Source organism: Hippoglossus hippoglossus, chromosome 23, assembly GCF_009819705.1.
Source record: "Hippoglossus hippoglossus isolate fHipHip1 chromosome 23, fHipHip1.pri, whole genome shotgun sequence".
Classification (NCBI taxonomy): Eukaryota; Metazoa; Chordata; class Actinopteri; order Pleuronectiformes; family Pleuronectidae; genus Hippoglossus; species Hippoglossus hippoglossus.
The window spans coordinates 1,178,840-1,467,197 of NC_047173.1; the positions used below are offsets into that span (position 1 = coordinate 1,178,840).

General features: G+C 41.8%; 2 protein-coding genes, 1 long non-coding RNA gene and 4 other non-coding genes across 17 annotated transcripts; 4 read left to right on the plus strand and 3 right to left on the minus strand.

The window, feature by feature from the left end:
• Window positions 1-1,429: 1,429 nt before the first annotated feature.
• On the minus strand, window positions 1,430-12,612 carry aebp2 (AE binding protein 2). 2 transcript variants are annotated; one of them, XM_034578560.1, is made up of 8 exons: window positions 11,880-12,612; window positions 5,564-5,795; window positions 4,669-4,776; window positions 4,303-4,510; window positions 4,099-4,223; window positions 3,853-3,920; window positions 2,023-2,136; window positions 1,430-1,918 (listed from the first exon to the last, which is right to left on the minus strand). In XM_034578560.1, the coding sequence occupies exons 1-8, from the start codon at window positions 12,401-12,403 to the stop codon at window positions 1,906-1,908; spliced, it is 1,392 nt and encodes a 463-aa protein (XP_034434451.1). In that variant the 5' UTR covers window positions 12,404-12,612; the 3' UTR covers window positions 1,430-1,905. The 2 variants fall into 2 exon arrangements, with proteins under 2 accessions (XP_034434451.1, XP_034434452.1); XM_034578561.1 differs by having other exon boundaries at window positions 1,431-1,918; window positions 4,324-4,510; window positions 11,880-12,494.
• Window positions 12,613-13,886: 1,274 nt separating this feature from the next.
• LOC117757407 (pleckstrin homology domain-containing family A member 5-like) lies at window positions 13,887-212,731 on the minus strand. 10 transcript variants are annotated; one of them, XM_034578545.1, is made up of 32 exons: window positions 212,556-212,723; window positions 212,347-212,423; window positions 211,388-211,445; window positions 80,343-80,426; window positions 72,290-72,343; window positions 62,569-62,740; window positions 59,838-59,942; window positions 56,458-56,530; window positions 53,597-53,697; window positions 51,941-52,056; window positions 49,974-51,095; window positions 43,781-44,067; window positions 42,824-43,062; window positions 37,766-37,849; window positions 36,719-36,838; window positions 33,723-33,776; window positions 31,650-31,730; window positions 28,424-28,486; window positions 28,251-28,331; window positions 27,899-28,051; window positions 26,480-26,581; window positions 26,284-26,392; window positions 25,632-25,678; window positions 24,035-24,232; window positions 22,920-23,055; window positions 22,585-22,706; window positions 21,795-21,986; window positions 21,125-21,256; window positions 20,784-20,903; window positions 18,798-18,943; window positions 18,289-18,452; window positions 13,887-16,148 (listed from the first exon to the last, which is right to left on the minus strand). In XM_034578545.1, the coding sequence occupies exons 1-32, from the start codon at window positions 212,645-212,647 to the stop codon at window positions 16,114-16,116; spliced, it is 4,719 nt and encodes a 1,572-aa protein (XP_034434436.1). In that variant the 5' UTR covers window positions 212,648-212,723; the 3' UTR covers window positions 13,887-16,113. The 10 variants fall into 10 exon arrangements, 9 of the variants coding, with proteins under 9 accessions (XP_034434436.1, XP_034434437.1, XP_034434438.1 ...); XM_034578546.1 differs by having other exon boundaries at window positions 25,632-25,675; window positions 212,556-212,647; XM_034578547.1 differs by lacking the exon at window positions 31,650-31,730.
• trnap-cgg lies at window positions 40,387-40,458 on the plus strand. The gene has a single exon. It is a non-coding gene; the product is annotated as a tRNA-Pro (tRNA).
• Window positions 41,007-41,078, plus strand: trnap-agg. The gene has a single exon. It is a non-coding gene; the product is annotated as a tRNA-Pro (tRNA).
• trnap-agg lies at window positions 41,611-41,682 on the plus strand. The gene has a single exon. It is a non-coding gene; the product is annotated as a tRNA-Pro (tRNA).
• On the plus strand, window positions 42,206-42,277 carry trnap-agg. Its single transcript has one exon. It is a non-coding gene; the product is annotated as a tRNA-Pro (tRNA).
• On the minus strand, window positions 93,169-113,443 carry LOC117757419. Its single transcript, XR_004613110.1, has 3 exons — window positions 112,802-113,443; window positions 106,532-106,536; window positions 93,169-93,179 (listed from the first exon to the last, which is right to left on the minus strand). It is a non-coding gene; the product is annotated as an uncharacterized LOC117757419 (long non-coding RNA).
• Window positions 212,732-288,358: the final 75,627 nt, after the last annotated feature.

Genomic DNA, 288,358 nt, shown 5'->3' on the forward strand with positions numbered 1-288,358 from the left:
CAGAAGGGACAGAGGTCATGTTACCAAATGCCTCATAGTCTTTAACCATGATCAGCTAATTATAACTTTTAATGGGCTTTCTCTGCCACAGCCGTATTGATCGTCCTATTTGCAATGGGCTTTTTAAGCTGTAACAATAATATAAAACACAAAAGGGACAGGAATGAATACTTAATAGATACATCGGTTAAATTCCTTAAGTTTTATAAGTCTGGAATGCCTGCTTGGAATTTCCACTACTTTCCAGATTTTTATTGACTTGTATTAAGCTAAAACAAATATCAATTTATTCTTAACCTTATCAGTCTTGAGGAGGAGCGGTAATGACATTGTTCCCAGTGTTATGGACAGGCTTGGGTTGACCACAACATAAAGGGACTAGATACAATTACTCTGGTTTTAATTTTAAGTTACTTCTTTCAATTACTTTCTTTCTGTCACATTAAATATGTCCTTCTCCCTCAAATATATAAAGTGTCCTTGGGTCCCTTGAAAGGTACTATAAATATGTAAGTTATTATTATTATTATATCAATAATCGGTGATACAGTGGCCCCCTCTGTTAAGGCAGGCCCATCAGTTTGATTAGACCTGGGTGTCTTTCCTCCTGACCCACTGGCTGCAGCGTTCTGAGGTCTGTGATGTTTCTTTTCTGGCACAGGGCTTGTCTGTGGTTTCCTAGCTCTTTGATCAACCTGATGGTGAATGTTGCAATAAAACACCTGCAGCCAACCTCCACTGGGCGGACTATTGCTTTCCAGCCACGTTATTCTGCCTCGGATGCCATGTTCACATACCGAAGCCCGATCCGCTCACTTGCTTCAACAGAATCCTCCCAGGATACTGTCATTTCTACAAAGTAGGCAGCACGCAGGGTGTTGGACCAGAGCACACTGAAATTCAACATTTGGAAGCAGTCCTTTAATCTGCTTGATTTGTCCCCAAATAAAGAGGGAACAGGCCACAACTGACCATGAAAACGTCAGATATTTATCATTTACTTTTGGGCCACTGAAAAGGGAGGAACCATGTATAAAATGAATGCAAGTCTTTGACAGTGTATAGGATTTTCTTTTTAGTTAGTCATTGAACCCCTTGAATTAAATCTGTACATTTACGCTTCAAACTGTGGGGGTCAAATTACAGACATTGTACCAATATCCAAAGGTTATGGACCTGACTATTCTGTAACTCTTAAGTGTATTTCTATTTAGGCATTTTAGCCTCATCTTGAAAGTCACAGTGAATAAGACCAGGAGTGGTGTGAGAGAGTTGAGGAGAAAGGGAGAAACATACAATAAATAGTCTGGCCAGTCAGAAGCAGAACTGGGGACCTGTTGCTCACGTTGCATATGTTCAAACCATTCTGCCATTGAGTCACAGTGTGTATTTTATTTTATGTGGAACACAAAAAAGACTTTAGAGCAGATGGAGGTTGGAAAAGTTTAATGGCATCAAACCAGAGCAATACTATATGCACATGATCAATATTATCAGTTTTAAAAACATCTATTTAAACATGTTTGGTGGAAAAAAGACATCTATCTACAGTGGAGTAAAAAATTCAAAGTATAAAAATATATTACAAATCTCAAGTATTTACAAAGACAGCTTCTTTCTACACAGGTCTACAGTTACAGCACTGTCAGTTAGTTTTCACTCTAGTTGTGTTACCTAAAACAAGCAACATCTTGCCCTACGGGTCCTCAGTAAACTCAGCACCTATTAAAAGAAAACACTGTGGGCCTCAGACAGCCAGGACAAACAATAACTACACTCCCAGCATCCTCTGGGGGAGGGGGGAGGGGGGAGAGGGTCTTGGAGATGGAGAGGAAGGGATGAGCACATGGCCTCCTTCTTAAGGTCTGATTAGCAGGATGTGACATTAGAGCTTCTCTGGAACTGTTAGAAGAACATCCTGTGGGAGGAAACACGTCAGATTATTTATCAATATCCGAACTCATAATTGAATGTTTGCCTCACAGGATCTTTACGCACACACACACACACACACACACACACCTGTAAATGTTGGGGTCGAGCAGGACAGTCGTGTCTGTGGGCAGCTTTGACAGATGAACCACCTTGGTCTTCTGCTGCAGTCTGTCGCTCTCATTCACCCACACATCTGGCAGTCTGCAGAGGTTTCGAGAACACATTTACAATTACTGTAAAACAAAGGTCGTTATTCTTTTATCTTTCCTCGTGTGTGACAGTGAGACTTCCTTTGCAGTGTGAACAGAGGAAAGCTGTAGTGTCGGTGGAGATCTGGAGAAGGAGTGCGAAGAGCTGATCTGGATTTGGGGGTGAGCTCTGATAAAACCAACCACCATCAGCACGTCTTTATCTTCAAACCTTTAACAGAAGCACTTCGAGTCCAGAGGAAACTCGAGTTCACTTTCTGAGGGGATCAGGGGCAGAACCCCCAAATCCCAAATCCATTTTGTTGTATCATAAATATGCTCTCAGGGAATGATGATGTTGACGTTACATTTCAAGGAGGGAATGAAACAGACAGAATCTGGTATGTAGTTTATGTTAATACCAGCTCATTCCCTCATATGAATGTGTTCGTCACAGTCTAACACTTAACAATTGTGAATGTTATGCCACCTGTGGACATTCCTGTTAATCTGGGAGATTACTAAATGTTACAAGTAGAATTATTTGTGGCGGCCAGCCATAATATTACATATTACAATATTACAGTTGATTTTGTAATATTTACCTATTTAAAGTTGGTAAAGTCTACTGTATTCATGCAGAGCTGCACACAACACATTACTCTCGCTCTCTCCCAAACACGGGAAGGGTGAGAAAAAACATCTCCCATGATTATTCAACATGTTGACTTTTTGGCAATAGTCATAAACGCCATGGTATCCACTAATGTTTCAGTTTTTAAGTGCATCACTATTGCCATTGTTACTCCTGTCGTCCACACTGGAATTGTCAAGCCTGTGACACGGTCTTCTGGAAACACTGCTGGGTTGAGTGTTTGTCTGAACAAACAGAAACTGTGTTTTTTGGAAACTATTGTGCAGACGCCCACATTCTTATCAGTCACAACTCGACTACGAGCAGTGAGGGCAACAGTTACCTTCAGTAACATCAGTCCAATAAAACAAATCCCTGCTGTACTTCTACTTTAAAAAATTGCTGTTCCTCATTCATTGTATTTTCTGATACTACTCTTTACTACTACTACTGTTTCTGATACTGGCACTTACATGACCAGTGTACATGAATGGTCATGTGATTTGTATTTTAGTTTGGATAGAGATAATTTCTGATATGGAGCTAAAAGACAAGACAGAGATTCTTTTCATTTTAAAACGAAGCCATGTGCCTTAAACTATCCAGACTAAATGGGGTGTAATTGTTTAGAAAAACAAACTCTACACTGTACAAACTGTCAGAATAGTTCATGAGTGTGTACAAAAATAAACACAGGACCAATGTCGGCTTCTTCTGGTGCATCAGAAGATTTGAATTCGTAGTGCAGTCTCTATACTATGGCAGACAGTCATACTTTAATCACACACATCTGCAGACATATGTAGTGTTGTTGTTTTACGATGGCTACAGGTGAACACAACTTCACACATTCTGAAGAATCAGCCACATAACCGGCAAAGAAAAGAACGTAAAAGGGATAGTTGACCGAAAAATTGTATTTTGGTGTGAACGTGCCTCTGAGGAGGATATCAGATGACATTTGGGCTTAAAACAGGGTGTAAATTACGCTGTTTAGAGTCGAATGTGAATGTCGAGGCTGAGGAAACCAGAGAAGGAGGTGAAGGCAGGGAGAGAAGGATGTGAGGAGGAGGAGAAGAGAAAGCCATGTCTTACATGTCTTCTGGTGTCCAGTGCAACAAGAGCTTTACTTTCCCAGAGTCTTCTTTCCTTCTGGCTATTACCTGAATACAAACACAAAAACACACTAGTAATTTTATTACGAGGACTGAATGTGATTTTCTTTCACAAAACTAACATCCATTTAAAAATACGCACAAAGTCTTGCTTGCTGGATAACATGTTAATGGCCTGGGTAGTTTGTGTGTGTGTGTGTGTTGTGTGATGTGTGTGTGTGCCCACCGTGCTGTGGAAAACCACACTGTGTCCATTGCCCAGGCTCTCGATGTGTGTTGCCAGGTTGAGGCAGATGGCTCGATGACGGATGGCGTCCATGGTCTGAGCATCAAAGAAGTCATGAGGTCGGGCTGGAGGAAAGAAATATTGATATGATGAAGAAGTAGTTTGAGTGTGTGAACCAGCGTGACAATATGGCCATATATATGCCTGTTTGTGCATTGTCCATACGGAGTGAGCGTCTTTGTTTGTTCTTGAGTTTCCTCCTCTTGTTTAGGCCGGCCTTGGACGGAGACTCCTCCTTCACTTTTCCCTGATTGGACAGTTTGGATGAACCCTGTGAGCTGAAGTGAGTGGGGACATGACGTGCCAGCCCCCCCTGCGAGGCAAACGTGGCGTAGCAGCCCCCCACCACACACTGCAGGAACACAGATGATTTATAGTTAATATTAAGTTAATATGATTAATCATTTAACAAAGGTGAAGTACACAGTTAAGTCAGGTGGACAATATTCAAAGTGTGCAATCATTTGACCAGAACATTATTGGTGGGGTAGATGAAGTGTGTGTTGTCACCTTGAATGGTTTGTCCCCGCTGTGGGTCAGCATGTGTCTCTGCAACCAGCTCTGACTGGTTGATGGCGTGTTGTACACTTTACAGCCTTTCCACAGACACACAAACACCTGTGTGGCAGACACACAAATAGTCAACACACAGAGTAAGTTCTGTAGTGATCAGACAACATATCTTAAAGAAACATCAATGTTTATTGGTTTTGGTCCACAGATCACTAGTACCAGGTACATTTGGTGGAAACACAGTGTGTACATAACCCTTGTTTTAAATCATCCTGCTGACATATGAACAATCACCGGCTATAAAAAGCTTTTCTACTCCAGTCCACCAGGTGGTGTTGATGCACAGGACTCTACAACATTTATGATGCTCTATAAATCTAGCAAACTGCAACTGTAAACATGGAATAGATTCAAATCCTGCTACTATTGATCGGAAAAGAGAATATTCAGATATAATATATATGTTTTTATATTTATTTGTTTATATACACTTATATTTTCTTCTGGATCTCTTGTTTGATATAGCAGTGGTTGTACTGCACCTATTAGCCACACCATGCAAATCACTGACCGGTGAAGTGAATAACAGTGGCACCTGCCAAGGGATGGGATATATTAGGCAGCAAGAGACCACACAGTTCTTGAAGTTGATATGCTGGATGGTCAGATGTTCACTGTGGATCTGTCCATGTTTTCCTATTTAACTCAGCAATTTGTGGTTGGATATATTCTCCTTCTAACTGCTGGAGGAATGAAACCTACATTTCAATGGATTCTGTTATTTGAAACCACTGGAGCTAACAACATAGCATCTTTATCCTTCTAAATAAAACACACAGTTACACCTTGGGAGCAGCGCACTCATACAGTAACCTGACAGCAGGACACTCACCCCTCCTCTCTGTCCGTCCACATGTGTGGCTCTGATATGCTCAGCCAGGTCAGGACTGCTGGTAAATATCATCTGACAGTGATCCCAGCAGCACGTGTAGTTCAGAGACTTGCCCCCCGCGGGCACCGAACCGCTCCCAGACACCGCACCCCCGCTGTGACCATTGAGCATGGCTGGAGTGGAGCGACCGCTGGATGCCGTGCTCTCCATGTCCATCAGGGTGCTGCCGATACTGGAGCAGGCACACATGACAGAAGATATTAGAAACAGATCACAAAGTAAAATCAAAAATTCACAGGGAGAATCTAGAAAAAGAAAAAAAGGCTGTCCTAGCTGAAAAACAAGTAACAGTTGATACAAGATCTCATCTCGATTGGCTGTGACTCAGGGGATAAAGCGGCTTGTCCTCTAACCAGTTGGCGGTTCAATCCCAGTCTTTGCCATTCCGCATACCAAAGTGTCCTTTGGTACTGACGGCTCATAGAAATAGTGCTGCCCATAGATGCACTGTATGAATGTTTGTATGAATGTTTGTATGAATGGAAAAGACTGTACTGTAACCAAGACTAGAAAAGTGCTATATAAATACAGAGCATTCATCGGACTGACCGAAACTGCAGACTACAAGACTTCCCAGAACACAACACCAGACATTTTCGACTGAGGGTCATGTTTACATGAGGGTGCACCATCTTTACTGTCGGTCAGATTGTGGGCGCTAGTGTGATCTTGCTGTAATACACCATGTGTGTAAATGAAGAGGGTGAATTAACCAGGAACATAAATAACATCAGAAATAGAGTAAGCACTGCCCAATTATCTTTTACTAGAGAGCTACATATTCAACTTAAATAACCTTATAAAGTAAAAAATGACTAGAAAGAATAAGAGAAAAGAATCATAACAGCAACTGACCTATAGTTATCAAGGCATTTCCCTCAGTACTATAATAAGGCATCATATAAATTGTTCCTGCCTTTCATTGGATACTGCTTGTTGACAACATGTCTGAGCTGTGAAAAAATTGTGTCTGAAAACTGTACAGTTGAAGTGTACTGTTGGGGGGTGGCTGTGGCTCAGGGGGAAAGAGCGGGTCGGTCTAGAACAAGAGGGTTGGTGGTTTGATCCCAGTCTTCCCCTTTATACATGACGAAGTGTCCTTGGGCAAGATACTGAACCCCAAATTGCCAGTAGGCTGTGCCGTTCTCATAGAGGAAGTGCTGCTGATAGATGCACTGTATGAATGACATGGTGAGTGACCGTTAAGACTAGTAGACAAGTGCTATATAAATACAGACCGTTTACCATTTAAAAAAGGTGCTTTGCCAAGTTTGAGACAATAAACACGTGTCATGTACTAGCACTTACGACTAATCTGGAAACTGGCAGCAATAATGTAAAAAACACATGCAGATCCAACAACAGATTTCACAGCTCCCACAGAAGTGCAACAGGTGCGTGTGTGCTGAAGCCAAATCACTATGCGCACTGGTCACTGTCCATAGTGGTTCTCTGTGGGAGCCGAGTTTACACATCCTACGAGAGGATTAACACCCCTGACGCACACACGTCTGCTGTACATCACTCACACTCCAGCTCTGTGTCCAGCTGCCGCTCGGCTCTGCATGGGAACTAAAAATTACAGTGTGGTCGTACAACTGCCACAACAGCAGGATTACCCAAAGTCGAGAGGCAGCCAGGCACGTCTCAAAGCTGGCAGCAGATTGTCTTACCTATTTTTACAGAGTTTGAATTCATCTCTTCTATAAGCCGTACACATTCAATTCAATTATTGCCACAGCTGCAATGTGTGAAGTCACAATTACAGGACTCTACAGAGGGCTTTTGATTTGAAATGACTGATAAAGGAAGTGGACATGTGGTAACATTCGTGGGGAACGAATTTAAAGTGGACTACATTTTGGGAATCCACCAGCCCTAATGGATGGTAAAAATCTGAACATATATACAGCGCTTCTATATGCTGCACTTTTTTCTGTCACACACACACCATACACTGCTGGCACAGCACGCGGACTGCAGGAGCCAACCCTCTGGTCAGTGGACGATCCTCTCTACCTCCTGAGCCACAGCCGCCCCATTTGGACATTGAATAAAAACTTTCTGAGGTGGGTCCAACTAAAAATAGTTTCTCAGAGTAGTAGCCGACCTTCTGTTGGTTCATATTTGCGATTTAAAACCAACAAACAGCAGGGGAAAGTATATCATCCAGAATAACTCTCAACAAGCTTACCCATGTAACTAGGCACTGAAATTGTTTTACAGTTACTAATAAAAAACGTTTTATCAAAAACATAAGTGTAACCATTTGCAACTGTCAGAGGAAGAAATATGAGCACTGTTCATGTGCTAGCATTTTTGGGGGCGGTCGGTGTCATTGCTGTTTGACTGCAAAAACTGCTCAGCCAGTTTTACTGAATGTTGGAAGGATGGGGTGTGGGCGTACAAAGAACTAAAGTTAAGGCGTGGATTCAGATCCGGGAAATCTTTTTCAATCACTTCCTTGATAACATTGTCAGTTAGGTTGGATTCTTTTTTACAGATCAATAATTTATGAATCTTAATGGGGAAAAAAAATCTGGCATATTTAGGGAACTGCTATTTATGTGTTAGTGCAATTTGCTGCAGATCCACATCAAAAATATGGATCTGGTGGATGTTAACGTGGTTTTATGGAGGAGACTGTTCAGCCTTGATGGAGCTATGCGCCCGACAGAGTACCGTTCTAATTTTAACTGAAATTAATCACTGTTTTTGAATGCACTTCTGGTGAGTGCAGTGAGCAAAACAGAACAAGTGGCCCGAAGCCCTCCTCCTCTGTGGATAGACTGTCATATTGTGGGTTAATAGCGTGCCTAATGTGAATTGAATGAAGACTTTATATTTAGTACGATTATTCAGGTTTGTAGGCCTTCACATGATTAACTGAGGAGTATGACGCGTATTCCTCCTTGGCTGGATGATTATGAAAGAGTTGTGATACGCTTCACTGGATATATAGCAAGAGGATTCAGAAACTTTCACTTCCTGTTCACTGTTGTGTTGTAGCTTTGCTGATCAATATAGAACTCAGCGACCCATCAAGACAAAGTTTAAAGTTAATTAGAAATCAGAAACTGAAAACTCTCACAGAGAAAAGTATTCAGGTCCTATAATCAGACCTTTGTTAGTCTTCTTGGGTAAAGTCTGCGTACACCTGTATCTGGGCAGTTTATCGCATTCTTCCTTGCAGATCCTCTCACACTCCATTAGTCTCAGCAGCATCTGCAAACTGACATCCTCAGGTTTCCCCCACAGATGTTCTACAGGCTTCAGCACAGTCAGACACTTCTCCTGAAGACAGTCGACGTTCTTCCTCGAAATCATTCTGCGCCTCTAAAACTTTATCCTTAGTTCCAAGAAAATGTGCCGCTCTTTTCAGGAACAATGAACCCGAACAGCTGATACCAAAACTGTCTGATTCAAGTTTCACATACCATGTTTGTGTTCAACTGGGGGGTTTTCAACAGCTAGACACACAAACCTCATTGGAAAATCCCCCGTGAAACTTTCAGTTGGTTAATGTTTCCTCTATATTCACAGAAATTGTACAACTGCTGCCAATACTTTAAATAAGATGAGAGATTTGTGGTTTTTAATGTTTCCCGGTGGTCAAATGAAGGAACTTCATTAACTGATTAAGTTAATCAATAGGGAAATGGAAAGCGTCATGAGACAATTGTCAGTCAAATTTCCTGTAACCAAAGTGGAAATGGGTCTATAAGTAGTGGAGCATCCAGTGATCCACTGTAGCTGTAGAACACTGTACTGTTACTCATAGTGAGCTCAATGAGCTGCTGTGTAGGTGCATTTCCCACCTCATCGTGTATCACAACTACGCTGATTGACTCACACTGTTTGAATCTGTCACAGAAGCCTTGAAGGGGAGTTCGCGTTCTAATGCTGACACAAATTCAGAAAGAGGGGAAGAAAGAAAGGGAGTGGGGGAAATAACCACGACCTTACTTACTTAATTTAACTTCAGTGTTTATCTCTATAACCCGGGGGGGGGTCCATAGCAGTGATGCTGCTGAAATCAAACTCAGAACTGACTGACATGCGGTGGATCGTGGTGGTGGATCATGATCGTGGTGGCAGATCACGATCGTGGTGGCAGCTGTTCATGGACTATGACTCAAACAAGACTGCTTGATATAAAATACACCTACTCACATGTTCTACCATTCATGCAAATAACTCGTCAATTTCATTCGTCACTGCTTCTCCCTTCATCTCTACCAGACAATTTCTTATGTATAAATACTGGAAACATTGACACACTTTCCATTAGGCTACAAACTGTTTCTTCTAAATACTGTTATGTGTTCAGCTACACACGGCATCTATTGCACTCCTGTCTGTCCTGGGAGAGGGATCCCTCACTTGTGGCTCTCTGAGGTTTCTACATTTCCCCCCGTTGATAGGTTTTTTTTGGTCGTTTTTCCTTACTCTTGTTGAGGGTTAAGGACGGAGGACGCACCTTGTAAAGCCCTATGAGACAAACTATGATTTGTGAATATGGGCTATACAATTAAAATAAGATTGACAAGTGATGTGCATCATTTTTTAGAATATCACTCAAATGTTATTTGTATAGCCCATATTCTACTGTACATAGGTTCACGCGGTACATATTCTGTTTACAATTGTTTATATTAGTTTCTATTCCTTTCGGTTTCTTCGATTTTTTTTTATATCTCCCACATTTATAAGTATTGTTACTTTACCGTACTTCCCCACTGTGGGGCGAATAAAGGATTATCTTATCTACTTCACAAATCACATTTGACTCATAGGGCATAACAGTGTGCGACATCCTCTGCCCTTAACCCTCAGCAACCTGTGATATACTGAACACTATCTCTAGATGTGTATGATTCAACTTTTTCAAGACGAGACTTGTCCAATGATGCGGTGGGGGGGTGCTGATCAACCCCCACCAGCAGGGCGGTGAGGAGATTTTATCCTAGTGCCCACAGCCTGTATTGCAACATGATGTGACGCACACAGGCCCAATACACAATCACAAGGAGGTTAGGGGTTTTAAAAGCAGTGCATACATTTTCCTGGGCATCACCAAAATCCCTGGCATGACTTTTTATATAAAATATATAAAACAAGTTGATTTGGATGACTGCTTCAGTAAATAGTCTCTATCTCTCTCTCTATACAGTATCTCTCTCGCTCTCATTCTGCAGGACTCCAGAGCTGCAGGGTCCAGATCTGATACTACTCAACGACAACTATCATTAACTGGCTATCATTAAGAACATCCTTATTGTTTTCATTATAAAAAACTGTCTGACAGAGCTTAAATACGATGGTTACACCATTGTTCCGGATCACTCTCTCTTGTCTCCCCTCTTTTCTATTCACCTCTCCTTTCTTCCCCATTTTCCTCCACTCACCCCAACCGGTCGAGGCAGATGGCCGCCCCCCCCACATTGAGCCTGGTTCTGCTAAAAGTTTCCTCCAGTTTGCTCGTTGTGGGAACTGTTGGGTTTAAGGCCTCAATCTCACTATGTAAAGTGCCGTGAGATGATCCAAGTTGTGATTTGAGTATATTCTAAAGTTTACAACATGGTAATGCCTGTCTAAGTGCAGCCATGTGCACGGACCCTCACTTGTGTCCTGCAGCTGGGGTCCACACATGGCTGCAGTGACCACAGGGGGGGGGGGGGGGGGCTGCATGATAAACATGAGGGCTGGAGAGATGGTTGAGGCCAGGAACGTTGAACCAATGTGCTCCACTAGCTTATAATCGCTTTAAAAATGGTGTCTAATATTTTAAAGTTATGACACTGGTTTAATGGCTTCCAGTCACCAAGGCTGGGAACCAGTGTCCTGCTGCATGGGGAAAAGTCCCCATCTTGAAAGTCGATGCATCCTCTAGATTAGTGATAAATGTAGGAGATGTGATTTAACCATAGACTGTATTTAAAGGGTATTTAACACATCAACCCCCCCACTATCATGGAGCCAGGCTGATGTGGGATCAGTGTTATCTTGGTGAAGTGGTGCAGCTGGAGATGTGATCTGCACACATGTGGCCTACAACTAACTTCACCATATTTAAAGCACGTTGTACAAACGTGCCGAGGAACTATTCTACCGGGCGGAGGAGACGCGACGGGAGGCTGTGAACGCGGAGTCCCGAGCCAACATTAAACCAGTGAACTTGGCACCATGCTGTGACCTAACACCGCCTCTTGGCTGCTGGGGGAATCAGTGTAGGCCTCTCGCTGCTTCTACAGACCTGTCCTCCGAATCCATCCGGCTGAGCGGCTCTCCATCCGACGAGGTCAGCTCCACGCTGGCCCGTCTCTTGGCGCCGTGTCCGGCTCGCTCCGCGGTCTTTGTGCGCTCTGCGGGCGGCGAGCAGGACACGTTCTCCCCCTCTCTTTGTTCTTCTTTCAGCACCCGGGAGCCCTCCTGTGCGGAATCGACACTACTCGCCAAACTCCCCTGAACGGGACTTTTCCCCGGTTCGGCGAGTTCGCCGCCGGGCTCCCCTTCCTCGCCCTGGGGCTTTTCGGTGGGGGACGCCGCTTCTTTGTCGGTGTCGGGGACACGGGACGGGATGTCCCCGGGCTGCTCCGGCTCACCACGACCACCGCTCACGTCCATTCCTCCTCTGCTCTCGTTGTTGTCGCCCGGTTCCTGTTTGGGGTCCGGCACGGCCTGCTCCTCTCTGCCGGTTTCTGCTGTTTCGCCGGGGCCGTTTTGATCCGGCTTGGGCTGAGACTCTTGCTCGGCTCCGTCGGTCGTGATTGGAGCCATTTTGGAAGAACACGGGGAGATGTATCGGTGATGTTCCAGTGGAAAAGTTGCCCTGACGCTGCCCCTCTCCTCCACTCACTCTCTGAGCATACAACACAGCGGCGGCTCTGCGTGACGTCACGGCCCCGCATGGTCCAAGCTGCTCTCTGCGGACAGATGCCTCACTCGGTACGGGGAGCGGAGCGCCTACACCATTACTCACCCCACGTAGTTTACACCGCATATTCTGACTTTTGACAAACACCACGAACCCCAACTATGTCCAACTCTTACTAATATATACGTCTTTATTTCTGCTACAATTTTAAGCTATAGCTATAACGTCCTTTCAGACTAAATGACACGTTTTGTTAGTTTCCCGGTCACATCCAGTATTATTGGCTACGATGGAATACCTGGTGTAATAAGATGTAAGGGACACGACCACAACAAGCTCAGTGTAGGGTCTAATATAGCACTGCCCGGAAGGAGCAGACCGAACTTGTTTTTCACAGCGCGTCATCTTCGTAGGCCTAGACGATCTTTGGCATTGTGGCCTCTCAGCTCCACGTGTTCCGACAAACAGAAAAATGATCCCAGTGAAAAAGTGCTGAAAAGGCACGTTGTTATCTCAGCAAGGTGCACCCCGCGACTTTTTGATTTACTGCCCCTTTTCACCCTCCATCACTTCCCCCGCGGCGTTGAACCACCACCCTCTTTCTCCGGGTGGACACTGAGCCACGCTGACCTCAGTGGCCAACTTGTTGCATTGAAACGAAGGCCTGCTCATCCACTGCCTGAGCTAATATGGAGAAAAGATGCTCCGTCTAGTTAAAGCATTTCAGGTATATTGGGCACCGACTTCATAGATCATTAATTGATAGATAATAGTGAGTGGAATAATCAGTAAAACCTTTTGCATGCACATATACCACCTCAGCATCATTAACATTTTTGCAGAATGCAAAGAACAATTCACTTTTCCAGAGCTTTCAACCCTCTCACGTGGTCACGTTTGCTTGGAGTTTTTTTCCACCCCCATGTTTTAGCCTAAAAATTTAACATGAAAAATCCAACTCAAGGTCCAGGTGTGAGCATTTTCCAGAGCTTTAAACAATGGCTGAAGGGATCATTTTAATTGATGAAGCACTTCCAACGAATGCACACATTTTTCCAATCAGATCAGTGGATGGTGCAATGGCTGTTACTCCAATGTTTTAAATTTAATCTTCTCTTATTTATGCCCAACATGGCCCTGTGGCTAAAAGCCCACATTTCAAATAGAAGCCACCCTGAACAGTACATCCTGTATTCAGATTTAACCCTCAGGTTGTGCAGGTTCTTACGCCCGTAGGTTCCCAACCTGGAAAGTACACTCTGATTCATTGTAAGTTGCTACCAGTCAAAGGCTGAGAACCACAGATCCAGTTTAAGTCACAGAAAACTCAGAAGACTTGAAAAGCAGAAGTCAAGCTGACATGGTTGAAATGAGAACAGTTACAAGAACGTTTTAAGAACATCAACATTTATTTCACATGATATAAAACAGATGGGTATGAACTTTTTGCATATTGACCCTAATAATATTAATAATAACCTCTTATAGTTATAATATTTGCTCTTCTTCTTTTCAGTGTGTACATAAATTATTCTATCTTGCTTTATTTATTTTGTTTTTACAGTTTATACATCTCTTTTTAAATTTCTTTTTATGTCCTGGAGCTCCAAAGTCCTACTTATTGCTTCGTACATGTGCTATTCTGCGATTCTTCACCACCACAGAGATTCAAACCCCAAATGTCTGATCCGCCTCATGTCCCTCAGCCTCTTCACTGTAGATCCCCTAAGTAATGAAAACCAAACAGAGGAAAACAAAGAGAGACAGACTTCTGCAAGATACGTAGCGGTGTCCAAAAAGAAGAGAAAAGCAGCAGCACAAAGTGGCACCTTGTTGAAGTAAAAACCTGCTTTAAGTTTCTTTATATACTTTTTTATATATTTATATATGTATACTCAATAAAGGACAATCTGTTACTATGCAGGTGCAACGGGTGTGAAAATAGAGCGATTAAGGGAGCCTCTGGTCTCAAAGCAACACAAAGGGTTGAAATCAGAGAGGGTTAAAATCAAAGACCATCAGCGATCACTTTGGGGTTAAAGTAAAGCACTGCATGTGTGTCGGGTTTTGGTGCTTAGCCCATCTGCGGTGAGATGACTCAGGTGCTCCTATATACAGCTGTACACTCGCCTCCAGCCACTCGGTAACAGCTAGCTTCCTCTCCTCCACATCACTAAAATATTCTCATTTTAAATACTCATGTTAAAATGACATAATACTTTGCAAGGTATCAAAAGTTATGTATATTGACACGTGTGTATGTATTTGGCAACATGGTTCTATGGAGCTATATTACCCCCCCGAAAACAAATCGTACATACAGTCAAGATTGTGAAATAGTTTAGCTCTTTATGTTTATAGTTCTAAAGCAGAATTAAAGATAAAGACAGAAACAAATTAAATAAGCGTCTGTGACCACAGAAGGCAGAAGGACCAGCTGACCCAGGGATGGGAAAGACTGACAACCACACAACTGAATGGCCTGGTCACCATTTTCTTTACACTGTTAAACAATTTAAAACCATGTTAATCTGACTCCATATAGCACTCTGCACTGCTGGACACTTTACAGGTAAAAATTAATTCCCTAATAGGTTGCAGCGATAACTGCATCCATCAGTAAAACAGAAGGTAATAAATAATGCACTCTATCTACATGTGCCAATGGTTTGTATCGGGCTGTAGCTCGCAGAAATAGAAAATAACAGTGTTCCTGTTTCAGTGTTGCAGTGATTAACCGTTCCCCTGTGTGTACTGCAGCCTCATGACGTAATGAGTTGGGACATGCCTGGAGAGCTGTTGAAGCCTGGTGACCATGGTGTGCCCTTGCCACATGCCCCAACCACCTCAACAGGTTCCTTTTAGTAGGAACCAGTTGTACACAGTACACAGTACACACACACACACCCTCATTACTACTGCCGAGGGCCCATTGAGCCAACAAGGACTGGTGATCAGTAAGCCCCACCCAGTGCTGCATTATCTCTGTACAATAAACACAACTTGTTCAACTATTACCAGTGTTCATAACTGTAGGTATGACCATTGTGTTGGTCAAGTAGTTAAATGAATCAGTTGATAGTCAGGTTAATCCCCCAAACCTTCTTGTTTCAGTAATGGACGTCATAGCTGGTGATTCATTTGGAGCAAAAACCCTATTTTTTGTTACTTGTAATTTCACCACCAATTGCATCATCTTTTATACAGGCATAAAGAAGATCTCTGGTGTGTTTCAGCTGAAACGGACACAAGTTGTAACCTTAAACCTTTAAAATAACAAAACCATTTCACAATCTTACATCTATGCATAAATGTTTTGGGACAACATGGAATGAATGCTCGGCTTCAGGACACGTCAGTATGGAACAGATCTAATAGGTGCTTAAGATGCAGTACATCTGCCTCTCTCTCTGTCTGGATGTGAGGGTGGTCCATCGGTGTGTGGTCCGGTCTGTTAGCAGGGCTGCCGTCCTCTCAGTCTCAGTCTCCTTGTGGGCATGTAACAGTAGTAACAAAGTAGTTCTGTTGTCAGAAGCCGTGGAGCATGCTCTGTGCAGGCTGGCTACATTTGGGCTCTACGGGATGCCAGTGTGGAGATCGAGGCCGGTAGGGCTCACGTGTCGCTGCTCACCAAGGTGAATGTCTGCGCTGTGGAGGGGAGAAAGGGTGGAAATGAGTGTGTGTCATAAGGATTCAGCTGTAATCTAGAAATCAAGCTACCAGAGTGAGAGAAAATACGCCATTTACAATGAATGAGGACAATGATGGACTTCCAGACAGTTTTGAAGGTATGGACACAATCTTTTAACGGTCACAGTTGCGTACACTGCTGTGCATTGATTCATTTTCATTTTCATTTGTTGAAACCGACCTCGATTACTGAAAAGATGAGAGTCTTACCTGTTGATACATATATTACATGTTCGCAATTGTGAAACATTGACAACAGCATGAGTGTGACAAGTCTATATAGTGAGTAGATAAAAAGAAAAAAGTCTGCCTATCAAGTAGCACATTTGTAAATAAGACATAGATATAAAGATAATCAGCTAATTGAAGAGGTGATGTTAGATGGATATTGTTTGGATGCAGTTGTACGGTCGGTTTTTCCCTGCTTCCAGTCTTTGCTATGGCTTTTAGTCTGCTGGCTGTTACTGTGTATTTAATGGACAGAATTCCCAGTGGTATAAATAATCCCTGCGAGTTCTGGAAAAGAAAGAAAATATTGTTTTCCAAAAGGTTGAAACATTCAACGTTTGCTCCCTGTTTCCATTTCAAAACCTTGCAGTTTGTTATTAGTCCACTAGAGTGTGCTGTCTGCTTGGCTTGCAGGTCATGGGTTCCATTCATTTAATTCAGGCTCCTCATTCCACAGTGATGTGTGTGAGTAAATGCAGTGGGAATTTTAGACTGTGAATAAAAATACCTAAGTATGACACATTACGGGCAAAAACATAGTTTTTTTCACACACTGGCCTGTTTTCAGATCTTCGGCTATTTTGCAACATGTTTTCTTTCAACATGGTTTCTTAATTTATCTTTAATGGCTGTTGACAGCATAAAAGTAAAAGACAGATCCAGCTTCTGTAATACGTCAATCCAATGAAACCACAGTTTTGAACCTGGCTTTATTCAATCTCCAGCTTTCAGTTCTGGAAATGTATGTGAATTAGCACATTTCTAATAGGATAATCCATTATTTGCACATTTTAACATAAAATTCCATTCACACAGCCAAGACAAACATAAAGAGTGTTTAAGTAAAAACTACGTGTTCTATTCACAGTCTTATTTGTCTTAACTAAACTTCACACACATGTGATGTGATATGTTAAACTAAAACTGTTTTTCTAGTTTTACCCTTCTGACACCATTGTCAATACTAGCTAACACACACACACACACACACACACACACACACACACACACACACACACACACACACACACACACACACACACACACACACACACACACACACACACACACACACACGTACCTGCTGAAATAGATTTGTCCAACTTAAAATACTACATTTCAATTTAATCACTTTTTGGAAATGCTGCTGGCCTCGTTCTAGTTGAAAAACTTTGGGTTTTCAGACACAGACGCCCTCTTCCTGATTGGTTCTTATCAGTCAGTCATCAGCCGTGGTGGATGCACAGCATTGGTAACACTTAACACCACTGTCAGTAACGGTTCCATCTTTTCATTGGTCCAACGACCCTTTAAGGATGAGTGGAAAAGATAAAGCATGGATGGATTGTGTGGATGTTGCCTGAGGGTGTAGTGAGTCACATTGCTTTACCACATGTAGAGTAACCCTGAACTTTTCTAGATCTAACCCGGAGGAGCCGTATGTGTGAAGAAAAACAAACCAGACAATTAACAGACTTTACCCTGCCAGTGGCCTCAGTGGTTGTGTTCATGATGTCTCTATCCTGCCCCGTGCACCATCTACCCAGGAGCCACTTTTGGTCTTAATATACCAGAATATTGTCAGAAGGAAGGTTCTTTGTGCGATTCCTGATTTAGCTGGTTATGGAGTCTGGTTTCCTCCTTCTGAACAGATTGACCGACAACATGGATCTACCTGCAAAGCTTTTTATCAGATAAATATAAATCCTCAAATATCCAAAGATTTTTGAGTGCACATACGAGATTTTAGTGTGGAAAAGGGATTTGAATCATGAAATCTGTGGGTGTATTTGAAATGTGGTCAGAATGAGCAGATGCTTTTACTGTGAAGGTCACATTGGGAGCAGTGATTGAGGGAGAGTTCACTTACAGGCCAGCATGTTGTTGTTGTTGTGTTTCTTGTTGTCGGCTGTGAGCTGGTTGTACGAGTCCAGGCTCCGGTCCAGCTTCTGCTCTCTGGTGGTTTGTGGCGTCAGGTTCCCCTCCTCGTCTTTGGGCTCTGGACTGGCCATTTCAGGCTCAGGGGTGTGGAGGCTGCAGAAGCAGATTATTATATGAAGAAATACTACATCAGAATCTTATCGGTTATAAGTAGGCTATATCAACTGGAGAGTGTTTCCTCAGTGAAAGATGGGAAAACGACAGCACTGAAGGCTTTTCTTTGGTGGAAAAGATACCTTCAATCTCCGACTGACAGAGGGTTTGTGCAATCACCAGAAAGGGTCTGCCCTTTGAATGGGAATTTTCCTCTGTCCTAAAATGTCTGGGGAAAAAATCACTCAAGCTGATTTCAGACATGCCCTGATCTCCACATAATATCCTGACATTCTCCGGGGGGGAGGGGTCAATACTAGCTCATACACACACACACACACACACCTGTTTTCCGTGGTGGTGTTTGTAGGTGAGCTCGTCAGATCTTGCTTCTTGCTTTCATCATCCTCAAAAGGCTCGAGGTTTACTATCTCCACATGCTGAGGTTCTGTGCCCAGGTCCAGAATCACCACCCTCTGACTTTCACACAGCTGAAACACACACACACACACACCCTGTTTTAGGACATAGCATTGAATTCCATTGATGATGGACAGCCTAGCCTTAAAGCAAAACCCCATATACACCACCATGTTTCCACAGTAGCCCAGAACAAACAAAACATTGGCTCTCGAGAGGACCTTTCACATTTTCATCACCTGAAGGCCACCATAGGTAATACACCCTTGGAAATGGAGGTTGGGTGAAGGAGTAGTCAGGATGTTGCAATCTGAAATTTTATCACTAGAGGTCACTAAATCCTTCACATTGAACCTCAACCCAAGATCAGTTCACACCTTACCCCTAACATCAAGCGCACACGCAGGCAAGTATGCACATTGGAATTTGAAAATGGAGGATTTAGCAGTTTTGCACCAGTGTATAGTTGCATTATTGGTAAAAAGGAGCTAATTTCAGTTCTTAAAGGTTAGTTAATTTATAGAAAGCAACATAAGGCAATGTTTTCAAACAGTAAAGTGAGTTGTGCTTGCAGATGTGCTCTCAGTTTTGTTACATGCAGTGATTTGTATCTTTGTGTCAGCAAGTCTTTCATTTTGTGCTGTTATGATATGAAATAAATAAAGAAATAAGGATCACTCCAGAGAAATAGATATGGATATTGGAAAAAGGTCAAATACAGTATGCAAACATATTTATTTGTGGCTGTGGCTCAGGGGTGACAGCGGGTCGCCCTCTGACCAGGGGATACTACGCATGCCGAGATACTGAACTCCAAAATGCCTCTAACAGAAAAAATGCTGCTCATAGTTGTACTGTATGACAATGTGTGAATAGGTGGATCGCAAAACTGTACTGTAAAGTGCTTTGAGCTATATACATACAGACCATTAGCATTTATGTGATATGTGATAACTAGGGGACAAACTAGTAGATAATTGAACCATTAAAGAAAGAAGAAAATAAACCCATTTAAGAAATAAATGAGCAGACAGATGACAAAACAGAAGAAAATTAAGAAAGCACTAAATGATTGAATGAACAAATGGAGCTCCAGGGTAGCTTCACACAGGAGAGCAGTCCAGTCCCAGCTACCAATCCGGGCTAAATCCGGGAGATAAACCCCTTAAAGCCAACCTGTCTTCCTCTGGTTTCCTACAAATCCCCTGTTCTTGCCCCACATTACACTCAGAGATGCTACAGCCACTGTGGCTGATTAGCTGTGGTACGACACACAGATCTGGGATTACAGACGGTGAGTTTAACAGGGAAAGCTGTGAACGGTTAATTGGATTCTCCTCCGTCTGCAGCCTCCGGGTGACGGCGGGAACTTTACCACTTCACTAATTGCTACTGTTGCGGACTTCCACACTGATAGTTACCATGTATTTTATTTCAAATGACTGTTCATTAGCTTGTTCATACTTTAATTATGGACCGTGGGACATTGTAGTTTGTTTTCAGTCCGTCCTGCACACACTGTCCTGCTGGCCCAAATACTCCCCACCATCCAAATGGGGATTAATCCGTAGATGAAATAGTTCCAAACAAATGCAGTGTTTCTTCATCTGTAAGTGATGTTTGTGACCAGCTCAACTACTGGGCCATTTCAAAAAGTGAACTATGTATGAGGGAAAGATGTATGTCCTCTGCAGGGGACAGTAGGTGCGGAGCTGAGAGCCATAGACAGGGTATTGGGTCTTATCATGGGATCGCTGGTAACAAACTTATCCTGTATAATATTTTCATGGCATGTTGATTCATTTTTATTTTGTATTATGAGGGAAAGCTACATTTTTAAGTCAAATGATTGAATTACAAGAAAGCCACACTGCATGTCCACAGTGGCTGTGCAGTCCATCTCCACAGTACCTCATTGTCCATGCTGTTGGTCTCAGCCTGCTGCTCCTTCCCACTGTGCAGGGTCACAGTCCTGCTCTGCTGTAGCTCCTCACATTTGTCATTTTTCACCTCCTCTGCTTGCTGCACCTCCTGCATATGGAAACAGAATCCTGTCACGAACTGGTCCACTGATCGCACAACAATCAAAACATGTTAATTTGCACTTTCTTTTGTCGAGGTTTTAGACTTTTTGAAATTTGACATTGATTTTGAAATTGTAATGTGATGCTGCCCGCAGTTGGTTGCCAGTAGATGTTGAAGATAACAGCTTACTGGATGTGGCTGTGATATAAAAAAACGTGACAACAAACCCTGTGAAGCTGTGGTGCCGTCGGAGCGCTGTCTGTGTGAGTCCCAGCAGCCTCAGCGGCCACCTTCAGCTGCTGCAGGGCTGCCTCCAGCTCCACAGGGTCTGCACAGGCTCCCTCTGCCTGGGCACGGCTCTGCGAACACACACACACACACACATATACACACTTGAATTAAATGAATTAATTAACCTTCTAACCAGTGTCGCTCGCACAAGCAGGATATTGTTTTGACACCATCTGTGTGTGTGTGTGTGTGTGACAGTATCTAAACATAATTAACCTTTGGAGCTGATTGGTTTAAGGTCGACGTCAAGGTCAACGGAAACGATTATCTGAAAAATGTTTTCCAAAATATCTCCTGTCTCTATAAATAATAGAGAGACATTCTAAAGCTTGTATTGATCTGAAAACTATTCCCCATCCTTTGATTTCATACGATATGTGACGTCATGAAAAAGTCACGATGAGGTCAGATAACAAAGCCCTGTCAATAGTTCAAAAATGCATTTTCCCAGTTATCTCTGAATCCAATAGGTCTATTGACTTGACCTGAAGCTAATACAGATACAAAAATAATTGATAATCATATGATAGCAAAGTAATGCATTCACTTTTGTAGCCAATAAGATTAGAGACACATGCTACAGTTTATGTGTGTGTGTGCATGTACCTGCTGGGTAGCAAAAGGGTTGTCTTTGCTGAAGGAGGGTGAGCGGGATGGGGTTTCCCTCTTCTTCTCTCGGAGCGTCGAGGCCTCCTGGTTTCTCCTCATCCTCTCCAGCTGCTCCTCCACACTCATCCTCGCTCTGCCCACCTCTCGATCCCCATAACCCGGCTGATCCGCTGCACTCCTGGGACGGTCCTGCACGGGAGCACACCCACACGCTTACATTCCGCTGGTTCGTTGTCAGAAGTGCATGGTTTTACTATAATTGTGTAAGGTCTCAACCTCACTATGTGAAGTGCCTTGAGATAATTTACGTTATGATTTAAGGCTGTACAAATAAAATAAAATAAAATTGAATTATTTTGCTCCTTGCATTAAACTGTAGGTTTATGTTTTTTGATTTTCCAGCATTAGTGACAGCAACTGTATCTCAATAAATAGTTATTGGATATTGAAATGCACGCTATCCAAGAGGAGGATTTTTGTAGCTGCCTGAACTTCACTTGGCAAAAATGTGAGTATTTAACATTTTGGGTGAAAGTTTACATTCAGCATGTGTGTCTCATGTGTGAAGTTTGGTGGTGCAGGGCAGGTGCAGGTGCAGTGTGGGTGAGCCACAGTCACATCAGATCCTGTGACACGGGGAAAAAAAGGCTGAAGGGAACAGGGAAACTAAAGAGCTCTGACTCAAAGGAAAGTTCACCTTCACAGAGTCAACAAAACCATCCTCTGGTCTGTTTCATCACATCTGCAAATCAAAACTGAGTAATTTCATGGCTTTTGCATCTCTTACTGATCTGGCCTCGGGCTTCTTGGTCTTCCTCAAGGTGACGTAGGAGGCGATGGTGGACGACTCAGGAGGGTTCATGGGAGATTTGGTCCTGGGAGGGACAATGCCCACCGGGTAGGGGGGCACTGTTGGAGAGACGAGATTATGGAATGCTGTCACTTACACATTAGCAAACAAACACTGCAGTCAGGCTAATTGCTCATGCTGTGGCAGAACATTTAACCGTGCTCCATTTCACAAGAGATGCACCACATGTCAGTTGTCAGACAGTTACGGACATTAAACCGTTTTAAACAAGTTGTAGTTTTCCAAAAAACAGGAGGGGGGGGGGGGGGCACCTTTTGAGGCTCCAGAGTCTTTACTCTCTGCAGAGGTGTCCGTCTTGTCCTTGTCCTCACCGTTGGCCTCGTCCACTTCCTCTTTGACTGTTGTCAGCTCAGGTTCACTCTTATACAGACGATAGTCTGGCGCTTGCTGTGGCGGGGGGGGGAGAGATTGATGCATGTTTTTTTAGTTGTTCTTCGCTAAACTAAAAAACATTCTGAAACAAACTAAAGAGTGACACTCAGCTTTGTTGACTTAACACATTTCTTATTGCAGTTGATGGGTTCAATTCTTATATCTCCCAAATGTCAGCTGAGAAAGTGCTTAAGAGGTTGGAAGTTTCTTATTCAACACATTTAAACTCCAGATCCTCACAAGAAACTTGTTTGGCAATTTGGAACACAGATCACTGTGAGGGCAAACAGTTCGATTTTTCATATTTAGATAAACTTAGAATGTTCAAGAAAATGTTTTTGATACTTCTAAAACTATGTTCAGATATTCTGAGAAAAAGTCCCTGATTTTGTACTTATAATATTATGAGAATAAACCTTTTTCAAGGAGAAGTTGTATTGTTTGAAGTAAAAAGTCCTATTTTCATGATCAAGAATGAAGCAAACATTTTCACAGTAAAAGTTCATGGAAAAAATAATAAATATAATAAATAATATATAAATTTCTAAATCTCTATTTTCAGCCCGTAGTTGAAACACTCAAAGCAAAAAACCCACTCAATAAAACATCCCCTTCACAAAGGTGAAATTCAATTAATAAATCCATGGAGTAGAGCAGGGCTGAATGGGACTGTGTGGGTGAGTGGAGACAGTGGAGGCTGGATGGAGCATGGATCCAAGGGGGGAAAAAGGAGGGGAATTAGTTACATTTACTCAAAATGGCACTTGGTGAGGAGTGAGTCCCTGTAAGTTAATTCAGTCTTTAGGATGGAGCTCAGGTATGAGAATGATGACAATTCATATAAAAATGGTTGTAAAGCACAGAGGACCTTCTGAAACAGAGAGTCCAGAGGCAGAGGGCTGGATGGCGGTGACAGCGAACCACAGATGTGACGGAGGGGAGCACACATGGGAGGGCATGGGGGGGGGGGGGGGGGGGCATGAACGGTCCTTACGCTGTGCGCTCCGTTCCTAGAGCCGGCCTTGCGGTCCTCGGGCCGGGCTGTGTGGCTGGGCAGGCGCCCGCTGGTGTGGGCGTGGTGGGGGGGCACGTTAGGGGGGCGCTCTGACGAGTCGTAGTACTGGGGAAGGGGCGGGCGGGGGGGCACACTGTTGCCCTCCTTGGGAGGACTGAGTGGCAGCAGCATCACTGTCTGTTGACAGTCAACATAACAGGTCTCATTCCAAGGAAATAATATGGTATTAGTGGATTTTACTTGCAAGCAGGATCTACTTGAACAGTCTTAAAGCTCATCCAAGTGAATTCAAGTACACTCTGACGGTGTGATGAAAACGTTGGCCGCTAGGGGGCAGTGCAGCTGAAAACTCAGAAGTTACATATTCCTTGTAATTTGGTGAACATGCTAATTAACAGTTTACAATCCACATCCATCAGACATGAAGGAATGTTCACTTTCATTCGGAGTAGTTTCTGGTCACCTCATGAATGTAACCCTGAAATCTGCTCTCCTTTTAGCTCCGTTTGGTCTGCACCAACTCCTGAGATATACAGTATCCCTGTCTGTTAAAAGTGCTGAGCACGTTTGGTTCTCTGGGTATATCAGAGCTTTTTTTTTACTGACAACAACATCTCACTCCTACTGGAGACATTTTTTTTTCAAATTGGTGTGAGCCATAAAACCAAAACAACGAGCTGAGGGATGCTAAAGTGCCCTGTAGAGTTGAGGGGAACTCATTTATTATTCTTGTGTGTGGATGGCTGTAACGTATCATTTCAAATCAGACTGACATATCCAAATTCCCTTGAAAACTTTGTGTCAGCATTATCTGTAAATGATGTATGAATTGGATGAAGGTCACTTTTGCTCACCCTTTAAATTTTTATATTTTTAAGCCACTGGAGCAGAGATACAGAGAGAGATTGAAAGAATAAAACATGAAAGAATTTTGACTCTGGGCCAAGTTGTTTTCAAGACAATTGTGAAAATGTAAAACTGCTTGTTTCAACACCGGTAGTAGTAGTTACGAGCAGTCGAGAAGCCAGAATAACAAGAACAAAAAAAATGGGGCCCCAGCAGCTCCATGGACCCCTGAAAACAGATCAGCCGGAATAAAGGCAAATCAACTTGAACAGACCCTGAGTGTCTAACCCAAGACAAAAGTTATACGTTCGTTTTTTTCTTCAAAAACAATTCACTCTAGAGATTGAATGTTGGAGAAATCATGAACGCACCCACAAGGGTTATTCTAATCATTGCTGGCTCACAACTACATGACTGAAAAAGGTCATTGTGATGAATTAGCTACCTCAAGCAAGGTTCAAGAGTCAGCAAGTGGATTATTATAGTACACTGAATTAAAATGAAACCAGTATGAAGGAAATCATTTGAAACACTTCAATCCTGTGGCCAGGTACTTTCATCCCTTTTGATATTACGGTAAAATCAAAAGCACAAAATCACTCTTCCTTCTCAAATTTTAAAGATGCATATTTTTAGAGCCAGAGGCTAAACCGAATGTGAATCAGCTGAAAGCGAGTGTGGCGTAATGTGGACAGTAGAATGGGCTGTGTGTGCTGGGACGGTGCCTTACTTCATTCTTCTGGAGACTGGACAGAGGTTTGGAGCCAGGGAAATCTGTTGAACACACGGCAAATGGAGGAAAGAGGAAAAGGAACGTGAGCATTGTGGGAAACAGCATTTGTAGTCATGTTTTTCCTTTTACATCTTAAAGACATTTTTAAATCCAAATTAAAGTAACACAAAGGTGAATCAGAAATGTACTTCAGAGAGGCAATTTCATTTCATTAGCACGATGGAAATATTTCTTTCTCTTGCCACAGTTACAGACTGGATACCTCATCATTTGGGGTAGAGAGCCGTAGTGTTAAAGATCTATTGTGTAAGATTAAGTTGAAAGGGATCATTTGGCAGAAATTGAATATAAAATAATCCCATTGATGTTTTCACTGGTGTGTAATTGTTTTGATTGTACAAATTGTTCTTTTGTTACCCTAGAATGGGCCTTTATATCTAAATACTTTATATTTATATCAGGAGTGGGTCCTCTCTAGGGAGGCTGCCATGTTTTTTACAGTAGCCCAAACTGGACAAACTACCTCCTTGGGTTTTATGTCAACTGAAGGCTACCACAGGTTCACCTTCATGTTTGGAAGGGAAGGGTGACCCAGCCATCAGAAATGAATCTGAGAATGTGACTTATTTACGTGTGATTCCAGACTCACTGTTGTCTGTGCACCGCTGTGGTTTGTTTTTGGCCAGAGCCTCCATCACGTCCTGGATCCTCCACAGCTCCTTCTGGATCTGGATGTGCCGCTGGCTTGGAGGCTCTGTCTGAGGACACACCCACACACACACACACTGTTAAAACCTTCTTCACTCTACAAAGTGTGTGACTGCGTGTGTGTGTGTGTATATTACCTGTGGGCTGCCTAGGGCCTCCAGCTGCTCTAGCAGGTTGGACTTAGCCTGAGTGACATCTGTCTCCAGCCTGTCATAATCCCTCCAGGAGCGTTCCAACTCCTGAAACCAGGGCACCAGCCAACAACAGGGTCACAAGAGTGTGAATGTGTGTAGATGCCTAAATTTCCACTTCTCAAAGAACAGTATTACACTATTTCAAATCATTTGGATGTGTTGTGTGTATATCTACAGGTTTTCAACACACTGTTCCAGAGATAAAAGAAATGTGTTAATGGGAGACTCTGCAATATTTCTGTCACAAGTCTTCCCTGTAAAATTGTTGCTGCTGTCATTAATAACATCTTTACACTCGTATTGTTTTCATTATAATTAGTCAAAGCTGAAACCTGATGGTGCACAAGTGTTCCTGGTCTCTCTCTCCTCTCTCTCCCCACTATCTCCTCTCTCTCCCCCTCTCCTCCCTCTCACTACTGTCTCTCTCTCTTATCTTTTGGCAGTCAGTCACAGGGGTTGGACTGAGGGGGATTCCTTGAGCAATGAGGCTGGGGGATTGGGAAGGAGTAGTGTCCTTTTCACAGACCACACTGTCCACGGTTGTCAAAGGGGGGTTCCTCAAGTAAATCTACACAGTGTGTTCTATGAAGGTGGACTGATGCATTTTCTCAATGTCATTTTTAAATCTTGTGCCCACAAACCTAATTACATTCCCCTGCATTGAATTGGTGAAGAGGCTGGTGTCTCAAATTGAATCAAACGTCCTACATTATCAGATACAACTAGATTTAATTTCGATGTTATTCACTTTATTTTAATACTTTGGGTGAAGTGGCCTTTTAAAAGACCTTGCGGAGAAAAAATAGTTTGCCACTGTGAAGCTCTATGAAAACCAAAAGACGACTAGAGTGTCACTCAGCAGAGTGTGTAACTCTGCCAAGACCCAACAGTCCCCTTATGAAACCACATTTAAATTCCCTGGATCCAGATTTTTATTTGGATCCACAACAAAATACACACAGCGACAAACACCAGTCCCCTAAACATGTCACATTTTTTAATCAAGATCCATTCTCAGAATTATTCTCTGAGAAATCAATGAAAATATAAAAAAACATGCTGCATCCTTCCACCAGGTTTCATGGTAATCCATCCTCTAGTTTTTGTGCATAATCGTGCTTACGAAAATACAACCAACCAACCAACCAACAAACAGACAAAACTGAAAACATAACCTCTGTGGCGGAGGTAACAATAGATCCCAAATATATCTTGTAACACTTCCAGTAGCAGTGGTCTCTACAAGCATTGCACCCCTCTGAGAAGCACTGTTTGTTAGTTCAACCTGATTACCGGACCTATTCAACTTGTCCTGCAATGGTGCGTGCATGTGTGAGAGAGAGTGTATTGAGTTGTACTTACAGAGCTGACTCTGGACAGCTCTCTGCAGGTGCTCAGGAGGCCGTTCTGCAGCACGTCCCTCTGCTGGACCAGGCTCTGTGTGGCTGCAGCACTGGAGCCGCTCTGTTCACTCAGCTCCTGACTGGCTGACAGCAGGGCCGTCTCCAGAGTGTGCTGTCACACAAACACATGCATCCGCACGCACACGCACACAGACACACACACACACACAAACACACAATATCCATGACTTCAGAGGACATTTACTTCTTTTGCTGGAGACTCACCATAACCTGACACATTTTCACTTTAAAATGTAATGATTTCTTTTATGGATACTTAAAAGCATTGATACACACGCAGACCGCTGTACCTTCTCTCTGTGCAACTGCTGCACTTTCTCCTCCTGCATCCTCAACGCCTTGTCCTGCTCACACAGCCTGCTCAGCTTGGTCTAACACGCACACACAAACACACACACACACAGATGAACTAAAGTGTATGTGAAGTTTAAATGTTTCTGACTGAAGGCTGTGCTTGGCTTACGTCTATGTCGGCCTCCTCTGGGCGCTGGCTGAAGGAGCTGTCCTTATAGTCATCTGGGGTGACCTGAAACGAGGCGGCAGGGTCAGAGACAGGCAGCAGGGGGCGACAACAACACATCAGTTAGGATGGAGAGCAGCGAGCCCCAGCAATGAAGAGTTCTCTACTCAGAATGCTGTTTCATGCAATTTGGGGGAGAAGAATGACCTGACATCTTCGTTACGAAACTTAATGTTGTCTCTAGTCTGTGTTAACCAAAGGGATGACTAATGTGCTGTCTTTCTGGAAGTGCAAGAATTCAATTAAAGGTGTGATATAAATAGAGCTCTGTTGGATTACAAGTCATTTTTTTCCACAAATGCCGCAGAGTGAGTAAAGAAATCTTCATAATTTGCCTCCTGCTGCTCATTCCAGAGGCGGTGAGCGAGGGGATGAAGGGATGAGCGCTCGGTGCATATTCACTAATCCTGTTTAATTTCCCTTGAAGCTGTTTACCCAGGTGTTACCAGGGACGCAGTTGCTGAATATTATAATGAAGATAAAGTCAGAGAGAGGTGTAGCCAGAGAGCACAGATGCACACTAATACAAGTAAAACTAAGCCCCACACAACCATACTCTGTATATGAATCAAATCTCGACATGGGATACGTTCATCAGCATTATCTTCAGAGTTTGACATCAACAGCTATTGGAGGGGGAGTCATTTTCAGTGCTTGCTGAAAGTCTGAGTTCAGACAGTTACTTGCAAGCTGGATTTGTGACATCACAACCAAACCTGGTCCATCTTAAGGGTCGCACACACATTTGATGTGGAAAGAATTATCTTTCAGCGATGTAGGATCTTCTATCCAGTACTCAAAATTAAACTTAAAACTTAAGTTGTGTATTCCGGATTTGTTTAAAGAAGGAGGTAGTGCTGATGTCAATCATCAATTGCAAACCAGGTAATTGGACTTTCTTTAATGGAAAACAACATATCCGACAAATTGTATTATTCAAGTATTTTATATATCTTCAAATATTCCCGGAAGGGGTCTTTCTGCTTTTTTAGCAGTGGTGAGACCCAACTCAGAGAACCAAATCCTGGAACATGCAGACAGCCGTCTTTGGTGCTAACTGGTGCTTATTTCAGTTCAGCCTGTGAAATCAGTGCTGTATGAATAGAATATAATTTCTACATTGTGTTTTTACAGTTGGACCATTTACGAGAGAATAACAACCTTTGGTTTTCAAACCAAGAGATAAATCCAACCAAAGTCCTCCATGATTTTCTTAGAATAGATCCCTGGAGACCAAGAAGGAATTTACTGTCACCTTTATGGAACTCTTTGGACTGATTTATTAAAAATAATTTCCTGTTTTATTTTGATATATCAGACCTTGTGTGTCTGTTGGATGTTCTACTTCCTGCCCCACCCTCATTTCTTTCACCTGTGTCCAACTATCCTCTCTTGTGTATTTAGACTCTGTGCTCCCAATCCCAGTTTGTCAGCTCTGTTTGTCTCCCAGGTTTGTCTCCTACACACTGGACCTTTAACATGTTGTATCGTTTGTTTAATCTGTTCACTGAGTATGAAGAGGCCTAGATGAGATGGTTCTCTGCTGGAAAATGGTATATATCTCCTTCTGGACTAGCAATGATGTGCTGCACCAAGCGCAGGAGTTTAAGTTTCTTTGGGCCTTGACTGGAAAGTTGAGTAGGAAAAGGACAGATGAAGTTGTGCGGCGTCAGCAGTATCACAGAAATCGTACCGGATCCTTGAAGTAACGACGGAGTTTAGCCAGAAGGCAAAGCATTTGATTTACCATCATCTATGGTCATCAACTTTAGGTTGTGAGAGAAAGAATGACATGACGGATATAAGTAGCCAAAATTAACTTGGAAAAAAGCTGCTGCTCCTTTGCGTCAAAGGACTTGAGGTGGTTTGGGCATCTGATTAGGATCCTCTTGTGTGCCTTCCTTTGGAGGTTTCTCTGGGCACATCCATCTGGTAGAAAACCTCAAGGTAGACGCAGGCCTCACTGGTGGGATTAGATATCCCATCTGGCCTGCGAATGCCTTGGTGTCCCACAGGAGGAGTTGGAAAACATTGCTGGGGAGAGGGACGTCTGGAGCACCCTGCTGTCAACTCCGGATGAGTGTAGGAAAATTCATTTTGTGGATGAATAGTTCCAAAGTGTAACTCACTCTAAACACACAAACAATTGTTTCTACCTTTCTGTTTATGTACAAATTAAACAAATGCGATACAACATGTCAGTTAGTGAGCCTCAGATATGTTGGCAGGAATCATTTCAAACTTTGGATAGCCGTTTCCCCCTGCTTCCAATCTTTTCCACGCTTCTAGTTTAACCACATCCTGATTCATAATCTGCCTTCTAGATATCAATCTGCTCGTCTCGCTCTCAAAAGGAAAGTGAAACCTAGAACTATCCCTTTAATAATACCTTATGTACTACAAAAATGGAGCACTATTTTATGCAGAGCCACATAAAACACAAATATGTGGAAAAATGAACTTGAAGACAAGCAGTGTAAGCATTTCCAAAGTGTAACCCAACAATGAAGACAGATGGAGAGAGGAGAATTCCATAACTATGTAGAATTACACCGTAAGCCATGCTCGTTTCAGGTCTGTTCTAACAGCATCAAACAGAAAATAATGAAATGAGATGTGCTGGAACCAAAAACAACTTTATATACACTTTATATAATGCTGTAATGACATCTGGGAAGGATCACTGAGTAACAGCTGGCTGATGGAGGGACTGACTGCATCCAAAGTGGTAAAACAAGAGGTTGATGGTGAAGGGGGGGGACGTGGATACACAACCACTGGACTACCAGGGCAAAGGTCTGCTTTGAGTCGGTTTCAGTTCAGTCAACTTAAAATTAAAGAGTTTGTTTAGTATAAACAGAGATTTCCATCTTGGGAAATCAAATCCCAAGCTACGTGGAGTTAACGATAGCTGTATGTTTACATTATGCACATTAGTTGTTTTTATTTAAGATTGAACTCTCCAATCAAAGTCCACTGAAATGTTTTTGTTGTTGAGCCAAATTTCTTTTGTTTTGTTTTGATGAATACAACTTAAAAAATTCTTAAACAAAAAATTGCATGATTGCCGTGAGCTTTTGACCCAACAACAGTATATATATATACGATTCGTCCAAACCCAAGTGGACTGCTGAAACTGTTCCAAGCCAGAGCCTGCCGAACACCTTACTTGCTGGTAGAGTTGTGGCCTCGGTGCCGAGTTCTCGATCATAGTATGAATCATGAAGATTAGGGGCTCATTCTCCTTCGTCTATTGGAGCACCATGGAGAAACAGGAGATACAGTGGTGTAATAACACGTCTGTGTTCTGCTGTCGCGAATACGATCAACTTCTCACAAATACCTAATAAGGGTTGAACATTTCAGAGATTTGACATTGGTTTAAATGAATCAAGTACATTAAGCACTAGAGATGTCCATTGATCCTAATGCTTTTGTGTGAGCAAAACACAATTATCTTTGGTCTGAATGTGTCCAGAACTGTCCTCAGCTCCCTCAGGTCCCTACATTTAAATAAATATATGTTGGTTTTCGGGTAAGTTTTCCGCATGTCCATTGGATTGAATAAGTCAAAAGAGTTTGAACATCTGAGACTTGTTATTAGCTAAGTCTAACTTTCTTATTTAAAGTAACTTTTTATTGGTATAGGTGTGCATTTTAGACATTCCCCAAAACAACAACATCACCTTTAACTGCATTACTAGGCAATGTCAAATATCAATCCAGTCTAGGAGAAACTAAGTTTATTATTGTAACTCGAGTTATATTTTGTGGCGTCTGGCCATCCGCACCATCTGTCCCGACACAATTATTATTCACTGACAAGTAATTCAGTAAAGTATCAATAAAAATAGGTCCAATGGGGCAGGACACTCAGACACTCTTACATACACATTGTAAACAGATTAGTTAGTCAGTGAAGGTGAACTGTAAAATCCTATCCAAACTGTTTAGAGTGTACAGATCGGATTCTGGTTCAACCTTGACCTACTGTACCTTCTTTATTTGTACGAGGGCCTAAAACCAACATATGAAGTGCTTGGTGTGCGTGTTTACCCCCATACAAGGAGATAATTAATCTGTTTGTGACAATACTGTTATTATAACAGAGTGAAGCGATGTCCAGAGCTACAAAAATAAGACCAATAATAACTAAATCCCTGCAAGGTGAGTGATTAAGCATACAGACATGATTTTAAATGAAAGACCTACTGACCAATGTCTACTGAGGGAGAAACTACCCCTATCACAAAAAGGTTTAACATATGTAGTATATGTGTTTTAAAGTAAATAGGCTAAAATTACGAATATATTGCTCTGTTATGTTAAATGAACATGAAACAAGATAAATGACAGAGGATAGAAATTTGTCATTCGAAGACGAATAATAATAACTGAATAACTCCAGCAGACCCATCTAAAAACAATGTTTCCAGTTAGCTTGCAAACTCCTAGTTTCTCACTCCTACATATCCTGTCCAAGGCGGTTCTCTCCCCAAAGCACATGACCTTTTCAGAGCCAAGCAGTCATATTCAATAATGCAAGAACTGTGGGAAGGCGAGCTGCAACCTACAGGCCAGAAATAAACAGCCCATTTAAATGCCTGCCATGATCGGGCAATGCCTCTGTGAACTGTCAACTGCTCATGTTTTTCTTCCAATTAGCCTGGCATGCGGAGCATTCTGCAACACAGTCTTAATGAGATTGCAGTGGGAAAATCCATATTATTTCTTACATTAATGACAGAAGCAGGTGGAGCAAATACACCACAGACATATTAAATCATATTGGAAATTAAATTCCTGCTGTTATTTTCTCTTATCTTTGCTCCCTATAACGACTCCATTGAAACTAAAATGTCACATTTACCTCCCTGCACTTCGCTAAGTTTGTTGTTGGAGCTGTTCTGATCTAGAGTGTCCAAGGTTAAGTGCTGTTGCTCTTGGGCACATACAATTAAAGTGTCAAGCAGTGTGTATTTATAAAGGCTGTGATGGGTATTCCATCTAGACAGCACTTGCTTTCATTGGTTAGTACGTAGGTGCTCCTTAACTGGGAATTACCTACTGCATGCTCTAACAGGCTAATTGCAATCTGCATGTTTCACTTGTGGTAGCCTAAAGATTAGTAAGTATTTTGTTAAAGTGGTGAAAGGGCAAAGATAAGTCAAATGAAATCAAGACAGGAAGAGAAGTAGCCAGAGACAGACATGAATCCATGTGTTGGCTGAGAGGTTCTCACCTGGCTGTCCAGGTAAATAAGGTTCCTCTGGAGGTGATGAGAAAGAACGTCAGTCTGCAGTAGCAGCCCAACAAGGAGGAGAGGAGGCAGGAAAAGTGAGGCCATGGACAGAAGCAGCCGAGAGAAGGAGGGAGATGACAGAGAAGGGGAAGTCAAAGGCACATTTCAAAAGAAAAAGGGGGAGATCATGAAAAGAGGAAGAGGAGGATGTGATAGAAGATTAATTGAGATGCAGAGCTGCATATTTAATATTGAAACATTCTTTTTTTATGATGACAACTTGAGTGTCAACTAACCCTTACCCAAAGTGTTTGAGTTTCCTAACTTATATCAATCATAGTTTATTTGTCATAACAACAGCCTTTCCCTAACCATAACCATACCATAGCTGCCATGATGATATTGTAGACAGTCTATAAAGACGAATACTAGCTGGCACTGAATGGTTAAAAAAAGACCTGGAGCATAAAATGGGTTTTTGCACAATCGTCCAACATCAGCCTGTGTAGTTATAGGGTTGAACTGAGTTGTCTCATTAACCTTAACTGACATATATAAAGATAACAGCCGAGTAAGAAGGGTCATGACCTTATCTACAGTCATGCAGCAAAGTTAAAAAGATGTCGATTCTGTAGGTAGGTTTCCTTCCACCTGTCTTCATGCGCTTGAGTGGAAATTTTACTAAAAATATTGAAATATTCCACAAAGGTTGTTACACAGGGCTGAGGTGGAAAAGTTGTGGAATCGAGAAAAGCAAGATGCAAAATGGACACGAACCCAGTTCGAAGCATGTGACCCAAACAAGTTTCAGTGGACAAAAACATCGGATCTGTGTGGAACGTTAATGAGAGACTGTAAAGTTCCTCAAACAATCACGTGAAACAAACAGAAATCCATCCTGCTTTTTACATTGTGTTTCATCATTTGAGGATCGATTGCTCTTTTGAATGCTTGCTCGATTTAAAGGCACCTGGATTCCCACCCGCTGTTCATCGTGACAAACCATCCCCAATATTTGCAATAATGGTAACATGCATTAATTTACAATTTATGGTTTTGCAGAATTTCTCAAATTTTGGATTGGATAAAAACCCACCTTGTGCTCCTATTGTTGTGTTGTGTTTGTAATATGTGCGGTACATCTAGGTTTGGGTGATACATTCATATATTTACAGTCAGGAAACACCCAGTAGTTATGCTGCTATGGTGTAAAAGTTGAAACATTGATCATTTGCCCTAGCTAAAACAGTAAAAGAAGTTAGGGAACACAAAATAAATTAAATAAGGAACTGATGAAACCTTACTGACCAGGAAAAACACAATATTTGAGCTCAGTTACAACATTATCATATCCAAAATCTAAACCAATACTGTATCTGCCCAGCTCTTAAGACATGCATACTGGAAAGCTGCTGCCAGTTAGCATAGCTTTTCTGCAATTTGAATTATGACATTTACAAAACTTCGAGCATGCTTACTGTACATGCATAATGAAACAACCCAGAGTCTTCCAAATAAACTCCACTGATTAAGTTAACATATAAACAAACAGACAGCACACTGGGTTCAATGGGTTCAAACAAGAACTTATGTGGCACATCAAGCTAAGAAAGGAGGGCACCAAATGTTTAATGCATCAGCTCTGATGCATCCATAAAGTCCCGGCTAACAACTGCACAGAAACCTCAAGCCGACATGCAAAGGGACAAACGGAAGAACAAAAGAAGGCACCAATCCCCAGCATGAAACCGACACACCCACCAGTCTGCACACACACTAGTCCCACACCGATACTGCAAAATTGAATTGAATTTGGTGTGTTAACATAGGGGCAATGAAAAGTTTGACACTAGAACGTCCCAAATCGATCAGTTGCATCTAGTCAACTTTGTTATGGACCTGTGATAACAATTTCTAATTTGGTACCTCCAGTAGAATTGGCAGTGGTTTTGGAGTTTAGGTTTATTGAGCTAGTTATTTAGGATTTGCCAATCATGCCATCATGATTTCTTGTTTTATTAAGAGTGTATGTTTTATGTTTATTCTCTCAAATATCATCTTGATGGAATAATTGGACAAACTGCCACTTTATCGATTGACATAAACATGTGTTGTGATAAAAACTTAGTAGTATTATTTAGGGAGAATTTATGAAGAAGTTCATGTTTTTTATCCTAGCCTGCATATTTCTTTCTAGTGGAATACCACAGTTTATGGTAATATTACTATAATTTCCTATGGTACTTTTTTCTTCCTTTGTTATTTATGTTTTTGTACTGCAGTACATTGTCCTGGCTTCATAATCAGCCTTTTAGTTTGTTCAGACAGTGACCAGATGTTACACAGACATAGTAAATAAATCCTTACATGTAACCTGACTGCTGAAGGTTTAACTTTCTGCTAACAGATTGTTGCTGTGAGCTCAGTTCACAGCATCTACACAAATAACCTGTGCTCCCCCTTTCATTTATTTCTTTATAACATTAAAAAAAGAAAATTATTCAATGCTCTTATAACCATAATTTGTTTAATCCTTTTAAAAAGGGTTAATAAATAACTTTATTGGAATAATTTTTTGTCACAATACTTAATTTAACTGACTAAGATCAAGCCAAAAGGTTTATAAAAATGTTGCTGAAATAAAACTAAAAAAACTGACTGACATATGGTAATATATTTTGGGGAAATATGACTTATACATACTGTGTATTATATTAAGTGTATTATTGAACTTTTCTTCATGGTCTAGAGTTTAAAAAGTAAACAAAATCACAATGTTTATAATAATATATAATGGGGTTAGGGGGCCCCAGTGTAATACCAAGTATTCTGTTGTTTGCTCACAGAACCTTTCCAAACACACCAATTTCAATTTTATTTGGAGTAAATAACCAGTCTAACACAAGGAACCTCCCGCTGCAGACACACAACACAGAAAAGTGGCATTTTGGTTGGGAAAGCACATGCACACATGTATGTAGACACTCAGTGCTGACCTTGGCGTTGGGCCCCTCCATACCCAGGGCCATAAGCTGAGTTACTGTGTGCTCCCGCAGGCTGTTGAGCTCCGCCTGCTGCCGGCGGAGCTTGATCAGCAGCAGCGTTAACTCCTCGGGCTGCACAGGGCAACACATAGAGGAGAGAAGAGCTGCCACACTGATAAAAACAACAGGCACCGACTAACTGTCGTGAAACATAATGCAGTGACCTTAGAGAGGAGACACAACAATGATCTGCCAGGACTTTTTAATAGTCCAATAAAGACAATTATAATCCTGAAATGCATTTCAACCAACTATTTCCATTCAGATTATCATTATATGCAGATGACTACCCTGTTGACTTTGAACAGTAATAAAAGACATTTCAGATAACAGCCTCACATTAGAGGGTGTTCGCTATTCATCTTGCAGTGTAGTGTCCACAGTACAGTGGGCGAAGGGACGTCCCGACATTAAAGTCAAACATTTTTGCGAAAACAAATGAGGTGATTCTAAAGTCGCTTCAGACAATATGACAAATTTCCTGGAGTAACCAAAGACATCCTTGCATTTGTCCATTGTGTTGTAGTTTCTGATGCACAGAACTTCAGAAATTTGTGACTGTAAACTAATATGAGATTTTTGTTTTTGAATATTACCCCCGTCTACATACAATTTTTTTTAAACTACAGTGGGCATAATATGTCATGTAAACAGGGTGCACACACTCCTGCAGAGACAAAAACACAGGAAGGTCTCTCTCACACGCACAAACACATACACACGCACAGGCACACGCACACGCACACGCACACGCACACACACTGTGTCATTGCTTGGAACACAGTGAAATAACCGAATGCACACACTGTGACAAACAGCGAGCTGCTAAAAGCCACGTCGGAATTTTGTGGGCGAGTGATGTCAGTGACGGACAGCAGAGGGTGTTTTTTGATTGGGGTAATGTTCTCAAAATTGTATTCCCTCTTTGTGAGAGCTCATTGTAAGCAGTTGATCAGTGGGCTGCATCTGACAGAGTGGAGTGCATGGGAGGAGACTCACCGTCTTGCCTTGCAGCGTCTGTGGGGTGATGGTCTGAGGAGGGACGCCGCCTGCAATCGATCGCCGGTCAGCTGGGTACCCGTACTGTGGGGGAGGGAGGAGAACGCAATGAATCAGACTGAAGGTGAAATTTCAGCGATTCCTCACAGCGACCGACGAACACCCATAAGTGGTATTTGGACAAACGTGCTCATTTAAATTGATTTTAAACAGGGTATTATTTGACTACCATTGATATAGGTTTAACATTGGTTTGGTTAAGTTTGCATGTGTATTACTATCATATGGAATCTTGGAAGTACAATGTCTTAACCATATTTCCATCACTTATGCCTGGGTATTATCTCTTTTAGCTAACTAAAGCTATTGATTTTAACTGTTTGCAGTTTGTCTTTTCTTCTCTGCTTGCTTTCTTTTTTTTTTTTACACCTGAACACTTTGTGGACATTTGCTGGTAAAATTCTTAATAAATACATATTGGCAATTGCACAAGGGGCAAAATTACTGATTTAAAAGACCGTAGCTAAAAATGCACATGATTTGGCTGATTAACGTTCTACATCTCACACACACATTCACACTTTCAACCTGCATTTCAGAAATTACTGATTAGATGGCTCAACATTGCTGCAGCGCAAAACTTATCTGGAAACATGTAACATGTCTTTGCTATTACCTGGTTTATTGTGATACCATTATAAAACCACTTCCTGACATTGTCCTTCCTGAATCATTCCCACTTGAATGTTTTACCTGATACCTGCCCATTTACTATGAGTAAAGATGTTACTCTTTTCACCAGCACCTGCTCTCCTGTGAATTCTCTGCATTTGAGTCCTATCTCACACATGCATGCATGCACAGCATTACATCCCTGGTAAATAATCTGGGCATAATCTTTAATAGTTCCAAACAACAACACTTAAGAGGCCCGTTTTTAATTACAAGGACATTTCCAAATAACACTTAATTTTTTGGACTGTGTTTTCTGCCTTTTTGTTTGCAGCCATCTCAATTATGCACATTTCACAGGCCTTAATAAGAACCTAATCAAATCCACAACAGGTTGGAAACCCTGCAGCCAGCCCCCCCTCCCCCATTAAAGCTCATTAGTACCCCTCTTTGGACCAAAGAATCTGCCAAATGAATAAATGTGAAGTTAATGTGAATGAGCATGTATACACTTTAAGCGAGTCAAAACAGTCTACATTAGAGAGGGCAAAAAAAAACCATGTGAATGCCATGCAAGGGTAGAGAATGAGAACGGCAATAATGTAAAGCACATGATTTGTGCTTAGCTAACGCAGCAGATGCATTGTATTGACATTTAACTAAAGTCATTCATTCAATCAAAAGAGGATGAATATTAAAAATGAGAAGCTAACAATAGGAAACATTTAGCCCTAGTTTCATCCAGTTATCTATCAGCAGACATCTGTTGTCTTTGTGAACAAACACAGAAGACTAATTCCCCTGATTTCAGTGTAATTAAATTCAGCTACTACAGTGGACTACAAATATATTACATTGAAGCAGAACGTTGTTATACTAAAAAGACGAAAGTAAAATAAACATCTATTTTAATTGTTTAATCATGTATTCAGTTTTATAAAATTGAATATAACTGCAAAGGTACCCTAGAAAGATCAATTATTCTGTGGATTGATTAATTGAAAACTTGTTTGGTAATACCAAGTACACAAAGAACTGTTACTATATTATCACGAAAGTAATAGGGATTATTGGAGGTGGAAGGTTTGAGTTAGATTATATCCTGAGGCCTCCCCCTGAGTTTAAATCCATCTGCAGTACAAATGTTTTTTTTTTGTAGCACTACAGAAGAACTACAGCATGAACAAAATGGCACTTAATTATAAAGTGATTTGCTGTGTGAAATGATTCAATAACCTAATCATTGTCAGACATTGATTACTGGCCTCCAGGACTCGCCTCTGATCTGTTCATCTGACGTGTGTTTGTACAGAACAAAAACAAAAATCATTCAGTCATTATACCGACCAAAGAGCACATAGGTGTGGTGCCAATTGTCTCTAGAGCCTATGTCATGAGTCAATAAAAGTCCATAGAATGTTGTCATATTGACATTTAAGGTGTACTGATTCGTTCACAACTCATGCATTGAGTAACACACTGGAAAACATTTCACCTTTAATGCTGCCAGTAGCCTTGGTAGCCTTTCTGCAGCACAGGGAATTCAATATTTTTCTTTTTACCAAGCTTACGTTAACTAGTAGATAAAAAGGCAGCAAAACATCCTTTTATTCTTTCATTCATCATTCATTGCTGGTGTGTCGTGTGTTTCTGCTGCTCTATTCCTTTCATGGACCAAAGACCAGGATATGGCACGGCTGCTCTGCCATGCAAATATTGCAATGCGAGTACAGATGATTCCTTGTGGGCGTCAAACTCATTTCTAGAGCATGTTGTCTCAACGAAACTCTACATTTCAAGGATAGCATAGATATTGGAAGCAGGAGAAAAACTACTTAGCTACTTTCTTCAATGTGAAGGATTGACAGGCGATGCTCTCTGATTCTTACCTGAACAATCACCAAAACTGTTTACCGAAATCATTGCTTTGAGAGTTTCCCATTTTGTGTGGCTCGTTGGTCTAGGGGTATGATTCTCGCTTCGGGTGCGAGAGGTCCCGGGTTCAAATCCCGGACGAGCCCTACAACACATTGTATTTGGTGTTTCTCTATGATAATACATTGGCCTCGTTGATGTCAAACTCAGTTCTAGATGTTACTGCATGTTGTCTCAACGAAACTCTACAATTCAAGGATAGCATAGAGATTGGAAACAGGAGAAAACTACTTGGCTACTTTTGTCAATGGGGAGGATTGACAGGCCATAATGTCTGATTCTTACTTGAACAATCACCAAAACTGCTTACCGAAATGGCTGATTTGAGAGAATCTCAATATATCTAGCCGATGATTCTCTCTTAGGGCGCGACTACTTGGCACATTGTATTTAGTGCTTTATGATAATACATTGGCCTTGTTGATGTCAAACTCGGTTCTAAATATTTGAGATGTTACTGCATGTTGTCTCAACGAAACCCCACATTTCAAGGATAGCATAGAGATTGCAAGCAGGAGAAAGCTACTTGGCTACTTGGTCAATGTTGAGGGATGACAGGCCATGCTAACTGATTCTTACTTGAACAGTCACCAACGGACCGAATTAGTTACTTTGAGAAAAATCTTAATTATGTGGTTCGTTGGTCTAGGGGTATGATTCTCGCTTAGGGTGCGAGAGGTCCCGGGTTCAAATCCCGGACGAGCCCTTCACCATATGGTATTTTGTGTTTCTCAGTGATAATGGCTTGTTGGCTTCAAACTTTCGTTGATGTTACTGCATGTTGTCTCAAAGAAACTCTACAATTCAAAGATAGCATAGAGATTGGAAGCAGGAGAAAACTACTTGGCTACTTTTGTCAATGGGGAGGATTGACAGGCCATAATGTCTGATTCTTACTTGAACAATCACCAAAACTGCTTACCGAAATGGCTGATTTGAGAGAATCTCAATATATCTAGCTGATGATTCTCTCTTAGGGCGCGACTACTTGGCACATTGTATTTAGTGCTTTATGATAATACATTGGCCTTGTTGATGTCAAACTCGGTTCTAAATATTTGAGATGTTACTGCATGTTGTCTCAACGAAACCCCACATTTCAAGGATAGCATAGAGATTGCAAGCAGGAGAAAGCTACTTGGTCAATGTTGAGGGATGACAGGCCATGCTAACTGATTCTTACTTGAACAATCACCAACGTACCGAATTAGTTACTTTGAGAAAAATCTTAATTATGTGGTTCGTTGGTCTAGGGGTATGATTCTCGCTTAGGGTGCGAGAGGTCCCGGGTTCAAATCCCGGACGAGCCCTTCACCATATTTTGTGTTTCTCAGTGATAATGACTTGTTGGCTTCAAACTTTCGTTGATGTTACTGCATGTTGTCTCAACGAAACCCCACAATTCAAGGATAGCATAGAGATTGGAAGTAGGACACAAGTATTTAGCTACTTTAATCAATGTGCTGTCGTATTCTTACTTGAACAGTCACCAACACTGTTTACCAAGATGGTTGCTTTGGGATGAATTGAAGCTCATTAACCGAGAGATATCGTGCTCCTAAGGCTGCAAAAGGTTGTGTAATCGAATCCTAGACGAGTCCTTCACCTCATAGTCTTTAGCCTTTCTCTCTGATGATTCTTTGTGCGCGTAAAACTCATTTCTAGAGCATGTTGTCTCAACGAAACTCTACAATTCAAGGATAGCATAGAGATTGCAAGCAGGAGAAAGCTACTTGGTCAATGTTGAGGGATGACAGGCCATGCTAACTGATTCTTACTTGAACAATCACCAACGTACCGAATTAGTTACTTTGAGAAAAATCTTAATTATGTGGTTCGTTGGTCTAGGGGTATGATTCTCGCTTAGGGTGCGAGAGGTCCCGGGTTCAAATCCTGGACGAGCCCTACACCATATGGTATTTTGTGTTTCTCAGTGATAATGACTTGTTCGCTTCAAACTTGGTTGATGTTACTGCATTTTGTCTCAAAGAAACTCTACAATTCAAGGATAGCATAGAAATTGGAAGTAGGAGAAAAGTACGTGGCTACCTTCTTCAATGTTGAGGGATGACAGGCCATACTAACAGATTCTTACTTAAACAATCACCAAGGGAAATGTTTACTTTGAGAAACAATCTCAAATTTGTGGCTCGTTGGCGTATGAGTCTTGCTTAGGGTGCAAGAGGTCTGGGGTTTAAATCCCGGCTGAGTCCTTCATCAGATGGTATTTAGCCTTTCTCTCTGATGATGCACTGTCCTTGTGGGCGTCATTTCTATTTAATTGATATGTTATTTTGTGTTGGCCAAACGAAACTCTACAATTCAAGCATAGATATTTTAAGCAGGAGAAAAAGTACTTAGCTACTTTCATCAATGTGGAGGAATTACAGCCTGTACTTGATGCGCTAAACAAAAATTATCATCATCATTATTTGATTCCATGTCCTCTACCTTGGCGAGATGTGTCCTCTGCCGTCGGTCCAGTGTACCGTCCCCTCTGAACACCGGTGAGGACACCTCAGAGAAGGAGTTGCTGGGGTTGTGAGCAACCTGCTGATGAGGAGCAGAGAAGGTGCTGTAGAGAGCCAGGGAGCCATGGGATGGTGAGGTGGGGATGGATTGCGCCACAGCATGTTCAGAGATGTTGCCCATAGTCTTTGTGCTGGGCAGAGTTCCATAATGACCCACACCTGCAATCACAATAACAGGAGGAGAAAATCAAGTTACAATGGAGTCAAAAGAATACGATATATTCTGTGATGGTGATGAAACTGGAGCAGGCCTAATAACAACTCTGATATTATGCTGATATTTCTTATCACGAATGGCAGTAGCAATCATCCTGCAAAATTAGTAACCAATGGGTTGGTAGAATATGTTTTACAGCCATTGATACAAGGACCTTCTGTGGTATCTCCATTTCATTTGGTTATTGAAAACAATGATTTGAGTCGCCACTACAGGGATGTAAATACTTGTCCGGTAACATCAAGCATATTACAAACACAACTATGTAACTGTAATGCCACTGACTGGGATCAGATGTGGGAGATCCATTACACAGTGCTTAGTGCATGAACAAGATACACCATGTACCCCACGACCCAAAAGCAACTGCACCTAGGATTACTTGCATGGTTTAAAAAAAATCCACAACACAAACGGTCAATAGGGACAAAGGCTCTCAGGCCAATGGGGTTTTATTTTGTATTCTAATAGCTTGGAGTTGGCCACTGGGACCAATTTGCAGCAAAACTGACTCACAAAGCCACATCCAGTGTTCAGGGGGCTCTGAGATGCCAGCTCTGACCCAGTCTCAGGTTGTCGGTGAAAGAATAATAAGAGCTAATTTGCAAACATGAAATCTTGTGAAAATAGAAATAGAAACAAATACTTTTACTTGTGTACCTGATGGCTGAGCAATACTATGTCTGGAGAAAGCCTGTCTCTGCTGCCACTCATACAGCTGCCACATGGTGTCATCCCTCATCGACCTCCTCTTATCTGCTGTGGTGACACTGGTGGTGGAAGCGGGACGGAGAGCACGGTCGTACACAGAACCCGCCATGCTGCAGATGCTATCGGGCCTCATCATGCTGTTCCGGGGCAGTGTGCGGTAGCCCTCTGGGTAGCGGGGCACAGGTTGAGCACGGTGGCTGGGCATGTTCCTGGGTAAGGTCTGGTAGGATGTAATGCTGAGAGGAAAAGCAGGCAGACGGACGAGAAATGAGTACTCCCTTGTAACCACAGATCCAAGATCTTTTATCTTCCTCTCCATTACAGGTAGGTCAAATATTTGCAACAGATATTCCTTAAACTCATTCATAAATCAAGCAAATAACAGGGGTAATTAGAATTTTTTGTACAGATACATTTTTGCATCCAATATTGTTCTTTTTCAACTTCTTTTAGCAGTTTATGCCATAGTGAAATCTTTCCAACTGCATCAAATGCTTTACTGTTGGTCAATAATGGGAGCAAAGGAAGAAAGGATCCACCTAAAAACCTGCACTCACTGTTACTGTACCCATCAGCCTGTGAATCAATTCCTTTAATTAGCGAGTGAATAGGAACCAGTTTAATTATCTGTATGTCCGTGCCTTGACATGTAGGTTGTGCCTGACTGGATTTAATGATCAAACTGCTTTCATTAGCAGAACTCGGCTTCACTTTGGCTTTGACCTGGTGACAAAAAGGTAATGAGCAGCTCGTCATCATTAGCAGCTAATCATAAAATGGAAGCCCTCGTTGTCTATAGGACGTTGGCTTTGACCTTATGAGTCCACAGTGTGGGTTTACTTGATGGAAAGATTGCCGAGGGAACCTGTAACACACATTAGTTTCATTTCCCGGAGACATTAACCTTTACCATAACTACCAATTGCCTAATTCTAGTCCGAAACATTAACCCTTACCTTAACATAAACCTTATCTTACCCTTCCTCAAAAAATGTATTCATCCTAACATTCAATGATATACGTTAAAGATACTTGTTTTTTGTGAGAGTGATAATCACAGCTTACTGTTTAAAAAAAAGAAATGCACTGAACGACGATATCATGGTGCATGTTTTGGCCCGGAGGTTCTCGATTAGTTGAGCCTCAGGACCCACATTTTTCCTGAGTCATTAAGTTGCGACCCAGATTTTTGAACAACTCCAATTTAACGTACGTGCTGCAGTATTTTCTATTTCGTTTCAAAGTGCTGACCTTAGCACTTATTGCTGAGACACTGCCGTCATGACAGCAAGGGCTACAAAAGGTTACTGCGTGTGCCCTGCCTCATGGGAAAGCGTATGTCCTTCAAAATAAAAGCACATCATGCTAAGAGTTTTACTTTAGAAAAAAAAAAACACACACAAAAAAGCGTCCCACTAAAAGGGTCCCTTCCACCCACTTTTGGGTCACAACCCACCATTTGGGAACCAGTGTTTTAGCCCATTTATTATACATAAGAGTGTATATACTTCAATATTACTGCCTGCCACTTTCCACCTTCAAGAGAGCCAGTTCGCTCCACCCAATGACTGAAATGCCCAAATCTCTGTTGTTGCTGCCTGATAATGTCTGTCTGACAGTCAGTCTGAACGGCCATTTAATGCACTGCAGTATTTAAGCCTTTTGTTTACACCAATATACAATATAACAATTTAGGAGCTGTAAGATTATGCCCATACAACTTTTGAGTTTTAGTTTTTCTCAGTTTTTTCATTGGTGTTTTCTTGCTCTGGTACAGGAAGATAACATCCATATATAGGATTAGAAAACCTCTTGTTTTTCAGAAAGCCCCTTCCCTCTCAGACCTCTCCAGCATCTGAATTGTGGAGGTTTGTCCTGTAATTTTTTGTAACTTTCCAAAACAAACAATCCATCAGCGATTGATGATATGACTTAACGGCTTCTTTCTCAAGATCTGATTTTCATTCTTTCTATACTTTTGCGTGTACAAATAAATGCAACACACAGCTATAAACATATCCCTTTAATGCTGTGTGAAGAGCATTGATTAGTTCCTCCAACTGGTAGAGACAAGTGTATATTAGCACTACAGGGCTTATTGACTCACTGAATGAATCACAGATAGGATAATATTGAATCTTAGGTTTTAGTAGCAGTTGATAATAATTTGAATGAAATAAAGTACAGATTCTCTTTGAAAGTACTTTCATATTGGCATTCTGACAGGGTATACATGACAAGCAGTGTTTGACTTGCAGTGTTAATCATCTAACTTCTCCCATAAAACCACGGCTAGCAGAATTGCTCTCCCATACTCTGGTCCCCACAGTAACAACTGCTGTCAAATATAACTATGACAACACAATGTGTAATTCCTTCCATTTACTCACTGCCGCTGTCTTTCAGTCCACAGATGAAAGGACTAATCTTGCCACACACTGGTCTGCCTCATTTCTGTGAGATACGTCTGTCAGAAACACCGCTCACAGACGCACTGCTCCACCTCACAATTATAAGATAACCTGATGTGTCTTGAATTACATACACCACCTTGGTGGGTCACAATGATTGGATTTGCAATGGTGTAGTAAACAGTTGAATTGAGTTGGTGCTTTGTGGGGCTGTTCTGCAGCTCTGCTTGTCTGAATGTCACTGCACACCACTGCATGCTGGTGCATACAAGGGGTTTGGGCAATTTAGGAATGAAAAATGTACCCAAACTATTTCAATGCTCGTAACAATGACCAAATTCACATTACCCTCATTGTTTTCTGCTTTTACATTTTCTGACAATAATGATTGTGAAGATCCATTCACGTGTTATAGTCCTATAAGGCATTAAGGTAAAGATAACATCCCAAATGTAGTCTGTTTAAAACTGGCTACTACAAGACACAAACAACAGCACAGTCTTGCATAAGCTCCTAAGACTGTTAGGGTCAGCATGTACACCTGCAGGACAAAACTGATTACAACTCCAGCTTGTGTGAATATATCTAAAATAGCCATGGCGGTGCAGGTTTGATCGTTCATTAACTTTTAATATTCTGTTGTCTCACAAAGCTCAAGACCTCTTCAATAACCCATATTCAAAATAAGGCACCATTGACGGATGATGCTGTCACAGAGGGTAAAGATGAAGGTATCCTCTCTTATCTCAGATACATGTGGAGTATCTCTTTCATCATCAGGATTAGATGTGATAGTTTACCAATGGCAATAACTCATCAAACCACAACGTATAGTGATAAGACATCTTTCATCTTAAGTTAGATCAGTGCTTGTAACTCCAGAACAGTCTGAGAAGTAAACGTGAAGAAGATGAAATCATCATTTCTGTCATCTGGGGCAATTTATTGATTTTCTTCTTACATTCCAAGTTTTCATTTTGCTGGAGAAACGCAACTTGATTTTCTAGCTGATACCAAAACTATGAGAGTGATTCTAAAAGCTCTCTATATTTGTGGGAACATTTAGCAAAGGAGAACATCAGAGCCAGCAAGATTATGAATTAACTTTGATGAATTATTAATTATTCCTTTGAATACAAAAGTTTCTCCAACAGAAACTTTACAGACTGTTGGTCTCCAAATCTCTGTCAGTGAGGCAGAGAGTTCCTGCTTTTTGGAAGCTTGGTCATATTGAAAACTTTGATCTTGTTTAACACATCATTTTCCAATTTAGTATCTAATCACCTCAATCTATGAGTAATATTTTCACTAGATGTTGGAAATGTAATGGAAAAAGTTCAAAGCAGCTCTGCAGCATATAACTACAAACTCAAGAGTTGCTTACCCGAGTTCAATTCAGTTCATTTTGGATCAAATGGTGGTTTGGCAGGATTTAATTGTGAAACATCAGCAGGAAATTTAATATGTGACACACTACAGTACATGTAATTCACATCATTTGAAAATGCAAGTGATACAATATACTATCTATAGATAGATAGTATATTGTATAAATTATTGAATAAAAGCCAGTAGTCAAACCAAGGGTGTTAACTTTAGGTGAATTACATGTACTGTAGTGTGTCACATGTTCAATTTCCTGCAATATATATATATATATATAATATAGTCCTACAACAAAATGTTCCTATTTTGTGCTGAGTTCCGTAACGACGACAAATGCGTCTGCAGCGCTCAGCGTGCTCTGTTCTCATTAAAGTCTCATTACCATGACTTATTCATGGCAGCAGAAGGAGAGGGGGAGCGCTCAGAGCAAAGAGAGTATCGGCACTCTGCACTTGTGTGTTCCGCTGTACTTTTCAGTACAGAACAGCTAAATGCCAGCTAATCACCAGCATTCCCAGCTGAGACGCACATCTGTGGTGACACAAAAAGCTTTCAGCTTCCTGTGGCCTGCAAGGTAAGAGCACGGCCCGGGCAAGACACATGGGGAACAACAGGGGGGTGGACTGACAAGATGGAATGGCAGAGTCAGAAATGGGGAGCAGACATGTCTGTTTGTGGAGAGTGAAGACAGACATCTGTGCAATCAAACTGTGTGGAGGCACTTTAAAAGAAGAAATCATCATACATACAATACAAAGCCACTATGGGACCTCAGACAATTATCTTGAATAGTTTCACAGAGAATCATTTTCATATCAGACTAATTCCAGGTTTAGAAAAAAGTTAAATGGCTGCCTTAAAAATTCTGTGTTTCTGACTTTATAGATAGGTCTGAGGGCTGGTTTAAGACCTTTGAATCGTTGCCCACAGCTGGATGAATATTTTGAATATGTGTCTTGTACCCATCGGTGAATATGTCCATTGGAGATACAATTGACAGATTAGAGCTTTTTAGGCAGGGTTAAATTGAGGGTGTCATCGTCCAGCAAGATGCTTCCAAGCAACATGAATGAAATATGAAAAGCAGTGACAACGATGGGTGAGGTGGGCGCAGCTGTAAGTCCAACGAAAAAACTCATTGCAAGCATTAAGTAGCTCCTTGTAGTGGCTGCTACCACAGCTTGTGTATAAATGACATCAGCTTGACCTGCTATGGATTGGTTGGAGCAACAGGACCTGAACCTCAAATCTGCAGGCAGAGGCAGGTGGTGTCCTCTTAAACAGCTCATTATTACAGCAAGGGCAGAAACCAATAACAGAAAAATACATTGGTCAGATAAAACCTGACCAATGATTTAATGTCATAAGTAAAGATGAAGCACTGAGTTAACCTGCCATCGGCTTGAGAGGTTCGCTGTTCACCATGATTGCACATACGTATTGTTCGGCCGATGTGACCAAACTCAAACCCACACATGTCTAAGCCAAACGGACCAAACCCGGCCCGACCCACCGTGTCCCAATCCTCTATTAGTGTAAATGACTGCAGCAATCTGATGCCGTTTCAGTCATAATTCAACTAACTGAAATAACATCTTGAAATATGACACAGCAGCATTTGCTCTGTCACGCATTTCAAGAAGAAAACAAGAAAGCGTTTCGAAATGACAACTCCTGCAGCACTGCTGATTACAAATACAACTGGGAATGTGGCTGTGACACAAAGGACTAATGAGCCCCAGTAATCTGATGTTTTCCCTCGCAAACAAAGGAATACACAGTCGTAAAAGGATCGGTCTGGTGTGTAGAAGCGTCTGTTTGGTTACTCTCTCGCAGCCTGCTGCCATTTGCGTGTGATTTAATTAAGGTAAACACAACACTCGGTTCTGACACTTCTCAAATTGGAGGCTACAGATTAATGAACAATACTCAATCAACTACGTTCATTTATTGTTCAGACTGATTTACAAATGGTCCACACCATTAAACGTTATTTTTGATAACATCTAGTGGCTGGAGAGTATCTAATTCATTATTAAATGTTTCAAACATGACTATATTACATTGTATTGGCCCTCAGTATTTAGTTTGTTATATTTGGTAAAGCCATGTTGCTTCAAAAACAAACACACCCAGAACTTTACAACACAAACAGGCAAAGAGAATTTCAAGGTCAGGAAATCAACAAATGGTTGCAGCACCTCTGAGGCGTAGAAAGTAGCTCCATCATAGAACCTTAGAGAGGAGATGACCGGACTAAACAACAATTTGGGTTCTGGCATCCCAAAAAATGGTTCCAAGAAAGAACAGCACAATTACAGAAACAAAGAGGCAGTCAGTCTCACCTCCTGGTGTCTTCATCCAGTCCTCTTGATCTGTGCGTGCGGACCCAGTGCTCCAGCTGCTGCATGGAGTTTGTCCTGGACAGGCCCTTCTCAGGCTCCGGCACTGGGACAGGGGACTTTACTGGAACCATGGCAATGTTGCCATCCACATCTGCCGGGCTGCAGTCCACAGCCTGCTCCCCTGCCACAGACCCTGAGCTGTTAACGTTTGCGGGCTTTTGGACATTCATGTTGGCCTGGCTCTGGCGAGATTCGGCCACGGCAGCTGCGATGGCGGCAGCTTGAGCCGGCTGCAACTTGATGCTGCTGATTCTGGTCAGAGACCTCTCTCCACTTGGGTCTCTCTGGAAGCCATATTTATCACCGTCACGGAGTGTGGCATACTTCTCTGTGTCTCGGAGAGTAGCATATTTATCTCCTTCTCGTAGTGTACTGTATTTCTTCACTGCCCTCATAGTGCCGTATTTGTCCATGACATGTATGGTACCATATTTATTCTCCATGTCCCGCATTGTGGCGTACCTGTCCGTCTCCTTTAGTGACAGCTGTCTCTTCACTTCCTTTTGAGGAACATATCTCTGTCCTTCATTTTTGAGTGTGTGCCGGTCACCAACTTTCTGAAGTGCATATTTTTCTCCGTCCTTCGTAAGCAAATACTTCTCTCCATCTTTCGTTGGAGCATATTTCTCCTCTGTTGAAGCCACCGTATACTTTTCACCCACCTTCTGGACTGCGTACTTCTCCATATCCCTATGAATGGTGTACACCTCTCCATCTTTCTGCAGTGAGTATTTCTCTCCGTCTTTTCGAAGCAAGTACTTCTCTCCATCCTTATGGAGGAGATACTTCTCTCCATCCTTCTGAAGCATATAACTCACCCCATCTTTCTTTACCGAGTACCTCTCACCATCTCTCTGTAAGGTGTAGTATTCGCATTCCCTCTGGCCATTGTGTTTCTCTACATCTTTTTGCCATTTGTCGTCGGCCTGAGATAGGGAGTGTTGTCGCACAGGTTCTCGGTTGCGTTCATTGTTCTGAATCTCAGGCCGAGTTAGGACTCTGTGGTTTAGTAAGTTGTTCGGCTCCTGAGGCGCGTGCTGCTCCACTTTCAACTTGTCCGATCTGGGAAGAGACAAAGAGTCAGAATCCAAAAGGGAAAAGGGAAAATGTTACAAAGAATAACAGAAGGAGGTTTTACAGAGATTTCAAAGACAAATTTAGTGTCAGAGGTTCTGTGTTGGTTCTGTGTTGGCTCTATCACCCTTGCTTTCTAGCCTTACACTTCTTAAAAGTGTGATCTCTGCCAGAAAAACTTGACAGCCGACTGCTCTAAATAAAGGTGTGAACGCACCCATGTTCCATTGAAGACCCATTTCTGATTAAATCACTCAGACCCACAGGCCCTGTTCAGACCTGACCTAACATCCGTCTTGGGTAATCCGATCCCAAGTGGACAGCTCGAGGTGTGAATGTAACTGTGTGAATGTGAACCCAGCGCTTCTTGGGAGCATTCACACCAGTACTTAAGTCTGTCCCATTTGTGATGGGATCACCTGAAACGTATGTTAATACCAATTCTGAACATGGCCATGGTCAATCTGGTTTAAAAAAACATCACTTGGTTTTCGGCAACAGAAATTACATATGTGTTCATTTGCATGTAGAGCAGAGAAGGGACATCTGATCCCAGTTGGTCAATGAAGACACATGAGGAGACACAATGTGATCCTTTATCCCAGTTTATGGTGTAGCTATGAAGCCTCTGCATGTAGTCACAGAAGGTATTGACCACAACTATGCAGAATTCATCATTATGCAATATTTAATATTATTGCATTTTTGTACACTTTCTGTACTTTCCACTGGTAACACTTTTATTTAGTGTCACATGTCCAGATGACAGCATTAAGTTATTACGTGCGATTTTAGGGGAATCCAGGAAAGTGTAATCTGTGGTGAGCACCGACCTTCTGACCGGTTCAGAGTGGACGAGGGCAGCATCCGTCATGACTTTCATCCAGGACTCCATCTCTTTGGCTGCGTCAGTGCAGAAATAATATGTCCGCATGTTTGGATGAGTAGCCTGGCAATGTAGCGAGAGAGAGAGAGAGAGAGAGAGAGAGAGAGAGAGAGAAAGAGAAAGAGAAAGAGAGAGAGAGAGAGATTTGAGGATATATAGCAGCGGTGCCAGAAGCAGCTTTGGATGCTGACCTTGAGATTCCAGCATGGGGTCTTTATATCATTCATGCTGGCAGAGGAGTGTGATTGTGTACTGTATGATTGTGTGTGTGTGTGTATGTGTGTGTGTGTGTGTGTGTGTGTGTGTGTGTGTGTGTGTGTGTGTGTGTGTGTGTGTGTTTGCGTATGCTTGCAGCTGTGTGTGTGTGTGCTCCCTGGCTTCCTCTCCATGTGTCTCAATGTGAGAAGTGGGAAAGTCTCCAAGATTTCTTTGTGTATCTTGGCAAAGGCAAAGCTGTGTAAGTAAGAATGACACTGAGGCATGTAACTTACCACTTACTGTGTGTGTAGGTGTTTGATTATACTTCACATATGTGTCGAGTCCTTACTTCTTCGCTTTCATTATGCAACTAAACAGATTTACATGTTAGCCAAGTAAATTCACAACTTAATGGAGCAGTTCAACAATTTTGATAAATTTCCTGCACCTATTTCAGATGTAAGATCAGAAGCACAGAACTGGGGTCAGGATGTAGTTAGCATACCTTAGCATCAAACAGATTGCCTGACTATGCAAAGTGACATCTCGTGCTTTAAAACATTTCTAAAGGTCACAAGTATAATCTTTGTGGATTGTGGATTTGGGATACAAATTACATGATGGAACTATTTTCAGTGTGGTGACTAAAACAAACATCGTCCTGCTGTCGCAGTGAGGCTGCCAAGTTACCATCATACCTTCAATGAGCCCAAATCTGTGGCCACTGATTGTATCTGGCAGCCCATGCTAGAGCCAGAGAAGCTACACAAGTAATGATGTAGAAAAATCACACAATCATTTTATGCCTCTGCTGCATTGTACAGATACAACAAATGCCAAATGTGTTAATTGGTGGGAGAACTGCTTGATGGACGGCTGAACGGTTTAGGAGACCCTCTCCCACTACGTCTCTCTAACACTGGAATTGGAGGTTGGGTGGAGGGATTGTCTGTGTCCAAATAATATGTATATAATAATAATATGTCTTCCCCCTTTCTGTGATTTCACTTTGCCTCCACATTTTACACTATTAACGTGAGGAGATGGTGAATCTACCTTTGAACTTTGGACAAAGCCCGGCTCGCCGTGTCGCCAAGCTTCTGGTCTTTATGCTAACAAAGGCTAACAATGTCCTGAGTCCAGCTCTGTATTTAACACAGAGACGTGAGAATAAAATCCATCTTCTCAAAAAGCAATTTAACAAAAAGCAAACTTCCCACAATACTGAGCTGTTCCTCTAAAACAGTCTGTACACTCTATGAACAACATGCTGCGGTTGTCTGTGGACTCTTTTCAGCTTTTGTCAACCAGCCAGGGTGAAAGATTGTGACCGTTTTAAACCATCACAACCACTGATTGAAAAACTATGGAGGAAGAAGGCATGTTTAAAACAGACACTATTTACCTTAAAGGCGTATTTCCTGCTGATGTGGTCATCCACGGACAGCATGGAGATGTGAAAGCTGGGCAGCAGGATACTTCCCAGGATGTTGTCCTCTTTGTCATCTGCACATGAGAAATAGAAAAGTCAGGAGAGCGGTGTGTTAATATCTGACACATGTGCATCCAAAGACAAAGATGTCACGTGCTGGCTTAGGTGCAGTGGAGATATGGATTCATGTGTTTAAAATGAGGCTGTAGATGAGACACGTTGAAGAGCTTGGACTTGTAACATTGTTTTATTGTTTTATTGTGAACTTCCATTAACTATCATGCTCCTTGTTTGTGGGAAGATGACGCCAAAACTGGGGTTTGAAGTCAGAACCTCCTTTTCTGTGAGGGGACAACACAAACTACTGCAGCACCGTGCCACTGTTATTGCTTGATTGTTATATCTCAGCTCAGTAGATAACATAATGCTGATAATGGCTGGTTGCTGGTGCGGAGGCATGAAAACACTGCTTTTGTTCTCACCTCCATTTTTCTCTCACATTTCCAAAGCAAAACAGCTGCAAAGCACAAAAGCTGTGAGACGCTGCCATGAATGCAACAATCAACCACAACCGAAAGCTGATTCTTGTCGGGATGTGATGACTGCATCATTTCATCACCTCTGCACTCTGTACAGCTTGATGATTTTTGATGGGAGAGGCAAACTTTAGGCAGTGTGACGCCAGCAGAAACGTGTCCGCTGCACCAGCTGCAGCAAAGACCTACAAAGCCTGCAGCCAGTGCGGCTGTTTGATTTAGCTGAGCCTGCACAGTGGGCCCCGCGTCTCCTCCAGCCCCATAGCTGCTGGTGAATTATTGAGATGCAAGAACACGTGCACGGGGAAAATAAGCAAGAAAGAGAGGGAATGAGTAAGATGGCATGTGGAGAGATGTTGTAGGTACACAGCGCTGCCTCCGCTGCCAAACACAGGAACCGTGTGAGTGGGTGTTCTTTAGAGCAACTGACATTTCAGGGTTCTTTCTTTGTTCAGATAAGTTCCCTTCTACACTGCACACTGGAACTGGCAATACTCAGATTAAGCTAAAAGTTTGATTAAAGGTTGATTTGAGGTTTGATTACTCATGAATCTAACGAGCCAATAACATGGCAGCATGGCAAAGCATAAAATCAGGTGTCATTTGCTTTAAAGTCTTGTTATTCTTTAGAGATTTCAAGAGAAGGTCCAGTGTGTATGTTTTAGTACCCTCCCTTTCCAAGTGATATGATAAAAACATGAAGGGCCCTCTGTTAGTCAGTCCCTTCTAGTCTACAGGTGCCACATGACGGACTCTGTAGAAGACATATTGAGCTATTCATCGAGTCCAGAGTATTGAGGAACCTACATATGTCTAGAGTTTAGATTGTTTCCGGGCTGCCGGAAGCCTTCTACTGCTCTGATGGTTCTCAGCCAAGTATATTAGGTGCCACAATGCTCTCTACAACAACATTAATTCTCTACAATCGTGAAGTCATCACATATCACCTCACTCTGGTTTTAAATAATTGCCGCAGGAGGGATGCTTATCATTCTTGCTCAGACAAAATGTACAACAAGTCTGTATGAAAAGCTCCCAACCAGCAATACAATGAGGAGAAAAATGAAAAAGAAAATGTTGTTATCAGAGAGCTGAGCACGTCATTGTCCTTCGCGTTCTCTCTCTCGTCTCAGGCTGGCTCAGCCAGTAAACATCCAATTCTCCCCTGGGTGTTTTCATGAAAGCGGCTCCTGATTGCTCTCTGGGAGCGGCTAATTTGTCAATTTAAGGAGATGGAAAAATCGCTTTCAAGGATTTAGGAGACATGAAGGAGAAACAGATGAGCTTTTGCTCGAATGTAAAGTTCTAAATTAGTGTTGCAGCGCGGGTGTTACAACTGTGGGTGAAAGCAAGGACGACTACTTTTAAATGACAAGGGCACTTGACCTCTTGAACCTTGGTTTTACCCTGTTACTGTGCTCTTGATTCACTTAAGTAAGAAAGCAAATTCTCCACACTGTGTGACGGTGTCTCAGATACATTATCTTCTCATTGCACCACTTGAGCCTCTCTTCAACCAAATTACCAAATAACATTTACCTCAAGTGGTATCTAGTCATACCATGTGACCCCAGATCTACTGTGTGGTAATTTGATAAAAAAAAATATCAATGTATCTGGTGACACTGTAATCCACACTAAAGTACGATATGAACTCAAATGATGGGGCTTAAGGGGAACTTATTGCCCAAAGGGCCCACATCTGTCATTCCTTTTTGCTGCTTTGAACAATGCTTGATCATATAACGTAAAGATGGGCGAGGAACAGAAAACATACCTAGTTAACAAGGTTTGTCAATAAAATTGCCGTTAAGATGAAGATGGTGGACAGCACTAACCTTAACCAGAACACAGTGACTGTTACATTTGCCATAACAGACTGTCTTTGTTTTACTCTGGTTGCTCCGAGCTGGACATTCTACCTGCAAATAGCTTCTGATTTGAGCAGAGCAGCTGAAGGTATCTGTGGACCCATGTCCCTAATTTGGTAAAAACTGAATGTTGGGTCAGTGGTTAAGGTTAGGGTAGGTCTCAAGGAGATGAATGCATGTCTATGTGATGATCCTATGTGTGTGTGTGAGTGTGTGTGTGCATGCGTGTGTGTTTAAGGTTACATTAGTAAAGTAGTGGTTACGCGTAAAGTTGTTTTCATTATTGTGTGTCTTTATGAGAAGTCCCGAAGTCTCACCTATGGCATCATGTGTGTGTGTGTGTGTGTGTGTGTGTGTGTGTGTGTGTGTGTGTGTGTGTGTGTGTGTGTGTGTGTGTGTGTGTGTGTGTGTGGGTGTGTGTATTCACCACGGTAGTAGAAGAGGCACATGTCGCACAGCACAAACCACCTCTTCTTCCACAGCTTCATGCCTGTGCTGTCCTGCAGGGGTTAAAAATCACAGACCATCAACCAAAGAGTAGTAATTAAGGGGGACTATACACACACACACACACAGTTTGATCTCCTCTCACTTCCCTCCTCTTGACACCCTCAGCCTCTCCCTCTGGCTGCCTCTGTTAGCAGCTTCTATCTCCTCCCCTGAGACAACTGTTTTGTTTTATCTCTACCTAACGCACTTACAAATTTGCCTCTGTGGTGCTCAGGGCGAAGGTCTGTGCTTTGTTCTCTACGCTGCTGTGGTTCTTTTTTTCCCCATCCCCTGACTGGCGCCGTCTGACTGCAGCGATGGTAATAAGCTTTAGAGACCATTTGCTCATTCCACTCTGGTCTTTAACAGTGTTTGCAGTGGCCAAAAGTAACACACACCTCTCCCCCCACGGGGGCGTTTTTCTGGTGTGAAGTGAATCAATTCCTGTTTCGATGTGAATACAGAGGATGCGGCTGAGATGGAGGTTATTGACAGAGGTTCGACAACAGAGCTGAGGCTGTCTCCAGCAGAGCGTCGGATGGTCAGAGTTCACAGAGCAACTGAAAAACTGACCCACAGTGAATCAGTCTGCAGTGAGAGGGTAGAAAAGGAATGAGAGAAGAGCAAACATCCAGTCAAACAGGAGCAGGGTCCTCAGTTTCTTTGGCAGCAGCAAGACGCAGCGCTTCTCCACGATCTGTACCAGCACTGTCACATGGCTGAGCCCCAGAAAAGCTTCCCGGGGATCAGCCCCAACATATCGACCAACACTAAACCTACATCATCCCTACAATTCTTTAAAAGTATAAATATATACTTTTCTGGTCCCTACTTTATCAAACACTGATTTAAAGATGCAGAAATGTCAACAAAACCGAGTGCTCAGTGAAGTCCAGCTACTTCTTTATTACTCAACTCAAATGCAGAAGGTGACAGGCCTTTATATGAGGCCGGTTTGTATTAGAGAACGGACCTAAATATAGTATATTTATACATCACTTATATATGTACATATACTTCAATATGAAACCTGGTTTTAACCCCCTGTTTGCCCTGATTCTCTGACTTGTCCTGCTGGGCCTGGGCTGCATATACCTGCACGTACACACGCACACACACAGAGCGTGCATAAGGCTGTGAAGAGAAGACAACTTCAGATGATGGCAACTGCTTGTTACTTTCAGCGCAATTAAAAGTAAAAAGCCCACTCAACACGTGAATCACAGCAGCAGCAGCAGGACAGAAGGAAGGTCTGCACTGACTCATAACACTCAGGAGTATTTTATTTTGTATGTTGCTTATTTAGCTGCTGTGTACGTTTTTTTTTCAGTGACATATTGTTGAATTAATGGTCTAAAAACAGTATTTAGTTGTGTTGTCAGAATATATAATATGATGTAATGGAACTTCCTGCAGTCACATTATGTTGATAAATATGTTCCTCCACATCATATATTTGATAAATGGTTCATTTTGGTTTATCTTCTATGAGGTAATAATGGCTTCAGAATGTACCAGAGGAGACCAAAACCTTGCCACTTTCCCCCACCATGCAGTGCTATAGTCTGTTTGGTGTATATCCTTGAGGAAAGCCCTGGTGATGTGAGGAACATCACGGTGAACATTAGAGCAACCACAGGGTCTCCCTTGTTTCTGTCATGGGTTTTCTTAAAAGCTGCAGATGAGTCAGTGGCTGTCAGTCAGACAGATGACAGCGGGCAAAGGTGCATGTAAGGTAGAGAGCAAAACAGGTAATCAAGTCATGAAAAGGAGCTAATTTACAGTCTTTACCTCGACTTTTTAGGAATAAGTCTGTTTAATTTCAGTTTAATGGCCCCAATATGCTGTCATACATATGAAACCAGGGCAAGTTCCCCACATAAAACCCAATTTAACTCATGGGTTGCACCTATACTGTCATTTTGCTATTGTGGAAAAATAATAATCCTCTTGGTTGACACTATGTCCAGGATGCAGCAGTGGTGCCCTTGCAAAATATGTCAGGAGGGAAGTTGCATTGCATGATCCAAGTCCAACTTTCCATTTTCAGTGTATTGGTGTATAGCTCTGCAGTTTTTATTGTTTCCTGTCGCGAAGGGGATTTTGAAAACAGGGAAAGGCAGTAGGCAAAATGGAAGAAGAGAATGTTGGCTTAAAAATGGCAGCCAGTGGCAGGTTTATACCCACAGTCCACACCTGACAGTCAGACCACCCTACTATTCTTTACACAGCCTGATAATAAGACTAAAATGCTATTCTTATTCATTCAGCCTGACATTGAATTCCTGTCAGCAATCTTTGTATGACGCAGATAAAATGGAACATGTTGACTATACTTAAGGGGCTAGCTGTTTCCCCTGCCATCAGGCTTTAAGTTGAACTAACCAACATTAACTATGCAGGTTCTAGCAAGCAGGACCTGAATAAAGATGATGGATAGGAGGCAGCTAAACAAAGTCCATTACTCCAAAACAGAAAATACTAAACTCAAGCATCAAACTCGCAAAACTCAGGAACAGTACAACAAGCAGGAATACAAGAGGGAAACTGAACATGAACAAACATGACATATATACATGTATTTTTTACTGTATTCTATATCTACTTTATATTGTTCTGTACTGTAATCTTGGAGCAAGCTGGCACATAAAGTCTTATCTTATATGAACGGACAAAAGAGAGCACAGTGACTAAATAATAAAGGAGGTAGAGATTATTGATCACAAATAAAACACATCGGGGCCAGGAAGACACTCACAGAGGAGGGAAACCAGACGGAGACAGGAAGGAAAACAAGTGGTAGAGGTCAGAAACATCAAAGTAAAACAGGGTCGAACAAATCCAAACTCCAAACAACTGAGACACAAATCCAAAAAGCAAACACAAGGAAATAACAAGGCCTAAGTCCAAAGAATGACAAGTAAACTCAAAGTCCATACAAATTAAAAAAGCAAGTACAAACCGATAGTTTCAAGACGTGACTAGAGTCATTTTATGTCTAGAACGAAGGCAGGAGTCTGACATTAATGTACGGTCATGAGATCAGAGCCAATAATTCACATCTCAGTCTTAAAAAGGCAAAAGCAAATAAATGCATTTGCGAATATATTATCTACTGTGATTCAATGTGGTGTCACAAAGCGTAGTGAATAATACTGCTACTTTCTGTGTACTATATAATAGCCTGTGTGTGTATTTCATCTTTTATAGCTTCTGCCTCATTATCCCCTATCCCCTCAGCTGCCCTCTGTCTGTCCACTCTCATCCACACACAAACTCAAACACACACGATACTGAAGTTGGATTTTCTCCCTCTACCTGTTTGTAGAGCCAGTTGCTCTTGACCACAGGCGCGTTGGGGTTCCTCTTGATGGAGTTGGACCTCTTGCCAAAGTTGTGAATTTTTTTGGAAGACCTAGATGGCTGTGAAATAAAAAAACGAGAAAATTAGGTTCAGCTTATGTTCAGCTAATTTATATAACATATAATGAAATGCACACATTTGAATGAAGAAGTCGCACAAACTAACGCGACAGTAACAAAAACACTGGGAGCGATAATCCAAATAAAAATTGTCCAAATCATCAGATGTCCTCCCCCGATCTCAACAAACAATGTGACATGACAAGTGCACTGTGCATTGATATAAAAAAAGATTGTACAGAAGAACAGCAGCTTTTCTAACAACTATAAAAAGCAACCACAGAGGCAGCTGTACAGAGCTCATTAAATGAAGCATATTCTTATTCCCTATACATCCAGACTCATTTCCTCAAAATGCAGCACAGCAGCACAAAACACTTTTAAAGCAATTAGTAGTAGAAAGGTACAAAAAGTCCTTTGGATAAGTTTGTATTTAACACAAATAGGATGAAATTACAATTGAATCTCATTTAGTTATCATGTTATGATCGTATTCATTAGAGTAATGTGTCCTACAGTGGCAGGACCTGTAGACCAGCACCTGGCCCTGTTTGCATCATGCAGATGTAAAGATAAAGCAGTGGACAGCTCCACACATTCTATTCCCCTGCATGTCTGTACATATATTGCTCTCTTCTTTCTTTTCACACCACAACATCCAATGCAGCACATTCTCAGTCAGTGACTCCCTGTTGAGGAAAGCCTTGGCCGGTTGGGACGAGAGGAGAGAGGAGAGGTGGGTGGAATGGAGGAGAGAGAGACCAGAAACAGCTGTGTCACGGTATTTAAACTGTCAGACTGATTTTTATTATGATAACAGTAATAGCAATGACAGCATCTCCAAATAATAATAACAATAATGAATGTATGATTGAGCAGTATTGTCAAATCTTGATGCAGGTCAGAATCACAGAGAATGAGGACAGAGAGGAAAGCACAGACTACAGGATATGATATTATTTATATACATAGAGGGAGACAGAGATGCTCAAAGCCTCATTACCCATATGTTGGATAATGGTAATGGGTAATGGTAGCATTTTAGGCTAAAGTAAACACAAACTATTTAATTATTTACACTGCAAAATATGCTCAAAGAATGCCCAGCTACTTTCCTGCTTTTATGACCTTTTTTCCTGAAATGCTTCATCTTTTCCTTCCTCCTCTTCACACAGCCCGTGTGTGGTTCTATTAAAGATGTTAATCCCATAAATAATGACTTCTAATGAATAAATGAAGCTGTGCAGTGTTATGATTTCCTTTGGCCAGTTCAAGCAGAAGTAACACATCAGTTATTCATGAAAACTTCGGATTTGATCTACCCATGCATATTTATTTCCTGTGCGTTTGTGTGGTTTATCAAGCATTTATAAATGCACACATTGTACAATCTAATGGAGCAGTGACCCACTCCAGGACACTTAGTGCCAGATATAAGGGATGTTTGCGTCCTGAGGTTAACCTACAATATTATTGAAACGACAAATCAGCTCGGACAGGGCTGTTGCACTAATGGTTTGTGTTGGTATGTATCACTTCCATTAATTACTCTCATTCATTCCCTCAGTTATAAAAACAGTACAGTTGAAAACTTCTTGAACCAGAGAAGCTGCTTCTTTTGCATAATGCCGCGTGCAATCTACTCAATAGTTGGAAACATTTTCTTTTTCTTTCTGGTGGAGAGTTAGATGAGAATATTAACATCAGTCTCATTTCTGTATGTTAAACATAAGGCTACAGTCAAACACCAGTTAGACTGGAAACAAGGGGAACACTGAACCTCACTCTGTCCAAAGGATACAAAAGCTGACAACCAGCACCTTAAAGCTGACAACAATATCCCATATTTTGTTGGTTTGATTAATTCAAGAAAGAAAGAAACAACCGGAGTGTAAAAACAACAGCTCAACACTAAATTGTGGGTTATGTATTGGACGGACTATTGACGTATAAGCTCCAGTAACTGCCATTGAACCTGTTGAGACTCCAGAAAGTTATGGTTTCGAGCACTGCATTAGTGACACCCATAGAATCCACTGGAAGGTAAATAGGTCTCATTTGTCACATCATACTTTGTCACTTCTTCTTTATTGAACATCATGCATTTGCTATTTGTCATCCATCCCCCCCTCCATCCCCTACTCTGGACTTTATCATTGTATACTTCATCAGCTCATTCATCCTCAAGTCAGTAAAAGGACACCTAAAAATAATAATAATATATAATAAGAAATAAACATTCCCTGCATTAATCCAGGCTGCAGCTTTCTTTCGAGCATCATCTGAACAACTTCACACTTGACACTGCACTTCCTTGGCTCCTGAGCAATGAACTGTATCTGCAGGTTTTTATCTCTTGAACTGTTACACGTTGCATGTTCATTATAAAGTGAAGTATATACCCTGGAACACTACATAAAAATATATCAACCTCCCAGCCAGCCCGCCTTGCCCTCTTTGCAAGGTCTGCTAAAGATACTTCATAAATGTTACTTTATTAGAAAAGAATGAGATCATAACCACATGCATCATTTTCATTGTTATGAGCCCTGGTCTAAAACATCAGAGGTCTAAATCTCATCAGAGCTATGTCTAACATTGAAGTTATGTTTGTGTGGAGACTGACCCGTGTGGATGATGTACAGGTGGTGGGCGTAGTGGCCGTGGTGGTGGGGCTGCCAGGAAAGGTGCTGTAGTCGGAGCCACCTGTGTAGTTTGAAGCCTCGCTCATGGTGCTCATGGGACGTTCCTTCTTGTCACTGCCGCTGTCCTGCTCTGACGAAGCCTTGGGAGCTGGCCTGCCACAGGGCGAGAGACATAGAGAGACGAAGAGAGAAGGAGTCAGTCAGACAGTCGACCTTTGACCACACAGGAGCCAGAGGGTTTGACGGTAGCTTCAGCGGTAAATCTGGGAAGCAGGTGGGTGGTCAGCTGTGCATAACAGACATGAGCATGGGCATGAGTCCAGACTGTAGTTGTTATGCAGCTCAGTGCTCAGCTTTCCAGGCAGAACTGCTCACTGTTAGATGCCAACACTCTTCTCCTTTAACAAAAAGCCACGGTTGAGAAAATTAAACATTTTTTAAAAAGCAAATGTCTCCTTTAACTCAGTTCTTCAGTTCTTCCCCTTGAAACACAGAGAGATCATATATCAAAACACATTTGAAGATGGTCATATGGAAACATGTACGGTAAGGTGGTTTTGAATATAAAACCAGAAAGCAGATGAGAGACTGACGAATGAAAACATTTGATGAATGCTGACAACAGCAATGACTCCTTTCATTTGTTCATAACGCTGTCCTGGTTGTGGAGGAGTGCAGCAGATATTCAAAGGGTCATGGCCGTTTGTTTATGTGAGCTTATAACAGGTTTCTTGGGGTATCTTCTGGGCAAGAAGTCAAGATGTTCTAGTGTGCTCTTCCAGGGTTGGGCTTTGTCACCTATTTAGATATTTTCATGGATAGTACCTGGAAGGGGTAGTTGAGGGATTGATTGTCCAGTTTGGTGCCGTCAAGATTGGATCTAGGATTTAGATCATGTTTGGATGAAAGCTCAAATGTTTACTTCTATCCAAAAGGAGTAAAACTGTGCCATTGGATGCATTTGTGCGTGTGTTTGTGTGTGCAAGATCGAACTTGATTGGACTTTGCTACCAAAATGACATAAAGGTTGCTAATCTCCGAGGTACACGGTCTCCATGACAATCTGAGTCCAGCCAACTAATCAGCCAACATCTCATCAGGCAGACCCTGTCCTCTCTCTCTCTCTCCTAATGATACACTGTGTCTGTTGGGGCCATTAAAGAGATGGAGGTTGTGGTGGAGGAGAGGACAGGTAAAGTGGCTTGAGTGAGCGCAAGTAGAGGAGGAAGCGGAGTCGAGAGCTGGAGAAACAGAGATAGAGACGAGAGCTGGTCAAATGAATCACAGCTCTCGGGATGTCACCTCAGATTTACACCTCGATGTTCAGCCGGTTTAAATGGCCTGCCAACTCGGCCTGACAAATTGAACCAGCTCAAAGTTGTTTTTTTTTGCCCTGAGTCCAACAGAAGGACAATAGCTAATGTGGGAATAAGAAGGGTCAATGTCCCGGAGCCTGATTAAAGCGACCACACAGTGACAGCTTTATGGCTGCTCCCAAGGTCAGGAGAATACGAATGAATGTGACTGTCAATCGGAATATCAATGAAATTACCTGTTGCCTGCAGCTGGAGGCCCAAATTATATTCAGTGGGATACATGTAACTATTGTTGACATCGTTTTTTATTGCTTTTGATATTTTCGAGTGGCTCAGAGTGTGGTGCAGGTTTGTAATGCTCAGTGACTAGGATGAGTCTGATGATAACACTGAACAGTTTGGTGATCTGGACACCTCAGATTTACTTACTACTTTACTGATGTTTATTTTTGGCTGCCCTCTTGCAGCTGTAACACTGCAAATTTCGCCCGTTGTTGGACTAATAAAAGATTGTCTCATTTTATCTAATCCTTAAGAAGCGGTGGCTTTAAAATCTATATATCAACCCATTTGAAAGCTTAATTGTGCGGATTGGCACTTTCAATGTGAACCAATTTCGATCAGGGCATAGACAGGTTCGGGCTGGGCCTGTGTTTCTGTTGTATTGGTTAGTTTCATCTGCTTTGAGTGATTTCATTTGATCTGTAGAGTTAAAATTCAAGGAATCAATACTTTTACCATCACGCTCGATTGCAAAACTTTGCATGCTGTGAGAGATAAACAAAGTGAGTGATAGAGCATTTTAACAGCAGCTGCCATTCTCTTCTACTTTATTCCCAGGAGCAGGAAAGTGTTTTCAGGGGAAACTCCCTGAACAAACTCACCATACACCTCCCTCTACCAAGTCATTATGACTGATACAGAAGCCTGAACATCTGACATCTAAAGAGAATGAAGAGCTGAAGGGCATGGGAGTAAACATTGTACTGACACTCAAAATGGTTTCTAATGTTGCCTCTTCTCTGCTGGATGCAAAAACATATTATGTGTCAGATGTGTTTTTTAGCTTGTGAGATTGTGTTTGTGCTCCAAGTGGCAAAAAAAACATCAATTGTTTCAGCTTTAATGCTGAAGACAACTCTAACTCTGGGGTCCTGCTCTTGTGGCAGCCAGCAGTGTGGCGGTTCTTCTTCTGTGTCTTTTATGTCATTAAATGGGTTCGACAAGCTACATGGAAATGGCATCCAGTCACATGATTAAAGGGAGACATTATTATGCTTGGGGTTCACCAAACCCTGGCTCACCGACTTGGACACAGTCTCAACTTTGGATATTGGTGGCTTTGGGGCTCCTCTTCAGCTGGACTGAAACAATGAGATGATACAGAAATCACTAGGTGGTTGGAAAATGCTTGTACATCCACCACAGATTGGGTTCTTCCAAATATGCATCACCATTACCTGCATTCATCAAGGCTGAATTCAAACCTGCTCCTGACACCATTTCTAAATTGATGCAGATACTACAATCCATCTCTCCTCATAGTATACTAGGGAGATCATTTGAATCTTTGAAAAGTCATTTTCAATAGATCACCAGCACATGTCACAACTAAACTCTGGACCTATGTTTCGGCTCCATCTCCACCCACTCCTTCCTCCAATCATAACTCTGCACATTCTTCCTGTGTAAGCTCTACACGTAGATCTGTGCTGAGGAGGAAGAAGACTATGTATATTCTATAACCTCCAGGGTTGTTTGAAGAAAGTGGTCAGTATTTCAGGAGAACTTCTCTGGTATCAATGAAGTTACAGAGATTATTTATAGCTATGTCTCCTTTTGCAAATACTGTGATTCTTACCAATGAATTTAAGATTTCTCAAAAGGATTACAAAGACAACAATGGTCGGATATGTCAAATGAAAATGCTTTGAAAGAAGGTGATATCAACGCAGAGAGGGAGCTAAAGACGGATGTGAGGAAGAAGGTGCAAGTGAGGAAAAGATTGAGCAGAGCAGAATACTAATGGGATGGGATCACAGAATAAGAGCAACAGGGGAGTCACTTTGGATGCTTAAAATTCAGATAAACACCTGGCTGATGGACTTAATGGAGTTGAGATTTTATCATCAGGATTTTACAGCACAGATGAATGAAATAAAAGACCACAGCTTTTGCTGCATTTGACATTGATGTAAAGAGAGGGGCAAACATACAACATACTAAAACTATGAGCACAGGACCTGACAACATCTGTGACCAGGGTCTAAAGCTCATGCAGACCAGCTCTGCACAATCTCTTACACAATCTGTAAAGGTGCAGAATGTCCACAAACATTGTTGTCACAGACGCAATAAGCAATATACCCCAAAAGGATAAAATTAAAAGTTCAGCATCATAGACTTCATTAGAGAAACTCATCATGATCAAGAAGTTTAATGAAGGTTGCAGAACATTATAATTCATGTTCATGCCTGGTGAAGGTGTGCCGGATGCAGTCTTCCTGTTTTAAATCATGGGTCACAGTGTGTAAGTTAAGATCTCTGACCAGCTCGACTCATTGTCACTATAGGAATAGAGACATCTTATAGTTTGCCGATGATTGTGTTATCGTCAGCCTTCTTGTAGGGGAGGAACAGGATCATGCACTAATGGTGGATAACTTAGTGGCTTGGTGTGAGGAATCTTCTCCTCCATGTAAATGTGTCATAAATGAAAGCGGTGATGATAAGGTAGGGTCTTCACGGAGCTAAACTGTTAGAAAGAGTGTTGACATTGACCTAGTGGAGAGCTATAACACCGTCTTTTGAATCCCATGTTTCTTTTAGAACTTTCAGCAAATCTGTTTGTAATCCTTTGTACTACTGTCCAATAAGAATCGACTTGAGAGTCTTGTTAAAATATCAGTAAGATCAGAAGTCAGACCAAGCTTCTGATCATTTATTAACAGCGAAGGGCAGGTATGAGGGCTAATGCTGGATCTCCAGGACCATCCACTCGTGAGCGAGTTTGAAGCGTGGGCCATCATTTCAGGTCACATGTTTTAGGGATGAAAAGACTCTTTCATCCAATGAGGAGTGCCGGTGGTAACATGTGCCCAATGGCAGGCTAAAGATGTGTAATACATGTTTCAAACTCGTGAAAAGAATAGAAGGACAATACACAAAATATTTGACTTTGATTTTGTTAACTAATTTTGAACAATTTGATAAGCAGGGAGTTTAATAAAGACTGGTCTTGACCAATCAGAGCTCTTCGCAGTGTCATGAATTTTTAACAAGAGATTCCTGTGGAGCACTTGATGCTCCCAGCAGTTCTCCATCCCTCAGTTTTGTGAAAGCACTTTAGGCAAGTCAGCTTGTCACATTTAATACTGAGTTCTCCATTGGGGGTAAATTAGTAGTATTAGTTAGGGGTGCTGCAGTGGTGAATTGCGTGTATGATTCATTACGTGGCAACATTCTGAATTCTGAAAATAGTTCCGTAGAAGCTTCAGCAGGTCTGTTTGAGTTACACATCACTGAACAGCTTCAGAAAGTTGACAAGCACCAGGTTACACCCTGGCTATATCTCCACATACAGGCTGAGCCGTTTACTGCATGTCATCCCACTCATCACTCCCCTACAGCTCCTTTCTCTCTCCACTTTCACTTTCTGATAAAGGCACACAGTCCCAAAATATACGAAAAATGTTTTGTTATGGCTTTGGATGGCCCTGTCTAATCATGTCTTCCTTTTGATGGTGGTGTTGACAAGCGTCATTTTTAATTTGGAGGATTTCTCATTGATTTGCTGTGTGTTTTTGCTGGAACGAGGGAAAGAAAAGGAAAACATATTAACTGACAGAAATTTGGAATCGAGCTCTGTAATACAACAATGGATCAAAGGACTATATAAGATGGGAAAAGCGACAATTTGCAGTAACAAACCCACAGAGAAATAACAGCAGCTCTTCATATCCACGTGGCTCCAAAGCCTCAATTAGCTCCTTGGTTTGATTTTCCAGCCCACAAAACTCATCTTGAATGTGTTTGGTGCCAGTGAGAAAGCTTTGATCAAACCACTGTACACACTACCTGCTCAGTATGAGCGGATAGAGAAAGTTCCTATCCTCAGGTGCATGTCTCCACCAACAACCCCTTGTGCTCTGTCCCAATTCACTCTTTAGCCCGACCACTTGGCCCTAACCCTTTGTTTTGCACATGGCCGGGGAAGGGTGGTGTTGTCCTGTTTCACTATGTCCTGTAGGGGTAGCCCTTTGAACTGTGGTGTATTCAGGACCCCCCTAAAAACGAATTCCCGAATGCTTTACAAACCGTCTTCATATATGAAGTTTGAATAAAACTATCCAGCTCATGTTCTAACATTTTCAGTGCGGGGCAGAAGTTTCTATGGACAGGACTAATGTTACATTGAAATAACCGATGTAAACACACTGACTGTGTGTTGATCAATAGATGAATGTGTCTTGTCTGTCCTGCAGTTGTCAGATGTGTCACTATTATAATGTTGGTCGATAGCGGTTGTTAATATATTATCGTTTGTTGATATTGTTTGTGTCCTGACTCCTAGGGGAGGATTTTCTAGCCCACTCCCTTGTGGCTCCATTTGGATGGAAACACTTCCAGCAAAGGGCACTGTATCTGGGGTTAGGGCCAAGGGAGAGGAACTGGGACAGGGCCTTGGTCTGTATCAGCCTGATATATGAAGAATACATGTTGGGTTTCAGATAGAAACACAACTCTAAATGAATGCAAATGCTTCTCCATGTCTGCTGGATACAGGTATGGCACAAGAGAAAGGTTTGCATACACAAAGATGCCACTCTGCAGGCCAAACACGAAATGTATGTAGCAAAGTGAACAACCTAAAAAAGTTGAATCAAACTCTTGTTGTCTCAGCAAAAGCCAAAGATTATGTGCTATATCTAGCTACTTCCTACAGGGAATTATACTGCATTGAAAGCTGCTATCTATCCCCACTGCTGTGTGTTCAAATCACTAAGACACCCACACAGTGGGTGTAAAAACAACGGTCTATTCACAGCAGCCTGGCCATCTCACTGAATTAAGAGGATACACAGAGGGATTCTGAGTAAGAACACCTTCATTATGAAATATTTTTCAGATGAGCTGGCAACATTACAATACAGAATGACTCAATTGTGTGCATGTGTCTAGGCATTTAGCTTTTGGAACCGTTGTCAGAGGTGGATGTTGTGAGATTGCTCCCACGGTATGGTGACGCTCTTAAATCACCTTCAGTAACAAAAGCCCTACATGTAGGGAAGGGTGACTAACACAAACACACAAACACACACACACAAAATGCCCACTTATCAAATAGCCAATCTGTTTTCCCCTCTCGCGCCTTTTCAATCCTTCCCACTGTCTCATCTCGTCTGCCTTCTCATCTTTCAGTCGCACGGTGATCTTAGCCTTTATTAACCTTTCCTCCATAAACCCCTTCCCCTCGGCTGCTCTGTGTATTCCTACTTCAGTGACTTGCTGATGAAACTGGTTTGTGGGAGCGCTGGCGATGCAGGGTGTTACTCGGCCATCTGAGCAGGATCTAAGCAGGGAGCTCTGGAATGAGATAAAATGGAGCTTTCCCCATGATCCATTCGCTTCCAGTTTGGCTGCCCCCTGCACTATAATCACCAGTGTTAATTTGCTGTGAATCTTACTGATGTAATGATGACTCAGCTCTATTTCAAACATCAATCTTTTTGTCCTCTGTTCTAGCTTACTTGTTGTTTCAGTCATTATGGGAACATCAGCTGATAGTCGAGCATGACCATCTCTTTTTTTATGCCTCCCTGCCGGCGACAGCTGGAACCTAAGGCATCGTGTTTTTAGAATGCCGTGTAGGAATTTCCTCACATTTGGACTCAAGGATGAACGGGTTGGATTTGGTGGTTAATGGTCAGACAACATCTCAGAATCACCTTAAGGGGATCTCATAAAATTGTTCAAGGTCACTGTGACCTCACAACACCAGTTTTGGCCAGAACTCATGACTTCATATGCTTGTTATAAAAAAAATACACTTAATATGTCTTATTAATCCCCTTCTTCAACACGGACAAGACCAAGGAAATGATCGTGGACATGAGAAAGGAGAGGAGAACTCATTGGCCTCAGCAACGTCTACAGCTGCATCATTGAGAGCATCATGACCAGCTGCATCACCGTGTGGTATGGGAGCACCACTGCGATGGACCGCAAGCGCCTGCAGAGAGTGGTAAAGACAGCTGAGGGGATCACCAGGACATCACTACCCTCTCTGCAGGACATCTACCACTGCAGAGTCCACAGAAGAGCCTGCTCCATTGTCAAAGGACCCCACCCACCCCCAACACGGACTGTTCACACCTCTGCCCTCTGGTAGAAAGTACAGACTTGTGAAATCCAGGACGTCCAGACTGAGGAACAGCTTCCATTCAACTGCCATCAGACTGTTAAACACTCTCTGCCCCCCACTCCCCTATGAATGCACACACACAAACAAACAAACAAACACACACACACTCACACACAACTTCTTTACAGATATTAGTTGTATGTCAGTTTGGACAAACGCAAATGTCAACTGGTGGAGGTGTACAGCTACCAGGCTTTAATGCAACTCTTCTTTCATCCAGTTCTATTTTAATTGCACATACACTCTTCAGTAAAAGTATTGATAGCCTTATGTTTTTATTTAACTTTAAATTTTTGGTTCACTCACTGAAAAGTTATCATCACTGAAAACGTAACATTTCCTGCATATGTCTGTCTAATATCAAATGATGGGGGCATTATGCTCCTTAAGCTGAGAAACTGCATTGGTATCAGCAGCAGAGTAACAAACACTGATACTATCTTTTATAGAACTGGGGAATTAAAAACCAAGGTCTGCCTATTAAAAGTCTGATTCTCTCTACAGTAAAAGAAAATTATAGATCTGAAAAGCTAAATGACATTAATGATTTCCACTTTGGAAGATTTCTAGGCTGAACCAAGTTAGCCTCAGCTGAAAATCATTTCCGGATTGTTTATCACTAATGAAATTCCCTTTTCTTTTATTAGTCTGCTGCTTTGATTTAATGCGTCGCAGTTCTCTATGAGGCAGTTGAAAGCTTTTACTGGGAGAGAACCCTGTCATTCGGCAAGTAAAACGAGTGTGGTGGCAGAAGCAGTAAAACGTGATGGAGGAAATACAAGGCAGACAGAAAAGCACTGGTTACACACTTCAGAGGAAACTTGAACTTCCCCTGCTGTATGCTAGCGGCATACACATTAATCATTTGAGCATCGAATCGTTTGAGCATTCTTGTTGCATTGTGGCTCAGCGGCGATTCACGCAAAAGTCTGAAATAAAGTCAGTCGGAGCAAGACAAAGCAATGGAGCTTTGAGTTAAAGATAAATGGAGCTGAATACAAAGCTGGACGATACATCCTGGATAAATGTTTCAGCTGTCGAGCCCTTGAAACTCAGATGTAACACCACTAACACAGTGGGCATTATTGTGTTGCGTTGCTATTACATGATATGATAAATACATTTAAGATCCAGTGGCTCCTTGGCCCTGAGCCCTGCATGCTCCTCACCCACAGATAAGGGAAGTAGCTGAACTGTATGTCGAAGGAAGTTTTACCTCAGTTTCTATCACTCTCTGTCTTTGATTTGTTTTCCTCGTTTCACTACAGGTCTGATTTTCTTTTGTTAGGTAGAGTTTCCACATTAACATTAACATTAACTTCCACTGTTGTTTCCATTACCTGGTGGAAGCTACTGATGGTACCAGCGGAAACCTAAATAGAGACTCCATTTTATCTTATAGTTTGAGAGAAATTGAAGTTTATGAAGAAGAAATATAAGCACACATGAGCCGTTTTCAGACACGACCTCCGGGTAAAATCTGGAGAATTAGCTACGGAGTTTACCCAGAGTTTGCCTTTCACACATGCACATCACAGCGGGAGGTTCTCTGCACAGACGCGTTCACAACAGCAACAAATCCTCCGCATTTTTCAGGTGAGAGATGGAGCTCTTATCACCAGAAACTCTCTTGATACATGAATGTCACCGCTTTTTTCAACGGGAGATGTTTGCTTTCTTTTAGTTTTTTAATTTTTTCGTCTGTCGTGTGTTAGAAGCGTCGTCAACCCCCTTTGTAATGACAGGTTAAAGCAAAAACACCTGTCTCCTGCCACTTTAACTCCCAGTCATGCTCTCTCCTTCGCCAATCAACCAGATGTGGAGCTGCTCATTTAAACTCGTCCATTGCTTGACATTCTCCATGCAACAGTGTCTGGGTTTTAGTCACTGCAAACTAGTAGTGAAAGCATGAAGGCTGATAAAGAAGCTGAAGCTCTGTCAGTGAAGTGGGGGGGTCATTACCTGGTGGGAGCCTCTATGGGCCTGTCAGGGTGGACAAGCTTTCCACAACTCACACTAGAAACAGAACAGGGGAGGGAGAAAGAATGACAAAATAATAAGAACTCAAATAATGACTTAAAAAGGAAATTCAGTCGTGCTACATGAAATAAGGAATGGTGGAAATGATATAGTTCAGAATAAAGAAACGTAAAATAGGAAGAGGAAGTAGTTCTTTCATCACTGTCGATGAGGAAGGGCAAGTATCTTTTTCTTGTCCGTGCAAATGAATCATGTGAATCCATGTGAACGCAGGAAGAGACAGAAAAAGTCTTTGTTCTTGTAAACACCAGTCTGCCACTGTCTCCCTCTAGCCTGTCTGATCATTAATTTAATATCACACTATTTTCCCTTTCAGCTTTACCAGTCATGGCTTTGATCAAACCGTCAGCCCACCAACGTTTGCAGCCTCCCATTAGTCCGACATCACCACAACAGTTACTCTCCCTCTGTTTTCTTTCAGATTTTCAGTCTGGCATATCTGTTTGTTACGGTTTACTACTGTTTTCCTGTCTTCTAATCGCTCCGTTGTTTGTGCAGTCACACAACTGAAGACATGTGAGCGGAACCCATGAATAATTAAGTACGGAGGCAGATGCAGGAAGCAGGAAGAAAGAAAGACGGAATGACAAAGAGAAGTGGTCAGAGCTCGGCACATCTTTCAAAACTCCTCAGCCTCAAAACTTCTGAGGACGGGGTGAGAAGTAGGCTATTAACAAAGCATCAGGGATGTGAACCGAGCAGGAGAGCAGTGAATATATCACAAAAGAAGGGACTAAGGGAAACTAGAGAATCATTAATAACAGCAAGCTTCAGAGGGGTTTGCATCCTAATGAGATTAGTGGAAGAAAACTTCTCCCCCTGGGGGAAAAAGCAACTTACTGGATGAGGGTTTTAGGAATCGCCTTCATTTAAACTTTTCCGTGAGTGACATTTGAATAGATGAAGAGCTGTGAAGCACTGACTATCATTGAACAGCCTCGGGCAGTGCAGGAGTAGAAATCGAATTTGTGATAGGGAGAAGTATCAAGGGACGGCTAAGAAAGGGTGAAGGATAACAGAAACACAGTATGCCAATGAAGGATGTGTGAGAGTCCGCTCAAATCACAATTAGTCATCTGTATTGCACTGTTGTAGTCCGTAATCCCAAGTTCATTTGGCTTCTTATTAGAAGGACACTGTGTGTTTCATTGAAAATGGAGCCAGCAGGGGCACAGAGGAATGATGGCAATGAACAAAACTGGAAAAGGTGGCAGAATACCACGCTACGTTGGAAGCTACAGTCTATGGTTGGGAGTTGGGGGGGGGGGGGGGGCCGTAGAAGTGGTTGCTACTGCCACCTGCATGGCCAACACTCAAACTCACATGCTGATCTGGATCACATGCTGATCATAGAGATTAGACAGGATGTCCAGATCCAAGCTGTGCTTTAGTTCAGGCTGCTGGTTCACAACATTCACTGATCCCAGTCAAGCGAAGAAAAATGCTGAGCGAACATGAACAGCCACAACTAAGATAATTCTGGTCTGTTGAGCTCCAGTGAGTGCAGATGAAATAGACTTGGCTTGCACTGCACCTGTGGACATATTCCCAAAGCCATTGACAGATGAACGGATGCTAAATGCAGCACACCACATATTCCCTGACTGACAGCTCAGTTGTTCTGGCTGCAATTGAATTTTGATAACATCTGTTTATATGCATTTAATATATTTTGGGGATTTGATTGATAACATGTTTGAATGGCCATAATAACATCAACATTGCAAAGCCAAGATTTTCACTTCACTATTTTTGTTCATATTTTCAATTTCTAGAACCAGCAGACTTCATAAACACCATCTTCCACAACAACACCAGCCTCTTTGCTTTCATTCCCTCATGATTTCAGTTACTGCTATAAGCAGTGGATACAGAGCAAACCTGTGGGAACTGAGGGAGCAGTAACATAAGCAGGCTTTTAAAAAAAAAAATGTAATTGGAAAATACAGCAATTGAGATAATATGGCTGAACATTTTGACCTGTCTCCAAATGACCAGATCATCCCAGCTCTCCAGCAGCAGCATGACAGCAGTGTGTGTGTGTGTGTGTGTGTGTGTGTGTGTGTGTGTGTGTGTGTGTGTGTGTGTGTGTGTGTGTGTGTGTGTGTGTGTGTGTGTGTGTGTGTGTGTGTGTGTGTGTGTGTGTGTGTGTGTGTGTGTGTGTGTGTGTGTATATATGAGCGTTCCATTTTCGGTCACATTCAGCAGCCTCTGAGACCGTGAAACCACTCCGAGCTGCTGGTTAGCTGCACCTCTGTGATGTGCTGGGTTAAGTCTGAGCAGCTGAGATGATCCTGAGCCTGGAGGGGAAGCTTAGAGCTGCTGCGCATTCATTTTCATATTCTTTTAAAGTTTCAGAGGAAAAGGGAGACGTGGAGAAGCTTGAGTGCTCAAGTGGCACAAAGACGCTTTTATGTTACATTAAAAACAGCATGTGACGTGTTCAAAACACAGTGCATAATGATGCATAACATCAACATCAGTTTTCTTGTTTTTTTCTTTTTTTAAACTTCTTTTATTCTGTTTTTTAATTTTTACAAAATAGAACATGACCTCATTGAACTATGCACATAATAAAATAGGTTGAATAAAGTGAATCTATGATTTATAAAAGGAGAGAGGTTTTTGAAGGGGTCCATTACAGAGGAACATGGTAATGCTCACTCTATGTCATTTTTCCGTGATGTTCCTTTACAACCCAGTCTTGTTACGACAACCTGTTCCACTTGGTTGAACGTTCAGATAGAATGTGACACAAGTCCATCTTTGTGTGAAAGTGTCCATGTACAGCTGCAGTCTTGTGATCGTTCGTTCCAACGTGTAAAACCTTTTCAGTCTCGGCATCCGCTGAGTTACAGATGTTGGATTTTCATCATTCCAGTTCACGGCTTTAATTTCCTTGGAAAGTATCTCAAAGGTATTATGCAGTATGTATCTCTGCTCTGTGCTGTAAATCAGTTGAGGTACATCTCTTAAAAAAGTAACAGTGGTTTCCAGAGAACATCCAGTTTCGTACTTTCTCTTTTAACACTTGCCATGTTAATACAAAATATGTAATTTTTAATTTCCAATCAAAGTCCACAGATTGAATTGTGAACAAATAATGCATACCTCTAATTTATTTAAATGAATCTGTCTGCTGGCACAAGAAACGATGCAGGTAACTATCAAAACAATAAAAAAATAGTTGAACCAGCGCATACAATAAGACGTGACTTTGTTCCATCACTTATAGTCATTGGTTACTCTATAAAATAAGCTTTTAAATGCATTCATCTGTTCCTCCAACTGGACTTCATTGTGACAAGTGCATGAGGGTAAATATCTGTCAAGTGAAAAGTGCAGCATGTTCATTTGGGGTTTGCTATAGCTCGCCATAATAATGTAATACTGACATGATGTTTACTTTGAAGATTAATGCTCACCAGCACCTAACCATTTCCCTCCATGAGTCCCACCATCAGCACCAACTTCACATTACCATTTCACCACAAGCCCCCAAAGTTGAGGGGGCTTTCAGTACTTTTACATCCCGGCCTGTCATGAACATCGGAGCCACAAAGGCCAAGCTTTGCATGTCCGCCGGTCTAATAACATTCACCATGCATGCCACTTACTGAGACTGAAATTTAAAGCAAAGACATTTGACTTTCACTCATCATCATGCCAGTTGGTGCAGAGCAAGGTGAGACTCTCATTAGTGACGCAGCCGCAGTCAAACACCTTTGGTCCCGTTACTTTCTCACCTGCACTCAACAAGTTTAAAAATACAAGCCATGCACACCTCATTTACATAACTTACACACACACACAAACACACACATGCAGGCACCTCACCACTCCACTCCATACAGGAGAAGTGTGACAGCAGTGATAATTGGGAAGGGAGATGGAGTGATAGAGAAAGTGAAAGTTAGGGAGAGAGAGCGTGTGAGAAAAAGAGAGGGTGCAGCTGCACTGAGCTTGATTTCAGCAAAAGTGTGTGTGTGTGTGTGTGTGTGTGTGTGTGTGTGTGTGTGTGTGTGTGTGTGTGTGTGTGCGCGCGCGCATCGTGGAGGGTCGGTATCTCAGCTGCACATTCGGAGACGGTAGCGGATTGAAATACCATCCTGACGACTCTTTTGGAGTTGGAGCGTGTAATTGCTGCAGTTTGTTTGTCTCTCTCAGAAGCTGCGGCCCTAAATTTAATTTCAGCGCCGTCATCCTGACTTTTTGTTGCTTTCGAGTTTGTCTCCCGGGGAGTAAAAAACACTTTCTTTGTAAGAAGCATGTGTGTCAACCGCAGAATGGATCCCATTTCAGAGTTGATGGGTGGGGAGCATCCAGGAGTCAGTCATCCTGACAGCACAGAGTGAGGGAGGGAAAGCGTTGGATGAGATTTTCTGTTTCGGTTTGTGGGTCTGAAGCATAACTGCTATAAACGGAGTGAAGAGACTGACAGCAGATGACAGAAAATGTAGAAAAAAGATGAGTGCGCTTGATAAACAGATGCAAATAAACAATCTGATCAGTGTTGGCATTCACGGACTGACTGAACCTTGCTAAGTCAAGCACACAATCACACTCCACCACTTAAAAGCAAGGAGGCCAAGGCGGATTGGAAATGTGACAGCGGGCTGCAGCACAGCAAAACCTCTCCGCGCTCAGTAACTCGACAGCAACGTCCTACCAGAACCTGGAGCTGGAGCCAGAGGACGAACATGGGGCTGTTTCTCTTCCAGAGACAAGACTTCTGATCGACAATAAATGATCTTTCCACTCGCGTGTCATATCGATGACAACATACACGTCCATTTCTTTTTCTGAAATCTGAGAATGAGGCAAAATCTCCACAGCATAGTCCAAACGGAGCGAGACACACAAACAGTCAGACGATCAGACAGGTTGTTAATGGAGGGAAACTCTCATTTGTCAGTTTGTTAATCATTCACAACAATAATGTCTTTTTATTCATTTAGCATCAAATGTAGTAAATAAGTGTTAACCTTGCTTTGTGGGGCCACGCTCTACAACGTTTACACCGAGAGATCCCAGCACCTGACAAATTCACAACATCAACACAATGACCCCTGGAAGGTGTTGTTGTTGCTCTTCTTCAGGCTAATGACTGACTCTTGACCATTTGGAGCAATACCGCCACCTACAGTAAAACGTGCAGTACAGCTTCTTGATCACATCATTGCAGTTGGCCGCTAATCAGCATGATTTGTTGTTGGAGCTGTTCCTTTGTTTCGAAAAGTAAAAATTGTTACATTGGAGGAAACCAAGGTGAAAAGTTGTCATGAGAAAGAGCGCGTGTTGCGTAAGATCTGTATCCGTTGTGTGACGAGACTCATGCTTGATGTGCGTGAGTTGGCCCTTAAGAAAAGGAAGTGGTTTTTAAAAAGAAGCTCCTGCTCGTTCTGGCTGCCGTTGTGCAATTGTGAAGGTTTGCTGTTGCATGAGCGTGTCTGTGGAGCCCGACGCAATTTAGCCAGCATGTTTAAGACAGAAATTCGATGAGAAATGGAAAGAGAGACAGACACCAAGCTGTTGGGTCTGCGAAACGTGGATCGGCAGAGTTAAAAAAGTTATGTATTGCGGGTACATTACATCCCAGAATCCTTCTGCTTCCTATTCAGCCACTGCCTCCAGGGAGGTCGGGCTCAGCAGCAGGACTGGGATCAGACTCAGTGGACTTGGACCAGTGTACAGAGTGTGGACTGTGACATGCAGCGTGGTCGGTGTGGGTGTCCATGCCACTGAGAGCGGTGCGTTATGTAGCGGCACACTGATGCTCTGTTAAAGGCCCTAACAGCTGCATGGACACATCGCCCTGTCTGTGCTTATTATATACTGACGTGGTACAATCAGAGCTACACTCCACCACACCACCACAGCGAGAGCCAAAAATGAAGAGAACGAAATCATTCAGTCATTACATCTGTGAGATCGCATTTTCCACTACTCAGACAGGTACTTAGATCACTTTTAAAAAGATCTAACCTGTCAACATCAGAAAATATCTATCATGGGATTACAGATTACTTGGGTAAAATCAAAACGAAATCTATTCCAGTATACAGTCTTAAATAAGGCAGAATTAAGTATTGTAAAAGGCAAAATGTATATAATGTATATTTCCTCATAAAGTTCAACAGCCATGTCATGTTCACCCACTCTGCTGATCTTAAAACATCCATACTCTTTACATTTGCTTTTGTTCTTCTGTTCCACTTTTTCTACCGAGTCGAGAGAGAAGCTTGTCAGGTGAAAGCTGTGGCACTTTGTGGGTTGATCGCTAAATATAACTGACGAGAAGTGAAACGACTTAAACTGCTGCATTGTCAGACCTCACATCTCCATTAGCTGTAAGAGGCTGTAGGGAGCCAGGCTTCAATAACACCTGTGAAACGTTGGAAATATGTGGAAACTAAACTCATTGTTTGCATGATGTGCAGAATTGTGATCATAAAAGAACCTGCTGCTTTGACTACTTGCAGTTCTTGTTCACGCGGAAATTCCTAGATATCTCTGGCGCTGACGACAAAGTCTGAGTCTGATTATTAGGATCAAAGACCTGAACTTATCAAAAGCACATTTCTTTCTATCATCTTTGAGCAGATTTATGGAAAAAACCCGCTGTAACAATATCAAAGACATGTTGCACTAACACTGAAAGGTGTCGGCACCCCTGTGTGAATGTGACACTGACGCTCAGGCCACACTGGTTGCGTGTGAGGCGTGTGATGGCTGCGTCGCCGATCTGCTGATCACAGTCTGCGGTGGAGCTGCTACTTGAGGTTTGTGGTATGACTGTATTTCCCCAGAATAAAAGCAGATCTGTAAATGTCAGCACTCTACAGTATGAAGTCGTGCATCTTCTGGCTCTGCGATAACGACAAGAAAAAAAGCTAAGGAATGGATTCAGTCAACAAAATGCTAGACGCCTTCTACTTTGAAACAGGTACAGGAAGTGTTGCAAATATTTATGTAAGTGACATATTCGACAGATGTAGACCTTGAGACTGTGGTGAAAGATAATAAAAACTAAAACTTAGTCGTGTGGATGTCTAAACTAATATAACAGGCTTCATGACTGTGTCTGTCGAGGTAACAAGAATGTCAACAAATACAACAAATCACCCTAATCACTTGCTTTCATTAGCCCATAAAAACTAGAATTACTGTCTCACGGTCGTCTGCCTCCACCAAACAGTGAAGTGTCAGGAAATATGGTCACAATCGCCCCCTCTGTTCCAGAGTCATGGTGTTTAATAATGACCGGAACATTGTGCCGTCACAGTGATGTTGACCTGTGGCCTTTTGGATATAAAATGTCATCAGTTCATCATTTTATCTCTTTGTCATAATTAGAATGTGAGCTTTTGAGTTATGCGCAAAAAGAAAAGTCACAGTGACCTTGAAAATCGAAATCTGAGCAAGGTAAATAGAGAAGTTTGGAAACTTTGAAAACGGCTGCTACGTTTTACTGTGGACGGACAGAAACAGAGACGTTTGGAAACGATGACATTGACACTCAAAACTGCTTGCTCATTGGGTCTTTTCGGTCACGACGTAGCCAAGGATTCGTCAAGGTCTTATTACTAAACCTTCTTGCGGAAGAAGACAATCGGCATTAGCTACCAGCTCAGCTACCAGTGTATAACGCAACATGGACATTCAATTAGTGCTGCGGACCCTGTTGTCTTTGCTAACAGCTGCTGTTGAAACATGGTTTTCTCTATGAAAACCTAGCAGTATGCGTGTAGCCCCACTCGCTCGCTCTGGTCTAAGCAGGATTGTCTTGTGTATCCAAAGGCATCTTCTGTCCTCATGCAGGACATTCACATGATGCCTAAGCTGGACGATGCAGCTGCAGCAGGCGTTGAAAGAATGACTCCAACTATAAGAGTTTCCTTTGACCTTTCGAATCAGTGCAGAAATCAGAAGCATCCAGTGCTGTATGGGTGTGTCACAGTGCACAGAGACTTACTGTTCATTTACAACAAAGATGCAGTTGTCTTGGGAGGGGACTCCTGACACCGGGTGCTTGCAGGTCACCTTTCGCTCATTGTGACTGCAGGGAAAGACAGAGGCAGAGAGAGGCAGGAGAAAGACAAAGGAGGGAGAGAGAACATTGCATGAGTGAAACAACAACGCATCAGTCAAAACAGGAGGCACAGTTTAAGTCAAAAGGTAATACAGGACATCGCTGTCAGCTAAGAAAGAATCACATCTGCATGTTAAACTTTTAGAAAAAACAAAACGGGTTCGTCAGCTCCCTGACAGCGAGAGTGAGGAGGGGGGGCTGCTGCCCTCAGAAACACACTGCAAACGCACTCACTCACACACACCTGGAGGAATGGGTGATGCTGAACTTCAGCATGATGTCCAGTTTGGTCTCGGCTGTGACAAAAAACAAGTTGTTGCAGATGAGCACGAAGTTCCTTCCATGAAAGCACGAACAGCATGGGAACCCGTATCCGGAGCAGCAGACCGGACCGTGTGAGAGCGACTCGCAGCACAACACTGAACTGACTCTCTCTCACTCTCTCTCACTCTCCCTTCTCGCCCAGTGGCACTTCCTGGACCCATTTTCCCCGTTCTCCTTCCTGCTTTCATCATCTGTCCAGCCTCTGGTTTCAGCTCTTTCTCTGTCTCGTCCCTGTTCTGTGCCCCCTCTGTTCTACTGACTTGATTTCATTGTAATCACTTCACAGACCCAATTAACAGATGGACTGCCTTGACAGTATCCAGTGCTTGGAGTCTCAAAGACCACACAGTGCGCTTTACATAACGAGTCACATTCACATTCTATATGAAGTGGTTCACTGTCACATCCCCACTCCCACACACTGCCTGCTCAGCCATCAGGGGCAATTCGTCAGCGTCTTGCCCAAGGACACATCAACATGCGGATCGGAGGAGCTGGGGATCGAACCACTGACCCTATGATTAGTGGATGACCCGCTCTACCTCCTGAGCCTCCTTGACTTAATGAACTCAATGTGAACTGTCTACTTTTCAACCACAGAACATGGGCTTATCAAATAACTACTGTTCCATACAGAGTCGTCTGCGGTGACAACTCATTTTTTTTTATCAAACTAACAATATCACTAAATTGATCTTTAATATTCTATCCCCTTGAACTGCATTTAAATTATTACTTGATATAAAAAAATATTAAAATTACTCAAATAAATTTATTTAACTTATGTGATTCGAAATAAATGAAGTCTAAGCAGAGATTGGCCAGCTGTTCTATCAATAAATGGTTTGTCATTTTGAATCCCCATACTGATCGACTAATAAATACATATCAATAAGAATTGACATGGACTATATACATAAATACATATGATAAATCAGAGAGGCGAGCAGGCTGACTGTTTCCCTCGGCTCTAACACCTGAGTGAGATTCCTCAAATAAACAGTTTGAGCTCTCTGGGGGGGTTCAGCATGTGTTGGCAGCAGATGGAGGCTGAGTGTCGACACTGTGTTCACGTCCACATCTGGGTATGCCAGATGAACAGAAGCTGTGGGCTATCAGGAGGGGGGGTGAGCTTCTCCTTCTGGCTGTAATCTCACCAGCCGTGCAGCACCGTATTCTGGGATTCCTTTGCCACCCCAGTGCCCTGGAGCTGGAGGCTGGGTACAAAAGAAATCTCCCAGAGCACTCCATTATATTATTTTATAAGCCTGTCTTACCACACACCTTTGAGTCAAAATAATAAAGAGAGCAACATCAGTCGCATCCCGTGATACACTGACGAGTCTCTCTTTTGAAAAGAAACACGATTGAAGTGGAAGGAAGACTGGCATATCTGCTTCTAATAACATGACGGCACAGCCAAGGAGCAGCATATCATACAAAATGACAGGCAGCGAATGCACCCTCACGGCAGCTTTCAACGGGCTTTCAGCTCCAACTTAAAGCAGCATTTCGAACCAGGAGTACGATTGCACTCAATTTCAGATACACAGCGAGACAAATCACAGCCTGGCGTCGAGCAATGGGACTTGATGTTCGCTGTGCCTCATCCAATTTTAACTTCAGTCACATCTCTGCTGCTTCCCTGCAGGGCCTGACGTATTTCTTACGAGACAGGAAATTCACCCGAGTCACCTTAAGTCATTAGTGACACAGGCGCATTCATCCCATTAGCCAGACACATATTGAACGAAGGAGTAGAAACAGACAGCAGTAATAATTGCGCAGTTTAACATCCGGTAAGTCTATGATCATATCAATGTCACTTTAAATATTGACACTAAACCATACACACTGCTCCTTTAACTATGCTCTTTTTTATGAAGTGCAGTTATTTATCCTTTGCGTGATTTTTTATCCTCATCTCAACATGTGAAAAACCAAAAACTCAACAAACTGCAAGCAACCATCTGTCATTCAACCAATGAATACAAACCTTAAAGGGACAAATATGAGTTCATATTTATTGCAATACCTTTTTTATCAGCAAAAGTGAAGTATAAATAATCCCATGCAATACCTGCATTGAAAGAACTGGTTTCTTCAACTTTCACTTAGGAGGAAAAGTCATTAAACTAAAGTAAAGAAAAATGATTTGACATTCATTATGATAATCAGAATAATAATCCCAGAACCCCCCTGAAGGAGCGCCTTGGGATTCTCCAGGAGAAGCTAAGGGGGGATGTGTGAAACACCCGGTTTCCACCACAAATTGACCTCGGATAAGCAGAATAAAGTAGATGGATGATTACTTCAGCTGATCTAAAACTTTGTAGCAAGATGCCATTTTTGGTCATGTGGCCCAGCCCCACTTTACGACCCACAGTACCTTGCAACACAAAGCACACAGGCTCTGAATGGAATGGAAGCCTGTTACTATCCAGATCTTTCACCTTGATATCACAATAGTAAAATCACAACAGGGCATCTTTGTATGCGTCCATTCCCACATTGAACATAGTACATGAAATGCATGTAAATCATTTTGAATATGCATCCCAGGACACTGTTTGCAATGGTCTGAGGTTCACTCCCTGCAGCCTGAGCAAGTAACTGAGGCCCTAGTCACACGGTGGATGATAGAAATGTGTCTTTAAGTCACAGAACTTCAGGTTGTTGTGAGGGTGATAAAAGATGAGGATAGAAAATGAAGAGGCACAGCAAAGCAGGAGAGAAAAAGATGAAGGAGATGAGACATTTACTGTTAACAAGGGAGGCAAAGCCAGAGACACCTACTAATAAAAGTGGTTCACAGCAGTTTCCTGGTGTGGAGTCAACACTTTCTATTTAAATGTAATGACATCAAAGAATAATGGGACGGGGGATAAGGATGACCAGGAAGTGTACTCACTGCCGACACTGAAAAACTGTTTAGCAGTAAATAAGTAAAGCAGGGTGAGTGAATTTCCTTCTTTCCTCACCAGCAGTATTTTAGTTGTTATTAAAGTCAATTATGCCGAGCTATAAAACACATTTGCAATGTATTTTCATTTTATTCTGGCATTTTAAACATTGGCTTAGCGTTTGTCTCATTCTTTGGAAATGGCAGCTGGACTTAAATCCATATTGTATTTATGTTTTTTTTTATATGAAATGCGATTCAGAGTTTAGTTTTTATAGGACAAAAGAATTATCGGAAGGTGTTAGAGAGTAATCTAAGTTTCGATCTACTGTAAACTGGTTTTGGTGATAGGTTAGTTCTGTGGCTACTGTCCCTGAAAGAGGGCACCAAGCAAAACAGATTCCCAAGACCCACAGAATGATCAGTGCAGCTTTAAAAGGAATCATCTGGTTAACATCCATGTTCATGAGTCGACGAATCACGGAGCAGGGTGTCCATGGTAGCACAGAAGGAAGAAGCTGAACAAAGATGCTCTACAAAGACAAATATCTGAAGTTTGCCAACGAGCACCACTACACAACACTGCTGGGAATTTACTTTTATGGACTTAAAAGGTGCATATCGTGAAAAAAGGACACTACCACATTAAAATACCAGTGAAGTATGACATTGAATGATGCCTCAGGAGAGTAGCCTGGAAGTAAATCTACAACAGAATGACTTCAAATTAAATTGCAGAGAGATGGAGTGGAATGAGCTCAAAGATTCATTCACACGGCCTAAGAATGTGTCCGAGCAGGTGCATTGTTGGCACATGACCACTAGAGGCGGTAGAGAGCAATTGCCCTATTGACCAAACAAACCTGGCCTGAAGTCAGAGGTGCAGTTTTCTATTGGCTCGCCTACCAAATGAACCATTATAATATGAATCCACCAAGGGTTGAGCTCTTGGCATTTAAAGGGAATGTGAGACGGCACTCTGATTGGTTCACTGCATGTTACGCCAAAAACACACATGATTATTTACGAGACTAAGTGCAATCCTTTTGAACCGTGTGCCTGCCGCAGTGACCTTCTTCCCACATTAAACTGATCAAATGGAATTTGTAAAAAATGTACTTGCTCCATGTTGTTTAGACCAAGAGCTGAGATGGTTAAAATAATAATGTATAAATAATTCATACACCATTTTCTCCATAACACATCTGGCAAAAACCGTTGGGTCCTAACATTTTCTAGGGGATAAGGTTGATTTAGCAGTATCCATTTGCACATCTACCTTTCACACCGTCTGTAAAATATGCAGTATGAGAGGCTTTTAACCTGCCACTTTCATCCAGAGTGAATAACGGTGAACAATACACTGTGTTAAAATCCCCCAGATACCCCGTTTTAATACAAGCAACACGAGTGCAAATGTCAGAGCCATTAAATAGCAACAACAGTGGAAGACGTTTCCCTCTTTTGTACTGCGTATTTCATCTTATCTTCCCTTCGAGCACAGTCACAGTGAGGGGAACACTTTCTAGGCAGCCATTTAGAGCATAAGACGAGTGTGTCTGTCTATCTTGTGAATGAAATTTTAAAGTACGACGTTTGCTGCACAACAAATTATACCAACACACATTGTTCAATGGGAGCAGAGATGAAGTTTATCTGTATGAAAAAATGCGCTTACGTAATTCTGGCCTCTCACTGGTACGTGAAAGTCTTATTGATCATTTAATGATTTAATGAGTGTTTATTAATTTTATCATTATGGGGTATAACCAATATGTATTCTTTCACATTTCCTGTGGGAATTACATTATTGCACATTTGCCTTTTCTGGACCTCCTGGCTTCCATAGACCCTCAACCTGTTTTTTGCATCGCTGAGTCAAAGTTGTGCGAATAGATTCTGCAGCACAGTTTGAATATCTTCTTTGGAAATTGAAAGGTTGATGTTGAAATGTCTGCCTGCTTATCTAATCATTTATGGATGTTTGAGTTCAATTTTAAGGTGCTGTTTGTATTATGGCATGCCGCACTGTGCAATGTGACCAATATAAAGTTTGCAACTTCCTGTTTCTGTTAAGTCCACAGACACACCAGAGGGCAATGTTAATGTAATATCATTGTTGTCTCTGTTTACCGAACCACAACACTTTTTATTCTGTGGCCAAAAGGGGAAACTTTCTTATCATTTTTATTACTATTTTAGTTAGGTTTAGTTTTCGCCCCTGTCCATTTGTTTGTCAGTTTGTCAGCAGGATTGCACAAAAACTACGAGTGGATTCTCTCGAAACTTGGTGGAAAGGGGGGGGGGGGGGGCAGGGGCGGATCAGGATGAGGGAGCAGATCCAGGGATTCTTTTTCCACTTTCTTTGACATTGTGAGATGACAAGATTACATTTTTAACAATTTCCCTGAGAAGAATGAAGGAATCTTGATGAAGGGAATCAGGCTTATATTGAGGACAGATATTTATGATTGTGTGTAATTTGGCGCGGCTTTATTGAATTTAACTGACAGCTGGGTCTTGGTGGAGGCATTCCCTCTATTGAGTGCCATTCTTTTGTTTACTGTTTCAGGATGTTTTGGGGGATTCATTATTATAATTTAGGCTCTTTTTTGGGCGCTTTACTGAGTTTTAATATCTCCCGTCCAATAATGTGTACACTGAGATGAAGGCATGCTGAGGTGTCAGGTTGTTTGATCTGTGTATTTTGAGGCACAGCAGGTTTTATATTGTCTTCTGCAGGAGGAAGCGGCCTTTGAGTCTCTCTATGCCCTGCCCACATCTCTAACATCGCCACACTGTATACATATGATACACACACACACACACACACACACACACTCACACACACACACACACACACACACACACACACACACACACACACACACACACACACACACACACACACACACACACACACACATAGCTCAACTAATTCCATCCATGTGAAATGTCAGGTAATGTTTAATGTCATTAGTCAGTGTGGACAAACGGGCTTTGCTTTAAATGCCATGTGAAAAAAATCTACCCTGTTGTCAGAAGATTGTGTGTGTGTGTGTGTGTGTGTGTGTGTGTGTGTGTGTGTGTGTGTGTGTGTGTGTGTGTGTGTGTGTGTGTGTGTGTGTATGTGTGTGTGTGTGTGTGTGTGTGTGTGTGTGTGTGTGTTCTTATCCCTGCAGAGTGGCAGCCATTCACCCTGACTCCCTCTGGCCAGGCCACTAACCTTTCAGAAAGGCCACCAGCATTGACAGCCCTCCCCCACCCTCTCCTTTCTTCCTCCCTCAGTTTCTTTCTCTCCTTCCACCCCGCCCTTCTCAGCCTGGTTCTTGGTTTTTCTCCTCTGCTTCTCTCTTTTTCTCGCTGACCCCTGCTCGACCCATTCCCTCTCACTTTCAGCTTTTTCCCTCAATTAGGTCTTCCTCTGCCTGCCAGGCCCTCAGCTGCTTCTCTGACCTTTTAACTCCTCGCTTCTCTCCTCCTCCTCCTCCTCTCTCTGCAGAGACCTTCCTCTGTCTTGGCCTGCACAGGTTACTTACAGTCAAACACTAAATGCTAAAGCTACTGTTAAATTATGAAATGAATAACAACGACAAGACAAGTTGGTCTTGGAGAGAGCAGAGTGAATGTGTACCCTCCAGAGAAAGGTTTGGAAACGAAGAGGAAGTAAAGCCATCTGAAGTTTGGAAAATGAAATGCTCATAATAACTCCAGCCCTTCCTATTTGGAAAGGAAACTAAAGCCAAGAACGACACCAAATATACCAATATACAACAACTAATCCAAATTTAACAAACTAACCTAAGAAGCGTGCCAGCAGAAATCCTTCAAAAATAAAAGTCCGTACTTTGTACCATATACACGGCTCTTTCCAAGTGTACAAACTACTACATTTGTATTACTGCATAATTTGGGAGCTAAATCTGTGTGCCTGGCAAACAAGATAATCTGTTCAACCTGAATTGGTTCATGGCTTTTAATTCTGGCTCCTTTTGTCATGACACATGCGGAACAAGAAAACTGACTTCTGAGAAACGCTGAACAAATACGACTGCTTACAGCAGCTGTGCCACTCCACCAACAAAAGTGGTTGCCTTCTCTTCACATCCCTCTCGACGAGGTTTCTCTTTTTCTCTCCTGAACTAAAAATAAAAAAGTTTTTTTTAACCACCATTTTACCATCTGATTGTTCTTGACAACTTCGACTTAATGAGCTGACTGAGCTGTGATCCAGCGTATGACTGAGGCCGACAGAGATGAATAAATTCTTCTATTTACGTGATGAAACAGATGGGATATCTGCACCATTTAATCTGAAGATTTGCAACAATTACATATTTTTCATCAAACAGGGAGAGCAATTCAGATGATTGCCGAGGCTTAAAACGGAAAATGACAGACTTCAAAGGACACGCGGCCACGCTCTTTACTTCACAGTGAACGCAAATGTGTCCTGGTCCATATTAAAGGCCGTACATTCAACTGGAAATATCTTATATCGTTTGGTATTTTTTACAATTTCAAATCAACAAAACCACATTTCATTGTAATTTACTCGCTCATCCCCCTACTTACCCTACCCCCTCTCTCTATACACACACACACACACACACACACACACACACACACACACACACACACACACACACACACACACACACACACACACACACACACACACACACAAAACCAACACACGCACATGCACACATAGTGTGAGAGCCTGGGCCGACAAGTAATAGGTGACAGAGACAAAGTAACTCAGGCTGACAAATGATGCCTGAGGCTGACACAGTACATGTGAGGCTGGCACATGATAGCTGAGGCTGACACAGTACATGTGAGGCTGGCACATGATAGCTGAGGCTGACACAGTACATGTGAGGCTGGCACATGATAGCTGAGGCTGACACAGTACATGTGAGGCTGGCACATGATAGCTGAGGTTGACACAGTACATGTGAGGCTGGCACATGATAGCTGAGGCTGACACAGTATATGTGAGGCTGGCACATGATAGCTGAGGCTGACACAGTACATGTGAGGCTGGCACATGATAGCTGAGGCTGACACAGTATATGTGAGGCTGGCACATGATAGCTGAGGCTGACACAGTACATGTGAGGCTGGCACATGATAGCTGAGGCTGACACAGTACATGTGAGGCTGGCACATGATAGCTGAGGCTGACACAGTACATGTGAGGCTGGCACATGATAGCTGAGGCTGACACAGTATATGTGAGGCTGGCACATGATAGCTGAGGCTGACACAGTACATGTGAGGCTGGCACATGATAGCTGAGGTTGACACAGTATTGCTGAGTCTGGGAAAGAAGGAGCTGTGGTGACAAATGACAGCTCAGTCTGACCATCAACAGATGAGTTTGGGACATCATAGTGACAAAGCCGAACCTAATGAATTGCAGCTGAAGCTCATGGATGTTGAGTTTAAAGGGATAGTTCGCCCAAAAATGAAAATGCACTCATTATCCCCTCTACCACTATGCCGATGGAGGTGTGCGTGAAGTGTTTGAGTCCACAAAACACTTTAGGAGTTTCAGGGGTAAACAGTTTTGCAGTCAAATCCATAACAATTGAAGTAAATGGTGACCACATCTTCAAACGGGTTAGCCTCCATACTTCTCCTGTGGTGTCATCTAAGTGTCCGTAAGCCCCGACATTCAAATTCGACTCGAAACGGCGTCAATTACACCATGATTTAGCCTAAATGTCCTCTCATATCCTCCTCCTAGTTACTGCTGCAATAACTTGCGAGACGAGATCAGCGAGAACTTGCAATAGCTGCAGTTACTGCGAGAACTGCAGCAGTAACTAGGAGGAGGATATCAGATATTAGGAGTTATTACCAATTAGGTTTTTTAATATGTATGTCAGCCAATAGACTTTTAAATGCCTAATGTCGGTATTGGCGTTGGCCCTCAAAATGATCTTAACAACTGATAAACTGTTTAAAGCCAGTTGATTAAAAACACTAGTAATTATACAATATAACTTCTTGTTATTTAAGAATTTAAATGACTAAAATCAAGAATAAAAGCCAAATGCTGACTCCATAATCTTTCTCACAATATAAAGATAGTTAGTACAACCAGCAGAAAAGCCCTTCAAACTAACTAGCAAATAGATACAAAAAAGTATTAGCCTATTCATACATATATATGTGAAACTCATAACTGAATATTCCACAACCAAACGTTCCCCAAATACTAACTAAATGGAGCATGTTATTCAATACATATGTCGTCATGTTTTTTCGAGACATTACCTCCCGCATGAAAAAAGAATGCTTTTACCTGTGCTTGTGAGAACATGCCCACGTAGCCGGCTAAGTCCAAAATTTAGACATACATCAAACATTAAGCTTACCAATATATATATCGCTTACAATATTGCCTAAACCAATTAATGTATTGCTTAAAACACCCACTGCAACCAACAACGAGTTTGATGTGACAAAGGTCAAGTTTTCCTGTTTATTATTCTTTTTTAACCAGACCTTGACAATGCCTGATTTTGTCACGTTACAGTTTCTCCAAACAAGCAGTAACAAGCAGAGTAGCCACCGTACCCAAGTACACAAGTTGAGCCTAGTGCTTAAATAACCTTGAGTTATGTAACAACGAACAGCAGCCACGAAGACTGGTGCCACACAAAGCACATCACTTACATTGCCATCACACTCCTCCTGCACCGGCTCCCATGTTGCTATTGGTAACTGCGACAGATGGCTGATGGATTGCGATTTCGATGAAGGTCCCTGGAGGTACGTGCTATCAGCCAGGCGAGGATCCCACCAAAGACACAATCCAAAGAAATCGGCGAGGAAGAGAAGTCCTCTCTCCCCTTCTCTCCCCTTCTCTCCCATCCTCCCCCTATATGTCTGCACTCATCCTCATCACCATCCTCATCACCATGGCCTCTCAGTGCAGGCCAGTGATGTCATCGTCCTCCTCACTTTTACAAGACAGACAGAAGCCAGTAATTCTACAGTTTCACATCATTGCACTTGAGGTGTTTGGCTGATGAGTAACTCCCAGTGAAGGCAGCGTTAGACCAAGATTCAAGACATGATATTAATTGGCCATTACCAGGAGGATGTGTTGGGTTGAATATGCACTGAGCACTTAGCTGCTGGACGACATGATGCTTTATAACAAGTACTTAACCCAGGGGTACGTTTATGTTAATCTCATTGCTGATCATAATTCTGATACATAAAAGGTGCTATTTTCTCATATATGAGACAATGGTGAATAGTCACTACATTAACAAAAAGATGTGGGAGATCGAGTTGCATGATATGAGGTATATTACAACTGCAGTATCACATACTGACGTGATTCAAATTATCGGTTGTGAAATCTACACTGTATTTTTCACAAAAGCATCAGTGCAGCCAATTTAGTCCGGTGCAAATGGAATTTTAAATGGTCAAACTATCTCTAAATCACAGGAGACATAGTGGGAGTCTTATTGAAAAGTCTTAAAGCTGAGCCAGCCTCAGGTCTTTATCTGCTTTATCTTAACTTGAGATTTTCTTTTTTTCATTTCTATCAGTAATGACAAAATGACACTTACAAAGTAATACCTGACATCTGAAGACCTTGTGAGAGCCGGCAGACAGTCAGTCAGACAGGTAGAAAACAATCCATTCTTTTTATTTACAGAGTGTTGTATTGTTCCCAGATCTAAGCTATTATGACTTGGTGACAGTATTGATAATATGACCAATAGGAACGAGGGCCACAACTATGAAAATATCTCCCCGGTGGAAAGAGAAATGTGGTCTTACCATTTACAGCCCCAGTGATTAGACATCATTGGCACAAGTCTGCCTGTTTTCTTGTCTTCTGTCTCATTTAGTTTGCAACGATTCAACTCAGGATTCCCACTTAATTTGACAGTGATTTATTAATACATAAAAATGCTGCAAAGAGGATCTTTATCTTTACCTAGGGAACAGCATATGTGCAGACATTAGAAAAAAAGTCACGATAAGGGAAAAAGGGACATGAAGAGAAGAGGCAGTCATAGGATTTGAAAATCTAACATCATAATATGCTTTATGGTACACATTGTACATGTCTACAATCACACATATTGCGCACCACTGTGTGGACCAGGCAGGATGGCAAAATGCATTACAATGCGTTGCTAAATTGAGCCGCGGTGACAAGCCACAGCTTTCCGCTCAATTTGCATTGACGTCTGATTTCAAAGGGAGATACAAAAAATAACTAGTTTGCTGTTCATCACGCTCCATTCACAATTTCCTGATCATGTCAGGTCTCCCTCAGTCAGTTGCCTTAACCTTGTTTACCAAAAAACTCAGATACAACTCTGCCAGCAGCAGCAGCAGCAGCAGCAGCAGCAGCAGCAGCAGCAGCAGCAGCAGCAGCAGCAGCACATTCACCTGTCGTAGTGATGGAGATGCTTTGCTTCACGTCCTGGTGTTTCTGTGCGTAATCGGCAAAGCTTTGTTCAACTTCAACAGGATCCGTCAACTCAAATGTCCCCATCCGTCACCCCAGTCTTCACAACCATTAGGACTATGATGACGCAGTCCAAACAGCTGATCTATCAGCTGAGCTGTGGCTATCTGGTGCGACTGACTTGTTGCTGCACATGCCAACTAAGGGCAGTGGTAAAGTTGCTGCAGCACATCAAATGGGTGGGTTTCTTTATATTTCTGTAACAAGGTAGGAAGGTAGACAAAACACATTTTGTGATGCGCTGCTATTCCATCAATTAGATAATAACAGTAAATGTATTTTAAATCCAGATGGTGGGTAGGTGTGGGACTTTCCCAGTAGAGATGAAGGCATTAGCTGGAGGGTAATAAATAAGTGTTATAATGAAGACTGACACTTAAATTCAATCAAACACCTTAATTCCTGCTGCTTTCTTCCAACAAATTTCCTTCACCCCCATCCTCACCCAGGCTCCCGGAATCTCAAGCCAGGCACACTGCCAGAATGCCAATGCAGACCCCCTCAATCCAGAAACCATCCTGCCTTGATCCTGTGTGATAGCAAAGGTAAGTTGGAAGATCAAGTCCATAATTAGGGAGGTTCAATAGCCAGACTGCAGTAATCTTCATCCCCTCAGGATAAACCCACATTTCTTGACAAGGTTTGGAGGGATGGCCACACTGCAATAATTTGCTCTGCTGCCCCGAAACCACTCTATCACAGATCAGCACCAGCGTCCAGCAACCGACCAGGTCAGGAAGTCTGATATTCTTCCAAAGACCTCCCTTCCAGGACTTATTCTAACAAACTATCACTCAATTTTATTGGCACAGACAAAACTGAATCCATCGCCCTATGTCCAACGTCTCAACCATCCAGTCTAAAGAATCCACAGGCTGCGTTTAGATGCTTTAGTGGACTGGAAAGGACACAAACCAGAAGACCGGTGCTGGTTTCCCAACCAGGACATCCTGGAAGCCTCTGTAGTCCTGGAATCTCACTTTCAGCATCCACTGTTTGCTGTCCTGGCTCCTAAATGGTGGAACGAGCTCCCCATTGACATCAGGACAGCAGAAAGTCTACACATCATCCGCCGCAGACTAAAGACACAGCTCTTCTGACTACACCTTGGTTAAGAAGATGATGTCTAATAAACCACTGTCAACTCTGGTGTTTATATAAATAATAAAAAAAAATTGTATATGGCACTTATATGGCACTTAAATGTAGCACTTGTAGTTTGGCTTAATTGTACTTACTTGATTCTTGTACCTGGGTTTGTACCCTCATGGTTGAATGCACTTATTGTATGTCACTTTGGATAAAATCATCAGCTAAATGAAATGTAATGTAATGTGTTGCTGTTAAGGCTCTCTCTCTCTCTCTCTCTCTCTCTCTCTCTCTCTCTCTCTCTCTCTCTCTCTCTCTCTCTCTCTCTCATGGTTTATGTGTGTCTGTATGGGCATGGCTCCCCCCTCTGGTCTCCCACAAGCTCCCATCACCTCATCACCTTTGAATTACCACCATTAAATCGGGGACAGACTCAAAAATAGCTTTTATCCCTGGGACATCAGATCCCTGAACCAAAACACGGACAGCTAACGTGCTTTCTATTCAAATTAATCTTAAGTGCAGCACTGAATAAGTGAAACACTAGAAAACACTTCTATTTTTACATTATTTATTGTTTGTATCTTTTTTAAAGTGTCGTAACCTCTCCATTATTTTTTATCTTGCACTGATCAGAAGTAGCACTCAGAATTCCATTGTATTATCTAGTACAGTACAATGGCAATAAAGGCTTTCAGTTCATTTCATTAATTTGACCACAAGTACATCCATGGCTCTTCAATCAGTCTTCACCAGATTCTTGTTCCAATCACAGTGCTAGTGAACGTTCCATCCGCCTCTTATCGCCTTGAGTGAATTATTCTCCATTTTCATCACAAATTGTAACCTGTATCTCTATTTTCATGATCATCACTCACTTGCCAGACCGCCCGTCTGCTTCTGCTACATCCAATCAGTGAGCCCGCCTCTGCCAGCAACGCTTCCCTCTTCATTCCATGTTCACCCCAACCATACTTCCTCGCTGCCCTTCTTCGCCCTTGTTCCCACCAGACCCACATCCCCTGTCGTCCACCTCAGTTCCAACTCAATAAACCTTTTTTTCATTATCTCTCCACACTCCAACCGTCTTTTGAGTCCCTTCTGAAAACATAGCATCTTTAAATAAAGAACAGAGACGCTGTGCTTTGCTGCACCGTAATATTTAGAAAATGTGTTGATTTGTACTTTTCTAAACCAAATAGATGGAAAAAAGTAACAACAGTAAAAATAGATTGGCAGTATTATTATTTTCTTCAACTAATACATACTAAAAAAACTGATGGAAAATAGACCCATTTTCAAGTTTCTACAACTAATATACAGATACAGACAATTACCTACAATGATTGTGATGGATTGATGTTTTCAGAAATTCACTTCCGCCCACCGTGAAACCAAAAATTCATCAATTTTTACAAATAATGTGGGAAGGCAACCCATGCTCGAGCACAAAACACTTAGCTCTGTGTTAGTTTTACACTGATGAATATTCTGTACAAGCAGCCAGTGACAGTTCATCCAGCAGCAGTATTGACATTAGCTGCTGTTAGGAAATTGCACCTCTGAATCACCCATCTGAAACAGCCCACAAACAGCTCAGAGCCACGGTGGAGCAGCTCATTTGATTTTGCTCATATCTTTTGAAAGAAAGCCTTGGCAACAGCACGTGTGAAATCTTGCATCGCAATTTCCACTGCCAACAAATAACCTCTCAGCATATGCAGCACTATCAGGCATATTTCATAGTGTCTACATACCAGAAATATATGTACACTCCACACATCATCAAAAAGGCGATAAAGTCCGGAGATTGTTGACTCACCAGAGGAACTGTAGCAGGAGTTAAGGAGGCAGGCAGAGCAGAATCACCAGGAATAGGACGACTGCCTCTTCCATGGGTTTTGCTCTGGTTGGAGGCAGCGGCGCTGCTTGTGTGAGCCTCGCTGAACAGCCCTCCCTCCCTCGCTCTCTCTCTCCTGCTCTGCCTGCACCACCATTGTTCCAGCTCTAACAGTCAGATGTTTCAACGTGGACTGGTAGCCTAAGAGGAAACTCTACGAGGCTGCCCGATGCAGACAGCTGAGCCAAGCAGGCATGTGTGTCCGGGTGTCAGAGGGAAGACGGGTTCTGAATACAGCTGCACTGCCTTCATGGGAATGACACAGGGGATTGTCATCTCTTCCTCTCTTCAGCAAACAGAATGCACAGTATACACAAACACACATGTACTTCTGTTGCTGGAACCATGCTCAAACTTATAAATACCTAACAGCAAAGGCTCATTGAAATTATGTTTTTCTTTGACGTAAAGTCAACAGTTGCTGGAGATATCATCCACCGCCATCTAGGGCTGGGAAATTATCTCCCAATTCCATTCTATCACAAAATATGGGTGCCAATTTGATGTGTATTGCAATTTGTACCTATTGCACATTTGATACTACAGCATCATTTAGCAATTTTGTTTATAACACTAGACCATAAGAAAAGGTTGAATTATTCATTTCTAGACGCTCTAGCCTATATCATGACTCATATTTGCAAAACGAATGCACATCAGCATCACTGAACCTTTGACTCTCTCTCTCTCAGCCCATGCTAATGAAAAATCTGTCATTGGTAATAACTCTGAAGAGGACAGTGTTCTAAATGTTCTAAATTTGAATATAAAGGTAAGGTACTGTTATCATGAAATAAATCATAGTACAAACATTGATGCTTTTATTCTGAGGCATCCATCTTATCAACAGGAAGCGTTCATATAGTTCATATAGTAGTATCTATAGTAACTTTGAAGCTTTAGCAGGCAGTAAGTTGTAAGCAGTCAGATGTTAGCAATAAACCTGCAGCATTCAGGCACCGTTTGAACAAATCATCCACTCTCTGAATCACTTGCTGATGCAGGCTACATGACGAGCTCTCAAGTCAACTGTTAGCTGCTAGTTATTAAACTACCACAGCGTAAAAACACTAACAGCGTCTGCAAACAGAAACAGTGCAAATATCAACTTGCTTGCAAGAGCATGTTGTGCCCCGCAGTCAGAAACAGGATTTGTGTTCCTACATCTCTTGGAGTTTAGGCAAACTAATAACAAGTGGTCTCGATTAAGCCTCTCCCGTCCTCCATGTGCAACATCACAGAAACGTTTGGCTACAAAGAGGATTATGGGAGATTAAAAATTGCAGCTCAGGTGTGAAGATGTAGTTTTGTGATGTTCGCTGTCGAGCTTCTGTTCATGTTTGAAATATGCAGAGCAGCTGGGAAGATCTGTGTCATTTTCTTCTCTCATACATCTTTACTAACTTTTTATCAGGAGAGAGAGAGACTCCTGTCTGGGTGATGAATCTGCTCTGAGTGTCCCGCATGAGTGCCTTCGTGTGTTTTTGCAACTGAAAATCGTTTTCAGCTGTGAAACGAATGTCGACTTCTCGTCGGCCACGTGATCCAGACGGCTATTGCATGCTTTTCCTTTACACTGCAGTGTTTTGTTTTTTTTGTCACTTGGCTATTTCGAGAGCAAGATGTCGCACATGTGACGCCTTTAAAATTCAAAGAATGTATCACTCATCAAACATGTATAATGTTTGCTGAGAGCTGGAACCTCACAAACCAGCAGGAGAGGTCACCCACTGCCTCTCCTGAGTAGAGTAGCGGAGGCTGAACATTAGCATTCTTTTAACTGAGTTTTGTTAGAATGTTGTTTTAATACAGTTTCAAAGCCATTTCCAGTCTGCTCAGCTTTGACTGTGATTAATGCAATCCCTTCAGAGAGGTTATGTCATCTCTTTCTGCAAACTTGCTATAAGCTGTTTTAATTAGGGCCCCTCTTAGTTAGATAACCGAAAGAACAAGACGGTGAAAGAAGGTTGACAGGTAGAACATTTTATAAAATTCATCTAAATAAGGGTAAAAAATACCTCCAAGGGAATTTAGTGGTCCTTAGTGGCTGCTTCTGCACTTTAAGAGCACTTTCGGGAGAAAGATGCATCACAAAATATATTCTTCAGTCACACTCAGAGATAGAGGACGATCAATAGAAGACAGCAACAGCTGAAAGATTGGTTCTGAAGAAGGTGGAGCAGTAGGTTTATCTTATTAAGTGTCAGCTTGGTTCATGGATTTGGTCTTTCGTCAAACCATTTTATCAATTTGAGGTGGAGATGTTTTTGAGTAGAAAGACAAACTAGATTTTATCATAATCAAATGTGGTTTCATTTAGTGAAAGTAGCTTGCTGCAGAGACTTATACGCTGTTCACACACAAGCCGATGACTGTGATATGCTGCTACTGTCGACAAATATAAGAAACTTTATTGCCTCCATCACAAATGCAGACCCTAAATGCTGTGCTGCTTTTGAATCATTGTTGTTTCAAAACAGTTTCAGTAACAGAGGTAAGGTAGAAGGGAAAAAAACTGTCAGTGAACATGTTGTGTGTAGACGGCTACAGAAATTATGTCAGAACAGAGTCCAGCCAAAGTAGAGCATGTCAACTACTTGCTCAATGTAACACATCCACAGAGAGGTGGACTACTGTCAACAGGCCGAAAGCACCAGACTCTAAACATATCAAAACTTTCGTGTCAGTGGAAAATAGTTGCAGATTACAATTAGGTAAGATTTACACAAGCTCTCGTATTATTCAAACAATTTCAAGAAAGGTTACGGTTTTGTGATGTGAACAAAAAAATGCAACTCTATAAATGCCTTTTTAGTAGTGTGCACTATTATCCCAATTTGTTTTATGCATAGCTTGGTCTCTATGCCTTTGAGTGTGGCTAATAAGACCACATTTTAACACTGTTGTCTTCAGACTAAGTGGAATGACTCTTCCTAAGTAATAATTATTTTCAGGCAAACTCCAACTTCTCATTTGGTCCCTTTGTTACCTTTGCGGTTTTTGAGAAATTTGCTGTGGAGTATAGAGATTTGGCTTCAGTCGAAGAAGTTACGTTAGAGTTTAACGCAATGCTTTGACAAATCAATCCAATCTCACGGTCCAGGTAGTCTTTTCTTATTCAGGAGATTTGCACCAAATCACACTGACTCTATGCTCTGAAACAGCAGACACAACAATCTAATCTTCTAACCGGATCCCACAATCTTATTAGGTGCTGTGAACATACTGGTACTCCAAATCCCCCAAACCAACATTCAAAATAAAACTATAATAGCTAATGAGCCTGCTTGCTAATCGCTCCACACAAGTGAACAGCTACTATGACCCAATCCGCTGCTCGTGCTGACCCTAAGGCATTTGAGTTAACCCTGACCGTGGAAAAAGCAGCCTCAGCTATTTCTGGAGCTTTCAACATAATTACATTTCATATTCATCTTGTAAATGAGCTGCTCTCTTATTTATCAAATTGAGAATAAAGATACATATATTCTAATATATTTAAAGAATTTCCTGTGGTTTTAAATGCAAGATTGGGCCATAGAGAAGAAGGATGTTTGGATGTAATAAGAACTGACACGTAGGAATGCTCTCTGCAAAGTAAGATAAAAGATTCTGCCCTTTTGAAATGTGAAATATCCTCATGAGAATGTGAAAGAGATAAGAAAATTACAGTGCTAGTTCATCATTTTAATACGACAAAATGTAAAACCTTTTTAAGGTTGCCAACTCTCCTTGTTGTGCTGAGCTATATTTGCTGTTTAACAATATAACTTTTTCGTTAATCTTCAAGCAAAACCATTTGTTGTGTGTGTTCAGTTATCTGAAAGGAAATCCATGATAGGCATGTCAAATGAACTTAAGCTAGGCTACATTAGGATTATAGTCATGTGGGGGTAAACAGGTACTGTAGGATAATTGGCACGTTTGTGAAAATAAGTTTAATAGAAGAATAGTTTAGTTAAGCTAGCTTGACAGGGAATGAAATGTGAAAACAACTTTTTGTTTCAACGGACAAGGTCAAACTTTAAATGTCTTCTTAAGCTTGGATCTTGTTTTTCCTCCCATCTCACACTTCCTCTATTTCTTGCCGCAGGATCTTTGATGTTGGGATTTTTTCTCCTCACCTTATCCTTTACATCTCAAATGAAGAATTCATTGAGAGTCTAGAATAGTCTCTCAGGTGCCATGGGATATGGAAAAGAAACTGTGTGTTTCTGCAAGATTTTGGCTTTTCTCAGTGCAAGCAACCCTGGATAGAGAAATGCATCACTGAAGGAGAGGCAAAGCAACAGCAGTTAAACACACAATGTGTGTGTTGGGGAGCTAGTACAGCCGACACTGTTCAGTGACCAAAATAGTCTGATATTCTAGTACTCTGAAGTAACGTCGCGTTTTTCTGCTTCTATTTCCTCAAGACTGGTAAAAGGCGAGTGGCTGAGAAGCTGCTCCATCGATAAAAGTTGCACTCGGGGGCTCAGAGGTTGGTGTAATGTAATGAGTTTGGCCTTTCAAAGGGCACCTTGCACTTAGGCGACGGAGCGACACTGGATTGAGCACATATGGTGCATTAAGGAAAAAGGCCTGTTGAGCAGTGGGAGGAAGTGGCAGGTAGAGGGGACAGAGAGAGCAGAGAGGATATGTGTGTTTCGGGGGCAAACGTGCCGCAAGAAAACAAAACTCAAGTACACAACAACACAAACACACGTGAAGCAGTCTTGAGTAGTAGTAGAGCACTTTATGCTCCAATTTGTCTAAGGGAGAGCTTGTCCTTAAAAGCCAGCAGCTGGTGCGGTAAGATGGGGGACTGTTGACCTGAATTGGCTCCTCTTGAAACCTCCCAACTTGTGAACAACTAGTTTAACAGAGATTTGAAATTAGGAGGGAACAACTGCATGTCGCATCAAATTAATTATTGATTGAAATTTAGTCCAAAATTCAGAGGAAATGTGAAAAAGCTTTAAAAAGATATTTTCTGTCTAAGGACAATCAGACACAGAGAACACAGAGTCTCACATATGTCTCATTCATCTGGAGCTGCAAGAAATATATATTTTGCATTGCTTATTATCTTTCTTTCATCAATAGTTCATGAAATACAGAAAAGTGTCAATCATAGTTTCCCCAGGTTAGGAATAATGATTTGAAAGGTTTTATTTTGTCTGACCAACAACCAACCAACTCAAACCCAAGAGATTCAGTTCATGGTGAAAGGCAGCACATTAGAGAAACTTGGAGCAGAGAATATTTGGCATTATTTGATTATAAAAAATTGAATTCATTATCAAATTTACAACATTATCATAATAGCAAATTAGAAACCAAATACTGTCACTTATCCCAAATTAAAGAAGATTAAAGCAGATTAAAAAAAAGTACCAGGCCACAGCACAAAATTTGAAATGCACAATATGCCATTTTCGGCCTCTAGGGGTCTCCCAATCAAAATGATAAATGAAGATTGAGTTTGGGGAAGTGGTGAAGCAGCGTGGGATAATGGGAGTTGTTGTCATCAGCAGTCAGCCTCCCCTTGTTAGAATTCCTTCAGCGTGAAATGGTTCAGGAGGTTCTTAGCTGGAGCTTTAATATCCTCTACCCTCTAGTTAACAAACTGATCCGCAGATTAAATGAGGTAAATACTAATAAAGCAGCTTCAAGTTAAAAATCAGTGTTTCCAACACTTGTCAAAAAAAAGAAGTCATATTTGTTGTGTTTGGTATTTTCACGTCAGTGCTGTCCTCTGTTAGACAACACTGAAATACAATACGCCAGTAAGAATTAAGACCTTACAGACCACAATACACAAAGCAAAGATTTGGGTTGACTTTGCAAGACTACGAATATGCATCCATGTCTTTTTTCAAGTATTTCTAGTGTTAAGGTTGCTTTATATTCCTAAATGAGAACTCAATTTGACACATCAAAGTGTGTTTGCAGGTGTTGGAGGGTACTAAAAAGATGTATAAAGCCTTTTGCGTCTCCAGAGTGATTTCATTTGGGTCACCATTATTTGGGGGTGAGGAAAAAAAGTTTGAAAATGAAAAACATCCGGAGGTTTGTAGCTAGACAGGGTTCATCAAACCTCAGGAGGCCACTCCCACTCCTGGAAAGCACCAGGTTTTGATAAGGAATGTAGAAGGAAGAGGAATGTGTGGAATTAAAAAGATGTTACCTCTGATGCATTGATTTTGTCCACAGCGAGTACAACAATTTCATTGAGTGCAATGAAAAAAAACTGTGCGTTCGGACAGAACATGAGTTTTTAGGTGGCTGTGTGATTAAATACAACATCAATACATAGCGGTGAGTGGATGCAAAGATTTCAACTTGCTCTAGGTGGCGCCCACTGGGGAAAACACACAAATTCAAATGTATGCTTAGGTCGAAAAGACAATGAATGTACAGAAACAAAAAATGGAGAGAGGTCTGGGGGAAGAACGTTTTGCAGTCAGAGGGTAAAAACACATGCTCACAGTAGATGCATATGTTGCCAGCAAGCTAATATGTGTACAGCTAGTAAACTGGGACAAATGACACAGCAAAAAGTCCAGCAGTGAAGTTTGTGCAAGTAAAGCAAGGAGGTACACCTTTAATCCTCAAGCACCTCAAAGGTCACACACATTAACTACCGGGGGTAGCTCAGTATATCTGCGCTGCCACTGTCCTCTCAGGTCTCCGCTCCGAGGCCTCCCAGACACACACCTGCCCGTGTGTGGGTGTGTGTGGCAGCGTGCCACTTGGCTCTGCTCTTCACACACATTAAGTGTATTTCGGGGCTGTCATGCTTGATTCACCTGACATAGACAACAGGTGAATTGTCCTCTATGCTCACTGGAGTGTGAGAGAGAGTGTGGGAGAGGGAGCGCGGCAGCTGAAGTCACCTGTGTGCAAAATGGTTAAACCAGAATTTTTAACAAGGGCACTCCACTGCATTCATTCATCTCACTTCCTACACTGGGTTTTACAAGGTCTGCACTGTGATTACTGAGGTGCTGAATTCACCTTTAGTGCAGTGATGGACGTTTAATGGATGTCTCATCAGCTGTTTATTGAAGGTGCAGGAAGTTAGGTGAAGTAACTACCCTTGTGTAGAACAGACACCTCAGAAGCCCGTCAGGAGCTGGAGAGGGTCACACATGATGTAATGTTACAACGTGGTTATTAAGGTTGTCTCCGAAACTAATCTATTCTAAAATACAAGGACCTCCATCCTGAAAAGCCTTTTTGCTCACTATCAGAAATAATCTTTGTCCACACCGGAAAACGCACATCTCGCACACGACCATTCATGTACACTAGGCATATGCAGCAAAAACATTTTCCCCAAAGATGGTAGCTGACCTTTTAGGTCGGCCTTATCACACTGATGTATCTGATGACAAAAATGGAATTGTGATGTATGATTAACAGCTGAGACTCACGATTGGCCAGGTGAGTGTATCTGCAGGACCTTGATACCATGGCTCCACTCCCAGATCTCTACTGTGCAGAATCTTGCTCCAAATAAGGTCGCAAGCACAGGATGGTAGAACCATACCCAAGACATTTTAGCTTTATTTTGTTACAGGAAGTGAAGTCATACACAGTCATTGATCATCATTAATTGGTCATTGGTTGAAACATCCATTCATCCATCCATTATCTAGACTGCTTATCCTTTGAGGGTGGTAAGGGGGGAGCTGGAGCCAATCCACGCTGACATTGCACGAGAGGTGGGTTACACCCTGGACATACAGAGACAAGCCACCATTAACTCATATTCACAGCTATGGACGATTTAGAGTCTCCAGTCAACCTAACCACAATCTGTTGGTCTTTGGACTGTGGGAGGAAGTGTAGTACCGGGGGGTAAATCCACACAGATATGGGGACAACGTGTTTCCTGGTGCTGCTGCCCATCACTGGCACGGGCTCAGTTATTAGAAGGTCGATTGATTTGTCTACTGACAGAAAATTTATGAGAAAGAATTTGCCAAGAGATTAATTTACAATGTAATTTCCTTAATGCTAAACTTTCATTGGATTCCTCTCAGCCGAGATGATCAGCGGAGATGTATGGCTGCAGCAAATGAGAGCAAAGGGTAAAGGCTGTTATCTGGTTAAAGAAGAAGAGGGATGTTAACATTGGTTTTGTATCTGAGAGAGAAATAAATCAACACAGTGAATTTCTGTTTAGGGAAATGAGAGCTCAGGACTAATGTGCAGACACTAGTGGTCCGGCTCTGTGAGTGTTTATGTGTTGGTAGCACACGGTGGTCTTTCACGTCCAGCACGAGCAGACATGAGAACATAATAATCTCTTTTATGAAGGTACAGTAATGATAACAACAATATTACAGCTATATCCTTAACTGACTACTCAGAGCAGAACATACAGAGAGTCAGCAGATCACCCTACTCTCAAAGATTTAAGATTTATTTAAGCATAAAGTCGTTTTTGTCACATTTTGCAGGGCAGTAAATTTAACCTAAATTGACCTACAGCCTTTTGACATCCAAAAAACATCTTATTCAGATTATGAATGAAGGACAGGGAGGACAGGACCTACGGATTCTAGGGGCCCTCAAACTCAGTCTACTATATTGCAGTCTGATACCTCTTTTAAACCAAAATTAGTCCCTCAGGTAAACCCGCCAAAAAGGCAATTAACTAAATTTGCCAGTCGAGAAGCTTGACTTTTGCACTCCTCTGAGCATCATGTCTGACGTCAACTGAGGTGCTCTCTCACCTCGCAGTGTGCTAAATTACCACTTTCACCCAGGTGTCAAGTTTTCATCAGTGCCAACCGGAGCTGTCTCCTGCAGAGTCAGCTGATCCCGGAGAGAATGTCTATTGTTACCATGCCCATTGTAGACAAAAGCCAGATGTTAGCAGGTGTTAGCGGGTATTTTAACCAGTGGAAAAGGGGCTTTATACATATTTGGATTCGACTAAACTAGATCCCTATCTACCTCCAACATTCTTCAACCATCTCTGCCTGATCTCAAACTTGCACTTAGAGGCTACAGGACAAAATGTTACTTATTGTCAAGCCGTGATGATTCCAATTCACATCTTACCACAGTTCATACAATGAAACTTCAGTCTTACACTGTTAGGGAATTTGGCTTGACGGCATGTGGACCAACTGGCACAGAAATGAAAGTCTCCTGCAGTAGCTGCCTCTGTCTATCACCTACATTTAAAACCACTGTGCACGGGACCAGATCACCGGTCTGTTTCAGTTTAGTTGTCCCTCGGGAAAACGCTGAACTTCGGAACTCCGCCTTCCACTACGTTACTCTGTCTAAATAGAATGAAATACAGATGATTTAAAAAGCTGAATGTCTCAACCCACAGACTCTGAATCTGTAAGTGCATGTCTGTGATTGTCTCTGATACTGTATGTACGTTTTCTATGTCTTACTAAGTTTTTAATCTTTCCCATATTCTAATGTCTCCCTTGCAAAAGGGATGTTCCTCTCAATTCAATCAGGTAATCTACCTGATTATCAATCAATCAATCACATTTTATTTGTATAGCCCATATTCACAAATCACAATTTGTCTCATAGGGCTTTAACAAGGTGCGGCATCCTCTACCCTCAGCAAGAGTAAGGAAAAAAGAACGTAGAAACCTCAGAGAGCCACATGTGATTGTACAAAATGTTGTTTTCTTACCCTAGAATGGGCCCTTTATATTTTAATACTTTATATTTACATCAGGAGCGGGTCCTCTCTACGGAGGCCACCATGTTTTTTACAGTGACTGAGATTGCAAACACTAAACACCTTTTGACTTTATATGACAACTGAAGGCTCCCACAGGTTCTCGTTCATGTTTGGAAGGGGAGGGTGAGGTGAGGGGTATTCAGCTGCAACATGAAACGTCACCACTAGATGTCACTAAATTCTACACACTGATGCTTTAAAAGAATGTATTACGGCAAACTGTTATATTTGTCATAATGAAATGACAAAACAGAACTATTCAGCAGGAGGCTATTTCTTGCACCATGAATAAGAGCATCAACTAATCCTAGGACACTATCTTAGGCACTGTTCTGGATCAGTAAGATCCTAGTATGGTCCTCTGCCTCTGAGTCCCCAACACTTCAAACTGTCCCACCAGCTGTGGTCAATATGGCTTCTGTTTGATTTCCTTTTCTAACAGAGCAGCAAGATGCTCAAACCCAAGTAAAGACAAGCACAATCAAATCTTAATTGCTTTCAACCTTGGATTCCTTTTTATTCAACCCCAACGCATGCACACACAAACTAGATACTGGGAACATCAGTAGTTTGGCTGGTGTCTAACCAAAAGGTCGGCGGTTTTGCCCCAGTCTTCCCCATTCTGCATGCTAAAGTGTCCTTGGGCAAGACACTGAACCCCAAATTGTTCCTCCTCATAGAAAACGTGAAGCACACAGATGCACTCTATGAATGTGTGTGTGAGTGAGTGAGTGAATGGCAAAAACTGCACCATAGAGCGCTGTGAGAGGACTAGAAAAGCATTATATAAAAACAGACCATGTATGGCTCTGATTATGCAAACTACATCGGGCGGCTGTGGCTGCGGGGGTAGAGCGGTCATCCTCCAATCAGAAGATTGGCAGTTTGATCCCCAGTCTTCCCCATCTGCATGCTGAAGTGTCCTTGGGCAAGATGCTGAACCCCCGAATTGCCCCTCATAGAATAAAAAAAGTGCTTCTAATAGATGCAGTGTATGAATGTGTGTGTGAATGGGTGAATGGCAAACTGTACTGTAAAGTGCTGTTGAGTGGTCATCAAGACTAGGAAAGTGCTATATAAATACAGACCATTTTCACATTGAAATTTATTCTTTTATGTTGTGTTTAAGGGGGTGCAGTGATTTACTATTGCATTGAAATTAAATTGAGGGATTCTCTATTAAAAAAAGGGTTTCATAATGCCACTTCAAAAGGTCATTGATAAGACTGTCTGCCTGGCAAACACTCGAATCTTTCAAAGTACATGTCGCCAGTTTCTAACGCAGACTTATAAATGTGTCCTCAAGCCCCGCAGGCTGAGATCACCCTGGTTATCACGACATCACCCAGCTCCATAGGTCCTGCAGAGCAAAAGAAGACTTTGTACCATTGTTTTCACCATACGCTGCACTATTCACAGAACGCTTGTTATGGCCCCCCCAAGGTGCTAATCCATAATCTGTAAACTGACAGAGAAAATACAGAACTGAGTTAATGGGGGCCCAGCAGCTCATTTTCCCCCTGGGCCCCCCCCCCCCTGCAGATTGATCTGATCCTATCACGGAGCCCTAACGTCACATCCTACAGTGTGTGTTGCTAAGTCATGAAGGTTCATTATCAGCCAATAAGTTCACTGTAACTACACAAATGTCCACATCTGTTATAAAAGAACAACAATAACCTCTGACACTTCCTTTGTGTTGCTTGGCAACAAAGGCCGAATCGGCTTGCGTGTACAAAAGGATTCATGGCTCCCTTTGGATGCTTCCCTCAGAGCTGGGCTAAGGGCAGCAATTTGACAGCTCCACAGGGGAGGAGAGGAGGGGAGAGGAGGAACAGTAAGAACACGGCTGGGGATGTAATTGCTGCAAAGTCAGTGTGAAAGTAAATCTGTTCTTCAGCCTCCATTATGCTTATGATGCTGCCGGCAGAGCTTGCCAGTAGAAACATGTCACTCATTCATGTGTATCTGTGAACGGCGTAATGTGCGACCTATTTAATAATGTGACTTTGTGCTTGTGTGCAGTGAATCCAGGTGAATGTAAAATATATATTGTGTCACAAACTAGCTTTTCTGCGTGCAGCCGCCACAATGCACCTTAAGGCACCAGGAGTCATCCACCATGAAATGCATTTACCTACCATGGAGGACGACAGTGACTTTAGAATAAACAAAACAAAATTACAATATCATTACTGCGTCCATTTACAACATTGCCGAGCAAGTTTGAGCCAGTTTCTTGACTTGTGCGGAGTGTTTTGTGACAAAGAAACAATTTCCTGCACGAAATGGGACAGTTCATGCAATGAAATGTATCTAATGGGACAAACAAATGCACCGCCTTCAGGCCTGATTAGCATTTTGTGCAAAAGTTTATTTAATGACAATTAATTCATGCATGAAATGTCATGCGAGGAAAAGGACTAAATGCATTTTTTTGCACAAGATGTCAGATGAGGAGACTGTTTCTGTGGCTAAATATTATCCTTTATATAAGCATTAAACTGACAGAGACCTTCAGACTTAGTATATGATTGCTGTAGAGCCACCTCACTTGAGGGAGGATGGGTCAACAAGGTACAAATTACACAAGTGTTTCTTTTGACAATGACTTTGATCTTTCTTTCAAGTGTCCCCCAATGATGGGAACCTGGTTGTAAGAGTAATCTGGTAAACCAAGGACGCATCAAGTCTGTGCACTTGACAAAAAGAAGCATTTAAACAAATGTTCATTTTCTGTGTTGAGAGCAACAGAGAGGTGAGCGTTCCAGGACTCTGCTCTGGATGAAATTGCAGCCGTGGGAATGGACTGAAAATACAACTGGTAAACACTGAGAAAGCGTGGAGTTTGCATTATGTGGAGCACTGGGGAACCATGAGCCTATATAATTGTTTAGTTCTCCCAGCTGCTGAGGTAAATAAAGGTTCACAGTAACCGTATGGTATCATTTTGATGTCAATCTGCAGTGTGGTGGTAAGTACATGTCAGGAATATTAGTCAGGTTTCTAACTCACCTCTTTTTGTCTCTCCCTCCCTCTCCCTGTGATTTGCCTTTTCTCAAATTTCCTCTCTTTGCAGAACACAGAGCCCCAGTTGCGATTTTAACAATTTAACTGTGTTTTGCATTCAATGAAAACACTTTTCTCATTTTGCTCGGCAAAATGAGCTTCTCTTCATTTCCTCCCTCCTCTCTTGCCCTGTTTTCTCTTCCTCTCTGTGCACATCTCTCAGCCTGTGTGTATGTGAGGCCCCACACTTTCATCCTCTGCGCTCCACTAGTATCCTGGGAGGTTTGCATCGGAGCTGGAGCGGCAGTATTTTTAAACCTGCCTGCAACCCAGAGAGGGAAGATCTGAGCCACGCATTCATCTGCACATGACTCGTGTTGAGTCCACCGAGGAATCTCAAACACCTCCCACTTCAACAAGTTGCAAATTAAGACTTTGTTGGAGTGCAGCTTCTTAAAAAAATGTTTTAAATGCCTGACAAGGCCATCAAGTGGAGTCATTAGTCTAACATTTAAAGCAGCGTGAGGATGACTCGGCTCAGCCATTTGGAGCATTTTACCACATTACACACTGTGTAAATTGTTGTTTTTGCTGCACAGACATTCCTCAAAGAGACAAATAAACAACGTGAATGCCCTTGGGCCTTTAATCACCAGGACACTTATTATTTTACAAGAATAATTCATTTGTGAAAATGCTATTTTGACCATTTTACATTCATGCATCACTGTTAACATTTGAGCGTTTCTTGCATCTAGTACTAAAACTAGCAGTGGAAGTCTATATGGGCATTTAACAGCGTAATCCAGGTGAACTGTGTACAGTAAATGATGCATATGTTGAATAATGGACATCATATCCATGGCCCTTTTGTAATATTAACATCACTTAAAAAGCTTTAGAAGTCACATTCAGCCATTCACACACACTTTCATACGTTCACACATTATTCACACCCTGACAAAGCAGCTGTCAGGGGCAATTTGTAAGACGTACAACTTTGCCAGAGGACACTTCAGCCTGCGGACTGGAGAAGCCTGTGAACAAACCACTCACCCTCTGGTTAGTGGACGCACCACAGAACCATAACGTGCCTCCAGTGAACGCTGTACAATTAAAGATAAGCAACACAAAGCCAACCTTCAACTACAGATATGTGTAACAAGTCGGTTCTGAATATGGTGATTCTCCTGCATGTTATAACACAAGATAATCATGTCTGCATCCCATCTGAACAGGTTCATATGCAATGCCTCAGTCTGTTGGTTTTGACTGTGAAGACCATAACGTAGGATTCAAAGCATCCACTCAGTTTTTCTCTCTCCACTCATTCACCCAGTCGTTAATTTATTTTGTTGCTTTAATTTATCACTCCTTGATGTGTCATAGATCACAGCATTACATTTTTTCTGGAGTGTTATAAAAATAATAGCACTTATGCATAAGTAAGAGTTATTTCAAGCGCTCTTTGATCTGCAGGATGACAAGCTTTTCTCTCGGCAGACAAACAAAAACCATGTTCGGCCTCACTGAATCATTTCCAAGTCAAACGAAAGCAGCAGGTGTTTAAAGGAGAACAATGATAATTATCAAAAAATGTGTTTTTCCTTTATAATTGGAAATGATGACGCATTTGCAAGCAGAGAGATTCAATTTTAATAGGAAAAATTTTGAATTATTTCTTCTTCAAACTTTGTTTTTAAAGTTTTATGCGGCGGTTCCTAATTTAATTTATTTTATTTTATTTCTTGATATCATTATCTACAAATACTGAAGGTCATGGTTTAAAATATGAGGTTTGTAAATCCCTGATGATATGAATGAAAGTCCAGGTGGGAGATGGGGATACTATTTATCAACCTTTTTCTTGAAGAAAAAAAAGGAATGTGATTGATTTATATTTGCACAGATGGTGCTGAACACATTTCAAGCATCTATTCTCAGTCATGAATATGAGTGAAACTGTCTCCCTGTTGAGTCTCTCAGATTTCCAGCTTGTAAAACGTTGGCACTTTGGAGACCTGTGGACGTGTATCTGAGAAGAAATATAAGATTTCATGCAGCAGCATCCTGCTCATGTGACATCCTGCACAATAATGCTTGCATGTGCACTGATGACTGAGCTTGTGTGCTGCTTGAATAATAAGTCGAGCACTCTAACTGCTATTTGTTAAGCATTTCCTCGGGCCTCCCAGGGGACTAAAGAGAAATGATTTCTACATGAGTGAAGAGCTGAGTGTTGATGCACTGTTTTTTCGCCACAGCATATCGGCCGCCGCTGTCACATGATGCACTCAGCAAACTGCCCTTTGAATGTGGACACCGGCGCACAAGGACAGACAGGGACACGGCCGTCTTCCTGTGGCACTGAAAAGTAAATGACACGTGATTAGATGTGGCAGAGCGGAGGGGCAGCCTGTGTCCCGCCTCCCTCCTTCCTGACATATCATCTCAGTGCTTCACTTACCTCTGGACCACACACACACACACACACACACACACACACACAGGCATGCATGAACACAAATCAACCACACATAAGGTCACAAACTCAAAGAAACACACACACAAATGTCGGGCGAAATGACAAACCCTGTCTATCATCCTTCTGCCTTTTACAGCTGGTCTCTTACATCCTTCAGTGAGATAATAAAGGTTGATGTCAGCTCAGTGGATAACTTACACGTCACACACACACACACACACACACACACACACACACACACACACACACACACACACACACACACACACACACACACACACACACACACACACACACACACACACACACACACAATATGTTTATAGGTTAACATGTTGTTTCAGGTTGTTTCAGTAAGCCATGGAAATCCACTAAGGGATTTGAACCTTGCTTTAACAAGAAATGATGTTGTGCTAATTTTTTTCAATCAAAGCATGTTATTGTTTCAAAATACCTCCTCTGTGGTGCGTTCACTTTGCCCTGACATGTGAGGTTTGAGGTTGGCCACGACATTCACATTTAAATGTTATGTTAATGAGGTAAGAACAAACGTAACTATATGTACAGGTAAATGGAAGATCGAGTGATATATAGAAATAATAGACTAATAATGGACTAATTCCATAAATGTCTGTTTGAGATTTGTCTGTATGTACGCAAACCGTAAAAAAAAATCTTGGCTTCACACTACATTTATTGTTAATTTTCCAGAGAAATGCAGTGATGAGTGATTTGGACACCTTCAATATTAATAGAAAGTGCTTTACAGTACAGTTTCCCATTCAGTGCATCTATGTGCAGCACCCTTCTCTATGAGAAGGGCCAATTTGGTTCAGTATCTTGTCCAAGGACACTTCAGCATTCAGAATGGGGAAGACTGGGACTAAACCAACAACCTTCTGGTTGGAGGACGACTGCTCTATCCCCTGAGTCACAGCCGCCCAGTCAGTGGGGACGGAGCAGCATGCTAACGGTCAGTCTGTGAACCAAGTTGTTCATGTCTTCTTCTACGTCCTCAGATAAACTACAGCTGTGGTGAGTAACTGGGTCAAAACACAGGTCAAATAAGGATAATATCATTTTTTGTATTTCACCATATCGGACTGACTGATACACACACACACGCACAGACAGACTGACATGCGACGGGTACTGATCTCCGTCATGGCAACAACATTCATAGAATCACTTCCTGTTTGGCAAATTGTCTTCAAACTAAAAGCACAATGTCGTTTTGTCACTGCAATGCCTTATAATGAGCTGAATTACAGAGCTTTTATTTTAAAAAGTTGTGAACTTGAATATTGTGTTGTATGGAACTTTGAGAGTGTGTTTCCAGGTTAAAGAGTAGTATGTGTGAAAAACATGTTTGAATCAGACGATTTGTGTCTTTTCCAGTTGTATTTGCAAGTGGACCACAACTTCTCAAGGCAGAGACAAGAGAGAGTCTCTCTCCACAGGTGAAGTGTGATAAATGTCCTCAAGTCACTTGAGTTGGAAAAGTGGAAAAAAAACTGGGGGTGAGAAGTTAGATGGAGATTTGAGACCTCAGTCAGCTGCTCCACGCTCCAGGCTACATTAGACACTCCATGTTTTGACAAGGATGATAATGTTTAACAAAAAATGTCTTCCCTCTAGTTATGCTGCATTCATTTTAATAATTTGTCAAAGCTGTCCATGTGCAGCTTGACTATGCTAGAGGAGTACAATGTTAAATCAGACGAGTTCTCCTTGGTCTTGGCCGTGCCAACTGCCTGCATCCATGCGTGTCATGTGTTGGAGATAGATGCCAAGTGGGATGAGTGAAAGAAGCAGTGCAGCACAATGGGTGAAATGAAGCTAAAACAGTTTGGGTGTGGGTCTCAGATGTGGCTGCATCCGTTGAGTTCACTCAGGTCAGGTCTAAGAACTCAAACATGGCTTGAGCCATATTACTATTTAATAGTAATAACAGAGAACCTTCCTGGAGTTCATCCTAAGTTGTTTTTTATTTTATTTATTTATTATTATACATTTATTTGGAGTTATCATATCATTTCATGCCAATATTTCTCATGCAGTAGATCGATGAGATAAATGAAGTGCCATTCTATCTTTTTCATATTGTTAATGAATCCCACTAACAGATTCAAAACCAGCAGCAGTCAAGCTGATCTTACTCATACTTCCTGCCCTGTCTGGGACTCAAATCCATTCATTCTTCTAGAGACATACATTTTTAAAAACATTTGAAACAGGGCCCAGCTGCTCAAAGTGTACACACCCATGTGGTAGCCTATTCGCCCTAAACATTTAGCCATCTTGCTGCTGTGTTTTAAATAGCTTTTGGAAATATTATATATATATATCTATGGATCACTGAAATAATATACAGGCAAAGTAGGACTGATTCATTATTGGTTTACATACAGTGCTGTGAAAAAGTATTTGCCCCCTTCCTGGTTTCTTATTTTTTAGCATATTTGTCACACTTAAATGTTTCAGATCATCAAACAAATTTTAATATTAGACAAAGATAACCAGAGTAAATACAAAATGCAGTTTTTAAATGATGATTTCATTTATTAAGGGAAAAAAGCTATCCAAACCTACCTGGCCCTATGTGAAAAAGTAATTGCCCCCCCTTGTTAAATCATGAATGAACTGTGATTAACCACATTTTTTGGAAAGCTGAGTTAAATTTCACTAGCCACACCCAGGCCTGATTACTGCCAGACCTGTTGAATCAAGAAATCACTTAAATAGAACCTGTCTGACAAAGTGAAGTAGGCTAAAAGATCTCAAAAAGCAACACATCATGCTGCGATCTAAAGAAATTCAAAAACAGATGAGAAACAAAGTAATTGACATGTATCAGTCTGGAAAGGGTTACAAAGCCATTTCTAAGGCTTTGGGACTCCAGCGAACCACGGTGAGAGCCATTATCCACAAATGGAGAAGACTTGGAACAGTGGTGAACCTTCTCAGGAGTGGCCGGCCTACCAAAATTACTCCAAGAGCGCAGCGACGACTCATCCAGGAGGTCATAAAAGACCCCAGAACAACATCTAAAGAACTCAGGCCTCACTTGCCTCAGTTAAGGTCAGTGTTCATGATTCAACAATAAGAAAGAAACTGGGCAAAAATGGCATCCATGGGAGAGTTCCAAGGCGAAAGCCACTGCTGACCAAAAAGAACACAAAGGCTCGTCTCACATTTGCCAAAAAACATTGTGATGATCCCCAAGACTTTTGGGCAAATATTCTGTGGACTGACGAAACAAAAGTTGAACTTTTTGGAAGGTGTGCGTCCTGTTCGACTGGCGTAAAACTAACACAGCATTTCATAAAAACAACATCATACCAACAGTCAAACATGGTGGCGGTAGTGTGATGGTCTGGGGCTGCTTTGCAGCTTCAGGACCTGGACAACTTGCCATAATTGATGGAACCATGAATTCTGCTCTCCTAAAGACCTAAAGCTCAAGCGCACTTGTGTTATGCAGCAGGACAATGATCCGAAACACACCAGCAAGTCCACCTCTGAACAGCTCAAAAAACCCTAAATGAAGGTTTTGGAGTGGCCTAGTCAAAGTCCGGACTTAAATCCGATTGAGATGCTGTGGCATGACCTTCACAAGCCGTTTATGCTCGAAAACCATCCAATGTGGCTGAATTAAAACAATTCTGCAAAGAAGAGTGGGCCAAAATTCCTCCACAGCGATGTGAAAGACTCATTGCCAGTTATCGCAAACGCTTGATTGCAGTTGTTGCCGCCAAGGGTGGCACAACCAGTTATTAGGTTTAGGGGGCAATTACTTTTTCACATAGGGCCAAGTAGGTTTGGATAGCTTTTTTCCCTTAATAAATGAAAGCATCATTTAAAAACTGCATTTTGTATTTACTCGGGTTATCTTTGTCTAATATTAAAATTTGTTTGATGATCTGAATCATTTAAGTGTGACAAATATGCAAACAAATTAAAAATCAGGAAGGGGGCAAATACTTTTTCACAGCACTGTATATATATATATATATATATATGAATGTGTCATGAGACTGAGACCTCAATGTTACAGGAGACATTTTAGTGTCACTTGAATGTCACTTCACATTCCATTATCACCGGGTCAAGAACCTGTGAGCAGCTCTCACTGAGCCCATACTGATTTAAATGCTCCTGCAGCGGCACCTCGTAAACATCTCACCAGAATGCACCTCTGATTTTCTGACAAAGTGATGCCCCAGCATGCATTTACATGTTTTATATATCAGAGAGTTATATCTGATTTGCTCAAGATGCATGAAGCTGCTGAGTCTAAATGGAGTGATAGTGACCTGATTGATAATCAGAAGCATTCTAGTTGAATCCATTCAAAGCGTAATCACGGAATACACAGGGATTTGTGAATGTTTGATACGGACTTGATCACTGGTAACTCATGTGAATGCTCTTTTCCTGGCGAGGTGGAATCATAACAATCATGATAATGAAGCGAGCTGAGCTGTGTGAGACAGAAACCTGAACGTGGAGATTGTCAGGTCAGTGGAGAGGGGTAAACGAGATTCCACCACAGTGAGTCAGCGCTGTGAGCAGGACTCACCAGCTCGGCTCACGGATGAGCGAGCTTTCAGCATCCATATTCTAGCCTCCCAGCTCAGTGGTGGTGGCAGAGGGGGTTGGGGGCATTCAGATAGCACAGTGGATTAGAGCGTGTCCCACCTACTCATCTAGAGTTGTGTCTTACATCTCTCTCTGTCTCCGGTCTCCCTGTGTGTGTTCACTCATCAACCGTCACTGTGAAAATGATGTGGCATAACCAAATCCCTTTACAATCTCTGAGTGTCCCCGCTCTTCCACCTCCCTGCCTCGGTCTGCTGCAGCATCGCGTCTTCTCTCTGTCAAGTCTTGGACAAAATGTTTGCTCGGAATCTGTCAGGTGTCTCCTGTCAGCTGGTATCTGTCTCCTGCTTATGATTCCCGCTATGAAGCCGGATGAGCCAACGGACCTGCAGAGATCCACGCTACAGCCGTCCCCCGTGAACGGCACTGCACTGCATCACGTGTACCAGTCAGAAGGATCCAGGTGGAGTTAAGTCAGCAGTGGCATGCAAACACATTCCAGGTGAAGCTGCGTTTAGTTTTTCATTTTGAAATCTGTAACTATCTATCTGACTGTTTTTACTGTTGTTTCTGTTTTATTGCTGTTTAAACGTAAACCTTAACGTCTTATTTTTAATGTGTTAATTAATCTAAGGCACAATTTTATTTGAGGATTGCCTTTAAATGCAATTTAATCTGATGTCTTAGTGTCCAATTTTTATTGAATGTCCGTGTCTCTGTAAAGCACTTTGATTTGTATCTGAACGGTGCTTTATAATCTTGCTTTGCAGGAAACAATAACAAGAATATAAACTTGTGTCTTAGGCTGCGTTGGGTTCTTAAATTCACCAGGTTCATGTAGGAGAAGGTTTTAGGCTGTAAAACTGTATCAACCACTGAATATGACAAGCTTAGTTAGGACAGCAGTTATTATTCAACTGCTTTTTTGTGTTGAAACCAAATTTAGGTAGGTGCACATAATAAAACACATAAAGATTGATCATTCTTTCCACTCTTGCACTGAGTTTTATTATTTAGCCAGTTGTTATTTTAACCAAGATACAGTAGAAGACTACATAAAACCACAGTATTTGAAGAACATAGCTCATGCGGTAAGAATGGAGCTTCTTCACTATAGTGCTCTCTTTGCACTACAGAATATACTTAGGTTTCTTATTTTCTCTCATTTAATATGTCACTCAGTTTTAATTTGATTTGGTTTAAGCAAGAAAAACACTTGTTTTTTCCCAGATTTATCCAATGATTATCAGAAGAAACAGAAATATGTATCTAGCACCTTCACAAAAACATAAAATGCGATCTTATTAATACTAATAGGGTTGAATCAGGTATAGTTAGCATGTTCTTGACCTGAATACAACTGCAGCAATAGCTCAGTGCCATGGTTGCATCTGAGCCACCTTTAGGATCTGCCCCATTAGGGGCTTCAGAATGACTTGGACCTTTGGAACTCATTTGGTTTTAACTTAAAGTTTTGTTTGGATTTCATATAATCTTTTCTGTTATATCCTGTTTTATTTTGAAGCTACTGACACACTTGCGTGCATCTTGTGTCACTTCCCTCCTTGTGTATATAGTCTCTGTGCTCACATTCTGCCTTCGTCTGTTTGCTACGTTCCTGTTGCCTGGTGTTTCCTCACGCTACCGTTAAGTTGTTTTAGTTTTTTTGGCTAATCAATTAATAGGAGTCTGCATCGTCACCATGAGAATCACGTTGAAAATGGAATATCTTAACTTTAAATATGGTTGTATATGGACTGACATACTATTATATAATTTGATGATGTCTGTATTTGAATTTTGCACTGTACTTTTTAGATTACCTCTAAAATGAACTACATCAAAATGTTATCCCGCAGAAGCTAACATAATATTGTATTGATCAACTATTATAACACAAGCAGATAATTGTTTTTCCTATATAATAGCAACAGCATGTGCCTTTAAAACAAATCACAGTCCAATAATCTGTGTGAGATTGGGCAGAAATGAAAGGATCATGCTGTGTCCTGTACACGCCACAGCATTCCAAATATTCACATTTCTATGCACTGACTTCAAGGTTGGTTTGGCTCGATAGTTCAGTCAATACATGCGATGGGAATACAACACCGTGCTATGCAGACTGCCGTTGAGATAATCACACAGATTATGTCAGAAAGGCAGAAATAGGGATGGGTGGCTGCAGCCCTCTGAGTGCAGCTCTCAGAGTGTCAGCCGGATGAATGACATCATTATCTTAGTGAGATGAAACGCACACTGGCAGCGGGTCACTTCAGATCTAGCTCTGTTTACAGCTGCTGTTTGTTTTCCCCATAGAAAGTTCACTGCTCCTCTCCAGCTTTGTTTTTGCATTTCCACCCCGCTGACCTTCCTGCTCCCACCACCAGTGTCTGTGCTGCACAAGGTTTTACTGCTGCAACTGCATGGGCTCCAGTATTCTTACAACATGAAATATTCTGTTTTTCATTTTTTTTAACATTGCTCCAGAGACTGTGTGTAGCTGTAGGAGAAGCGCCTGAGATACCGTTTGCACTGGACAGCAAAGCCCTCTGGGTAATTGTGTTAGGCTCAGTGGAATGACAAAGCTGCCAGGTGGAACTCAATGTCCATCTGATCGTACCATATTATTGCTTAGAGCGATTCAAACTAGTTATAAAGAAAAGTTTCCCCCTCTTGGTGATACGTGTATACAGACTGTATCTCTGAGGTTGGCACTATATTTGAGTTTCCAGGGTCTTTACATCATCACTAACATCACATGTCTCAGGGTGCAGCTTCAGAGGTGTGGGCACATGTCAGAGGCTTTACTCACATGCTCGCTTTTATATTTTTTAATTATCGATACATTTTACATAATAATATTGTGGAAGCTGTTATCAGGCTTCCCAAATGAGCAGTAGGTACAGTAGGAATAAATAAATCAGATATAGCAATGCCACTTGTTTTCAGTAATCATACTTTTTTGGGAGAAAAATATTGTATTATTCTTGACCTTGAAGAACTTTAATGCTTAATCTTGGATGTTCAATTATGTTTTCAAGCGAAAATATTTTGAAATATTTACTCAAACCTGAGTAATGGCTGCAGGTCTACCTCCAGCAATCCCAGGTGGAGCAGTGATCTCTGTGCAGCCTGAGAGGCATCACCCTGGACAGGGTCTATTAATCACATGGGGCAGCTTGTAAAGCTTAACAACCCTGTCTCCTATAGCATTAGCTTATATACAAGAAAACCGCAACAGCAAATATGTTTTGTATGATATAATTGTGACATTTTGTGCAAGTCACTACTGTGTCAATACAGAACACATCTGTAAAATGTTCACATCTACTTGCAGTGACTACAGCTTCATCAAACTTTACGATGGTGATGTTAAGGCACTGACAGCGCTTGGCTACGAAGGGATTTTGAAAAGTGACAACACTGTGAAACTATGGCCTTGACTTATGCTATAACGTAAGTCAGTTGACTGTGAAAGTGATGTGTCACAACTTGTTTCCATCGCCTATGAGTGGCCACATAAGAGTCAATAATCACGGATCTGATTGTGTTTTGCTAGACTTTAAGGTGAATGATTCTGCCAAGCAAATACAGTTTTCTATTAAGGCACCAGGTGATGTCAGCAACAATTCCCATCTCAAGTGAATGCAGATTAAAGTACCTCTCACCCTCTCCCACAGAAACATCAGCGTCATCAAGAATTTGAAGGGATAAAGTCTGTAACAGTTATGTACAATCTTTTGGGGATGTAATGAAAAAATATACAAAAATAAACATCCATTGTAGTGGGGCTGGAACCTGTGGAATCCAGGTCCTGGAAGCTGCACTGGCAATAGTTCCTATGTCAAACTTTTTTAAACAGCTTATTTAGTAAATACATTATAATCAGCAGTATCCTCTTGGCTACCTTTATGATTTACACATTTCTTTAATTGCACTTCCTGTGGCATTCAATAACTAGAAATTGGTCAGAAAGAGCAGAACAAGCTGCATTCACCCATTAACACATGTTCAGCGCTTCAGGGGCAGTCTCTAAATCCAAACCCTAACACACCTAACGGGTAGCTGTGTGCACAATGCTGCTGTTAAAATCAGATAAGCTGCATATTACAAATCAGCACACAGCCAAGACGAGAACTATCAACACGTGAATCACATAAGCCTCAGACAGCAGATAGATGGAACATCCCATGTCTCAACAGCAGCTTCCAGAGGGGCTGCAGAGGAAAGCAGCTGTTGTATACTGGGGACGAATAACAAACAGTGAACCAAAGAGCGCATTAAGTCAGGAGGCGTCCGGAGCTTACCATGACCACGGGGACACAGAGGAGATCAGGGATGTTTACACCTGCTGCTGATGTCTGTCTCCACTGCCTCTGGTTGGGTTTAATCAAGATGTGGGCGATTGCTATTGGTCTGCTCTGCCTGTAGCTCTCTACCTCTCTTTCCGTCACATACTCACAAGCACTCACTCACACACACACACACACACACACACACACACACACACACACACACACACACACACACACACACACACACACACACACACACACACATACTCACAAGCACACACACACACACACACACACACACACACACACACTTGACACTGAAAGCAGCAGCAGAGCATCACTAAACTGGGTCAGTTGGTAGCAAGTTTCAAGAGGAGGCTAAAGGATGCGTAAACGCAGCAACTAATGACCCTTTGAAAGAAATGCAGCCAGGAAAGCTAAACGGCTACCTGCGCTACAGCCGCTGCAGAGATACACAGAGAGAAGGTTTTTAAACAGGGAGGCGGTGAAGCAGCTGCACATCCGCACTTGAAATTATTCCAATGGTCTGTATTTATAGAGTGCTTCTCTAGTCTTGATGACCACTCAAAGCTCTCGATGGTACAGTTTTTGCCATTAACCCATTCATACAGTGCATCTACAGCCCTTTCTCCACTTTCTCTTCGGGGGTTCAGTACCTTGGCCAGGGACACGTTGGCATGCGGAATGGGGAAGACTGGGATTGAACCGCCAACCCTCTGGTTAAAAGGACAACAACTCTACCGCCTCAGCCATAGCCAGCCCAAATTCAATGTCTAAAACCCAAAGTTTTGCAACAGTAAGAGACATGGTGATTGCACGCAGCAGGAAGGTGGAACATTGGACCTGTTGCGTAGAGACGGAACGACGGAAGGGAAACGTGTGACTAACAAGTGCTCCATGTTATTGCAGTTAACTGTGACCTGTATAATAAAGATTTGAACTTGGAAAAATGGTTGATCTATACTGTACATCTTGGAGCTAAGCTGTAGTTGTGTTATGGCATCCTACGGTGGTCAGTCCACAAGATATTTGCTACTCCACATGAAACATGTGGGGGTCTGCCTTCAGCAAAGTTGAAGTCAAAAACAGTTTTGCTGCAGATTTTTTAGGGACAGTTAAAGCCTGTTGTGTCATGGTCTTTACAGTGAGCTTGTATATAGGAATAACCAGCTTAGACCACTCATCCATGCATCCGTAACACTTATCCTTTGACGGCCACTGCAGGAGCTGGGGCCAATCCCGCTGGGGCCCAATCTGCATGTCAAATGACGTGTCATCTTCTCCCCCTCTATCCATACGCACTCACACTATCTCCATACGTCTTGGTTCTATTTAAAATCCATGTGCAGGTCGACATCCAAACTATCCTTCAGTGTGTCTGTTCGCCAGTTGGCGCTCATTTGCATGGCAGATTGGAGTTACCCACGCAGACAAAAGGAGAGAATAAAAGACAGACCCCAGCTGAACCAGGATTTGAACCGGGAACCATCTTGCTTTAGTTATTTCTTACAGTGCTCTTTTGTGTAAATTTGATTAAAAGTTACTGTACTTTGAAGAGTAAAAACTTGTATACCACTATTTAATGTTGAAGACCTTGTTAGAGCGTTGCTTCATCCACCCGAGCAGTATGGGAGAGAAAGACCTATAATAAATGTCATGCATTTAAATTTGCTGCAGTTAATGTAACTGTGGCAGGTTCCATCACTATTATTTATATATAAAAACTCTTAACATACAAAATACATCCCACATGTAAATTAATCTAAAGCCCAATTTACACTTTAATCCAGTTGAGGCTATAAACAATTTAAGATTGTGGAATAATCCCAGATAAAAGAAATGCTACTGATGGATTCACACGGGAGACAGAGGATGTTACCCTGAGTGAAAGTCCTGTCTTTTGTTGACGCATCCATCCTCCCAATGTGGACTCTGCCTCACCTTGCTCCCTTACTCCTCTCATAATTAGAACAACTGCTAGAGGTCACCAAACAATAAAATGGAACTGTGGGTTGTAATAAGTAGCTGCAGAGACAATCTATGTGCAGACTTGTACGAGCTTATGTGTTTCTTGAACGAATCTATTTACACTTTTATTTAATGTCAGAATCCACCGCAGACACACCAAATGACAACCGGGCAGGAGGCAATTTTAGTCTTTTTTTCACTTTAATAGTAGTAATTCGGTTTGGCTGATATCGTCATGTCACAATTTGTTGTTATATTTTCGGACACTATAATTGTGGCGTGAAAAGTGAGAACAGGTGCAACCACACACCTGTAGATCAGCTCAATGGGCCCTCCCGCTGTGACAAGAGATGCTGTGTTTGTATAACGGGTACCAGTCATTACTGATCTGGTTGTAAGAAGATAAAATGTGTCTAAAACATCAGTTATCCATTTGTTCTACGTTGTAACGGAATAAATACACAGCAAACAACGACTGGCAAACAGACACACTGAAGGATGGTTTGTTTGCGGGACCTGCACATGGATTTTAAATAGAACCAAGATGTACGGAGATAGTGCGAGTGCGTATGGATAGAGGGGGAGAAGAAGACATGGTATCTGTGCATCTCCATCCACAGAGGGAAAGAGACAGAAAGAGAGCAAGGGCAATGTGCTGTGCCTGCCACGAGCGCTCCTACTTCAGGCTGCTGTTGTCATGGTAACCCATCTCCACACATACTCTAGCACACATGAGCAGACCCGTGTGTGCTAACACACACACACACAAGCACAATGTTTGCATACCAAACAGTGAAAAGAGGCATTAAGGCGAAACAGATATGGAGGGATAAATCATGAAAAAGAAAAGGTGTATGCTCCAGTGACGGAGAGAGCGGGAGGAAAAAAGACAAATTGTCAGGGCAAATCCATCCACTCATCCATCTCCTCATTCGGCCATCAAGCCATCCTCCCATCGGCCCCGGACTCCATCAAATCTGATACAAACCAATAGCATCGAACAAGGACACACAAGAGAACTTCTCTGACTCGCTTGCAGGCGCACACACACACACTCACACACACACACACACACACACACACACACACACACACACACACACACACACACACAAACACACAAACACGCACACACAGAAGGAAAGTTCTCGCATATTTAAATAAGTGATAGGGAGCCTTGAGATGTGACAGCAGAGATGCAGCGTGACATCCTGAAGACGGACCAACAGACACAAATGGATTATGTCACAGAGGGGGTGGGCACAGCTCTGGTTCATGACTAATGCAGTAAATAAACTGCAGGGAATATCTCTTTGGTTATAGGCAAGGCCACAAGCTCCAAACACACGCACACACGCACACACAGCGCAACACACTCGTACACAACTGTGACTTGACTATAAAAAAACTAAATAAAAGCAGCAGCTCTGCCACAGACTATACCACAGTTTCTGCCCCAGCATGCACCAGTTCTGAGGCAGAAAACCACGACAGTCAGAAAACACAAGACAAGCAGGCCCTGCTTAAAAACACAGGAAAGTAGATACACTGTAGCTGAATGTCTTACCTTGGGAGGACGATGGAGTCGCACAGTAGATGGACATGGAAGAAAAGACAAGAAGAGAATCTGTTGGTTGTTGTGTTTAGCATGACACAATAGAACAATAGAGCAGCCATTATGTATATGTAACAATATAAACATGTGTTCTGACGCCCCCTCGTAGTCAAGAGAACAGAGGCGGTGAACGGTGAGATCCCACAATGTGCACAGTCGAGTATCAAGTAGCTTCAGTTAAGGATCTAAAGCAACTCCTAAGAATGGGTTTGTACTTTTTCACGGCTATTTTAATACTCAAACTCTCATATTGTGTGACCTTTTAAAGATTAGTCACATAAAACATTCATTCATATAATCATTCATTCATTAGCCCCACAAATCCATTCAGGGCCACGGGGGGCTTTCGCCGATCCCCTGTTGACTTTGGACAGGGGACACCCTGGACAAGTCGCCAACCTCTAATAGGGCTGACATATAGAGACAAACAACCTGTCACACCGAGAGGCAATTTAGAGTCTCCAGTTAACCTGCATGTGTTCGGACAGTGGGAGGAAGGAGACCCTGGAGAAAACCCACAACGACAGGACACCACGCAGAAAATCACATTAAGGATCCCTTCTGAATGAGACTAGAGAGATAGTGGCCAAAATCCACAGGCCTTGTTCCGTGTAACAGTGTGTAATAGCTGAAGCCGAGGTTATTATGAGGCTTCAGCGGTCTGAGTTACACAAACCATGTGGGGAGGACAAAACAACAACAAACCTACGTGACTACAAGACTGAGGAGTGCGCCATTTGTTCGCTCAGACAGCCATAGAGTAGCTTCAGCTGGATTTATGATACGAGTACAGTGCCTGTTGTACACGCTTGTTTGGAATGGGCTGTTTGCTTGGCTTGTGGCAACGCTCCAGAGCCATCTTAAGAATGATTCCCTGTCAAACGGTGCAGAGTGAATTTAGAATACTTTGTGTTCGTCCTACCTGGTATATCGGCAATGAAGGTTGTTTTGGTTCATTACTGTTCACGTGTGTGGTTTACATATAAGTTTGAAAGATTTACTGAACTGCTTTATATAACAATTGCATTTCGGCAATTTCAAAGATGTCTTAAGCATCCAGCAAAATCGACAGACTTTTCCAAATAGAAGCCTGTAATTCAGCTCAGAATAAAACATTGCAGCAACAAACTGAACGTTGTGCTTGTACTTTGAAGATACATATTGCCAACCAGGAAGTGATTCTATGGACGGTGTTGTTGTGATGGAGATCTGCAGCAACTGTGCGTGTCAGTCCAATATGGTGAAATATAAAAAAACTAATTATCTAAATGATCTAGCTGTGATTTCGACGCGTGGTCTGTGGGTTTCTCCTCTTGTATTGATTCATGGTAAAAGTTTCATGGACAGGAGGAATATAAAAATGCAATTTCACTGGGTTGATTATTATATTTATATACCAAAGCTGTTAGAGGGTAACCAAAGGAGAGAGTTGTCCCATTGGACTGCTCAGGTGCATCTTACAGGGTGACTCACTAAACTCAACACTGCCCCCCTACACCCCGCCCAGCAACTGCAGCCCTGCAGCTCGGTTGGCAGATGTGACTGTCCTGCATGACTGGGACTTAACTACCTTCTCAATTATTAAAGGCAACACTTAAACCACTGCAAATTATCCAGCACAGATAAGAGCAGAGACACAGGGATGCTGTGGATGCAGCTGAGATGGGCCAGCAGTGGTTTGACTGTCCCAAAGAGGATCCTCTGTCAGACATGTTTAGTATCGAGCCACTGTCTGTTAGTGATGATCTCTTAAGTTTCTCGTTCTCAGGCCTAGTTACAGAGACTGAATGTCAAACAATCTCCCTGACATCAGTGAGGACAAAGAGACCAGTGGGCTGGGTCTGAGCTTTCTGCATTTACACAATGAGGCTAATTTACCAATATCAGAATATGTCACAAGAACAAAAATCAATACATTATTTTATTGCACACATTCCAAAAAGTGCCCGCACACTACAAGTTGAAAGATAATGCTTAGTGAGGAGAAACAAATGGATCTTTGATAAACGTTTAATGATTTTAGAACTGAAGCCAAACAAGCTCATCACATCCATCGTTAAGACTTGTACTGAAAGCTCTGTGATGGGATATCGTGTCTGATGGGCTTTTGACAGTACACACTCACGCTGTGTGCCAAGCCCTGATGTGAATACAATATGAAAACCACACGGTCGGAAAGTGCCAGTGTGAAGTGTGCAGGTTGTGAGTAGATCCTGTTGTCCCTCTACAGTGTGTGATACGTCCTGGCAGACTGCCGAGGCTTCATTAACTGGACTTGGCAGTTAACCCTCTGATTCCAAGCCCAGACCCCTGAAAAGCAGTAGAGCTTCTTCCCCCTCTTGTGGTCACAGACTCTCATGACCACTACTCATTTATCAGCACGCACTTTCAGTGAAGGGGCTCCAAAACCTTTCAATGCACACTTCTAGTAGCATGCAAACGGTCATCACAGACCACCATCTGACCCCTGGATTCTGTCTGCACCGTAGGGGAAGAGAATTAATTGACGTTTAAAAATGATTTAATGATGTTTAAATGAATATACAGGTTAAACATGAGATGTGTAAATCACTTTTTCGTCATGGGAGCATACAGAATCCCCTCAGGGTCCTCCGGTAGTCTCTGGACTCTGATTTGGGAAACAGTAATTCAGGCATTCATTCATTAAACCCAGTTATTGTTTGAATTTAATCATCATAATCAGACCGACTTCAAAAGCAGCTTGAGGTGAAATGCTTTGGAAAACACGAAGGTTGTAACAGCACGAGGTGCTGAAGGCAAACGGAAACACAAGGGAATACACTAATGGTGAAGAGTGTCAGAGGAGGGCTAATGATGAATAGAATTAGGGTTGAACATAAGTACGTGATATCCTGCTGCAGGGAAGATGCAGCCAGAAGGAGAAGCACTCTCCCTGCAGTCAGTCCCACATCACAGAGGAGGCACTCAGCAGGTTCCCCCGGTGATGTCATCAGGGTTATTGAAACTTTAGTTCAGCTTCCTCCGCCTGGTTAATTGCCAAGTTTTCGAACAACGAAGATGCCATTTTCTTTCATTGCAGGAAATGTAGGAAACAATGAGGTTTGGGCTCTTGACCCATGTCAGGCTCTGAGAGTCAAGAAAACTACTGCTGCTTGATTTTTAATCATTCTTGTCTTGTCACTGCTAAGTTTTGCTGAATAAATCAAGAAATCATACAAACTAAGACAAGTATTTTCAAAAGTAAGAGACAATAAAAGACTTCCACACAAGGAAATATAAAAAATACATTTTGCTGTCCTTATTCCTCTCATAACCCAGGATAATGCTTCAGAAAAAAAGGACGAGGCAAAAAGGGAAAATAAGCCAAAGCTAAAAAAAAAACTGGAACAGCAAGTGCCTACCTATAAATAAAGGGAAAAGAACATCCATAGGAACATCCACATGGCAGTACAGAATTCGGATTCTAAATTTGAAGAGTTCTAAAGAGTTGGTGATAATCACAGAACATTACAAAACAGAGTTGTATACAAACTAGAATATATCAATACGAGTAGAAAGTGAAAAATTGTTGATCAGTTCATTTGCTCTACATCAGTTAATGATAACACTGAACTAATCTGCATGATTGACTAAGACAGAGAAAAAGGAGGTGATACAATGAATCATCTCACGAACTAAGTGTCATTCAATCGAAATGGAAAGTCTCTTCCCTCTTTAGCAGCTCCTGTTAATGGTCACTACAGCAAATCTCCATCCAAACTTTTGATCTGGCATTGATTATTTATCCTGGATGAACTTGCTGACTAAACAGGCTGGGACAGATGCACTGGTTTGTGCGTCCCCCGGCAGCTGGGATTGAAAAGCAAGGCAAATGAACGGCTATGGACGAATCAGAGGACAACGTTCTCCATCACGTGACACACCGCAGCTCCTCAGTTTAAAGGAAGAACCTCTGGGACCGAAAATGATTAATGGCTGACTCCTATCAGGGTAAAATAAACATGAGGCCGTCCAGGTTTGGATTAATGAGAACGTCGAGCTGATCCAGTGCCCATTGTGATGATTACTCAGCATATAGAGCCACCGCTCCCTGCTGAAGAGAGTGACCTTCTGAAGGCTCCCAGGAGCAGGACGCCCACTAAAGGCTCTCACTCACATAGAGCTGGTGTGTAGTTAAGGGGCAACCCTCCCATTAGTTATACTCACGCTGAGAGGAGGAAACCACCACCTGAGGCTCAAACTGTTCAACTTCCAAAGACAATGGCCGGTGATTCACAACAATTTTCCAACATAGAGAGTGTGAGAGAAAAGTCTGGGAAACCTCCTATCTTAATCCTTAATCCTCTCCCGGGTTACACCCATACTCCCTCCATTAACACTCTCATATCCCTCACCTTCACTGCAGGTACACCATTTCAGTTGGTAATGGCCATTTGTCAGCAACTGTAAACTAATGTGGTTCTACTTCAAGTTTTTCAGGGATTTCCTAGAGTCTCAGCAAAAACAACAGTGTTTCCATCTGCTCAGTACTTTTGGTCTGGTTTCTCTGGCTACTATGAGTTGCCGCATACGGCTGTGAACACAGGTTTTTTAAGGTTATGTCTCTGTATAGGCATGATGATACAGCTTAGTCATGGTTTTTTTAATGCACATATTGAAGTCGTGCCCAAAACAGGGAGATTGATTTTATGTGCTTTGTGACTTTTGGAAGGAAACTTGCTTAATGGTAATGACACTGTGATGCTGGGTTGGCTGACTGGTCCAGAAATCTATTTGTTTAAACTGCGAAAGAATTCCTTTCCACCGCCTCGAAGCTGGAGAGGCAAGAACTGCAGCTTTCTTAGCCAGCTGATACAGACTTAAAAAATAAAATACTTGAAAGTAAAAAAGAAAGAAAGATAGAAAGAAAGAAAGAAAGAACTAGGAGTACACAGCTCTAAAAGAAGGGGTGATGTGAGGCGGAGATGGGGGGGTGATATCCCTCCCCCTCCTCCTCCTCCTCCTCCTCCTCCTCCTCCTCCTCCTCCTCCTGCGAGTGTGTGATGTGTTGCAGCCGAGGGTGCAGCCTTCATTACAGGCCCATAATTAAAAGAAGACAAGAGTGGAAAAGTGCCTAATACTCCTGGCTGTGTCCCGGGAGGCCTCCAGGTTCAAAGCCTGCCCAGACACGCGGCACGCACGCAGCGCCGACAGCACCCACAACCCACCGCACCACAAGAGCTTAGCCCGGTGGCTGCGATTAGTATGAGGAGCGGGCGGAGAAACTGCGGGGAGGATGGGAGGGGAGGAGGGCGAGATAGAGGAGGAAACACAGAGAGATAAGAGGGAGCAAGAGGGCGGACTTCTCAATGCTTTGACATGAAAATATCTGAGACATTTTTATTTACGGCTGCGAGTTACAGACCACCAAAGTTTCGGCACAATTTTTCTCTCAGTAAAATAGAGAAGCAAGTAGGGCTGAATGATATGCTCATGAATTACATGAGGATAGAAAAAAGGTCATACCAGTTTATATCGATCTTTATCACGGTAAATGTATATCGAAATATATTAAATCACTGTTACTGTTGCTGTAGATACAAATTATATTGTGATGATTATTGATATTGTTTTACCTCTCAGCCCTAGGAGCAAAAATCCTCATGAGATGAGTTGTTTATCATGGGCTACATCTGATTCTGCACAAAGACATAGATGGAGCTGAAAGGTAAAATCCTCCTCTTTCACTAACCCCTGCTTTACTATGTGAGGACAATTTTCAGCGCATGTTCTCTGCACCGGTAATTAGGCGATTTTCTTATTTATATTTGTACGACAGTTTGGGCTGTTACAGCTGCTCCCTCTCCTCCTTTACTGCTGCGAGCGCACTGCATGATGGCACATATTGCTCTGTTAGTGACCATCGGTTGCACACTACATTTCACGGTGCATTGTGGAAAACGATGAGTGCAGGATATAGGGTATTTAAAATGTCACTAAACACTCGGACAGCAGTACAAAATGGCAAACTCACTATATAGTGGACTATATAGGGATTAGTGAGTGTTTTCAGACACAGCCAAGATCTCCACACATCTCTGTCCATACTATAACTCACCACTCTTCTATGTCATTTGCCTATTGTTGATAAAAAAACTAAGTATCACAGCTGTAATATGATACTGGTTCTTCTCTACGCATTTGTAGGCATCACATGCACAGGTGAAGAAGAGGATGAACATGTCTGTGAGTGTTATGTTGCTTACATAGAAAAAAAGATCTCAAATTAATGTATTGTAATAATATGGAAAAAAAAACAACAGAAAAGCGGCTCAATAGAGGGATGTGCTTTTAAAACAGCAAGCCCAGAAGACTACACACTCACACAAAGTCACACACACACACACAGTCGACGTACTGAAATCCCTTCTGCGGTTCTTCTCTCTACAGCAGTATTTGATCAACCATAATATTTAAAATTCAATGAGCTGAGAGGTGAACGAGGTCAGTGCAGCACTGCATGTACAACGGCGCTGAACCCACTGATCTGTGATCACTCTGTTTTCAGTCAAATTCATTTGTTGTTCTCTTTCTGCTTCCATTCACTCGTCTCTCTGCGGTGGCCCCGCTAGTATAGTTGAGAATTAATTTAATCAAAATCCAGTTTTTCCTCCACTTAGGTTTCATTATTTAAAACTGAAAAAACCATAATGAAAACGTACTTACGAACATACAGAGAAGATAACGGGATTAATGCTCTGTTGTGAAATCTGAGTAAGTGTCCTCCACAGCACTGCTTCAATGAACTGATTAATGACTATAAGCAAACAAATATCTGGTCAACTACGGAGCGTTGCATGATTTATCAGTTACTGAAGACAGATGGCAGACGGACAAAAGGACTCATTAGACGCTGTAAACAGAATCTGTTGAATTAAATGTGAAGATGCCCCTCGGTGCCAGTGGAGAATATAAACAAGAAGAAGAAGCTAATGCTCATGTTAGTGTTGCCCCAACAACACATTGTGACTTTGATGCCTAAAACCTGACCGATCTATCAGTTGGCCAATAAAAAACAGCTGATGTGAGCTTTTCACATACATGTTGTTTGTTGTAAAGCACTTAGTTACTTGTATTGAAAATGTCTTGTAAATGAAGTTATTATTATTACTATTATTATTCTAATTATTATTATTATTGAGATGGTGGTTATGTACCTGGATGTTGGATGCCACCCCCTAATTAACCGAACAAAGCAGAAGTATAACCTAAGTCGGTAAGAAGAAGAAGAAGAAGAAGAAGAAGAAGAAGAACCAAAGTCTGTCCTTTTTTCTGACATGTAGGTGAGTATTTGACAGTGAATTACTACATATTAATTTAACATTAATAATGGGACTATTGTTAATAGTCAGGTCAAGGTAATAGTATAATTAAAGTTTTTAACATGTTATGCAATAATCTAATGTTCCCTTTACTTTGACGTATGTAATTGCCAGTTAACTTCATATTTACAAATCAGATTCACACACTGACGGCAGCTCTCAGGGATGGGATTGATCCACCAACCTTCTGTTCACCTGCTTCTGCTTCATTCAATGAACTTTTTTGTCGCAACTTTGTTGCTACAGTGGAATAATAATACCCAATAGAAATGATGGCAAAGGCTGCATAAATAAGGCCCAATTTCTCATAAATAAATAAATAATCATCTAAAATAAATTATAGAGATTAATTAAGATTAAGGTATTATGTAATCCACCTTGGGCAACACTCTTGCGTTAAGTCATTACTCTTAGTTTGACTGATTCTGCTTTTCGGCTTTGCGGCATAACAAACTCATTATACATTTGGTGAATAAACAGGTTCCGATTCTGACACGGACTTATGCAAAATTCACATCTCACTATGAAAAAAGCTGTAATGCTCTATAATGCAGGTTTTTCCCAGAGCATCTCCTGCGGCCAGACCGGAGGATGACTCCTCCCAATATTCCCACATCCATCAGCAGCCACATCAGCGGGGGGGGGATCCCTGCACTGCACAGTAACATTACATATAAATCACCACTCACACGGACAAGGAGGTTTTGTGTGTAGCATTTATTTATTCAGAGATAGGTTCACCGTGTTTGCGCTGGTGTAGAAGCTTTTCCTTCTCTCCGCAGCTACATTGTTTCAGGCTGTCTCACAGTATCCTGGACCAGCTCAACTGACTCATCTTTTTCTTTCTCAAACAAGGTGGTAAGAGGTTTGTAGCTAACAGCGCTTTGGCACAGGGAAGTCCAATACCAGCATCATGTGAACACATCAGCGAAGCAAAATCTACTAGATTTGGCAGATGTGCAAACACCGTGTGTTTCAACCAGCCAGGAGCTGATGCTGCCTCTACAGTCAGAGTATGTGTTCAGTCTGCAGGCGGCAGTTACACCACTGGCCACAGGATGCTGACGAAAAAGTTGACCAAAGTATATCTAACAGAAAAAACTATGAATTAATATAACTTCTTCGAGTATTGATCATGGCGTCAGTATTGTTCAGTAAGGAGATATAGACTGAGAGATGATGTGATACCTTCAATGACGTTATCTCTCAGCCAGTCACTGTGATTTAAGTTGTTGGAGCTGATAACAGATGTCATATGAGAGATGGTTGGATTTTGTAACTATGTACACAGTGCTGAATAAAATGATTAACTCGATAAATATACAAGATTATTACGACATGAATCTGCCAACAGAGAAGATTCTTGGTCTAAAAGTCAAACCAAAATGCTTGATTTACAATAAAAGCATTTAAGTCTTATACCAAACGGAAGGGAACAGATGGCAGTCTAGGTCACTGTAAGATTCCTTTTATCCTCATGAGAGAGCAGAATCTCAAGGTTCAGCTTATCACCACACCAGAGACAGGAGGACAACTCCTAACACAAAACAAAATACATCTAATCTGGAGCATTCCTGCAGAGGCCGTCAGACCTCTCACATCAACCATCTGTGAAACACCATTTTGGTCAGGCATAATATTAGTCATACACAACATTATAGGTATTAACATGTGTATTAGTAACAAATGGCATAGTATATGGCCTCACATATCATCTCTGGGCCTTACCCTCAAATATTCTATGATAGAACTGGAAAATTACCCAGGCCTAGCCAATCTAACACTCAGTAACAGAGTGCTGCCAAAACAGCTTTTACTGCCATAGCATTGACTGGCCTCCTGTTACAGCACATATAAAAACATCTCAATTATTTCCACTCAGTGAACTTAACAGATTTACAAACACCGAGGTTTACAAATACCCTAAGCAGAGGTATCTAAAACAGCACTGAAAAAAACACTGTAGAGCTATTGTAGGGATTTTATAGATTGCTTTCAAAGACTCTGCTTTTTAATTTAGATTTTCAAAAATCGCAGTAAATGAGCAAAAGGTTGGATCATTGGGCAAACTTTTCCTCAGTAGTAGAAGAAATCCTGTACTCTTTCAAATCCCCTGTGTGTGTGTGTGTGTGTGTGTGTGTGTGTGTGTGTGCGTGCGTGCGTGCGTGCGTGCGTGCGTGCGTGCGTGCGTGCGTGCGTGCGTGCGTGCGTGCGTGCGTGTGTGTGGGTGGGTGGGAGCCAAATGCCCCAATAAATAAGTAAAGTATTCAAAGCTGTTTTGGCACCAAGTAGCAAAAAAGAGACGTAAACTCATGTTGTCAGAATTCTGCAAAAGGCTCGAACAGAGCTGACCAATGTGGAGGAAAGAAATAAAAGAGAGGAGAGAATGCAAGAATAAAGGAAGGATGGAGGAGAGGAAAACACTAAGTACAGTTTTGTGTGACAAAGTCTAAACTGTATGTTTATGAGTACTGTGTGTAATTACACTGGTCTCCACATGTGCATTTCACTATGGACACACACACACACACACACACACACACACACACACACACACACACACACACACACATACACACACACACACACACACACACACACACACACACACAATAAAAGCAGAGCAACTCACAGCTGTAAAAAGGTGTAACACAGAAATCAGTCCTTCAATATGCAGGTTTTACTCCCTGTTTGTGAAGTTTGGTATTTAAAGCTCTGGGCTGAATCTGCTGGCTTTCAAACACATCTACTGCCGGAGGGATCCAATAGCTGAAGGGTTAGTGCCGTTACTGCAGAAGCACAAAAGGATTGAGAAGCAAGTCGCAGTCGGACTTCCGGCCCGTTGGACCATTTACCGCATGTCATTTCCATACACTCTCACCCTGTTTCCTGTCTCTCCTTCACTGTCACTATCTAAAAGCCAAAACATACATGCTTAAACACACTGACTGACATGGCACACACGTGTAAAGGTCAAAGCACCAAACCTGGGGTCACCTCAGACCACCCTGAGCTAATGAGGGGATGTGGAAGTAAATAAATGTAGTTGGATATTGACAAAGGAATAAATAACTGTGGCACTATAGGTCATAAATCCTCCTACTACATGCTAGTGGATGGGACATGGATCAAACTAAAAAGTACATGTCAAATAAATGTTCCTAAAAGATGTTTTCTGTCATTTTAGGTCATTCTTATCACACCGATGTATTAAGTGTTAAATCTTCCAGTAAGTTTGGTTTTAATTTGTTATTTGATGTTGTCAAAATGTCATGATTGACAGCTGAGACTGACTCATGGTTGGTCTGGCTCCAGATGTGCAGAATGGCAGTGTTCAAGTCCAGGGTATTTTTAGCTTCACCTCTGAATTGTGGGAGGAAGTGGAGACACGCTGTCCATCTTCATTTAAAGTCTTTGGAGAGATGTTCATTTTTGGCACAGACTTTGACAGATCCAGGAATCTTCTGTCACTCTCTCATTGTGACAGTGATTTTTTCTTTTTCTTTTTTACATTTGCACTCATTTCACCCGGTGGAGTTTATTTTTTTTTTGTACCTTTGACTTTATCATAAAATTACACCAGACCATAAATTACCACAAAAATGACCTCCTCTGTGCAGAATAATTGTTACTTCATGTGAAAATGAAGTCATTTAATTTGAGGTTGTATAAATGAGACCCTGGCTTGTGGCTCTGAAGTTTATCCACTCAACACAGGGCCGGCTTAGAAGAACTACAGCAGACTTAAGTGTGAGAACAAGAGGGGGAGCAGCACAGACAGCACAGAGGGCTCGAAGTACAACAGCTCTGATTAATGACAGGGACGCAGGGACAATGGACTGCTACCAGTCCTTGCCTGAAGAACAGGACTCCAATTGCTGCCTTTTTGGAAATGTCCTGCTAATGTCTGTGATTTCCACCACCACGACCTGCCTGTTAAATGGGGCTGCTTTTTGCACAGTCAAGTGAGGTCTGACACCAGACCATTAGAGGCTGTTCCGTGTACAGAGTAATGGATGTGCAGACTGTCAGGGGAATGAGGCTGTGACCCCTGCTACTCTCACTGTTCTCTGACTATAATCATCATCGGAGAAATGACACTGTTATTATAAGTTACATACTCGTGCAGATTACGGAAATATACCAGTTCTCCCCCTCAGTCTGGGGCCCCACAGGGCTGACAAGTTGTTCAAATTGGAATTCCACTGTCAGGTATTGACACTGAAATCAAACTTAAGATCAGTACGATGTCTCTCAAAGTAACACAAGTGCTTGATCCAGAGGCAGGAACTGTGTTAGGGTTTGATTTACTTTTGTCAAAGATCACAAACTGTGTCAGTAGCCGTCTGTGCTGGCTTTGACCCCAGTATGTCACTTAGGTTTTGATCCATAACTGGAAGCCAAGCCAGAGCCTCCATTTAACAATATGTGTGTGTCCCAAACCTGAGCATGGCAGGACCCTCTGAGCCCAGAGGAATAGTTTTGCAAGCACGAAAAATTATACTAAAAAGAAAAATGATCATGACAGTCAACTGCCACTAATTCTATGACTGGTTAAATGAGTGTGCACTAACATTAGGGGGACACATACACTGTGAGCAAGTGATCAAGGGTTTGTGCCAAGATCAGGAATATTTAGTGATGTCAAAGGAGTAACATTCATTTACACTGTCAGGGCCAGGGTGTACACCACCTCTCGACCACTGCCAGCTGGGATTAGGTCCAGCTTCCCCCGCGTCACTCAAACGGATATGCGGTATAGATGCTGAATGGATGGATGGATGAAAAGATGAAAGGATGGATGAAAAGATGAAAGGATTATTGTGAGCTGAATAAGAGCAAAAAAGTTTTTTGCTTACTCCAATTAAAATGTTTTTTTACTGACAGTATCTTCTTACAATAAGATACGCAATAGGTGGGTGATGAAAGGGATCAAGAGACAAGTTGACAGATTCAGTTGACAGCATTCAATGTGCCAAAGAGTCTGCAGCCATGCCAAAGCTAAATGAGGCTGAGCTTTGACCTAAATGCTAAATTCATGATACCAATATGCTCTCAGTGTCAATGCTAACATGCTGATATTACAGTAAGCTAGGTTTATGATATTCACCATCATCATTATTGATCTAGCACATTAGCATGCTAGTATTTGCTAATCAGTAATCCCCTCAAAAAGACCTGAGGCCCAGTTTTGCTGGTATTTTGTCATAGACCAAAGTATTGGATAAACTGGTGATCCTCTGACTTTTGTCATATCAATAAGTAAAAGTTCCAAAGTTACTGAGATTCATCCTCTGGGTACCATGTCTGTCTGTCTGTCTGTCTGTCTGTATACTGGATAACACACCTCAGATGGATAAAAACTGGATACAACAACCAACAACTTGGCTTATGACCAAATACCTATAATTTGTATTCATCAATTGTACAAGCCGCAGATATGGCACATGCTATATAGTGCATAAGCGCATTGTATATTAAGAGTCTTTACTGACTCTAAATGGTGAATTCCTCAATGCAGAGAGCTAAACAAATTCATCTCTACGGCAGGAAGAACAAACAATGCACTGCAGGTCCACAGAGACTGCTGCACAGTCACATCTTAGTACCTGTGCATCCCGCCCCTCAGTTTCAGTTCGTATAATTCACCACTGTTCAAACTTTGTTCAAAAGCGCTCCACCCAATCCTTTCTGGGCACACTGACAGTGTCCTTTTGGATTGCATCTCCTCAGAAGTGAGGCTTGTGAATGATATATGAAGTGAAAAGCATCTCTTCTGTCACAGCTACTGTCTCCCTGGTCCCACGGAGCCTCTACAGCCGGAACACGCTGCTGCAGGAACCAACAACACGACACTCCAGCAGTTTCATCACTGCAAGAACAACACTCTCATACTCGAACAACTCTCAGATGAAGTTGCGTTTAACACAAAGCTGAAGAGAGACATTTATTCGTAAGGCTGAAAAGTTAATTGCACATAACAATTTCAGATATTCAAATAAAAAGTTTAGAATTTCCCTATAAACTATATATAGTATTTAAGTTGTCCCGTGTTTCAAGTTTTATGTGTTCTGTGAAGTTTGGGGAACCTTTATTACAGCGATTATTACTTCACACGAAGGGTGACGTCCCGCAGAAACAGGGGCTTTGTGCTTCTGACAAGCGGTTCAATATTTCATGACAAAGTGCAGATGAAGCGGAAGAGATTCCCTCTTTGTAGCGGTGAAAGGCTTTGGAGTTTGGAGGCTACGTGGAGCTGAAATATTCATTCCTCTGCTGGAGTGTGACTGAGATTTCCACAGAGATGTGAATTAAACATGCGTGACAGCGGAAGGGGGAGACAGACGCCAGGGTTCCATTCTACTGTCAATCGAAATCTACACAAAAGTTTCAAGCACTGCCGAGAGAAAACGGGAATTCCCATTGTTTCCATTCGCTGCTGAAGAAAGGGATTATTTTGCCATCGTACGAATGGGGGGGGAAACAAACATCCCACATGCTGTCCATCACCTGTGCTCACTTTTAATGGTGTTGTGTTAGAGGGCGACACGGTGGTGCAGTGATTAGCAGTGTTGCCTCCCAGCAAGAAAGTTCTGGGTTTGAAACTGACGGAGGACCAGGGGCTCTCTGTGTGGTTTTCACCTTCTTGCTGTGTTTGCCTGGGTGTTTGTATGGTACTCCAGCTTCCTCCCACAGTCCAAAGACATGCAGGTTACCTGACGGCATGCCCGTAGGTGTGAATGTGAGAGTGAATGTTCAGCTGCTTTCAGACATACACTGAACTTTGCAGATCCTCTGTATTTTCTGCAGAGGAGGTGCCTGAGTGAACGCAAATATCCGAGTGACAGGCTCCGGATTATCTGCAGACTTTCCCCGCCTGGCCTCTTAGCATAAAGGATTGTGAACGTGTCCGTGCAGAGAACCTCCCTGTGCGTTTTGCATGTGTGAAAGGCAAACTCTGGGTAAACTGCGGACTTTACCCGCAGGTCATGTCTGAAAAACGGCTTTTGTTTGTCTCCGTGTGTGATGGACAGGCAACCTATAAAGGGTGTACCCTGCCTCTAACCCAATGGCATCTGGCTCTAGCCCCCAGTGACCCTCAAAGGATAAGTGGTAGAGTTAATGGATGGTACTTATGCCTTCATCCGTCTGTGGCTCAGGAGGTAGAGGAGGTCGTCCACTAATCAGAAGGTAGATGGTTTGATCTCCTGCTCCTCTAGTCTGCGCCTCAAAGTTTCCCGCAATGATCATCTGTGAGTGAGTGTGTCTATACATACATGCATACATAACACTTTGCTAACATTTTTGTTTGAGTGGGTGAATGTGACAATGTGGGGGAAAAATGGCCAATTAGAGGATTGCAGCAGCAGAAGTGATGGACAGTGTGTAGGATTGTTTGTTTTCTTCCCACTCAAGTTTTTGATCCTGCACACCTTCATTAAAATGGTACAGGATAAAAATGGTGAGTGTTTTTTGGTCTTTAAAGTCTTTTCTGATGATCGTCGGCTAACTTTGACCATATTTACTGCATCTTTTTACAGCTTTTTATCGTCATGGAAACAACAGGGAAGCACATCACAAAAATCCTTATGTACCAAGTATCAATTGCACAACCTCGGTGGATTAACAGTTTGCTTATTCTGAGTTATCAGACCAGATTGGTAGTGATAATAATAATAATAATTAACGTTTCATTTTTTGCTCAATATTTTCTCATTATACAACTAAACTGAATGGAAAAATGTAACTGTTTAAGCTGGGAGATAATTTATACTGTTATCTCATGTATTATGTATACATATTATATTTTCTTATGGTCAAAATTACAACATACATACATTATAGGTTGTTTTCGTCTACACAAACTCTCCCATATCCTTAAACAACAGGCGTGTTGACGATACTTGGCTGGAGAGTAGCAGAGAGGAATGTGCATTGTTCAAATAACTTAATTATTTCGAAGTGGCGTTGTCACACATTGGTGTGTCCCAGGGTCAGTGAACGCACCTCGTAGGAAGATATCAGTGGACATTTAGGCTAAAAACATGGTGTAAATGACCTTGTTTCAAGCCGATTATGAATGTCGGGGCTTGCAGACACTTGGATGACACCACACGAGCAGGATAGACGCATGTTATGTCTTTTCTGTTGTTTTCTTACGTCTGAAGTATAAGCCGCCGGTTACTTCAATTGTATCGGATTCGGCTGCAACAAAGTTTATCCCTGAGACACCAGAAGTGTTTTCAAACACTTCACCCACCCCTCCATCGGCATGTGGTGAGTAGATAATGGGAGAATTTTTCTTTTTCAGTAAATTATCCCTTTAAAATTCTTTGTTTAGACTTTTATTGGAAGTGGTTTGAACTTGTATTTCTGTTGTTTGAATTTCTTAGTCTCTATTTTACTTTGAAGCTGCTTCCCTTGTGTTTCTTTGTGTGTTTCCTGCCTGATGTGTTTCACCTGTGTTCAATTATGCCTACCTCCCATGTGTGTTTAGTCTCCGAGCTCAGTCTTCTTTGTTGGTTCGTCTGCTCATGCCCGTGGTTTTAAATCTTCTCCTGATGGTTTTCATAGTGCTTCAGTTTTTCTCCCTGTTATCTTGTGTCCCTGTTTTGTTCCTTTTGTCTATTTAGAGTCTCTTTTGTATTTGGACTTTCATTGTGCCTGTCTGCCTTCCAACAGCTTGCCAGATTTACACTCACCTGCCTATCAAGACTAAACCTTTGTTAATGCAGTCACTTATCTTCTGAACCTGCCTCCTCCATGGTCCTGTCTTCTTTATTTTATTCAGTTTATTCTACCATTACTGGCAATAACTCCTCCACTTCATTTGTCATTGCTGCTCCCTTCATTTCTAATACTTTTGACATTGACACACTTTCCCATTATGTTAAAAACAGTTTATTTTAATCAATGTTGTAAATACCGTTATTTTGTTGATGTGTTCAGTTACACGTGGCATCTATTGCACTTCTGCTCGCACTTCTGTCCGCCCTGTTAAAAGTTTATTTTGGTGGTTTTTCGTTACTCTTGTTGAGGGTTAAAGGACAGAGGATGTCGCACCTTGTTAAACGCTATGGGACGGAAATTTGTGAATGTGAGCTAAACAAATAAAATCTGATTGATTGATTGATTTAAAGCTAAACAACCAGCAGTAAGCTGTGTGTGTTATCATTTGAAAACATGCAGTTTACTTCTTATTACAAATATCAAAACAATGAAACCTAAAGGACCTGTGTCTGTGTGCATCAAATTGTCTTCCAACTGCGATGAGTAAATCACTGTCTAAATATACACATACACAGACACTATATTTGTTCAAATACTTATATTTGGACTGTTTGGGAAACCTGTAACCATCTGAAACAGAGTGATTCATAGGTGTCTCCAGGTGCCCCTTCTGGTTCATGTAGGTGCTGCAGCATACTGCAAAAGGGCTGGCTGAGGGGAAACAGATACTGTAGATGGGAGGCTATGGTGATTAATAAATACACGCTCAGCAAATCATGTCACTGGTCTGATAACTCCCAAACAGCTGATTCCGTGGATGGAGATCGGCACAGTGTGAGCACACAGCAACAGATGTGCTGTTCTTTTCATGGTGAGTTTGTTTCATTAGGGAGGCACTGATGTGAAATGCTGAATCGATGGTTTGTGTTTTGGGTTGTTATCGTCCTCCTGTCTGTGCCAGGGGAATAAAGAAATCTCCAAAACCTTATCTTCAAATTTTCTGAGTTTTTTTTTATTGTTAAAGATCTGGCTGTTTTGAAAAAGAATAAATTCTGAGCACTTTGATGAATTATTTTAAATACAATTAAATACTGTTACAGCATCAGAAACGAGGTTCAATCAGGAAGACTATCAAAGTTACACACCTATTCACAGTTCTCTCTCTTTTTTTCCAATCAGCTCACTCTGGGTGCTTTTTAGTAATCCACTCACATTTCCCCAGAATTTCAATCACCCAATCAAATTGTTGCTGTCGAACAAAATCTGTTCTCTCTCTCTCTGTGTCGGTCATTTGGATGCTGCAGCCCTACTCCATCCCTATCATCTCCAGCCCTCATATCCAGAGCCCTGGTCGAGCGGAGCTGAATCCACTTATCATCATATCCCACCATCACCTGTGGAGTGGAGGTGGTTGAGGGTCAGGATTTAATTCATCCCATCACAACCACCGCCAGTGTCTGAACCCAGGGGTTGTTTCCTGTGCTGCGCAGAGCCTCATCCTCTTTCACCTCTTTCAGTCATGATCATGAGGAGGTCGAACCATCAAAACACTCATTTATAATGCCACTTTCTCCTCTTGTTGTACTCGCCAATACAATTTAGTTCAATTATCAACTGATTGAAATGCTCACAACAGCAAAGTCACTCAATACATGCGTGTCGCTGAATGTCAATAAAATAAATATTAATATTCCTGAGTGAAGTTTCGAGTGAATGAAGACAGACATCTGTTTTTCCTCCTGTCCTCTGCTGCTTTTGTGATGTATTGTCTGTAGGTCCTCCTGGTAGAGAGGGTTTGTGGGGGGGGGGGGGGTGTAAAACATGACGGGACACTGTGGAAAAAATCGTTCTTCTTCATGTTTGATGAAGTACTTTATTGGCCTTTTACTTTTTAGTGCAGTGACTAGCGTAGTTGTTGTCAACTCCAGTTATTTTCACTTCACCTGGTTCCCTGTGTCCACTGCAGCCGGCCTGCTCTGTGTGTGTGTGTGTGTGTGTGTGTGTGTGTGTGTGTGTGTGTGTGTGTGTGTGTGTGTGTGTGTGTGTGTGTGTGTGTAGAGATCGAGGTGAGGAGCAACACAACTCAACCATAATAGAGAGAACATCCAAATTAGAAAATAAATTGGCAGTCTATGTTGATATTTTAAATCAATGCATTGGAAACACAGTAGGTAACATCTGCTACTACCAGAGGAGAATGTTTGCCCTGTTTTAATTTGTCTAAACATAGCTAAACATAAATTATAAGTAGATTATTGTAACCATGACAACAAGTTTCTGGCATATCTCCGGCTGTACCGGGTGCGATTTCAGTAGATGCTCCTGTGTTTGTATCAGAAGGAGTCAAACCTGGATATCTATATTGTTCAGACAGCGAGGACCTATTGGAAGGAAAAGGTGGAAAAAGGTGCACAAGACCTTTTGGAGAGGAGGCTGTGATGCGATTATTGACCTCAGGAAAATACTGTGTAGCAGCTTCATCCCATTTGCACATCATTTAATGGAGGAGAGCAGTGTTTGGTTGTGTGTATTGGCACTGCGCTCTGGCGCGGCACATCCACAACCAACGGCGGCAGATTCATCAACACACTGTGTGAGTCTTCAGACAGCTGCAGAGATTTAATCCAGCGAAGAAGCCGCTTTTCATACAGTTCAGAATGACTGAAGACAACAGATACTGTAACCATTTCAATTGAAAGATCACAGTAAACTGATATACTCATGTTTCATAACATGCAGTACCTCCTGTCTTCTTTACAGACCATTCTAGCATTTCCTGTCATGTCAGTTTCTGGTATTGACTCCACTTCACTATACCTCCAAGGTCATGCTTGCGTTCTTCTAAGCGCTGCCTCTCAGCGTATGATCCTTTGTTTAATTACCTGCTGTGTGACTTTGCCCGGCCTCTCCTTTGTATGTTTACTGCCTATCTGTGTGCATGGCCTCTTGGAACGTCAGTTGGGGCCTCACTCTTTTCCCCCACCACTGTTTTCCTGTGAATTCTCTGAAGTGTCTGCGTTCCACCGGTGTTACGAGACGTTGTTCTGAGACATCTATTCTCCAAGCAAGTCTTTTCCAGCGTATTACCAAGTCAAACACTTTGGCAATTTGACTACAAATTCAATGCTGCAGCTTTCCATAACTCAAATGTTTAAATAGTCAAACTGCACGAGTCAGCAGTTTTTAAATAAACCCCATTCTGCTATTATGGTTCAGTGACTTAGCACTTTATTGCTTTAGATTAAAAAAGTTGCTTTGTTTTGTGGCTTTTGTTTTCCAAGTTGTGTTCTCAAAAGTAACACACATACATTCTGTCAATCTGACAAAGATCATTGCACCAAAAGTCAATGATCTTGTCAGCTAAGAATTTCTATGACTATGATTACTTTTTCATAAATAACATCAACAGCTAAAGAAATGAAACGTGGTGCCAAAAGAATGTCAGACATACAGAGAGGAGACGGATGAAGACAGGAGACGGACGGAATGTGAAGTAAAATGTCACCGCAGCAGGTTTGTCAGTGGCGACAAGTGGATTCATCGCAGCCACGGCAGACGGAGAGCAACACACTGGGCTGGATTTCTGTCACACGTCAGAGTGAGAAGTCACAAAGTTGGTGTGGAGCTGTCACACCTGTCAGTGTTAATGTCATCCAAGCCTTATCAATCCCAGATATCTCAGACAAAGGTCCTCATTTTGGGGTTGACATTGACATTGACATTTTGCTGTTGAGACTGGGTGATAATTTCTAAGATAATAAAAGCAATTTTGAATTTGCGGTTAGCTCAAAGGGTTTCCTTGTGATAGACTGAAGTCTTCATGACTTAGCAAAGAATTACCAAGTAACAAGAAAACCAATTCAACTTTAAACACCTTTACACATGACTGGTAGGTTACTGTTGTGTGTGTGGACATGAGGAGCAGGAACAAACATCCAAATCACACAACAAAAGTTGTGTTAAAAGAATGTGCTGCAAAGTTTTAGGCTAAATGCTCATGACCACATACTAACATGCTCATATGCTCACAATGGGTGCAGTAGTTACTAGGGCAGCGCCCGTTCTAGTCCGATCTATTTGGAATGGGATGTTTGCTTGCCTTGTGCTGCTAGTCATTAGTGACACGTTCAACTGGCCGACAATATACTATGACTTTCTCTTGTTTGTGTGCTGGATGTTTGTCTATGGTGCAGAGTGAAGTCAGAGAACTTCATCGTGCATCCTACCTGGTTAATCTGCAATAAAAATTTTAATAGTAAAAAAATGTTTCAATTAAAATGTTTGAATTTTCTTATTGGTCATGTGTGGTTTATATATATATAAGTTTGATGTTTGACTTAACTGCAGTTAATTTTTCATACACAACATGTCGGCTATCTCAGAAGTCTGTTCAGCAAGTGACACAATCTTCAGACCCAAGTTCACAATTTTTCAACATAAAAAGCTCTGTGATACGGCTTGATATTTAAAGCACTGCAGCAACAAAACAAACTTTGTGCTTTTACTTCGAAGACAAATTGCCAAACATGAAGGGATTCTTTGAATGTTGCCATGACGAGAGACGAGAGGATCCAACTGGGTTTGCGGACCTACTGATAATGCACGCAGCCCCCGGTCATCTGATCCCTCCTCCCATCCACACAAAATGACTACAGAGCGCCGGTCGGTGGATTATTACATTTTTTATTAATATTGAACGTGTCCAAATCAAACCAAACTCTGCACTGCACTTCCCATGACCTATGAAAATACACATGCCAAGTGTGAAGTTGAATAGATGACGGTTTTGAAAGGTACGCGTTCCACAGACAGGCAGAGACAAAGACAAACAAATTAGGAGATAGATACTGTTCATCATGTTCACCCTCTTACTTTAGCGTCAGCATGCTTGGCTCCAATATTACTAAAAACAGTAAACCCGAGGCTGATGCAAATGTGAATAGTGTTTGGTCACAAATCATATTGGACAAATTAAAGTATTGGCTCAGCCAAGCCCAGCTGTGCAAAGAACCTGGGGTGTGATCCCCCAAATGGAATAATTTGCTCCGCAACGCCACAACATAGAGCTCTTCACACGAGCTTCAGAGAGGCATGCAGCTGCACAGCCAGGAGCTCTCCTCTCCGTCACCAAGAAACACTAAAGAGTTAAACGCTCCATCCCTCTCTGCTGACCAAGAAGCTGTGAACACACATGCTTACCAAACAGGGGGTGAACTGCAGTCTTGTTATGAGTGTGAGAGTGGGTGTTTCGAGACATGCCTAGCAGTCATTACTAGGGTGGCAGCCTCCAGTTTTAACCCGCTGCTGACAGGCCCTATTTGTAGAGCAGTATGACCTCATTTTTTTTCAACCGTGCGGCCAAGATACTCCTGAGTTTTACAGGAGAGGGTGAATTCCCAGCAGCTGGGAGAGAAGAGAAGAGAGGGAGAAGGGGAGTGGGTGCATGATGGAGTGACGATTCATAAATGCAACTCTGATTCAAAAATACAGAGCCTAAATATAAAAAAATATAGGTAAATATTGATGTATTAAATAGAGCTTTTAGTCTTGATGACCACTTGATGTTTTACAGTACACATTTGCGATTTGCCAGTTTGCATCTATGTGCAGTACTTTCTCACACATCACTCACACACAGGGACAGTTTGGGGTTCAGTGTGTTGCCCAAGGACACTGGAAGGAGATCTTGTCTGATATGGAGCCTAAACGTTTTTCAATTGCAAACGTTTTATTGTGGACGTAGCGTGAGTGTTGCTCTGCAAGTCAGTTGTGTGTAGTTACGATCTCATGTTGGCATACAAAGGACTGATGCTAATAGTTTCCATAATTTATAAATATATGTCTTCCATTACCTTGTGACGTCTAAGACCTATCGAGCAAACCCTTAATAGGTCCTTGTCCCCGTCTGGCAATCAGGGGTAAGTGAGAAAGTGTTGTCATGTGATGTGGTTGATGTGAGCCTGTAAGGACGGGCCTTCTGATAAATGAGCAGCTGGCCGGCCCTCCACAAAAAGGAGAGACAGAGAGAAAGGCGAAGCATTTTCTTTCCTTCATATTACCCTCTTCACCTTGTGGCTCGACCTTCCTCAGTGAGTAAACAAGGGGAAACCTCGCCCACACACACCCACACACCCACCCACACATACATTCACTTCAGACCTGAAATTTTCAATTAGCTGTGGAGGGACTGCGTGAATCTCTTTTAGTGTTTGATGAAGTACGCCTGCAACTGCATGAGCGATGTTGTTTGTGGGTGGTGTAATAGGATATTGGGTGGGTGGGGAAGGGGTCGGAGGGTGAGGGGGATTAGGAGCAGGTCTTTGTGGTGATGACCTTGGGATTTCTTCTGATGATGGCTCAAGAACATTTGCTGAGAGCCCTATAGCACTGAGGGAAAACACTCACACACACACACACACACACACACACACACAGAGATGGTTGTGCTGATTGGCCAAATAATATCACGTGTCTCTATTTTGAACTCTTTTAATGCTTATTGTTGCTTTCTTGAAAACAACAATTCAACAAAAGCGAGCAGCATGGCATATGAGGATGTCAGTAGTGAGGCAGCGGTTCGACTATGCACAGCCACATAAGTTTTCTGGAAACTTTGTCGACACTTCAACAGTTAGGGAATTCAACCACCTTATAACAAAACATATTACCACAACCTAAATAAAATCCTCAGTGAGCTTTTGGCATTTGAATCCAGATGTTTGGCTGATGAAGCATTTGCTGTGGTCCAAGATGCTAGCGCTAATGAGAAGGTAAAGAAAATGCTAATGATCCATTTGGCGGCACATCATAATCATATTCTTCTTTGTATGTTGTACTTGTCTGCATTACAAACTACACAAAATAAGATATGTACCACTGTTTTTAAGTTTTTTTCTTTATTTATAAGCACTCGTGGAACCGATGTAGGCCTAGCTGTTCAGGTATTTATTGTGAAATCCATCCAAATCACTGCCATGAAACAGAAGTACCTCTTTGTTTCTGTAAATGTATACACTGGATGTCCAATGCAAATGTCCAGTCATAGTCTATTTCTACCATCTCTATAATGGTCAGGTTTTGTTGACACAGTAAAAGAGGAATTCATTTTAGCATAGAGGTCATGGTGTCAGTGTTTCGGACCTTATTATATATTTACAGGTGTTTCTACTATTTTGCTTCTCTTACATATGGAAGTAACTCTCAGAATAATGCACCACCTTTAGAGGCAGAGCTGACAATAAGCAGCTTAACATGTAAAGTGATGATGACAGTCTGATCTCGGTTGTCGAGGACAACACCACCTATGCCTGCGGATTTATCAGATGAATCAATCGGTGTAGGTTCCTGTGGGCTGGTTGCCAACTGGCAAAATATTTAGTCACAGGGAGGGAGTTAAAAATTCCCGAAAGCATTTTCATTGGACACAGAGTATGAGTCCACAATGAGTAAACGCCCCTCAGCGCAGGATGAGTCATCAAACAGCTGAAACAGTTTTGCAGGAAGATAAGAGACGTAGACGGAAATGTTAAAAAACAAATTCAGTAATAAACATGGAATTGAATTTAAGCATTTCTAAAATATTATCAAATCTGTTTATTATACATGATGTGAAGGTAGAATTCATGGCAGAGCGACTTTGCAGAGCCGTATTGAAGCTCAGTATATCTTACAGGTGTACCTGACAGAGTGGCCTTTGACACTAGGGGTCACAGGTCACAGTACAGCAACGACCCCTAATGACACAGCACTGTCTACTGCCTCTACATGTGTGTGTGCGTGTGTGTGTGTTTGCTGTGCTGCTGAGAGAATTGTACTGACTCACTGGCCCCTGACCAACATTTGTGTGTGTGTGTGTGTGTGTGTGTGTGTGTGTGTGTGTGTGTGTGTGTGTGTGTGTGTGTGTGTGTGTGTGTGTGTGTGTGTGTGTGTGTGTGTGTGTGTGTGTGTATCTGAGAGTTTAAGAAATGAACGACTGGCTGAGCATCTTCCAGAGATTTCAATTAGTCTCACACACACACACACACACACACACACACACACACACACACACACACACACACACACACACACACACACACACACACAACAGCTGTTCTTGTTCGAGTAAATAATCTTAGCACCGCCCAGACCTGTCTGTGTTTTCAGCCACGCCTCACTACCAAACCATATTAGCTTTTCCTGCGTCGTTCTCCACAATAAACAGCTCCCTGCTGCTGACTGGACTCTCAGGGACAACACCACGCTTTGCACCGACAGCGGCCATTTCACAGAGGTGCATTACTGTCAATAGCACAACAGTCACAACAGAGGGGCTAAGGGAAACTGCCATGTGTGGAGAGAGATACTGTCACTGTTAAATCAAATCGTTTTTTCTCATGTCATTTGTTTGAGAACATTTAAAATCATAATCCTCTCACATAAGAAAAAATGTCTTCATACTGACTCAATGGTCAATCGGCTACTCCCTTAACTTTTCTTATTTATTTCCATCTTCCCTCGCGTTCACATTCTTCCTCCACTTCTTTCTCTCTCTGGATCATAATACCATCTCTCTGTGGCTTCTCTTGAGGTTGGGACCAAAAAGGCAAACAGAAAGTGGTCCAAAAACAAGGGGGGGGGGGGGGGGAGCAGTTCTCCTGTTACACCCCTGACCTGCAGCCGCCCAGATGGAGGAAGTTAAATACACATATCATGACATAAGAAGACATCGTCCACAAGGCTGACATCACTAAGTTAACATGAGGACACTCCTAGATGACACGCACACACATCCCTACTCGAGCTCTGGAGACGTGGTCATACGGAGAGCTGGGTACTCGGAGGAGAATACTTCAAATGTTTTGGAATGGAAAACGAGCCGTTCCTCCAGCTGCCAGAAGGAGACACGAGACAAACCCAAATAGCCACAAATGGAAAAGTCAATAATGAGGCTTCATGTGATTATTTTTTCTGCTGATAAATTAATATCTACGAGGTCATTGCGGTCAGGCCGTCTATGTTAAGTAGGAGAAAAACAAACTGAACTTGACAGACAGGCCGGCTCCCCCTCACTCCTTCCACTTCTCAATAAACAAAAGAGAAGAAGAGTTTATCTTCTTACAATCTTCTCAAAATTAAGATTCTCATTGTGACTTTTGGAAAAATACGAATATCCATTCTTATGTCCATAATACCCTTGTGACCTAATGCCCTTAAATCCAGTCAAGCCCCACCAACTTGCACACACTCGTCGTAATCAGTCCTGCCTGATTGTTTTTCATCGTGATCTCTAAATTTCATAGAAAGAAGTTAAAAACATTTCTGGATCCTAATCAAATGTGCAGATCCTTGATCAAAAGTGAATGGTTGTTCCCTTGGTCTATAACCTTTCCTTCCACCAAGCTTCAATAATAAGGGTTAAGTAGTTCTTGCATACTCCTGCTAACAGGCAAACAATCAAACCAGATCAATACAGACACATGGAACACAAACAGTAATGTCAGTTGCAAGTGAAAGAAAATACAACTACATTTTAAAGTGAAATGATACTTCTAGTTGAACCATTTCAGTTAGTAACTTTGGTATAAGTATAAGTATATAAGTACAAGTTCCAGTGAAAATACAAAACAGGTAAGGCCCTCCTTTGGCAAAACAGAAGCCAAAATGTTGGCACAGAAGAATTTGAAATAGATGCACACAGTAGTAATGATGGTAATGGTTTAATTGCTTTGTGACAGCAGGCCACAAAAATCAGTCAGTGTTTGGCTTCTGGAGCTGTTAGGCTAAATAGGCATTTACAAGGAGCAGATGGCTGACAGTTCCCTTAAGATTAACATCAAGCTTCCTCCTGGGGTCTTAAGGATACTGGATTCTTTGAGACAGAAACAATTGGCCACAATACGCTGAGGTGAAACAAGGGCGGGACAGTGGTGGAGTCATATAATGTGATTAATGAGACAGTATATGTCACAGAAAGGTCTAATATATCAGTCAAGCTTCTAGGATAATATTTTCTAGACTTGAACTCCATCCATCAATCCGTTTCCTTAAATTTATGTGCAGTGGCAGTAGGTCAAACGGGGTGTTTCAAACATCCCTCTCCCACCCAACACTTCCCAGCTCCTGGGGGATCCTGAGGCATTCCCACACCAGGTTAGATATATTATCCCTCCAGTTCTGGGTCTACCTCCACGTGCTCTTCCAGATCACCTCAACTGGGGCTTGACGTGAGAGAGCAGTGGCTTTATTCTGAGCGCTTGCGTCGAATTTGACATAAACAGTGAACTTGGAACCTACAGTTTGGCCTATTTCTTGCAGTCACATGAGTTAAAATCTAAATATCATAGATGAAGTCAAACATAGACATTTAGGTGTTAGATCTCAAATGTCAAGCAATCGAATATCACGTTCCCCAATAGTAGGACTAATATTGTAAAGAAGACAAATGTAAGAGAGCTGATCAGTGTCCGTGACAGAAGGGTGTGGGGATAGGAAACAGATTTGTGACTCCAACAGATGTTAAACTTTGGGATGAAGGAATCTTTGCAGCCTGATAGCAAATCAGCACAGGGCTGCTCCCAGTAGAAGCTTAAACCAGGATATGCAGATGGTAATCTGATAGCAGATTAGTGCCTTGGGCAATGGGTGATTTGTCCAGGGAGTCACCCATTGGTGCTCCAGTGGACTTAATTTGGCTGTTTGACTGTGGAACTGTCCACAGAGTGAGCTGTTATTGCATTGAAATGTTCTTTCCGACAACACCGTGCTTGCCTGTCATGGCCACAGACACACTGGTGAACAAAGAGTCTTAGCCTGAGTGAACCTCCTTGGTAGCAGCTGAGACGTCTCATCTGAGCCAGTCCGACATTCCACAACAATCTCTAGCCACAGACCGGCTTCCGCTACAATCACAGTGGTTTTCTAGATGTTACATAATAACTGAGGCAAAAGTGAGATGCTAAGACAACTGAATGATATCAGGGACTTTTACATTAATGTAAAATATGTTGAATTTACTTACAGACATTTTGCACTTTATAAAGTTATATTGTAGCAAAGCAGTTTGTGCAGAGAAAGCATTTTGCAGCTAAACTGAACTTTGATCACAACCATGCTGACCTTCAACAACAAATCCGATTGGATTCTGGCAATGACAGGAGTCAGAATTAATTTGTGCATCCCTGAATTTCCAAAGTTTCACAACTCTATTGTCGGTTCCGACCAGTAAACTGCATGAGTGTGAATATCAGACAGGATGATGATGAATGAGGTGATTGTTTACTATCAGTTGCATCAATGTGTCTATAGCTAAGTTAGTGCTGCTCTTCCTTTTGTTTGAAACTGCAGTGACTACGTCACAGATGAAAAGCACAACACCTGTCCAGGGCAATGCCCTTAAGCATAAGACATTGAATCTAAATTAAATTATAGACTTCTTAAAAATGACAATATGTCATGGTTGCTGTGCATTCTGTTTGAAATAACTTTTCAAATAGATTTTTCCGACAACAACAATAATTTAGACTAACCCATTATTGGCAGCAGGTTTCGCAAAGTATCCTAAATACCCCTCTAGCAAGGTGCAGTATTTGCCCACACATCTCAGCACAAACTTGGTGATATGATATCCTGCTGTGGACCAGGGACAACAAACTATTATTTTGACAATTTCTGCTACATATAGCTACAATATTAGTAGAAGCCTTAATGAAGCTTTAACTTAGGTCCAGTGTAATTTATGGGAAACCTTAACCATATCCATCCAGAGACACTTAAACAAACACAAACTGCATGGTGCCTTTATATAAGCTGCCTACACCATGACTTTGTGCAAGAATAGCTTTCGGTAAGGGCATGTGGTCAGAGATAAATGAGCTATTCTGTTTCCTTCTTGCGTCCGTCCTCTGAAGGAGAGCCGGCCTCAGACACTAACCTAACACAACACAGATACAACAATGCTGGCCTTAATGTCAGAAGTATATAGATATACAAGTGTATAGAAGTACATATTTGTGTTTCTGGACCAGCGTGTGCTGCTTTTTTATCCCACACCATTCAGCACAATACCGAGGAGACCTGGCTGTATCATAAAGAGAGGATATAATTCAGTGTTTATTAGAAAGACAGAAGGAGGTCATGTGACTCTCGCTCTTTCTCATCCTCTTTATCACACATGTAAAATAAAATCTTCCTGCCAAAGTCTCTCCGCACAGGATAAAGGGTTAAACAACCAAGAAAAGGCTCAACTTCCCTGTCTTCTCCAACACTGTGCTGAGTGGGAGGATCAAGCCAGTCTTTCAGGTTCAATATGAACACAAACACACACGCACGCGCGTTGTGCAAGATCATTTTGGCTCGAGCAACTTGACAAACAAACACTTTACTTTAATGCAAGCCCATGGGGCCTCCGTGCAGCCTGGAGAGGGCCCCGTTTTTTTTCCTCTAGCCAGCTTCTCTCAACTGGGACTGGGCCAAAGTAACAACAAATGCCAATAGGTGTTTTTATAGCATCAGATATATGCAGCCATACTCTGCTGTGGAGAACACAGGTTTGAAACACATGCTGAAAGTAGCCGAGCCAAAAGCAAAAAAAACATTAAAACACAATGTCATTTTTTTTAAATTTTCTAAATGCTGTATTTTATTGGCTTCACATTCTTTTTTGAATGGCGAGAATATTTGTGTTGCACTAGTGTGAAGTTGAAAGTTGCTCATGCGAGGTACAATAAAGTTCAAGTGCCGTTTATTCTCTAAATCCTGCACATTATTGGATATTTATTTTGAATCTATTTTGATTTACTTTTGTAAATGTAAATGACATTGAGAATAAGTCTGTTCAGTAGTGTTAAATCCCAAAAAGGAGAAAAAGGGAATAGAAATGAAGCTGTTTATAATCAGTGCAAAAGTAAAATAGTGATGGATCAAAAAAGACAATGGTATTTATGATAGTCTACATTATTATAATAAAGTAGTAGAAGAGTTAACAGTTTAGTAATCGTATAATAGTAGTGATTAAAAATATGAATAGTATAACAGTAAGAAAGATATTATGTGGTCTATATCATAGTGCAAGTATAAAAAGGTCTAACAATATAAGGCCAATGAAATGATACAGAGTATAAATCAAAGATAATAGATGGCTGGCAGAGGTCCCCAGAGATATCTTGTGATATTAAATAATAATGGGGGGGAGGGGGGTGTATGTGATTAATGGGAACAAGCGTTTAAGGAACGTGACAGCTTGGAGGGGGGGAGCTGTTCCAGACCCTAATGGCAGTGGGAGGGGTCCTTCATGATGGAAGAGACTCGGTGGATACAGCCTGTCCTGGATGGAGGAGAGGGAGAGAGAGAGAGAGAGAGAGAGACCCCCATATCCTCTCAGCTGTCCTCACTATGTGTTGCAGGGTATTGCGTTCCGATGCTCTGCAACTCCCAAACCACAGGGTGATGCAAGATGTGTGCTTGTCTCTGGGTTTTTATGAATCTGCTTCAGAAATGTGCAGAGATGAGAGGAAGCAGTGGAGAAACTGGAGGGGGGGAAAAACTTCTCTTGAGTTCTGAGTTCAGTCAGAGGCTGAGCCTAAAAAAAACACTGTGGTTCACCAGCACAGACATTGTCACTCGGGCAAATGATAGTTAGCTCACAGCTACTGTGAACAGTTGTAGGTTACAGTGCACTGACAATGGTAGGGTGATTACACAAGATGAAAAGTCAGAGGATCTGGCAGTTGACTGTCGAGACACATTTCGAGCCACACCCTGCTGCTCACAAAGTGTGATGAACATTGTGTGGTGAGAAAACCTGGACAACCTTTCATTTTGCAGAGGATGACAATGACAGAGGTTCTGTCTGAACTCTGCATTTCTGTTTACTATGTTTTCAACATGTCACTTTACAAATTTACAACAGCCAACATCTCTGTGACCACACGCACGCACACGCACGCACGCACACACACACACACACACACACACACACACACACACACACACACACACACACACACACACACACACACACACACACACACACACACACACACACACACACACACACACACACACACACACACACACACACACACACACACACACACACACACACACCACACAACAGGCTCCTTGACTTCCAGTAGAGGAAGAGGCAGTGTAATCAAATAGCATTCAGTGCCAAAAAGCTCTTTCCTGTAATTATCCCATTGAATTCAAGCCAGAAGTGTGACACTGTGTGTGTGTGTGTGTGTGTGTGTGTGTGTGTGTGTGTGTGTGTGTGTGTGTGTGTGTGTGTGTGTGTGTGTCTGAAAGAGAGTATTTATGAGAGAACAGGTGGGTTAGAGCGTGACTTCTTTACTAAACATAAGAACACCACAGATAAAGATTCAACTACACGTATAATACACCTGCACACTCGCACACACATGCACACACATAGACAGGCTAACAATAACAAATCCGGTGACACTTTCTATGACAGAACATTCAAAAACCTATTTGTGTGTGTGTGTGTGTGTGTGTTTGTGGTTTGTGTGTGTCAGCAGCAGGCTGTCTGTCTCTCCAGGCATGCTGATGAGATGTGCGAGCAGAGGAGCGGTGTGTTGGGAGCTGCTGCTGTGTTTGCCTTACTTAGGGCGGAGATACACACACTGACACACAGACCCACACAGACCCACACACACACACATCACGTTGTGCCACACAACAAAGCTCCTTTGCAATAGTGTTTATGTCGTAGCCTGTGATTGTATCTCTAACTCTGACAAATTGTCTTATGAAATGTGTGTGTGCGGGCGTGTGTGCGTGTGTGTGTGTGCTTATTTTCTGTAACTCTGCTCCATGTTGACATGGCATCGTACCATCTCTGCAGATTTACCAGCTTCACATTCATGCTGCCAACCTCCTGTTCCACCACATCCCACTGGATTCACATCTGGTGACTGAGGAGGTCAATGAAGTTCACTGGACTCCCTGTCATGTTCATAACACCAGTTTGAGACTGTTACTTTGTGAGATAAAGCATCACTCTGCTGGATTTAGCCTTTAGAAGGTAGCCAAGTGTATACATAGGGGTATGAACGTGACATCATGATGGATTGAAAACCTAAAGTGTGTCAAGTAGACATCATCTTCACATCATCACACCATGACCACCAGCAGCCTGTTGACAGAGGGCGGGCTGGCTTCATGGATTCATCCTGTTGACTTCAGATTCTGATTCATCATCATCGGCACCCTCGGCAGAAATTATTCAACACGCCATGTTTTTTCAGTCTTCATCTGTGCAGTGTTGGTGAGTCTGTGTCGCTGCAGCCTCACAACAACCCATTGCCTCATTTCTAACATGCAGTTTTCACATGAAGTACATCCACTAAAGGGTTTCCAGGCTATTCTAGTAAAGATCTCCGTCAACACGAAGACTTGACAAACAACCAAATTGCATCACAGCCAATGTCGAGTCAGGAGTGAGACAGACAAACCTTGATTTACTAAACTACCATGTTTATGGTTTTATGGTATAATTTTATTGTCAAAAAAATCAACATTAGAACGGCTTAGTGACAACAACTGTGCTGAGTTGCACTGTGTTATCACAGAGACGCAGATTGTTTTTGTACTTTTGGAAATGACTTTAAATAGTCAGTTCAATACTATTCCACTCCATGCAATTGTTTCTATCCCAAGCCACTTTACCGAGTAAAGTCAGGACTGCAGCTGGGGGATATGGCCAAAAACTCATTCCAGTTGTTGTCCTTAATTGTCACATTATTATTGTTTTTTAAGTTTAAAGCCTAATTTCTGCTCTTCAGGGGAAGCTGTGGTTTTAAACGCTTCTTTATGACCAGATAATGACAAACACTTGCCAAACAGCAGAACACTGCTAATCTGAGGTCAATCAATCATGTGTTATACCTCCTCCTCCCTGTGCTTTCACAATGCATACGCAGTATTTCGATCTATATTCGATTTATTAAATATTCCTATTGATGAAAATGATATTGTGATAATTGTTTATATTGTTGGGACTTTAAAATATTAGAGAAAAGCCCATGTGAGGTAATTTCCTGACAGGACCAATAAAGCTTTGCAACTAAAGTGTAATCCTGTGTTAATCTGTGTTTAATGAGATGGTGAACATAAAAACATAAAAAGACTTGATAATTGTTTCAGTGTTGTTATGGAGCAGTGGTAGCTGGTAAAGAGTTATTTGGTTTAAGATTATTCCTGCAGCTTTTTCACCTTTATTGGATAAGAGAAGATATGAGCGAGGACATGAAACAAGAAAGAGAGAGGGGTGCACAAAGTGGCCGACCCTGCAGCTCAACACTTAAAGCAGTGATCTAAATCAATGCTCGCTGTAGCTTAGTGTATGTGACCGCTCACCACCGCTACCACACTGATGCCTATGCTGGATTTTGAATGTATTTTACGATTCTGGTGAGCACCACAAACTAAATTTCATTTGTATCTACCGTGTCTAGACAGAGACAGACATCTAGGCACAAAACAACATTTGTGAAGAGATATCACAAAAGTCATTTTTTTCAAGTGGCCTTTTCCAGTGCTTAATCCTCCTTGGTTGAGGTCATGTTGTTAGTCAAATAAATATGTGGATGGAACCTGTGCAAGTCTTACTTTCTATCAAAGTGAGGTACAAATGTGTGCAAGCAAATCCAAGTATATGGATATATATCATACAAAGCCCCTTAACAATCAAGCCCCTTCATATATCAAAGAGCTCATGACACCGTAGCGCTCAACATTACAGGTTTGCCATTCACCCATTCAGCCACATTCATACAGTGCATCTATGAGCAGCACTTTCTCTATCCCACATCACTCACATACTGTCAGCACAGCCATCAGGATGTATGTTGCCCAAGGACTCCATGCGGAATGAGGGAGACGGGTGATGAGTCATACAACTGAAGGCAGGTGCCTTACTGTCATTTATGCTTTAAAATACAAGGAAATGAATTAACATTCAGGTTTCTTAGAGGATATCACATCTTAACTGTATTTTATCTCACAAGCAGTTTAACCATAAATTGCAAATCTAAACTTTGTAGTGAGTGTTTCAGGATCGTCTCACAAATTGCACCCTAAAGAGATAATTCTGGTATATTGCACCTCCCGTCAATTTATTGTAGTCTTGTCTATTATTCTTATTGGTAATAATGTTGTAGACTAAATAAAAAGGTAGGGCTTGGGTCTATTTTTCCTTTCTGTCCTCCTGAAAAGGACTGCTGCTATGCTGGTTATATAATCGGTAGTCCACCTCTCAATCAACTCTGACGTGCATCCATCCATTTTCTTGTGCTTATCCCTGGTTGTGTCATGGTGGCAGGCGCCTAAGTCGGGTATTCCATACATCCATCTCCCCAGCAGCACTTCCAGCAACACGGTTCCTCCTGGGGGATCTTGCAGCATTCTCAGGATCTGATGTATAATCCCTCCTGTGAGTTCTGGGTTGATGTCTTTTTCAAATTTAAAATGCCCCAGCAAACCTCCAATGGACGGCGTTCAGCAGGCATTCTAACCAACTGGTTCCTTTCAATGCCATGGAGCTGGAACTCTACCCACGCTCCCTCTGGATGTCAGAAGTCTTCAGCCTTTCTCATAGGCTGAGCCCAGCCTCCCAACAGATAAAGCTACAGCCACTTGTATCCGCTAGGTATTTCTTTTAGTCTCTACCCAGATGTCATGGACATAGTGAGGGTTGGAACGTAGATTGACCAGCAAAGCTCCCTCTTCAAAAAAACAGTCCAGCACTGTGACTGCATTGCTGCTGAAGCTGCTCCAATCTGACTGTCTAAGGTGCTCCTAAAATCACAGCAAGAAGGGTGAAGAAGCTTCTGTAGTAACATTGGCATCGTGGGAAAAAGGGAGGAGCAGAGAGGTCTGCTTACATTACCTGGGGGATATAAGGAGCTGCGTGAAAGGGTCTTGTGCATTGAGAGGCCAACGTTTCAACTGATCTGAGAGAATCTCACCTAAACTCTCCACGTGAGATCAGCAGGATTCAGCACTGTTTCACTAACAGTCACGGAGCTTCAAGAAACCCTGAGTTTGGCCTCTGGCTTCTAAGCACATGGAGACTGAGATCCCAACACTTGTGTTCAATTAAAATTCTTTCATTGGAAGTGAACAAATTGAACATAATGTTCCCCAGACTGTTACGCACACACACACACACACACACACACTTATTGACCTGTGGGCAACACTTCACATCTGTTACTGTCTGATGGCTGCATCATTAATTCACATAAATACACACACGCATCCTGAAAATGTATTCTCTTTATAAAACCGTCCAACACACACACACACACACACACACACACACACACACACACACACACACACACACACACACACACACACACACACACACACACACACACACACACACACACACATATAGATCAATAGAAGTGCTTCTCTCAGCACACACTCCAGACATGTGTATCTACTCCCCTCTTTAATGATCCCTAATTAGACAGCAGTAAGGTCAAATCCTGCAGGCACTTGGACCTGAGTGTGTGTTGAGAGTTTTTAAAAGAAAGCCTTTCATTCTAAAACACTATTGGCCTCAAAGGGACAAAAGCATCTGCTGCAAAAAGAGGAACATTTTGCTGTTTTCTACTGACAGCAACAGACGAGGACTTCCAATTTGGAATGCAATTGCATTTGCATGTAAGCGCTGATTTGATCAAAGTAAGGTCATGAATCAATAGGGCTGCAACAACTAATCGAATGAATCAATTGTAATCGATTTATAAAAATAGTTGGCAACTAATTTAATCATCGATTAGTCGTGTCTGTTATAATGTACCCACTGTGGCAACATCCCCTGAGGTGGGTGGAGTAAACCAGCCAATCCCGTCCCTTTGTGTACTTCACACGACGCTGCCTCCTCTCGGGAGTAAACATTTGAAAAATGGCGGAGACGAACGCCGCTAAGGATACAGCGGAGACAAGTCTCTCAAAGTGTGAGAACCACAACATCACGGTGGTATCAAACTGAGGAGGAAATACTGCTTCTTCCTCTTCCTCATCTTCTTCTTCTCGGTTTACTGGTGGATCGTTAACAACATAAGGTCCATACCTAAAGTGATGTTGTGCTGCTGTTTCATGTGAAATCAGCTTAACACAGGTTTTCTTTGAGGCTTTAACGTAAAATGTTCACACACTTTAAACGAGAGAGAGAGAGAGAGAGAGAGAGAGAGAGAGAGCAGCTGTGGTCGAGAGACCTAACGGCCGAATGAAAAGGGAGCACAAGGTAATGTTCTAAAGGTTTTGTTTTTTAGTTTTTCCTTACTCTTGTGAGGGTCAAGGACAGAGGATGTCACATCTTGTTAAGCCCGAAGAGACAAATTGTAACAGCATTGTACAAGAAGAACTGCTGGAAAGGTTATAATGTTGCTATATATATATATATATAAATATATCGATATATATATATATATATATATACAGAAGTAACAATCTTTAAAGCTGTGGGTTGATTCAGGCTTTGATAAAACTGCTTTATCAGCTGCAACTTTGAATTGAAATGAAAGCAGAAATACTACGACATCGAGCCCACGTTCACGCTCCGTTTTCATGACGTTCTCTGGTTTTCTTGTTCTGATCTTTATTGATCCAGGGATGGCTGACTCAGCATTAATCCTCTTTTTCCTGCAGACATATTCCGCCTAGGAGCTGCTTCAGCCTTGTGCAGCTGCCAGAGGTCAAGTGTCTTGCTTCTGTCTACCTGTCCCGCGTGTCTCTCGCTCCATGTAAGGCTGTAAGTCTGTGGAGACATGTCAGCTTTAATGGACTGCATATACACACAGGGAGCAGTGTTTTGAGTAAGAGAGAAAGGAGACTGGAGGCAGGGAAGAAGTGAGGCCGGCCCACTGGGTTTGAGGAATTAAAAGTTAAATTGAAAAGCTTTTAACTGAATGAATACTGTAAGTCCCCTATCAGTCAGTGAAATACAGATGTCAATACCTAGCAAACAGGCAGCTGACAGAGCAGCGACTGAGCACTGGGGATAATTGGAGACCAACACACTTGTTCTTGAGGCTGTTGGAGAAGGGCTTTGTTTCCGCTGTTTGTTTTCCACTGACTGTGTGAGCCCGACAGACATCTGACAATGCCACTGCATTGATCTCAGTGTTTCAACTCAACGTTTTCTGTCTTCAGAAGCAGGAGGTGCCTACTTTTAGTGCAAAGCACATCAAAGCATATGTACTTGTTCTTATCCACAAAGGATAAAAGCTGCAGGGGACCTTACGAAATAAGAACTTATTTTAGCTCAAACCTATACTACAAGGAATCCATCTCAAAATTACAATAAAAGCAAATGCAAAAATGCTACGGGCCTCTAGAGCACATAGCCTAAACAGGCACACACGCGCACGCACACACACACACACACACACACACACACACACACACACACACACACACACACACACACACACGCGCACAGTGTGTGGTGGAGGTTGACAAAGAGCTTGAGGAAGACCCTCACTGACCCCATTTGAGGGTCACAGGGAGGTGGGCTGTAGCCAATCCCAGCTGACATTAGGCGAGAGGCAGGGTACACCAATGTATCACGGGGTCAACATACAGAGACAAACAACCATTCATGCTCACACCTACATGTATCTGTCTATATGTCTTTGGACTATTGGAGGAAGCAGGAGTACCCTAAGAAAAGCCAAACACAGGGGGAACGTGCAATCTTCACACAGAGGGGCCCTGACCAGGCTGGGATTCTAACCCAGAACATTCTTGCTGTGATGCGACAGTGTTATTAACCAATGTACCACCATCCCACATGTAACCGTAGTACTCTGACAGTGCCATAATGAAAGAGATCTTACAGCCCATGATACGTGTTGCGTTTGTCATACTGCACAACATGATTGCGGCTCCATGGCTTAATTGCCCTCTAGGTTAATTGTCTTTTCAAGCCACCAAAGTAACACAGCTACCATCTTCTTTTAATCGTCTTCTTCTATCTTTTTTAGAGACTTGGTGTTTTGGGACTTTATACTCTGCTTAGTGACACTGGCGACACATAGTAATACAAGGTTAATCAGTTTAAAACCCCATTTGGATCAAATCTGGATATGAAACGTGTTTTGATGCAAATTGTAAATAAGTCTGATAAGTAATAACTGGGTTTAGCTGCCATGTGCTCCACAAGGACTGTTGTATGTTGTTGATTTGTTTGGGCCAGAATCCCTATGTGTTTAGAAAATACAAGGATGCAATGGTGAATCATCTGTCACATGATAGGGAGGTCCACATTGAGTCTTTAGTCGTGTGAAGGTCACACAGAGGTGGGCCATTCAAAGTCCACAGTATTACTTTCTAATTTCATAGGTCTACCTGCTGTCTTCATTATTTGTCAAGTCAGTGAGTTTTTAACCCAGAAATGTGGGTAGTTTCACCACTTTGTGAGGATTTTCAATTCTTAACCGATTTTAGAAACGTGGGAGCCCTGAACCTAACCCACAGACATAATGACACATTTAATATTGTACTCGTCAGAACGCACACATTAGACAATTTGGCCAGAATCTGAGACCACACATTTCCCGTTAGTAGGAAACAATTTCACGATAGCAATTCCAGCAACTTGGAATCTCACAGAAACTTGCGCGATCAAACGTTACTTCAGCAAGAAAACTCCAAACATGGAGGATCGACGCCATCAGCCTGCTCCACTCTTTTGCATGGAGAGCTGGAATGGAGTTGGTATGTGTTGTTGTTTTGAGTTGCAGCAACATTCGGATGGTGATACACAGCCTCACACGCTTCAAATTAGATAACATCGCCATGGGGTCAAACTACCTGTATACCTTTTTTATATATGACCTTTCTCTTCTTTGTGCACATGGCTATAAAAATATTTAGTCTCTCAATTAAAGTCTACCAATGTTCAAATGAAACATGAGCATCAATGTTCTACGAGACTTAGTGTTGCAGCGCTGAGCCCTGCTTTAACCTGAAGGAAAAATATAAATTTTTTATGTTCAATTCAATTCTATTTTATTTGTATAGTTCCAAATCCTAACAGGTATTATCTCAAGGTACTTTACATATTAAGGTCATTATTAGTGTTAACAGTTCCCACAATGAGCAAGCACTTATCATAACAACGTGGTATTCAATATGATGACAAGCAGAAGTGAAGGCCTCGTGGTTGAACCGGTCAGAGCAGGTGGCCTGGTGGATTTAAACTATCACGCAGTTCACATTTCTCCACATTGTGGTCTGACCTTAAACAGACAACGTCTAGACTATTGTTATGAGCAATCCACTTCCTAACAAGATAACCGCCCAGTCATTCTCATTCAGGCTGGCTTCTCAACAAGATAATGGACCTCTTTTATATCTCAATAAAACCTTCAATAAACTTAAGGAGAGGGGGTTCATGACACCTAAACTTAATTTCCTCCTTGAATTCATTCCTTCCTCTTGTCCTGCAGGTTGGTGTTTGTAGGGGAGTGAGGAGGGAGAGAGGGAGGCCCTCGCATGAAGTCATCTGCTTCACCAGTACAAACACATTTACTTGTGTCCAACAGAGGCGTATCTGTCTGACAGCCAGACACATGAGGGAATGCAAGCGGAGTAACTGGTTCGCCCCGTCTGCTTTTTATTTACAGATAGTTTACATTCTACAGCACACTGGAGCTGAGGTGTCTCTCCAGAACAGCTGCAGAAAACCTACATTTGTTCAAAGCAGATGTTAATTAATGCTGGTATTTTTTTTTTTTGGTCTCATATAACAGATAAGAGACAGACTTGAGGCTTAAAGTCCAGATGTAAGATGTCAGTGGCTCAGAGGTGTAACTCGGACCTTTGACACAGCATCCCAATCCACAGGAGCAGCTGTCACCCTGCAACCTGCCTCCATGACACAGACTAATGTCAGAAATTACATCTGTTAAGTGGTGCTTTATAATAAATCTGTCAGGAAATGAAATGAATGAAATAGAGCTATATCCACCTTATGTATAATGTAAATATAAAAAAACTAGCCCAAAGTTGAACCTGATTGTCGATTTGAATATATCTTGGTCTGTGGTCCGTGCATACACTTAGTAAATTTGCTGCTGACATGGTCAAAACGTTCAGTTCAAAGGTAATTATTCTATTTAAAGTTAGAGCAAGCTGTAGTATTAGGTTAACATTAGTTGGAACTCATAGAAATATTATTACACCTTGTTTTCCTGGCTTAGCATGAGAGGATGTTTGTGCTTTTGCTTCAACACCTAGTAGAAAGGTACTCAGGAGATTGTATATCTCCGCCAAGGCCCAACAGGCCCCTTTTATTTTAATTTCTATTTGGATATGCACCAAATCACACAAGTCCCCTAAACATTCCCGATTTTCATCATCAAAATCCAGAAGGATACTAACAAAATCAATGAAAATGTTGAAAAATGCCCTCTTTCACAATGTTAAAGGTAATTTTAGTCAACACAAAAGCTGAGGTAGTGACTGCTGAAAACTGCTTAAAGAAATGAACAAATTCAGTCTAATAGTTGGCTACATACAGGACTAATCTGCAATGATAAATCCCACCTGCAATTCTGCTGTAATTCAGAGGCTACTCATCAAGGCTAACAATAATTTATATCTGCAAAAATACCATAAAATAATCAACATAAAAGATGTAAAAAAAAAACACCCAGGTTGAGCCAAACCTGAATGCTTTGTAAGTCTTTGACATTGACAGAAAAATTAATTATTAAAGGATAATTTAAATGTAAATTAAGTGCGTCAGTAAGTTGGCCCTTCATATTATGTCATTATAAATGACAGACATACTCATCACTTCTTCCCATCTGAATTCAAATCAAAGCTGTCAGAAGATTCATTTTTCTGATGAATAACTTAATGACGACTTCATATTTTTACTTTGTAGGAAAAGCACTTAACTTAGTCAACCTGTAGCAAACACATAGGAGCAACCAAAAGCAATGATTAGCCACGAAAACCTTGCTTCACTAAAACGGCAAAAAGCAGCATTCACGGCACTTTTTTGTATTTCAAGGTGTCTAAAAGTCTTAAAATGAAAGCACCCTCTGAAAAGGTCAACTTCCAAATGCGCCCCCATAGCAAAGGGAAATAAAGTTGCTGCAGTCTGAAAATTAAATTACCTCTCCAGTCCTTGTGAATACCAATGAGGAGGAATGCCTAATTACATCAACAGGAAAAATGAAATGTACAAAGCACACTGAAATAATCAATGCATGACAAATAAAGATATACTGAAGTATTTAAAAAAAAGATGTGATTATTCAAATTTTGATCAAGATTCTTAACGTCCTGTTGAAAATCCTACACTTGGCAGTATCTGCTCGGAGGTACAGTCCACTGAGGACGTCTGTCTTGTCAGAGGGTAGGGGAAGGAAATCATTTCAAATCTAGCAGGGTTGACTGATCTGACAGTTTTATACACAATCGATCCTGAAGATGTCCACAATGTACTTTTCACGTGAACGGTAGAATTAGTGACATTTCACTATAATTGCAACTGTATTCAATCTGCCCTACTGACGTGGATTCACTCGACCATCACAAACTAACAGAAAGATGCATGTCTGTGCTGATTATAACATGTGTCATATTAACCCATAAAGACCGGAAAATACTGTATGTGTGTATACCTTTAAGAGTGGGTGTGCATGCTTCTCCCTTTAAAGCCAGATGAGACACATGTGCGTCTCATTCATGATGTCATCATTTTCAATCATGTGACTGATAAAAGACATTAGGATATGCAGAAATACTCCGGGGAAATGCAAAATGCATTATGGGAAATGTAGTTTGTTTGTTAGCGTTATTTAGCCTGCAAGAAAAGATTTGATTGTTGCATTTAAGACAATGGCTGACGATCTAAGTGAGGGGAGCGGATAACTGCAGTGTTTTAGTGATGAAAACAGCGATGAAGTTAACATGGTAGAAGGTTCAGACCCAGGTGATGATCCTGCTGATGCGCTGACCAAGGCTCAGTCAGAAAGAGATCATAGCGAGTTTCCCAGTTTTGTTGGTTTCTAAAAAAAATGTTCAGGGAAATGGGAATGATTGACAATGAAAGCCAAATGTTTAGGCTATCAAAATAAAATCCTGCTTGAATTTTTTTGCGATTCTGTCGGGTCTTTGTTTTCAAACAACGCTTTGGTTTTAAAGGGCGTTAGGTGTCTATGGTTTATGGGGTCTCGTTATTCTGCACATTTGAAATATTCAATGTGAACTCGCGGCAAGGTGGATGGAGAGCTGCTGTCAAAAATGGGCTTGACGTCAACGGTGTGGCAGTGGATTGGCTCAGCGCGGATGACGACATGACCACCTTGAAAAAGTCATTGGGGTTTTATCGGAAGGTGCTGATGTGTCTTCAGCATAACAATGAGACTATGAAGGTTCCATTGTGATGACTACTATTGTGCGAGCCTAGAGGCCGAACTTGACCAGTGGTGAAACATGTCATTCGATGGATGCAAAGAACTCTGATCATTAAAATTGGTTTTAATTGTCAGGCCATAAATTCTACAAAAGAGCCTCAGTCTGTCAATAAGTAGAATGTAAAGCGTCAGTCATGTCATGTGCTGCGATTCAAGTAAATTCAGTAAAACGCTGACGTGACAGATGTCGTTTGCACACTCACGGATACGTTCACGTACATAGTGCACGAGGCATTATCAGCCTGGAGTATCTGTGTCTTTCCCAATCAACTGCTGATGTCCGTGTTGAAAATAGATGAGGCGTGTCCTTGTCTTTCTTCTCGTCCTTGTGTTTCCTCCACAGGGAGTCGCGCTGACCAATGAGGAGAGAGCAAGAGGCTGCTCTCATCTGTGTGCATCCATTCAAATAGTGACGTCCGTGCAAGTGTGAAGATGTGGTTGAAGTATTCCCATGATATTTTAAACGGGACAACATGCTTAAAATGGTAATAATGACTATACTACCACATAAAACACTAATAACAGGGAGAAAAAAACGTAGAACCTTCAGAGAGAGCGACATGTGAGGGATCCCTCTCCCAGGAAGAACAGAAATGCATCTCTGAACTAATTATGAGACAAATGTGCCTCTAGCTACAGATTTTGGCTGCAACCTGCAAACACACACCTGGAGCAGCATCTTCCTACACTGCTGTGGTCTCTTCCACAAATGTGGCTTGACTTTAAAAACCAATGTAGCAGCTCTTCGGCGAACAAAACAAAGTTTTCTGCCCCCGCATGCACCAGGTCTGAGCACCTGGGCAGAAACCCATCATGGTCAAAGGGCACAAGACAACCACCAACCTGCAACAAAACAAATCAGGAAACAGGCAGATACATAAAAACTGAGTGTCTTACCTGGAGAGGAGGCGTGATGCAGGGGCACATCGATGGACATGGAAAGAAGAGACAGAAAGAAAATCTGTTAGCAGGGCAAAACGTGTATGAAGGAAATGTGACATCGTGTTGGTAGTTTGTTTCTGAGAATAGAGGCAGATGGACAGAAAGAGAATGAACCAAAACAGTTTGAACCCATGTTCATTAACAAATCAGTTAACTTCATACGTTGCCATCAGGCTGCTAGCATATGATAGGATAATTATCATGCATATTCTGAAACTGGAAAAAAAAGTCTCTGAATGGTTGAAACTCTGTTTGGAAGCTTGAAATCAAATAAAAAGGTGTAGCATAATTGTAGCCTTGCATGTTTTGAAAATTTGAGTTATTGTTCTTCAAAACTTACAGCAGTTCTCTGACACATTTTCAGAGTTTCAGATTTGTCTATGTTCTCCCAGTGCATCAGGTGTGAAACCATGTAAATGCTGATCTGAAAACTGGTGCATGTGCGTTGGAAAAAAAAAATTCATGTTGAAACTTGAGTTTATAAAGGGTGCCTCTTTGTTTTGAATCTTTTCTTGGACAGTGGAAAACTAGTTGATGTTTGCTTCCTCACAAGCAACGTTTTTTAACGTTCCATTTTTTCTGCTATATACACATGTTTTCATCAGAAACAGTTGGCAAGTGTTCATGTAGTAATAATAAATAGGAAACCTGTTTTATTAATTTCTCCAGTAAACAGAGCAGACGCTATAAACGTTGAAGCTCATCAATACTTCTGTTTTTAATAATTTGCCACTGGAAACTGTGTTTTGTGCACAAATTAAGCAAAGAAGCCTGGTGAGCTGTTGTGCTGCTGGATGGATTCTGTTCACACTAGCAGTCTGCACCTGTTTCTAGTCTCTGTCTCTACACCAAGCTAAGCAGCTCCCATCATTCTGTCGATCTATCGCTCAACAAGAAAGACTTTAAGTGCTTCTTTAATCTTTTGGTCTGGATTCAACGTCCCTCCCTGAGTTGGCTCAGGAATAGTTTGGAATGCTAAAATGTTTTTTTCTGCTAATGCTTCTGTTCAGACACTAATTCTACACACCGAACCCACATGCTTGCTGAAGAAAGAACTAGATATGGTTTTGCTCTTCATCGTTTTACATATTCTCCTGCTGCAGTGCTCCACGGTCGTTTTCTTTTCCGCCTACAGACACTTGAGTGAATCTAAGCTAATGGGGGCCTACTTCATGACAAACACATCCAAAGTGTTTTTTCGCTGTACGTCTGAGGTTGTGCGTCAACTCCTGGCTCAACATGCACTTCAGAGGAGATGCTTGGCAGAGACAAGGACGAACAGTGCCAAGATTGTCTTTATACACTGTAAACAGCAAAGCAAGAGTAAACACACCACAATAAAGCAGAATATAAGGCATGTGCCAACTCTTCTACCATATATTATATATATATATATATAAATTATATATTAGTGTGTAATGTCAATACGCACAAGGGCTGAGCAGATTAAGGAAGAGAGACTAGTCATGAGTGGACTATGCTTCAGAGGGAGAGCACAGCCAGGTTTCTGTGGATGACGGGTGTATTATTCAGCGGCTCTTCAAACCGAAGCTCGCTTCAAATGACTGAACACACGCCACTTTTCTCCTCTCCTCTCCTCTTCTGAATCATCTGTCGTCTCCTCATTTGCTCCCAAACCTTCTCCTCTTCTGCGTTGTCCTCTGTTCCACACTTTCTCAAAGCGACTCTCCTCTTTCTTCTCCTTCTGCCTAAAAAACCTATTACCTATCCTTCTCTCCTCCACTCCACCAGGCCTTGCTCTCTTATTCGAGTCACTCTTTTCCCCTCCTCTCCTGAGAGAAATTATCCCCTCTTCATCCTGCACCCATCTACTGCCCTCTCCTCCTCCTTTGCAACTTCAAAATCCTCTCTCTCCTACTATGCACCTCTTCATCTCATGTTCCCTCCTCTCATGTCCTCTTTTAGAAAATGATTAATTTCATTCCTTGTCCTCTAATATCCCCTCACTGACTCCACATCTCCTCTCTCACAACTCTCAGAGGTGTGGAGCTAAAGGGAAACTATTGAAATTGACTTTCTTCACTTTCTTCACTACAATAAATTAAGATTAACTTAATTTAGGGTATATGTGCATTTGATTCCTGGTATGTCAAAGATAACAGCATTGTTCGCTGGGCTTTATTCAAAGTATCTACTCATCTCCATCCATAGTCTGGACTGTACTATGTGTGTCGATGTGTGTAGAACATCAATGTCAATACAACTAAACAGCAAAGCACAGTCGCGTACTGTGTTCAGCAAAGCAATAGCAGCCAACACCAGTGAGTATTGTTCAAACGAGCTTAAATATAGCATCATAGAGTGGCTGTGGCTCAGAAGGTGGAGCCACAGAGGGTTGGTGGTTCTGGCTCATCCAGTTCCGATGCCTAAGTTTCCTTGGGCAAGACACAGAACCTTAAATTGCCAGACAGCTGTTTCTTCCAGATGTGTGACAGAGGGCTGCATATAGAAGTGCTGTATGAATGTGTGTGTGAATAAGTGTGTGTGTGTGACGTATAATTGTTGTGTAAAGCACTTGAGTGCTTGATCAGATTAGAAAGTATCCCTTTTGACAGCCATACACAGATCAGCTGTTCCTCCGATGTGAGACGCTGTAACCTAGGGCAACAGAGCAGTATCATCCACCTGCAGAGCCGGAGAGCCCCTGTCCACCCCCACCCCCCCCCCCCAGCCCCCGTTTCAGACGTACGCGTGCGTGAGTCATGGAACCACCGTTTTAGACGTATAGCAAGCGCCACCAGTTTGACACAAGCATAACAATATAAACATGTATTGAGTTAAAACAGCCGTATGCCTACATAATAAAAATGTATCTAAAAAGGATGTATGCCTACACACACGCACATACACACACACTCACACACAAACACTGATATATATATATATATATTACTTAAACACTGATTGTGTGTTTTTTAAGTCAAACGTAAAGAGCTTTTGTTTGACCTGGCACACAGCCGTGGAAATCTGAGTGGAGATGCAGAGTGCTGCTTAAAGCTGTTCAATGCCACCAGTGTATTTATTTGTCTATCATAGAGTGCTGAAATTAATTTTCAGCCTAGATGATGTTAATACGAATACTTTCCTTCTTTCAGTGGGTCTGGAACTCGTGCATGCGTCGGTCTAAAGCAGTGCGGGACCGGGGCTCTGCGGCTCTGCAGGAGGATGTTTCTCCAACAGAGGGCTGTGTGCGTAGTCATGTTGGTTTGTGACATGATTTGTGACATGGGCAACTTCCTCGTGCTTTTTCACAGAATGTTTGAGTGTATGTGTACACCCCCTGGAAATTTGGAGACTACTGCAACAATCAATGCATTGAGCACAGAGGCCCAGTGTTTTTAGCGCCAGTCATGTCATTAAAGATTTTGTGCAGAAACATTTAAACGCACAGCGGCAGGGATGAAGATCCATCATTTTTTTAAACAACCAGCAAAAAAAACACAGTTAACATTATAGTTAAATGTTAAATTGTAGTTTTTTGTTTATCAGTTAGTAAGTTTAACAACATGCCAGTGTGAAGATTGAAGAGCTCAATCAGGTTGAATTCGTAAGACGTAGTTATTGGCTGCATTGATCTGGACTAGCTATCTGAACCGTATGCTAACAATTACATTTAACTTAATTTCCAGTGATGCTGGCTGGACATTAACTGGGCCATTTTCACAATGAATGTTGTTATGTGTTATTATTACACATGCAGTTATGTAATAGCAGATTTCTACGCTTTGTATGCAAAAATTTGTAAAGTAGCTAACAACTATAGCTAGATAGTAAATAATAGTGGAGTAAAAAGAACAATATTTGCCCCTGAAACACAGTAATGTAGTCCCTCAAATTTGTATACAGTTATTGAGTAAATGTACTTAGTTAGATCCCATCTTTGTTTACCCACAAAATATAGTTTGACTAACAGATCCATGTACATAAATGTATCAAATGCAAAAACATGCACAGCCATTTATTAAATGGTCAAAGTTGTTTGTTGCTTATTCCACAAAACTTTTCCTTGTGGCTCTGATTCTCTACCAGTCAGTGCAGTGGTCTCCCTGAGGTGGCCGAGGAGGCTGCATTTTTTTCCCCCGCACTGCTGTAAATGTCCTACTTCACGAACATGGACTGCAGATTTGTGCCCCGCAAATTAAATAATTCAAGAACACAGATTACTATTTAATGTGCAAACGTTATTAACTGGAGAGCGATAATTATCCATTTGTGTGCATCCGAGTTAAAAACAGACCCCATCAATTTCTAATCTGGAAAACCCTCTGACCGAGCCTCCGCTTCTCCAGCTTCCTGCGAACTTCCACATATGCGTGACAGCTCCTTAAACAGCAGCTCCTCCCGCCCTCCTCACCTCTGTGCTCTTCCCATCCGCACTGCTGCTGTGTCACTGCCCACTCGCAGATTTAGCACCTTACATAAAGTCATTAGTGCAGGTGGTTCATTTGTACCGCGCGAACAGTGTTTACATCTTGTCTCTGCGTCTCTTCATTCCACTGTTTCCCTGCCTACTCGCAGATTTACCCTCTTATGTAAAGTCATCAGTAACGGGGGTCCCTTTTGACAATATTTAGACGCCCACGTACGAGTTCTGCCTGAGAGGAATATGTAGTACTAGCGAGCGAACACAAAGCAGCGGGGAGGAGGAGGAGGATAAGGATGTGTGCAGCAGGACAGATTACAATGGAGAGACTGGGGATTCACTGAGAGAGATGACGAGAGGAAGATAGACGAAGAGAGGGCGTTGACACTAAGCTGACAGAGAAGAACATTATCAGGCTGGGACACAGGCAGATTTCTACCACTGAGCTGGAGCGCTCTTCCTTTTCTTCATCACCTCCAGTTCTTCTCTTCCTATTATTCCCCCCCCCCCTCCTCTGACGCTCTTCTCCATTTCTCTCATAATGCAGCCTTATAAGGCAAGTAAACAAGTGTCTGCAGGATATATCTGTGATTTTAACTGCAGCAATTGCTGCGACCTTGACAAGGCTCCCCTCTGGAGACATCATGTTCTGTTTTTGCTTTCTATTTGACTACAAACGGATTCTCCTTGGTGCTACAAAAAAGGGTCAGGGTGTTAAGTCATTATCGATTTTCAGCAAGGTCATACAACAAAGATAGAAAAGCTTGTTTCCGACTATTCTCAATCGTTTATTTTGTTGTGCCAAAAATCCCACTCGTTTTCAGCCAAATATTTTTACATCATTACATCATTCGGACGACACTTTGCAGCAACACGTATTCTGGAAGCGAAGACAACACAATCAATGTTACCTCATTCTGTCACGTTCATTCCAGAGACTCTGAACCAACACCAAACCAGAAGAGTGCAGCTAAGAGAGAGGGTAATTCTGTCTTCAATGTGATTTGGTTAAGAAAAAGTCAGACACTGACAAGAAAATAAAACTTTGTAAAAGCTGCCAGAAACCAGTCCCATTAACAGACTTGAAACTCCATTGACCTCTTTTAGCACCTATGCAAGAATCATGTCAAACCACGCGGAGCGACAACATACATCAACCCAAGGACACAATTTACACTTTGAGAAAAGGTTTGAGTAACGAGGCAACTTTATCTGGAAATGAAATGGGCCCTTTTGGTCTCATCCCACAGTGAAGACACAATCTTATTTTATCATTCTATACATTTCTTTGCCTATCGATGTTTACGTCAATGAAAACAAAACAAAGACAATAAGTAATTCAAGTACTTGAGGCAATATGTTTAGACTCTAGGTAAGAGCCTGCCTTGGATTGGCCTATGAATAAAGTACAATGAAATATGTAACTTCCTTTCCTTTCGATGCAAAATGTATCGCATGCAGGGTAAATAAGTCGCCCTTGTCTCGGAGGCTCCTCAGATCTTTGTATCCTGTTGCAGTCACGCTGATGGAGGAGGAGAGCTTTGCTGTGTTTATTCAGTTTGGGGGATGCTAATGAGTGCAATGCTCGCCAACATTTGTTTTTCACCTTGTTGCTGAGAGGCAGATCTGTTCCCCCCGCGGACTGAGAGAACACAGACAGAGCTGCTAAAGAACAGCTGCACAGGGACCAACTTGTTAAAAGTTAGCCCAGGGGCAATGTCAGATTTCACGGTGAGAAAAAGAAAATGCCCCAATTTCTTTTCATGAAGATGTTTTTTTCTGACAGTGTTCATTTGTTGAGCAGGAGATTGGAGAGGGAGGAATAATATTAAAAAAGCCCTCCGGATGATGTAGTTTTGTGGAAACAATGCTTTATTTAATATTAGAGAAAATGTTTTGTCATCTCCAAAATATCAAATAGACATTTTCATATAAACTGGACAAAGACAAACAAATGTACATGGTTGAATAATTTACATGTTCAGTATTGGGAGTTTGAAATGGGAGTTTAAAATGTCATAATTTATCTCATGTAATCAGTGAATATGTTTTTTAGAGAGAGAGAGAGAGAGAGAGAGAGAGAGAGAGAGAGCGTCCAGATGGGACCGAAAATACTGGAGCCATTTTCAGACATTAACTCAGGAGCATGCCAGCACAATCGGGTCCAGACTTTCTCTGGAGTTTGTTACATGTGCACAACGCAGGTGAAGATTCTTCTGTCAGACGCGTTCACAACGACGCAAGAAATTCGGCGAGAGCGTTCAGTCGAAGGATGACGCAGCAGGCAGAGGCAGGACGTCATGTATGAATTCCACTGCAGAGAAAAGCAGCTATTGTGTGATAGCAGCTATAGTGAGGACCCTCATTGGCATAATGAATTCCCTACCTAACCTAAACCGAATTCTAAGCCTGGCTCCAAAAAGCAAGTTTCAACCCTCAAACAACCCTTTGAAAAGACGCCCTCACTTTCCCAAAATATCCTCGCTCTGTAATGTGTATGCTCAAAATGGTGCCCACAAATTACACACACACACACACACACACACACACACACACACACACACACACACACACACACACACACACACACACACACACACACACACACACACACACACACACGTGCTACCTTTTAAGGCCACAACACTATTTCACACGACCCACTATTCTCCTACTCCCCAGTGGTGCAGAACAATCCTTTACTTAAAGGTGACAGTACAATAAAATAATATTAGTCTGTTCAAAGTAAAAGACCTACGTTCAAAATTAGTGCTTAGGTGAAAGCGTTATCAGCTAAATATACTTCAAGTATGAACAGGAAAAAAGCAAAAGAGCTCCCTGTGCTCCCCTGTGACTGATATATTATTATACATTATGAGGCTGTATGATGTGAATGCTGCATCATCGTGTCAGCAGTATTTTACTGTAGTAGCTGGTTGAGGTGGAGCTAGTGTTCAGTATATTTATGAACAGTTTAGTCCAGTGCTGCCCAGCGGCCACTCCCTAAATCAGGGTTGTGGCTTTTTATATGAATGAAACCATGTGAGAAGTTTAGACGGGAAATTCATGGATGAACTCACACACATTTATCATGCTGGTCATTTTAGTACCTAATCTATTTGATATAAACAGAGGTAAGATGACTCAACTTTCATCGGTTCCTGTAATTGCTTGTCAGTCTATAATTTGCTTGTTCATTGGGTTGTGGTAGATTTACTGTACACACCAACTAATGCTTCGAGCAGTAAAAGCAAGTAAAACAACCATGAAACCCGAATGGACAGAGATATACAATCCAGCAAGGGTGTTCCCCTGCTGTGTTCACACATTAGATGCTTCAGATTTTCTACGGACTTAATACCAGGAGGCCAGGTGGAGAAAGTCTGCAGACACTGCCGAGCCTCTCACTCAGACATCTGTGCTCACACATGCACCTCCTCCGGAGAAAATACGCAGTATCTACGGGTTTCAGTGCAAAGTCTGAAAGCAGCTTGAGACATCAAAGGAAATGTTGAAGAACACCTTATCCTTGCAATTCTAATACGATGCAAAAAAAAATCCAGGATCTGCCACCTGATCCAGACCCGCGCCAAAATTACATTTCGGGACCTGTCCAGTGGATCCTGCTAATTCACGGACAGACAGACAAAAAAAACTATAACCTCCTTGGCAGAGGTAATAATAATAATCCATGCTTAAGAAATCTCTACAAAGTGTCCTGATCTGCCCCTGTGAGGGACTTTTAAAGGATTCTTGAAAAACTTTGTGGATCTTTTTTTGGACTTGGAAAAACTCTCTATTCAGACCTGTTTTGAATTGGTTGGTTTTACTTTTGTTTGGATCTTGAGCTTATAATTTCCTGTTTAATTTTGAAGCTACTAATCTTGTACGACTTTTACTTGATTAACTTCCTGTCCTTATCGTGTTCAAAGATTTGTAATTGTCTGCCCCACCCTGTTGTGTTTCACCTGTCCAATTATCTCCTCCTCCCATGTGTGTTTCCTCTCTGTGCTCCCAGTCCTCCTTGTCAGTTCATCTGTTCTCTTCTGTTTGCTTTAATTCCCTGGATCGTTCTGTCCATCTTCCTGAGTTCCACCAGTGTTTTGCTGCCGGCGTTTATGTTTGGATTCCTCATTTTCTTTGTTGCCACCGCATTTCAATCCAAGACTGTTAGCCTAATTTAGTGATTACATAATACCCTGTTCTCCACCATAGCTGCTTTCTTAAGGGCTGAGTTGCTTCGTGAAAAGACTACGTGACTTTTGTTATAGTTGATTCTTGGCTTTGGAAGTAACACTAAATTACTCCCATACATACTGGTCAGTCAGATATGCTAATGTTCACAGCTAATGGGAACAACTGTATCTCTAGTTGGACAACATCGCAGCATTTCCAAAGTGAAGCCAGAACATCTGGATCTCCCCCTGGTGGCTGGCTACAGTAGTTACGTATGCCACGAACTGTGCCTTGTTCATCTTAGCAGATAAGCCGACAAATAACACAACAAATAATCTTTTTCCCAAAGATGGTTTCTGCCATTTTCACATTGTTTCTATAACACTGATGTATATTCAAGTGTTCGTGTTTGAATTGGTTTGGTTTTAATGAAGGTATTTGATGCTTTAAAAAGGGGAGAGAGACATCATGATTGACAGCTGAGATTGACTCTGGGATTCGTCAGACAGCTGTATCTGCGGGACCTCAATATTGCGGCTCCTCTACATGCTAACTTCTACGCAGACACTCGCTCCAAACATGTATCGCCAATCGTCATATACAGTCATTGGTTAGAGTAGATACCCATACTGTTGAATACATTCCTTTGCCCAGTATATCCACTTTTGGGAAAGTGGATATGGGGACATGTGGGAAAATATTGTTGGACCCACAATGCCACTGAGGTTGTGCTTGTTAAACAAAAATGTATGTACAAGTTGACCGAAATCATTTTTTCCCAGCAGTAGAGGAAGAGCAGAGGAGTCCACTCCATTGTAAGTCCGCCATGGAGTGTGTGAATGTAGTTAATCTGTGCAGAGATGAGATATGACAAGATTTGAAATGATCTGTCAAAGATTATGAATAAATTAGTGCGCCTTAATAAAATACTGAATATTAAAGCAAGAAACATAATGGCTCTAGAGTACTGAGTGTCCATGTGGAATTACCAGTTTTGCCTCTTAAATCATGACTACACCTCGTTTCCATGACCTTACCCTCTTACATCGAAACACAGTGTATGTGTGTGATGGATATTTAATGCACCGTGAAAACTATAGATTAAGTCTTATTAAATCCAGTTAACTTGACCCAATCATAACCTGCTTGATGACGAAAGCAGTATTATTCAGGAAAAGTTTGTGTACTCTTTGTAGCACCTAAATATTTGTACAGCATGTTGCTCTCTCTGCTGCTGGGTTGCGTGTTTAGACTGACAAACAACTTGTTCACGATTCAGCTCATAACAAATCATGAATGTTACATGAAGAAGAAACACAAAGCACCCACATTGTATAAAAGAAAAAGAAAAACACTGTACTGGTGAAGCCAGACCAACCTGATGGTGGTCACCTTACAAGTGGGTTGCAGGGTTCCAACCTTTGTGCGGCTAATCAGCCATCATGTTGGTGCACTTAAGTAAGAGTGGGGCTGCAGTTCCAATGACGATGGTCACAAATCTTCAAACCCACATCTCATTTATCCGACCAACAAGAGCTGTGTGTGTGTGTGTATCTTATTCCTTTGTGCCAATTTTAAAAACACCTCAGTGAGTCACACTGATTCTCTGGGTGACATGTTCCTTCATCATCGTGAACACACACACCATCCTGCTGCCAAAAATAACCACCACAGCACCAAATGTGGATTAGTGCAGCATCGAAAAAACAGTCCCCGATTCCCTCCTGTTTGAGTAACATTTGACAGAAGCGACAGTCCCCAGCTGTTTCACTGAGCAATTAAAAAAAAGCAAACTGTGTGTTTGTGAAGATGTAAACCTTTAGACCAACCTTCTGTAGCAGGGTGCTTTCAGGATTGGTCATTACTGCACATGCTGCCCACAACACTCAGGTTCTGTGTTTTGAATGGGCTGCAGCAGGTTACAACTCTATCTACTGCAGCTATGGCGAGATACGATCTTTCTCACAACTGTACCCGTGCCGATACTGGTGGCTGTAACTTCAAGTGGGATGCAGCTCAACAATTAGAATATGAAATAAATAATCTAATGAGATTTCCAATATCCTAAGCACTTCATGTGTGTTTTAATCACTTCATCTTGTTCCTTACTAGAGAGGAGCTCAATAAATGGAGGCAGTAATGAATGACCTTTAGCTGAATGTTTTTTAGTTTCTGTGGTTACCTTATTCAAGGGCAGCACAGTGGTTAGGACTGTCGCCTCACAGCGAGAAGGTTCCGTGTGGTGTTTAAATGCTCTCCCTGTGTCTGTGTGGGTTTTCTCTGGCTAGTCCGGCTTCCTCCCACAGTCCAAAGACATGCAGGTTAACTGGACACTCTAAATTCCCTGTATGTGTGAATGTCAGTGTGAATGGTGTCTCTGTATGTTGGTCCTTTGATGGACTGGTGACCTGTTCATGTACCTCTCGCCCAATAGATGAATGATTGAATGAATAATTGGATGGATGGATGGATGGATGGATGGATGGACGGATCAACATGCCTGCAATCATTTTGTCAAAAGAATTCAGGGGGGGGGGGGGGGGGGGGGTGCTCAAGACGAGTCACGCACTGAATGGCCAGCTCAAGTTCTCTGTGAAGTACCTACTTTTTGTGGAATTCACCGTCTCACCCTTTCTTTAATCCTTTTATTGCACCCACAAACACTTCCACATTTTCAAACAAGAACTTATCTTGAGTTGCTTAAATTGCTCAGAACAAAAAATATATATTTTCCCTCTGTATCCTTATTCCGAAAAAGTCCAGCTTTGTGTTTTGTCCAAAGAAAAAACAATCTCTCCATCAGGCCAAAACATGAATAATGACTAACTCCTTGCCCTAAACGTTCTCGCCAATTCCTTTAATATCTCTTTTCACTCTAGTCCAGGTATTGCCTGCCCAGTAGAGCAGAAATGTCATTGACATAAAGAGTTTATGTGCAGCAGTTGCAGTGTGTGTGTTCTAGCCCACGTCCACACACTTGGACCAGTATCTGCTGAGTCCAGAGGGAGAGCTGCGGCCCAACACTGGGCTGCTAACTTCATTCGATTTATGGCTTTAGTCTGCACCAGGGGAACACTGCAGCGGGAAACACACTCCGTAACACTCGCTCTACATCATCCACTTAGGGCGTGTGTGTGTGTGCGTGAGTATGTAAATGTATATGGTCGTATCCAGAGACAAACTGGAAGCAAGAGGAAAAACTTCTGTGCTGTGACAGTGAACCTGCACTGACCACTTCAGCCGCTCAATTCAACAGCTGCATTTCTAAACAGTCCCCCACACACACCAACAGCAGACTGACGGATTTCCACAAGCCTGTTTGTGCTGCCATCTCCTGCTTTTAAATTCATAATCATAAACCAAGCATAAGCCTCCTATTGACTCCCGAGCAGCGGGCTCACATAGAACATCCTATTCATGTTATCCATTTGTTTGTTTTGCACACACACACACAAGCATATGCATTCACACAATGAAAGGGGGATTGGTGGGCCTGAGCTTGGCTCTTCAAACCCAGATTGAGAACATTAGTGGAGTGAGAAAGGCCTGGCAGCTGCCACTGTGGATTGAGAGACTTTCATAAACTTGGCATTGAACCGCTCAGATCCGCTCCATCACTGTAATCCTGGGCAGGCTGAGTAGTAGATTACCTATTCATCCACCCTGCAGCCTGATGGGAGACGAGCCTGGTGGAGAGAAGAGGGAAGGCAGCGTACCATCTCTGGTGCACAGGGGAGCTGTGGAGAAGCCTGCTGGCCAACTGCTGCACCATGCTGGTTGTAAACTTAAAACACTGGAGTAGGGCCAGTGTTGGCCCACAACCCAACACGACTGTGAATTTGAGAATAAAGTTGTGCTATTTTAAGAAAATAGCATCACATTATCAGAGTTATCATTTCAAAATAAAGTCAGTTATGAGAGAAAACGCTATAAGAAATGTCTGTCACATTTTGAAAATATAACTTTAAATAGGAAACGTGTGGTTTTGTGTACAGCCGTGCGATTAATGTTGAAATGGTTAAATCATAAGAGCACCAATGATACATAAATCATGGTAACGAGTAATGTGTGAACGCAAATGTCCGAGTGAGACGCTCCGCAGTCTGGACAGACTTTATACTAGGAGGCCAGACAGATAAAGTGCGTAAAAATCCAGGAGAAGTCGATGGGAGAACACATCAGGGGATATCTCCCGGGGAAAAAGTGGGGTCGTCCACGAAGAAGACGCAGACGAAGATGTCAAGAGAGTTTGTGGTGATAAGAGCTGACGACGGTGTTGGGGTGCTGGAAACAAAATCCCGTGATCTCTGCAGCTGAATTAATACGTTAACGCGCCTGTGCAGAGAGCCTCCCACTCTGTTGTGCATGTGTGAAAGGTAATGTGTGAAAGGTAATCTGTGGGTAAACTCCCTAGCCAATACTCCAGATTTTACCCGGAGGTCATGTCTGAAAAAACGGCTTTTGTCTCTCGGTGGTAACTCTTTTGTATAAATCAACCTGGAGATGTGAGTTCCAGTGATTGGTTGACCATCGGAGCCTCGCTGCTCCCGGGCATAAAGTTTGTCTAATCCCTCTGACAGAAGCAAAGCGCTGGCAGCACCCAGTGTTTTATTCTTTTCCTTCTCTCCCTCCATCTATCTGGAGAGGGGGGGGGGGGGGCGCAAGCAGATGGCACAGAAAGCACAGCCACAGCCAACACAGCATAAAAGTCCACCTTTCTCTCCAAGCCAGTGGGCATTAATCACACTATGCCTTGCACCAGCTTGTTCTGCTACCAGTTCAGCCTCTGTGTGAGAGCATAGCACCACACTGTAACACTCTGCAGGGTGCTAACACACACACGAACACACACACACAGAGGCTGGAGGGGAAGGGGAGCCAGATGGGACATTTAGGGAATTACTGCGAGCAAGTTAGAAAGAATTTACTAATGAATGTGTGTGTGGGTGTGTGTGACTATGTTTGGGAGAGAGGGAGAAGCGTTTGACACACTTGACAACCAGCCAACTTCAATAACTTTGGTATCTGCTGGTATTTGGGCCCAGACACAACACTTGTAAATCTTGAAAATGAAACTCTGTGTCTTGTGAGGAGCGATGATACTTGTTTCTGACATCTGGTTCCTTTCCCCAAAACATTTGATGCTGTGGTTGTGAAGTATTTATGTCCAATATGAATTGTGTTGTAAATAAATGTCCTTTTGTATTATTAATCTGTTGAGAGTATTATCAGTTTCCGTTTTCCTAACATGATACGCTTTTCTCCAGATACTAACATGATACGGGTACTGATTCTGTATTATGATTTATTGCTCTTCCAAAAACAATGCACATCAAGAGACTCAATTGTGGTGAGGATCTGCCCCTGTTTAGGAGTTTTGAAAGATTTGTCTTTGGGAAATCTTGTGTTTGGACTTGTTTTTCAGTTGTTTGGACCCGTCTTTCCACTGTTTCCCGCTCCTGTGATTGTCCGCCCCACCCTGTTGAGTGTTCAATTATCCCTGCCTCCCTTGTGTATTTAAGTCTCTGTGCTCTCTGCCACCCTCCTTTGTCATTTCTTCTGTTCACATCCCTGGTTTTCCATCTGCTTCAGTTTTTCTCCCTGCTGTTTTCTTAGTTTCCTGCTTTCTTTCCTTTGGCTGTTTACAGTTTTTTTGAGATTTAGACATTCAGTTTGCCTGACACCAGCCTTCTAATGCTGCGTCAAAGCAAAGACGCAAATAGACACAAATGTTGCATTATTCACATCATTCGCATCATTCATTTCAAATGAAATATTTGAACTCGAGCCAAAGATTTGCACGACGCAATGTCACGAAAACCAATCCGCGTTGAGAATGAAAGTCACCAGAGACAGGTCCTGGGAGCACTCCCAGCTAGCAGATCATCAGCCTGGCCACTGGTCAGCCTCAAGCAGCACAGGAAAAGGCAGTCAGGCATACACAGCTCCTGGGGGAGACTGTAAAAGTCCCTGAGCTGTGCGCCTCCGGATGGTCTCCGGTGTCTCCACATCAGGCACAATGCAGCAATTATAGTCACTTCAGCCAGAAGTCTCCTCTTTTACGGAGAAGGGGCGGATACGCGTAGGTTGTGTTTATTCACATTGCTCATGTGAGTACTGCAAGTAAACACAAACGATCCAGCGGACAAACTAACAGGACCCAAAAACTAGCTTTGCATTTGGTGTGAACACAGCTTTTGTTATTAAATACCTTCTTCTCTACCAGCCTTGACCTTCTTGGGTGCTGTAAACACTTAACCTTGATGTTTTAGTTTCAGCAGCATCATTGTCTGGGCGCACATATGCTAATGAAAAATCTGTCATTAGAATCAATAGGCTAATATAGAAGTCTTCTACCGGTTGACACTTTGACTTTGCTTCCAGCAGTTCCACAGAAGCAACAAGGCTCCTTCACAAATTCTCCGTCTGAATGAGGTTTCAGTTTCTCAGTAAACACCATAACACTTGCGTGCATGACATTGTCTCTATGAGAATGTGTATTGTGAAAGCTGCTTGTTGGACCAAACTCAGCTGAAGAGCATTAACTGTATCTAACAGCACCTTGTTACTCATCCAGTTGAGCTGCATTGTTCAACGTTATTGATGCTGACATTGGCCTTTCTCATCACTCCCACCATGTCCCCAACTAGACACACTGACTGGATGTTTGTAAGTGATGAAACGTAACAGTTTTGTGTTATTCCTTCACCCTGACCGTGACGTGACAGCCAGAAGTGACCATCCTGAAGGACACATTAGTCGACTATTTTAATTGCAGGTGTTAATAGATGTGCTCTTTTATTATATTTCAGAGTTTAATAATAATAATTTGCCTGGCAGGCCTGAAGGCTGAATACTCCCCGCCCTTGACCAAATAATATAAAACTCATTTCACTTCCATGTAAAACGGATAATGTCACTAACTTCTATGGTGAAGCCCACTTTTACAACATGACCTGCATTATTACATTATTACATTACATACACAACATTCAGACTAAGCTAGTTTGGAAGATGCACTGGTGCGAGATGCCAAACAGCTTTAGTAAATTCTTCTTCATTGCAACTGGGAGCCAAACTCCTAGAAAGTGACCTATAATATCAAGTTAAAACAGTTCATGTTGAATCTTTAGCTTCTGTTTGCAATCAGACACATATGAGCCACAATTATAAGCTCTGTGATTGGACGTTTATTAATGTTCTTTGCTGAGGTTTCACGTAGGATCACATTTGTGTCTTTGATCAAAAGACGATTCAATAAGGAGAATCTCCTGCCGGTCACCTAACACTGTCTATAATGAGTGAGACTTTTACTGCTGATATGCAACTCTACTACCTTTGTTACTTTGTTGTATATGCTGGTCATTAGGGTGAATATAGATGTCAAATCTGTAAATGTTTGCAGCTATATATCTTATGTCAGCAAGTGCACAACTGCATAAATACCCATAAATGCCTGAGTCAAAAACAATCTAAGACAGACGCAAAAACAATTACGATCCCAGCAAACACAGACAACGACTCTTGCATGGGGCCCCGTGGTGACAGCAGCCAGTTGGTTGAATCAGAACATTTTCTTCCCCGTGATGTTACACACGCTCCTGCTGTCACACTGTCTGGTTCATGTGATGACACATGACTGTGACAGCATCAGCGGTGACACAGCTCAGTCTCCTGACCCTCCATCATCTACACACACACACATGTATTATGGTCTAAATGTGGTCATTACTGCCGGAATGAACAGAGGTCTTTTGACATCTGGGAGGACATGCATGCTCGTTGTCCTTGGCATGTGAACTCATCAGTTGTGTGCCTACAGGTGTGTGCAAGTCTTTGCATGACTGTATAAAAGACTTTTGAAGACAACTCAAAGTGTGGGAACCTCGACTCCTGTCTGGTGTGTTAATTTATGATTCAGTTGCCATGCTAAATACATTTTGGAGGAATGATTCCTGCTCAAGTGACGTATGAGAATGTCTCGTTATCCCCAGACGTCACAGGGAGGAGCTCAGGGGGTATCGGAGACTCAGATCTATGTCATTATAATCCTGGTGGTTTGGAGAAAAATATTAGTCAGCATTTGCTGCCTCATACTTTACGTTACCGTTTCCATCATCTAGCTCACTGGAAATGGATTACTAAGTGACTGCAGAATAAGGCCCGATCCCATTTTACCCATTCTCCCTAACCCTTAGCCCTTCCCCTCCGTTTTCTCAGGGCTATGAGAATTTCCCAGAATGCCTTGCGAATCACCGGCAAGCACGGAGAGAGACCCACAAATGTAGTATTTTCTCCATTAATAAGGATTAAAAAAAATTACGATAATAATTGTAATTTCTTAGCGCCTCTGGGATGCAAATAACATATTTCTAGTCCCACCGCTGTCCCCCCCCTCCCCCCCTCAGGTAAGTGTAGGTGGCTCTGAGCCTACAGGTGGATGCTAGGGTGGAGGTGTGGCTTCTGAAAATGTTATATGTATATATTTATATAGCTGATGCTCAGTGGGAAGTGTTTACTATTATCGACTAATTCAGTGTTAGAATGCCAACATTTGCTAATCCGCACTAAAGTAAATGATAATGTTGTAAGTTTTAATTTAGTTAGTTCAGTTAGTTCAGTAATTACACTTCAATTCAATTTGTATGGCACTAAATTACAGCATACATTATCTCTAGGCGTTTAACATAGTAAGGTCGAGATCTTTCGATATTATGGAGAAACTCGAACAGTTCCCGCAATGAGCAAACACCTTTACGACTCCTGATCTGTCTCTTGTCCTGACTCGTTCCCATCGACACAACCGCTCTCACTCTGCGAGTCATCATCAACCAGCCCTGACTGCCACACCCCCACCACACCTGTCAGTCATGGGCTGTGTCTGAACTCATTCACTAACCCCTATTTTCTTATACTGGGTCTTCTATATAGTGCACTATGTAATGAGATCATCAGGAAAAGGAAAAAACACTTTCGGACACTATGCGCATTTTCTTGCCGCCAGTAATGACGTCATTGTCGCAGGATTGTGACGTACAAAAACGTCTGCCAATGGAAAATTCCACGATAAATTTTAAATGTTTATTTTACACTGAGTAGTAATAGCTTATGGTAAAAAAACACATTGAATGACCATCTTTAAATGTAGAAATAAACTTGTTTCTCTCAGTTTGCAAGTGCAATACATGATGATATATATTGCTCGGTTATTGACCATCGGTTGCACACAAATCTTCATGCTGCATTATGGGAAACAATGAATGTGCTATATAGGGAATACAAAAATGCACTGAACATTTGGGCAGCACTACAAAACGGCAAACTCACTATATAGAGATTAACAAGGGATTTCAGACAGAGCCAAATACTTTTTAACGCCTGCCCTCGTACCCACAGCAAAAAAAGTGAGTCATTCTTGTCTGTGCGTTCATGTTCCCCTGTGAGTTTCTGGACCTTGTTGCTATGTGTTTGTTGTTAATGTTAATCTGCCTGTGTTTTTGGTGTCATTGCCTGTATGTTTGAGTCTCACTTTAAAAGCACTTGACTGTTCCAGCCGCCTCCTCTGTGCTTCCTCTGCCGCCCACAGGTGTGACAAACAGTCCTCTTGACGTTTCCCTCTGAACTCTGACCTCTGATTCACTATGTTAACCTCATGGTGGCACTAGGTGAAAAGGCTAGGGGATCAGAGGAGTCCGTAGAATTTAACATTTGCAGATGTCGGTACAAAGTTTCTTAGCAATCCATCAAATAATTTTTAAGATATTTCAAAAATGAACCACTGACCAAACCAGCAATATTACGTTTGGAGAAGGAGAGATCTGTTGACAGTAAACGCAGCAGATATTGTACCATCTGTACAACCATTTCCTCCTTCTACTTATCATCTGGTTTGCATTACCATTCCGACAAAATATGTTTGTGATTGCAGCGAGTCATGAATCTAAAATATGAGTGACAAGTAAACATGTTGGGAAAAAACTCTCTGGGGACCATTTATGTTCCCTGTGAATTTCAACTGGATCACTCTCGAGTGCAAGCAGAAAACTTTGGACTTTTTTCTCTAATATCATGATCCTCCAGAGGAAAAGTGAGAAAATTACTACAATAATTAGAAATCATCCTCTGTGGATTTGAAAAATCTGCAGCAAATTGCATTGACAGTAAGCCAGTTGTTCTATTTCACTCTAAACCAAGATCGGAAAACAATCTTCAACTGCAGGGCTAATGGACAAGATTGATTTAGCACTTTCATTGACTTTATCAAAATCACTTTTTCTATCTCACACCATTCCCACACTGCCAGAACAGCAATCAGGTCAACCTGAGGTTAGTATATTGCCCAAGGATGGACCTGGTTAGTGGCCGGCCCGCGCTATCTCTTCAGCCACAACCACCTGAAGAACCTCCATGAGGTTTTAATCTTTCAACACCTTAGGAGTTGGAAAGCTTTCAAGGGTGTTTGGGGATTATTCTGTCATTTTGTTTGCTGTAACGTCGACAACAGCTGCTTTATAAAAAATAGATTCAGTACTGCTGCATATTCTTTGTCTGTACTCCATGTTAGTCTGTTGAGATCCACCGATGCAGTTCACTTCCAAGGATTCGAGCTCTTAGCTCGTTGAACACACGCCACCAGACATTGTTATCTGAATGTGCTGGTGTGTGAGATGTCAGATAAGCGGCGTACTCCACAAATGTGATTACTGTTATCATTTAGCGTCTGCTTCCCTGCATGTACACGCTTCCAACTTTTGATTCTTCCCCTGGATGGCAGAAAGAGGCGACACTACACATCCACATGCTTTTTTCCTGCGGCGCTGGCTTCCCCAAACAGTTTTCACGAACATGTGTCAACCCTGGTCTGCTCATCTGCCTGTCTGCAGCTCATTAAAGCAGACAAGCCCAAAGACTCATTCCCTCGCTAACACGCCGAGTCTCAGAGACGCACTGCCAGAGCATAACTGCCTGAATACACCCTTAAGTGAGTCAGTGCACACATTACAATAATTAGAATAAGCTTTCTAATGGTGAAAATATGTTTTGAACTTGTTTGAAGTGTTAAGTTTTCTTTTATCATATTAACCGGGAATATGAAAAACATCTCCCAGATATGATTCTACACAATACACTGCTGTGAACATGGACCAGTTGTTAAGGGAAGCAGTGTGTAACAATCATTTTCTGCTGGGCCACAAGCACAACAAAAGGGAAAGCTCAGTAATCAATTCAAATGATCCCTCTCTGAGGAGCATGGATTTACTCCGATTTCTAGACAGTTTATTGCTTATATACGATGTGCGAACATGTCATGTTTACACCTAAATCTCTGATAACCAAGGAACTCACTGTTAAACACGACTTGAGGGAAAATATAGTGCATATTAAATTATTTACTTTTCATCAATAAAGCCCAAAACACCACTAACAACTGTCTTTAAAAAATAATTTTGATGGCAAACACCTACCTGAACAACTCCTATATTATTATCATTATGGGACTTTATGTTCCAAATCTGAAATGAGTCAAAATGCAGAGTTACCCTCACACAAGGACAGCAAAGTGTTTTGAGTGCCAGGGTTCAGAGAAGTGTAAGGAACACTGGATCATGTGTCTGGATCAGAAAGCCAGGGATAAACTGAGGACAATTTGTCTGCACCCGGCCTGCCAAGGTTAAAGGCTGCAGTCACACGTATATTAAGTGTCTGTGTGAATGGGTCTGCGTGTTTGGACAGCGAGTGCCTGACCTGAATGGCCCCACACACACACACACTAATGACTAAACTGCATTTAAAACAGTAAGAGGGCAAAGAAGGACAGATTTCCAGATGAAAACAAGCAGAGGAGGGTGTGAGGATTCTCCACAGGAAACAGAAGAGTGTGTTTCCTGTGTCTTTTCTGACCTCACATCCTGAGGATCACATAGAGTATGGACTCCTAGTAAAAGAAAATAATTAGTTCCACCAATATGATTAAAGGAAAGGTTGCTCTATGTCAGGCACGACACCAGTAATGGGCCTGGACAACGCTTGCCCACCCACATTCCTCACCAGTCCACCCAAGTAAAAACAAATTGAGAAATATATATTCGAAAAGAAAAGAGTGTACACTTAATCTAGACTTTTTGATGTTGAATTTCTCCTCTGAATAAAACGGGGGGGGGGGGGGATTCTGGAATGTAATTGTTTCCTGTGGTTCTGACCATTCCGCATCAAAGTTGCCTGAGCTGCCTGGAGGCCGAGAGCTCGCTGTTGTGTGACACCAGAGAGAAGCATTTCCTGCGAGGGTCAGAGGATCCGTGAACCCAACTGGTTTGAGAAAAAGCAACAAGAGAAATACTGACGACCTGTGACACATCTGGAACGATATGTTTGACAGACAGCTGACAGGGCTGGGCGAGAAAGAGGGGGAATGGAATAATAATGGCAGCAGCTGATTTTTTTTCCCATAGAACAGAAAAAGTCACTGCGGACCCCGTGTGATCACTATCACAAATCTACTGGAGGATGAGAATTCACAGTATTCACTCAACAACTGCTCAGTTTCCACCGCTGATGAAAATATGGGACCTCAAATATGGGAGTCATCATCCCTCTTCCCATGACTTCTTCATGTATCAGAGACTGTTCTCCAGTGTAGATCAGATTGAAACAGACCTCAGAGCATCCATCACCACAACTTGGCTCAACTATCTGGCCCTTTTGTCCTTTGGAAAGGAATTCTATGACTCTGACTGTAATGAGATAATCTATTCCAACACTAGACCCAGATGTTTGGTTGTTTTGAAGGCCATGAAAACAACAACGGGTGATTTACAAATGTTTCACTGTTTCACATTAAGTAATGCTATGATGTAACAATGGTATTAGCTGCAGACCAACTTTAGATATGGTAAATGGTCTGTATTTATGGTTTTCAGGTCTCTATGACCTATCAAAGCAAGCACAGTACAGATTTGATTGCCATTCACACACAGATCCATACTGTGCATGTATGACCTTGCCCAAGGACACTTCAGCATGCGGAATGGGGAAGACAGGCACCAACCTTCTGCTTAGAGGACCCGCTCTACCCCCTGAGCCATTGAACAACACTATTACTCACTTTTACCCTCACAAGCAACATTTTTAGATATCAACCCCTGAAGTGCTAATACATCCCACAGACGTGACATTTTGTAATATAACTAGAATCACCCCACTGTGGTTGGGTTAGGCTTAGGGTTACTGGTTGGGTTAACCCTGACCAAACCAGTGCAGTTTCCTTTTACTGATTTCTACATTTTAAAAAAATATCATAAAAGGTCACTGTGACCTTTACCCTTTGACCACTGAAATGTAATCACTTCATCTTTGAGTCAACTAGTGACAACTAATCAAAAGTTGTAGAAAGTCCCTGAGGTTGGTGTTGAGATATCACATTCAAGAGGCCCAAAACATGCTTTTTGAGGCCTCCATGCCAAATTTAAAAGAATTCCATTGAGATGTTCCTGAGAACTGTGAGGTCACAGTGACCTTGACCTTTGACCACCACATTGTTTTTACAAATTCAAGTAAATGGGCCAAATGTAATGAAATTCCCTTTCCCATTTCTGATATATGACATTCAAAACAACGTAGGGCCATGTGACCTTGACTTTTTGACCTTCAACCACCCAAATTCTAATCACTTCATCCAAGTGACTGTACCAAATTTCAAGACATTCCCTCGAGCTGATCTTAGGAAATCATGTTCAAGAAAAACATTAACATTCTTTGTGAGGCCACTGTGAACTTACCATTGACGTTTGACTACTATAAATCCAATCAGTTCATCCTCAGTTCAAAATTTGAAAAAAATCTCTGGAGGCGTTTTTGAGAGAGCGCATGGACGATAATGGTACAACAACCACAACAACAACCCGAGACTGACACAAAAAAGCACACAACAGCAATGAGCAAAGAGACCAAATCCATGCTGAGTGCCTCATGCTTCTTGGCTGAGAGCTCTTTAAGACATTTGGTCACACATGTATTACTTGCAACAAAACAGTTTCATCATTCGGTTTTTGGGTGGAGGGACGCAGAGCAGCACTAAAATGAGAAACGCAGCACTGAAGGTCTGACAGGCCTCCGCTCATCCTGCAGCACGTCAAAAATCCATTTCCCACAGAAAGTTCTTATCAGTAAACAAAGCAAAAAGAGCCTTGCAGCTGGGGGAAATGCAGATAAGGAGAAAACATGAGAATTTCAATCTTTCGCCTGTCTACTTTCTTCATCTTCATTTGTTTCCAACTCTGCACTCTTCACCCTGTTGGGCTTTTGTTCTCCGCTCACATCTGTCTTTGTCTTTGGGAATGACCTCCAGTCTTGGACCACACACACACGCACGTGTAAGGGTAATTCCAGGTGGTGCAGGCAGAAGCACAAACATACCCAATAATCACATACTGCACACAGCCCTACACACCAGAGACAATCATTCAAAGTGGCCTCTCTATCGTCACGGATTTCGCTGACGTTATTCGTTTCTGCCCGCTGAAGGTCTGTTTATGAACAACCACAAAGACCAGCTTCATCAGCTGCCTTCAACCACTCCACGTTGCCCTGTGGCAGCATCAAGGTCAAGTTGTCTGTCGTGACGTTTTCCAATTAAACGAGAGGGAGGAAGGATTTCAAACATGAGCTTTTACAGAAAGGATATTATCCCATCATTAATTATTCGGAGAGTCTGCACACAAACCTTCTATGATTGGTTTGCTTTGTGATGAAAATATATGGGAATGTGTGGTAAGGCTGGGTGATATGGCCAAAGATGATTATTTTCAGATATATTGGACAGAGCCCTACTTTGTGATTGACTAATGATTTAAACCACCATTTAATAATTCACACTAATCAGTTAACTGTGGATCTGTTTCTTTGGAGAAGCCATGTGTTGGGGGCTGAGCTCCTCAACACTCAGAGATCAAGCAGCAGAGAGCCCCGTGCAAAAGAGCGACATCTGGCAAAGGGCATTTTACTCTATTTGACCCGATCTATGCTCGTTACTGTGAGTGCTATAAAACTGTCCCCAGGAATTGATCAAACACCTTCCACAAACGCCAACCTGCAGAAAAGAGACATTTTAAACTACTTTACCAAGAGACTGACATCCACCAGAGGTGTGTGTATGCCATTGTGTGCTTACAGGCTAGCAGCAATGTCCTGTGACCAAGCTGTGAAATATAGTGAAGTGAATCCACATCAGCAGTGAGCGGGAGGACAGAGGACAGGAGGAGTTAGTGATTGTGTCGGATTTCTTTGCTTTGCATTTGTTTTTAACTTCACTTTGTGTTGTAATGTTAGGATAATAAAATACTTATACTGTTTCCAGAGATATTATTGATTTCTATTGTATCGTGACTGTTGCAAACATCAACATTATATAATAAAATATCAAATCCCATTTTCACAAATCACATAGACCTCATACCTGCCTCACTACTGCTCTTGAAACTGTTTTTAAATATATATGGATAAACTGACACATGTTTTGAATTATTATTATTTTTCTTTCATAGTAATAAAAAAAGAATGGATAAAAGAATGGATAAAGTACCGGACCAATAAGAAGTGATATTTAGAAAATTATAAATATTCTCCGGTTAAGAGATTTTGTTCATTCTTTAAAATGTGAGTTTTCAATTATGTGAGCATCAGAAAACTAAATTATATTTATCCTCGCTGGACTCTGTCCCAGTGTGGAATTGCATCACTGCGTTACATTTGCACTAAAATGTATGAAAAATTAATTATTTAACTACGTCAATGTTAAAATCAACAGTGAAGAATTCGTAGGGAAATAAGAAAAACAACATTATACATGACCTGCACCAAAGCATGGGAGAGCGAAATATCCCTAGTTGGTGAATTCCTCTTGAATAAAACCACAATCTGAGCGTCTGCATCAGTGAGAGGTCAGAACGACCTGTGTGCAGCTTTGTTATCGCTCCACCTGGAATTGTATTGTCACGCTGCAATGACTGTGTGTGTGTGTGTGTGTGTGTGTGTGTGTGTGTGTGTGTGTGTGCGAGAGAGAGTGAAAACCACAGAGGATTTAAGGTGATAAGCCAAAGATAAAAACAAAGAGTAAAGGTTTGGCAATTAATTTTTTTATTCCTATTTATTTATATAACATAATTGTAAAAATATTCTACCATTACTGAATTTTTGGGTTAAGATTTGGTCATTTCATTGAGGGAACGCTACTTTTTAATACAATCAATACAAAAAATACCTTTTCTTGGACTTTCTACACATTGATTATCTCGACTGTCGGAGAATAGATAAAAGGACGACAGTCGATGGGATGCAGTTGCTGTGGAAACGTGTGATCCTGATGAAGTGTTAAGTGCTGCTGCAGGCCGTGCTTTCGGCGATTTCACTCAGTGGCCTGTGTGATTCTGAGAGTCGGGTGGAGCAGCGCACCCCCGGGCCGACACTCAGCAGGAAACCGGAAGCACTTAAAAGCTTTGTCATTAATCCGAACGTCTACAGAGTCAGACGGCGTGAGACACCCACGAGACGCAGCCCGAGAGGTCAGAAGGGGTTAGAAAAAGAAAAAGAGAGGAGAATGTAAAGAGACATTTGCTGAGAAACAATAAGCACTGGTTCTGGCCAGAAGCTCATCAAAGCTGTTGTAGGTTAACAGGGAGACGGACACACACACACACACACACACACACACACACACACACACACACACACACACACACACACACACTCACACTCACTCACTCACTCACTCACTCACTCACTCACTCTGAAAAATTTATAGTTACAGATTTTGGTCCTCACGACATTTGTAGCGGAGGCCACACAAGCCATCTGTGTCTTTTTGTTTCACTGGAAACTGTTTAAGCTTTAATTGAGTCCTGGCTTTGATGTGCTAAACTGGACGGTTGGTGATGATGTTTCATTTATATTAACCCAACAAATAATTATTTCAAATGTCATAAAAGGGATTAAAAATACTGTTTTCATCTCAATTGATGATGATGATGATGATGTTGAACTTATTAAACCTACTCAAAATAGTATTTTGTTTCCCTGACTGAGAGCTCAGATGTTTCTACATAATAATAATACAATTTAAAAATAAAATAGAGTGAATACAGCAGGCACAGACCTTCCTATGCAGTGCCTGGAGACCATGTGTGTTGTGATTTGGGGCTGCACAAATAAAATGGAATTGAATTGATTAGAAAAGTCTGGAATAAAGTTTTAGTCACCACAGATCAATTCCTGTCTCAGGGGCACGATTTGATTGATTCAAATGTGATTTTGCGGAACAATGAATACCAGGGAAACTTGTGTTGATGGTTTAAAAATTGCCATTATACTATTTTAAAGGGCCAAAAGCCAAAGTACTGGGAACCACAGGTCTAAAGAAAAGCAGCCGTTCATGAAGTTCGATTTTTGGTATTTCCGTCTGTAGCAACCGGGACACACTCTGGTAGTTTGAAACTGTAATAAGAACGACAGACATAGAGACAGACAAAGACAGTGGGGCGGAGCGCAACTGACATCTCAGCACTTCACAGGCCAGAGAAGTGCTTGTTGACCTGAGGGTAACTTGATCAAGCTCAGTTTGAAGTCTTCTCTCTCTCTCTGTTTTTTTCCCCATGGCTGAGCAGCAGAATCGGGCTCAGTTCAATCAATCCAGCCAGCCAAGGTTCCTCCTCACTCCAACACCATCCATACATGCTCTTTGGAGAATAACCGCTTCATTACTTTGAAAGAATACGTGTTTTTCTCGGGTTGATGGTGGGTGAGTGGTTTGTGTGTGAAATCGAAGAAAGCTGGCTATAAGGTTGACTCTTCTCAAGACACTTTAAACCATTTCATCTGCTGCAGCTCTGGAACAGACTGTACTGATCAATTATTTTGATCACAACAGCATCAGACTCTGGCGTAACTGAGCTTATACTGAAAAACCATCACAGTAAAAGTGAGTGCATACATGTGTCATAAAAATGTATCTTATACCTGTGTATGTAAGTCATTTCAACCATACCCTAGGATTTTATAGGTAACTAACTGGTTGAGAAATGTAACATTTGTCTTGAACAAACTAGGAATGGTTGAAACTAGTAAATGTAAATGATTCTGTTATTCAAACCAACGGGATAACAAAAAGAGAAAAGACAGTGTCACGTCCTCCATGTGCTTCAGATAAAGTCCCTGTCAGATGGTCTTGTTGTGTCTGCAACCCCCTTTTAGAAAGTGTAATCAAATTGGTACTAATTTCTGGTTCACATTTTGACATGTGTGCACCATACTCCCTGTTTGTACAATCTCATTTGTTTGACACACAAAAGATAAACAGCTGTACAGTAACTATCTAAGCCCCTATCAGGTCCACATCTATATACACACGTGTCCTGAGCTCCCTCTTTCTCTCCAGGGTGCTTTACACAATAATCTGTACAGAAAGAAGAAATCAAATCAAGTTATCAGCGTTGTGCCAGGGGTCTGTCCTCTGCTCTTCCTGCCGGCTACATCGTGGACTTTGACCTCCATGCCTGGCCACCACTCTCTTGCCCTGACAATGCACGTTTGCCTGCAGTGGAGAAGCAGTGGCGAGCAAAATGCCCTTTGCAGCGCCCCAAGAGGACAATGGTGGTGTTGACAGCTGGGCTGAGCGTGCTAGCTTCACTGTTAAAGAGGTGCTGGACATTCTGGAATGTGAGTGCTGCAGGACAAGAGTCCCCTCTGATGTGGTTCCCTCCCACCATCTCCCCTCCTGGTTGTCCCCTCTTCCTGGTGGAAGACACGGCCTGCCAGCCACTTGCTGGCCTTTGCAGCTTCTTGTCTCCAGGACATTAAACCAAACATTAAACATGGTTTAAATGTTGTGGCAGATCGGTGTATATTAGCATACTCAGCCTCAGTTTGAGGTCCATATTCTAATTGCCTTTATTGCATAGATTAGAAATGTCTTCAATGAGCCATGGTGGGTGTTGAACCTTCTCAACCATGAGATCATATTTGGGATCAGTGTCCTAAATGGTGATGGCTGGGTATATGCACTGAAACCCAGGATTAAATCATTCTCTAAATATTAAAGACCAAAGTATCAATAAGCCCCAGCATCATCAGTTCTGCTCTTAGCACTGAAGGAATTAATCAAATTGATTTTCTATTTATTATTATTATTTACTATTGCTCCACAAAGAATTCATCAAACCAAATCTGTTTCTAATGAGGACATTTGTCTCAAGCATTTTCAATGTTTCCTATCCAGAAGAGAGGCTGAGAGGCTGTGTGCCAGGAGTGGGGGCAGCTTTCTCTTACATGCTGCAGCACTATGCAACGCACACGCACATGCACACACGCACGCACGCACACACGCACGCACACACGCACACGCACACACACGCACACACACAAATACGCACACACAACAGACCCTGCGCTCAGTGACAGAGAATTAAAGATTCAAAAGTGTGGTTACACTTCACTGGAGTCGACATTGCTCATTGCCACAAGTGCGACAACTCTTTTGAATGCGAGGGCAGTTCATCACAAACAGACAGAGAAATTCACAGTTTTCTTCTGTCCAGCTCGTAGTTCATCTCCCGTTGCTCCAGGTGTGTTATGTAAGCTAGCAGCCTGGAGCCCACACATGCAGTTAACTAATTATTCGCCTGATTGTTATGTGTGTTTTCATTAATTCAATTAGATCATCTTCTGAAGAATTCAGTTTCAGATCAGAGTTAAAGGGTTGAGTCAGATTTTGGGTGTGCAGGCAAAGTACTGCACTTTGCTAAATATGGCAAAAAGAACCAGTAAAAGTTAAGTTAAAAGTACTGGATCGATAAAATGTATTGATAAAGAGCAGTAGTACCCTAAAAACTTTAACCAATCTCTAGTGGTGTCTGATGGAGATGGAATATTCAGAGAGTACTGAGGTATATGCTTTCAGCGGTGCCTCTGAGGCTCCGCGATTCTACGTGCAGTGAAACCGTTCCTGTTTCAAGTTCAGAAGTTTGATTGGGTGTCAGACTGTCAGCACAGACAGAGTTAGAGGCACACATGGAATAAAGAGTGGGCAGTCAACCAACTCATTGATATTTTCAGAAGTTTCATTTTCGAATGAGATACCCACATTAAGCGAAAGGCAATGCCCACTCGTGCGAAACAAGACGGCACTCAGAGCGAGCAAACCTCCACCACAATTCTTTAGTTCTCATTGTTATGGCTCAAGTTTGAATTTGAACTGATTCATTCAATTTGTACACATCCCCCCTGGGTTTTAGAATCAAACCTCTATTACTATTAGTTTCACAGTTATGGCTCCGATCAATAATTGTTTAACAGTGGAACTGCCAGATCTGGATCACCACCAATATCTAATTGGCTTCCTTGGCTGGAGGCCAGTCAGGCCGGCAGATGTATTGGTAATTCACTTTTCGAGGTATCCTGCTGTCAGACACACACACAAACTAATTAATAGATCTTATCCTCCTTGCTGGAAGCAATCGCTGAAAAACATGCTTGTTCAAACTTCTGCTTGTAAAACAAGATGCCATCTTGCTTGAATTATTACAGCACTTTATTATTCCCAAAGGGAAATTGCAGTATTGGCCATATCTCTCAGTCTGAAACTTGAAATTATTGTTATTAGCTTCAATCCTTAAGTTAAAGTCTTTTAAAGCTGACATTACCAAGTATCATCATCACAATGTACTATAAATATCCAAAAGTCTGTCAGAGAAACAATAGTATTCATCCAAATATTGAAATGTTATAATTAGTGAATTTAAAATGAATGTTTTCCCTGCTCTGAAATACACATTTACCCAAATATCTCTACAAATATGATTCCCCATCATACGATATCATATGATAGCTGGTCAAAAATAAATCACAATGTCAAAAGTCAAAAAATGATGTCATGCGTAGTTCAATCATCTTGTTGTCACTATGGAGTCAGCAAATTAGGTCTGGAACAGTCAATGTGCTGCATTTAACGGATCATTTCATCCGCCCAGCAGCTCATCTGGTGCCCCATGTACTAAGGAAATAGTCTTTGTTAAATGTCTTCCCCTCTCTCTCTCCCCCTCTCTTGCATTACGATGTTTTTGTTTGAAATGCATCCACTCTGCTACAGCTCCACCTGACCTCCACACTACTATGGAGTTTTAGAACGGCTGAAACTCAGACGTTTGGAAACGCTGCTGGCCCCATTTTATTTTGAAAACTCCGGACCCACGTTTTAATATAGTTAGGCTGAGATGTTTGGAAACTGAGAGGTAGACACTCATATAACAGCTTGCTCTCTCGGTCTTTGCCGTCACAACTTTTCATTCACTGACTCACAGACCCTTTCACAGAAGAAAACAACCTGCATTAGCCCCGGCTACCAGTGCAGAAAGCAACATAGATAATCAATTACAAGCATTGCTGACCCTGTTGTCTTTGCAAACAGCCGTTGGTGTCCTCTTAATAAAGGCGAAAATGCCCAAAATTCTTTAAAAATATCTTATGGCATACAAGTTAGCAAGCAAGTGTAAATTCTCCATAAAGTGCAAGTATCACAGTCATCTACTAATCTACTAATCTCTACTCGTGAAGTTACACCAGCAGCATCTTATTCAGGCCAACACACACTAGACACATGCAAAGGTTTGGGTGCCCCAGGGCCAATTATATGTTTTGTAGACGCGAAAAAAAGTAAACACAAGCCCTGCAATCTCGACAGATGACACACACCAGCTGCTGGTGACTGAGATTCAGAGTTTGAGTTTTCAGCGTACAGACAACAGAGAGCCTCAGAGGCCTCACACAGGCTCCACGACTCTGAAATGGAAGTTGACGATCACTCTCACCGAACCAAATAGCCATAGATTTGTTTCTAAGGCCACCAGTTGTGAAGAGAGGTTTTACAGAATCGGTGGCCACGTGACATCTTTGATAATGTCATGGCAGACTGGACAAGAGAGGAAATAAGACGATGAAGCCATGAGCGAAGCTGAAATCACAACAGGCAGACGGTACAGGAAGTTGACCAGGCATTGCTCACAGTATTCCAAAGATTCCAGTCATTCTATTCTGAAGTTGTTGTTTTTTTCGATTGTCAATCTTATATATCTCTCACTGTTACTGTCAGTTCAGTGAGGAAGTGTAACAAGCTGTTTCCTGATTCGTCAGCTGAGTTTAGAAGGGGTGGAGCTTTGTAGGGCCAATGCTAAAATGGAATGCATTCTCTGACACTAGAGGAGATATAATTATTGGGAGTGCTTGTGTTGTATCCAGGATGCAAATGCATATTTTTGCTCTTCACCCTCTGGTCTGTTGGGAAGGTATATTTAAGATAACCTTTTTTTATTTTCCATTTTGGTATGTCTCCATTCTGCATCAGTATTCCAGTCAAAACACCAATAAGTGGCCCCAACTGTCTTCACCTCTACATCCTGCTCATATATTCACAATGATAAAGAAAGGTTGAATCTATACAGAAGTAAAAGGGTAGGTCTGCATAGCCACAGGGGGGAATTCATGTTTTTTATATTTTCGGTGGCAAATCCAGTTAAATGGAGCCTATAACCTTACACCAGATTTGTGTTTCACTGTGTTGTACAGCTACTAACACCTGCCATGGCGCAGTCTGCCAATCCTGGGATTCATGCCATTACACCATTGCATAACTAGATACACATTATAACCCTGTTTGCTGCGTTCTTAGACTGCATTTACATAAAAAGAATTGGTCCTTACATTGTCTTATTCTTGACAGAATTAGTATGAAGAGGTTTATTGTGGCTCGAGGATCTTTTCCATTCATATTCTTTCAATAAGCAAAAAGGGCTCGGACCACAGCTCTTCTGTCATTATGCTACCAAGGTTTGCTGTTTCTGTCTTTATGCTGATATTGCAAACATACTTTTGTTAAGTATGAGCCGACAGAAAAGTACAGTATGTGATGTGGTGAAGGCGGTTTGCAGGATACAGGCCCACAATGGCTCTTGTCCTTTCACTTGAGACCATTGTTAATGTGAACGTCCAATCATCAAAGTCAAATATGTTCACATTCTACAAGGCTGTAATTAAAAGAAAATTTGGATTTGTTACAACTTGGGTTTTACTTTAATAGTTCTGCTTTTTGGCTTTGGTCTGCTGTCACGAAGAGCGCTCTACTCATTGAGCTCGCCATCCCTTCAGAGGAAGGAATGCATGCTGCCTACGAGAGAAAGGCAAAAAGCCCGGATCTGAGGGCAGGGAGGCAGACTGGAAGACCATCATGTAGTGCATTGTAGGGGAATTCATCATCAACATCACGGCTGCTTCAGGAGGCAGGTTTAAGTGGAGAGAAGAGCAACGAAAGCAGCTTTTGGCTGAGGAGGAAGGATTAGAATTGGGGTCCAACCAACAACGATGGGTGGGGAGAGCTAATCAGAAGGTTGGGTGGTTCAATCCCCGGCTTCTCCAGCATGAAGTTGAAGTGTCCTTGGGCAAAGTAGTATCGTCCGTGATGGTCAGTGTGCTTTGAGTGGACTATTAGATTAGAAAAGAGCAATATTAGTGCAGTTAATTCATGTCCTCACCACTGCTCAGCTGCCTGGACTTGTTTTTAAAGCAAAACAGTAAAGGGCCAGTGGTCGCTGGCTGTTGACCCTGCAGCTGACCCCATGTTGCCATAGGAGGCGAGACAGCCAGGAATGTCTACTAGCAGCAGCCTACACAATCTATAGCTGTTTTCAGACTAGACCTGTGGGTAAAGTCTGGAGAATTGGATACAGACTTAAACCGGAGTTTGCTTTTCACACAAGCACACGTGGCGGGATGTTCTCTGCACAGACGCGTTCACAGCACAAAATACAGAGGATCTGCGGAGTGCATGTCTGAAAGCAGGTTATATCTGGATTAGTAATTATACGATCTTGGGTGTGGTACCACTGTTCCAATTGTAGTCATGTGATCAAATAGATCTTCATCAGGAAAGCAGCTGAGTCAGATTATCTAATTATCCACATGGGAATGAAAAGTTGGCCGCTCTCTGAGACATCAGGGGAAACACAGGAAATCTACAACCAGTGTGGTGGGTTAAAAAGCTGAACCAGGATCAGTGCAGGAGGTTAACAATTTTTGTTGTCTTTCTGGTGAGATGTGGAATCACTAGAGGGGCACACTCTCATCAGAACTGATTGAAACCAAAGGAAACCAAAATTGCAGTAGTCTTTAATCACAAGAGCAAGCATTGGTACTGCTGATTGTTGTGCATTTATGGTTAAATATCCCAATATTACAGACCATGTAAACACACTGAGGATTCTGCTCTGTTGCTTCTTGCTCCTGCAGCGGGCCGTGATCCCCATGAGGACGATCCTGGCTTCAGATAATGAAACTCCAGTGTTTACACTCCTCACATTGATTTAAAACGAAATATGGAGGCTGAGATTCGGGGAAAGTTGCAAACCCACAACTGTAAGCCGTCGGAGGGCAGAGGTCACATGTGCTGAATTAATCCACTCACACCAAATGTGTCTTTAATGCAGTGTGTGTGTGTGTGTGTGTGTGTGTGTGTGTGTGTGTGTGTGTGTGTGGGCGTGTGTGTGTGTGTTTAAAATGTACAGGAAACTATTCATGAGTAGTGCTGCCCCACCCAGCCAAAGACCCACTTAAGATCCCTGCCCCCCCTCCACACACGCACGCACGCATGCACGCACGCGCACGCACACACACGCGCACGCACACGCACACGCACACACACACACACACTCATGTCTGCCTGACTTCAGAGGACATTTCATTGGATTACATTCATTTCCTGAGATTTACTCTAACCATAACTACTACTTGCCCTTACTTTAACCTAAACCTAACTGTCCTATAACCTTAAAACATGTCTTCACTTTACATGCTTGAATTTTATCCCCAGGAGTCTCTGGAGTCGGCCTTCCACACAACAACGCAGCAGGAAATCTGTGTTAAAAGCACATTGACACCAGCGTTTACCCTGATCCCCAAAAGCTCTCCTGACATCTTCAACGTGTTTGGCACTGATTTTTTGCATCTGTCATGTGTTAGAAATGTCATCAACACAGTCACTCACTCAGGGTGAATCCTGCAAATGATCTCGTGCTGTGTTCTCACATCGACCCATTCAGGCATGGGGGCTGGCAGGAGAGAGTCCAGAGAAAGTCCAAAGGCTCTCTCTCGAACATTTGCGTTCTCACATACAGCCCTTCTGGAGAATGTCCGGAGATTATCCCGAAATCAGTGCATGTGTCCGTTATGCTGGTTCCCACAACATTTGTAATGCCTGGACCACACACTCCATTTGTGTGTTTCTCTTTCAGAGGAAACTGAAAGCTCTCATTGAGTCCAGGCTTTGATGTGTATGTGTGTGTGTGTGTGTGGTGATGATGTTTCATTTATAATAACCCAGCAAATAACCATTCAAATGTCATAAAAAGAGATTCAAAATACAGTTTTCATCCCAATTGATGCATTAAACCAACTGAAAATGATATTTTGTTCCACTGACCGATAGCTGAGACATTTTACATATTAACGGCAAACTCTAAAATAAACCGAAAACAGCAAGCAAAGACTGGAATATGTTCTTTGTCAACACAAATCTACTGCTGCCTGGGGAACATAATCTGCTCAATTCAAATGTGGCATATCTTCATCAGAATTATAAATTCCATATATTTACCGATAAATCTTAAAAAAATTACGATCAGAACAGATTTGTTCAGTCTTTCCTGTTTTATAGAGACTGCAGCACTCAGACTGCAAGTATAAAACTGAAGAAGTGAAGGCGTTATGTCCCCTTCGATGGCTGATGGGAATTATACCCTCCCTCATTTGAATAGCACTATATCCACAGCACACAACAACCGAACACTAAAGAAATAGGACACACGGGGACAGATCTGTAAGTACAAAGCCAGTTGTGAGAACGACTGAGGAGAGTGTCATGATGCCAGCCATCAAATCCTGCTTCTCTAGTGAGTTGGACTGAGTCAACATCGGTCTTTCTTTTGTAAATGAGACGCCTCTTCACTCAAACACCAACACTGGTCCTTGGCCGCTGATGTTTAAACTGGACAGACACCGAGGCTGTTCTTCAAGAAAACTGTATAAAATGACTCACTGTTTACTACTGGTGGACAACATGGATAAACCACGATGTATAACGCTGTATATTTTCTGGAAATCTAACTGAAAAACTGATAGAGATATCTAAATGTGGTCAATTGATTTTAATTTCCAAGTACCTTTTATTATGATTATGATTATAATTTATGTAAAATTATTTCACCAAAGAGGACGCCGGCACTAAGATTCACCATACTCCCACTAATGACCCAAAACCACCTTAATAAATGTGGGGTTTCTAAATAGAGCTTTTTAGTATTGATACATTTGTAGCTTCAGTGTGTGTAAATATCTACATATTTCCCAAACTGTCCGGCCAAATCTCTTTCTCATTAAATCTGAGATGAGCCATGCAGTTAAAGAATCAAAAAAACATTTAATTTGTTAAATGTAGTCTGGATTAGTGAGGCCACATTCTGTGTTCAATCAGACACAATCTTCCAACACCGAGTGCAAGCACCTCTGTAGACAGCAAGTAGAGAAGAAAGAATACTGCTTACTCACACCAAACAAATCCATTACTTTCATACTTCTGTCCTTGTTTGCTCATGGATGTGTCCCTGAATGCTTCCCTCATTAGTTGTATAAAAACCTGCCGAGCATAGACATGTAGTCGTGCATGTGCGTGTGCACGCATGCTAAAAAATGCAAATGTGGATTCTTCAAAGTCCCATTGTCGAGTTGCATTTGATACAGGTAAACACACACAAGCCTTATGGAGTGTTGTCGTTTTACGCCATTTCTTACTTAAGATTATTCTTGTGTTGTATCTAATATACATATACAGAAAAAAAGAATTTCCCCACACTTATATAAGGTTTTCTTCACTTATATCACCACATCATTACATCATTTCAACATTTCAGTCCTGTTTGTTTTATTTTCATTTTCAATTAAATCTGTTTTGTTGTTATTTCCTGTCAGTAAGTGAGGATTAAATGTTTCCTCTGTATAAACTGAACACATCTTTTCCTCATTCTATTTTGGACAGGAAACTTTATTAGAACTGACAGCGCACAGCCTACAGCACAGAGTACCGTACTGTCTGTGCATATCTTCTGTTATAAATAAAGTTGTGTAAGTGGAGTTGGATTTTCCCTGCACAGGGGTTCTCCTTTCCTAACTCCTTACAGCTTCTCCTTCACATCTGTCCTTGACCCTGTGACGTATTCCATCGGGGTCAGGGAATAGTGGTGGGAAAAGGAGATTATTTGGACTTTCCGAACGCACCCTGTGTCACTTCAGTGTCTACTGATTAATTTAACATGGGAGTGGAAGCCAATTGAATCAATTCCCATTGTAGACAAAAGCCTGCTGTTAGTGTGTCAGTGGGTTTTTTGACCAGTGGAAAAGGGGCGTCAAGTCACGACCCCATCAAACTAAACGGTATTAGTGTGGACATAGCCTCAAGGAGAGTTGGGAATGGGTACAGAGGTCTAGTAACTTACTTCCTTCTAACTCAACAGCCCCAGATTGTTTTTTCCTTTTCAAACTTCTAATCTTCAGACCCAGTTGATGCTGCCTCGAATGACATCACTGGAAATCATTTATCATGACTTTACGAGACACAAAAAACTTGATACAACCTCTTCTAGAGGCCTAGGCCTTGTTACAAGTAATTCTGTTTACAGTTTAAACTTCATTTAGCACTTATTCAAGATTCAAGATTCAAGAGTTTCTTGTCATATGCACAACAATTACATTTAGCAGTCGCTGGCAATAAATGCTTGGGTCACAGGCTCATGGAAGACAATGATGTTGCATATTTGTGTAATAAAATGACACTCGACTTCCTAATAAATAAATTCTGGGAAGTGCTTTCTCATTTTGTTGGAGTCACATAATCACACACACCAGCACACTTCCACACACACTTGTTCGGGGTTTCATTGTTTTGCTGAGAGTCGCAGAATCTTTCACAGTGAGTCAGAATCAGCTGCTTCTGCAACGGCTGCATGACGCTGTATTTTCTTGTGGGTGAGGAGCAGCAAGGCAACATTCATGTTACTCTAACTGTTTATTTTGTGGCGCTCCTACAGCCCTGAGTGGCTGCCAAGCTAAACCAAACACACACACACACACACACACACACACACACACACACACACACACACACACACACACACACACACACACACACACACACACACACACACACACACACACACACACACACACACACACACACACACACACACAACACACAGGAGAGAAAGAGACATGTACTCACAGAGAAAATGAAAGAGAAATAGGCTGAGACAGCCATGGTGGCCTGACATGACCACTCGCCCTCCCCTACTCTCAGTGTCAGTTTCAGGTTACACTCTGTGATTCTCTTTCATTTCACTCCCCCGTCCTTTCCTGTTCATTTTTTATTCATCCGTCTGTGTGTTAGCACAGAGTTTAAGTATCACGAGGCTCCGCAGCCCAGCGAGGCTTTGAGAACCTCTCCTCCTCCCCTTTCGTCTCCATGTGCTTGAGGCCAAATGACAACTCCACTAACCAGGTCCCGTCTGTTAACTGTCTCATTACAAAAGTCAAAGGTCAGCTGCATATCTCAGTCAGTTGAAGTCGGACACCAAACCAGCGAGGCTGCGCTTCTGACCTACTCGACCCCTCTCATTCTCATCATTTAAGTTATATTGTTCTTACACTTGGAGGAATTATTATTGTTATATTTCAGGATCACATATTGTACATATTCGAAAACTCTCGCTCTTTCTCCACCAGAATCTAAAAATAAACTTCCAACCGTGAGATACTTGCCAGGGGCAGAACACACTTTGATTTCCAAACTCAACAAGTTTTAGTTATAACCCACACCATCCAGCAGCCAAACTGTAATTTAACAATATGCTGGAGGTGTCAGTGCCATGAGACCTTTTTTCTGAAGCTGACGGTTAACAATGAGGCCGAATCCCAGTGAAGAACAAGGAAACCAATGTCTACACCGCAAGAGCAGAACCGAGACCATGATGAAATGCAGCAACACGGGCCATTAAGGTCTGACCAACTATCCACCAGAGAGAACTTCTGCTCTTTCTTAACTTCAACGTCAGTCAATACACCAATAAACACAACCTCAATGTGACAGAGCGGCTCCGTCACACACACGCTTACACAGATGCACACACACACACACACACACACACACACACCAAACGCTTTCCCCCACCCTGTCCCTATTTCTTTTCTTATTTTCCTGTTTCATTTTGTTTTAAAATTGTTACTTCGGTTAATCATTTCCTTTGTTTGCACCTTGGGACACACCATCCTTTTTTCCCATTTTTGAGAAGATTGAAAAAGAACCCCGGAGCCCTCGATTTCTGTGATATGCCACAAATGCAGCATTTGTCTAGGAGTTGTCAAAATGCACACTGGGCACTGTAAAACATGGGGTACTTTACTATGAGAAATGCATTGAGACACTCCTACAAGCAGCTTAAGTCCGCCTGCTGCTGCAGCGTTACAATCGCACAACACAGAAGGGTTGAGGAGATATACCTCTGCAGATATCAGACTACATGTCATGAACCTGATAATGTCACGGACTGACAGAGCCGCAGAGCATCAAGAGCCGATGTCAGGGTCAAGTGTAACAATCGCTGACGCAGCTCTGGAGAGGTGGGGAGCGGAGTGGGAGCTGGTGTGGGCCCCAAATCCCTCTCCCTGATCCCCTCTGCCTCTTATTGCTGCTAAGAGTAATCTAATGACACTGATGTGCAAAAGTCATCACATGTTAATGTTTTTAAAAAAGCACATATTTCCACGTCTATTACTCTACATTAATATTATATGAATTGTTGCTGTTATCATTAATAACATCTTAACATCCATAATTATCACTCTTATTGTTTTCATTATAACAGAGCTGAAACCTGATGTTACACAACTGTTCCTAGTCTCTCTCTCCTCTCTATTTTTTATGCTGATACTGATGCCTGGGATTTGGGGATCAGCCAATAGAGGGTATCGATCCGATACCAGTGATTCAATAATAAGTAGGAGGGGTAGCGTGGGGTGGGGCACCTTCACTCCAAACCCTGAGACTATAGTGAAGGGTGTTCGCAGTAAAATGGTGTCAGTACAACTATCAAGAGATCTTGATCTTGCCCTTGTCCTAGTTTCACTTAGAAACGTCCATGTCACACGGAGCAGCCTCAAACCAGGGCATGAATGTCTCTCACACAGTCAGTAAGGCTGCTCTCACCTGTTAATGTCAAAATGAAAACCAAGAAGTTCCGCACACGCACCCACCCAGTATCTCTTAGGCATTAGGTTGTAGAACATTGGTAAAACAATAGTACCCCCCAAACTGATGACCTTTTGTTTTAACTCCCTCCAGTGAATTTAGTTGCATATTCTGCACATAGATTGGCCCTCTATTCACAGACGATCCGTCCAATAGTACCATCCTACAGGTTAATCCCTAAATGCAGAACACAGATCCATTCTGAGTCCCGACTGTCACTCTGCTCGACTACTGACATCCGGAAAATACTAAATCCGGTTTTTGCCTTGATTCCCAAGCATGAAGCTGCTTTTGATGCCATAATCACTTATTATTCCAGGACACACAACTGTAACCACACACACCACACACTGGACTACCACATTTCCCCCGTCTTCATCTGGTGTATTTCCAGCCCAAGGTTTTTTATTCCCACCTCTCTAGGTGGCTGTAGGGCGATGTGTCTCTGGGCTTGGTGGTTATGGGAGTTATATCTGATTTATAAGAGCTGAGGTGGAGAGGACTGTATCCATGCGTGATGAGCCCAACCTGATGGAGGTTATTGATGGTGATATATAGCAAGGGGGGAAGGACAAGCAGGACGACTGCTCGGTAACCACCGGGGAGGGACAGAAGCAAGCTGACAGGCTTTTCATTGCAAACATGAATGATGGTGAGAGAGAGGCGGCGATAGATGGAATTTTATACTGTTTTGTTGGCTGACATGCACTTGAGTGTTGGCAGACTGAATTCATCAGAAAGCTCAACAGTGTCGGTTGTTTGCTTGAACACCAAACCCACAAGGACCTGCCAGGGTGTGCGAGTGCAGGTTGCTGTCTCTCTGCTTTACTTCATTGTGGGACAGAAAAAGACAAGAGACAGACGCAAAGTGCCATTGCTATTGTGTCATTAACTCTGTTTTAGTTATTGAGTATACACAATGTCAGTGGAGAATGCTTTTTGTATTTGTCTGCTACCAGCTGTCTACAGTGTTTACATTTAAAACTGACCATGATCTTTGCTTAGATTTTCCAACCACATTCATGCTCCCCTGAGGAAAAAACCTGTTGATGATACTAATGATGCTATTAGGTCTTATCCACTACAGGAACGTATCCTATAACATGTATGTTCTGTGTTCTGCCTTGTTGTCAACTGTTTTCCTGGTCAGTAACTTTTGGGTCCAACATCAATCAGCCACAACATCACTTATTATAATGTTGTGGTTGATCACTGTACATACAAACACATACTTATTGCCACAAGCCTGTGCCTACACACACACACAGACACAGATGTGAGGAGTTGGTAGAGGCTTTAGGGAGTGCTCAGTGATTCAGGGAGCAAACATCAAACAGCTCCAGTCGAGGAAGAGAGACAGAGCAGGACAGACAAACACAGCAGGGGAAAGAAAAAGGGTGAGACCGGGAGGAAGAGAGACATGTCAAGAGTGAAGCAGCAGAGAGATTTCTCGTGGGATCTGAGACTTGTGAGGAGGGCAGCCTTGCTCCCACTGAGCAGGAAGGATCTCCCGACAGTTCTGGTAGAAGAGGAATGTGCACAAAAGCTAACTCTCACAAGAAATACACCCAGATTCCTCCAAAGGCACATGCCCATTATTTGAAGGACACGGGCAGGAAATCTATAACCAAAACTTTACCACAGACATGACTAAGTTAGTTTGGAAACGATCTACAAAACGTTTAGGCGACCGATTTGTCCACGGCACACTAACATAAACAAGTAAAGCCATAGTTCCGACAGCCAGAAATCTATAACGTTGCTTTTATGGTGAAAAAATGGTTGACAACATCCTTCTGCAATTCACAGTTCACACAACAATGTTCACAACTTGGAATACGTTTATAAAAAACTCTTTGGACTATTCGATCAGTGGACCCTTACTAAAACAATAGAAACAATCTGGGACACTCAGATTTCACAACTGCTTCAAAATTCGTGAGTCACCAATTATTTGCTGTCTTGCTGGTTTATGATGCTGGTGAATCATCTGGATGAATTATACTTTTGTGCTCATGGTTTTTCTAAAATGAACTAGAAAAAACTGAATTGTGGAGAATCTACCGAGCTAACGGTGTGTAGCATGTAGCATTTCTATTTTTTACATTTGTTGCCTCATTCGTAAACTGGTCATCGGCATCCAGATAGGTGGAGATATTGTGGCTCAAGAACGGGTTGGTTTCTGTCGGTGCTTGTCATGCGTGACAAGTGTCACAGCGTGTTACACTAAGTCATAGCTGTGACTCTTTTCATCACTCCAGCAATGCAAAGTTAACTCGAAGCGATTTCCCAAAGGTAACATGCTGTAAACAGGTTTTCACTGAGTTTCTTTGTCTTGCTTACCTGAGTGGAAGTGAACAAACACTGTCATGACACATGAAGCGCTGCTGTTTCAGAACTCCACTGACATGTCATGGGTGAGCGCAGGGACAATTATTCAGCTGTGCGGAGCTAAACACCTTGTCAGGATTTCGAAATCTTGGCAGAGAAGAAACGTGTTGTGATCACTAGTTGGAAGACACTTGCAGCAGCTCTGAACTCTGCTCTGAATCTAAATGAGAAACATGCAACAAGCAAACACAGCCAGTCATCCATGTTTCCCCTGAACCAGCTGTGGTTTGGACTGAAGACACTGTGGTCACAAGGCAGAAACACAAGGCCAGTAATATCTCTTCCTCTTATTCCACTGGATCCGGATTGCGTCAGTGTTTGTTGTTAAATCAGTGCGGTTTCGAAACCAAGTTCTTCATCTAACATGTTCAGCTGAGGAGTCAGTTTACCCCAGCGCCAGCATTTTTACAGAAACCCAAAAAATGTTGGCCAATCGTGTTTTGGAGGACTCCTAATAGGCTTTACAATGCTTCTGAGGGTATAAACAGATTCCAAACTTGAAAATTAAACAAAGGCAGAAGGAGTTGTTCCCCCAGACTGAAAGGCTGAATCTGGGGATTGGCCGCTTGTCAACAGGAATCCAAGGGAAGCAGTGCCCTTTAACACCGTGAATGTAGAGGGAGCCGTGGTGCCGGAACGTTCGATAATGGGCTGATAGAAATGTGACCGATCCGGAATTTGAGAGGAATTTGAAGGATTTGAAGAAATGGTGATGTTGCAAGTGCTGTTCAGACAAAATGACACTAGGCCCAATTGTCCAGTACAAGACTAGTCATTGTAAGATTGAGTGTTCTGGAGTTCAGTCTGAGTCAGCCAATTCTTGAAAAATAGCAGTGGCTTTTTAAGGCCTTATGTCCTCTATCAATGCATATTGTCACTGTGACTAAATACATGGGCTTTCACAATGGGTACGGCTGTGGCTTAGGAGTCAGAACGGGTCATCCACTATCCAGAAGGTTGGTAGTTTGATCCCCAGCTCTTTCAGTCAACATGCTGAAGAGTCCTTGGGCAAGATACAAGATTTCGAAGCAAAGCGAAGAGCAAATGTACGTTGTTGAGTTTTGTTGATTCCTCTTAATCCTGGGAAGAAATGAATACAAGCCAGATCCAAATCTAAATACTAAACCCGACTGGGCTACCCCTATGGCGGCCTGCCGCTGCAAAATGATTGCCACCACTGCTTCAGGATCAGGGCAGTCACACATTTTGAATCCTGTATCCTTGTACCGTGCTGTATGTACCGCTGACCTGTGCTCACTTTACACGTTAACAATAAACACCATCACTAGTTATCAGTTTTCAGAGGTTGTTAGGACCTGAACAGTACTGAAGTTGACTTTGTGTTTGTTTGATTCACTCAATAGTTTATGAGACACATAAAAAAGTAACACACAAGATGAGACGTAACGTGACACGCACAGCCAGGACATCAGGGTTAAAGTGAGGGTTCAGATTAATGATCCGACACCATCGATTAATAACTATATACATGTGATAATTTGTGTTTGTGTGAAGAGCGACAGAGACGGGCAGACACACACACACACTCCTGCAGACAGGAGAGAAGTTCTTCCCGCCGATTTTTGATGCTGGGAGTGTTGGATAAAGACTGAGAGTGGTTGGAATCTTTACCTGCCACAACACATTATCAAATCCCCCCCAAAAATTCATAAATTCTAAAATCTAACATGAGTAAATGTATAATAGAGATAATGAACAATCGAAGAGTGCAACATACTCGGGCCATGATTTTGATGCCACCCATGTTTGAACACAATACGGTTCAGCGAATGAGCAAGCATTCAGGTCCGCATGTTATAGTGGTTAGTCCCCTCCATTAACATAAACAAGAATGGTTAGCCAAAAAAACCTGAGTGCGTTATCTGTCGTCGTACATAGTCATCCTGCCGGTAAGATGGCACTGATATAAAGTGGTGGATAATCCAGTAAAACACAAAACAAGTGATCCGACAGTAATGAGCTTGCAAGAGAGATGACTAATTAAAAAAAGAGACCTGAATAAATGAGTGGAGGCACATAATGAATGCAGATGCTCCCACTCAGGTGCACTGCATGGCGCAATTAAGCGGTTAACATCCCATCATGCTCTGTGGCATATATACAAAGATGCTGAGCAGGCCCGGTTGATTCAGAATATATATTAGGACGACAGGAAAAGATCTAAGTGGCTTTGAAAGAGGGTTCATTGTTGGGGCGTAGATGGCGGCAGCTTCAGTGACTAAAGACGCTCAAATGGTGGTTTCAACAGGAACAGGGACTAAAGTCACATCTGAATTTAGATCTAGGGAAAAAGACGTCAGACAACCGGGTTGGAAGCTGTGGTCGACTGAGAATGTCAGTGCAGGATGGGATGAGACTGTATCAGGAGTCCATCCACACTTGTATATAGGAGGATATTATGGAGCCACTGGTCTACAGACATGTTATTAAAAAGTGATGTGGTCATAAAAGTCATCCATCTCCATATTCTCAACAAGTGGGCAGGTGTATGAGTGGCAGAAAACCATCCAGGCCTGAATGCTTTGACCTGCAGTGAGGGGACACAATGGCTCTGTTGTACAGGGGCATTTTTTTGCTGCCATGGTTTGGCTCCGCTTGGAACACTCACTGTAAATCAATACAAAGTTCTTCTGAGTGATCCCATTTTACATAATGAAACGTTAGCATCCTGATGGAGTAACAGTGCCCCCATCCACAGGGCATGAGGGCTCACTGAGCAAAGGAAGGGGAAGATCTGAAAATGATGTGACTCATGCACTATGGCCTTCGCAGTCACCAGATCTCAACCCAACCCAAACACCTGTGGGAGTTTCAGGATCTGGCAGAAAGGTTTTCTGGTTGACAGCCAGAAAGAAATAATGAGTCAAAAAATAAAGCACGGCCCAAACCCCAGCCTCCTGGATGAAAGTCCTGTATGTGACCTGCTCAGTGTGTCGCTCCTCTATCCGGCCTCACCTGACTTCCTGAAGCTTTACTGACATGACAGTGACGTTACATAACTTCCTAACTCACAATATACCTGACTTATATTAAGAGTGCATAGAGACATTAAAAATCACCTTGAAGAAAACATGGATTCTTTTAGCCCTATTTAGACTGGAGCAGTGGTGCGTGTCCGTCTCCTTTGGTCGACAAAAAAATGTCTTGGACCTCAGGGATGTAGCAGGTAAAAAAAAAAATAATAATCTTGGCAAAGATTTCTTTTTGCCTTGCAGGGCTTCTGTAACCTACATATTTCTCAATAAAACGATGTTTAATCAAATTACCACAAACTAACGACACACAAAACCTGGGGCCAGTATTATTCCAGCACAGTAACCTTCTCTGGGTCTGTCATGAAGCTCTGCCGGTTGCACAAACACTTAATGGGAATTTGGGGGCGAAAGGTTCTACACAACACGCAGAAGGTCAAAGGTTGGGGTGGGGTGGGGGGGTTCTAACACTGCTCAGCATGATCTCATGCCCCCCCTGCATCGCAACTTGTAAACTTGTACTCAATGCGTTCTGGCTGCCTTCACACCTGCATTCACAGCTGTCCACTTGTCACAACTGCCTGCCAGAGGCTGTCTGTGTTTGCATGCAAGCATTTAACAGCGCTTGTATATTACATGTCGTGTGCATGCATCCATGCACGCTGAGGGTCCACTGGCACATTCTGCGTGCATTCATACATACCAATGAGCAGCGGTTCTGGGCTATTTATAGAGTGGCTATATTAGCTCACCATATGTGTCAGCTGCTGCTCTCAAAATGGCCACAGACAGTGTGAGCAACAGCAGGAAAACTAGGTGGGAAAGTAGGGAGAACAAATGAAAGTGCCTGCTCCCGATCTCAAGGAGTGTGTCTGCGCTGCGGCTATGGGTGTGTGAGAGGCTGGGAGCTGCGGGGCATTGCTGTCGTCAAACAGGCTCACAAAACACACATGTGCGCAAATGTACATGGAATAGCTTTGGGGACACACACACACACACACACACACACACACACACACACACACACACGCACGCACGCACGCACGCACACACGCACACACACACACACACACACACACACTTGCATGTGCACACATGCAGCACACCAACAAGTAGAGCCTGTTCAGCGCAGGAGAGCAGCTTCTGAGTCACAGTTGGTTGTCAAACTTGCGTCCAACTGACAGCAGACTTGTTTCTCAGTAAACCCCTCCATCATTGGACTGTGTGTGCGTGTGTGTGTGTGTGTGTGTGTGTGTGTGTGTGTGTGTGTGTGTGTGTGTGTGTGTGTGTGTGTGTGTGTGTGTGTGTGTGTGTGTGTGTGTGAAGAGACTTGGAGAGAGGCTGTCATGGAGAAAGAGAGAGAGGTGAAGGGCAAGAGCAGCATAAAAAAGACCAGGGAGCTTTTAAATCCCACTAATTGTGTGTGTGGTGTGTGTGGGGTGGGGGGGGGCGTGCGTGTGTGTGTGTGTGTTTGTGTGCGTTACAGGAGAGGCAAACAGATGTATTTGTGAATTGCCTCTCTGCTCCTCCAGCAGGGCAGAGATGCAGAGAGGTGGGCGTTGATGAGCGCAGAGGGAAATCTCTATGCCGACCAAACAAAGCAGCCCCTCAGCCTCTCTCCCTCTCTCCCTCTCTCTCTGCATCTATCAATCTCCATCTATCGCTCGGTTCTTTTTTTTCTCCTCCGCACATTCCAACTCACTTGATGAAGCAGCGAGCCCCCTCGAATGTGTATCCTTCCTCCCATCCTGTTGGTAAATCTGAAGACGAGGGGAGGGGAAGAAAAACACAAGGCACAGGAGCATAAGCATCTGTGCGGAGAGACATGAGGATATACACACACACACACACACACACACACACACACACACACACACACACACACACACACACACACACACACACACACACACACACCTGCAGAGCAATGCAGTGTCACAAATAGCTCATTTTGGCTTGTGCCCTTTTACACAATTCCGCCCCCCCCCCTCCCCAGTTTGGAGAGCAGCTATCGCAGGGTTACTCAATCGTGTACCAGCCTCAGCCTCCAGCTGTTCGCACACACACACCGCTCATCTGCATGCAAACACGCCGCCGGCCGCTGCTCGTCAATGCAGATGTGCAATTTTTTCAATACAAATGTTTGGCCTCGCACCACGTTCGCTGCATTGTTCTTCTAAGCAGCAGTGCGTGCGTGGAGAGACCCGAGTCTGCAGCACGTACTGGTTTCAGTGGGGGGGAGAGAACATGTCAAATGTCACTGCAGGGAATCGGCTCCCGAAATCGGTCCACGCCTACGTGACGGAACTTTTAAAAAGTGTGTGGCGAAGTGTCCAGGTGGAGCGAGCAGGGGAGGGAGGAGGGGGGGACGGACGCCGTGCGTAATGGTCCGCCGGAGGAGCGCGGAGCGGAGAGGGGAGCGGAGGCTGTTGCTTTGCTGCAGAGAGAAGATGTCTCCCCTCCGCGTCTTGCACGGCTCCCGCAACTTGTCGCCCCCCTCTTCTTTTTTTTTTTCTTCCTCGACCATTACGCACGGATAACCTTCCCCTGGCGCCGCATGCGTGCGTGCGTGCGTGTGTGTGCGTGTTGTTTTTTTTCGCAGGAGAACGAAGGTAAGAAAAACCAAACAACCCCGACGGATCCTTTTTTTTTTTTTTGTACCTGGAGTTTTCCTGTGCCCCGTGATCACAGCCTCTCCAGTAACAGGATGCAGCCAGGTCGTGCTCTTCGCTTCTTCGCTGTTGGTGGAAGGGAAAACGGGAGGAAAAGGTGAACAGAGCAGCCGAAAAGGGACAAACAGGGGGGACATTTGCGTCGGAGGAAACAAAGCAGTGCGTGTCCGTAAATCCGTGTGTCCGCGTGATATTTACTTGATGAAGAATATGCGTCCATCCCGAGTCACCCCATAACTCCAAGACGAGGGAAGGCAGGAGAGCCAGTCCGGCTTAGGATCCGCCGCCATGTCTATCTGAGAGCTCTGCTGCTCTGGGTTACTACACACGGGCGCTGGGAAGTGCGCGGCGCCGTGCCAAAGCGCGCGCACCAGGAAATCCTCGCGCGCGCCCCGAGGAGACGGGCGCGCGAATGGAGGATAAAGACACAAGCAATGATTTTCTGCCAAATGGAGGGAGGGGGGGACTTTTTTTTTTTTTTGGCAGACGTCCTTTTGAGTGAGTGACCAAATTGTCCTCACATAAAAGTTCACTGTTATGAAGTAGTTGCTTTATGAAGTTTCTAACCAATCAAACTATCAATAGTTACACTCCACAAACTGAACCCCTAATTAGGAAATATGAGTCATAAAATGCTCTTGACGTTTATGATAAACTTGCTCAAGTAAATCAAATAATGTGGAGCATAATTAAACATTAATGAGGTGTGAGTATGGAAAGCACAGAAGGTTATGCATAATGTATAACATATACAGATGTGTATAGAGTACATGTATGTGCAGTTGGTCTGAGTAAATGTGTTTGTTTATGCATGCATGCTTTTTTTCTTCTTCTTTGAGCAGCACATACAGAACATATTTCTTCCATGATGCGCTCACATGGAGCTTCTTTACTCCCACATTGTTTTCCCTTTACATTTATGTATGAGACATTAAAAATGACTTATTGAGAAAAAATACAAGTTATTCATCTTCTCTGAAATGACACATACATTTTTCTTACATTTCTTTATTCAGAAAAAATGTGCAGACTCCTTTTGAACGAGAGCAGCCGTCCTTGGCAAATGTCAAAATACATTTATTTGTCGGATGTTCAAATTCACCTATCCAGCAAATCTTTCCACATTGGACCAGAAAAGCAATTAGCCCCTACGCCTCATCAGAGGTTGAAGTATATCAGACAACCGTTTATTATGCAAACATAACTTTTAATTTGCATTGTATTTACATTGTTTAGGCTAAGGGTTAGCAGTTCATAGACAATAACTATTGAACAAATAGTCATAGAGTTGCCATAAACCCTATTAAATAGGTAGATGAATGGGGTTTATATGCACAGGTACAAACTATAGCATGGGTTACAGGCAGTTAAATAAATACACACTATTCGGCCATACAACACTATATATCTTTTGTGGCCTGCCCAAATATACACTCTTATTGGTTGAGAGGGTGTTTGTTGTTCCTGTTGTGGAATATCAAATCGCTATATATATATAACATTCAATTCGACAGCCTCTGCTGTAGCGTATCCAGAACCGAGACACTAAGAGCTTTAGGTTTATAAAAATCCACAAAAGTACATCTTCCCTCATCGGGTGTTTTGGCGATGATTGTTCTGAGCAGTGCCTCCCACCTCCTCCATGGGATTTCAGCTGTCAAATCATCGTTTATGCATTTGAGATGTGTTACTAAACCACCTTTCAGCAATGGCCTTCACAAGCACTGATGGTTTAATCCTAAAAAAATCCCACTTTTTCTGCAGCAAAGCTCTTGCGAGAGCTAATTACAGCCCCGGTGCTCAGAAGCGTGGCTCCTTGAGGAGGCCCACGCCTGTTGCAGCTGACAGGAGCCCAGGGTTTGCTCAAACACTGATCACTGTTTTTCTTTTCGTCCAATCGCAGCAGGTCACACTTAAACCTGAGCCGGCTGGAAATCCCCCCCCCCCCGCCACCCAAACAAACCACCTACCAGCCCCCACCCCACACACAGACACACACACACCCTACAATCCAACAACACACACACACGCCACCTAATGAGGCTAGACAAAGCACACACGCGCTGCTAAGTCCATCCCAGAGGAATAGCTCACAGCCACACACACACACGCACACACTTACAGACACACTCCATTAACGCCCCCACAGACGCACACACACACACACACACACCCAAAGGTCAAACGGTCTTCCAGGAGGAGGAGGATTCCTTCAACTGTTAAGTCCTGCCCAACTTCTGTAAAGCTCCTTTCAGACGTGCGCTGAACTCCAGAGAATGTCTGGAGGTTTTGTATGCTGCATGTGAGAAGGCAAATGTCTGAGTGAGAGCCTCCAGACTTTCTGTGGAGTTTCTCCTGCCAGCCCCCCCCTTTGTAAAAACTCGACAGAACGTCTGAATGGGCCGACGTGGGGACACAGCAGGAGATCTTTTGCAGGATTCACCTTGAGTGAGTGGGCATGTTGATGACTTTCTAACACACAGCAGATGAAGACACAAAGAATACAAACATTTTAGGATTAAAAAGCGGTGCCATACATGTAGACACCGACTCACATGTCAAGAGGGCTTTGGTGATAAGGGCCGTCATGTCTGAAAATGGCTTAACTGTCACTCAAGCCATAGCCTCTGCCCTCCCAGCCCACCACCTGCTCACACTCAGTACTCGGCTTCTCTCGACAGATGCAAAGACAGGCCAGAAAGTTTTGAAGACAGGACTCCGAAAATACCACATAAAAAAAGATTTATGGTCTCCAACTGCAGCTTGAGGGCAGTTTGTAGTCCATTGTTGGTAGATTAGTGAGGACATTTGGGAGGTGGAGTAGTTGCTGGAACATGTTCTGCACTTGTCAGATCTCAGTGTGAGAAGAGATTGGAGAGGGGTTGATTTGAAGCTCTGCCAGTAGAAAGTCATGTCTGTGCAGATGTCGATACAATGTTGTGGTACAGAGAATAATGATCAGTTACAATAATTAAGCACAGATTTAAAAATTGACAATATAATGATTTTATGGTTAAAAAATCTTCTGCCTTCTTTATAGGAAGCCAGGTTTGATTTAACTTGTTTGGTTTAGATGTTGAATATAAAAAAACTTAAAGGACGGCCAAGAAAATTTCCAACGTTTTTGTTGTAACTGAGGAAACATGACGTGTATACCATCAGATTTTTTATTGGCAGGACAGTCTCTGGGGGACTGAACTTTTATTTTTATTTTAAACCGTCATGATACACTGCATTAATATGACCATTGAACAGTATTCCAAGTTAAAAGGTTTATATTAAATAGTAGAACAGTTGGTGTGTGCGTGCATTCAATGACTCAAAACAGGACAGGAGCTAAAGATTTGTCTCGGGTCTCTGTGTGTGTGTGCGTGTGTGTGTGTGTGTGTGTGTGTGTGTGTGTGTGTGTGTGTGTGTGTGTTCGTTCACCCCCTGGGGGAACCATCCGCAAAGCCATCTAATTACTAATCCCCTGTGTTAAGGGCAGGTCTTTAGCTGATTAGAGAGACACAGGCTTGTTAGACCCTCGTTCAGACGGTTGAGGTCAACAAAGGTCAAACCAGTATTAGTGTGTAAGGTATTGACTGTACCAATGTCAGGCCTCACATTTATAACCCATAACTTGCCATGTGCATGGATGGCAATGCATGGCAATAAGTGAAGTGACAACAGCTTATGTATCTCTGCAGGGATCGTTGGCCACAGAGGAGTGATAATGATTGGTAGATTAACTGATTACGCTGATAGCCCTAGTTACAAATCTTAAATACTCTGATGCAGTACTGCAGCTTCAAACCCCCCCAGATACCCATTGGTGTTGTCACTATATTTCAATAAGATTCTGTATCAACTTGAAGCTGCACTACTAAGTATATTATATTAACAATGGGTCATATGGCTTGTTTTGGTTGTAGCTTTACTTCTCCATGGAGTGGACAAGTAAGAGAAACACACAACCCAGGACTAAGGACAAAGTAGCTGTTGAAGATCCTAATCATAGGCTGTCAGAGGTGTAAGTTCAACTCAGCAGAAGTTCTTGATGAAGTAGTGTGCGGTCAAATATTGTTGTATAATCATAGCTTCTATATAAATATTGCAATCATTCTAATCAGGTAAGTTTGTTGCAATAAACTCATTCAAATACACAAGTCGTAGTTTCAGTCTGTTCTTTATGTCTCATCGAGGACACGACACAGCAGTTGCTTGGGGCTGAGGTATGACCACTGTTTCTGATGCAGTTTTCTCGGGTTTTACATTTCGGCTCTTTCCCTTCAAACATCCTGGTCTTATTTTCCGTCATTTGTTTTCAAGATGCATTGGACTGTTTTTGGTTGTTTTTCAAACATTTCAAGAGAATAGCTGCTCCTGTATTAATGCTGCTTTCTGTACTGAAAAAGAGATGGTTTGGGGAGACTTACTTTGTTAAAGAATACACAAATAAACAATGTACTTAATCATGACAATGTATTGACAAAAATGAATAAATGAAAAGGATAATAATGAAAAGTGTCCCAATACAGGTCCAGCTGACTCTTAATTCTATTAAGTAATTAAGTTATGATTTCTTCCAACATGTTCATGCTTTATAGAATGTTCTAATTTTACACTTTACAGTAAATCTAAAGACTACATAGAAACTGTCAGCCCCAAAAGGGCTGCGATGTTCATTACACCTCACAGTAGAGGAGATCAAATCAATACCTTTTTTTGTATACCACCAAATCACAGCATACATTATCTCAGGGTAATTTACATACTAAGGTCCTAAGGAGACCTTACAAAATTATAGAGAAACCCAACAGTCTCCACAATGAGCAAACATGTAATGCCTGCAGAGACGAAACTCCCTTAACTGGAAGAAACCTCTGGTAGAACCAGACACAATGTGGGCGGCCATCTGCCTTGACCAGTTAGGTTGAGTGGAGAAAAATGGGGTAGAGACGAGAGGTGGGTGGAAAAGAGGGCGGAGAGGAGAGAGAGGGTAGAGACCAGGAACAGTTTGTGTTATCATCATATCTAAGCTCTGGCAGACTTGGTTGTTAAAATGAAAATAATAATATATGATATTTACAGATAGAGTCCAACCCTAAGAACTATTTTAAGATATTATGCTCAGTCATTGTTTACTGTCTTTGCTTCTTTCAGACTGCCACCGTTGTCATTTTCCCGTCAAGGGTCCTCATTGTTTAAATAGCAAATCTACTTGCACCCATCCAAGTGCCCATGGGTGTGTTGGTCTTAAAATTAGATGTATTCGAGTGCATTATTATCGCGAAGCAGCAGAAAGCTATTGATTCACAAGAACATGGTCTGAAGTCAAGGACGCAGTATATCACTGTTATTTCGTAATCTGCATCAATTTATATGACATAGATGTCAGCTTGCATACTGTCCCTTTGTGCATGATTAAATCAGTTTCCTCTGCAAAGAACCATTCTCTCTTAGTATCTGGCATATCTTCCATACAAATTGCAATGTGCTAAGGTTAAAGGGGACACATCATGAAAATTCCACTTTGTTAGTGCTTCTACAGGTTAATGTGGGTATCTGGCATGTCTACCAACCCAAAAACTCTGGGAAAAAACACTTGCGCGTTTTGTTATGGTTCCTCTAAGTCAGAAACGTCATGCTTGAGTGACTCGATTGAGCTTCCTGTGGGAGTGGGAGTCTCCCTACATGGCCTTGGCCCACCCCCCACCTCATCCCCCCGCCCCCCCACACTCGTTACGCCGGGTTTACACCAGACGCGGAAGCGCCGCACCGCGCAGCGCCATTCTCAAGCGCGCAGCCGCCTGGCTGTTCACACGGGACGTGCATTTCTCCGCGCTGGTCAGCCCCATAGACTGTATATATAAGGTCAGCCCGCGATTCTGCTTTCTCCGCTTGTTGTTGTACCCGTTGAATGTCGGGGTTCGGGGGTAAATGATGGTCTTCATAGCCCCCCCCACCCCTCTCTTTCTCTCTCTGTCTGTCTGCTTGTGTGCTTGTAGTGGATGGGCAGAGGGGGACATTTAATTATGTGATTGGGAAAATTAAAACTCCAGGACAACAAGGGGAATACAAAGTATGGGATGCATATTTGATAATTTATATCATATAAAATATGTAATTTATATCGTTTAAAATCATGGGGGGAGAGGGGGGAGGGGGGGGGGGGGGGGGGGGGCTGGCTCATTAGCATTTAAAGGAACAGGCACTCAAAACAGGTCACTCTGTGGAGGGCTGTTTTATACAGGGTAAAAAGGGTGCTGTTTTATATGATCCTTGTGATATTTTGACCAAAGTATGTTACAGACATTTCATTAAGACCCCAAGGAACCATATCAACTTGTTGATGACATTTCTAACACACCACAGGCGCAAAAAAGAAAAAAACTAAAAGAAAGCAAATAACTCCAGGTGAAAAAGTGGACCCACAGACATAGAAGAAACCGATGAAGATTTCGAGAGGGTTTCTGGTGATAAGAGCTGGCGACGGTGTCAATGTGCTGGAAACAAAATCCCTAGATCTCCGCAGCAGAGTTGATAAGTTACTTCCTGTCTGCTGCTCCACCTCTCACCTGAACCATGCAGAGTATTTGTTGCTGTGGTGAACCCGTCTGTACAGAGAACTTCCCGCTGCGTTGTGCACGTGAGAAAAGCAAACTGCGGATAAAGTCTGGACCCAATTTTCTGGATGTCTGAAAACGGCTATAGAGACCTGAGTCTTGATCTTAAGGTAAAGACTCGTCAAATTCATAGATAGGGGTGGTCAGCAGGTTACTATAGTCATTCAAAACATTCCCTCCATTGACATTCATAAAAACACTTAGTAATCTGAGCAGTAGTAGTTGAGATATATGTCTCAACTGTTGTACTGACAAGAGGACTGACATCTCCATCTGGATTGAATCATTCACATGAATCTAGCTGCCAGTGTTTTTACAGTCCATGTTTTGTTTTTTTAAACCTGAACAGAGAATGCACAAACTGTGCAGATGTTAGCTGTGGTGCAGCTGGTGTGTGTACGTGTATTTGTGTGACAGCTCTGAAGGCACCAGTATATTCTGTCAGACCTGATTGTCAGATGGTGGAACAGTATCTGACACCCTTCTCCCCACACCTTTCCAATGTCAAAATCGGGGGCCAGTCCTACGATGGCTGGCTCGACACTCTCTCATCCAGTCACACGGCCTTGCTGTTCCTGCAAACAACCCCCCCCCCCCCCCCCCCCCCCCCAGGAGCTGCCACCAATGGGTTAAACCCTGACTTTGAAGCAGGGGTACTCGATTAAGATTCAGAGCGGTCCGGATGGAGAAAACATTCTCAAGCAGAGAAACATCATCAAGTGAGCTCTAGATTGTCCTGTAAGGATTTAAAATCCTGGCTGGGAGGGTGTAGTACCATTAAATCGATTATGAACATAAAAGTCGGTCCAGTCTTAAAAACCTCATTGAAAGCAGATCAAAATGTGTTTTTACTTTTCTCTAACTGATTCTCACTTTCTATTCTCCTTCCTCTCGTCTCTCCATGGTGGTGAGTAGATACATACACGGTCAGAATCATTTTTGGATATAACAGATTTGATCGGTTGAGTGTTATCACATGAGGTGATTTACAATGCATGCAATGGTTCCCGTGATTTTCCAGGGCCTTGAGCCAATCCCAGCTGACATCGGATGAGAGGCAGGGTACATCCTGGACAGGTCACCAGTCCATCACAGGACCAACATATAGAAACTAATATATAGTCACACTTTCACAACAATGTCAATCTCGAGTCTCCACTGAACAAGTTAAGGAATGAATTAAGGAATTAATGAATGAATAGAGCTCCATTGTCCTCCAAGGGGGAAAAATTGCCTTCGGCTCACCAGTACAACATGAAATCAGACATAACAGATGAAAGGACAATGCAATAAAATTCCAGCTGGAACAAAAATATCAGTTCAGTTTCTGTGGGATGAAGAGCGACACTCACGATACTGAGTTATAAATGGGGGGAAAAACAGTTTTTAACTTTTAAACAGTTAAAAGTGCAGTTTTGTGTTGAGGGGTTAAACTAACCCCTGTCTAAATATGTGTAGTCAGAATATTTGGAAGAATATTTTCAATAGTGGGGTTTCATAAAGAGTGACGGACACACAGACTTTCTGTGTTTGCATGCAATACTTAAGTTAAAAGCTATACACTGCAATCACAAATTTAGATTTTGATTATTTGCCCTTTCCCCATCTGCATTGCCAAAGTGTCCTTGGGCAAGATACTGAGCCCCGAATGGCCCCTCAAAGAAAAAGCGCTGCCCATAGATGCACTGTATGAATGTGTGTGTGAATGGGCGAATGTAAATAACTGCACTGTAAAGCGTGGTGATCAAAACTAGAAAAGCGCTATATAAATACAGACTTTTTACATTTACCATTTCTTAAGAAGTTTCATAAGAAAAATCAACATCAGATTCATGACACATTCTTAAACTGTTCGTATCTGTGTTCTTATATTGATGCATGTATAAGTTAAGATAAGCCAGTCAGCATAGGTAAACACCCCACCAGTGCCCTTTAAAGGGCACGAGACTGCAGTGCTGTGTGCACACACAGAAATCACAAAACTAAGAGGACATTTAGGAAGCCAGGAATGAATCAACCAAAATCCAAAGACAGCAATGCACCGGGTTCAAACCGTAAAAAAAGTTGTTGTGTTTTGTAGTGTCAGCAGTGAACATAAAATACCACAAAAAAGGATACATGGGATACAGTTACATGTTCAGTGAAAGCTGTATCGGGAGAACGTCGCATAATTGAAGTAAAATAAATAGTTTGATCTCAGATTTGAAGTCAAAATAAATATTGTCACACACAGAAGAGAGATGGGGAAAAGAAAATGAAAGATAAGGAGTTGTCTGAGCTGGACCTGTGCATCATTGGAAACACAGCACTGCAGGGGGAACCCTCAGCTGAGCATCTGTGGATACTCGACCTGAGCCAGACGGGACCCATGGGGACCGGACATGCCGAATCGGGATCAGACAAAATGTTTTTAATAATATTCAGGTTCAGGTACAGCCCGATGCAGGGCGTGCACACAGGGAGCTCTGCATCCACCGACCTTTTAGATTTGAACTAAAAGCTTGTTACACATTTAATATGTAAACACCAGTGTGTGAAACCTAAAGATGGGTGACTAAATATTGTTCTCCTCAACATGTTCACGTGTTTAAAAAGAACAGGAATATGCACTGAAACTTGTCTTTTTTCTAAAGATAAAAGTTATAAAATATTATAGTAATGTAATCTTATTGCACAACTGGATTAAAAGTAAAAAACACAATAACTGATCATTTTACACAAGCATTTCTTTTGCGAGGATTCTGTTCTTGCATAAGAACAAATCCCAGATATGAAAACATTGGTGAATGTCAGAAACTTTGTAAAAACTGCGTAAGTGGGTTTTAAGAAGAAATGTATTGTTAAGAAAGGTTGGTGAATGAGGCCCTCTATGTCCAATTGGGTCAAAAGAAGAGCCAACCCTTCCCTGCCTCTGAATGGCTAATCCCTTACAGGTGTCTGCTAAAGTTTAGGATAGCTTTGATGCTAACTGGTGGTACAGACTTGACAGGGCTTGGAAGGGTAAGGGTTAGAGCCATTCATGTTGTTGTTCCCGGATGTTACAGAACAACTTCAGATCAAGATGCTCAAACTGCACTTGCAGATATGCTAAACAAACTAAATAACTATTCTTAATGGAGGATATGATTTACGATTGATCATCTCCATCCGCAGATACCTTAGAAGTAAGAGTTATGTGACTCAACCTAGCACACGGTACTTAATTGAGTACATACCTCCACCAATGCCCAACAGTCCCTTGAAATTCAATCAACCTGCACTAACTTGCACACACTCATCGATTTTAGTCTTCTGAGTATGTTTGCTTTTTTCATTAAGATCCATAAATGATTTCCTGGAAATCACAGAAAATGTAAAAAAAAAATTGCCCCATCTCTAAAAGAAAGTTCTTCTTCGTAAAGCCTCCTGTGTGTTCAAACCAGACAATCAAGGGAGAGGGGCCTCGGACGTTGGGTCTGGACCCCTTGGCATCATCAACTGCCGCGAGTGCCCAAACATAACCAAAGCCACAATCTTTTTATACCTTAACCAAAGGGCTAGGTGTCTGGTTTGACAGTTGGACAATTTGTATGCCTGCCACCCAGCCCTACCCACCCCAAAGTCTTCCTAACAACTCAGCTACCATTAATAAATGTCAAGGTTCATTCATTCAAAAATATGTTGCCTCTGCACATTGAAAATGACGCAAAAAAAGGGTTACCCAGTGCAGAAACTAACATCAAGGGGTCCTGACCAAGAGTCTGTATATGACGAGTTGGTAATGAGAATCTGTTGGTTAACCAAAATCCAATAGTCCAATAGGCTGAAATCCTGTAGTAGGATATGGTGGAAACTTCCTGAAAGAAAAAACAAAGTGTTTCCACCCAACACTGTCAATCTTGGTCACGTCTAAAAGAACTGAAGTGCTTTTTTCCAATCTTAAGTTGACAAGATAAATGCATTTTGTACAGTTAATGTAATAAATTAGTAACTGTAAGACATTTGCAAAAAAATTCTGGAATTCTGCTTTGTCATAATGGTGTATTGAGCTTAGATTGATGAAGGAAATATAAACTTTTTTGACTCTGGCAGGAGGCTGCAACATAAAATGAAAGGAAAATGTAGCTGTCTGAATCCTATATAAATGCATTGTAATGAGTGTGCTCTTATTTCCTGTTTTCACTTTTAAACCTAATGATGCATAGCTATATATTCTACAGAGAAACGCATTAGATATGCAGGAACAATTTAAGTAGTGATTTGATGCAATTTAAGTTTGGTTTAAATGGTTTAAAACCCATATCTGCATCCTTCTTACCACTTGTGAACACGGTGGCGTTGGCCTCTGAAGTCATAGCTGTCTCCAGTGTATCTTCAGTTTCCCTGTATATTGAGCCACACACCGCAGCAGCAAGCTCCATATTTACCATTGCTCTATAGCTCTGATACTCCCGAGCTGCCCATTTATAGACCAACAACTGGAGATAGCCTCATCCTGCTCTATACTACTCAGCTGGGTAGATGGATTATTGGCTAATCATTGAGTGCAGTTGTGTTGGACTCTTGATTACATGATTCTAATATATTTAGGGAATTTTGTCCGTATCAGTTTTTCTTTACCTTAATGGTGTTTTTCCTTTGAAAATGTATGCATTCACACAGGTGGCCTACTCCAAACTCCTCTATGACCATGTTCCCACGTTCAATTTTGCCACAACATTCCTCACTGTCATTCTCTCAGCCTATGATCAGTTCGGTTGACAGCTGAGGCTGACTTATCATTGGTTGTGTGCATGTGTCAATGGGACCATTCAATGCAATTCATTCAATCCATCAATGGGACCATTTATCAACTGCGGGCCACCAGTTTTTTGGTATTGTGTGTGTACCAATCTTTGTCATGGCACCAACATACATAGAGTCACTTCTACCTTAATTTGTCTACAAAATAGTTTTTGTTGTTTGGCAGCAGTGCTTTATTTTGAACTTAATTATAAACCTTTTATTCTGAGAAGTTGTGAACTTTAATCTGAAGATCGCGATGCTTGCTTAACAGACATCTGAAATAGCAGACATGCGATGTGTAGTAAGAAAATATTCAACCAGTTAAGCAAATACATTTGTTACACACAAGAACTGTAACAAAGCAAATTCAGTTTAATTTGATGAAAAACGTTGATAAAAAAACACTAACTTCCTTCTGCACACAACATCCAGCACACAAACAACAAATGTCAGATAATAATTAGAGGAAATTAGGCTCATTCATTCCTAAAATTTAAGACATTTTAAAGAATGATCAACAACAGTTCTGCACCCAACTCACACCTATGGGTTGTAGGGCCTGTAGCACGTCTCCTGACAGGGAATTTCTCCCTACACAGCACTGCCTGCTGGTAACTATTACATCTGCATCTCCAACATGTGTGTCTCAAGGTGGTCAGTGTCGTAAATTGGTGAAGAAAAATACATGAGCCAGAATATGTGCTTCTATTATTGAAGGCCTTTTCCTTAATGCCATTCAAAATCCAGCTCACATCTGTGGCCGTTTTCAAACAGGACCTTCGGAAAAAATCCACAGAATTGGGTCCGAATGTTCTCCGGAGTTGACATTTTGCACATGAACAATGCAGCAGAAGATTCACACGTCAGACACTCGGAAGCGTTGAGGTGAGGAGTGCCACAGCAGGCAGAGGGAGGTCGTAACATAACAATTTCAAGTTCATTCTTTAAATTCATTTCTTGAATTAGCCTTTGATTATGTTCTGACCCTTCATCTACTGGCTAAGAAAAAGTAGACTGAGGCCAAACTTACTCGCTGACCCCATGTTTCATTCTCTTTGAATATGAGCTAGTATAATTTAACAAATTATGCTTTTGCTACGTTATTGTAAAGTGTTTAAAATCTTGTTCCGTGTGCCTTTTTAAACTTTGTCTGCACGGCCTTGATGATAATCCCAAGGCCTGTTTTACCCAAGACGATACAGTACACAGAACAGTGTCAGAAGAGTGCTACCCAAGTCCACCACTTATTTGTGTCATAGGACAGAGCTCCCTTTTCTCCTCTGTAGTGACTGCTGGGAGCCAAGGTTGAGCTGGGAAGCCGAATAGATAACAACTGGAGGAAGGTACAAAACATCTCTGACGTTCTTGGAGGTAGATGAAGACAACTTCCCCTTATTAGGGCTGACTGAGGTCAAGAGAACACACAACAAGCATTAGACGACACTCAATGTTTACTTATATCATATATATATATATAATAGAGTATAGCTCAGCATATAATCTAAAGCTATACCTTTGTAGGGTTAAACATACATATACTATACATATACTTTTTCCAAGGACAGCTCAGGGTAGGGGTTGGAAAAACAACTGTTACCTTGTTAACATCTGCCCAGTTATGTGCATCAGGGAATGACTATGATGTTTGACTTGATCTACAGATGTGGCAAAAATCTGAACAGAAATGAAAGTAAGTTTGTTTGTGATTTATTTCTAATGGCCCCTTTAATGATCAAATAACTATTGGAACAAAGGAATTAACTCTTTGGAGAGAGTCTCCAGAGTTACTCAGAGAAATGACTTTGAACAAAGTGTGTGCGATTGATGAAGAGTTTGAACAAAAGTAAGAGAGGGATTGAGAGGAATAAAAAATCCAAATTAACAAGAGAAACTTGACTGAATAAATGGACTGTTTCTTCGCTGTACAGAGATAAACTCCTCATTCTCTGGGGTTTTCAGTCTTAATCTCCATCCATTCATTACATTTAACCGTCACGGATACATCCCACTAAACAAAACACAATTACATTATTGTTTGATTTATTGTGAGATAAGATTCAGTTTCAAGTAGAATAGTTTCTCATCTGTTGTGGAGCAAGTTTCTTGAAAGGTTCCTGTAACAAATCCAGGGGCCGCTGACACAGATGGTTTTAAAATTGTTCCTCAAAAGTTTCCAGCAGATGTTCCCCAGTAATAATTGATTGTAATTGATTTAAATGAATGGTCTGAAAACAGAACTTGGACTAAAGCAATCTTCCCAAGTGTCTCAATTTCTGAACAAAAACGTAGGCCTAAAAAATAATGGACATGCAATCGCCTCAAAATTGTACACAGGGTATTTTTTACATGAGCAAATGTTGGAAAATAAAGTAGACAGTCTAAATCTTTAACAAAGAATATATTTACGTGAAGGCAGGAGGTTAGGGGTTATTCAGTTCACTGCATCTCAACATTATTTTATTATGACAGAGCCCGTGTGCTCTCAGCTGCTGTAGTTTCAGGGAGAAAAGCCTCAGCTTTTTGATTGACCTCTAACTCACTTCCTCTTGCATTCTATTCAACTACAATTTAAACTGAAGCCAAACAATAATTTATTCTGCTGTTGAACTCTTTTAATCTCGTGCTCATGGCTCCATATATTCTCGGGTGATCAAATCACTGAAATGCAAATGTGCCTTGCCGGTTTTATAACCAACCTTTCTCTTAACAATTCTGCCCTTATATAACTTATATAACAATTCTGCCCTTATATAACTTATATAACAATTCTGCCCTTATATAACTTATATAACAATTCTGCCCTTATATAACTTGCAGTATGAGACACATTTTAGCAGAAATGGCATTCAAATGGCATTTTTGATCAATGTAAAGTGCTGAAGAGTAGAATTAAAAAAAGGCTCTGCCAAACATTCTGCTGGCATACTTCCTTTGTTAAATATCTGCCCCATGCAACTGAAGCATGATTAATGTTCAAAACTGTTCTCTCAAGAAAGATGACAGAATCAGTTGTTTTAGTTGATGCCCAGGAATTACACATGTTTATATTGCAAGTGACAACGCCATTGGCTGCATGAATTATGACTCACATCAGAGCAAAGGGAGAAGTCAAATCTGCAGGGGGGGTTGGGTGGATGGAACAGTCAACCACTCATCAGTCTTTTTCCCCAACTTCACATCACTGACAATCGAAGTTTCAGTTCCTGCTGCCGGAGAATTCAAACTTGCTGATTCAAGTTATCACTGGGAACATCATTGTAATCCTACTGTGACGTGGTGGGTCCCCTCTCTCCCTCACCTTCAGTTTGTGTGTGTGTGTGTAGAGAGAGAGAGAGAGAGAGAGTGAGGGAGGATGAAAGGATTGCTCTAGGGACTGGATTTTGAGGTTCCATCCGTAATACTACATTTTGGATTTGAACATGGTCAAGGAGGCAAGCACGAGGGAGATGCATCAAAACAAAAGATTTATTCAACAAATGTAAAAGAATTAAAGAAACAAATGTGCTGGCAACTAAACTATACAGCAAATCAAAGGACAAGTTGGGAATGGCACTCATGGTCCAAAAGTCCCATTCCAGATTTTTAGTTTGATCTGCACCAAATTGCACTTATGAATATCAGTCCCCTCAATATCCCATGCATGAATTAATCACTGAGAACTCAACAAAGATGTTAAATTTTGAAACAAATTCCTGGATCCTGATAACTACCAGACAGAGAGACGGACAAACAAACAGACGCAGATGAAAACACTAGGGGGGAAACACTGAGAGCCCACACCTCCGCTATGTTAATGCCCTCCCCATGTGAAAGCTCTGTTTTCCATGAATTATCTTGACTCTGGTAGCCGGCCATATTCAAATTTGTCCTGCCATAGTTTCATAATAAACAAAACAATATCTTACTTGGTGGTTTGCTCCGTTGCTGCATTGTGGAGCTGTGTGTAGGGCTATTTGCTGCATGCTTGCACTATCATCCATTAAGTTGTTAGCGTCCACACAGACAGTCAGACCGCATAGTTTCAGTTGCAGTTGTGCGCATACCTGCAAGTGACAGGTTATCCAGTTCTCTCTCAAGCGAGAACTTGTCTTTCACTCCTCTGTGTGCCTGTCACTCTGAATCTGGACTCGCCACAGATTGAATGAATACTGCGGGAAACGCTGCAGAGAAAGTAAGACAAAATTCCTGGATCAGATCATTTATTCGGCTCCGCACCAAAACTTAATGGGTACTCCCCCGACCCAAACTGCATCCTTCCACCAAGTTCTGTTGTAATAATTTGTGTAGTTTTTGTACAATCCTGCAAACAAAAACACAGACGGACAAACAAAAGGAAAACATAACCTCCTTGGTGAAAATAATAAGCACATGGCGGTGCCAAGGAAGACAAGGAGCTATGGGGCTGCACAGAGGAGGAGGGTTTATTACTTCTTGGACACAGTGGCCAGCTGCCCCCGATTCCATGCTGATCCAGAGACCTGGGAGAGATCGCATGGTTACAACACAGCAACGCAACAGGACAGTCCCTAGAAGAAAGGAGCTGTCAATGTTTTTTAAAAATAACGAAATACAAACAAGGAACAGAAACAAACTGAATATTAAGAGCAGGTCTGTTTTGGCTTGGACTGATGACGATGGAGGGGACTGTTATTGATGGGTAAAATTTAATGAAACATTTTTCAATATGAGTTATAAAGCAAATCTGCGACATAATACACTGTAATACGATGAGTAAAGCAGCATTATCCATTGCCGGAAGAAGCCATTACAGGAATTTTGATAGCTAATACTGCAGTTGCTTGATTTTAACAACAAAACAACAACAAACAACAGATACCAGTGCGAGGAAATGGCACCAACTGCGAGGAAATGGCACAAAGTATGTTCTCCTACAGTCTTTCTGGGCTCATCTCTGTGCTGTAGCAGCTGGGTCTCTTCTTCCTGTAACTACAATCCCCTCAGTGTGCAGGTAAGCCCTCATCTTCTGAAAGGAGTTCATGATCAAAGACGATTAAGATGAAGAACATTTTATGTACCAGACGTAAAACCTACAAGGAAATATTTTGTAATACGCTTACCTCTGAGCCTGATTTTTGGAAACTGGTTGTGGAGTCTCCTGACGTGCTCCTCGAGGTAAGCGTCACTAATGGGAGTGAATCTCTGTGAACAGCCCGACATCTTTGCCATGGAGCAGCTCAATTTGCTCTCTGGTTAATGTCGAGGGCAGGTCCTCCTCGCCTTCCTAAAACAATTAAGGAATATGAATAGGAACAAAAATGTTCTCATTTCATTAAACATGTCACAAAGCCTATGAAAACAAAGAAAACAGTTGGTTTATTAAACCACATTCTTCTAACAGGAACAGTACATTTACTCAAGTACTTTACTCGTACTTTGAGTATTTTTATTTTATGCTACTTTACACTTCTCTTTCACATTTCATAGGGGAATATTTTACCCCATATTCCATCACATTTATTTGTCAGCTTTAGAAATGTGTTGCTTTTGGATGGATAGTTTTTGAACTACAACACATTTTTAGAGATGAAACAAGTGGTTTCCAACTTTTTGAGCTTCGAAGGACTTAAAGAAAATTGTGAAGTCAGGTCACATTTAATCTATGAGTTGTTCAGCTCCACCAAGATTTTTCTTCTCACATGGTTTTATTTTTATAAAATAGAGGATCTTGAGTTAGTTTTTTCTTCTTTACCATGATCTTCCCACAACCCATCAGGTATATCTGGTTACCCTGTGAATATAAAAGTGTAAATAAATACTGTATATGATAAATAAATGAAAATAATCCTGAAGCTCCACCTCCAGCCACTACAACAGTAACCATCTGCTCACACACTGATGCTCCAGTATCATTGATGTTATGAATAATAATATGATGGTCATAGGGACCAACTCAATACCTTCGAGTATTGGTGGGGTGTGGAGAACACCCCCGACTGAACCAGGGAGAGTTAATTGTCACAGCGGAGGTGGCCAATTACTCTCCCTGGATAAAAGGCAGCAGTAAAGCTGCCGCACGAGAGAGAAACACGAGAGAGAGGCAGAGGACAGAGAAACTGAACACAGCTGAGTTCCCACAACCGGTGGAAATGGATGGGCAGCTTATGTTACATCTTTTGAATCTATGTTTGCGCCTGTTGGTTTGCGCCAGAATGGTTTGTGTCTGGCTGCTGTTGGGAGACCCCGGTGGAAACGCTGTTTGCCACATGGGGTTTTTCATACAATGCTTTTCACATTGCAGCATTGGTACTTTATTTTCAGGGCCCGCAGCTTCAGGACCGCAATTCTGGGACCCTGTGGTTTTTATGACAGCACCACCGGAATTAGATGAGCCAGAAGCTGCCGTTTCAGGACTGTATTTCTTTGACCCGAGTTTTACAGGTTTATTCCACCCAAATACTACTATCTGTTTTTATAGTTAAAGGTTTATTCCACCCAAATACTGATTTCTGTTTATAGTTAAAGGTTTATTTCACCCAAATACTACATTCTACAAGATTTTCACAGATATTTGAATGGAGAGAGGGAAGACACAAGACATATGTTTATTTTATATGATAAGAAGAATTACTTTTATTTTTCTACACACGCACGCGCACGCACGCACACACACACACACACACACACACAAACACACACACACACAGAGGAACACATAACACAGGAACAAACACGACCCATAAACATGAACTTGTTGAGTGATAACAACTGGCCCCTTTTGCAACAACCAGTCTGCAGGCTTGGTGCCTCCGTTTCCTCTAGGGAAGAAAACTAACACACAGAAAAACTAATTAAAACAACATGTTATTTGACTTTTCCCAGTCCTTTAATGTTCAAACCCCAGATGGTGAAGTCAGTGCCAGCACTAATGTTTCGATCTTCTTTCCTCACCTGCTTCTCAGCAGATCTACTAAAGTCCCTCATTTCGCTGGAATAGTAAACATGATGCTGGGTTAACAGAAATATAGGTAATACTTAAAAAAGATTACATTGAATAACATTGCCACTTCTTAATTAATATATTTAAATTGTTGATAAAGGCATTTGTAGGGTAAACAGGCAGCTGTTCTGGCTTAGTAAAATGTCACGTAGTTTTTTTTTTAAAATCCACTTTCTCACTTACCTGAGTTTCTGAAGCAGTAACTTAATCATCCTTAAACGCACTTAGTACAAAGTCATCAGACGTAGAATATAACATACCCAAACCATCTTGGGTCATGTTTCCCCAGTTTCAACAATGATCAATTCTATTTTCGTCATTAATAAACCCTTATTATTCGACTTTGAATTAATGTTTGACAATGATTAAATTGCTACTTTTTTAAATGGAGCAGTCACAAAAACCACAGGGTCCGAGAATTGTGATCCTGAAGCTGTGGCCTGAAGCTGAGGTCTCTGTGTGGAGGTGAGGGGGCTGGGAGAGCACCTTCACGTGGACCAGAGGACCAGTCAGTGCAGGTGAGAGCTGTGAGCTGATTGATCTTCAGGTTTAAAGGCCGGAGCTGAGCTGCCTCACTGGGACAGTCACAGAGACACTCAGGACAGAGACACACAAGAACTGAGACGGACACGTGGAGAGATAGAGACACTGAGAGAAACACTGGGCTGCAAAGCCAGACACCAGCAGGAGTTGCTGGGACTTTATGTTGAGTTTAATTTATGTTTGCTCGTTTGATTTAATAAAATATGCTGCAAAGTCAGAGAACTGTCTCTGGCTGTGTGTGGGAGAGCCCCCTGGCATGGTCATTTGCCACACTCTGGTATTGCAGGAATCCCCTACCTACACTATTAAATCCAATCATGGCTGACAAACAGAATAAATAAAAATGTTGCTTAACTTACCTGGAAACCTTCATGTGATGTGTTGGAGGATGGGGGGGGCGCACTGATGACAGATCTGATATCTTTGAGACCCTGAATTATATCCTGCATTATCTCGGCACTAATAATGGCTTCAACTCTTCTCAAGTTAGAAATAGAGGTGTTGATATTGTGTACTTCTCTTGTACCTGCAGATCCTTCATAATAAGCATTCAATTGCAGTACATCGTCTTCTAACATATTTTAGAACGTAATCCGCTCTGTTGGCTTTTGAACTTTACTTCAACCAATCACTGTAAAGGAGGCAGCTTCCTTGTACGCCCCGTCCTGCCTCCTAATTAACATTTTGTTGTCCACTAGTTCAGCTTGTTCCACCATTCAAGCCAAAAGACCCTCTGTGAAGTTTAATTTGCTCGACAAATTAGACTCACTCAGTTCAACTATTTAGATCAAAATGGCGTCACTAGTGTGACTAGTGTCAATAGTGGGGCTTAAAGTTGTTACTAGTTCCACTAGTGACGCCATTTTGATCTTAATAGTTGAACTATTGAGAGTTTTTTGTTTCACTTCTTCAACTAGTAAGGTAAAAAATGTATCTTTGAACTATGCATGATGATATTTTCTGTGATGAAGGGTGCTGGTCCTTTGTATACCCGATGTACACAGTACAATAGACATATTGCGCATGAAGCCGATAAGATCAAATGTTCTCAAGATATGTGTTCAATCAATAAAACGTTTTTGTATAGCCCATATACACAATTGACGATTTGCCTCTTGGCTTAACAAGGGGAGACATCCTCTGCCTTTACTCCTTAGCAAGAGTGAGGAGAAACAACCAAAAACCCCTCTTAGCAGGGAAAGGAAACACAGAAACCCTCAGAGAGAGACGCATGTGAGCGATCCCTCTCTCAAGACGGACAAAAATGCGATAGAAGCAGCTTGTAGCAGAGCACATCAACAAAAGGCACAGACAGACACAAGTTTGTGGAATTAGCGGGTAGTATAAAGCATTATAAAAGTATTATGAAATATTCTTATGAGAAGACTAAACCCCTAAAGTCTTGCTCATGGAACCAAATCGCCCAGAAGTGGCCTTGGATAAATACATTTCCAGTGGTCAAGTAGATATTTTGCCTGAAGGCATTTCTTCAGGAAATGGTTCACTGTCTGAATCAGGAGGCTATGATGGCCAGTTCTTACTTTCTAAGACACTTTTCAGGCACTTTCTCATTGGCTTCACTATCCGGACTTAGAGTCTATGCATTGAACGTGAATTGTAAGGTGTGGAATCATCCAATGAGGAAGTAATTCCAAAGAACGGTGGAAGGTTATGATGAAAAACCTTCACCCAGCTGCAAAATTTGGTTCTTTAGCTACATGTTTGTGAATGTAAATGTCAACAGCAATAGCAAACTCCCTCTCCTCCAGCGCAGCATGCTCCTTTAATCACAGGTTACCAGGCGTTCATCATGGGTCATCTTTGATCTGGAGTCATGAATAATGTTCTACACAGGGGAGCATGTCAGCAGCTTCCTGCTGTATCACAAGCAGCACAAGTGAGGGTTCTGTTTTTCCAGAGGCAGACAGAGTGCCGCGCTGTGCTGTGTGCTCAGTGGCTGCCACTGCTCTGGCTGTGACATTTGCTGGTGAGGGGACGGGTGGGAGTTGTGTTGGGCACAGGCAGGGCAGACACCGCCGGAGGGGCCTCCAGGGGCAATGAATGAGAGGAATGGCAATGCTGATAAATACCAAGTTTGTTTTCATCGATCCAAAAATGCATGCGTTTCTATGGGTGTTTGACAGAGATGAGCAGTAGTCAGCGGTGTGCAAGTGAGCTCTGAGGCTGGTGTGGAGGACCGACATCTCAAATGGCATACCAATGAACTTGCTAAAGCTAAGTTATCTATATTGTCTAGCTATGAGCTGCGACCCCAGTAGCAGTAGCAACACCCCCCCGTCATCCCGAGCTGTTTAAACCGCCAGAGCAGGCGGCCGGTCCTGAGACAAGCGGGGCTAAACCATGTCTGAGGAGCTTGGTGGTCCCAAGCCGTTCGCACTGCAGGTACAGGTGTCTGTCTCAGCCAGTTGTTGGGTGTATTGATGGTAGACAATGAGGTGGTGAAGGGGTTTGGTTTCAGCCAGATATGAATATTTCGGACTGCACAACACAACCATATGTTGACAGTAAAGCAGTTTGCTATTTACAGTCTGTTTCAAATTCCAGATGCGTTTTTCAAATTAATTTCTTGAAGTAGACTTTGATTATGTTTTCGCACACCATTTAATGGCTTAGGAATTTGGCCCGGGGCCAAGCTTACATGCCCACCCCTGACCTACAGGCTTCATTTGTAAGTAACTTTTTGCACGGTGCTGTTTTTAAGGTCTCAATCTTACTATGTAAAATGCCTTGAGATAATGTTAGTTCTGATTTGGCACTATACAAATCAAATTGAATTGAATGGCTGTTTGTCTGTATACATTATTGACAGATTAAAGTCTAAGGACCAGAACGTATAGCATTAATGTAGTGAGTTCAAGTGATGGACAGTGTGCAGGCATTTTGTTTTGTTTTTCTCTTGAAGTCTGGGGTTTTGATCCCAAGTGTTTATGGACATCATTATTTCTTCTTCTACAGTCATGATACGAAGATAGAGAAGCAGTTTGGTATAACCTGCAGCGATGTTTTACTGTTTATCAACATGTAGAGTCAGCATCAGCCTTTTCAGAAAATACCTCAATAGTAATCAGGAGCTATTGAAATAACCACTTTGAAGTAGGCTACTTGACCTGCGATGAGAACACAGTTCAGCACACCAATTAAACAACACACAATTCACCTAAATACAGCAAGAATCAAAAACCATCATCATTATAAGGGTAAACAATGTTATCCTGCAAAGGTAACTCTTGGTCAGGACCAAAATCTCATGAGCAGCTTCCCTTCAGGCTCAGCTCCCTCAGCGAGGACACAGCTTGCTTTACAATGGTAGCATTCATTTCCAAAACAAGGAGCAGTGTTTCCTGCAACAAAGCTCGAGAAAGGGTGTCGAGTTCTGACTTCACTGCAGGGGATCATCTACGTGATTTTGTTGTGATTTGTTTGTTTACCATAATCACTGCCAGTGGTGAAGGGAGTACTTCAAAACTTTTACTTATCCAAAAGTAAAAATGAATAGAGGAAAATGGACTTCAGTAAAAGTACTAAATGAACCTTTCTACTTGATTTAAATGCAAGTACTTGCTTTCAAATATACTTTATGTATTAATAGTTAAAGTACTTACTATGTGTACCATATTCCCCAATAAAATGGTCGAATATATCATTATCTGTGCCTTCTGTATATTTTGGTTAATATGAGAATAGTACAGACTGTGTCATGTATCCCTTTTTTTTAAATGGCTATGGATGGTGTATTTTTAATAACTGCTATGTATTGAGTAAGTGAATTTTCACAGTGTCTATGCCTACAGAAACATCATAATCCTCGTGTGTGTGTGTGTGTGTGTGTGTGTGTGTGTGTGTGTGTGTGTGTGCGTGTGTAATTTAACTAAATGTTAACTTGTTTAAAAAAAGTAGCAATCCACATAAAAACATTAAAATATAAAAAAATATATATAAAATCATAAAATTTGATTCATTGATCTCCCCCAGAGTTGCAGGGTCCAGATCTGACAATACTACCAAACTATTATTTTTATTAGCTTATTTATTTTCATGAGGTAAACAGTTCGTAAATCTGTTGTGTTGTGGAATGAATGCGAGGTGCACGGTGTAGAATAAAGATAACAGCAAGAAAACCAAACCAACAAAGGAAATGTCCAAGGAGAAGAGCCAGCCTTGGAGCCAGAGAGAATGGGTGTCTGAACTGGAGGTGCACTGATGCACTCTCTGCCAACAGCCTGAAGGCTGGATATAGACAACAGTCCAGAACAAACCAACAGACCATGGCAGAGCCTATACCGTCCACCTAACATCTATCCTGTATATGTTTTTCTTCTTTGATTCATGTCACCTTTTCCTCAAAGTCTTTAAACCAGGAGGAGGTTGCTACAGTTGAACTTCTGCTGATGTTCACTCTTCAAGAAATAATGTTAAAAAAATATATAAATGCTGGGAAAAATAAAACATATTGCATATGTCTGCTAATAAAAAGTCATCTTTTAGATATTGCGCTTCAAAGACATTTCTAGCGGACTGTTGAACTTGGATGACATAGTGGAGCCGTGATGCAACCACAATGTTTCACAGCCCGTGGGCATGAGGGATTGAAGTGTCAGTGATCTATGAGCACTATATTCTTGGTTGGCACTCTCCCATAAATCTTCAGAACTCTATCTGTAACAGCTACGTAGATAATTAAGAGGGTCCTAACTTGCAATGTTACAAGTTAGTTGAACTGTCAATCATCTATTTACACAGCTTACTTACATTTAAAAACTTGACTAAGGTTAGATCATCCAATACTCCAAGCTAATAGCTATTGAATTGTTCCAGACCATAATGGACTGAGTACTGTCTGTACCCTTACTAGTGAAGATCACTGAAATTAAGAAGTAAGTCATCCCTCTCCGTCAATTTCACTGTTTCCTTACTCCAACTTTTCTTTTAAACAAGCAGAATCCAATTCTATTTCCTAATTTTCACCTATCAACCCTCTGTAGTTTTTATACCTTTAAAAAAACAGCTTCAAAATAATTTTACACAAACTTATAATAGGGGGAATGACATCTCTGTCGCTGCCATAGTGCTCACTGGATGCCTAGAACTACTGTATGTAACTCTGCAAAACCGTAAACATTACAATCTGTATTATAGCATACGTCGCACACAAAAAAACAGCTAGCTATAGGAGACAACTAGCTGGCCATGTTCAGTGTGGACATAATGGCAGAGCCACCAAAGAAACCGAAGAGGACAATGTAAGAGGAAACGGAGAAGAGGATTCGGGAAAGTGACGATTAAGGAACTCAACTGGAATGAAATATCGTTGCAAATTTCACTTGTTGGAGAGTTAAAACAGGTATGACCAGGCATGGTAGTTATTCGACAAGTAACTCATAACTTTAGCTTGTTTGCTTTTTCTTGTGCTGCTCTGCTTTCTTGACATGTCGGTGTAAGGGAAGTTGTAAACTTGCTCGTTTATCATCAGAAGTCTGGTAAACCCATTGCGAAACAGGTTTAGCTGGTAAATTAGCCAAACAATTATTCGTGAATTGACTTTAATACTTGCTTGTTGTGCTAGTTTGTTTGCTTGTATGTTACTGTTCGAATCTAAGTTGAGTTCAGTCAGTTTGCAAACATTTACTGCCAGTCCCCTAAAAAGTCAATCAAGGTTCTTCTCTGCTTGTCAACCAATAGGTGCGTGTACAGGCGTGTGCAGACCACAACTCATACAAGTATGCATCCCACCTGTAGGGGGAGCCAAAGTATTGCCGGGAGCAAATCTTACATTCTGTCTCTTCATGAAAGGTGATCCCAATAAAGCATTCTCTGTTTCCCACTGATGTGACGTCTTTGGGTAGCGCTGACTCAAAACCCACATTCACAAATCACATGCTCTGTCTGTTGTGGTGTTATTTTCTCCAGATCTGTTCTACTCAACTGGGAATTAACCTTTTCTCTGTTCCCCACCACAGAAGTGCCACCTTCGCGAAAAAACTTCAGGAAAGTGTTCTTCAGTCGAACTGTGCTTTTAAGAGGAAGACTGACTGGTTTGTGCCTTTTGAGGATTAAACTTCAAGAACGTGTAGATGTAGAGTAAGTGCAGGAAGTGCACATCCTCTGATAAAAAAAATTGACACTTAAGGTAAAATTCTTTTACAATTCATCTGTTATAAAGTCTCTAGGTAAGACCTTAAACCTGCAGTTTCCGATTTGGCAGGAGTCAGCAGAGGCATATTTTTCATTCTGTATCCATGGGGAAAATTTACTCTTACTCTTTTCCAAATGCGTTTACATTGGCCTAAGTAAAGGGTTGGCGTCCTCCTTTGTACTGTACTGCTCAGGTCTGTACTGCGAAGCCTGTTAAAGCCTCCAAGTTTAGCCTCAATATGTCTTGGTTTATTTGACCTGGTTTGACATTTCAATCTTTCCTTCCCTCTCCCTTTACCTTGCTTTTATTTTGTGCTGTGTTTAGAGATCAGCCTCAATTTTTTGTTTTGTCTTTCCTAACTTTTACCACTGTCCCACTTCTCTCTTTCCCTGACACTGGCTTTCTTTGAGGCGTTTCAACTTTCTCTGCCCTGTCTCCTCTGACATCCAAAGCAAGTGAGAATCCTGACCTGAGCTGAACCCCGTTGTCCCTCCAGCGTTCCCTTTGTTTTACCCCTAACCCTCAGGCTGCCTGGACACGTGTGATGATTAGTGGCTGAAAGACGACAGGACAACAGAAAATACTGATCATTACAAATTGCTTTGTGATGCTGTCCCACAGGGCCAGTTCAGCTGATTTATAGATGGCTGCTGATGACTACCCATGTCCTGGGCCTGTTGCCAAGGGGGGGACATCAGGTTGCAGTGACCACTCATGGTGCCTTGTGTAACGCAGCAGGTGCAGCAGCCTCTCGGGATGATTAAATCAATCGGTGACTTCTTGAAGTCTGATTTCCAGTAGTATTGAAATGAAATGGAAACACTGACTGAATGATCTGAATATAAAAAACACTAAAGAGTGTCCATTCGAGAAGTTTTCTCTGGCGATGGGGCTTCCCTACCTCTACAGGTGTAGTTCCCACTACAGGCTTCAGAGCCAGAAGAGGCACAATCTTCAACACACTGGATGGCACACAACCTCTGCTAGGAACACTGCACCACCTTTTGACGCTGGGTTTGGCCAGTACAGCAGGTAGCACAACCAGTGTCCATCCCCTGATATAGTTGTCAGTTCCACTAAATGAGGGGTTGCTTTTCTTCCTAACCCACTGAACATCAGCAGCCAAGGCAAAACGACCCCACTCCTAATCCCAAGAGAGTTTCACCCTCATGCCCAACTCTGGTGAAAGATCATTTTCACTGTCTGTTTTGATGTGGTATGTCGAGAATATATACTCTAACCGGATAAAATGGGTTCCAAAATGAAAAGCAAGGCATTCTGCGACGCACACATGCGGCTTTTGGATGGTAAACCTGACCTTTTCTAAAATGGTCAGGTATGTTCATTTGTTAAGCTCTTAAATACTTATAATACTTTTGTAAAAATTTTGAAAGTCACTGACTAACAATGACTTTGCCGTCGGGGCCATCAAATAAGAGAACATTACTGATACTCTAGGGAGACCAGATAAAAAAGTAATATGATATAAAGAGGAGGAAAACCAATTTAAGTATACAGGAAGACTGAAGTCAAAAATCATACTAGCAGAGAACATTTGAAATTAGCTACGTAGCTAATTCCAAATGCTCTCTGCGATTATGATTTTTCCGAACTTAAGACTGTAAAGGAAGCAAGAAAATGAGCCCATAATTATTTAATGGGTTATGGACCTAATGGTGACTTTTTAACTGGATGAATGACTACACTTTTTAAAATGAAAGGTAAATTACAGTTGCTAATGGCATATTAATGACTGGTAGAACAAACAGAATGAAATACTGCATTGCATAATGAAGTTGGAAGTATGTCAAGTGAACAAGAAATAAGACTGTTATATCTGGATCTGGTATTCTCTGATCTGCTTTCTTATACAAAGGATACTTTATTAAGCAGTGCCTGAATGGTTGAAGATGATAATCTCAAGGGCGCGGCCTTGGGCAAGACCTCTTACACCCAAAGTTAGAATCATAGCCCCAGACCATCAAACCTTGAGTTCGTACTGAACCATACCCCTAAACCAGCAAGCCAGTGTTCCAGCATACTCTCCCCAAGTCTCCTGTCAGGAACCTCATCTTAAAATGACTCCATTAGTCAGAATCAAGAACACCAAATGTCCAGGAATTGTTTGGAATGGTAGCACTGGGTTAGACCCATGAATTAGACTGGAGTTGTATTCTGTATTTACCAGGCGCTTTTTGTCTTGTTCATCACTCAAAGCACTTTACGGTACTGTGCAAAATTTTCTCTATCACACATCTCACACACATTTTCATCCCAAATTTCACAATCAGGTGTGAAAAGTATTTTACTTGATATGAAAACATCACCAATTATTGCAAAATGTGTCACATCAACAGACGGAATTGGATTGAGGTTGTTTCTCTATGTTTGATTTCAGGTCTACCCACTTCTTTCTGACCTCCTCCACTGGTCTTGTTTCAACAGTGCTGACTTCTTTTGTCACCTGCACCTGTACCCAAGCCCCGTCCCTTTTGCCTTTTGATGATCCTTTTATGTAGCACTGATAATTCCACTTTTCTGCTGTGTACTGTCAATTCTTATGAACAGATTTTGCTCTTTCTATGCATAGTTTGATGAAACGAGGCCCCGGATGTAATGCTAATTGATGGCTGTTTATGTGGTTGGATAATGCCCAAGATCAACCAGACTTAAGAATTAAGAATGGAGGCATCGACCTCCTGTAGCAGAGCCAGAAAAAAAGAGCTATGAATATGGTCATAAAGTGATAACAGGCTTTATAATATATATAGAGTAAATGAAATATACATGCAGTGTTAGGTGGACTTGCAAAAATATACACACACAGATACATATAAGGTTGAGACCTTATAATATTATATAGAAACCCAGCAGTTCCTACAATGAGAAAGAGTGGAGACATTAACAATGGAGAGAAAATACTCCCTCCAACAGAACTCAGTGTGGGTGGGAAACCTGGAGCAGGTGGACTGAGCGGAGAGAAAGAGGGGAGAGAGGAGAGGTCGGGTAGAAAGGGAGGGAGAATAAAAGAGAAGGGGGAACAGTATTGGAGTTAACCACTGTCTAATAGTGATATTTATAGATTTAATAACATTATTAAAGATAACAGCAGCAAGGAGAGCAGCACTGATTAATGAAAGTAATTGGGATGATAATTAGAGCAACAACAACAACAATAGTAGGAGTAGTAATGAAGCTTAGCGTAAGTTCAGTCAGGAAGACCTAACCTGCATACTGATCAGCTGATTGTGGGCGTTCCTAAATATCCAATCAGGTCTGGCGCGGTCTCTTTCAGCCAGTCATTCAGCAGCTGTCAAACTTTAAAAATCCCTTCTCCTCTCTTCCGCAGTCAGCTGTCATTCAGTGACTCGCACAACCCCTCCTCCACCCCAATCTCCTCCAGTCTTGAGAAGAATACTCATCACCTCTTTTCCGGATCCCGACCTCAACTGATCGTATGTACTGTATAATGCCACATCGTGTTGGCAGCGATCATGGACCATGATGATGGATCCAAATAGTATCAGTGGATCATGACAATGGATCGTGGATTATGGCGGCACCCGATCATGGTGGCAGCTGATCGCGGACCAAAAAATCGACAAGACTGCCTGACAATATACTTATTACTCGTGGCATCCATTGCACTTCTGTCCGTCCTGGAAGAGGGATCCCTCGCATGCGGCTCTTCCTGAGGTTTCTACATTTTTCCTTGTCAAAAGGTTTTCGTAGTTTTTCCTTACTCTTGTTGAGGGTTAAGGGCAGAGGATGTCACAATTTGGCGAAGTCCAATAGGACAATTCTCACGAATATGGGCCATCCAAAACAATCGATTGACTGATGAACCACCACCAGTGTCTAGACCCCGGGGGGTATTCCTGTTCAATGCTCTGCTCCACCCCCTTCTAATCCTGATGACATCTCACAGGGGTCTAAAATGCCAAAGACTGTAAACATTCACAATACTTCTGTGCGTTTGCCAAAATAAACATTGTTAAATTGGGAATCAGGTCTCTCCTGATTGAAGTAGTAGTAGTGGTAGTAGTGTCATATCTGGATCCTGCGAGACACCTGCAGAAAGAGGATAGAGACAGGAGTATATCCACTTATATCAGCAAAACATGGCAGTGAAGCTCTTATCAATCAAAACACTCTGTAATGAGAGCGTGTGTGTTAAGGACTGCTAACACAGGGAATGAACTGGTGGTAATGTACTATTATTCAAATGAGCATTTAGCTAGATGAAGTAATTCAAAGGCAGGAGAAGAGGAAAAAATGAAACTATGACATATCTCAAGCAATGATTCATTAAATCATTTCTCCCCCCACCATTCAGCGGTGATTTACAATTTGTTTGTCCTATTTAAATCAAAAGTCGATCTTTGAGCCTTAAATCAGCAGAGAGCGCTGACTTGTCTGAGGCAACAGTTGAGCGGCGGAGGTTAAATAAAGCCTGGGAACGATGCAGTAGCTCTCAGGGGGTAACACACTGTTTCCAGCAGGGGAGCGTGATCGGGGAGCGGGCCGCCCCGTGGCTGCTGAAGGGCACCCGATGACGCAGCTTACACCCGGGCCTCTGCACTCCCTCTGTATGCACAGGAAATGTGTCTGCGTTTCCGTGTATGCATGGCAGTGTTTGTGAGCAGATGTTTTCAGAACCAGATGAGTGGCCGTGCCAGCACTGTAAGACAAATCCACAGGCCTGCAGCTGCTTGGCACTCAGTCCTGCAGCATGTACTTCATTGTGCCAGTTCTGGGCTCCATTCCGCTCGTTCCTTTTTAATCCTGGTTCTCACTGTACTAATACCAAGCTGTGATGCTGTTGTCAACTTGTGAGGATTTGGGTTTGCCACTGGATCGCTCAGTTGTGTAATGTAAGTACTAGTACCTCAAATGTAAGTTTGTACTTCAGCTCTATTACACTTTAGAGGCAAATACTGTACTTTTTACTTCAATTTCTAAATATAACTTTAGTATTTAGCACTGTTCGATAATTCTCTAAGTTCATATACAATTATGAATAATTAACAATCGATTTCATGCAGTAAATTGTAATAGAAGTAATTCATTGGATGCTGATGTTTATTTAATTCACATTAACTTACATGCGTACTTAAAGGCCCAACATTTAGCCTGTAGCAGGTCAAAATGAACTTAAATGACTCAAATGTTGTAGCTACGTTTGCATTAGTTCATTGTTTATATAATACCCTTCTTCTCTGGAACTAATGTCTGCCGTTTGTGGTTTCACTGTGGTGCTCGGTACAATGCCACACCTTGTCACATGAGGCTGTGCTATTTTTATTCACTCAAGTAGTGTTCAAGCAGAAGCAGATGGCAAAGTGACTTTTAAGACCTACTTAAGTCATTTTCATAGAACTTAAAACCTATCGCCCACAACTGTAATTATCCAACCTCAATTGTCCTTTTCTAATTCTGCGTTTACATTCATGTTCCTCACAATGTGTTCATGCATGAAGTACTCTGTTTAATCTAGTTCTCACGGCGTGATGGTGTTAAGGCATGCACGTGCGATGCAATATTAAGATGAGGATGAATCAGAAATTCAAGACCTGTCCAAACATGAACTGCCCTTTTCAAAGAAGTGTTCCTTTGCAGATTGTTTTATGCAAAATATTATTGTGAGCTTCTAAAACATGATGTATGGTAAATCAAGAAAATTGAATGTGAAATTGATTTTGCCAAGTATTGTCTCAAGACAGACACTGTTTTTGTTGGAATGATTTGGATTTAAACACAAGATCTCAATTATTGTTTAATTATTTCAATAATTGACGGTGGCCTATCAGCTTAACATCAGCCATTTGTCTCTGTGACACCAGTCTGCCTACTCAAGTGTGTTCCTGTTAGTGTGCGTGAAGCTAGCTGCATTTACCATAGTGCTCAACTAACACATCAAATACGGGCGACTGTGGTTGAGGGTCTTTTTATCTGCATCTGCGGGCAAGATATAGTGCTGCCTATAGATGCACTGTATGAATGTGTGAATGTGCAGATTGCAATAAACTGTACTGTAAAGCACTTTGAGTGGTCATCAAGACCAGAAAACTGCTATATCAGAGTATTTACAATCAAATACAGTGGCATGGATCACTGAGCCATTTGAAATGACTTATTATTCAACATTAATTGGTGATGAAATGTGATCTGATCTTTATCTCTGTCACAGACGTAGACAAAGACGATGTCTATAAGCTAATAACACATGATCCTTGTATGATCTTTTGTATCTTTACTGAACACACCCTGGAAAATAATTGAACCCTTGAATTTAGAGCCGCAGATCAGACCTGCGCAATGTTTAGGAGGACGTTTGGATTATACTTTCTACCCAGTTGCTTCAGCTCAGACATGTTCCCTGGATGTCGGGTGTGAGCTTGTTCCTCAACTTCTCTACTGGTCTAAGGTCTGGACTCTGACTCCAACAGGTGCATTCACTTCGCTTGAAGTCCTTCTGGAGTAGATTTACTGCAACGTTTAGGGTCATTCTCCTGCTGCATCATCCAACTTCCACTGATCTTCATCTGGTGGAGTCACCCTGACATTTTCCTCTAACACACTCTGTTCAACTTGAGAATTCCCCTCGATGATGTTGATCTGTCCAGAGCCAATGAGCAAAGCCCCACATCCTGATGCTCCCTTCTCCATATTTCTGTTTCATTTCTGTTTTCCTAATCGTGTACAGTTCCCTTTTCCCACCAAACATAATACTTATACGCGTTCCTCAGTTCAACCAGTCCACAAGACATTTCTCCATTGGTATGATCTACTCACAGACACAGATGTTGCCTCCAATGGTTCCTTTGGGCTTTAACCAGTAAGTCTGGTATTTATTTTAAAAATATCTCGGTAATTATTCTGCTTTGCGCCTTTTAAGGAATCTCCGTTTGACTCCAACATCTAGGGAGAGTAGCCACAGAGCAAAATTATCTATTTATACTTTGTCTGATTGTGGACAGACGAGCAATCAAACCGTCTGAAATCACTTTGTTACCATTTCTAGTTCTGTACAAATCAATTCCCAACCTTTTTTTAGATACTTTTTTTACGAGGCCTTGTTCCCATCAGTAGAAGCTTGTTGTGGTTTTTAAAAATAAATGTTTTAGTTGAAGCAGCTCTAACACACACACCTCCAATTTGGTGTCACGGACTGGACTCCAGTTTTAATGACTCCTGACTCCTGGTAGCTTCTGTTGACTCAGCCTGCTCTTTATAACCTACACTGTGAATATTTCAATGATGCAGTCATTGCAGATAACAACACAGGGATGTGTGTGTTATTGTGAAAATACAACACAAAACAAAATGAGGTTTAGGTGGTTGATTATATCTTTGTAGATGTTGTGCCTTTTGTACGTATTATTACATTCCTTTAAGTTGTATAATGTAATATAATGTATTATTTTAGTTGACTCCTAGTCACCCTGTGCCTGCTGAGCTCTGCTTTTCCCCCACAATACTTGAGGAGGTTTGTTCCCAGGATCAATCTAAAAACTGACTGTGTAATGATCTTCAGTATTCTTGTAAATCAGCAGTTAAACACTTTGCAAAATTCATGAGAATCACAGCGCGCATTTGCATCTCACCATTTTCTTTTATAAATCCTCCCCTCGCTGTCAGCATGTCCACACTGTTTAAAATGCATACAAAGTCAATTCACTTTGCATCGGAGTGCAGGACACTTCACAGCTTGCAGCGGCTGCAGGGGCGTATTCTTTTACAGAATAGCTTGTGTCACCGCGCACACATTCACAATTGCAGTATTGCATGTACGAGTGGCCATGTTCCAATTTAACACCTTGCCAAGCTCATTCTGAAAAACAAAGGTTCCCCACACCAACCGGAAAGCAAAGGCCAAGCGGCAAAATCTGAACTGTGCAACTCTGTCCACATCTCCTGGGTTGATCGCTGCAGCAGCCAAACAATTACAAACGGGCCAAGCAGCCAAGCTGAACCGGACCAGGGGGGTGGATGGGACATGGCAGTGGGAGCCGTATACACCCCCAGACCCCCGGGTGCCTCGCAGCTCACCGCTCCAAGATTACAGCATGCAGAAGGAAGTGCATTTAAATGGAGGAATAGACTGCATCAACACAGCACAATAGAGGAATACACATCACATTACTTACTCCGAGTATATTTATTGTAAAAGTTGCCGCCTGTAGACGGCCCAGGGTAAAACTTTGTGTTTTGGGCCCCGTTTACAACTAAAATTATGAAACTCTTGTGGCGATAGTTCAAGATTTTGGAAAATAGGATTTTTTGTTTTCAATACACAGGTGAAAAGGAAGAGTATTGATACCCCTGCTGTGTGAAGTACTGAGCTGAAGTCAGGACGTGGTTAAACTAACTTAGCTTAAAACCTGGAAGCAGCAGTAAACAGCGAACCTGGATCTGTACAAATTTACACTGATTTACTCTGTGACTCGTTTGTTTCATCTGTGCATGTAAGCAACAGAAACCTGTAGTTTTAAGGGAAGTTAGATATTGGACTATTTCCTGACAGCAGCTGGGTTCAGTGACATGTGAATGGGAGGTTTGGTAACATCATCAACATCTTGTGCTTTTAGCAATAAAACCACAAATGTCGATTCGACTACGGATAATAACCCAGAAATAATGTCTTGCATAAAAGGTTCCTCATGAGAAAAGTGCACAAAGGTGCATAAAAGCTTAAGTGCACTTTGGTGACACGTTACAAAAGCAATTCAGCACACAGCCCTCTATCTCTCTTTAATAAGATTCTCTAAGAAATTGTTTCCTCGACCAATAGGAGAAAATGATCTCAAGCTACATGTTCAACTTGAAATTTTAGCACGTAAACTTAATTCTTCTTTTGCGTGTGCCTGTCCTGTATCACCCAATCCTAATCTTATTCTTCTCCGAACCTTTTTTAGGTTTGCTGTTGTCATCCCTCTTTAGCGTCGAGTCGACAACGTTAACGATATTTAACGGTAACATTGGTCTTTCACATCTTATCCTGTACAACACATTGTTAGTATTATTATGGCTTTGGTGGTTGTGTAATGAAGAGATCTGCTCAGTGTCTGGAGAATGGAGACACCTAGCTGGTGTGAAACTGGAGGGAGAGCCCTCACATGCTCTTGGTCTCTTTTCAACGGTCCCCCTCATGTGTTCAAAGCAGCAGTGAGCTGATCCCAGCTTACTACAGTTCATCTGAATTGATACTCTAAAGCACAGATTGCCTTGAAGCCTACAGCTGTAGGGTGGACTGCATTCATTTTCCATTTCCTAAAGTCCTCTGCGTGGAGGGGAATATGCCACTTCATTACAGATACCATTCGTTTTCCCCCTTGCTTTCAGTATGGCAGTGTTGTTGCCAGCCCTGTTGCAGTACATTTTTCAGTTCGTCAGCACATTGGCTCTCAGCTTTTTTTCCGTCCTCCTTCCTGACTGCCTCTCTGACCACAAACTGAGAGTTGAGACCAGGGAAACGTAATAGGGTTCAGGTTCCCTCCACTGTCTCACTGGCTGTCTGCCTGCCGCTACTTTAATCAATGTGCCACATATAGCACAATTACTCTGTTAGTGTAAAGTCAAGAGGGAAACTGAGTAACTTCTGGATGTTGTCAAATGACTGTCTTTATTATAACAGCGCCAACACAATATAAATAAGTGCAGTGCCAGGAATCAAGTATGCAAGAAGCTGAGGGGTGAAAAATATTGTTTTGGAGAATGGACCCGTTGTCGTGAGTGTGTTCAAGTTGTGACTGATCACAGGCCCCAGGGTCGCAGCAAGCAAACTGAGATTGCTAAAGTTTTCATCTCCTTTCTCTCTATGTATTTTTTCTCACCAGCTGGAATACGTCACCGAGTAAGGCCGGACTTAGACAATCACTTTGTATTGATCACAAGTTATACTCAAGGTCCAGAGGATTTATCTGCCTCACATAAATAGATAAATTAAACTGTTTTAAATCCTATGAATTACACAAACCATCACTTGAAGTGCAGTCAGTGTGACATTGTATGCATTTTTTTTTTTACCTGCCATTAGCTGCAACAATATACTCAATTTCTGCAATTTTTTTGATGTACTTCTTTGACTCCACTATATTTATTTTTGGACTAATATCTACTAGAAAGGTAATATTTAAAAGGATGATAAAACAGGAAGTATGCAAAATGGAATAAATCAAACGTCTGGATTTATAGCAATGGAATAAAAAGGGGATAACGTTAACGGCAACAAATCTATGAGTGAGTGAATTAATCTATGAAGACAACTTTAGAGATTATAACTCATCATATTGTGATGTGGGCTTTATGGCTTTTGTCTGTGATATCTCTTGATGAAGAGCATCTCTATCTAGTAATAACATCAACCCAGTTAATAGCAGAATCGAATAAATGGACCGAGCTTATTGCCACTGGGCTGTGGACCTACTCACCTAGAACTAGAATAAAATGATGTAAGGCAGAAGAAGGTGAATTAAGACAAATGCAAGTTATAGGGGAATCATTGATGGATCAATATACAACAGTGTCATCAACTATCATAACAATAAGAAACATTACTTACATTAAGCTGTATGACAAGCATAATAAAATATAACCTAACAAGGTGGAGTGTAGTTATGCAAATGTTTAGATGCATGTTTGATTAATATCTCAGACCTCTAAATTCTCAATCTAGCTTTCATTCATAAATTACCTGAAATCAATTCTAAAAGAATATTAAACACATTACAGCTGTGTATAATATTGTGTTGCTTTATGGCTTTTGTCTGTGAAGATCTGTTAATTAGATACATGGGTTCTGGGCTGTTTTGTTAGAATGTAGTCGTCTGGGGATGTAAGGAGGAAGGGTGCATTGTTTTGTATATTGTACAGAGCACTTTATGAAATGTTTTTGTTAGTATTTTAGGACTTTTTGTATTATTTTACAGTCTTACCAAGAAATAAGAGAAAGAGAGAGAGAGGGTGAGACCAAGCAACAAAGATCCCGACTGGAAGAATAAGGGGGGGAAGCTGCAATCACGCTATATCAGGGATGGAGTGGGACTAACAGACCCAGCCCAGCCCTCAACTATCGTTAGGTTGATACACGAGATCCCCCAGCAGCAGTGTCATAATGCCTTAATCTTAACTCATGATATTATCCAGGGTATCTCAATATCACATCTTAATATTTTTTGTATTACTTTAATTATTACTTAATACAAATGTTGAACAATACAAAGATCTTCGGTCAGATGATCTAACTGGATGCATCACTAGAAAATACACTTTGTTTTCGACATTTGTACCAAACTTCCTATGAAAGAAACCCCAGTTTGTGCTTCTCTCGTGTAATTCTTGTTTTATTTTTTTGCATACATGAGTAACACATACCGGAGGTTGAAAGGGAGCAACCTGAATACACTTGTGTTCTATACAGTACTTACTACTTGCCTGTGGAACTTCCACCGGCTCAGCTCTCTGTCACTCATCCTCCTGAAAGGTGGCAGTAGCAGGCTGAGGCTGCAGCTGCACTCTGGTCCCTGCCCTCAACATTCACGTCTTCTCCACTCAAATGCTGCTGGACTTTATGTATGCTACGGCTACTGCTGTCAATCTGCCACATTTCAAGGAATCAAGGCCACTCGCGCTCTGTGTTTCCGGTCAAACTTTTTCTTGGTGTGCAAGAACCAAATGTTTGCTTTAGTGGTCCCTGTTGCCTGTCAGTGCAACTATCTGAAATGATGATGTTAAAAAAATACAAAAAATACATGATGCATGCGTGGCAGCCACCAGCCGTCCTGGACCACCTGCCGTTCTGTGATTCTCCAGAACGTGCAGATGGCCAGTCCGCCCCTGCACTATCTGGAATATGACAAGGCCACTGAAATTCACTGAAAATCCAGAGTTTGGACAGAGGTCCACAGGGAGCAGAGCTCTCCAGCTGCTTTAAACATGCCTACACACACAAGCACACAAACAGTGGCACCGACAGAACCATAGTTAAACACCTGCGGTTTGACGTACCCACTGGCGGTTAAAAATGCACACATACCCAAACACACATTGTGTTTCTGTAGCACAGCTCCCTTTCCTCATGAATGCAATTATACACACATTGTTTCAAGATTAGTTGAAGATGCTCGATCTGAAAAATTACAATGGTTGCTCATGCATATATGCACACACACAATACACAGCAGTGAGGATAATCACACCCTCTATAGAGAAAGATTGCAAACTCCAAATTATGCAACACTCAAGCTTTTAGAATTGTTATCACTTTCTTTCTTTTCTGTTTATTTTTGAATTACATTTTATTTATTTTCCTTCTGTTTTAAATGTCATTTTAACATGTTTTTATGTTACCTCAAATCTGTTCTCTTATATGAATTACATTTGTACATTCTTATAAACATGTTTATTTGTATCTATATTGTATGTAAAGCACTTTGAGAAGCATTTCTTGTATGAAAGGTGCTATAAAAATACAATATATTATTATTGTTATTATTCAGGGAGATGATAATCTGATCAATGTGTCGTCTTCACCCTGGCAGACTGTTGGCGTCAACACCTGCTGAAGAACCAGCTGTCTCTCTGCCTCAGTGCTATGTAACATGATGATTGATGACAAGTCCATTACCTTAAGCATGAAACCATCACGCTCACAGTCCCACACACTGCTGCTGCAAATATGCATCAGCGCTTTCAACAGTCACAACTCCAAAACGGTTTCACAAGTACAACAGCTGTAAGCTCCTCAGCTCACAGTCGCATCTAATCACGAACCCCATTCATACCTGCGTTAAAATGTGTTTCCTGGTGATTGGATTACAATCAGAAAGAGCTTGATCACTGGAAAGTACAGGTGTAAATGCACCGAGGACACATTGAGGCCAGATTGAGATCCGATCGACCATCCTCTGACCTCCAGCCTCTGGCAGATTACTTTGTTCAGTGTCAGAGTACTGACGCAACTTTGAGCATTCAGCTTTAGTCGAATCAATCAATCGAAATGTATTTGTACAGCCCATATTTAGAAATTGAGGATTGTCTCATAGTGCTTAACAAGGTGTGACGTCCTCTGCCCTCAACCCTCAGCGAGAGTAAGTAATACTAACAAAATAACAACAAAAGGCCTAAAGCTCAACGATCGAAAGTTTGCGATCCGCCAGTAACCCATTAAAAGAAGAAGGAAGGGAGGAACACAGCACACTCCATGAAGCGACACACAGGATGCATTTGAAAGCAGAGGGATGCCCCCTGTGTGACTGCTTGTGTGACCCCATGCCGAGCACATGAGCCGGCAGAGCTTGGAGCAAGTGTGAAACTGTTATTCAGTGTTAAATTATTGAAGTCGGGTTATGTTTTATTTGTTATGTGATTTTTGTTATGTAAGTTTGTCAAGATTTTTTTTATTTATTTGTATATTTAAGATAAGTATACTTTTAACTTTTAACAGTGAATGTGTTAAAGTTCAACTGCCAATTTGGCTTAGCAGTAAAATAAGCTGTTAATCGTCAACTGTCATTTTGTGCATTTTTTAAAGAAAACAGAATCGGTTCTAAAACCGTTTAGGCATCCAACTCATTTTAAAAGTGTCAGTTTAGGAAAAAACACACCTTAGTAAGTACAGCAGATTGGCACCACGTGTTGAGGATAATCAAGGAGCACATGGAATAACAGGGACAACATGGATTCACAGCTTAGCCGTGATACTCACAATGTTACAGAAAGTGAAAACAAAATCCTGGATTTTGCTCCCTAATCCGGTTATGCTCAACCCCTCAACAAATTTCATGGAAATCAGTTCAGTAGTGTTTGCATAATCCCGCTAACAAACAAATGCAGATGAAAACACGACCTTCTTTGTCAGAGGTAATGAAATTATGTAATAAAGACAATTGGAGGACTGTAGGGAGAGGACGGCTTCATATATGATATCCTGTATGTCTCTGGAAAGCACCTCGACATAACAAGCCTTAATAAAAGAGCTCCTCAGCTCTCTAAGAATATAGTACATTGGATGGTCCTTGTGTTGCAGAACTCTCCAGAGCTTCTTCCCTCCATGAGCCCTTCTTGTGAGTCAGGGGGTCAAACCAATAATGGAAGCTGCTTCAGCTGCATCAGTTTATTAATCTGGTTTCTGTCCTCTGAGTTCAAACCCCAACAAAAAAAACATAAAAAAGAAAACCTACTCAAATACTTTAAAACATCCAGGAGTGACCTGCTGACATCAGAAGAGGGAGTTTCCTATGGAGAAGGGCCTGGACTGGGTCATTTTAAAGATGGCACTAGTGTTGTCTTTGCAGTCCAGCCTGTTTTCCACAAGGGCACCAAGGTGCTTACAGGAAGAAACCGACTAAATAGCAACATCTTCAATCAGGACAGGAGTAAACACAGTCTTTTTCATTCTAAAATCAGAAATAAGCCTCCTTGTCTTACTTATGGATATGGATCTGCCCTCTCTGAGATCCTGAGCATTAGGTTTATATTGAGATAATGTTGCAAGATGCGTGTGTGTGTGTGTGTGTTTTTGTGTGAGACACAGAAAGAGAGAGAGAGAGAGAGATCAAAAGGGAGTGTGTGAGGGCGAGCAAGACAGGAAACTGAAGTTCCCTGTCTTGGACTACTTGACTACTAACACTGAGATCCAGTGTTGAAGTAGAGATGTATGCAGCATGTCAGGGGAGATGACACGGAACTCTATAATGAGCAAAGAGCTTTGGCGGATCAGAGACTAAACATAAAAACAGGAATAAGCTACTGTGCATCCAGCTTTGAAACGTAATGATTTAGCACTTTTTGGAACTGTATGGTTTGCAGTGAAAACCAGTTGAAAGGTGTCGATGTGTAAATAATCCTACGTAACAAATCCTACGTATGTTGTTTCATGAAGCAGAATCGAAAAATAACTCAGACGATAAAAGTCTTTAAATCACAAAACCCTGTACTATATTCATTTATTAAAAAAAATTCTGTGCAATCCATTCACTCTGACTCATAATATATTTTAGTAGTTATAGTTAAAGTAGCTCTGTCACTCTGTACTGACTGAGATTTGAACACTGCACTCTGTGCTCTCAGGTGGATCCCTGGCCCTGTTCAGACCTGGTATTAACATCCATTTCAGGTGATCTGATCACAAGTGCACAGCTCTGAGTGCAGGTGTGAACACACCCAGACACAATGGGATCCAACCACTCAGTCCACATGTGTGCAGGACCACATTAAAAGCCTGCTAGAGTTTTACACTTATTTGCAGCCACCAGAGCAACAATATAGATTTTTTTTACATATCTCCTGGCGTTGATGGCCGGTTAAACAAGCGGACTTGCACTGGATCTGCAGGTCAGGTGGGTAAATGAACATAGCAGATGGGGTTGGATGGGTGAAACAGGTCAATTGGACAATTTGCTTTCTTTTTGGGAGAAACAAGGCTGTAGATTCCCATGGCGGCAGCACCTTGCTAACAGAATCTTGTGCATCCCAGCAACGAGTGCTGCGAGCGCATCATTCAGTCGAGGCAAAGTCGGCTTTATCTGGCACAGTGAATGCTATTTTATTTTTGGAATATTCATACGAGTGCCGGTCTCTAAATTGGAGAAAACAATTCCTTCAGGTGGGTGATGGGTGGATGAGTCGAGCATATACGTGCAGATGAGGATAATGTCAGAGCCACGCAAACATCTCTAATCTGCATAATCAGACTGGCTCAAAACAACATCGTTTGGTTTGTGTAATTAGTGCTTATATACATGTCTTTACATGTCGAGTGGAGAAGTGTGATCTGATCACAAGTGGTCTCCGAAGACACCGGAGATGTGGCACGAGATGTCATCACGTTCTGATGCCAGATGTGAACTGAAGATCTGTCCACTCAATTCTCAAGCTCTCAGTGTGATTTCCATACTGTACCATAAGACTAATATTACATCACGCTGTGCAGGGTCCCAGCTTGTCATCTAGTGCATGTTCCTCTGGTGTGACCAAGCGAGCTCTGATATGTAGAGACAGACAGAAACAGAGTCTGAGTCTCCTCCACCTCATCTGAAGCTGCATTGTCTCTGCTCACACAACAACTAATGATATTTTTATAATGAGGGCATTGAGGGAATTTGGCTCATCAGTTCATTATACCTCTTTTTTTTGTATAGCATGTTTGCTTTGTTATGGAAACTTTCCCCTGCTCTGCTGGGATTAGCTTTTTTTAAGCTAATGAGCCCAAAACAAGCGACTTTGAAAAGAACAGACAGAAAGGCAGCTCGCCTGCAGCAACCTTTCGCCTCCACTGCCAAGACGAGAACACAGCATTATTAGCTTCTGTCTCAGACACATGCTTTCTTTCATGCCACACAGAAAACGTGTGGCATCCCTCTCCTTGTGTCTCACACACATTCACAGAATATCTTTGCTCCAATTTTTCCCCGTTCATTCAGCTTCCAAAGTGGAAAATAATGGTATCAGAAGTGTTCACTGGGTTGATTCCCCGACCACAATAAAATGATTTAGTTTTAAAACACATCACCTCTGCTACATTATGAGTTTTCAAGCCCCCTTAAACACTCCACAAGTGTTTTGTGGACTTAAACACTTCACCCACCCACTCCATCGGCATAGTGGTGAGTAGATAATGAAATTTGACTTTTTTTCGGTGAACTATCACTTTAATGTCAGTAACGTTCAACCCAGGAAAACAAAATCACTGCTCTCACATTTCCCCTTTGCTGCAGCGAACTGCAGAGTAGGCGATCTGCTTCCTGTTTACACCAGCAAGCACATTATCTGGGGTCATGTGATATGTGTTCAATCAATCAATTAGTTCAATTTCATTTGTATAGCCCATATTTTGTTCCTGTAGCTTAACATCGGTTATAGCTTTCATTACTCCTTTTATGTATTTATTTAATTGTTTGAGTTACATTGCAGAATACATGGCAAACCTGTTGTGAGCCTGTGGAGGTGGGCTGCCGGGGTTTTGCAGGATATTCACTCACAATACTGGGGAGGAAAAAAGGAGAGCCATCAAATCTGGAACTGAAGTCCTGAGAAAGCCAGGGCTTTGGATCGAGAGGGCGGATCTGTGCTGCTGGGACTCAAGCTGGGGTCTGATCGACCCTGGCTGGATCGCCTGGGAGGGGGTGCGTGATGTTGAAAGAACAAACATTGTCCGTTCGTCCATGACTCCAAATATCTGAGAGATGCAACACACGACTCAGTTTTATCTCTCAACTACAGCTACATTACTGAAGGTTCGATGCAGGGATTCTATTTCACAGAAGATGCCCGGAGTCTGCACTTATGAATTGATGTGTCATGAACCGATGTCTCAACCACAGCTGAGTCCTGCGAGTGTGCGAGCATGAGCACATTGCTGCATTTCACTGCACATTAAACACTGAGTCCACAGGGAAATGAGAGGGAGAAGAGGAGACGGGAGGCTGGAAACAGGGCAGTTCATCTTTTATTGTATGGAGGGGAGACTGGAAGGGAACATAAAACAGTCTAAAACACTGAGAAGAGGAATGAGCACAGGGGAACAGGTGTGTGTGTGTGTGTGTGTGTGTGTGTGTGTGTGTGTGTGTGTGTGTGCGGGGATGTCTGGCGTTCCTTCTATTTCCCTCGTGCCCTCTCCCGTCCTCTTCTCCATCTCAGCATGTGTAATCTATTTTTGAATCCTACATCTCCACAGCACTTCAGATCACTCATCTGTATTCCATGGTCTGGTAAAATGGTGCAGTGTAAAACGCTGTTCGCCATGGCAGACAACTGGAATTTTCCCGTCGTCCCCTGCTGGCTCTGCTCCACCACATCACCAAAACAGGATCTTTCTTATCTTCATGCTAAATGAAGATGCTTCAGATCAATGGAATGCAATCATCCACAGTCTTCCTCAGATATCCTCATTAAATACTGTTATTCACGTCTAGTTGAAATTGCATCATGTCATGTCTCCAGCTTCTCGTGATGAGAATTTGAATCCTCAGCTGTGATGTGGAAGATTTTCCTGACGTTGACGTTCAGCTGTTGATGTTCTGCTAAACCTAACATGGGTATTGTATAGCTTTGAAGTATATTTACCTTGTGTGCATGGTGCAACTTCTTGAAAATGTTGAGTCTGGTTTTGAACGGCAGAGTCAGTTACCCTGCAGCCACAATAACATAGTAACATGAACCCATTCATTATTCAGCTTAGCAGAAAAGTGTGGATTGTTGTATTCAGCACATTATCAGTGCAGGTGATCTGTCGGCCAGGGGTGAGGGATCCTGGTATCAATGTTCTGAGTGTTTTAATCCAAAGTGGACAGTTCCCAGTTGGTCAGTTTACACCTGGCATTAGAATGTGGGACCACTGTGATCAGATTTCACTTCCCCATTGCAAATAAGCAAATATGTGATTTCTGGTAACAAAGGCCAAATGATGTTGTTTTTAGCCAGTCTGACTATACAGATGTGTGTGTGTGTGTGTGTGTGTGTGTGTGTGTGCGCGCGTGTGTGTGTGTGTGCGCGTGTGTGTGTGTGTGTGTGTGTGACAGAGAGAGAGGGGGGGACCAGGAGGGGCTGAGCGAATCAATGCATGGCATGCAGCTCTGGTGTGAAATAAGATTTTACTCTCAGAGGACATCAGCTGAGTAGGCCGTTCGTCAGTGTGGCCCAGGACACATTTTTGTTCGGTTGAAAGAGTGAAACCACTTTGCAGCCCAGACCACCTCTGAATGTGGTCAAAGGGTCTGTTCCGGCCTGATATAAACATCACTCCTGAGAGATCCCATCACAAGTGGACAGCTATAAGTACAGGTACTTACACCTGACATGAAAATCCATCCTTGATGTGTCCCCTGAGACCTCTTGTGATCCGATCTCACCTCGTTCTATATGCAAATAGATGCGTATATGTCTCTGTATCCCGTATTCAGATATGTCCATTGTTGATGTGTGGTTTTCATACAACACGGTTCGTGCTGGCAGTAGTTTTCAGCATCCAACTCAGAAAAACAAGTTTAGAGCCTAGAACATCCTGTATGACTTTTAGGTGAATGTTGTTAATGAAGTGAAGAGTTGTATTGCTGCATATGTGTAATTCTCCAACACATACCTAAGGTGTCCACAAATGATTTACATCCCGCCCCCACCATGTACCAGTTCAATACGCAAGCCAAGGCAGACCCTTCTTGTTTCTGTGCCACAGTGACATTCATTACAAGGTTAAGTATACGGAGAAGCTGATTAATGAAGTGCTAATGCATGTGAGGTGGCAGGTACGACTTGGATAATGCAACAGCAGCGAGTGGTGGAGATACTGTGAAACTTGAATTCAGTCTCTAGAGCAGCTACGCGTTGGCACAGACTTCCACTTTTTGATCGTTATCAGCACTGCTCAATATATTGCTGGTGCATGAGGTATTTTGGTTTTTGGCATAAGCAGTGTGTGATGTTCGGAGTGCCAAATTGAAATGGACAGTAAAAACAACGGGTCATACGAACTCAACACAAACCGCCACTGTGTCGGGCCGGGATTCGGAGCACAGCTTTCTCCTCTAATGAAGGATGTTCCAGTTGATGATTGGTTCCTCTGCTTTAAAGTGGCCAACAAGAGGTCAGATCCTGGTGCTCACAGGTAGAATGCAATCTGCTAATCCCATGTGGAGAGCAAACAGACAAAAGAGAGAGGGAGGAAGGGTAATACTAAGTGAGTTATACTCCAGACACTAATGAGTTTGCTGCACCTACCTATTGTTACAGTATTTCAGTTACTCACCTGTGACAATGGCAGTGTAATCTGATTCAGATGCATAGAAACCCTCAGGAGACCAGGGCTTAAGATAAATGGACACTCAGTCTCTGGACTCTGCCTCCTGAATGGGGAGAGTTTTGATTTATTATAGATTCCTTGTCTATTTTTACCTGTACCTTCTGTTTTCCTTGTGTTGGGATTCACGTTTTCTCCCTGAGTTCTGTTTCCTGTTTTATTTTGTAGTCTCTGCTCTGTGTGTGTTTCCCACCTTTACCCCCTGTCTTTGTCCTGTTTCCTGCCCCTGTGATTGTCTGCACCAGTTCATCATGTGTCCAATTACCCTTTGCCTTCCCTGTGTATATACAGTAAGTCTCTGTGCTTCCCTTTGTTGGTTCGTTGTCGTACATGGTCGTCCCACCACCCGTTGTGATTCCTCCTCCATCATCCCTCGCCTGTAAGTTCCTAGTGTCTTCTCATGTCCCCTTGATTTTTCTATTTTGCCCTTTTGATGTTTTTTGAGGTTTTCATGCAAGTCAATCCAAAAGCAGCAACCACAGTCTATGCCATAAACATGGAACAGCACAGAATACTCAAAAACTCTTTGGGGCCTAAAATGTTGACTTTATGTTTTCAATTACAAATTGAAGTTCCACATAAGTTTATTGCATGTGTTCAGTGTAATGCTCATTGGTCCAGAAACACAGAGGTCACACACAGGGAAGCTACACTGGGAGAAATGCTGGAATGCACACAAGCGTAACAAGACAACCTGGCAGAGGAACACCGGAATGGCCGGGGTTAAAGGGGTTTCTTGGCAGGAAAAGCAGGGACAGGAAACTAATCAGGTAACAGAGGAAAATGACAAGAATCCAGAAACAGCAAAAACAGAAAATGTGAGTTATGTACAAAATAACACAGGAAACGTATGTGCAGAAAACCTGACAGCACGTTGCACCACCTGACCATTAATGGGTTACTGTGAGGAATGTCACAAACTTTTCATAGAAACAATAAAGCAGAATGGGCCTCACCCAAGAACCCTTCATACAAACAAATGTGTTAAGTGCATATTGTTATTTTTGTCATGGTTATCTGTTTTAGTTCTGTGTTTTATTTTGAAGTTCTGATCTCCCTCATGTGTTTCTGGTTGGATTACATCCTGCCTTTGTGTGTTTCCCTCCAGTTTTGATTGTCGCCTTGATGTGTTTGACTTTTTTGTCCTGTGCCACTTGTCTTAACAGTTCAGTTTGTATTTAAGTCAACTCCTCAGTTCTGTCGAGTCGTCTGTTTTGTCTCTGTCAGCTACCGATGAGCCTTGTTTACCCTGAGCAGTTTGAGTTCAGGAAAATATATCTAAGATATTTTTACTTGATGCTAGTTGATAATGTAACATCACCTGAAATGACATCCTCCAGTTGATCGACGTTGCCTAGCAATGGCAAAACATTCTTTGACTTTAGCAATCCCCTTAATTCCACTGCTGACACTGCCTGAAATGACTGACTTTCCTTTTTGGATCTCTGAAAAAAACTTATTCTCCACAAACTCCACAAAACCACCAAACTACTGACGTTTTTATGAAAGAGGCAAACCTTTGCCTTCTGTTCACTTCCAATTTGTGAGAGATCAGACAATAAAACATCTGCTTTCACAGCATAGTTGAACATCTGTTAGCTTTGACCGCCATATTCACATTTGCAAATATGTGACCATGCCCTTATTGGGGCATTCAATATACTAATTTAATATTCATGTTCACTCATACAGGTGGCATTCATCAAGTTTATGCAGGTCATTTCCACACTTTATGTAAGGTAGAAGCATTTGCTAGTCATCTTTCTAAAAATCTCACCTTATGAAAACAAAGGGAATAAGAAAATGTTTTTGCATAAGGCCAAATGTGCCATTCAGAACAAAAGTAATAATAACAATTATTAAAAAGACAAAATGTTTTGAAGTAAGCAAAAACAGAGATATCACCTTCAGCAGGGGTGGGGGAATGTCGGGTCTCTGAGCTGTATTCCTAAATACAAATTCCTCACAATTCATGAATACAATAAACAAGACATTGAAGCAGAGATGAGAGAGAAGAAAGATGTAAATGTCGTACAGTGGCAACAAAAAGTGTGAATACAATGGTTTCCACAATGGACCGCCGATGATAAATTATTCATGCTGCTGCTTCAGGATCAGAGCAGAAGCAGCGGTCGCTTTGTACCATGTGCTGTAAGAGTCCCTGCCTGAATGTTCTCCCTTCACACTCCTTCTGACCTGCGCTCCCTTTACACTTTAATAATAAACACCAAGACGTATAACAAGTTATTTGGACCTAAGACGTGCACACACACACACACACACACACACACACACACACACACACACACACACACACACACACACACACACACACACACACACACACACACACACACACATTAGCATAAAACGATGGATGTTTAACCCAAATCTCCAACATTTATTTAAGAGCAAATTTTGTTAACAGAGCCAGTGAGTCCATTTTGTTTATTGTTTTAGTTGTGTGTGTCTTGTTTTATTTATGTTTTATTCATCAAGGATATTTCCATATTTTTCATTCTAATTTAAATATTAGATAAATACTGAATATTCTTTAGAATAAAGTTCATTTCTCTTTGAAAGGATGAAAATGGTCTCAAAACGATGACACTCATATCACTCATCGCATTGATTTCTTGGAGAATATTTCTTTTAACAAACTTTGTTATCGTGATAGGCCTAACATATCAGATGCAGAGAGACAAACAGGGTGAGTTAGCAACAGAATACAAGGTAGCAAGGCTAGTTAGCTGTGCACAATCTGGCAAAGGGTCACGGAAAACAGGGAAGTGTATATGCACGAGGATGACCATGAGGAACACCAGGGGTAGGTGGGCAATTAGCTGTAGGTGTGGTTGATCAAAGACAGGGAAACACACATGAACAGGAAGTATGGACAAGGTAGGTAAGTAGATTCCGATTGATAATCATGAATTCTTCGGGCCAAGGACTGTTCATGTCATCTCTATAAATAATAACAGTGGATCAAATGAAATGAAATGAAAACAATGTAACAGTGTTATTGGAGTGGTTCACCTAACTTAGGGGGTGGGGAACCTTTTTTCTATCGAGGGCCGTTTTAATTTTTATAACATCCTTCAAGGGCCGTACTAAATTATTAATCGATTCTGATTCACAAGCTCTTGATTCGATTTGATTCAATATCGGGCCGCTTGTGGCCCAGATGCCAAACATTCCCCACCCCTCACTTAACTGAATCTGCAGCTCCCCTCGCCTTTATTAATTTTTATGAGCTTCTTCTATTGAGCCCAACAGTGTGGATTGCAAATACACAACACTATTAATAAGCTAATAGATCAAGCAGAAATCTACCTATCAAACAAATAAACAACATATTTCTAATATGTCATGCTTCGCAAATAAATGCAGCTCTGTTTAAAAAAAACCTTTTAAAGGAAGAAATTTGTTCTGTTTGTCGGAGAAGGTGAATAATAAAAACATGATTTGTTGGACAGTTTAACAACAGGGTCGCTTCTGTGGAGCCTCAGTCTCAGCGCCCATCTTTCAAGCTGAAGTTTCCACAGAGGGAAGTGTTACTGTCACTCGCTGTATGACGTTTTCTAAATTAATTCTTTGCTCTTTAATTTAGTACAAATCTGCCTGCATCAGTTCTAACATTTTACAGCAGCAAGAGTAAAATCTGAAGACAAGGATTTAATTTGAAATCATCAACAGGTTGAGTTCGGGTTTTAAAGAATAGTATGGTCGCTTGATTTTTTTTTTTCTTTAGAATTCCAATTTCAACTTTACTAGATTAAGGTCAGAATTCTTTTTTTCCCCAAAAAAATTGTTATGTGCTCATATCCTCTCCCGAACGAGACTTTCAGTCACACAGAGATAAATTCATCATTGTTTCTTATTGCTTATCGGAACCTGAGAAAAAGTTTTCTTCAAACAGCAAGTTAAAAGACGAAGTAATGGTATTGAAGTGTTTGTATAATGTGGTGTGGAGGAATCAGGTTGTAGCGACTGGTCTCAGCAGGTTAATTGAGTGTGAGCAGAGGAACACAATCTCATCTGGAGCTGTGCTAAAGCAGGGAGAGCTTTCGTCTACAGATCAATATCAACACCCATAGATGTAATTGGATGGTGGAATATGTGTGTGTGTGTGTTGCACTCTGTCAGACAGCCCCAGATTGATCTGTGCATATGCATGTGTGTGAGAAAAATATTAAGATCCCCTTATGATTTATGTCAGGGGGGGTGGAGGAATTACTGGAACATTGTAATCATGTTAAAATACTGTGGATTTTTCAATTACCAGAAGCAAAGAAGAAGCAAAATGATTGGGGCAACAATGTACTCAGATGGGGGGGTAATGGTTATACTACCCCCCATCAACTATTACTACATGGTGGTAATAGTTATACATAATAAAACTATTCAATTAAAAAACGTGCTCCCAGGCATATATGCAGGCAGATGTGCATTAAAACTGCACTGACAGCGACCACTACATTCCAGTCAGGCAAAAAAGGAAATGCCTCAGCAGCAACGCCTATTACACAAGTTGGTTATTTAAAATTAAAGGCAAGTTAGGTCATTTTAGAAACTTCATGACAAATGGACACCAATTCAGAGATTTATCACCCGTGATGATCGGCGCCATGTTAACGTTTTGAGTAGAGAACATATTTCAATCAAGATGCACACAATTCTTTCCAGACAGGAAGGAGGCACGAAAACAAACATTTTGACGGAACATCGTCTAAAGTAATAAAGTTATAAAGAAACAATAACAATGATAATAACAATAATAACTACACATTTATCATAATGGGTGGATTTTTTTATCTACTTGATTTTATCCAAATAAAATTCACACATGCAGATTATTTGCTTCAAAAGTATTAATTAAGAATCATAACAGAGAAAATGTAATAAAAATAACAAGAATAACGATAATAAGAATAATAATAATAACAATTTACTTCAAACATCACAAAAGCATATATAAAAGGGCGAGTGGTTGTGCAGACATATGATACATATACATTTATACATGCTCCCGTCTGCACATACATATAAATACCCACATATTTTTACATTGTTATCTATTATATTTAATAGTTTGTATACATTCATAAAGAATGTAACAAACGTGTGTGTATGTAAACAATATGAATTGTTTAATGCAATAATTGTCCCCCATCTTTTGTCAAACACATCTTCCATATTCCTTATTTTGTGAGTCCTTACATCTGGGAATTTTTGTTTTTTCCCACCCTTTTGTTTTTTGTTTCACTTCTGTGGTTCTCAAGATTTGATATATATACATTTCTCATTTTGACTAAATATGGGAGGATTATTATCAGTTGCTGAGAAAGTTCTGTAAAAACAGCAGCAAAACCACGACATTGGAACACAGGGCCAGTGTTTGCTTGCGAGGAGCCTGTGAGGAAAAAACAATTACTCTCAAGTATTAATCTGGAATCCCAAATAGGCCAGCTGACAGATGTGAGCAGACTGTGAGCACAGAGGTTAAACGGTTTCTTCTGTAATCAGCTGAGAGTCCATGCAGCGCCTTGTAGGTGATTCATACGACTTAAACCAGGCAGCCTGAGCAATGATGCTCAAATCTGTGGTGATGTGGGGAAGATTCTGTTTCTTTGGTTGCACAATAGCTTAACTATAAGAGACAGGACACTGGAGTAACATATAAATTGTTCTAGTTTTGGAAATATTAGAATATCAAAATGAATCACAATATTAGTCGAAATCCCAAAAGATGAATCTCATAGTGGTGTAAAGCAGACCTCTGTTATGTGTAAGGTGCTTCTAATGAAGCTTTTGTTTTCTGATTTATGTTTGGCCCTTCAGTTATCCATTATTGTATGTCAACATTTACCTGATGTATTGACACATAATTTGGTACGGACATGTGCTGATGAGATTTGAGCTGGTGGTGTATTCAAAGCCAGGATCATTCAGGGGAATGTCTCGACAAATCACGGCTGAATTGCTTTGCCGATTGTCACAGATCTTCACGTTCTCATCAGGAGTAATTGTAATGTCAGAACCTGCTACAACAGCACCTTCTAAACTTGGAAATTGTAATGAGCAGAAAGATGTTTAAATCTAACCCTAACCCTGATAAATCCCTGTTGCTCCTGAACTTACCTGTTAATTCATTTACCAATAACCAATTTTCACTTTATCTGTTAAACACATCAGCAGATGAACGAGAGAAACTTCAGACTGTAGCCTTAATTAATAATCATAGACTGTAGCCCTAATTAATAATCATTATGAATCCATCTGTAGGCCACTTGAGACTGACTTGCTCCTGTCTGGAGCGAGCGGTAATGTTCCATCCATTCAGCTTTGCTACTGCACACCTGCCATTAAAATGTCATGAATCTCTTCCTCTTTCGCCGTGCCTTCCCTCCGCCCTGCTCCGTGAGTAATGGTATATTGCAACTGGAAGTTGACAGGTATGATTTACCACTTCAAAATGCAATGCGAGGAGAGTGTCTCACACGTGCAGTACGCACACACTCCGGTTGTCAGCGGCAGCGTGACGTCCCGCAATCTGCTTCTACAGCTGGAATTACACCCTGCTTTCAAAATCCGAGCTCTTTTATACGAGAGTGAGTGTGTGACTTCCGGTGCACTGCCAGGCTGTTATTATTCTGCTACATTCCACAGATATGATTGCTTCTCCTCTAAGATGTTTGGAGTCTCTCTGCGTCGGTGCAACCTGTTATCCCGTCTCTCTTATCTCCTGCCAAGTCAGTAATTCTCCCCGTGTCAATAGAGGGGGACATTTTGAATAGTGCATCTAATGGAGCCTCTTGACTTTCTCACCTCTCTTTTCACTCTCGCTTCCTTCCGTTCAGTACGCTGTCGACTTTAATTTCTCTCTTTTCTTTTGTAACTTGTGTGTATTCATTTGCTCCCCTAATTACTTTGCATCATGGCTGTGTCAGTTTTCCGTTCAGTGACCGACAACCCCACCTTGCACCTTCTCTCTCTTCATCATCAGAGGCCAAAATCTAAAATGGTGAACTGTTTTGAAAGTTTTTCATTCTACCCCATTTCTCTCTGCTGCTTTGAGCAGAGAAGTAACCATTTCCCTTCCTTTCTCTACAAATATTTTGAAGCAATTTCAGGACAGATTGAGCTCCAGGACACCCTCATATAATTGTGAAAAACTTTAAAATGTGATTCAACGGTATGTGGTCCAGAGAAAAATAGAATCTATGTACAGATAGGATGAGTTTCATTCCAATAAGTCCACGTTCTGCAATGTACCATATATTTGCCCGACATCACCCTGCAATCAGGATCTATGGAGAAGATGTGTGCCGGCTCTTCAAGAGAAAGAAGACAAGGAAGGCACAAGATCACTGTTGAGCTGTGTTTGTTAGGAATATGTACAATGCACAAGCAACTTAAATTGAGGTTTGATCAAATTGCCATAATCAAAATGAATATAAGGTACTATTCAAACATTTGAGACCACTTCAGACAATATGACACAGCAGGTGGGGTGGGTGATCAATTGGGGCCGAGTGCAAATGCAAGCAAGTAGTATAGTGCTACCACCTGCAAGCAGAACTGTGGGTGGTAGAGGACAGTTTGAAGATTGTTCAAATCACTTACAACTTAATTTTGGTGTATGACTACAATGTACATATGATTAATACCTGCTATGTCTTAAAATGAGGAATATTAAAGTTTGTGCTCCTTCAATGTGGCCCAGGACACATTTGGGTACATGTCATAGGAAGTACCATCACCCCTGTACGCAGAGCTGTTCCCTTGTGATTGGAGGCCCAGAGACCCACTTTAATACCAATAATATCACACTAGAGAGCTCCTCAGTCCTCGACCGTCTACACGAGGTCACCTTGTACAAGACATTGCATTGCTATCTGTGACAATACGCATGCATAATTAAGAATTTGGAAAAATGTCGGGGGGAAATCTTGCTCCAGCAGCTGTCCTTGTTGGCTTTAAGCTCTAAACATGCTTACCTCTCGGTGCCAGTGCCATGTCAGGAACATTCTGATACACACCCTGTCCTCAGAATAAGTGAAAAGAGAAGCCGAGAAGCTGTCCGAGCTGAAAGGTCACGAGGGTAATGCCAAGTCACGTCTAAATGTGAAATGCTGACAGCACAGTCAACTTAGTGTGTGTTGGAAAATGCCAACATTTGTACACAGAACTCGTTTGAATGTTAAATGGTCTCTCTTCACCACCCACCATTGTTTCAGTACCATTACTGTGTGTGTGTGTGTGTGTGTGTGCGTGTGCGTGTGTATTTTTGTTTTTACTTTTTAAAATTCAGTGAGTCAACCAATTATTGGTTAAAGGTCCGTGTCCTGACGGTGTCTGGGTCTGGACGCGGACCGCAGTCCACCCATTAGTGACCTCTGGTATTCACCCGACTGCACATGGACACTATGTGGACATGAGGGTAATAAAAGAACCATGCTAATGTCCTCATAATTCAGAAAGTGCATCTCCATTTATTAGATTCTAAATGACATATTTGACCACCTGACCTGAATTTGAGTGCATCCTATTGTATAGAACATCAGAGGTGGCTCCTGTATTGCACTTGCTTGCACGTTTTCAATTCACATTTTTCGGTTTTCACATTTGGGTGGCACACACAGGCTGTCAGCTTCAAGGTCTGCCTTGCTCTTCGATTTTCAAGAAAAATACATTACACCTTTACTTTAGGGGAATGTCGTGGAGTTCAGCGTGAAGCCATTCGGAGTTGTTGCCCCTGAGGTGGCTGACAGACGTTTGCTATCCAACAGCATTAGGTTACAATGGCTCATTCCCTCAAACTCATTTCTAGTCTTCCATTGTTCTTCCATCCAAAACATATTTTAGTTTTAGTCTCCCTTCTCACACAATGAGGAACAGAACAAACACTTTTATTATTACAATCAGAGTATTTTTGCTTCTAAATGAGTCTTTTCAGACTACCTGCATATTAAATGTTATTGAGCTTTAAATCCTACCTGGAGAAAACACTTCATAGCCGTGCCAGCTCGTTTTCTGGATGGATCCTATTTATGGCTGAGAGCTGCACATCAAGGGTAAATAGGGTTGGAATTAATGAGGATATCATTTTAAGCCTACTTACACAAACAGATGAAGTATGCATGAACAATTGTTATAGAAATTCTGCTGATATTTTTCTACTTCAACTCACCTCCACCAACTCTTCCTGAACTTTGCCCATTTCAGTGGACTTAGATGAAAGGGACAGCAAGTTTTTTAGTAGTACTTTTTTAGCCAAATTTACTACATTGTTGAGTTAAAAATACAAAAAATTGGGTTGAAAAAACACAAATGGGTGACTTTTACATTGATTACCATATAAATTGATATTGTTATTTGTTGTTTCATGGCAGGTCGGAAAGTCCTTTAGTGAATTCATTGAGCATTACCTCTATCCAAACAAATTTGACCCTGAATCTATCAATGACGCTGAGAATGCTCTTTTTCATCACTGCCACCACGTCCCTGCAAACACTGGCTTGTCTTTTACTTCTACAATCTAATTATCTCTTTGTCATTTATCCTGGTCAAATGACATATTGTTTCTAATACTGTGAGTAATTTAAGTGCAGAAGTTCTCCACAACTGCACTTCAGGTTTCTTTAATTTAAAAAATGTCTGCAAAGTGTCCATCCCTGGGTGAAATAATCTTTTCTCACAATTTCGGAAAGACTTTGTTCTCAATGCTTTAGGGATAAAGTGCTGTCAGATCAGGATAGTGTATCACAATCAGAACTGGATCCATTTTTAGATGGTGATGATCGGAACATACCAGACTACAGCTGTATCCTCCATGCATGTACAGATTTGTGTAAAATCTGGAATATACAATGCCATGTTATCTTATGGGTCCAATACAAATATCTCCCTTCTGCCCTGCACATCATTAGATTGGCCCTCACTTGAAGCTCACAATTACTCTCCAGTGTTGCTGAAATATCAGAGTCATCAGAGAAAGAAGAAAAAGAAGAAAAGCCAAAGGATAAAGTGTCATGACCAACAATCACCATATTTGCCTATGAGTACAAAATAACAAGTTACATTTGTGGCCCATAATAGGATTTACCATCCCTCGAAGGCACAAACTACAAATGCTAAAGTTGTAACTGCATTTATCTTCCTTAGCGCTCAAAAGAGTGTAAAATGTTATAAGAGAATATTAGGAATAAGGTAAAGTTTAAACAAAACACTGCACATGAAGGTGGAACTGGAGAAATGACAGAAACGAGTAAACCGAAGGCCAAAGCAATGGCGAGAATCTTTATTCACTGTTTGTACTACCAAGGAATTTACATTCAGAAGTAGATTTGGACACATGTCCACAGAACAGATTCCTCTGCAAAGTGGAAAATAATGATACGATAACGAGCCTGGAAGAAACAAAGTGCAGCATTTGCTTTTGAGTCTGCATCCTGTCACCAGACCTCAAGTTCAGTGTCAAAGTTCATTAGTGCCATGAAACCGCATGAGTTGTGCAAAATGACCTCTCTATTATTGTTTGCTAAAGCACTTTAGAACTACCACTGACAAGACCCAACAAAGAATGCATAGATGGGAAAGAAATTGGACATTTGCTGTTATGTATGTGCACAGAATTCTCAGAACATTACCTGTAGGGTGCTGTTGAACCTGTTCCACATAGCTTCGCAGTTGTACAGAGAATGTCATGTGTTGATGAAAAACACCAAACCATGCACTGCAATTGGGTAATGCACTTCACATGACCTGTGAAATGATCCTTTGCTGAGCCTCTCATAGCACAATACGAAAAACTGATCAACTCCACTGACCTATTCAAGTTGTGCTCCTCCAAGTGATCTGAGCCCTGGACGCATTGGGTGATGCTGGGGAACAACAAGCCATCAACATTTCTCCTCACTCAATATTTTCGGATTCTTCATCAATACTGCAGAGAACAGCTTGAAGGACGAGGCAGGAAATACGCTTAACTTGTACAAGTTACGCGTTCAACAATCAGTGTGTTCAATCACGGGGGTGTCCAGGGAGGTTTAAAAAAAAGGAGACTTCACATCTGCAGCTATTTCAGATAAATCAATATGGTGTTTGCTCCATAAATGTTTACCTGTTTGCAAGACTCCGATCAATTTGCCTCTACAGAGGACATGACTGTTTGCATGACAAACCAGTGAGTAGCAAAGCCCGCTGAGAACAACAGAGTGGCACTACTAAGGACTTTATTTAAATAACAACAAACTTGATCAGGTTGCAAGTGATGCAACTCAGATGACAGTGACATTTAGAGCGTCGGTGTGAAATCAGTGAGCGTGTGGATGCTGCACCGGACTACGATCCTCGAGCAGCTCCGTGATGATGGAGGTTTTGGGAAGTTGTCTTATTTTATAGTTGTATTTCTGTCCTCACAGTGTGTTTTCATCTGAATATGAAGTAGCAGTGTCATCGGAGACATCCCTCTCTCTCTGTGTGATTGTAAAGCATCTATACCTAAGGTGTCTGTGAAGTACAAAGGTAACTAGAGTTGTTTTTCTTGAAGATGTTTCACTTCTCATCCAAGAGGCTTTTTCAGTTCTAACTGACTAGTGTGAGGTTTGGGACATTTAGCCTCTTGAGTCACAATAGCTGTTTTCAGACATGCACCGTGAAAAAACGTGTGCTCAGTGGGGTCTAGACTTCTGCAGAGTTTGCCTTTCAGATATGAACAATGCTGCAGGAGGTTCTCAGACTTGTTCACGGCCACAGAAAACTGTTCACGTTCAGGTGAGGGGTGGCGCAGCATGCAGGAGACAGAGATCACACATTTTTTGTTTACAGTGCAATGACACTGATACTATGGTATGTATCGCCGAAAGCTCACAAATGTTTCTGTCTTTCCAAGTCGACATCTTTCTTGGGCATCTTCTACATGTATGACACCTCTTTTTCATCCTCTGAGATTTTTCCAGTTTTGTGTCCGCTGCTTGTTAGAAACACACCCACTCACGATGAATCCTTGGAATCTCTGATGTGTTCTGACATGGGCTCACTCTGACATTATCCAGAGTTTTTTTCCAAGGGGGGCTGGCAGGAGAAACTCTGCAAAATGTCAGCTGCAACTGACATACAGTCACTTTCACTGGACTCCAGATAGTCTCCTCAAATGAATTCAGTGCATGTCTGAAAGCAGCTTATGTTAAACATGCTGGTGATGAACCCCCTGTCAACGGGTCGGGGGTCCCCCGAGTCAAGGTTTGAATGGCTATTGATACTTTGTAGATCATTGATGTCAAACCTGTTTTTTTTCAGGTTAACAAAGACGCCTTCTTTTCCCTCCTCGTTCAAATCATCTGTCGTCTCCGGCCGAATGATGTATGTTACCAATATCAAAGACTTGCGGACATGTCAAGGACGAGTTAAGATGTTTCGCTTCTTACTTATCATGCAGTGCCATCACAGAGTTGTCAAATCATCCCGAAATCCATCCATGAATACTGCCAGAGCCATAAGTTGCTATTTCAAAGGCAAAATGAGGGTCACAGCAATTATTGATTTGATTGTGTTTTTTTGTTTACAGCCCCCTTGTATCGATTACTTTATAGACTATTGATCCATTATTCATTTATATTTAAAACATCCTATTTGTGCATTCACATTGCTTAAGGTCAACTGCAGATTAATATAAGGCTTCATCAGTCTGAGTTGGACCATTAACGATGAAACGGCGAAATGAAATTAAGTGAGCAATGTTTACATTTTCATCACAGAGGAAACGGGAGCAAATGTGGCATTGGTTGAACTTTTGATGGATGCAACAGGTATTTTGTTTGTATTATATTCTTTTCTAGATGTACTGTATATCTTCCAGAAATAAACATGGGCCCTTTAGAGACCCAGCAATGTTTGTTTTGACTCCATAAATCACCATTTTTTTTACAAAGAGAGCTGTCTGTGTGAACCACAATATTATTAGGGTGGTAGAATGAAGTTATGATGTATATTTTTTTTTATTTTTGCTCTGTTTTCAGTCTCACTGCCATTTCTCCAGGACGAGAGTAAAGGGTAGTTCATCTAAAGCACCACCCATCAAACACTTTTCGCACACAGAAGTAAACAAATTCCTTTTGCCATGTTCATTTCTCAGCTGCTGCTCAGTCACCTTCACTCTGTCTGTCTCCATCTCTTTCTCTGTGGAGCGATGGTCTGGAATCAGCCCCAGTGCGTGTTACGCCTGTGGGGTTACTGTGTAGCTCCCACCTCGATCTGAGCCTCAAGACAAGAATGTACCATGTTACTGCAATGACAGCAGAAATCAATATCTGGCTGAAAGTCATGACTGGCAAACACAAATATCTGTACCCATGCACATTCGATTTTTTTTTTAGATACAATAAGACCATGCTACATTGTGGCGGGCCATGCCTTGTTTATTTAACATATCATTTTCTTATATGATGCAGCAGGTGGGCGGTTGTACAGAAGTTGGAAGCACCTGCCATAAACTTTATACTTTATATAAATATATAACATATCCGTTGGCCTTCAACCTGCGTCTTCCTCTATTTTTGTCACGGCTTCTGAGCCGGGTCACGACACACATACAACTCCCTCACTTTGTAGAATTTGCACTTTGGGACTTAATGTACTGCTGGAGGTGTCTTGCTTATTACTAAGTGCCCAGTAACTACAACTGCACAGTGTGTAGTATCATTACAGGACGCTGAGGATGTGTGCTGCAGTCCTGAATGATGACTTGTGTGGCAAAGTCCACAACTTAGCAGGTGCATAAAAACAGCCATGCAGACAAGAAGCACAGTGCAACACACTACAAAATCTAATAAGGTCACTTCATTAACCCGTACCTACAACTCATTGTTGGGGAGGTGTCCCCACTTGGATTTTTCCTCACTCCTTTTTGGGAACACAGGCCTTTTAAAAGGGAAGTAGTTCATCTATTTGAGGAGTTTCTTTTAGGTAAATGTGGCATATTGTGAGCACAACCGATATAGCACGTGATTTGTCATTGCATTAATTCCTGCAAAATGAAGTAGAGCTCATACTAAGCACCATTATTTAAAGTGATGTTGCAAATAATATCAACACTGATCACCACATAATGATTTACATTCTTTTTCTTTCATAGTAGATCTGCACGCAGCTTAATCGATTCATTCAGCCCCTCCGGACTGCTAGCTTTTTCTCTGTCTTTAACTACTGACAAACACACACACACACACACACACACACACACACACACACACACACACACACACACACACACACACACCTAAACACACAAGGCATCAGACACATCTTTAAACTCAGACTGGGTTAAAAACAACATTATTTAATGTTCAGAAACACAAAAGAAACACATGATTATTTGCAAATAGAGCTGGAAAGTGAGCTCTGATCACAAACGGTCACAGGGGACACATTCAAACTTAGCTCTATATTGAATCTTACAGGACAGATGTTAGTACCAGGTCTGTACACTGTCAAAAGTCTCATGCTAGCTTTTGACAGTAGGTACTCTAACCTGGTTGGAGGTAGGAGGAAGTCAAGTGTCTTCCAAACAGACTTCACAGTTGTTAACTCCACACTGCTAACAATATTTCCTTTATTAAGTTACTGAAATGTGAAATGTGTTGCTGAAGTCTGATATGTTCAGAGAATGAGGTAAAAAGCTTCAGCTTACACCCCTGCTTCTGGCTCTGTGCAACTGTGCACCTGTTGTGATCACTTTGACTGATCACCACTTGTATTGACTGTGTTCGGATGTGTGTGGCGGCATGTGCGCGTTACAATTAAAGAAAGTGAGCTACATAAACGGACCCGAACCCCTGCATCCCTTCACCACTCTCCACTCAAACCTCATTTGATTTGAAAGGCCACCGCACACTGCCTCCCCCTCTGAACTGCATCCCTGTATTTCTCATTGCTGTGGCGCAGCGGTGATTAGTCTTGTTCACTCCACCGTTTAATGCTAGACATTCTATTTCCTTTAATCTCTTGCACAGGAACATCTACCTCTGAGCCATTAAATCAATAAGAGACCATATGTGGGGAGGAGAAATTGTACAGAAATAAAAAAAAGCCAAGCATTACAAACAAATGAGCTGCTTTAAACCGCTGAGTACATTAGGCCTGTGTGCTACATCATGGGACAGAGAGCGTGTGTGTTCTCAGGGCGAACACTCAGAATTAGAACTCTGATCTCCTCTTGGTGATAATCTTGATGTTCACTGATAGGTCTACCAACCAGTGACATACTATCCAGCAGAGACCAGAGAGCTAATACCACAGCAATAAGAGTGTAACTTTGGCTGATTTTTAAAGCTAGACCGCTGAAATCTCAGCGTCTTCTCAACCTTTAGGCTTTAGCATTGTACGAGAGTGTTGTATTAAGAGAAGACTGGGGAAAAAAATCGGAACCTCTCTGAGCCTCGGCCACTGCTCCACAAGGTGAATCCATTTTCTCGGGCTGTGAGGGCCCCTCTTCTGTTGAACTTGATTTTAAGCAGGGAAATTGTCATGGCCAGTATTCGGTAGTCACACATTTTATCCACAGCCAATACATTTAACTTCCAAAATTGTCAAAGCATCTGCAACAATGACATGAAAGTTTCCTTTAAAGTGTTCAAACCCACTTGAATCCATAGGGTTTACTCTGTGTATTCAACTCTCCCCCTCTTTCTCCCCCCCCACTCCCATTCTCTCTGAAGTAACTCTCTTTCAGACGCATGCTAACTTTAAATTATATTCCCCATATGATGGTTCAGAATGCATTGAGACCAATCTCTGTCAGCCTCTGTAGCCCGGAGTTACCAAATGACTGAACTCTCCTTCCTGCATTTCTCTCCCTTCTCTCTTTTCCTGCTCTCTATTCATTTCCTATTTCCCGTCCCTCATCCCTCACTTTCTCATGTACCTCCTCCCCGTCCTCCACCATTCATTCCTCCTCTCCTTCTTCCTATATCCCTCTTAATTACCAGCCTCCTCTGCGGTGAGTAATGAACACGTTTCGGGGGCGTTTCATCTCAGCTGCATCTCTCCTTGTCATATTCCCCACCCATTCCTTTGCTATCATCACAACGGGGGACGAAGGAAGTGATGGAGGGAGAGGAGGAAGGGGAGGATGGGAGCAGCAGTGGTTTTGAAGGGGAAGTGGTGGGAGGAAAGAGGGATATATGCTATAATTGAAATTTTATACCTTCATTTCAGAAAGATTTGAGTCACACGTTCCATTTGTTCTACTGTACTTACTCTTGTATTTGGGTACGTACAGCGATCCTGCATATGTTATGCTCTGACAGCAAAGTTTATTCTCATTAACACTTTTCTCTTTAAATTATTATTCAAAAGAAGCAGCTTGTGTCACTCTATGTTAGTATTTGATCATTTCTATTGAATTTTGAATGTGGTCATTCACATCTGCATCTCTGTATGAGGTTGTTCTCACTGGGAATGTTTGGACATAGTTTGTAGAGTTTGTAGTTAACGCTGCTGAGAGGAATAAACCACGTTGGCTGTATTCATCATATTGAATTAAGGTGATAACAGTATGTCTTTTTATTTAGTTTTTGACCGAATTGACCAAATTGGGTGTTTGTATCAGGCACAAACAATACCCAGTATGGTTTATATACATTTATTGTTGCTCTTGGTATTTTCAGTGGAGTTGGCATGACTTAAGTTGTTGGTTTTATCTTCTATAGCTTTCACAGTGTAACACAACAAATGCAGCATCTAGGTTGTCTCGTGGTAGCAAAACTGTAATTACCCTGCCACCATTCTTTTTCCTTCTCTCAAGTATTTTATTGAATTCTGTCACTTAAGAGCAACACACATCCTGATTGATCGGTTGGTTGAAATGTTCTACACCATTTAATCAACCCAGGATTCTGATTGGTGTTGCATTCATTATGAAAAATGCTCCAATTGCTATTATTAGCTATATTACTTGCATTATTTCCAAATTTCCATTTTCAAATCTAGTGTTTACTGCTTAATGTTTTAAATGTAGACGTAATGAAAAGAGTAAAGTAGGAGCCAGAACCTTCACCTATCAAGCTCCTCTCCTGTGGAAGATTACAAGATTTGACATATTCAGGATTTATACATAGGGCATTCTTTTTTTTTCAGGAAATAAATCACAGGTCTTGATCATACATATTTAGTTGACAGATATTTAGGAGCCTGTACAATTTGTCGCAGGTCAAACTGCTTTATATTTGTTAAAAAATACCCAAATATATGTTATATTGGTTTGCATGTCCACTGTTAAGGACTATGTTATATCACAAATAAATATTATAAAAGACAAGGGGAAGTGGTCCAGTAATGTAAATTCCGACTGTAAAACCTAGATAATCATGTGTAGGATTGTTCGACCTTGGTCTTCGACTGAATGCCATTAGTGTGATAATAGAGGAAGTTCATTGTTAGAAAGGATTCATCATCATGCTTTGTGACGATTTTCTCATTACATTCTTTTATTTGTATTTTTTGTGTATAAGTAGAATAGTTATCTTTATGGTGGCACATAATATGATTCGATGTAAAGGTAAAGTGCTGTTTCCACACCAGCGGAGTACAGGAACGCAGTGTGAAAAGGGAACCACTGGGTCAGAAATGGTCACACGCGGTATTAAGGTGCCCAGTAGAGTTCCTTTGTCTCATCAAATACAACTTTAATGTAATCTCTGCACATGGCGATTTAGCTCCATGGCTCATTCTTCCAGAAGGACTTTCAGACAGAGGACAGTGGTTGGGTATGAATGGACTGACCGTTATCTATCTCATTCAGGTTCAATTAAAATCCACTGCTGTTATAGGCAGGATTATGTTAATAGAATTATTTTGGCTGTGACTAAATAATATCAACCCAGAATGTGGTCATCTGCTGGAGTGACAAAGGAATGGGTTGGTGGTTAAATATGAATCAATTAGCTTTTATGTGACAGATCAGAAACTCTAGTGGGAAGTGAAACCAAAAACAGGATTATTTCGTTTGCCAAGAAAAAGATTTACAGTTCACATTCCATTTTAAGTGATGCAGGTGTACAAAGTAAATTGTCCCTCTAACTTACACTGTAAACATGCCCCCTCAAATGTAATTCTAAACATTTCAGAAATGACCTTTATTTCATTTGAAACAAGCCGATCATAGTGCCGGTGCAGTAAGTGAATATTAAATAAATTATTAAAATAAATAAATAATGAATTCTAAGAGTAGTCATGTTCCTGATTCTTGGTTCTCTGGCCTCTCCTCTGTTGTCACCATGGAGTTTATCTACTGACATCAGCATTTAGCTCACTCTACACAAACACCTGGCTTGGTAAGTTTTATTAAGAGTGGACACTGTCAAATATAACCTTTAATGACATTTTTCACCAATAATGATGGAGATGTATTGCACATGTGTAATAAATGCTGTAAACAAATGTGCTATTGTGGCTGCAACTGAGAGGGTTAGTTCTAATGATTATTACGACACCATAGGTTTTTGATGGGACCTGAAATACCTGATACACTACTGTTGTCAATGTGACAGGTTGATGAACTTGTGTGAACAAAAGTCTAAAACTTGACATAAAACTTTTTTTTACAGTTCAAAAAATGTGGAAACATACTGGAGGTCCTGTAACAGATTGTATGTCCTCTAGATTTAGCTTAACATAACCCTAAATAAGATAAAATTGTTAATTAAAAGAAAGCATGCACTTGAATGAAGTCAAATAACTTTGCATATCTAAAACCAGATGGACTTTCTAAATCTAAATCAAAAATGATCTCATTAACTTACACGTAGGTTTTTAACTTTTAATCTTTTAATTTCAGCAAAATTCCTTCTGTTATTGATTTACCCTGCGACATGTGTCTCATTAATGTTCAGGTAATTATTGTTTAATTAGACACTAATTTGCACTCTTTAATTTCCAGGGTTATCAGATTAGGAATTAGGTTTCATGTAATCAATGTCATTAGCTCCAAGCTTCAGAGTGGCTGGTGGACCCGCAGGTCAGTGGCTGTCTCAAAGTGATGAACAATCAGAGCAGTTTTTCAAGCTGACAGCTGCTGGGCTCACGTTCTTATCAACATCTGAGTCTGTCTGATTAAAACAATCATGTTCAATAGCCTTTCTATTATTCAAGCCTCAGAATTGATGTGCCTCTTCAGACATCATCAATTCCTTCATTTCCAGTATTTTCTTTTTTATTGCACAATAATAAAAAAAGGTGAACATGGATAGTTGAACAGAAATGTTAATACATATTGTACATTTTCTATACCCTTTCAAATTAAATTATTTAGCCATTACAATTGCCAGTGTTATGTGTTAAGTACTACAATATGTAAATAAAGTTTGCCATCTCCAACATGGAGAGATTAATGCAATGGCAGAATTTGTATTTATACTAAAATGGTGTTGCATTCTTTTCCATTCCATCAGGTGGATATACAATGCCTATAAAACGTATTCACCCCCCTTGGATGTTTCACCCTTTTGTTGCTTTTATACATGAAATCATGGTCAATATAATTTGGCTTTTTTGACAAGAATTTGCAAAAAAAGCTTCTTTCATGTCAAAGTGAAAACAGATTTTTACAAACTAATGTCAATTAATAAAAAATATATAGTGCAAAATAAGTGTTTGCATAAATATTCACCCCCTTTAAAGTGACTGACCTAATTCAACAGAGGTCCAGCTAGTTGATGCCAGCAGTGTCACAATGAGTGAAATGGAGATGACCTGAGTGCAGTTGATGTGTGTCAAGTGATTGTAGTATAAAAACACTTGTGCCTGGGAGGTCCAGTCTCTGGTTCATCAGGATTCCTGCTACAATTGCAACATGAAGACAAAAGAACACTCCAAGCAACTCAGAGATAAGATCATTGAAAAGTATAAGTCAGGAGATGGCTACAAAAAGATTTCCAACTCACTGGACGTCCCACAGAGTTCAGTTAAATCCATCATGAAGAAATGGAAGGAGTATGGCACTTGTTTAAATCTGCCTAGAGCTGGCCGTCCTCACAAACTGAGTGACCGGGCAAGAAGAAGACTGGTGAGGGAGGCCACCAAGACACCTACGACCACTCTGAAGGAGTTAAAAGCTTCAGTGGCTCAGATGGGAGAGACTGTACATACAACAACTGTTGCCCGGGTTCTTCTCTAGTCTAAGCTGTATGGGAGAGTGGCAAAGAGAAAGCCACTGTTGAAAAAAGCTCATATGAAATCTCGCCTGGAATTCACCCCAAAGGCATGTGGGAGACTCCAAGGTCAATTGGAAGAAGGTTCTTTGGTCTGATGAGACAAAAATTGAGCTTTTTGGCCATCAGACTAGACGCTATGTTTGGCGAACACCAAACACTGCACATCACCACAAACACACCATCTCCTCCGTGAAGCATGGTGGTGGCAGCATCATGCTCTGGGGGTGCTTCTCAGCAGCAGGCCCTGGAAGGCTTGTAAAGGTAGAGGGGAACATGAATGCAGAAAAATATCGCCAAATCCTGGAGGATAATCTGACTCAGTCTGCAAGAGAACTACGACTTGGGAGAAGATTTATTTTCCAGAAAGACAACGACCCCAAGCATACAGCAAAAGCTACACAGAAATGGTTCGAAGACAACAAGGTGAATGTTCTGGAGTGGCCAAGTCAAAGCCCAGATCTCAATCCAATCGAGACTTTGTGGCTGGACTTGAAAAGAGCTGTTCACGCCCGATCCCCGGGCAACCTGACAGAGCTTGAGCTGTTTTGCAAGGGAGAATGGAGAAAAATTGCAGTGTCCAGATGTGCCAGCCTGATTGAGACATATCCACACAGACTCAGTGCTGTGATTGCAGCCAAAGGTGCATCTACCAAATACTGACCTGAAGGGGGTGAATATTTATGCAATCATTTGCTTTATCTTATATATTTTTTATTAATTGACGTTATTTTGTAAAAATCTGTTTTCACTTTGATATTAAAGAGGTTTTTTTTGCAAATTCTTGTCAAAAAAGCCAAATTATATTGACCATGATTTCATGTATAAAAGCAACAAAAGGGTGAAACATCCAAGGGGGTGAATACTTTTTATAGGCATTGTATTCTACCTGTGCCTGCAGTCAGCACACACAGTCAGGGCCGTGGCAAATGTTGGACTGCAATGCAGATATCCTGCAGAGGGGTCAATGACATTTACATCACAGGACCATAGCGGACCTATAAGCAGACTGCCAAACGAGGAAACTATGAATATGAAGTCAGTACATTACAAGTGTTTGCTAATGAGCAATATTCAGGAGTGCAATATCAGCCACAGTGGTGTTTTATTAGCAATATATTGTTACTGAATAGTTAGGCAATCTTCTTTTATTGTAAAAATCTTTCACAAAAATGAGAAACCTTAATTTTGTCATATTTATAACTGTGCATATTATGGTATTTAGGGGCAATTGACAGACAGCCACCCTATGTTTAACATATTTCATGTTATATAAAATATGAAAATGCATGTAATAAAATATATGCTTAAATACGTAAATTTCCTGTCCTCTTTGATTTGTGTGAATCCAGCAACATAATTGCTACTTAATTTAGTTCTACTCTGTGCAATGACAATAAAAGGAATTCTGTGGAAGATAAAAGCTGTGGAAAAGTCCCTGCCTTTCTGATGTTGCTCATTTATCCAGCAGGCTTTACACGTCAGTGCTGTCAGCTTCCATCCCGTTGGTAAGGGTTCAGCACCACTGTCGCCTCACATCTAGTCAGCCATCATGTCTGCAGTTACAAATGTTAGAAAGTCATTAAAAGAGTAATGAATCTTGAACTTCCTACTAACCTAAAATTTAACTGCTGGTGTTGACTACAAAAAGACTCTACTTTTTCCCTAACACGTCCACCTAGTGATCATTTAAGAGTGGCTGGGGACCCCTGCTGATCCCCCCCCCACAACCCCTGTCTCTGCATGGTCGCTTGTCCACAGGGGCTGTCTGCCACTGCTCCCAGGGGAGAGAGCTGCGTCTCTGGCTATGGGCACAGCAGGAGACCCTGTGGATGGCCCGGATGGAAGCAGGGGTCCAATTGCCAACATCAATACCCCCTGAGAGAAAGAGGAGAGAAGAGACTGAGAGGAGAGTTAGAGGTGCACATGAAGGAGTTACAGAATAGAACGAAGCATGGAGTGCGTGGTCCAAAGAGGTAGAGAACATTTTTTAAAATGAAGGCAGACAGAGGATCGAGTTCAAAAAGAGATGGGCACTATAGGCAACTAAGACACAAAATAATTTCAGACTAAAACACACACACACACACACACAGAGAAAACAGTATGTCTTTCAGTCGGTATCTCAAGTATCTAGTAAACATTGTTTCTGTGTGTGTGTGTGTATTTGCGTCTCACGCTATTTTCAGCAATGGATTAATCTACGCTGTGTGCTCTAATGAGCAGTTGTGGCAGCAGGTAAGCTGTGCATGTTCCTTGTCTCTGGTTGAGATGTACAAGCTGCGAATTGAGCCCAATCGTAACACTGCCTCAATTAAATGGAAGTTTGACACCCACACATGGACAGCACATCGTCAGACGTTGTGGTTAAGGGCGCGTCAGGGGATTGAACCTGGGACCTCTCATGCCTGAAGTCAGAATAAAACCCCTAAAGACTAACGAGCCATAATATATCAGAGTTTCCCATTGTAATAATCTGGCTAAACAATGTATTTGTGTAAGGATAAGTTAGCTTGGCCTGTCATTCATTCACACTGACGAAAGTTGGCAAAACATTGTCTCAGGCCGCTAATCTATAAGGTAAGCAAGACTCAGTTTGATACCAACATGGACAGCCCATCATCATCATCATAACCCTCAAGTATCAAGTAACCATCATGGTAAACAGTGTTTGTGACCTCAGGTTGACAGAAGTAGCTATAAAGTTTCTCCTGCTTCCAATCTCTGTGCTAACCAACACGAGAAATCGACAGGACATTTGTTGAGATTATCGTGTTATGTTTTAGAAGACTGTGACCACTTTGATTATTACTAATTAGAACGGAGTTTGAAACCGATATGGACAACAACAAGTGTTCTGTTTCAGAAGGAAATATGGGCGGTAGCTGTATTCAGAATGACAGCCTTCTCAGAGAGGATAAGTGGTTGCTCAAGTCCAACATACCAGTATGAATAAACCAGGCGACTGGAAGGGCAAACTTCAATCTATAGAGCAGATCCACAAGCCCACAAAAATGAAAATTGTGGGCTAAACGAGGAGGATACGGAGACTTTGGAAAAGACATGCTCTAATGTCTGGTTGTGCCTGTATCCTGCCGCAGACTTGCCAGTCACAAGCGGTTGTTAAGCAGTCTCTTGTGATCTCAAGAGCTCAGAAGCCTCTGAGACAAACAAGTGCAACACAGGATTGAAATGACACTCTCAAATTGGACTCGACTCATCAAGGCCTATGCACGTGTGGTCTCAAATGTTAACGTGCAGACGGAGACGGCATTGAATTTAATTTCCCTAAACCTAACCCTTTTCTGAAGGTGGATCAGCGAGGTATTGCCAGGCGCTAATGGAAGATTCAGGAGCTGCGAGTTGAAATATGAAGAGCTGCTAGTTGAAGAGCTGTTCGATCAATAGCTGCGAGGAACAGATAAGCATTTCCAACTTCTCCTTTGACTGTGCCCAGCTCTTTTCACACTCATGTGGTGCGACGCGTAGAATCAGATCATGGCTTTTAATATCTAAATAATATTCATTTCTATTGTGTTAGTAATATGCATATCATAATATAATAATATTGATATGATATTGTATATGATATTATACAAGTATTGTTGTCAAGTTTTGAAACCTGAATCTATGACCAAAATTTAATTTAACTTTGATTTACTATTCAATTAATCATATTTTAGATATAGGGGGAAAACAAATATTCAAAACTTATTTAATTTTACCACTACCACGACAAATAACTATTCATTTAATACATTGATGGTAAATTTGAATCATCGATATGATCTTCGATTGACAAGATGATCAACTATCTGCCAACTCTCACAGGTATAAGTATTTTGTCAGAATTGGTGGCATTTGGACTAAAACTCATTTTATTTTTTTATTAATATTATTTTCATAATTTGTGTATTACTAAAATTTTCATTATTATTATCATTAGTAGTAGTATTCAAATATTCTGTGATTTTGTGATAATATCATATTTGGGAAATCTTCTGGCCACACAATGGTCCAAGCTTTCATGGCAGCCATGTAGTACGAAACTACACCACCTCAACCACGGCTGAAGTCTTGAAATTACAGACTCAAGTACTCTCATTACTCTCAACACTAAAACTTGGTTAAAAGTAGAAAAGAGTGGATCAATAAAAAAACACTGAAGCAAAGGTAAAATGACCAATAGTTGTCATACAGCTTCTCAATAGTTCTGTTGCAGTAGATGCGCGCCTCTTTAAAATGTACCAAGCACCTCCAATCTGGTCTCCTCCTGCTGCCTGACCCCTGCAGACCCTCCGGCTCTGTGAAGATTGGATCTGTGAGAAGTCCTGGCTCATGATCAGCGGAGCGAGGTGCAGAGAAAATGAACAAGTGTTGGCCTGGTGTGAAGGCTGCCACCACTGCTTCTGCCTCGAAACACAACACACGCTGTCTGTCTCCACTGTCACTCAGTGTCAGGTGTCTCTCTGTCTCACTGATGCCGTCTGTCTCTGTCCACATCTTACACTTCCACCCTTAACATGTCTGTCCAATCTTCTTTTTGTCATTTTCAAACATGAATGTGTTTCATGGAAGAACCCTCGGTACTGGTCCTCCCTCTCACGCCTGAGACAGAATACAATATTTGGATTTGAAAGGTAAACACACTCTTAACACAGTCAAATCAAAACTAATCTTGTAGGAAATTTGCAGATAAATGTCCATCAAGTCGGTTATAAATCAAAATGTCATTCCATCACATGTCTATTCACAATCGTTGGATTCGTGTTTTCCTTCTGTATTAGTACAATCTGAACTTTTGTTGTCTGAGCATTGAGAACAGGATCTGCCAAAACAGCGGCACTATTAAATGAGAGACAGGTCAAAATTTAAACACACAAGAAATACATACAATTGTTGTGCGTTTGCAGAGCGTTTGATTATTTGATATGTGTTACTAAACAATAAATGGAGGGATTTTCACCAAACTTGTAAATATTACATTGGAATATTACACAGGATGGTATCTCCAGATTAGGATTAGTCAAGGGTCACAGTCAAGAAATATATGGTCCAAAAGGTGGTCACATTTTCTAGGATATCTTCACAAATTGAGAGTGAATCTAAAGCTTATTAGGTACAGAAATGAATTTGACATCATATTATGTATGATAATAAGTGAAAATGTATTTCTCCAGGTATCTTTGCTTCCTATAGGACTTGAACACATTGAAAAATCATGTATGATCATACAGTAGGAGTGATATAATCATGATGTCACGATGGAGACAGAAAAATCATTTATCATCATATGGTATGAGTGATGTCATGATGAAACAACATTATTACAATCTAAAAAAAGTAAGCATTGCCTGATTGGGACATGTATTGAGCCTTCAATATACTCACACAACTGTATAAATGGCAGAAGAAGCCTTATCTAGGTTTGCATTGAGATACTAATGTAGTAGCACTGTGGCAACTAGCTGAAGTAACTAGCTGAAGTGTATCAAACCGGATTTTTAGTTGTAGTAAATTTCACGCTGGTATGACATTGTACGTTCCACTTGTTCTTTTTCATCATTAAATCACGGAGGACTTCTGTATCTGCCTCCTGCTGCTGCTCTGTACTTCACTCCCGTCATCAGCAGACTGACCAAGGAGCTGGAGCATCCATGCTTAGCAGTCCGCTTCCTAATTAGAGATTTAGAGAGAGAAGGGAATGGAAAGTGCTGCAATTTAACAGAGATTTGTTTTCATCACAGCATATCATCCATCCTGCTCAAGCAGGGGCAACCCACACCGAGCAGAAGGTGAGAGAGAGAGAGAGAGACAGCCTCCCGGCACACCATGCCACCATTCAGCAGCTCGTGCACCCACGCACCAGGCCAGTAACTTGTATTCAAGTACACAGGAGATAACATGCAGGAGCACATGAAATATTAGCCGTGTAAGACCTGAGTCGAAGTCAATGCAAAGGTTAATAAATCTGGGTCTTGTGTTAATAGGCAAATTATCTACAGTGTGGGTTCGGGTTGTGATCAATGTCTACAAATATGGGAGTAGTTGGGTTGATACTGGCAATCTGCTAGATTATTATAAGGGTGTATCAACATTTGTCTTTACAGTGCACTAGTCTCAGCAGTAAAGTGAGATGCAAACAGTTCTCTACCTGTGCTGCTTCTGAATGCTGCCATTTCCACACCTGAGATGAGAGTTTTTCAGAGCAGATCAGATTTACAGTAAAAGCAGAAAGAGGGGTTTGTGTTCTCTCTACTTCTGACTGACAATGACTTTTCTTTCATAGTTCCTGCTCAATGCCACAAAGATAAAGAATTACTCCTTGTGAGAAATATGATGTACAGAAGGAGTTGACATAGTGTAGAACACAAAACTGCCATAAAGCAGAGTGTTTTCATCTGACTAAATATACAGTATATAGAAAGACTTCTGCTCAAAACTAGGTGTAATTTTAAGGAGAACCAGCAGTGATCACTTGATGAAATGAAGCTTTTAGCTTCACAACACAACACATATGAATGTCCCTGGTTTCTTTGTTACCCATCTACAGGATGTCTGACTCTGACGAGAGATCAGCAGATCCTCACAGTCTGTCAGGATCTGACAGTCTAGGCCAGTACACTAAATCCCTGATGAACATTGCTAACAATACAAGGAAGTCCAAGCTGAGGAGGTTCTGAATCTAGAACCCAGCCAGTCTAAGGACGATTACATCCCAGCTCCGACTTCAGCCCAAGGCCGTAAGTGTGCAAAAAAGTAACGCACCTTCCTTTTGACTGGTCGTCTCTCCTGTCAGCAATCCACAATCTCACCAATACCAATATATATTCAAAATGGACACACGGCTCCAAGCTTTGGAAAATCATTAATACTACTTGTTATTTATACACAGGTCTTTAATGGCACTTGGAGTTCCGGTTAACTGTGACCGAGCATTCCAAGCACTTCCCATGCATAATTACCAGTGCCCATTCTGAATTTGCCCTAGGCAGGCCATATATTTCCTCTGCCGTTAATTTATCCTCTAATCATCCTTAATCTGCCTTCATCAAAAAATCACAGCCATCCTCAAATCTGCTGGACCAAGATAATCGAAACATTCATCATTATGGTGACATTTGGAGTTAAGTGCAATGTTTATTGATGACTGCCAGGAACTGCCTGTTTGGACTGTGGCCTTCAAGGACCCTGCATGCACCTAAATCTCACGTCATGGCCCTCCAGTGTTCCACTATAAAACCATGGCCATCTGAAATAAAAATGTCTTCTCTTCCTCCTTCTCATCTGTGTGTCGTCTCTGCCTTTACAAGCAAAGTATGTCATCACATCCTGTCAAGTACCTCATCTCCATATTGTCACAAGGTTTCACAGTCAGGGTAACACCCCCCATGTCTGAGTCTTACGTCTTCAGAAAGCACCAGATAACTAGCTTTGTAGAATACTACCAATTCACTTCAATTCAATTTTACTTGTATAGGGCCGAATCATTACATACATTATCTCAAGGCCCTTTAAGGTCGAGACCATAAAAATGTTACAGAAACCGAACAGTTTCCACGATTACCAAGTGTTAACTTTGACAACAAGGTCATGGTCATCATGATAACAAAAAAAGTAGGTCCTCCTTCAAATACATCTTAAAGAGGGGATTATGCGATTAATAATTATATGGAACCTTTCATGTCCCAGGCTATCATAGCATTGTTGCTAACACTGTCTTGATTTAAATTCCAGATATTTAAAGAAAGAAACAGAAAAAGAAACGTTGAGGAAACAGAACCAATGTATTTCTTCATTCATCTATTCCCTGAAGATGATGATAACTCAGAGAACCAGGGGGTGCTGATAAGCTCTCCAAAATCAGAGCTGTGATGCATACACTCCAGAAATGGTTCCACTCAGCACTCGCTCCTGCAGCATTCCCAGATTATCCCCTTCAAGCAGTCCATCCCCTAAAACAAAACACACCCTGGGTTCTGAAATTAAGGGCGAGAAGAGGACAGATTCATGAACAGATTGAAAGTGCATCAGGGTTTAGAAGGGGTTAGGTCAGTTAGTTGAGAATGGCTGCACTGGTCCACTAATCCAGGCATTGCAACAATATGGCATCTATGGCACAGGCAGAATCAATATGCCCCAGGGAGCATAACTGTACTGAGTTGTGAGAAATGCTGAAAACAGCCCTGTTACACGTTGGTTAAATAGTTTATTGATGTACATGGCCTTCTCTTACATTGGCCAGTCCCCAACAAATTTGGCCCAGAGATAAAACAAGAAACAGATTCTCAACATCCAAAGGCCATTTTTTCCCGTGAGGCTGTACAATCAGTATGGGAGGAGCAGATCTCGTGGATCAATGTGTCACAGTGTATCCCCACAGATGCTCAAACAAATGGTGGTACATTCGAGTGTTCCATCACTTCTTGGATGTGACCACTGTGAATGCCTGGCACTGCTGCAGAATGTCTGGATTGGGAAAGAAGGATCTGCTGCATTTCGAAAGATTTCGAATAATGCCCTTTCCATCCGGACGCAGTGATGAAGACAAAGTGCCCCCCCCCCCCCCTCCCTCAATTGAAGTGCAGAGCAATGTTTACTGCAACCCATGAGCTCATGCTTGGCTTTGGAAACTACTGGCCCCAGCTCACCAAAGCGAAAAAAATACAGTTGCCATGATGCTGCATGCGCACAAAAAACAAGTGTATCTGCAGGGTCTCGTGGCTTTGTGCTCTCTGTGCTATTCCAATTTCCACAGAAGAAGAGCTGATGTACCAGTCTATTAAACTAAATAGACTATCCTGCTGAATGACATCTGAAAGAAAGTGTTCAAAGAGACACGGACACATTTGATGTTATTTCTGTAGAAAATGTTTCAGGAAAAAATACATAGCACAGTCTGAGTAAGGGAGGGAGAGAGAGAGAGAGGGAGGAGTAGACAGAGAGGGGTGAGCTGAGGAGTCGGGAGCGAGGTTCAATTTAGTGTTGCATTTACACATTATGACGCAGTGCTTGTTCTAAACATGTATGTATGGAATTGCCTGTTTCCTTGGCCTGTGGTAATGCTGGTGGCAGCTTTCTTTCTGAAACTGTAAAAGTGACCTAGGATCAACCAAATTCTTGGGGTTTTTTTTGTATTTCTTGCATCGATTTTATAGTCAATGTTTTTCAGAAAAAAGAAGCAGATTTTTATGTTTTACTTAACTTATTTTTTCATACACAGGATGTGAGCTATCTCACAGGTTTACACTTGACATCTATTGCACTTCTGTCCGTCCTGGGAGAGGGATCCCTCACATGTGGCTCTCTCTGAGGTTTCTACGTTTTTTCCTTACTCTTGTTGAGGGTTAAGGGCAGAGGATGTCACACCTTGTTAAAGCCTTATGAGACAAATTGTGATTTGTGAATATGGGCTATACAAATAAAATTTGATTGATTGATTATTTGAGGTCTGTTAAGCAACCAACACAATCCTTTACCCAAGTTCTGTGATTCCACTCACTATAAAGCATTGCAGCAACAGAACAAACTTTACTTTGTACTCAAATTGCTAAAGAGGGAGGGAATCGTTGCCATGACAGAGAACAGCACCCGCGACACCCGTCAACGTCTGTCTGTCTGATCTGGCGAAATACGAACACATCAAATAGCGGGCTAGACACTATTGCTTGTGGGACAGTTTTGGCCTTCGGGCCACCAGTTGCTTACTGCTGCAGTAGTTTATGCAAGGTTGTAGAAGAAGATATGTACAACTCAGTCCACAAGCTGAAGGAAAACTGCCCCACCCCCACTGACTGCAACAGAGCACTGGTGGCCTGCTTACTCAAACTTTATTAATTATGAACGTGTCGCATGTCCAATTGACACCAAACTCCGCACGGCACTTCTTCGGACCATTAACAATATACATGCCAAGTGTGAAGCTGATGAGATGAACATTTCGTGAGAAATGCGTTCCACATTCAGACAAGCAGACAGAAATTGTGCAATTAGTACGGAGATGTGAACAAATTCTAAATCACACAATGTATCATTATATTAATTAGTTAATACATAGTTCTTTAGTTAAACATGTTTATTTAGTGACTGTACAGAAGATGAACACAGAGCTGTCAACCAACAAAGCCTTGTTTCTGTCCCTGTTTGCCCCGATTCTCTATCCTATTCTGGGGGGCGGAGCTGAAATGCACATACACTTTGTGAGTACTGAACCAGGTAACGTTAAGAAAACTTGAGTAACCGACAACTACAAAAGTGTTTTATCACGCCACCATTTCCACAGTTTTACCTTTATTTGCTCACCCAAGTCTAGTAAACTTATGTTCTGTCTGAGTCAAACCAGCCGAGTGGTGCTCTACCTGCAGACAGTGAATTGCAGCAGCAGCAGTGAGGAGGACAGAGGGAAGGAGGACAGATGACAGGAGGACAGAGGGAAGGAGGAAGCACTGATACTGACTCATATCTATGTTCTTTCTCTCTAAAGTTCACTCAGGAATACTAATGGAGCGACGCTTGCGAGCTAGTTCAGGCAGCCAACTCGAGCTGAGCAGCTGCAATCATGTGACATACATCATGTGACATACCTCACTCTCCACAATCATCTATGATACACACCCACCTTATTAGGCGGTCTATTTAAGCAGAGAAAATCTCCCATCACTCCGCTTGGTGCACCGCTGCTGCATCAGTATTGCTGCCAGCATCCACCTGTATGCTCCGATGGAGGTTATAAGTATTTGCTCACCACTACCATCATATCTATGTAATCATATTGGGGGGAGTGATAAAGTCGGAGCCTAGACTCCAAGCACTAACGTGTTCTACAGTTGCAATAAACATTTGAGTTGTCTGACTGATCTGTAATTATTTTACTGACATGTAAGATTTGATATGATGTAACAGAGCTTCCTGCAGTTACATATAATAAATCTGTTTCTCCATATCATACATTTTAACATTTAAATTAAAT

Coding starts and splice junctions, on each gene's coding strand:
- aebp2 (XM_034578560.1), bottom strand. CDS start 12,403: ATGGCTCCAATCACGACCGACGGAGCCGAGCAAGAGTCTCAGCCCAAG. Junction 3,921..4,098: donor GTGTGGTTTTCCACAGCACG/GTGGGCACACAC, acceptor GTTTGTATTCAG/GTAATAGCCAGAAGGAAAGA. Junction 2,137..3,852: donor CACTGGACACCAGAAGACAT/GTAAGACATGGC, acceptor AAACCTCTGCAG/ACTGCCAGATGTGTGGGTGA.
- LOC117757407 (XM_034578545.1), bottom strand. CDS start 212,647: ATGGCGGCGGATCCTAAGCCGGACTGGCTCTCCTGCCTTCCCTCGTCT. Junction 51,096..51,940: donor CACTCTGAACCGGTCAGAAG/GTCGGTGCTCAC, acceptor GTCTCTTCCCAG/ATCGGACAAGTTGAAAGTGG. Junction 16,149..18,288: donor CAACAACAACATGCTGGCCT/GTAAGTGAACTC, acceptor TCCCCTCCACAG/CGCAGACATTCACCTTGGTG.